Here is a 271,793-nt window from a genome sequence, read left to right as displayed (position 1 = left end):
CTTTTCTGTTTTTCATGTCTCCATAGTGCATTTCTAGGTCCCAAAGACCTTTTTCCATATAAAGAATACAAAGATAAGTTTGGAAAGTCAAACAAACGGAAAGGATTTAATGAAGGATTATGGGAGATAGAAAACAACCCAGGAGTGAAGTTTACTGGGTACCAGGTAATTTTTACATCTTGTTTTCCATAGTTTTAAATCTTTGTCACATGTTTGTAATCGTGCTTTATATCCTTTATGCTAACAGTTACTAGCCATCCATCTGAAGTCCGTTCTTTTTGGCTTTTATAGCATTTTGGTTAAATGCTATGAAATGCTCTTTTGCCTAACAGAGGTCAAGTTAAGTGGCCGCTGGAAAGTTGAGTTTGTGGGCCACTGATTGAGCGCTTGAAGCAGCTCCCTAGTGTGTTGCTGCTGCTGAGTCTGGCGTCGTGCCCCTGGCTCCACGTGCTCCGCAGCCTCGCGTCCTGAGTGTCTAGGATGACAGGGTGCTCCCTGGGCTCACCACTCCTTGGTAAGAGCAAACGGAACTCTTGCCAGTTAAAATAGAGAAATCCCCTCTCTTCCCAACCTGGGCTCCTTACTATTTTTTATCAAAATGTAATTAGCTGAATTTCTTTTTCGTTAGGCAATTCAACAACAGAGCTCTTCAGAAACGGAGGGAGAAGGTGGGAACACTGCAGATGCCAGCAGTGAGGAAGAAGGCGACAGAGAAGAAGATGGGAAAGGGAAAAGAAAGAATGAGAAAGGAGGCTCGAAACGGAAAAAGTCCTATGCTTCCAAGGTCACTGCCGCTCCGGGTGTTAGGGTTACATGCACATTCACTGAAAGCTCGTAGGTGGGGCCAGCCTAGCGCTCGAGCCTGTATCCCAGCCACTTGAGAGGAGGATACGGGAGGACTGCAGGTGGTGCCAGCCCACGCAGAAGGTTTTTGAGACAGGCTCTCCAGCCGTGAAAAGCTGGACACAGTGGGGCATACCTGTCACCCCAGCTATTGAGGAAAGGTAATCAGGAGGACCGCAGTCTCGCCAGCCTAGGCCTGGATGTTAGACCCTAGTCCAAACAACAATGACAATGAAAAGTGCCACCGTGACTGGCTCAAGTGGCAGAGCTCCCACCTGACAGGCACAAGGCCCCTGAGTCAAACCCCAGGCAGCAAGGAGAGCCCCCTCTTAAGTGACATGGTGGTCTCAGTTGCTAGTAAAGTCAGAGAGAAGCATTTTAATTCTATGTCTTGTCACTAAGCTAGACGGTATTTTCCCTGTGTACTTTAAAAACTTGTGTGGAAAATTCTATTTGCTAATTTATTGTTGCTGTTTGACAGTACTAGAGTTTGAACTCACGGTCTAAAACGTGCAGGAAAGCTGTGTTTTCCTGTCTACAATAAAACTTTGACAAGTATGCCTCTCTGCTGAGCAGCTCCCGCTGTGAGCTTTAGTTGTATTTTCATTTCCTATAGACTTCATTTCAGTTGTAAGATGGTCAAGAAAAGGGGCTGGCTTACCATTACAGCCTTGGGTTGAGTGACTGTTGATAATTTGAAGGATTCAAGTTGCTTTATATCACACTATGTTATTAAAGTTTTGTGCACACTTAACTCAGCAGCTTCAATAGGTATTCCACATGAATGTCTATGTATTGTTTTGTTTTGGGTTGGGGGTTTTTTTTTGGTAGTATTGGATTTGGACTCAGAACCTTAGGTTTAGTAGGTAAAAGCCTTTCTCCCCCTGAGCCACACCCAGCCTACCCTATACATCTTGAGAAGTCTATCTCATGTCTCTGGACCTTGATCTCTCCCACTGTAGAACAGCGGGAAGGACAAAATGATCCCTGAAGGTGTCATCTGGCCCAGTTCTCCTCCCTTTCCCACTAGTTCATCTGAGGCCAGCTGAGAGAGCTGACTTACCCAGCTGAGATGTGCCAACCACCACACCTGTGTGTCCTGTATTCAGCTGCGATGTCCAGGGTGTTAGGTCCAGGAGAGCCAGTACTGGGGCTTGAAATCAGGGCTTCTGGCTCTCATTCTACCCAGGCTGGTGCTCTACCACTTGAGCCATACCCCCATTTCCTGATTTTTGCTGGTTGATTTGGAGATAAGCACTTCTTGGATTTATCTGCCTGGATTGGCTTCAAACCTCCATCCTCAGATCTCAGCCCTCTGAGCAGCTAGGATTAAAGGCGTGAGGTACTGGCACCCAGCTTGTATTTCTGGTTTTGACTATAATTTTAACTCATCTAAATATTTAGAAATCCTCTAAACAGTCCCGGAAATCTCCAGGAGATGAAGACGACAAAGACTGCAAAGAAGAGGAAAACAAAAGTAGCTCTGAGGGTGGCGATGCCGGTAATGACACCAGAAACACAACTTCAGACCTGCAGAAAACCAGCGAAGGGGTAAGTACACACTTTTAATCTTCTTTATCACTCGTCAACTCAGTGTTGGGGCTGGGAGTGTGGCCTAGTGGTAGAGGGCTTGCCTAGCATACACAAAGACCCGGGTTCGATTCCTCAGTACCACATAATAGAAAAAGCCGGAAATGGTGCTGTGGCTCAAGTGGTAGGGTTGTAGCCTTGAGAAAGTCCAAGGACAGTGCTGAGGCCTTGAGTTCAAGCCCCAGGTCTGTCTTAGCAGAGCCAACGCTGTTTGTGAGGCGTGTCCTCAGCCTGGCACACCTGTGTGAAGTGGGACGAACACAAAATCAGCCAAGGGGTGATGGCACCAGCCTGGCCCTGAGGAGCTCCTGAACAGGCGTTTTCCTCGTTAAATTGTGAATTATTGAAATGACATGATGCACATTTCTAGCACCACAAGATTAATGATACCTTCAAAATACTGGATCCTCATTGTCACTTCCTTCCCAGAAGCAGCATGCAGTTTCATGTACCCATGGTGACTCTAAATGTTTAAACGTTCAAGCATGTCGTCCTGAGTCCTGTTAAGCACTGTGAACGTGTTTAATGGAGTCTGCGGTTTTATTCTTCTCGGCAGTGCTGGTGTTTAAGTTCATGGCCTGTGCTTGGTGGAGGAGTGCTCTTCCACTTTGCCATTTGGTTTGTGTGGCTGTTTATAGCAGCACCTTTCATTCATTGTTCATCGCTGTGTGCGTTTATATTCCACGGGTGTCCTACTGTGGGAACACAGCACAGCTTCTGTGGGGGGGGCTGTTCCTGACCTCTGCAGTTAAGAGCTACCCTGCTATATGCATTCTTGTGCTTCCTAGTAGATGTGTGGATAGCTGCCTCCGGTTATGTAACTAGAAATGAGAGTCTGGAGGCATTGGTGTATGTTTTCTTCACTCTGGAAAACAATACCAGCTTGTTTCCCTAAGAAGTTGGGAAAACGATTATTCTCCTTATCTTCACATGATCACACATTTCTCATTTGCCAACATACTGGATAGAACAGTTGTTTTCATGTTAATTTGAGCTCACTAGTGGTGAGTCATGAACCTTTTTATGTTTATTTGCCATCCATGTGCATTTCTAAGTTTTTGCTCATTTTCCTGTTCTGGATCCACCAACACAGATTGTCATGCTTTGCAAATAGATGCAATTCTACAAGTTAGTGGCTTGTCTGTTCGATTTCTTTCTAAAACACACTGTCTTCATTTCCTTGTAATCGGTGATATCCAACTTTTCTTTTGTGGTGGCAGGTTCTCCTTTGAAGGTCCAGTCATTAGACGCAGTATGTAGTGTGGCACAGTTGAGTTACGTACAGTACAGTGTAGTACAGTACAGCTACAGAACAGCACACAAAGAACAGTCCAGTCCTGGCTAAGACTATCCTCACCAGTGCCTAGATGAGTGCCTGTGGACTGGGCCATTGACTGGGTGAGATAAAGAACCAGAACAGACTGGTTTTAGACAACTGTTTGGGGCCTAAGTTCTCATTTTCACCCATCCCGTAAGAATACGACTAGCCAGGGCTAATGCATTTAGATGAAAAGAAACTTCATTTGTTTCCTTTGAAACGAAGGGCCTCGTGCTTGTCAGGCAGGTGCACTGTCGGTTGCCTCGGCTCCAGCCCTCTTTTTTTTTTCTTCTTTACTCTTGTGGATAGGGTCTGGTCAAGCAGGTGCACTGTTGGTTGCCATGGCTCCAGCCCTCTTTTTTCTTCTTTACTCTTGTGGATAGGGTCTGGCAGTTTCACTCATGCTGGCCAGGCCCACAGTCCACCTACCTGTGCCTCTGTGCAGATTTCTGCACAACTTGAGGAGCAGACACTCATCACCTTGCCCACCCTTTCCTCCTCTGTATTCTTTGAAGAAGCACAAAGTCAGAGACTCTTCATACTTATTTAGTTCTTGTCCTCCCTGAAGTCATGAGCCACATGTGATTGCGTTGTAAATATTTTGAAGACTATTTTATGTGAACTCTGAAGTGATTTTTAAGTTCTGTGCAGCAAAGCCTTCTTTCTGATGCCCCAGTCTCCACCAAGATGGGCTGTTACATTCCATTTTCCCTCTGCCTTTTTGTATCCCAGCAGTAAACTATTCTTCTGGAGTTCAGAGTATAGCCTGCAGTCCTTCTAGAGCTGACAGTTTCTTTGTGCCATGTTTTACTGTGTTTCCAGTAACTTTTTTTTTTTTTTTTGGCCAGTCGTGAGCTTTGAACTCTGTGCCTGGGCTTTGTCCTTGAACTCCTTATGCTCAAGGCTAGTGCTCTACCAAGCCACAGAACCAATTCTGGCTTTATTAATTGGAGAGAAGAGTCTCACAGACTTTCATGCCTGGGTAGCTTCAAACCATGATTTTCAGTGCTCAGCCTCCTGAGTAGTTAGGATTCCAGGTGTGAGCCACCGGTGCCCCGCTCTCCATTTTGACAGGTAAAAAGCAAAGCCTCGGAAGCTATTTTTGCTAAGCATGGTTATTGCCACCATTCAGATCAGAGTGTGAGAATATCCAGTTGTATACTGCGTGCTGTGGGTAGTTTTATAATATCCTAAATCACCTAAGGGCTTGTTTTCTTTCTTCTTTTACAGACCTAACTATTATAATGAATGCTGCGTATTAAGAGAAACCACAAGAAGGTTCAGTGTTTGGTTGTCTAATATTCTTGGATTTGATATGAGCCTACACATAGTCCTGTTGTCGTTGGCAGCCCCAGTTTGTACGTACAACATCCATATTCCTCCGTTATATTGGAAAAGACATTTTAACCTTTTTTAAGGTATTGGATTTCATTTCTTGTTACTTGGTTGCATGAAGTTGCCCTTAACCACAAGAAGTACTGAGGTTTTTTTGCACAGACGTCTACCCGTCTAGGATCCTTTAATCTAGGCACTTAGGTGCATCAAGTCCTGCCTTGGGCCCACTGTCGCCAGATACTCAGTTAAATAGGAGCGTTTTTCCATGACTACTCAGCAGAGGTATAAAGACAGGATTTCCTCTATGACAGAACTCAGGAGCTAATTCCTACATATATAATATTGGTAAATTGGAGATTAAATTGTCCTTCAGTTTTGAGGCTATGTGTAAAAGTGCGACCATATTGTACAACGTCTCTTCTATATTAGAAATAACCAGTCAACAGCTTACACTTCTCAAAATACACAGTGTGTACACAAACTGAGTTTCTATATGTGAAGGTAGTGAGTCTTCTGTGTTACTCTAAAGGCAGGGATTCATTTTTGCCCAATGCCAGTACACGCTGAGCTAATCGCTCAAGATGGGAATCGTGGCCTGTTTGTGCAGAGCTCAGCAGCAGCCCCATGGCAACGACAGGGCATTGACTTTGCAGAGAGGCTTTGAAAACGAACTGTTTCCTTTTGGAACTAGAATTAGAATAGTTAATAGCCATCCACAAACCATTACTATGTGTACATGATTGTTGCTATTGTGATCATAGAGATCTTAACTTATTTTTATGCCAGCTTACATTGTGAGAACACATCTAGTCAGTCTGGGTTTTATCAATCCTGTAATGCTCGTCCTTCGACCATTTTTCGAGTATTCGAGGTTTGTAGTTGAAAAGTTTACTGTAAAAAAAATAATGAAAAACAAAAAAAAAATGTATTGTTTTTACAGAATAAATATATTGGACTGTGTACCGGGAGTAAGATTTGAGGTTGTAAACCATCGAGTCAGTGTAATTTGGCTTTATGTGTGATGTGAGGTATCAGTGTAACTCATTTATTAAAGCAAAAGTTGCTAACAGCAAGTGGACAGTGGAATCAAGTGCAGGTGAGGGTTTTCTTTTTTCTCCTTTTGTATTGTTAAGCTCTCTGGGCTCTCAGTTAACACCGGGGAGACTGGGAAGAGATGACGGCATGACTAAGTTCGCTCCTGGGCATCCCAAAGAAAACGTGAGCACTAAAAGCTAGGCCATTGGCGAGATGGCAGCTGAGACGTCCACACCCGTCCACCTTCCACTCCAGGCACTCCAAGGAGGCAGCCATGTTTCTGCCTGTCTCCCCTTCAACAAATCCTGGTTTCCTCTATCATGCTCACTTCCAGATACAGAAAGTTGACAGAGATAGTAGAGAAGACAATCTGGTCTTTAAAAGGTACTTTTAATTTTGAAGATTTTATTTTAAAATTAATTCAATTTGGCTGGGGTATGGCTCAAGTGATAGAGCACCTGCTTAGTAAATGTGAGGCCCTGAGTTCAAATCCCAGTACCTCCAAAATAAATAAGTAAAATTAATGATTCTTAGTTCATCAAAAGACTTCTTCATTGCTCACACTAAAGCATGGATATAGATGACATTTTTTATTGGAACACATACACACACACACACACACACACACACATATATATATACTATTTATAACAGATTTTGTTAAATAGTCAAAACTTATGAAATATATATATTTCAAATTAACACAATCGGTTTTCATAAAGGCAAAAAATAATTTTATTAAAAATATGTGCAGAAATACAATAGAAATATTTCCAGTCACCAATAAAACAAGTATTTACTAATGATAGGCTATCTCATTTTGACTATTTAGATTCACACAAATATTTTTAATAGTAATTTTTTAAAGCAGTTAATAACGTACTTTCCTTGAGAAAACATTTTAAAATACTCAAATGGCCTTTTATATTGAGGTGGAGAGTGAAGCATTTTATATGCAGAAACTATTTCTCCAATCTGCAACTGCTGTTTTGACTTATTTTATAGACATCAACCATATTTGCTTCACCTTTATGCTTGCCATTGGAGGCATTAAATTGTAATTTTTCACACAAAAATTTAATGTGTAAATGGAATATTGAAATATATGGTCAGATTTATTCACAAATAATTTTAAGGTAACTCTTTAATACAGCTATTCCCCAATTCAGTTTTCCATGAAAAAAATTAGTCCACACAGTACTGTATTTTGATCACACGTACAGTGCAGCGTCAAAAGCTTGTGCTTGAGTATTCATGTACGGAAAGGAAGTGAATGAGGAAAAAGCCAGTGAGTGGCCCTCCGGGAAGAGTGCCAGGCCTCTCTATTCCGCTTTCTCATCTGCCTTGGTTTTTATGAAGAACTCTGGTCTGTAGACACAGCGGTAGGCCAGGAGCTGAGGAAGAATTCCATATGCTATATTTAATGTTAAAAAGAGGATTTTTGCGTCCTCAGGGACTCTGTAGACATAAGCCGTTCTCGCATGAAGGGAAGCACCAATGTGAGAAAACTGGGCCTGTCACATTTAAAAAAGAAAAAGCAAGAAAGGGTAAGCATGACACTTGTGTTCACCCAGACATACGGCGAGTTCTAGATGCTCATCATTCAGACCTTGTTTCTGGGCCCTCAGACTCACGTGCTCACAGGCAAAATACCTTCACACAACCTCATTCAGTGTAGGGTCATTCTTGATATAATGTCAAATGAAATACACTTTCTTTCATGTGGTTTTATTATGTCATCCAGTACCCCCAAACCAAACAAACCTGAATAAACCCTCCATTTTTTTTCTGATTTGCACCTGGAAATCTTATGTAGAGACTCAGCTATGTCTCACAACTTGTGACTCAATAAAAATGAAAAAAAAAAAAAGCCAGGTGCCAGTGGTTCACACCTGTAATGCTAGCTCCTCAGGAGGCCGAGATCGGCTGAGATCCTAGCCAGCCCGAGGCGGGAAGGCCCTCCAGTGAACCACCAGAAAGCTAGAAGTGGAGGTGTAGCTTTAGCAGTAGAGTGCTAACCTTGAGCAAAAAAAAAAGCTCTGAGATAGTGCCCAAGGCCCAGACCTGGCACAAAAAAAAAGAGGGGGGGGGAAGAGGACATTATAAAATGTACTTGGCACTGCTGTCTATTTAAAGAAAAACACCGCTGAACTGAAAAATGGTTGCTCACACCTGTAATCTTAGCTACTCAGGAGGCTGAGATCCAAGTATCAGGAATTGAAGCCAGCCAGGGCAGAAAATGTCCCAAGACTCTTATCCAATTAACCAGCAAAAAGAAAAGGTGAAGGTATGGTTCAAGTGGTAGAACACTAGTCTTGAGCAAAAAGCTAAGCAAGAGTATGAGGCCCTGAGTTCAAGCCCTAGTACTAGCACAAAAAACAAAAGCACTGAGAACCTCAGCTTCTTTTTTTTTTTTTATCATTTTTACATTCACTTCTTGGAGTAAGAGCTCGAACCTTTCATCATGTAGTTTGTTTATCTGTAATTTGTTTTCTGTGCTAGCAGTTAGGAGAATGATTGTTCTTTTTAAACTATAAATACGTACAGGCAAGCTTTTAAGATCAAACTGTAATGTATGTAGAAGTCTGACTTGGAGCATAGTTGAGTTTGCAGAAGGGAAAGGCGAGAAGGGCTTTCTGAGCCTGGAGCCATGGAGCACACACCCCAGATGTGCCGGTGGGTGGCTGCATAAGCACAGAGGAGAGTGACAGTAAGCAGGCAGCCAGCCCAGGCCACCAGAGGAGTGGAGTCTGTCAGCGTTCCTCAGGAGGTTCCACTGTGGAATGCAGCCAGCCTGCATTTCCACGTCCTGCCGAAATTCCAAGACAGGGAATCTAAATCACTGTCCAGGACCAACGTGAGAAGATGAGATACTGCAGTCTAGAGAAAACAGGTAACCAGAAGGAAGAAATCTGCTCTACGGGGGAAGTCAGGGATCCTGAAGAGTGGTCAGCAGAGAGCTGTGTGACACGCACCTGAGGAGGAAAGGCTGAGCGCACATGCGTTTGTATCCATGGCAGAAACGTTAATGGGCTGTGGTTTTATACATCTCCTATACAGTCTGCATACTTCTGTATGTGCTTGCTATTTATTCTCTGGAGAAAGTAAATTACTGTGTTTGCCAAGCACCAACAAGTGGATCCTGCACCGTGCAAGGCTCTGGGAGTGCTCTGCCCTCAGACACCTCCGGGGGGAAGGTGCCCAAGCCACCCAGAAAATGCATTTGGAACTCTGGGCCACCAGGACTGTGAACAATGAGCACTTGGGGGCTGCCCTGAGGCGCTGCTGCCGCTGCTGCTGCTGGACACGCCAAGAACTTTGCGCAGGAGCTTTGCTCCTGTCCGTTTCTCTCTGGGGCCCATTTTGAATGCCTTTTTCTGAATATATACCTAAACCTTTTCCTCTGGACTCGAAGCCAGTTTTAAACCATATTTTCTCAGAAATGTGGGTTTGGAGACTTTATAGACACTTGTACGCATTGCAGAATTTGTCAGATTTGGAAAAGGCACCCGCTAAGCTTTCGGTGTAAGGACTAAGCAGATGTGCCTCCTTGTGTAGGAAAGCCAGCGATTCTGCTGCCTGTCTCGTGCACTAATGCACTGACCGGCGCAGTTATACCTCATTCTCACCAACAGCAGACTCACAGCAACACTGAAAAATGATTCATGTCCCTAGATTAGATTGTAAGCCTACTGGGCAGGTCCTGTGTCAAATGTTTTGTGTGGCACCTATCACATTGTTAACGCTCAATAAACGTTCAACGGTAATAGTCTTGTGACGGTCAAGATACAAAACCCATCTGTAAAGCACTTTCCATACCTCCACTAGGCCATTCTCAGAACGGGGGCACTGTGGGTGCCTCATTAAGAGGCACTCACATGTGAGAGAATCCAGTTTTCCCCCCAGGTGCATGGTACTAAACATCAGTTGGGCCTGGAGAGGGCTGTTTCCCCGCCACCACTCCGTAAGCACCTAGCTAATCAGGGCAGCACCCGCCCGGGGTTGGGGTGGGGAGTCACCACCCACCAGGCCTCCCTACCTCCCTATACTGGCTCTGCTGGGTCAGGTGGGGGAGGGAACTGCGTTGCTCAAGTTCTGAATCTAATCTCTTTACTTGGGTGGTTTTCGTTTATTTCATCCTAAATTGTCTTCTACCTTACATAACTAACTTACCGAGATTCACTTTTCTCACACTTTTCTTTTTTTTTTTAAGGTGCCTCGGCTGGAATAGAAAATGGGGCACTGAAGGCCAAAAGGGTTACAGTTTAATCGCTCCCCTAGTCTCTAGAGCAGCAACCCAGAAAGGATGGCTAGAAATGGCTGTTCTGACTGCTGAACGGACTGAGCTCTGTGTGTTCGTGTGACTGTCACAGGGAAGAAGGGAGGGGACATTGGGACAGTGGCTGGGTTGTTGAGCTGACCCTGGATTCCTTGCTAACCCAGAGCCATGCTGTCTTTTCTTAGGGCTTTCTGGGAGTCCCAGCCTAGTGACTCAGCACTGACTCTGGAAGCAGGTGCCAGGCCTGCCAGCAAGACAGCCCCAGGCCAGCTCTGTCACCTGAGAACGTGGGTAGTGAAAGAACCTCCCTCCCAACAAGGTAGGGGTCCTAACGAGGGTCAGAGAGGCAGCTCCCCTGTGGGGGTCTCCAGTGATGCCCACTCAGAACCTGGCACTGTTATTTTGTTGCAAACTGGGGCTCTCTGTTTCTAGGTCCCCTTATAGGTGCTTCCCTCAGAGGGGAAGAAGCAGGAGAAGATGCAAGGCCTGCAGTCTAGCTTGGATACTAAATGCGTTAGGTAATGGGTCAGTCACATAAGGGACAAAGGTGTAAATAAGATTATGTTAGCACCCCTAATTCTCCACGTTCTCCCCTGTCTTGACTTCCAAACACCCCTTTCCATCAAGGGGAACATGAGGAAACTCCCAGGAGCACCTTGTACAGCCAGATTACCCACAAGGACGTCCCCAGGCTCCCTGGTGAGCTCCTGCACAGCAGGGAATGGGGAGGGGGACACCCCTGGGACTCTGAGACCCATTCTGCCTTGATGACTGGACAGTAGGCAGCCCACAGCAAATCCACCCCACAGCTTTTGCCCAGTTTCCTTGGTTTGGGGGTGATTATAACCCACTGCACGCAGTGTAAATTGTCTTCAGGTTCACTAATCTCTAAACGTCTGTCTCCTCCGAGCTTTCTGAAAAATAAGATCATCCAAAAATTGTATAATGGTGGCATGCCAGTTACTGCTGGTAGCCCTGCTCTAACCACACGCGGGACAGTGATGGCTCTCGTACATTGAACGGCTAGTCAGTCCTGGGTACCTGGGCCAGGCCTCCGGCATGGATCAGCGTGATGTCCGGCATCCAGGAACACCCGGGGACCACAAGTCCGTAAGAGGCCATCACAAAGTATGGGACAGAATAGAACATATACGCCAGCATCTAGAATGAACAGGGAGTGTATATCATCAGATTAACAATGTGGTCTGAATAGAAAGAAAAAAAAAATACTAGCATTTGCCAATGCTAATTCCTATTCCTTGCACAAGGCCACATTTTTCCAATATAAAAGGGGAAAAAAAAGTAACTTTAGAGGGGCCGGGAGTTTGGCCTAGTGGTTAAAGTGCTTGCCTAGCATGCATGAAGACCCGTGTTCGATTCCTCGGTACCACATACATAGAAAAAAGCCAGAAGTGGTGCTGAGGCTCAAGTGGTAGAGCTCTAGCCTTGAGAAAGTCCAAGGACAGTGCTCAAGCCCTGAGCTCAAGCCCAGGACTGGCAAAAAAAAAAAAAAAAGTAACTTTAGAGAAATCTTAGGCATCGTTAAGTATACAACCTGAATTTTAGGATAAGCTGCAGGATCTTTCAGGTAGGGCTCTTGAAATTGTGTGTACAATCGGCAGAGCTCAGCTGGGCAGTCCAATGCAACCTGCAAACCAAAGCAAATTCATTGTGAAAATACAGTTGCTTCTGAGCCTTGGGTTTTCAGATAAGGCTAAATGTGTGAGGTTTAGTCACAGCTGTCTGGCTATTTAACAAAAACTATGCATTGTAGGGGCTCATCAGAGAAAAAGCAAAGAATGGAAACATTCTGCAGATTTATCTAAGGAGATTAAGCAGAGGTTAGTAATGGAGCAGGAGTAAAAACTAATACTGTATTGTTGATAACTTTCAAAGACTCATAAAGGATCTAGGTTTAGTAGCTGAAGAAGGTTGTGTGAAAACCCAGCAGTCCCTCGGAGACTGGGCTGAGGACGAGAAGCAGGAAGCAGGCCCGAGGTTCCAGGCTAAATCAGATTTTAATCATTTCCTGAGAATTCTGGTATAAGAAACTTAGCCAGGCACTGGTGGCTCACAACTGTAATTTTAGCTATTAGGAGGCTGGAGGCTGAGATCTGAGGATTGCTATTAAAACTAGGCAAGAAAGTCTGTGCATCTACCCCCCCCCCCGTCAGCCTTGAACTCAGGGCTTCATGCATGCTAGGCAAGCACTCTACGACTAGGCCAAACTCCAGTCCTGTGCAACTCTTATCTCCAATTAACTACCCATTTGGGGGAAGCAGAGCTGTAGCTCAAATGGTAGAGCACTCGTTTTGAGCAAAAAAGCTCAGGGACAACACCTAAGTCCTGAGTTCAAGCCCCAGGACAGGCACATACACAGACACAGAAGATTTTCCATTGGAAGCATTAACATGTAATAACGTTACGTTCTGATCGTACCAAGCCTCTGAACAGGCAGAATCCAGCGGCCAGCAAGAGGCAGATGACGAACATGAAATCAAATGGTCGTCTCAGCAGGTCCTTGGCTTGTGCTTCTTGAACAGCCTAAAACACAATTTATGAATCAAGAGCCAAGTCCAGAGTTCAAAGAATCCGAAATCTACTGAATCATTTATTTATATTTATTGGGCTGAAATTTGAACTCAGGTGCTGTACCCCTGGAGCCATGCCCCCAAACCTTTTTTGCACTAGCTGTTTTTGTGATAGGATCTCACTTTTCCTCCCAGCCCATGATTCTACTTATTTATTTATTTATTTATTTATTTACTGATTTGGGGCCAGTTGGAACTAGAACCTGTTTCTCTCAGCACCGGGTGGCAAAGCTCCTTTTGGCCCATCACCTGTTTTAGCATTAGAAAATAACAATAATGGTCTTTGTGGGTTTCATGACCTGAGCTCTCTGCTGGCACTCACATGAAGCCTTTGAAAACAGGCAGGCCGAGGCGAAGGCTAGGGTTACTGATTGCTTCTTCTTTTAGACAACAACCTAAGCAGAATCTGATGAGAGCCAAGTCTTTGACAAGACCACTACTACAGGAGCTCCTGGGAAGTGAGGCCTGGCTAAGAGAAGGGGGCATTCCAACAGAAACAGCCACCTGCACAGTGCAGAAGCACAGTCCCTGGGCCAGGTGCCTTCGGTGCTCTGCTCCTCAGAGGCACAGTTCTTTCTATTCGTGGCGCATGGACATAGGTGAGCTCTGTGAGTTGGAGAGCACGTTACATTTAAACTTAATAAAATCCAGGCACCAGTGGCTCATGCCTGTCATCCTAGCTACTCAAAAGGCTGAGATCTCAGAAGACTGAGATCTGAGTTTCACCCCTCAAAGCCAGCTATGTTCAACTAACCACCAAAAAACCAGAAGTGGTGTTGTGGCTCTAAGTGGTAGAGTGCTAGCCTTGAGCAAAATCCATCAGGGACAGCACCTTGGCTGTGAGTTCAAGCCCCTCAATTGTCCAAAAATTTAAAAAAGTTCACCTTTGAGGGATAATTGTAATTTTCTGATGGCTGACTATAGATTCTGAAACCAGCCCAGATGGAAAGACACGCATATGGTATGCTTAAGAAAAAGGCAGGACAAATTTGTGCTCCAAACTTCCCTGTTTGAGAGAAAGAAATAAAGTCAAAAGTTTATTCAAGCATGTCAAAGTACAAGTAAAGGACATGACCCCATCTCAAATCATCTAAAACTTTCCTAATTAAAAAGCTATAATTTTCATGAGATAAAAAGGCCAATTTAAAACTATTAGATTCTGTGTGTGTGTGCGCGCGCGCGTGCGCGCGCGTGTGTGTGTGTGTGTATAAAGACAGCATAATGAAACCCTCCAAGGTATTGTTTAAAAAAAAAAAGAAAGAGGGTTAAGGAAATATAATAGAGGAAAAATGTGCTCAAAGTATGCTATATGTATCTATGGAAATACTACTAGGAATGTGGCTTAATGGTAGAGTGCTTGCCTAGCTTGCATGAAGCCTTAAGTTCGATTCCTCAGTACCACATACACAGAAAAAGCCAGAAGTGGCACTATGGCTCAAATGATAAGAGTGCTAGCCTTGAGCAAAAGCTTAAGCCCAGGCCTTGAGTTCAAGCCTCAGGATTAACAAGCAAAGAAAGAAAGGAAAAGCAAAAACTTATCTGATGTTTATTAAGTCATCTCTTTATCTACAATATAGAAAAGCACATGTTATATCCTAATTTCCTACACTCATAAATAACATCTTACATAGCCTTTAAGAGCCTTAATTTCTGTATACAATTATGAAGTTCTCATAGGGTGTCAGGAGTTATTTAAAATACAGAGTTGGAAGAAATACTTATACAAATGCTATAGCTCTCTAGCTCCTTCTAGAAAGTATGAATAGTCAATTAATTGATGATGTAGTCACTCAGTATATTTTTTTTCTGCCAGTCTTGGGGCTTGAGCCCAGGGCCTAAGCACTGTTCTTGGACTTTCTGAAGGCTAGAGCTCCACCACTTGAGCCACAGCACCACTTCTGATTTTTTCTATGTATGTGGAACTGAGAAATTGAACCTCGGTTTTCATGCATGCTAGGCACTTTACCACTAGGCCAAACTCCTAAAAGCTGAGAGTACAGAGTGAAGAATAGGAAGAAATTTGCAAAATCATTTTTATAAGGTTTGAATTTGGTTCTTCAAAATAATTTCTCTATTTAAAAAATGCTGCAGAAAAGGAAAATGAATTTTAAGGTAAAGTTTTTTACCTACGATGTTTCCAGGCACAAAAACGACAATGCTCATTACAATGGATCCAACCCAGTATAGACCAATGGTTCTATAACTTTCCCTGCAACAGAAAACCTTGGCTTAGTGCACTTGTCTTAAAATAATACCCTTAGCTGGGCTTGGTGGCTCACGCCTGTAATCCTAGATACTCAGGAGCCTGAGATCTGAGGATCTTGGTTCAAAGCCAGCCCAGGCACTAAAGACCATGAGACTCTTATCTCCAGTTAACCACTAGAAAATGGGAAGTGGGGCTTGGCTTAAGGGGTAGGGCAGTATTGAGCTGAAGAGGTCAGGGACAGCGCCCAGGCTCAGAGTTCAAGCCCCATGAACGACCCAAAAAAAAAAAATCTTAGCAAAAGGTGATTCTCACTAGTGCATTACGTGCATCATAAAAACCTTTTTAATTAAGAGCAATAAACACAAGGGATGCTGGTGGCATTTCTGTGTATGACAGCCTGTGTACAGACTCCTTTGCATCCTTTTGAACAGAAAATTCTGCCTGCCACAACGGCCTGCTGGCTGTTAACTACAAGATGACCATGGCTGGATTCCTGTCTCCCCTTATGGGCCCAGAGGGAAAGGAAGGGTCAAAGAAGAAAGGACACTGGATCCGTACCTTAAGTTGTGGTAAGTCTGGGTGGTAGAATGTCAACTCCAAGTATGGGTAATGGGATGTAAAATGGACTCTCCTTAGTGGCATGGAGTTTTGTCCAGAGCCAGGAAGGTAGAGGTAATTCATAACCCAACTCGTGCTCTAAAGCAGCCGCTTGACTTAGCCCCTCACATCCAGTGAGGTGCCTTCAGCTGCTGGCTTGGTACGAAGTAAAAAGCTAAGAGGCCTTCTGCGGCAACCGGTAGAGAATGCTGCATTTACTGCCCGGCCCCCGTCCTCATGCCAGATGCAGACGACCCCATGAGAGCCAGGAGGAGGGACAAGAATGAGCTGAAGTGCCCTTGAGGCCGAGAGCCAGAACAGGATGGCACATCAAGCATTTCCGTCTTCAATGTGATTGTTCGAGTAGAAGCTGGGAAACGTAGCTGGGTTTGAGCCACCTTGGGAATCCCTGCCCTGGACATGCTTTCTGAGACACCAGCTGGGGGAATCACATAAATTCTACACTGCTTGTATCCCAGCTGAGGTTCAAGCCAGGAGGCTTGATGTGCACTCCATGGGCCAGCCAGCATCTCACAGCAGGGGGCGCTCCTGCCTCAAAACCCACCGTGGCGGAGACTGCCTGCAGACACATGCCTGAATCCTAGTCCTGTGAAGGACAGCCTGTGCCCTGCGTCTCTGCGTCTGAACTGGGGTATAAGCTCCACACCACACCGGGACTGGAACTTTCCATTAGAATATGGGCTTGAATTCCCGAAAATGGGACTGTTCTTAGAGCATAACCAGAAAGCTAAGGGGTCACTTTGCCTCAGCTGTCAGCTAAGTAGGGGCCAAACCAAGGCGATGTGTTCTAAAAGGCAGCATGCAGCGAAAAGCCATGCCTAAATCAGACTGCAGGGCGTCTGCTGCTGCCAGAGCTGTCTGCCTGCCTCTCTCTGTGCCCATGGTTTCCTTACGTGCCCATGCACCAGCCGACAGGGAGAAGGCACACACCCACAGACTTACTCCCAGGCTATGGCCGCCACCATCACCAGGTACATCAGGTAGTGGGCAGAGCCGTCCCAGTAGCAGATCATATGCCCGTAGGCTGTGTTCAGATAGGGCTCACCCTGAGGAGAGCGTGAGAAGAAGACGGCTTTCAGTAAGACAGAACTACGATCACAACCCAGCTGACAGGCTGGGTAGCGGAGACGGAGCCAGCGCCCTCCGCGGCGGCTCAGACGTGTACGATACACGGGCAGGTGGCTGTGGGGTCAGCCCGATTGGGTGACCGACTCACAGGCCAAACCTGTCCCTAGAGGGGCTTGTCCACAGCCAGAGGAGTGCCCAGAGGAAACCCTGCTTCCTGGAGCCACTGGCTGGCCTCTCTTCCAGTGGCAGCCTCACACCAGCCATGCTGCCTTCCAGGCAGCTCTGTGGGTGGAACACATCGACTGCATTGTAGGTGCGGAGGGGAGGCCCCACGGGGCTTCTGCACGGGCCTGAGGTCAGCTGCACAGTGCTGTCCCCTCCTCCCCTCAGAAAGCCCGGGACACCTCCGACAAGATCAGCAAGGCCAGCATCCTCCCACACCCGCCATGCTGCCCGTCCCCCTGTGACCCCGACGTCCACATGCAAGCCTGCAGCCAGCGACACGCAGTTCCCCGTCCTGCCTCGGCCCGCTGCACCTTCTCTTCAGGACGTGAGGCAGTGAGCTCCCGGCAGCAGCGCAGGGCCCTTGCCCCAGTCTTCTTCACCCACTGTCCGCAGAGCTGAGCCCCCCCGTCCCTCTGCTTCTGTAAACGTGGCAACACTGCAGAGGCCCAACTCGTCTGGGCCTTGCCCTCCTGCGCCACATCCTGTCGTCAGCCCCTGCTAGCTCTCAAGCTCTCGGCCGCTCGCCCCGCTTCCCAGCACTGCTGCCATCCGGCCTCCTGGCACCTTGCTGGCTCTGCAGAAGTCCCTCCTTCCTGATGTCCAGCCAAGGTCATCGGCCTTTCCCTGCTAGTGCATCTCTCCAGGGCTGACCACTTCCTCCCTGGAAGGAGGGGTTCCCTCTACCACCCAGGACACCTCCAGAGTCGCTCAAAGCCCGTGAGGCGCAGAGGACTAGCCTCCCGCTGCTCCCGCTGCCCCCGTTCAGCCCCTGTGCCTGGAAAGGTGGGACAGCGCCCTCCTCTGGAGAGGGGTCAGCCACAATCAAGTAGCCTTAGCACCCTGGGTCTTCACGCCTCCCAAGCTGAAGGTTGATTTGGGCTGTCTGAGATTTTAATGGACAAATATTTGTTGTATCCACACAGAGACAGTGTGGACCAAGAGAGTCAAGAGGAGGGAGCGGCCGTGTGCCATGTGAAGACACAGCGCCTGAGGACCAAGCCCCCTGGTGCTAGGGGCTGTGAGCCTCCAGCCTACCTCTCTCAGGTAGTGTGTCAGGAAGCCATCGACAATCCCGTCCTGTTCCAGGCCCGTGATGAGGCTCACCACACTGGTGAATCCGAAGACCGCGTACACTGCAACCAAGGATGCCGTGGTTAAATGCAGTGCCACTGGAGACAGACGGCAAGCCAGGCCAACGTCAGTGGCGCCATGCTTGCCCAGGGGATGACACTGCGACACACAGACTGGCAACCCCACAGGGGCCTCGGCCAGAGCTGCACTGTCTCCACAGCCCCCTGCCTGGCACCAGCACCGACAGCCTGTGACCCTCGAGGAGATGACAGAGACACCACTCTCCAGGTGAGGGGGTGCTGGCTGGGGCCCACTCCTCAAGAGCCCAGGGCATGGCAGAGGGTGCGGGATCCTGGCCGTCCACTTGAGCCCACCGGGAGGCTGAGGAGGGCAGTGTGGGCACCCAGGAGTGGGAAGGAAGGGAGGTCAGTGGGAGGGCTGGTGGGAGGCAAGAAGGATATGGTCTCCAGGGTCAGACGGCAAGAAGAAGAAAGAAGAGAGAGATGAGACAGCGAGAGTGAGAGAGAGAGAGAGAGAGAGAGAGAGAGAGAGAGAGAGAGAGAGAGAGAGAGAGAGAGAGAGAGAGAGAGAGAAAGGAGGCGGCGCAGGTACTTGGGGAAGACCACGCTGTTGAACGCTGAATGCCCAGGTGTGTAGACCAAGGCTCTGGGCCATGCATCCATGCCAGCGAAGCAGACTGGGAGTGCAGACAAAAGCCGGAAGCCCAGGAAGGAGGCAGAGGCAGGGGTGGGGGTGCCGACGGAGGCCAGGGCTGGTGTCACTACAGGGACGTGAGCTGGCTCCCTCCGGAGAGACCTACCGTGGAAGAGGGGGTCCCGGGGGGATTTTCTCCTGACGAGTACTTGGGCCACCAGGGCCACCAGGAGCAAGATGAGGGCGGCGACCGCAACGACTGTCCAGGAACTGCAACAACCAAAAGAGGAGGGGCTCGCAGTGGTGCCCGGAACTTCCTGACCACCAAGCACATTTGCTCGCAGCGCGGCATGGTTCACACACAACCCTGCCTACAGCTCCATGGCCGGCCCCCGCAGCTAGGCCAGCCAGCACAGCTGGGCTGCGGTCCTGCGGCTTCCAGGCCCACAGAGCCCAGAGTCTGACTCTTCACTCTCACTTGGCCCATCTAGGACCCAGTGTCTCGGAAGCACAGACTCGGTCTGGAGCTGCCTCTGCCTCCACCCCGCCCTGCCGCTGGCAGCTGACAGCCATGCCCACTGAGCAGCCGCCTAAGTACAGGAAGTACCCAGCAGCAGGGCCCCATGCAGCTTCTGGGGGACTAGACGTGCTGTTAAAGTCCAGATGAACGGGAGGCCCTGTCGGAGGGACATAGCCTCAGCGGGCTCCCCTCCCTCCATGACATCACCTCCAGTTCCACAGAGACACGTCCAGTACCCCTGACCCTGGGGCCGCAGGAAACCCTCTGCCGTAAAATGCCCTGGGAGAACACTGGGGGAGGGGGGGCTGACTGGATGGGTAATGACAAAGTGACCGGTGACATGAACACATGCACATACTAGGCTGTGCAGAGGGATGAGCTAGTTCTGTCAAAGAAGATGGTCAGACAGCGTGCAGGGGACAAACTCAGGGTGGGTGGCTCCTTGCAAAGGCCCTAGCCAGCGGGGAGAGCCCAGGGGTGTCAGGGCATGGGGACTGTGCCTCCAGCAGGCGATGGAGATGGGATGGTGGAAGAATGTTTTCATGGTGAGCAGGCAGGTGCTGGTCAGCACGTGCTGGTCAGCAGGCAAGCCAGAGCCCCAGCTCCCAGCTGGCTCACCTGGGGTGCCATGGGGGTGCTGTGGGTGGAGACTCAGGAGGAGGGGGGCTGTGGGTGGAGACTCAGGAGGAGGGGGCTGTGGGTGGAGACTCAGGAGGAGGGGGGCTGTGGGTGGAGACTCAGGAGGAGGGGGCTGTGGGTGGAGACTCAGGAGGGGGGCTGTGGGTGGAGACTCAGGAGGAGGGGGGCTGTGGGTGGAGACTCAGGAGGAGGGGGCTGTGGGTGGAGACTCAGGAGGAGGGGGCTGTGGGTGGAGACTCAGGAGGAGGGGGCTGTGGGTGGAGACTCAGGAGGGGGGGGCTGTGGGTGGAGACTCAGGAGGAGGGGGGCTGTGGGTGGAGACTCAGGAGGGGGGGGGCTGTGGGTGGTGGAGATGCCAACTCCGGGGGCAGTGTGCGCCCAGTGGGGTCACCACTTCCTCCTGGGTGGCTGCCTGCCCACGGATCCTCCCCTTGGCGCCCTCCCTCCTGGCCCACCAGCCCCCGACCAGGGCGCCACCGTGCCTGGCCCACTCCGGAGGCCGCCGGCGGGTGCCCCGCGGGCCATCACTTGTGTGCAGGCTGACGAGCGTGGAACCCCCCCCCCCCCACCCGTCCAGACCCCTCCCACCCCTCCCAGTCCAGACCTCCCCATCCAGACCCCTCCCCGTCCAGACCCCTCCCCGTCCAGACCCCTCCCACCCCTCCCCGTCCAGACCTCCCCGTCCAGACCCCTCCCCGTCTAGACCCCTCCCACCCCTCCCAGTCCAGACCTCCCCATCCAGACCCCTCCCCGTCCAGACCCCTCCCCGTCCAGACCCCTCCCACCCCTCCCCGTCCAGACCTCCCCGTCCAGACCCCTCCCCGTCTAGACCCCTCCCACCCCTCCCAGTCCAGACCTCCCCATCCAGACCCCTCCCCGTCCAGACCCCTCCCCGTCCAGACCCCTCCCACCCCTCCCCGTCCAGACCTCCCCGTCCAGACCTCCCCGTCCAGACCCCTCCCCGTCCAGACCCCTCCCACCCCTCCCAGTCCAGACCTCCCCATCCAGACCCCTCCCCGTCCAGACCCCTCCCCGTCCAGACCCCTCCCACCCCTCCCCGTCCAGACCTCCCCGTCCAGACCTCCCCGTCCAGACCCCTCCCCGTCCAGACCCCTCCCACCCCTCCCCGTCCAGACCTCCCCGTCCAGACCCCTCCCCGTCTAGACCCCTCCCACCCCTCCCAGTCCAGACCTCCCCGTCCAGACCCCTCCCACCCCTCCCAGTCCAGACCTCCCCGTCCAGACCCCTCCCACCCCTCCCAGTCCAGACCTCCCCGTCCAGACCCCTCCCACCCCTCCCAGTCCAGACCTCCCCGTCCAGACCCCTCCCCGCCCAGACCCCTCCCACCCCTCCCAGTCCAGACCTCCCCGTCCAGACCCCTCCCCGTCCAGACCCCTCCCACCCCTCCCAGTCCAGACCTCCCCGTCCAGACCCCTCCCCGTCTAGACCTCCCCACCCAGACCCCTCCCCGCCCAGACCCCTCCCCGTCCCGGCCTCCCCGTCCGGGCCATTCAGTCCTCGGCCGCTGCAGGAGGGGAGCCCTTCAGCCCCGGGATCCCTCTGACAGACGGGAAACAGAGGCCAAGTGGCGGGCGAGGCTGGGCCGGGCCGGGGTCGCCGGGGTGGCCGTGGACGGCCGGGGCTGAGCCCCCTCCCGGGACCCCGGCCTCCCGCCGCCGCCCGGCCCGCGCACTCACTCGAGCTGGGCCGCCAGGTGGTTGAAGACGGAGGTGACCGGGATGGCGGCCAGCGACAGCGCGAACACGCCGGTGGCGGCGGAGGCGCTCATCGCCGCGGCGCCCGCGCCTCTCCGCGGCCCTGCCCCGGGTGCCCGGCCCGCCGCCCCGCCCCGCCCCGCCCCGCCCGCCCCACCGGCCCGGCCTCCGCGGGCGGCGCGCGCCCGGCGCTCGGCGGGGAGGCGGGCGGGCGGGGCGGGGCGGGCGGAGGGTGGAGCCGAGACCCGCGGGCCCGAGACGGGGGAGGGGGCCAGGGGGAGGGGATCAGGGGAGGGCGCACACTTGCCCTGAGTCAAGGAGCAGGTGAACACATGTGAAGAGGGAAGCCTGGAGTGAGCTGGCAGCCCCTGACCCTCCCCACGGAGCTGTGGTGCCCGTCCTGGAACCCAGCGCAGCCCCATTCCACATCTCCATTCACAGGGGAGAATGTGTGAGGAGGCCTGCAGGCCCCCCAATGGCAGAACCCAGTTTGAAATACTGGAGTCCTTCACCTAAAGCCCACATGGCCTGCTGTGGGGATCTGACACCCTAAAACGTCATTTACTTTTTTTTTTTTTTTTTTGCCAGTCCTGAGGCTTGAACTCAGGGCCTGAGCGCCATCCTTGGGATTTCTCAAGGCTAGAGCTCCACCACTTCAGCCACAGCACCACTTGCGTCATTTTTTTCTCTGTATGTACTGAGGAATCGAACCCAGGTCTTTGTGCATGCTAGGCAAGCACTCTACCACTAGGCCAGACTCCCGGCCCTGACACCTACTTTTTGATAGCCTGCGCTCCTAGGTCCTCAAACCTGCAGACAACTCTGTCAGCCAACAACAGGCCGATGTGTACATCTTCAGACACCGTGACACCTTGTCCACCACCACACCAGCAGCAGGAAACCCAGGGTTGCCAAATGTGCCAGGAAACCAACTGTCAACGACTTCCGTTCTCACCCGTCCTGGATCGCTCAGCTGCAGAAGTGGAGAACTTCCAAAGGTGATTAACAAGACCTGGAGTGGCTTACTTACAAAATAAGGACCCGTGGAGGGGCGTGGACTGCGGAGACAGATTTCATCACTGACCAGTCCCTTGCCGATCAACCTGTGGAGAGTTGAGGACTTTTTTGTTGTTGTTGTCGGTCATGGGGCCTGAGCACTGTTCCTGAGCTCTTCAGCCCAAGGCTACTACTGCCTTATCCCTTAAGCCACGGCCCCACTTCCTGTTTTCTAGTGGTTAATTGGGAGATAAGAGTCGCAGGGACTCAGACCTCAGCCTCCTGAGTAGCTAGGATGACAGGCGTGAGCCACGGGGCGCAGCAGGGCAGATGGCTTTTGAAGTAATCTCTTTGTGATCTTGAACAGCAAACTTACAGGGTCAGAATTCTGTGTGTAGGAGCATCAATGTGTTCACGCCTCACCCGCTGGTCTGCCATCTCCTTATCTCTAGTGTGAGCAAAGATGGCCTTAAATACAGGAAGTAGAAAGAAGTTGGTAAGATAAACGATGAGTACCGAAGTGCTGAAGAGCCAATGATCACATCACAGCATCCACTCAGTAGGTAGTTGTTGATATGGCGCACAACGTGCCACCTCCTATACTAGACCTTGCAGTTATTTGGGGGAGAAAAAAAGATGCTTTGTGCTGGGTGCAGTGGTTCATGCCTATAATACTAGCTGCTGAGGAAGCGGAGGAAGTTTGTGGTCTGGAGTTAGGCAGGACAGGAAGTTTGTAAAATGCCATCACAGCCAGCAGCTGTCCTGGTGGCAAGAATTTATCATCCCAGATTGTGGTAGAAAGTGTCCAGGGAGATTGTAGTCAGGAAGGCTCAGGCAACAAGCAAAACCTTATCTCAAAAATAACCAGAGTAGGGGTCGGGACTGTGGCCTAATGGTAGAGTGCTTGCCTAGCATGCATGAAGACCAGTGTTCGATTCCTTGGTACCACATACATAGAAAAAAGCTGGAAGTGGTGCTGAGGCTCAAGTGGTGGAGCTCTAGACTTGAGAAAGCCCAAGAACAGCACTGGGGCCCTGAATTCAAGCCCCAGGACTGGCAAAAAATTAAAATTAAAAACTATAAATTAAAAAAAAAAAAACAGAGCAAGCCAAGCACTAGTGACTCATATCTGTATATCCTAGCTACTCAGAAGGCTGAGATGGGAGGATCACAGTTCAAAGCCAGCCCAAGTAGAAAAGTCTGTGAGACTTGTATCTCCAATTAAGCATTAGAAAGTTGGAAGTGGTGTTGTGGGTAAAGGTGGTAGAGTGCAAGGCTAGCCTTAAGCTTAGAGCTCAGGGACATTGCCTAGGCCCTGAGTTCAAGCCCCAGAACTACAAAAAATAAAAGTCACAAGAAAGAAAATGGAAGACAGCAAGAAGATGTTGAACTCGAGGGCAAAAGTAGAAAAATCTGCCTTGAAAGCAAGGGGACTTTCCGAGGCCAGCAGGAAAGGGACAGATGGGCAGATCAAGTTTCTGTTAGCTGGGAAATGAGCAGAGATGGACAAAGTGAAATGAAATGTGTTCACATACTCAGCCCAGTCTACTATATTTGTCCCCTGTAACCAGAGAGGCAGCGTGTTCCGGAGAGGTGCACGCCGAGCATTTCACTTCTGTTTGTGAAGCGTGTTCCGGAGAGGTGCACGCCGAGCATTTCACTTCTGTTTGTGAAGCGTGTTCCGGAGAGGTGCACGCCGAGCATTTCATTTCTGTTTGTGAAGGCTTCTTTTGTGGAAGGTCATGTTTACATCACTGCAGTGGAATCATAGGACACTTTTTGTCACCTGCTTATTCTTTGCTTAGGAAACACATCAACGAGTGTACCTGGCACATGGCCTCTACAAAAGGGCTCATGTTCGGGCAGGTGGACATATAATTGGATAATGAATGGAAGGGGGGGTGGACTGAGAAATTACAATACCTAAAAGGATAGCAGAGAGATAACACTGAAGTTTCCTTCTAAAATTCCTTTTATAATTATGTAGAAGTTCCTGAAGTCAGCTCCTTCCAACAGCAAGTTTAGAGTCAAGGGTGGGGGGGGAAGCAATATTCTGAACTGAAAAGATGAAGGTCCTTTAGTGTTTAGTGTTGGCTCTGCCAGGTCCCACCCGTTGGACGACACAGGAAAATGTATTTTAATTTGTTTGCAGTTCGTTTGTTCTGTCAGTGCAAGGCAGGCAGGCAAGCAGGCAGGGGACCAATCCTGTTAAGTGAGGCTATCTCATAGGCAAAGAGACCCAGTCTCAGAGTCCACCTTCCTCCTCCAGCTAATCTCTGCTCCTAGTCAGGGCCCTGCGTGACCTGCACCTCCTGTGGCCTCGTGCTGGCTGGCGGTGGCTGTCACACAGCTGTCTCTCTCCCTGTGTTCTGGTGTCCATAGCTGACCTCTGTGGCCCAGTTTTCTTTCACTCGGTCAGAGTCTGAGGGATCCCTCACCGACCCCACCAGTTCCACTGAGTCGTGGCCACGACGTCCACCTGGCCTGCACCAGTGTCACCTCACTCCCACGCAGGAGGCCTGCGGCAACCCTGCCCACCAACGCTCAGTTGCACCGCCCTGGGATCTGAGAGGCTCCAGCATGAGTGGCACAGCTTCTTTCTGCCTCATGCCCACTCTTCCTCCTGGCTGTGGGGAAGATGGGCCCTTCCCGCTTCACCTCTCCCTTCCTCCCCGGAGCTCCACCCCTGCCCCAAGTCCAGCCTGGAGCAGAGGGTATTCTTTCCCATTCTTATCGGTCTCCGCAGCCTTCCTGCTTTAGCTTCTTGACCTCAGCTTCTATTTATGCCTACAGTCACCCTTCCAAAAGGATGGCAGCCCAGCAGCTGTGGTAAATACAAAGACGGTAAGGTTTGTTGAGTGACTGCCCTCTATACTTCTTCAGTGTCTCCCCTCTTTTGACATTCACTGGCTCCCTAAAATAGGTCACTCTTTTCTCCTGCCTTTTCTAGAGTTTCATTAAACTTTTTTTTTATTGGTTTTTGGCCAGTAGGTCCTTTTATTCCAAGTCCTCACATTTGTTCTAATTATAAACTAGCACACATGGTGACATATAGAACCTTCTCCAGGCTGCATTCCAGAAAGCACTGACGAGCAAAGAAAGAAAAGCTCCACAGAAAGCTGCATTTAGTCTAGGTACAGCAAATTGTCTTTGCTGCTCCATTTTAAAATCAGCAGGCAGCAAATTAAGTTCTATTTTGAGCTGAGCAGGCCCCTCCAGGCTTCCCCTTCCTGCTGGATGAATATTCTTTGGGGAGATTAACAGGCTCTGGTCCTTTCTGGTATCACTTCCGTGTCTTGTCATGCAAAGACCAATTAGATCAGGGTGCTATCCTCATTCCTGTAACCCTAGCTACTAAGGAGGCTGAGATCTGAGGATCATAGTTTAAAGCCAGGTTAGAAAAGTCTTCAGGCATGACATGGGGCTGCGCTCCAGTCATCCCAGCTGTTTTGGAATCATAAATAGCATCAAGGAACATTTGGGACCAAATGAGAGATCCTTTTTGAAGAACAGCGAAGTGTTTGACTCGTGACTCAGGTAGCAGAGCACCTCCCTACTAAGCACAAACCCCCGAGTTCAAATCCTAGGACCACTACCAATTTTTTTTTTCGGTGTGTTATGGGGCATCAACTAAGCCTGGGCGATGTCTCTGAGCTCTTCAGCTCAAGGCTACCACCTACTCTTGAGCCAAGCACACTTCCCCTTTTCTAGAGGTTACTTGGAGGTAAGTCTCAGGTCCTTTTGTGCTGGGAACTGGCTTTGAACCTTGATCCTCAGATCTCAGCCTCCAGCGTAGCTAGGATGACAGGCGTGAGCCACTGCATCTGGCTACTTTTTTTTTTTTTTTTTTTTTTGTCTAACCTCTTTTGTTTCTAAGAAAAGTAAGGTAACATGAGCCTGGCAGGTGGCTCATGCCTGTAATTCTAGCTACTCAGGAGCCTGAGGATTGGTTTGAGCCCTGCCCAGGTTGGAAAGTCTGGAACTGAGGCTGTGGCTCAAGTGGGAGAGCACTAGCCTGCAACAAAAGAAAAAAAAAGAAGGAACTCAGGGACAGTGCCCTGGCCCAGAGTTCAAGCCCCAGGACCAGGTTCCTCCACCCCCAAACACGTTTACTTATTCAATTTTGATACCTTCATGTCTATGTATATAGCAAGCTTTTTATTTCCTCAGGATAAATTATCGCAAGAATAACTGCTTGAACTAAAAATACTGGATTAGAAACAGGGGCACACACTTCTGAATTGCTCTTCACCAGGATGGGCTTCTGTGGGCCCTGGGTCTTGGTGCACCCAATGGGTGGCAGAGGCGCCTTATACCCAACTGTGACTTTGCCTTAGGTCATGAAAGTATGTTTTTAAACTGTGCTTTCATTTGCCTTTTCTTTTTGGCCCTGGGGAAGGAATCCAGGACGTTGCTGTCTCCCGCCACTGAGCTCCCCGGCCTCGGGAATCCCTCACTACTCTTGGCGGTGGGTCCCTGTACTTGTATTAGGTGTCACCTTTAGCCATGCCAGCTGATATCTCTATTTTATGGATTGGGTCTTTGATGCTGCTAGAAAGGCACTTCCTGCCTAAAAAGTATTTTCCGCTGGAAGCTGGAGGGGCTTCCCGGAAGAGGGGGCAGAGTGGGGGGGGGGCAGGGTCAGGGGGGAGGGTCAGAGGGGGGGGAGGGCCGGGGGAGGGGGAGGGGGCCAGGGGGTAGAGGGAGGACAGGGCCAGAGGGGAGGGGGAGGGCAGGGTTAGGGGGAGGGCCAGGGGGTAGAGGGAGGGCAGGGCCAGAGGGGAGGGGGAGGGCCGGGGGAGGGGGAGGGCAGGGTTATGGGGAGGGCCAGGGGGTAGAGGGAGGGCAGGGCCAGAGGGGAGGGGGAGGGCCGGGGGGAGGGGGAGAGCAGGGTTAGGGGGAGGGTCAGGGGGTAGAGGGAGGGCAGGGCCAGAGGGGATGGGGAGGGCAGGGTCGGGGGGAGGGCCAGGGAGTAGAGGGAGGGCGGGGGGGGGGGATGGGGAGGGCAGGGTCGGGGGGGAGGGGGCCGAGGCCGGGGAGGGTAAAGGGAGGACAGGGGGGAGGGGGGAGGGGGAGGGCAGGCTCAGGGGGAGGGCCAGGGGGTAGAGGGAGGGCAGGGCCAGAGGGTGGGGGGAGGGCCGGGAGAGGGGGAGGGTCAGGGGGTAGAGGGAGGGCAGGGCCACAGGGGAGGGGGGAGGGGGAGGGCAGAGTCAGGGCCAGGGGGTAGAGGGAGGGCAGGGCCAGAGGGGAGGGGGGAGGGCCGGGGGGAGGGGGAGGGCAGGCTCAGGGGGAGGGCCAGGGGGTAGAGGGAGGGCAGGGCCACAGGGGAGGGGGAGGGGTGAGGGAGGGGGTGGGCAGGGTCAGCGGGGAGGGGGCCGAGGCCGGGGAGAGCCGTGCCGGGCCCCCGCCCACCCGCTCCGGCCTGGCACGGCAGCCGCGGGGAGGCCGGGCTCGCCTGACGGCCGGGGGCGCGCAGGCGCGGCGGGGGCGCGCGCGCACAGCCGGGGGCGCGCACGGCGGCCGGAAACGCCCTCTCCGGAAGGCGGGTGCGGGCGGGGGCGGCGGCGCCGGCCTCCGCGGACGGCCGGGGCGATGGCGGCGCGGCGGCGGGCGCTCGCTCGCTGAGCCCGGGAGCCGCACGGCGGACCATGGCTTCGCCCGGGCCGGCGGCCGCGGCGGAGCAGGCGCCGGGGGCCGAGGCGGAGGCGGGCCCGCCGCCGCCGCCGACAGGGGCGCTGCTGCCGCTGGCGCGGGAGCCGCTCTACAACTGGCAGGCGACCAAGGCGTCGCTGCGGGAGCGCTTCGCCTTCCTCTTCAACTCGGAGCTGCTGAGCGACGTGCGCTTCGTGCTGGGCAAGGCCCGCGCCGCCGCCGGGGCCGCGCCGCGCGCGCCCGCGCAGCGCATCCCCGCGCACCGCTTCGTGCTGGCGGCCGGCAGCGCCGTCTTTGACGCCATGTTCAACGGCGGTATGGCCACCACGTCGGCGGAGATCGAGCTGCCGGACGTGGAGCCGGCGGCGTTCCTGGCGCTGCTGCGGTGAGCGCGGGGCCGGCGGGAGGGGGCGGGGCCGGCGGGAGGAGGGGGCGGGGCCGGCGGGAGGAGGGGGCGGGGCCATCGGCGGGGGCGGGGCCGGTGGCCGCGCGCGGCCCCGCCCACCCGCCAGCCGCTAACCGGACGCCGGCTCCTCCCGCGCCTCCCGCCGTGGTTCCGCCTCCGCCCGGCCGGCGCGGCCCCCACGCAGCGGGCGCACGGGCTGGACGTCGGGTGTCCTCGCGCCCCCACCATTTCTTGTTTTAACGTAACGCATTATCCGTCCGGGGCGGAGGAGCGGGGCCGCCCGCCGCCGGGGCCCCGCCGCCCGGGTCCGCCGGCTCCCAGGACTGTGGATCCCGACGTGCGGCGCCGGGGCCCCACGGGTAATAAGGTGAAGCGGTCGGTTGTTGGTTCAGTGACTGTACTGTATAGTGACCGTACTGTATAGTAAGGTGAAGCGGTCGATGGTTGGTTCAGTGACTGTACAGTATAGTGTAGTAGTGTAGAATAACTCCTGGGACAGTTGAGTGTGTCTAGAACATGGAGTAGAAAGAGCACGGCGCAGGAGAGCGCAGGAACACACAGGACAGGAGAGCGCAGGGACACACAACACAGGAGAGCCAGGAACACACAACACAGGAGAGCCAGGAACACACAACACAGGAGAGCCAGGAACACACAGGACAGGAGAGCCAGGAACACACAGGACAGGAGAGCGCAGGGACACACAACACAGGAGAGCCAGGAACACACAACACAGGAGAGCCAGGAACACACAACACAGGAGAGCCAGGAACACACAGGACAGGAGAGCCAGGAACACACAGGACAGGAGAGCCAGGAACACACAACACAGGAGAGCCAGGAACACACAACACAGGAGAGCCAGGAACACACAACACAGGAGAGCCAGGAACACACAACACAGGAGAGCCAGGAACACACAACACAGGAGAGCCAGGAACACACAACACAGGAGAGCCAGGAACACACAGGACAGGAGAGCGCAGGGACACACAACACAGGAGAGCCAGGAACACACAACACAGGAGAGCCAGGAACACACAACACAGGAGAGCCAGGAACACACAACACAGGAGAGCCAGGAACACACAACACAGGAGAGCCAGGAACACACAACACAGGAGAGCGCAGGAACACACAACACAGGAGAGCCAGGAACACACAGGACAGGAGAGCCAGGAACACACAACACAGGAGAGCGCAGGGACACACAACACAGGAGAGCCAGGAACACACAGGACAGGAGAGCCAGGAACACACAACACAGGAGAGCGCAGGGACACACAACACAGGAGAGCCAGGAACACACAGGACAGGAGAGCGCAGGGACACACAACACAGGAGAGCGCAGGAACACACAACACAGGAGAGCCAGGAACACACAGGACAGGAGAGCGCAGGAACACACAACACAGGAGAGCGCAGGGACACACAACACAGGAGAGCCAGGAACACACAACACAGGAGAGCCAGGAACACACAGGACAGGAGAGCCAGGAACACACAACACAGGAGAGCGCAGGGACACACAACACAGGAGAGCCAGGAACACACAACACAGGAGAGCGCAGGAACACACAACACAGGAGAGCGCAGGGACACACAACACAGGAGAGCCAGGAACACACAACACAGGAGAGCCAGGAACACACAACACAGGAGAGCCAGGAACACACAACACAGGAGAGCCAGGAACACACAGGACAGGAGAGCCAGGAACACACAACACAGGAGAGCGCAAGGACACACAACACAGGAGAGCCAGGAACACACAACACAGGAGAGCCAGGAACACACAACACAGGAGAGCCAGGAACACACAACACAGGAGAGCCAGGAACACACAACACAGGAGAGCCAGGAACACACAACACAGGAGAGCCAGGAACACACAACACAGGAGAGCCAGGGACACACAGGACAGGAGAGCGCAGGGACACACAACACAGGAGAGCCAGGAACACACAACACAGGAGAGCGCAGGAACACACAACACAGGAGAGCGCAGGGACACACAACACAGGAGAGCCAGGAACACACAACACAGGAGAGCCAGGAACACACAACACAGGAGAGCCAGGAACACACAACACAGGAGAGCCAGGAACACACAGGACAGGAGAGCCAGGAACACACAACACAGGAGAGCGCAAGGACACACAACACAGGAGAGCCAGGAACACACAACACAGGAGAGCCAGGAACACACAACACAGGAGAGCCAGGAACACACAACACAGGAGAGCCAGGAACACACAACACAGGAGAGCCAGGAACACACAACACAGGAGAGCCAGGAACACACAACACAGGAGAGCCAGGGACACACAGGACAGGAGAGCGCAGGAACACACAACACAGGAGAGCCAGGAACACACAACACAGGAGAGCCAGGAACACACAACACAGGAGAGCGCAGGAACACACAACACAGGAGAGCCAGGAACACACAGGACAGGAGAGCCAGGAACACACAACACAGGAGAGCGCAGGGACACACAACACAGGAGAGCCAGGAACACACAACACAGGAGAGCCAGGAACACACAGGACAGGAGAGCCAGGAACACACAACACAGGAGAGCGCAGGGACACACAACACAGGAGAGCCAGGAACACACAGGACAGGAGAGCGCAGGGACACACAACACAGGAGAGCGCAGGAACACACAACACAGGAGAGCCAGGAACACACAGGACAGGAGAGCGCAGGAACACACAACACAGGAGAGCGCAGGGACACACAACACAGGAGAGCCAGGAACACACAACACAGGAGAGCCAGGAACACACAGGACAGGAGAGCCAGGAACACACAACACAGGAGAGCGCAGGGACACACAACACAGGAGAGCCAGGAACACACAACACAGGAGAGCGCAGGAACACACAACACAGGAGAGCGCAGGGACACACAACACAGGAGAGCCAGGAACACACAACACAGGAGAGCCAGGAACACACAACACAGGAGAGCCAGGAACACACAACACAGGAGAGCCAGGAACACACAGGACAGGAGAGCCAGGAACACACAACACAGGAGAGCGCAAGGACACACAACACAGGAGAGCCAGGAACACACAACACAGGAGAGCCAGGAACACACAACACAGGAGAGCCAGGAACACACAACACAGGAGAGCCAGGAACACACAACACAGGAGAGCCAGGAACACACAACACAGGAGAGCCAGGAACACACAACACAGGAGAGCCAGGGACACACAGGACAGGAGAGCGCAGGGACACACAACACAGGAGAGCCAGGAACACACAACACAGGAGAGCGCAGGAACACACAACACAGGAGAGCGCAGGGACACACAACACAGGAGAGCCAGGAACACACAACACAGGAGAGCCAGGAACACACAACACAGGAGAGCCAGGAACACACAACACAGGAGAGCCAGGAACACACAGGACAGGAGAGCCAGGAACACACAACACAGGAGAGCGCAAGGACACACAACACAGGAGAGCCAGGAACACACAACACAGGAGAGCCAGGAACACACAACACAGGAGAGCCAGGAACACACAACACAGGAGAGCCAGGAACACACAACACAGGAGAGCCAGGAACACACAACACAGGAGAGCCAGGAACACACAACACAGGAGAGCCAGGGACACACAGGACAGGAGAGCGCAGGGACACACAACACAGGAGAGCGCAGGGACACACAACACAGGAGAGCCAGGAACACACAACACAGGAGAGCCAGGAACTCACAGGACAGGAGAGCGCAGGGACACACAACACAGGAGAGCCAGGAACACACAGGACAGGAGAGCCAGGAACACACAACACAGGAGAGCCAGGAACACACAACACAGGAGAGCCAGGAACACACAACACAGGAGAGCCAGGAACGCACAACACAGGAGAGCCAGGAACACACAGGACAGGAGAGCCAGGGACACACAACACAGGAGAGCCAGGGACACACAACACAGGAGAGCCAGGAACACACAGGACAGGAGAGCCAGGAACACACAACACAGGAGAGCCAGGAACACACAACACAGGAGAGCCAGGGACACACAGGACAGGAGAGCCAGGAACACACAACACAGGAGAGCCAGGAACACACAACACAGGAGAGCCAGGAACACACAGGACAGGAGAGCCAGGAACACACAACACAGGAGAGCCAGGAACACACAACACAGGAGAGCCAGGAACACACAACACAGGAGAGCGCAGGGACACACAACACAGGAGAGCCAGGAACACACAACACAGGAGAGCCAGGAACACACAACACAGGAGAGCCAGGAACACACAACACAGGAGAGCCAGGAACACACAACACAGGAGAGCCAGGAACACACAACACAGGAGAGCCAGGAACACACAACACAGGAGAGCGCAGGAACACACAACACAGGAGAGCCAGGGACACACAACACAGGAGAGCGCAGGAACACACAGCACAGGAGAGCCAGGGACACACAACACAGGAGAGCCAGGAACACACAACACAGGAGAGCCAGGAACACACAACACAGGAGAGCCAGGAACACACAACACAGGAGAGCCAGGAACACACAACACAGGAGAGTGCAGGAACACACAACACAGGAGAGCCAGGAACACACAACACAGGAGAGCCAGGAACACACAACACAGGAGAGCCAGGAACACACAACACAGGAGAGCCAGGAACACACAACACAGGAGAGCCAGGAACACACAACACAGGAGAGCGCAGGAACACACAACACAGGAGAGCCAGGGACACACAACACAGGAGAGCGCAGGAACACACAACACAGGAGAGCCAGGGACACACAACACAGGAGAGCGCAGGGACACACAACACAGGAGAGCCAGGAACACACAACACAGGAGAGCCAGGAACACACAACACAGGAGAGCCAGGAACACACAACACAGGAGAGCCAGGAACACACAACACAGGAGAGCCAGGAACACACAACACAGGAGAGCCAGGAACACACAACACAGGAGAGCCAGGAACACACAACACAGGAGAGCGCAGGAACACACAACACAGGAGAGCCAGGAACACACAACACAGGAGAGCCAGGAACACACAACACAGGAGAGTGCAGGAACACACAACACAGGAGAGCCAGGAACACACAACACAGGAGAGCCAGGAACACACAACACAGGAGAGCCAGGAACACACAACACAGGAGAGCGCAGGAACACACAACACAGGAGAGCCAGGGACACACAACACAGGAGAGCCAGGAACACACAACACAGGAGAGCCAGGGACACACAACACAGGAGAGCGCAGGGACACACAACACAGGAGAGCCAGGAACACACAACACAGGAGAGCCAGGAACACACAACACAGGAGAGCCAGGAACACACAACACAGGAGAGCCAGGAACACACAACACAGGAGAGCCAGGAACACACAACACAGGAGAGCCAGGAACACACAACACAGGAGAGCCAGGAACACACAACACAGGAGAGCCAGGAACACACAACACAGGAGAGCCAGGAACACACAACACAGGAGAGCGCAGGAACACACAACACAGGAGAGCCAGGGACACACAACACAGGAGAGCGCAGGGACACACAACACAGGAGAGCCAGGAACACACAACACAGGAGAGCCAGGAACACACAACACAGGAGAGCCAGGAACACACAACACAGGAGAGCCAGGAACACACAACACAGGAGAGCCAGGAACACACAACACAGGAGAGCCAGGAACACACAACACAGGAGAGCCAGGAACACACAACACAGGAGAGCCAGGAACACACAACACAGGAGAGCCAGGAACACACAACACAGGAGAGCCAGGAACACACAACACAGGAGAGCCAGGAACACACAACACAGGAGAGCCAGGAACACACAACACAGGAGAGTGCAGGAACACACAACACAGGAGAGCCAGGGACACACAACACAGGAGAGCGCAGGGACACACAACACAGGAGAGCCAGGAACACACAACACAGGAGAGCCAGGAACACACAACACAGGAGAGCCAGGAACACACAACACAGGAGAGCCAGGAACACACAACACAGGAGAGCCAGGAACACACAACACAGGAGAGCCAGGAACACACAACACAGGAGAGCCAGGAACACACAACACAGGAGAGCCAGGAACACACAACACAGGAGAGCGCAGGAACACACAACACAGGAGAGCCAGGGACACACAACACAGGAGAGCGCAGGAACACACAACACAGGAGAGCCAGGGACACACAACACAGGAGAGCGCAGGAACACACAACACAGGAGAGCCAGGAACACACAACACAGGAGAGCCAGGAACACACAACACAGGAGAGCCAGGAACACACAACACAGGAGAGTGCAGGAACACACAACACAGGAGAGCCAGGAACACACAACACAGGAGAGCCAGGAACACACAACACAGGAGAGCCAGGAACACACAGGACAGGAAAGTGGAGGAACACACAACACAGGAGAGCCAGGGACACACAACACAGGAGAGCCAGGAACACACAACACAGGAGAGCCAGGAACACACAACACAGGAGAGTGCAGGAACACACAACACAGGAGAGCCAGGAACACACAACACAGGAGAGCCAGGAACACACAACACAGGAGAGCCAGGAACACACAACACAGGAGAGCGCAGGAACACACAACACAGGAGAGCCAGGGACACACAACACAGGAGAGCCAGGAACACACAACACAGGAGAGCCAGGGACACACAACACAGGAGAGCGCAGGGACACACAACACAGGAGAGCCAGGAACACACAACACAGGAGAGCCAGGAACACACAACACAGGAGAGCCAGGAACACACAACACAGGAGAGCCAGGAACACACAACACAGGAGAGCCAGGAACACACAACACAGGAGAGCCAGGAACACACAACACAGGAGAGCCAGGAACACACAACACAGGAGAGCCAGGAACACACAACACAGGAGAGCCAGGAACACACAACACAGGAGAGCGCAGGAACACACAACACAGGAGAGCCAGGGACACACAACACAGGAGAGCGCAGGGACACACAACACAGGAGAGCCAGGAACACACAACACAGGAGAGCCAGGAACACACAACACAGGAGAGCCAGGAACACACAACACAGGAGAGCCAGGAACACACAACACAGGAGAGCCAGGAACACACAACACAGGAGAGCCAGGAACACACAACACAGGAGAGCCAGGAACACACAACACAGGAGAGCCAGGAACACACAACACAGGAGAGCCAGGAACACACAACACAGGAGAGCCAGGAACACACAACACAGGAGAGCCAGGAACACACAACACAGGAGAGCCAGGAACACACAACACAGGAGAGTGCAGGAACACACAACACAGGAGAGCCAGGAACACACAACACAGGAGAGCCAGGAACACACAACACAGGAGAGCCAGGAACACACAGGACAGGAAAGTGGAGGAACACAGTAGCATGTAATAAGACATAGGACTGTAGAGTATGATAACATCGGACAGTAGAGCACAATAACACGGGATGATACAATGTAATAACATAGGATGGTAGAGTGTGATCACATATAGGATGGTAGAGCATCATCATGTGTAGGACAGCAGACGATAACATACAGGATGGTGGAATATGATAATGTAGAGGACGGTAGAGTGTAATAAAGTATGGTACAGTGTAGTATTATAACATAGGACTGTAGAGTCCATGGCACAGCACCATGGTGTATCATTGGGGAGCTCAGGAGGGAGCCCTACTTGGTGTTGTGGCCCCATAGCCCGTCTAGATGGTGCCTGGACACTCGTTTACACCGAGGGTCCCAGGCCAGCCAGGTAAGCTGAGGCGGGCGGGCTGGCCTGGGCTGGGCATGGCGTTGTCAGGGTTGCAGAGGCTTGAGCCGTGCGGAAGGACCAGCACGGGCAGCCCTGGGGAAAGGACCTAGTCCCGGGGAGACCCAGAACACGGACACAGTGAGAGGTCAGTGTCAGGTCACTGTCAGGTCCCACGTGTGAGTGGGCCAGAGACAGAATTGTGGGCTGTCCCCTGCAGATTTCTCAGGAATTGCCCACTCTCCTCCATCCTTCGTTGCTGCTTTTCTTTAACGGGGTTGCTCTTCTGAAACCAAATTCTTCCCCACGCCACCATGCTTCACTATTGTCACTCTACCATCCTTGTGTTGTCACGGGATGCAGGACTTGTTTTTGGCTGTGGGCTGCAGTGTGACCCTCAGTGGGTAGAGGGGTCGTAAGGGACTTGACCTCTTGGAATCCCCCGTACCCCCAGAGGGCTTTTTCTTATGTCAGGGTTTAGATGTGAAAGCTGCTTTTGTGGCTGGCCCTGCCTGGCGGGCTCCACGAGGAGTTCCTGTGGTCTCCAGGCTTCTTAGACGCAGCACTCCTCCCTGCAGGCTGGGGCGGGCACATCCAGTCACTCACTGCGTGTTTTCGTAGAACAAGTCAGCACCTCATGGCCTAAGCAGCCCACCTAGCGTGGGTGGACCAGGACCACCCGCTGGCTTCCCATGGCCTTGTACCAGGCAGCGGCCAGGGCCGGAGTGGTCAGGAGTCTCTCCACACACGCCCTTCCTACTCAGCCTCAAGAACAGGAAAGCAGGTGTTTCCAGGCATCCTTAAGATGCAGGCCTCACCCTCAGATTGGGCGGAAGAGCCACCAGGCCCAGATTCGTGCTGGAGCAAATCTGTGGAAGCGTCCGTGCTGGGCCATGATGCGTTGCTGGACTTCCTAAAGAGATTAGTTCTAGATGACTGCCTAATGGATGCTCTGTTAGCATTATGACTTTTTTTTTTTTTGCCAGCTTGAACTCAGGGCTGAGCACTGTCCTTGGGCTTTCTCAAGGCTAATGCTCTCCCACTTGAGCCACAACACCATTTCTGGCTTTTTCTGTATATGTGGTACTGAGGAATCAAACCCAGGTCTTTGTGCGTGCTAGGTGAGCACTCTACCACTAGGCCCCGCTCCTGGGCCCCGTGTTCTTTTTAAATCATTTTCTGGTGCTTTTGTTCTATTGTGCTCTTGTTTGGGCTTGAATGTAGGGCTGGGTACTTTTCCTGGGCATTTTTTGTGCAAAGTTTCAAGGCGGGTGCTCTACCTAGGGCCACAGCTCTACTATTGACTTTTTGGAAATTTAATGGAGTCTCATGAGCTTGCCTGCCTAGGAAAGAAAAATTGGCATGGGGTTGGTGTCTCTTGACATTTACTTGAGCTTTCTCTGTCCAATGGGACACCTCGGTCTCAGAAAAGAGTGAGAAGAACGAGATGACCTGCACCGCAGCCACATCTGCGGCCGATTTCAGGCTGCTTCTCAGTATGCTTGTTACCTTCCACTGCTCCTCCAAGGCGTGGCTGTGGGAATGCGGACAGGTGGCTTGTCCGACGTAATGCTGGCTAACGTTGCTATAACTTCCCAATTGCCTCCTAGGTTTCTGTATTCAGATGAAGTTCAAATTGGCCCAGAGACAGTGATGACTACGCTTTACACGGCGAAGAAGTATGCAGTGCCTGCCCTGGAAGCTCACTGTGTGGAATTCCTCTCCAAGCACCTCAGGGCAGACAACGCGTTCATGCTGCTCACGCAGGTCGGTGTGCGAGCTCTGTCCAGAGCGCTGCTCAGGAAGCTATGTTAGACGTGAGGTGTTGAGGAGAAGTGCACATTAACACAAGGCAGATGCGTGGACGCCGTGAAGTGGAGCTGGGATGGCCCAGGTTCTTTCATGGTTTCCTACACATCGCAGTCTTAGTTTTTTCTGGTTCTAAAATAAAAGCGGTACCTGAATGCCGTAAAGTTCAGCTTGGCCAACACAGGGAGAAAACAAATACAGTTCTCTTGAGTTTTAGTATAGAAAATGGTTGCTAAAGAGTTGTAGTTCAGTTGTCACTTTACAAATGGAAAGATGAAAGCCTAGGTTAATAAACTCAATTCTCAGGGCCTAGCTCATGTTTCTAGTTCAATGTTCATGCAAAAAAAGTTAAAAAAATCTTCTGTAACTGAATACTTGTAGTTCTAGGAAAAAGAAGATCCCTTGGACATAATTGCATCATTACATGCCAGACACTAAGCTAATAGTATAGCAAAGTGCGCTGTCCAGACACCCCTCTCAGCATTGTCTGTGAAAGTCCTTAGGAAGTTTTGTGAAGTGTAGAGAGGTATTCAAAGTAAAAGGCTTAGTGTCACATGAAGAAGTTGAAGCACAGACTGAGTTCGGTGGCCTGTAATTCCAGGCACTTGGGAGGTGGAGGTGAGGAGGGGAGGTCACGGTTTGAAGCCAGCCCTACATAAAAAGACATTCACAGACTGCACCTGTCATCGCCGGCCACCTGGGGATACAGGGGTGGTGGCTCCAGCTCAGGCCGGCCCAGGCATGAAGTGAAGCACCAGCCATGAAAATAACCCTTTTGTAGAGGGACTAGTGGCATGGGTCAAGTTGTAGAGTGCCAGCCTTGCAATCTTGAGGCCCTTGGTTCAATCCCCTGTACTGATAGGAAGAAGGAAGAAGCAGAAAGAGTGGAGCCAATGCACTGGTGCATGCCTCTGAAGCAGCTGCTGAGGGGGGAGGCTGGCTGGGGATTGCAGACAGGGCAGCAGACCTCTGTGACCCTTCACTTGTCAGTTGGATGGTGTCTGTCTTATCTACAGTTTGTGAAGCATCAGACACTAATGTGTAAGAGATAGCACACACGTAGAAATAAAAATAACAGCTGGGCACTGGTGGCTCATGTCTAATCCTCGCTATTCAGGAGGCTGAGATCTGAGGATTATGGTTCGAAGCCAGCCCAGGCAGAAAAGTGTCTGTGAGACACATCTTCAATTAACCACTCAAAACAAACAAACCAGAAAAACTCCAGGAGTGGCGTTATGGCTCAAGTGGTCGCATGCTAGCCTTGAGTACAAAGAGGTTCAGGGATAGTGCCCAGGCCCTGAGTTGAAGCCCCACAACTGACAGAAAAAAAAAAAGAAAAACACACATTAAAATGGTCCGGGAGCATAGCCTAGTGGTAGAGTGCTCACCTAGCATGCCCTGGGTTGGATTCCTTGGTACCACATACACAAAAAAGCTGGAAAGGGCCCTGTGGCTCAAGTGGCCGAGCAGTGTCCTTGAGCTAAAGTGTCCAAGGACAGTGCCCTGAGTTCAAGCCCCAGGACTGGCAAAAAAGAAAAGAAGCCAGGATTGTTAATAGTAGTGTGAATCTAATATCTCAGTGAGAAATTTGTATTTTTCTCTTTTTCATTTGTAGTTGTAGAATGAGTGATAGACCTAGTTATAAGTAGGTGTTTGTAGATTACAAACCAGTTTGCAGTGTCAACTCTGAGGCAACTACCAAAGTAAGATAACTATGTCTTTATGTGTTTAGGCTCGATTATTTGATGAACCTCAGCTTGCTAGTCTCTGTCTAGACACGATAGACAAAAGCACGATGGATGCACTAAGTGCAGAGGGCTTTACTGATATTGATAGAGGTAAGTTCCTGTGGCTGAGCCTTTCCACTGTAAGTGCAGCCTGCTCTCTCTGCCAGCCTTGTCGGAGACAAGGCGTGTGCACGAGCCAGGCGTTTCCAAGGGGCAGTGCTCCAGTGGGTGTGGTGTGTGCTCATACCCTGAGGAAATGGTGAGAGAAGGTAAAGCGGGACTCTTGCCTTATTACGGGAACATCTCATTGGAGAAGCAAAGGAGAGCATAGATGAAACTTAGGATTTGTGACATTGGCATTCCCCAGCATCAAAAAGAGAAGATCGGAACGCCAGCGAATGAGGTGTGAGCAGAATGTGACTTGCCTTTTGTAGGCTGGAGACAGCTCCACAGCATGTAATTACTGCAGCTGGTGTGGTGTTAGGAAAATCCTTGGGTTGTTTTTTCTTTGTTGTTTTTGGTGCCGGTTCTGGGAATTGAACTCCCGGCCTGTGCGCGGTCCCTGAGCTGCTTCTGCTCGAGTTCCACCTCCTGGGTAGTCAGAGGAGACACGAGTTTCACAGTCCTTCCCGCCGGGCTGCCTTTGAACCGTGATTATTTTTTTTCTTTTTTTTGGCCACTCAGGGACTAGGCACGATACTTGGACTTTCTCAAGGCTAGCGCTCCACCACGTGAGCCACAGCATCACTTCTGGATTTTGCTATGTATGTGGTACCAGGGAATCAAACCCAGGGCTTCATGTGTGCTAGGCAGGCCCTCTACCAGGAGGCCACGCTCGTGGCCCCTGAGCCACGATCCTTCGATGTCAGCCTCCTGAGCGCCTATGACGAAGAGCTGTGAGCCACCAGTGCCCAGCTCCTGTCTGGAACATCTCAGTGGAGGATGGTCCGACATCATCACCTCCAAGAGTGCACAGGGCTTGGGCCGGAGGTGTAGTCATTGGTAGAATGCTTGCCTGGCACGCCTGAAGCCCTCGCTTCGGTTCCTGACAGCAGTGGGGAAAAAAGAATGGGTCCGTATTTAAATGGTGAAGAGGACGGGGCAAGAGTAATGACGTGAAGGAAGCAGTGTGGAAGCGTGGAGGGCAGCCTGGCAGTTGTGGGCCAGGCCAGGCAGTGGGCAGTAGGAGGAAGAGAAGGCCAGGCCAGGCAGTGGGCAGTAGGAGGAAGAGAAGGCCAGGCCAGGCCCGGCAATGGGCAGTAGGAGGAAGAGAAGGCCAGGCCAGGCCAGGCAATGGCCTGTAGGAGGAAGAGAAGGCTAGGCCAGGCAATGGCCTGTAGGAGGAAGAGAAGGCCAGGCCAGGCAATGGGCTGTAGGAGGAAGAGAAGGCCAGGCCAGGCCAGGCAATGGGCTGTAGGAGGAAGAGAAGGCCAGGCCAGGCAATGGGCTGTAGAAGGAAGAGAAGGCCAGGCCAGGCAATGGGCTGTAGAAGGAAGAGAAGGCCAGGCCAGGCAATGGGCTGTAGAAGGAAGAGAAGGCCAGGCCAGGCAATGGGCTGTAGGAGGAAGAGAAGGCCAGGCCAGGCCAGGCAGTGGGCAGTAGGAGGAAGAGAAGGCCAGGCCAGGCAATGGGCTGTAGGAGGAAGAGAAGGCCAGGCCAGGCAATGGGCAGTAGGAGGAAGAGAAGGCCAGGCCAGGCAATGGGCAGTAGGAGGAAGAGAAGGCCAGGCCCGGCCCGTGTGCTCATTTGTTTTTTTCTGTTCTGCCTTTTTACCTGTTAATTGGAGATAAGAGTCTCAACAGTTTGTTTACCTAGGCAGGCCTGGAGCCTCAATCCTCAGATCTCGGCCTCCTGAATAGCTAGGATTATAGCCAGGAGCCAACTAAGCCTGTGGCTTTAAATCTTTGCAAGTCTTGTCTTCTGGGCCCTAAATTTCCATGACCAAGTGTCTGTTAAGAATTTTTTTTTTTTAACACAGGGTTTGAACTCAGTCCTCATTCTTGCTATAGACATGGTACTTGTAAGGCATGCTTCTGAACACTGGTCCATCTAGGCTTTTTCTCATAACTGGGATAACAGACGTGCTGCTGTGCCCAGCTCTGGGCTTATTTCTAATCAAGGCAGTCTTGAACCACTAACCTTCCATTCTTGGCCTTCCCAGTTGCTAGGCTTACAGGCATGAACCACTGTCATCCAGTTTCCCTAAGGTTTTTATTTGGATCGTGTGCTTCCTGCGTCCACCTCCTAAGTGTCTGGAATTACTGGCCCCTCCCCACTGGAAGGTAAACCCCATCAGGACCTGTGTGTCAGCCAGCACTCTGCACCATGCCCAGCCCATCATGAGGCGTTCAGAGTGAAGAGTTATAATCTGTGTACTTGGACACTTAGATTAACTGGGAGCCTTTGTCTGTGTATGGCTCATTTATTATTTATATTAATGTGTAATATGTGGCATAGATATATTAAATATACAAAAAGATACTATATCTAAGTGTTCAAGTATAGCAAGTGGTAAGTTTAAAAGAACAAAGTAGAGCTTAGTGTTTTTAGTATTTTATAATGTAGCTTCTGCGTACTCTGCTTTTCAGTGCATTGAAAACTTAAATGCATATTTCTAGGATTGATGCTTTAAGAGCAAAACATTCCTGATTTATTTTTATATTTACCTGCAGACACGCTGTGTGCAGTTCTAGAAAGAGACACCCTCAGTATTCGAGAGAGCCGGCTTTTTGGAGCTGTCGTTCGCTGGGCGGAAGCAGAATGTCAGCGACAGCAGTTGCCTGTGACTTTTGCCAACAAACAGAAAGTCCTAGGAAAAGCCCTCTCCCTAATCCGCTTTCCTTTGATGACCATTGAGGAGTTTGCAGCAGGTGAGCACCCTTGCGTCTGTGCCGTCTGTGTGGTCAGCCAGGCTGAGACTGAGCTTGAGCTTGAGCCTGTCACTTACTGTCCTCCTTGTAGATCACCAGATGGCACAATTTTGTTAGCCAGGCGCGGTGGTTCCCGCCCGTCATCCTAGCTGCTCGGGAGGCTGAGATCTGAGGATTGATTTTCAAAGCCAGCCTGGGCACCAAAGAACGTAACTCTTATCTCCAATTCACCTCGAGAGAACCAGAAGTGGCTCAAGGAGTAGGGCGGTAGCCTTAAGCTGAAGAACTCAGGGACAGTGCTCAGGCCCAGAGTTCAAGCCCCATAACCAACAAAAAGAAAAAACAATTTTTTTTTAGTATTTTTATGACTCGTTTGTGACAGGTTAGACTGTAAATTCCCCTCTTGAAATTACCAAAATTGATCTCGTCAAAAGTCAGTAATGTTAAAGTCCTTGTGACTTTGTGAGGCTTAGGATCACGTTGTGCCTATGCCCATGTGCGTGTGTGTGTTCACGTGTCTTTTCTCCTCAGCCCCCCCCCCCCACACACACACACCCCTTCTGGCGTGGGTCTGGACCTGGGAGCGTGCAGGGCCTGTGGCTCGGGCTTGTGGTGGTTCTTCTGATTGGCTCTGTTTTTCAGGCCCTGCCCAGTCGGGGATTTTGTCAGACCGGGAGGTAGTGAGGCTCTTCCTCCACTTCACCGTGAACCCCAAGCCTCGTGTGGGCTACATCGACCGGCCCCGCTGCTGCCTGCGTGGGAAGGAATGCTGTGTCAACAGGTTTCAACAGGTGGAGAGCCGCTGGGGCTACAGTGGGACCAGCGACCGCATCAGGTGACTTGCCACACCCTGCCAGCTCCCCGCTTGGAACTAGACCTAATGAGTGTTGTGCCATGGATTTTTCCCCGCTTCAGTACTGGAGTTTGAACTTGCTAGGCAGGCACTCTGCCACTTGAGTCACAAGCCTCTCCCTTTTTCTGCTCAGTCTAGCCTCAGACCAAATCCTCCGGCCTCTGGGCAGCTGTTCCTCTGTTGAGAGCTTGTGTGGCAGGCATACACCACCAGCCTGGTTTGTGTGTTGAGAGGGGATCTCACTTGGCCTACCAAGCCTTGGGGTCACCACTGTTTAGAACATTTAGACTTCAGATATTGTCTTTACAGGCGTAAGACTAGTGTTTAATGTAACTTGACTAAGCCTAGTATGGGTTTTGTTTGTTTGAGTAGATGGTGCATCTAAGAGCTCAGTATACTTTTGGGGGGCTGGTATTGGTATTGAGAGCTCAGGAGCTCACCTGGCTGACTTGATAACTTGTGGCTGCCTCTCTGCTCTGTGAGCCACACCTTGAGTTCACAGTTTATGGGTTCACTGGAGATGGAATCTTGTAGATTCGGGCGGGCTTCTAGCTGCAGTCCTCAGATCTGAGCCCCCTGAGCAGCTAGGATTACAAGCAGGAGACACTGCCACCCAGATTCAGTTTACACGTTTGTAATCTCTGAATGGATTGAATTCCCCCCCCCCAAAAAATGTATACATATAATCCTGTAGAGGAATTTATCTTTGCTCTGTTGTCTTTCTTTAGACTAAAGGTGAAAACAGAATTGGTACCAATTTTCATGTATCAAGCCTTTTGGATTTTTAATTATTTAATAACATATTAGTTTAAAATTAAAAATGAACTTTGTCAAATAGAACATTAGTTTTGTTTGGGTTAAAGTGCATTTGTAGATTTTACATTTGTAATGGAACTATTAAATGAAAAAGCTTACAGGAGTAGGCCAAAGCTGCATGTGTAGGTAAAGCTATCTAACTGCTTTTAGTAAATAAAGAACTTAGCATTCAGTGTAAGTAGCCAGACAATGGATATCAAAAGAACTCTTTAGGAGGAGAGAAGGAAATAAGCGAATGGAGAAATTAGAAAACAAAAAATTGAGGGCTGGAGAAATAATTCAGCTTGTAGAGCCCTTGTCTAGCGCTCATGATGCCTTGAGTTTAACACCTAGTATTACCAAACACGCGAAATAATAGCACTGACAAGGATGAGCACGGAATCGGGGAGTGGAGTCTGAGGATCGTGATTTCAAACCAGTCTGGGCAGAGAAGTCCATGAGACGCAATATGTCATGGAAGCAGAGGTGTGAAATCCAGCAGTAGAGTGTTAGCCTTCAGTGGGAAAGCTGAGGACCAAGCCCTGAGTTCAAGTCCCAGGATGAGCACTGAAAAGTAAGTTGGTGAAAGATCAATAAAATAAGCTCTGGCGAAGACAATTTTAAAAAGGCACACTTAGAAATCAAAAGGAGAATATAATCTTATGCTGAGCTGTTTGCTTTAACTCTGGGCTTACCTTCTGCTAGTAAATTGAACATCTTGAATGGGTCATTTTATAGACAAACGTAAATGGTCGTAATTGACTGGAGAAGGAGCCTGAGTAGGCTAATTACCATGGGAGGAATCGAAAGTTATCGAGGAGCTGTTTAGTCACAAGGTTGTGACAGGTAAGTTCTGTTGGACATTGAAGGACCAGATGGCTTTTGTAAGCTTTCATTGGAGAAAGTACTGGTTGACTGGTGAGGGAAGGAAGGCATCAGACGGCAAGATCACCCTCACTTGACACGCAGTGCTGGAGTGTCAAGTCTAGCAGCACTGTCACAGGTGAGAGAGCAGAAAGATGGTTCACTGTTGGGAAGTACATTCATGTAACTCACTCCAGTAGTTGACCAAAAGAAAATACTTTGATTTTAGCAGTTATTAAAAGGACTTTTATCTGGGTGCTTTGTAGCTCATGCCTGTAACACTAGCTGTTCAGGAGGCTGAGATCTGATGATCATGGTTCAAATTCTAAGCCAACCTAGGCAAGAAAATCTGAGATATTTAACCTCCAGTTAATCACCACAAAACTGGACGTGAAGCTGTGGCTCAAGTGGTAGAATACTAATTTTGAGAAAAAAAAAAAAAACCAACCTCAGGGTCAGTGCTCAGGACCTGAGTCCAAGCCCCAGGACTATTTAAAAAACAAAGCCAGAGATAGGAAGGGGCGCTGTGACTCCAGGGGCAAGGCAGTAGCCTTAAGCCCCACGACCAGAGGTGTGGTGGAATGCCAGCTGTGATTTAAAAAGCAGAGCAACACCACTAGGCCCGAGCCTGGTGCTCGTGGCCAACCCATTACCCTAGCTTCTCAGGAGGCTGAGATCTGAGGGTCACAGTTCCATGCCAGTCTGGGCAGGAAGGTTCATGAGACGACGAAACGCCAGAAGTGGAGCTGTGGCTCCAGTGGCAGAGCTCTAGCCTTGTGAAAAAATTGCATAGGGACAGCGTCCAAGCCGTGCAGTCAAGTCCCAAAACTGGCTCAATAACTGTGGGAAAAGTCTGTTATAACATTGGGCGAGTATAACATTTGAATATTATCTATTACTATTATGGTGTGCTGCTATCACAGGAATATAATCTATCAAATAGACTTGCTGCAATTGCGACAGGTCCCGTTCGTAATAATAGCATGACCTAGAACAGTAGACGTGAACTGGGAAACGCACAGTCGTTTATGAAGAACCACAGAACACGGTTGCCTGCGGCCAGCGTGATCCGCCCCCAGCCGGGCATCTGTGGTGCTGATAAGTTGTCCTCGTTTAGGGTCCTGGACTTGAGTTTGGTGTTCTGGCACTGGGTATTGAACCCAGGGCTTTGAGCATATTAAGCGAGCACTCGCTACCCCTTGAGCCGTGTCCCCTAGTGTAGTTTTTATTTTGTTTTTAAGGTCATTCCGGTGTGTCCGTGCCTCCTGCGGAGCTGGAATGACAAGTGTGAACCACTTGTCTTCTCGGGCTCCGGCGCACTTAGATTAGTAGGCCACTAAAGTGACCTTAGGTTAAATTCCTCTCCCAGAACTCCAGGTAAATTCACATTTCTCTAGAAAGGAAGTTTTTGTTTGTTTTGTTTTTGTTTTTGTTTTTATAAGCAGACAAGGTGATGTTGCCAAGAGTACCAGATTTGTGATATCTTTCCTTTTTATACGTAAACTTGGACCTTCAGATAACCTGAAGAATTATAAACCTCCAGAATATGAGTCTTTACGGCATTTTTTAATAGCTGGCTTCTCTCTCAGGTTCACAGTTAACAGAAGAATCTCTGTGGTCGGGTTTGGCTTGTACGGGTCTATCCATGGCCCCACGGATTATCAAGTGAACATCCAGGTACACGGGGGGCCCTGCTCCATGTCCAGCTCCAGGGAGGCCAGGGAGCCACTCCACCACCCTGCACCTGAGACATGGCAGTTTCATGGCTGCTCTGAAAGTTTTAGCTTCAGAAAATTGTGGGGTACTTGGGGCTACTCTTGGTCAGCACACTCCTCAGTGGCACGTCTTCAGGGCTCTTCCATTTGTTCACCTGATTGCTTCCTCCCTACTGGGAAGTGTCTGAGCAGATCCCACCTGAGGTTGGCATTGCTAGTGAGTCCTCATGCCACTGGGACCCTTGTTAAAGCTGATCGCTCAGGCATTTTTCAGAGACTTGCATCTCACTACCTTTTCCAGGAGAGTAGTGAATGAGCCCTGTGTCTGTGTGTGTACACGCTCCTCCTTCGGGGTGGGGGGGTCAAGCTCAGGACGGGGGTGTGCTTAGGCAGGCGCTCTGCCACACTGACTCCTTGCTCTAAGGAGTGCCATGGCCTGGGTATCACCTCTTGCAGCTTTGCTTTTCTTACCTGCCGACATCCCGCGGGCACAGGGAAGGGGTGGCACAGTCTGCTGCTACATTGTCGATGATGTCTCAGAATAACCTGTTGAGACAAAGCAGAGTGAAAATGAAGGGATGTGCTATCGATTGCACTGTCACAGACATGGTCTTTCCCGCAGCCATGGCTTTGAGATACAGGGCTGCGGAGCGAGTTTTCTAGGGACAAGACCTAGCTAGCAAGGAGTAAAATTTGTTCCTTTCCCTCAGACTTGTAAAATCCACATACGAAGCTGAAGGTTGGGGGTGGCCGCTCCCCTTTTCTGAGCCTGGTTATTGGACACTGTTCCCATTCTTACGGTGATGAGTGGTAGCCATTTTTGATGCCTTTCTTAAAGCTGTCCTTGGTGGTGAGGTATGTAAAGAAAGTAGGGCACTGAGGACTAGTCTGCTGAGACCGCTAGAGGCTTCATATTCTTTTCTACAAAGCTTTGCCTAACCTGTTTGTAACTTGCCTTTTAAAAATCACAGATCATTGAATACGAAAAGAAACAGACCCTGGGACAGAATGATACTGGATTCAGTTGTGACGGGACTGCCAACACATTCAGGGTTATGTTCAAAGAGCCCATAGAGGTGCTGCCGAACGTGTGCTACACCGCCTGTGCGACACTCAAAGTAAGATGCTGCTGCTCAGAGCGGGAGCTGGTGTGCGCTGCCCGCTAAGTCAGCCTCGCTGCTCGCCACCTCTGAAGTGTGACGGAGAGCGGAGGGCTTGGTGGGGCTGAGCTCTGGTGTGATGATGCAGATCCCCGTGGCTGGGTGTTCACGGTTCTCTAATGTCAGACCTCTGTGTTCCTGTAAATAAGGTTGTTAGCTAGACCTTCATCTTTTTGTAAATGAGTACATAAGAGTAGTATAGTCTCAGGCCTGAGGTCTCAGGAGTCTGAGATCTGAGGATTGCAGTTTAAAGCCAGCTCAGGTAGGAAAGTCCATGAGATGCTGTCTCCAGTTAACCACCAGAAAACCAGAAGTAGTGCTTTTGCTCAAAGTATTAGAGCACTAGACTTGAGCAAAAGAGCTCAGGCTGTGAAATTTAAGCCCTGTAACAGAAACAACAACACAGGAGTTTTGTGCAGGAGCTGTGGTGACTGTAGTAGACGAGGGTCCCGAGTGAAATTGCTAATGATCCTCTCGTTCTCGTGTAGGGTCCAGACTCACACTACGGCACAAAAGGATTGAAAAAAGTCGTGCATGAGACTCCTGCTGCCAACAAGACTGTTTTCTTCTTCTTCAGTTCCCCTGGCAATAATAATGGTACCTCCATAGAAGATGGGCAGATACCAGAAATCATATTTTATACATAGTGTAGACTATCATACATTCGGCTAAGTGGTACCATTCAGCCTCATCTCAAAAGCATACATAACCCACCACAAAAAATAGTTTCCTGAGTGTCATGAATATTTATAATTGTAGGATAAGAAACATTTTAGTTTCTTAGAGGAAGTAGAAAAATGCTGATTTAAATCTCTGCATGATTTGAAGAGATTTTTCATTTTCCTATAGCCCTAGAGAGAAAGAACTAGGGTTAATTGTATAAAGAAAAGCACAGATAGTTCAGCCTCATCTTGAAGAATTTCATAGATCAGCTGACTCATGGTCTTTCAATGGTTTTGGAACTGAAAGATAATCTTGATTATATAGCAGAGTTTAAAGAGATTTTGTTTTAACTATTTTAAAGGTTAGCAAGATGGGTCAGTATTCCTGCAGAATTCCTATTAACTCAACTAATTTTGGAACGTTAAGAAAATGGACTTTATTTTTTGGGTTTTGACTCACCTGGTTGTTAGCATTTGAAACAACCCTAAACCTAGGCGTAATAAATGCCCAGTGCGTTGGCAATGCCCAGTGCACTTAGGGAAGAGGATGTTTTATAATAGTGTAGTAATGTATTGCCTAGTACAGTTTTATAGATGTAAGTGGAGTTTGTATAAATTCACAATAATGTGATATAAAAGAATCTAAGCGTGTAGACTGAGACTGGGTTTTTTCTCACGGACGAGCAGGGCACATGTCTGCGGTGGTGGACGTGCCCGTGATCCCAGCGTGGATCAGCGGGGGAGGCGGAGGCGGAGGCGGAGGCCAGTGTGAGGGGCAGTGCAGCTCGGCTCGGCAGGCTGGGGCCCTCCCCTGGAGCCAGCCGCAGCGGGGCGCACGTGGGAAGGCGCGGCCCGGGTTCCTGGCTTTGTGGTCAAAAGCGCCCTTTTCAGTCCTTGAGGGCGGCGGGCGGCCACCGGTCCCGGGCGGGGAGGGGTGGGGAGGGGCGGGGGCTCCCGGGGCTCCCCGGCCAGAGCGGTCCCCGTCCCCGTCCCGGGTCCCGTGGCCCCGCGTTGAGGACACCGCGCCCGGCGGTGACCCTGCTCAGTTCCTTGGCTCTGGAGCGGCTTTGCACCCTCGGCCCTCCCGGGCACACCGGGTGGACCTAGCCGTCGGCGTCCGTCGGACTGCCCAGCTGCCCGGCAACCCGCAGAGCCCGCTTAGTGCGCAGGCGCAGAGGTTCTCTTTCCCTCCCTGTGGCCGGTCGCCGCTCGCGCAGGCGCAGAGGTTCTCTTCCTTCCTCGTGGCCGGTCGCCGCTCGCGCAGGCGCAGAGGTTCTTTCTCTCCTGGTGGCCGGTCGTGCTGGGCGCCGCTCGCGCAGGCCCAGAGGTTATCGTTCCCTTCCCGTGGCCGGTTGCGCCGGCCGCCGCTCGCGCAGACGCAGAGGTTATCTTTTTCCTTTCCGTGGCCGCTCGCGCAGGCGCAGAGGTTCTTTCTCTCCTGGTGGCCGGTCGCGCCGGGCGCCGCTCGCGCAGACGCAGAGGCCCTTCCGGCGGCGTGCAGCCCGCGGCCGTCCCGGCCGGGGATGCGGCTGCTCCGAGCGGCGGCGGGCACGCGGGGCTCCGTGCGGCGTCCCGACGCCGAGATGCCTAAGAAGGCTGGCGCGGCGAGCAAGGCCAGTGGGCAGCGCGGCGGCGGGAGCGTGGGAGAGGGGCCGGGAGGGCCGCAGCGGCCCGCGGGGCCCGGCTCGGGAAGGCGGTCGCGCGTGGGCCGGGCCGAGGCGCCCCGTGGGCCCGGGAGGGCCAGAGGAGTGGGAAGACCGTCAAGTGTGCGACGGGGCTGTCGTTTCAGGGTGGAAGTCCGAGCCCCGCGCCGCCGGGCCCGCCGCCGGGCCCCGTGGCCGCCCACCCCAAGGGCGGCGTGACCATCGCCGTCCACGCCAGACCCGGCTCCAGGCAGAACGCGGTGGCGGGTACAGGGGGCGGGGCTCTGGGGAGGGGGGCGGGGCCACGTCCACGCCAGACCCGGCTCCAGGCAGAACGCGGTGGCGGGTACGGGGGGCGGGGTTCCGGGGAGGGGGCGGGGCCACGTCCACGCCAGACCCGCGCTCCCTTCCTCCAGATCTGACAAGCGAGGCCGTGAGCGTCGCCATCGCAGCCCCGCCGACCGAGGGGGAGGCCAACGCCGAGCTCTGCCGGTACCTCTCCAGGGTCCTGGACCTCAGGAAGAGCGAGGTCGTTCTGGAGAAGGTAGGAGTCTTTGTAAACACGGGTCCCATCGAATCACAGGTCCTCCCGATTCCTCCACGTCCCTTTCTCTGTCCTCACCAGACGTTTTCCTGCGTGTCCCCCAGTCTAAATTCATTCCTGAACCTGCTTGTCAGGCTCACCTCGCTCACCTCCTCCTTCCAGACCTCATCTCACAAACAAAAAACACAAGCAGGCCTGATCCTGTTGCTCCTCTCTGTGATCTCTGGTCCATGTGCTGGCTATGCATCCGGGCCCTGGGCACCCCACCCTGGCACACAGACATAGATCACAGGAATGGGAGCTGCCCACAGCTGTTTGTAACGCTGTTTTCTGGGGGATACATCTCACAGCTCAGTCGAGGTGACATTTAAGTCCTTCACTGACAAACTCCTCCTAAAATCCAAGCTGACTGATCAGCTGCTTTTCTTGTTTTATTGGTCATGAGGCTTGAACTCAGGTCCTGGACACTGTCTCTCTAAGCACTCTTACCGCTTTGAACCACAGCCCACTTCTGGTTTTCTGGTGGTGGTTAGTTGGACATATTCACAGACTTTCCTGCCCAGGGTGGTTTTCAACTTCACTTCTCAGACCTCAAAGGTCAAAGTTTGTAAGAGGTAGTCTTTGGTCACAGCGGAAGTGGCCTGGAAGCCTGAGGCTCTGAGTTCAAGCCCCAGAACCTCAAAAGGGAAAGGGAAGCCTATCTGTGATGTCACTGTCCTCACCAGCCTGGAACATTTCGTGTGTTTTGACCTTTTGACTCAGGGTGGTAAATCTCGTGAAAAGGTGGTGAAGATTTTGGCCTCCACAACTCCAGAAGAGATCTTAGAAAAATTAAAAAAGGAAGCTGAAAAAAAATAAAAGCAAGACTGAGAAGTACACCTTGGAAGGATTTTTTTCATTGTTTATGAAGAGGCCGCTAAACAGGGAAATATATGTAAGTGTTCAAACGATCATGAGGGGAATAGCATGCGCACCTCCCCCCAGCACCCTTAGCACCACACACGGAAAACACTGTAAAGTGCCCGGCTCCAGGCAGCCTGAGCACTGTCCCTCCTGCTTCATCCCGTCACAGAAGGCTGGTGCCGAGGCTGGTCAGGCCCAGGCCTTCATAGACTCACTGCAAACCCTGGGGAATGTTGTTCCTTTACCTTACAAAGAGGAATCACGCGTTTTCTGTTATTTTTCAATTTTTATTTGTTCCAAAGGCAGAACTTTGGTAGCTCAAATAAGGAAAACAGAGCAAACTCAAAGCTATGAAGCCAAGAAACTAATGGATCTGAGTTACAAGCCATGCAATGTAACCCACAAAGTTTGGGATGGGAGTCTTAACTCCAGCAACCATAACCTTTTTCTAGATAGAATTACCAGTTGAGTCCCTGAAATGGGATGGAAAACAACAGTCAACACAGACTTGTTGACAGAGCAAATGGCCTCTCCAAGCTTGGTGTTCTCTCAGTAGTAGCCGTAAGGAGGTGGCTGGGAATAGGGAGGTTCCTGTCTGTGTGGTGGCGGGTAACTGTTGCTCCAGGGGCGCCCATGCCACTGGTGAGCTCTGTTGTCGCTTGGCCATCCCCGTCTACCATCCCGACCTCTAAACTGCATCCTGCAAGATAAATGAAAAAAAAAAAAAATGCACACATGGAACATCTAGCGCAGTCCATTTGATCTGGACTTTTTTCTGTACAAAATAGCATTTTGGGCACGGTGGCTCATATCTGTAATCCTAACTATTCAGGAGGCTGAGATCTGAGGATCTCAGTTCAAAGCCAGCCCAAGCACTAAAGACAGTGAGACTCTTGCTTCCATTTAACCACTAGAAAACAGAAAGTGGCACTGAGGCTCAAGGGGTAGGACCCTAAGAGCTCAGGGACAACGCCCAGGCCCAGAGTTCAAGCCCCATGACCAACATTTAAAAAAAAAAAAAAGAATGGGGCTGGGAGTTTGGCCTAGTGGTAGAGTGCTTGCCTAGCATGCACGAGGACCCAGGTTCAATTCCTTGGTACCATATACTTAGAAAAAGCCAGAAGTGGTGCTGAGGCTCAAGTGGTAGAGCTCTAGCCTTGAGAAAGTCCAAGGACAGTGCTCAGGCCCTGAGCTCAAGCCCAGGACTGGAAAAAAAAAAAAATGTTATGGCACCAGTTAGTCAAAACTTTCCAGAGATTTCAAACATTCTGTAAGTATGGTACTAGATATGCTTCCCTGGAAAGGGGGAAATACTGAATTCACACCACCCAACAGTTCTGAGGCAAATGTTCAACATTAATATGGTAAGTTACTCCTTTATTTTGAGTTATTAAATGTACTTTCTACTTTTGCATCAATCAGGAGTAGTGGGGGTGAGGGGAGTTCCATTTTTGTGTCCTTTTATGTATTTAATGCGTTTTGATTCGTCAAGGCACACAGACTCTAGTTTTAAAACGATGTATCTGGGTTGGCGGTGTAGCTCGGGTGGTAGAGCACCGGCCAATCACGGAAAACAGGTCTCAAGCAGCAGAACCCAGAACACACAGGTGCTACCTGGACGGCTGGGCCCTGGGAGCCACGCGCCTGGGAACCCAGCTTCTCGGACCGGAACGTGGCGGGCGGTGCGGAGCCAGCCAGCCCGCCCTGAGCAGACTCAACCCGAGTGCCAGCCCGCCCTGCGGGCCGGAGCCCAGGCCCCGGGACCGGCCCGCCACGCCGGCCCCCAGGCCCTCACGAGGGGGGCCACGCTCACCGATGGCCTCCGGGCCTCTGGCCGCCGCCGGCTCTGCAGTTCCACTCCTCCACGATCGGGGGCGGCTCGGGGGGCTGCCGCAGGTGCTCCTGGTACTCCTTGTCGTCCTTCGTGAACCTGCGCGCGAACATCTCCTCAAAGCTGGCCGCCGCGGCGCGGGGGGCGCCCGCCATCGTGGGTGGCGTGCGGCCTCCGGGCGTCTCTGCTGGGGAGGCCGTTCAGACGAGCATCACCGCCTCGGGGGCGCAGAGCCACGACGGGCCTGCGATCCCGGCTGCCAAACGGCTGGGCGCGCGCGGGGCTCTTCCTGCGGGGCCCGGGACGCGACGCGCGCCCACACGACTCACCCGGCGGCCCCGAGCGCCACGCCCCCCGACTTCCGCTTCCCGGGCGGCCCGCGCGGTCTCGCGGGATCTGGTTTCCCCGCCCCCTGGAGGAGCCGCGGCCCGCCCCGCTCGGCGCGCTGTGGAGTGGAGACGGGAGGTGCGCGCCGTGGAGTGGAGACGGGAGGGGCGCACCCGCGGAGGGCGCGGCTGGCCGGCGGCCGGGACTCGATCCGAGACGAACGCCCGTCGTGCGAGGCACGCAGAGCCCGCTGGGCTCACGAGAAAACCCCGGGACGAGGGCCGGGAGCCGGGTCCGACGCCGCCGATCCGCACGCACGGAAAAGGCCGGGGGCCGTGCGGGGCCGCGCGGAGGGGCGCCGGCCTGGAGCCCGCCCGAGCCCGCACCGCCACGGAGAAACCCGGAGGGGCTTCGGGTCCAGCATGGGGCGTCCCGAGACCGTCGGCGAAGACGTGGCCGCTGCTGGGGGGGGGGGTGGTGAGGGGGGGTGGCGGTGGGGGTGGGGGGGAGGGGGGGTGGCGGTGGGGGTGGGGGGGAGGGGGGGTGGCGGTGGGGGGGGTTGCAGGAGAAAAAGCACAGTCGCCACACCAGCACTTAACATGGAGACACTAGAATGTACGGAGCTCGCCGCCGTCACCGCGCAGATGTAAGAATGATCCAGGGTTTTCCTGGGTGAATGTTTCTTTCTAAAAGGCAAATACCCTTAATTATTGTTGACACTCTCGTTACTTACTCTTCACATAAAGAAGGCGCCCCGACACCCCCCTGATCCCCCACCCTCCAGCCCAGTGAGATGAGAGTGCGCTATCAGCTTTCATTACTGCTACAGGGGAATTAATCAAAACCGCAAACCGGAAATAGCTTTGATTAGGGTTCTTGGGCTGTATTGGTTAGCTTTTAAAATTTTATAAAAACTGAGAAGGTTAAAGCAGGTCCCTGTGGTTCACATTAATAATCTTGATTACTCAGGAGGCTAAGATCTCAGGACAACAGTGCAAAGCCAGCTCAGGAAGACCTGAAAGACCCTTAAATAAGGTTAAATAACCAGCAAAAAGCTAGAACCAGAAGGGTGGTTATGGTACTAGAGTGCCAGCCATGAGTGAAGCACCTGACTAGTGTTTGAGTTCCTGTGTTGGTGCCCCAGTACCAGAAAACAAAAACAGCTAAGTAGGTTAATAAATACCCAGTTTCAGGCCAGGAATTTGGCCTAGTGGGTAGAGTGCTTGCCTGGCATGCATGAAGACTTGGGTTCAATTCCTTGGTATCATATACATAGAAAAAGGTAGAAATGATGCTATGGTAGAATGCTAGCCTTGAGAAAGCCCAAGGACAGCACTCAGGCCCCGAGTTCAAGCCCTGGGCCTGGCAGAATTAAATAAATACCCAGTTTCTTAACATGTAGTAATTATAATTTACATACATTCAGTTATATATTTACACTCTTACTAATCCTTTAATTTTGGTGATAGATTCAGCACACACACAATGTCCTTTCTAATGTCATGAAATACTTCAAATCCTTTGAGGTCTATTAGTAAATATTGAGAAAGATATGAAGTACTTTGTGTTCCTCCCTCCTGAAAGGCTAAGCACATTGGTGAAATTACTAAACAAAAACTTAGCTGGGAGCCAGTGGCTCACGCCCGTCATCTTATCTCCTCAAGAGGCTCAGATCTGGGAATCACAGTCCCAAGCCAGCCCAGGCAAGAAGTCCATAAGACTCTTATCTCCAGTTAGCCACCAGAAAACCGGAAGTGGTGCTGTGGCTCAAAGTGGTTCAGCACTATCCTTGAGCCTTGAGCCAAAGAGCTCTGAGTTCAAGCCCCACCGCCAGCAAAAAATAAAATGACAGGCTTCTTGTTTTTTCAGATCTGGGAAAGTCTAATCATTCATCCCTTCCTTGATTACATCTTCAGCAAAACAAGAATAGTTATCCTTGCTGCCTCTCAGGCCCATAAATTTATTATGAAAATGATTATAAAATATCTAGACTCTAGTGAAAAAAGATGGTATATGAATGCTACTAATTTAATTAGTTATTGTAAGTTGTACACATTTTTCTTTCCATACAAACAATGCAAGAGATGATAATAAAAACCTTAGTGTCCAGACAGTTTCAGTAGTTGCTCTCCCAGCCAATCCCTTGAGGAGATGGCAGTCATAACGCGGAGAGGGTCTGTGACAAAAAGGGCCGGCTCCTCCTGGGCCACACAGAGGAGAGAGAGTTCTGATGCATGACTTTAGCAGAGTCAGAGTTTCATGGCAAGATCTATCTTTTTTTAATTTTTTTTTTCATTTGTAGGAATCCTTTAGAAAAAGAAACAAAAAACTATTTGAGTTTTTTGTTTTTGTTTTTTTTGCCAGGCTTGGGCTCAGAGCCTGAGCACTGTCCTTGGACTTTCTCAAGGCTAGAGCTCTACCACTTGAGCCTCAGCACCACTTCTGGTTTTTTCTATATATGTGGTACCAAGGAATCGAACCCGGGTCTTCGTGAATGCTAGGAAAGCATTTTAACCACTAGGCCAAACTCCTGGCCCCTAGTTGAGTTTTAAATAGCTTCATATTAAAAGTTTCATTTAAAGACCAATGATAGAGTAGAGCTAGTAGACCCAGGCTAGGATCTTCAGTGCTGCAATTACCACACCTTTTTTTCTTTTTTTAGGAAATAGTTCCAAAATAAAATATCTTTACTTTGGTTAGGTCTGCTTCACTGACAGTTTCTCAGTTTCTACCTGTCTCTGTCTCTGTCTCTGTCTGTCTGTCTGTCTGTCTGTCTGTCTCTCTCTCTCTCTCTCTCTCTCTCTCACACACACACACACACACACACACACACACACACACAAACACACACACACACACAATGTTCAGAATACTTGAGAAAGGAGAGGAGCACTGGTGTTTGGGCACAGTACCGGGCCAGGATTGCTGGAAGGAGTTCAGGAGCTCCTTCCTTCCTTCCTTCCTTCCTTCCTTCCTTCCTTCCTTCCTTCCTTCCTTCCTTCTTTCCTCCCTCCCTCCCTGCCTGCCTGCCTGCCTCCCTCCCTCCCTCCCTCCCTCCCTCCCTCCCTTCCTTCCTTCCTTCCTTCCTTCCTTCCTTCCTTCCTTCCTATGTCATTTTTTAGCACCTGCGCCTGCACCGTGACCCAGTCCCCATGTGCAAGTGCAGAGTCCAGAAAGCCAGGGGTGTGCATCCATAACTGATCTTGGCGAGCCAAGCTTGTGCTCTTCTTAGTAGGTCAGATGCCAGTTAATTGATTTAATGTAAGAAATATACTTCTCATCAGTGGTCCAGGGCACACCCTTGCTTTGATCTCCCTATCTAGGTGTCACAGAGAGCATAGGCTGTGGCTTTCTCCCTCTCTGTCCCCACACAGGCATGGAACATAGTCAGTGTTTAATCAATGTATGCCAAGCAGAACTGCCCAGAGAGCCACATCCCATAAAGCAGGAGCTAGGGAGATTTTTACACGTGTTAGCCAGTTAAAGGCTGTGAACATGAGCTCCATGCAGGAGTGTAAGGCAAGATGAAGAGGCAGCCATTCATTTGGACTTCTCTCCTGAGACAGCTGACTTCATTAGAAAGGAAGTCACCTCAGGCTTTACCAAGCAAGATGCCGTTCTAGTTCACTGTGTGTTCTCTTCACATTTGGAACAAATGTTCTGAAGGCTGGGCCACAGGTGACAATAGCACACACAGCCATCTACTCTCCACTGCCTGGCCTGAAATAGATTCTCCTGTGGGAAGAACAACAGTGCTGTCATTTACTAAATTGTATGGGAAACAAGGATCGGAACTGGAGATAAAAAAAGAAGTATGAGTCAGCAGAGTCCAATTTAGCCTTGGGGTGGTGTGAGGCACGCTATTAGGTCCATTTCTAGTGAAAATTACATTGTTTGAAAGAAAGTGTCTGTCAGAACCCTGGTGGTAAGGTCACTGGTGATAAGGGACTTTCTCTTCTCAGTCCCCCAAACACAGCCCTCCCCTTGAATCCTCTGAAACCATCAGATTTCAATACCCCCAAACTCTCCCCAACCCCTCCTCCTCCCCCTCCCCCTTCCTCTCATTCCCAGATGTACCTGTAAGTGTGTTTTTCATTTGTTTTCAGTGTTCAAGATTGAATTCAAGGCCTCATAAAAACTAGGTAGGCTGTTTCAAAAATGGTTCTTGCTAGGCACACCTGTAATTCTAGTTACTGAGGAGGCCAAGGTCTGAGGATTATGGTTCAAAGCCAGCCTAGATAGGAAAGATCATGGAACTCTTTTTTTTCTGTAGTTAACCACCAAAAAGTTGGAAGTAAAGTTATGGCTCAAGTGGTAAGAGCACCAGCGTGTGTGTGTGTGTGTGTGTCTGTCTGTCTGTCTGTCTGTCTGTCTGTCTGTCTATTCGTCATGGGGCTTGAGCTGGCCAGGGCGCTGTCCCTGAGCTCTTCAGCTCAAGACTACCGCCCTACCCTTGAGCCAAGCCCCACTTCCCGTTTTCTAGAGGTTAATTGGAGGTAAGAGTCTCAGGTCCTTTTATGCCCGGGCTGGCTTTGAACCTTGATTCTCAAATCTCAACCTCCTGAGTAGCTAGGATTACAGGCTTGAGCAACCTAGAGCACCAGCTTTAAGAGAAAAAAACTGAGGGATAGGCCCTGAGTTCAAACCCCAGTATTGGCATTAAAAAATTATCTTATTAAAAACAAAGCCTTCCTGGCTCCTAGGAACTTACGAGCCTCTCGTCAAATGGCATTAATTCCTCAGCCTGCTTTGCCTCTTCTGACCTAGTATCCTGCAGGGTGGTGGTGATGGATGTAGGTGCAGGGGCCGCTGGAGTAAGCTGTGGGGAATGAGCCTCCAGGCTCCATTCTGCTGGTTGAATCAGAAGGGCTCCGAATTCTGGTGATTATAGTTGGTATGCAGTGTCTTCCTCTGTAAACACAGACCACCGAGTTGGTAGCTATGAGCCTCCCAACTTATTTCCATAAAGTGATCCAGCTGGATCTAGAGGTAAAACCATGAGGTCACTGGCTATCTGTAGTCATTCCTTAATTACTACCTAGCCTGTGAATGCATGGCTCTTTTGTTCTAAATTAGGGGGTACAACTCATTGTCATCCCTGCCCTGCAAGGAGCCAGCCTGCGGTCAGAACGGTGGCTGGTGGTAGAGGTGGAGGTAGGAGGCATCTGGATATGGACTGGCTTTCTGTGGAGGACACTGGAGGAAGGCCAGATGTGCACATCAGAAGGCCCACAGGCAGCTTAGGGCCCACAAAACCTGGAAGGGCTTGTAAAAGCGGCATTGTTGGGCCGGGAGTTTGGCCCAGTGGTAGAGTACTTGCCTACCATGCATGAAAACCTGGGTTCGAGTCCTTGGTACTGCATACATACAAGAAACCAGAAGTGGTACTATGACTCAAGTAGTAGAGCTCTAGCCTTGAGAAAGACCAAGGACAGTGCTTAGGCCCTGAGTTCAAGCCCTAGAACTGGCAAAAAAAAAAAAAATCAGCATGGTCATCTGAGTCGCTGGGAGCAGGAGCAGGTAGTAAGGCTTTTCTAGCCATGTCACTCAGCCCCTCCTAGCTGGTGAGCACCCCAGTTTCTTCTTCCCTCCATTTGCCTCTCATGCAGATGACTCCTGGTGCTTGTTAGACAGTTTCTAACAAGTTTAGTAAATGCCCAAATGACTCACATGATGAGACAAGTTGGGGAGACACTGTTGAGTTGTTCAGGATCGTACTCCACCCCTTCCTCCCGGTGCTTTTGGGTCCTGTCAGTTCTGTCACCTGGCTTGGGGTGACAATGCAGAAGACAGGACAAGGGTTTCTCCTGTTCTTTTTTCAGGGGTTTTAGAATCCTGGTGCTCTGTCAGGCTCAGGACCTTACCTGTTGTTGGTCTGAGCCAGAATACATTTGACTGTTTTCTCTTTCTAGCAATCAGTGTTCTCATTCTTATTTTTGTTAGTGTAAACCAATACAAACGGATTTCATTGTGATGTTTCCACAAGTGTAGATAGTATCTTTAACCATATTCCTGTATTCATCATCTCCATTATTCTTTCCCAACCAATCCTCCTCCTCTTCCTTCTCTTCCTTTTCTCCTCCTCCTCCTGTTCCTTCTAATTCTTTTTCCTTTTATAATTTTAATGGGATTCTTTTCTCTTGGGCAATATTGGGGCTTAGATTCAGGGCCTTGCACTTGCTAGACAAGGTGTTTTACTAGAGGCATGCCTCTGGCTCTTCATTATGCTATTTTCCTATATACATTCCCTTCTTGTATAAGAAGCTATTTTAGGGAGGGAAAAGTGCCATTTTGGTGCTGCCTTTTATATTACGCCTCTTATCTATTCTAAAAAGCTAAGGGTTGGTTAAACCAGCCCTTTGGGTGGGTTCTTGTTTTGTTGCCTAGGCTGGCCTCAAACTCCCAAGCTCCGTAATTCTTTTGCATAAGCTTCTTGAGTAGCTGAGATTACGGGTGCTTACCACCATGTCCAACTCTCCTCAACACTATTTGTGGGTCACTGCTGTGGTTGGGGAAATAATTAGAAATAGCCATCTCCTTTGTGTACCCATTTCTGGACTGAAGTCCAGATCATGCTTCACTGCCCTTTGTAGGAGGAGATAGGAAAGAACAGAGGCAGGCCTTGGGAGCAAAGCCCAGGATTCAGGAAGAGGCTTCCCTAACACATGCAAGGCCTTCTTGGTCAGATAGAGCTGAGAGCCCTCTGGGCAGCTGCTATGGTTTCCAGAAAGCTGCTGTCTACCTAAGGGCCCCAGGTTTGCAAGGAACTGGTAGATCAGCCAAGCCATGTTGGAGGCAAAGATTCGAGGAAGTAGAACTGCTGAGGCACCCCAGATGGGGCTGGGAAGAGAGTAGGAGTGAGGCGGAGTGCCTGGTAAACTACCCATGCCAGTCAGCCATGCCAGCTGAGCCATCTGCGAAGGAGCTGTCACATAGTAGGCGTTCAGTAAATATTTGCTGCATTGAAGGCCTACTTGTGTCTGTTTTGTATTTACTGTTGGTTTGTTTTTGTGTGCTTTTTGTTTACTAGCACAGAATACAGTTTTTCAGATGTTGGTGTCTGATTTAGCTGAATCATGCTGAAAGAGGATTGATCCACATCTAGAACAGAAGGACTCTCAGCAGAGTAATGGCTGCTCTTACTCTTGCTAATTCCGTCCATGTCTTCCTCATATCCACCTGTGTTCATCCCACATGCTGGGCATCTTCTAAAGGAAGCTACCTTCTCCAGCTCTCCTTCTACCGTCCCTCCCCTCCTCCTCCTCCTTCCTCTCCCTCCCCCTCCTGTGCTGGAGATGGAACCAGGACATGGTATCTGCTGGGCAAGGACACTGCTGCTGAGCACTGAGCTACCTTCCCAGCCAGAGCATAGCTCCTCCTGTATGTTACTCACAGTTCTGTAACCCAGCTTATCTAGAATTTTACTCATCTTGTCACTTCTTTCCTCAAGGCTAGGGCTCTGCCACTTGAGCCTCAGCACCACTTCCAGCTTTTTCTTTGTATGTGGTACTGAGGAATTAAACCTTGGTCTTCATGCATGCTAGACAAGCACTCTACCACTAGGCCAAACTCCCGGCCCTTCTTCTTGTCACTTCTGATTGCCTGTTGCTTCCTTCCCTCCTGAATCCCACCAATGCAGTAAGAGATGCCCAGCTTCTTTAGTCAGAAATCTCAGCATCCCAGGACTCTGCAGGCTTCTTAATTGATCTTTGGGCTTATCGAGTGTGCCTCAGACCCAGCTCTGATTGTAGCTTTGCCTGCTTGACCCTGACCCAAATCAGCTGTACAGATAAATGGACTAGTGCCTATCAGTTCTTCTACTGCCAGAGGCAACTATTCCCCGGTGTTCCAGTGTGTCTGAGAGGTAGCCAACTGGAATCAACTATTTCTTCTTTGTGATTGCAGGCATCCTGCTCTTCCTTGGCTTCACAAGTTCTTCACATTTCTTACTTTTTCAGACACGTCTAGACAATGTGTGAGAGGGTGTATGTCTTTGTTCCCACCAACCCCAAGCTCCTAGGACTCTGGGGCTCCCATCTGCTCCTTTAGATACTGGGAGGCTTGCAGCAGAAGCTCTTCCTTGGCTGCACACTGGGATTCCACATTTAAGGGGTTGTTGGTGCCTGGGTACCATCCACCAGTTATGCTCTTTGGGGACAGGGTCCCTAGGAGATTTTAATGTGTGGCAGGCCAGGGTTGAGGACAACTGCGTTCAAGCATGTGTTTTCATTCTGTGTGCCTTGGGTCCTGGGAATTCCGTCTGATCTTCTTTCAGTCTCTCCTCCAGGAATTGCGGGCCTGTGTGTCCTCCACTGTGTTTCTGTTTATCTGTCTCTGCTATCCTGCCCTGGGGGAAAGACACTGATCTTTGTACTCCTGATGTTACTGGGCAATTGTTCTGGCCAGAGGCCTGAGAGGGTGAGAAAGGAAGGAGCTCCTCCAGGTCTCCCTGGGATGGACAGAGAACTGACTGAGGACAGACACCATTAGAGGAACCTGGTGCTGCTGCTTGTCTGCAGAGCGGATACTTTGGGCCACCACCTGCGTCTAGAGGCGAGCTCCTGAGTCCCATTCTCAGCGCACCCCACCCCACAGGCCCTGCTAGACCTGAGTGGGGGAACGTATGCGGATGAGCCTAGAGGGAGAGAAGCCCAGGGGGCAGAGCCCGGGGGAACTCTCAGGCCCTGTGCTAGGCGGGGTGCGGTGAGGAACAGGGGGGAAGGGCTCTCTAGGCGTGGGAGACGGGCTGACAGCGCGCTCGCGGAGGGGGGCGCGAGCCCCAGGACAGGCCCGGGAGCTCGGCTGGCCTCCGGGGGTCTGAGAAAGCAGCGCGGGGATGGAGGCCAGAGGGCTGGAGTGGCGGGGTAGGGAAGGGCGACCTTTCCAGGGAGGCCGGGAGCCGGGGCGGGGGCGCTGTGGTCTCGGGACGACGTCCCCGCACGTGCCGGCCGGCCGAGCCCCGTCCGGCTCCCGGCGGGCGGGCGGGCGCGGAGCCGACGCGGGCGGGGCCGCCGTGACGGCCGCGGTTACGTAAGGAGCGGGCGGGACGCGGCGCCGGTGCGCGGCGGGCGCGGAGGCCCTGCCCCGCCCCAGCCCCGCCCGCCCGCGCCCGGCGGCGGCGGCCCTGCCGCGCGGCCCTGCGCCTGGAGCGGCGCCGGGGCTGAGCCGGCGCGGGCGGGCGCGCGGCTGCGAGCCGGCGGAGAGCAGTGCCGGGCCCCGCCGGAGCGGCCCCGGAGCAGCCCGGACATGGGGTGAGTGCCCGGAGCCGCGGCCGGCCTGGCGCGGGGCTCCGGCCTTGCAGGCGCGAAGGCTGTGCCCTGTTCTCCGAGCAGATGGGACCCAAGTTTTCCTGGAAGGGGGCGGACGGCCGCGCCGCGGTGCCGGCGGAGCGTGGGCTTCGCATCCGCTCGAGGGTGGCGAGGCGCAGGCCGGGAGGCTCCGGAGCCGGTGCTGGAGAGAGGGAGGGCGGGGAGAGCGACGGGCCGACGGGCCGACTCCGCGGAGGGGACCGACGCTCCCCGGCGTAAAAAGTGGCTAAGAGCGGGAGCGGGGTCCCCGGCGCCTCTGAGCTGTGGGTGCTGTGCGTGACGCCGGACCCTGCCCCTGCCCCTGCGCGCGGCCGGGCGAGGACGCGGGGGGAGGGGGGTACGCGGGGGAGGGTACCCTGGGGGTACGTGGGGGGGAGAGGGTACCCTGGGGGTACGCCGGGGTGGTATCCTGGGGGTACGCGGGGGAGGAGAGGGTACCCTGGGGGTACGCCGGGGAGGTACGCGGGGTGGTACCCTGGGGGGTACACTGGGGTGGTACCCTGGAGGGGTACGCCGGGGAGGTACGCGGGGGGGGGTTACTCCGGGGGAGGGGGTACCCTGGGGGGTACGCGGGGGGAGGGTACCCTGGGGGTACGCCGGGGAGGTACGCGGGGTGGTACCCTGGGGGGTGCACTGTGGTGGTACCCTGGAGGGGTACGCCGGGGAGGTACGCGGGGGGGGGTATCCTGGGGGGTACTCCGGGGGGAGGGTACGCGGGGGGGGGTACTCCGGGGGGAGGGTACTCCGGGGGAGGGGGTACGGGAGTTCCTGAACCCGACCGTGGCGTCCTCAGGCGGGAGCGCAGATGTCCCCACGTGTCCCGAGACCTGCGCGCCGGGTGGAGAGCGCGGTTGTCCTGTAGGTGCGGCGGGGTGCTGGGGCGCGGTTGTCCTGTAGGTGCGGCGGGGTGCTGGGGCGCGGTTGTCCTGTAGGTGCGGCGGGGTGCTGGGGCGCGGTTGTCCTGTAGGTGCGGCGGGGTGCTGGGGCGCGGTTGTACTGCGCCTGCTGCGGGCGGGTCTCCTGTGGGCAGCGGTCGAGGCAGGGGAGAGGCGCTGCCAGAGGGGAGGCACCGGGCGGGGGAGCCAGCCGAGCTGGACCGGGGCTGCGCTCACCCCCTCCCCAGAGGCTCCACCCTGGGGGCGGCACCGGACCGCGGGGCAGGGCGGCCTTTGCGAGTCTCATACTTTAAAAAAAGGGCCGATCTCAAGTGGAAGCTAGAGGAACCCGAAGCCGGTCACTGTAAACCCACCCCGCACACTTGAAAAAGGCAAGCCCTGAAACGATGGCCGAGACCCAGCAGTTCTGTGACAATGAAAATGGTTACTCATAAAGCATAAAGAAAGTGGCACAAAGTAATTTTTGTTTGTGGAATTTTAAGGAAGAGGAGCTTGAGGATTGTGTGTCAACAGAACGCGTCTCTCGTGTCACTTTACTGTCACTCAGGAAGTGTCTCTTGCTTCTTAAGGGTAAGGATTGTCTACCACTGCCATTGTTAATATCTCCATTTCTGTGCGGTTATGGTTATACATTGAAGGCTACATAAATAGTTTAGACAGAGGAGGGGAGGGTTAGCCAAAAATAGAACCAGTGTCACCCTTTGTGAGAGTGGTGTAGGACCCAGGGGCCAGTGGCCACCATGCCGTGATCCCAAGGCTCCGGTCAGGGCCCGCTGTGAGGACCCCGGCCCCTGGGGCTACCTTCCCTCAGGCCCGCCTTTCCCGCCCCCTCCCATGCTCCCCTGGGAAGTATGTACATCTCCCATGGGTTTCTGTGTCACTGCCCCAGGCAGGGCAGCCAGTGCACACCGCCCTGCTTTATCAGAGCTCCTGTCCTTCTCTCACCCTTGTCTCCTTTTCCTTGACAGAACCACAGAGGGCAGAGGGGCCCATGTGCCTGTACCTGCCAGTCTTCCTGGGGGAGGGGGCGGTCCCTCCCGCTGTCCATGCAGAGGCCTACTCCTGTCCCCCAGCCTCCCTCCTCCTCCCCTTCTCAGAGGACCCGGTCCCTTCCTAACCTCCTCTCTCTCAGAATGGGAACATGTTTTAGTTGGCAGTGTCCAGTGGAACTCCCTGAAGTGCTGGCAGTGCTTGGTCCCTGAGTGGGCCACCACAGCAGCCCCCGGCCAGATGAGGCAGTGGGCCACTTGGATTGTGGCTTGTGAGGCTAAGGATCTGAAGTTTAGGTTTACATGTCAAAGCTGTGCGTGGCCAGTGGCTGCCACATTGAACAGCAGAGTGACGGCCTCTCCAGTCTTCAGAAGGAGCTCTCCCTCCACCTTATATACCTGCTTCTCCTGAACACATCCCAAAGATGTCAGACCCACGTCTCCACCCATGCTCCGCAGTCTGGCTTCTGCCTATACCTCTGCACCCAGCCTGCCAGATCTCTACCCTTGCACTACACAAAGGGCCGTTCCCCCTCCATGACCGCAGGACCACAGTCCTCTGGCTTTCCTCTCTCCTTCCCAGGGGTACCTTTTTACTCTGCTATTGGCTTCTACTTTGAGGTTGCTTAGGAACTGGTCCTCTTTCTCTTTCTTAGTCATTTCTTTCTTCCTAGATAATGTCAGTCCATCCCAAACCTACTCGTGTCATTTATTCTTGATGGGATTTATTTTTTTTCGGTAACACATTCAAGTTTTGTATTAAAATTATACAGAATCAAAACTCTAAACATTCCTTGTTTATAAGATCCCCTGATAGCATATTTTAAATGATTTGACTACTTAATACCTATTTAAAGAGCTGAATTCAGTGTATCATTTGTCTTATCTTTATTGACTACAATTTACCAAGTTGTAAGAATAGTTACAGCCATGCCAGTACTTGACGGGTTTTGATGTCTGATAATACCTGCACGCTGGCCAGCATCCAAATAAAAACATCAGTATAGCTTTCATTCACCACGGAATATATTTTATTCAAAAGAACAAACTTGAGTTAACTTTTTTGAGGGCTCAGAGAACAAAATGCCCAGTAATTATTCCCTGGAAGCTGAAGTCATATATGCATTCTTATTGAACATTTGTCCCGTAGAGCAATACTCCGTTTATTGTTGTTGTTTTGTTCTATAGGGTTTTTGTTTGTGTGTGTGTGTGTTTGTACCAGTTCTGGGGCTGGAACTCAATACAAAGACATTGTCCCTGAGCTTTTGTACTCAAAGCTAGCACTGTATGACTCGAGCCGCATCTCTACTTCTGGATTTTGGGTGGTTCATTGGAGATGAGTCTCACAGGCTTTCCTTCCCAGGCTGGCTTCAAATTGTGATCCTCAGTTCTCAGTCTCCTGAATAGCTAGGGTTACAGTCGTGAGCCATCATTGCCTGGCTTGTTCAGGTATTAAGCGATTACCAGTCCCACCCTCTACTGCTTGTGCTGTTTTTGCATCTCCCTTTTCCTTTTCTCACTTTCCCTCTTCCTTTCCTCTGGCTCATCCATCCTGGTCCTATCCAGGCTTGTATAGGAGAGTCTTTCTATCTCTCTTCATCTCCGTCTCGTTTTCACCCTTCACCACAGGTCACGTGCTCTCTTGGCAGTTTTAGGGTGCGGCCACAGCTCCCCTCTCCAATATCTTTCATTAGATCATCACTACCTGCTTTCAGAGTGCTTTGGGTCTGCTGGATTTGGGGGGACATTCTTTTGTGTTCTCTCAGTACATGTCTTTCTTTCCCATGTATCCCTCAGGCTTTCTGCCATGCTTACCTGGGAAACACAGCATACAGACCCTTGCAGCTTTCAACACTTCTGTATGCTGACGACATGCAGTTCTAGTGTTTAACCCAGACCTTCCTCAGGGCTTCCAACTCGTGTCTGCTGCACCTGTTGCTCTTGCAACTCCTTCCAGTTTTCACCTCGCCTTCCCCAGGCGAGGTGGCTCTGTATTCATTTGCTGACTTCAAGTGTCACCCTTCATTCCTTCCTGTGTCCAGGCTTCCAGGTGTCCTGTGGACTTTATTTGAAGGGTGTCTTTGCCGTGGGTGTACCTCTTTCCACAGTGGTAGTCCTGGCCATCCCTGCATCCTTCCTGGACAGACTAACCTGCTTGCCAGCTTCCACTGTGACTGCTCCTAGTCTTCTGGCATGTAGGGACCGGAGGGACCAGAGGGACCGGCTTGTAGAGCTGAGATCAGATCCTGTCGGTCTCCTTGGGCACCCGTCAGCAGACTAGGCACTTGCTGCTGCCCTGTCTCTCCAGATTCCCAGACACCACCACTGCTCCTTATTGCAGACTACTAATTTATTGGCCTCCTTTCCTTGTCTTGTTCTGCCTGGGGCCCTTGAACTCCAGAATCTTCATATCTAGCCTCTGAAAACTCCCCTTCACTTCTGTAAGATTCGGCTTCAGGGCCATTGGCTGAGCCTGTCCAGCCAACCCACACAGAGTACTTTCCCCGCCCCACCTGCAGTTGCTTGCCACCAAACACCTGTAGTCATCTAGGCTTTGTTTGCTTGTTTATAACCTCCTTTCTTCCAATAGTTTCCATCCAAGATAGGGACGTAGCTTTCCACCACGGTGTCCCCGCCCCTAGCTCCCAATAGGCCCATAATGTTTTTGATTGAGTTAGTGCTTGAATGTGGTGGGCAGACTTTCTTGGCTTTTAGCCTGGAACTTAGGATGATTTTTGGGTTACTTTTTATATAGCTTGCTTAATTAGGAGTAGTAAGGGCCAAGAGAGAAAGGGATTGCACTTACAGTTTTTCTTTAGTGCTAAAGCAAGCTATTTAGCTTTTATTGTGATGTGGGTTAATTTTCAGGCTGTCTGCTGTCACTGGAGTATTCTGATTGTAAATTACCATTTTATCCTCCTATAAAAGGCCAACAGAAAAGCCAGCTTGTCTGCTGCTATGATATTTAGCTGATTTGTCAGTATTTATAAACAAGGTCTACTGTATTGTTTAGCTTCCCGTTACACTTATTTTGTTCAGCCAAGATGACCTTGCAGTGTAGGAATGCCACAACGTTAGCTATCTAACACCTCAGGCTTCCTTTCAGTAACCTATACCCATCAACTTTCTTCTGATGCTTTCATTTTCCATTCATACAAAACTATGCAATTTCTAAAAATTACAGGGATTTTCTTTGGAATGTTAACTACAACTAACAAAGTCATTCTGATAGATAGAGGTGAACTTGCTTTCTCATGGCCATGTAGTGAATCTTTTGCACTTCTCGAAAGTCCTGGAAGGCTGTTGGGGATGCAGAGATGAGCAGACCCACTGATAGATCTTGATTCTGTAGTCTTTATATATCAGGAAAATAAGCCACATGCACAAGTACCAAGTTTATGTTCAGAGGCAGTGAATTTAAACAAAGTGTTCCAGTCCACAGGAGGCAGGAGGCAATGGAGCCATTCCCATGTAATGAGGGTTAGGGAAGACACCCCAATACACCAGATGGGGGTGCCACGCGTGGTTGGCATTTAGGGTCACCCTGCTGCATGTACAAGAGTTTAAACATACAGTACACAAAATTTGGAAAGGAGAGGCACTACATACGTGTATGGAGTGAGTAAGTGAATGCATGTGAATATGCTTTGATTTTTGTGTGTGGGGGGTCATGGGCTTGTACTCTGGGCCTAGGTGCCGTCCCTGACCTCTTGAGCTCAAAGCTACTGCCCTACCCCTGAGCCACAGCCTCATTTCCCATTTTCTAGTGATTAATTGGAGATAAGAGTCTCATGGTCTTTAGTGTCTAGGCTGGCTTTGAACCATGATCCTCAGAGCTCAGCCTCCTGAGTAGCTAGGATGACAGGCGTGAGCTTTCACATCCAGCTTACGCTTTAATTAAAAAAAATTTATCTGTCAATGCAGTTTACAGATAACCTCAAAAGATAAGGAAGCAAACAAACAAACAAAAAGGTGGAAGTAGAATAACTTTTAAAGGATGGCTCTTTGGAAGCCACCACTGAGGCGGCATTGAAGATCTAAGGAGGAAGCATGACCCACATAGTAGGCCTGTAAGGGAGGAATGCTGCTTGTCTGTGACTAGCAGGTTCAAAGGCTCTGAGGTAGGGTGAGCTCTTGTGTGAAGGGATGGGAGGGAGGGAGAGGCTGGGTGGAGATGAGTGGGAAAGCAGCCAGCGCAGCTGGCCAGTGTCTTTGGAAAATGTCTCCATCCTCGCTGCGGGCAGCATGGAGCTCCCGGAGAGTGGAGGCGGTGCCTTCACAGAGCAGATCACCCGCGTCCTGCTGGTGGACTCAGGGATGTGTCCAGGCCTCTCTTCTCCAGCGCTTTACGGAGCTCGTTCATGACTTTGATTCTAGCTCATGTTATGGCCCTACTCCGGTATTGCCTTTACCCTTTCTCGTTAATCACTTATTTTTAACAATGAAAAATAGCTTTGTTTTTGCCTAATTATAAAAGCATTACGCATTCGCACAACAAAACCAGCACAAAGGAGGAAGAGAAAATTGCTGTCATCCACATCGTAGACACAACCCCAGCCAGCATTTGACGTCTAGCTTTACAGATTTTACCCACATGTCTACATGTGTGTCTACATAGAGCACGTAGGGGCCGGGGGTTTGACCTAGTAGTAGAGTGCTTGCCTAGCATGCTTGAAGACAGGGATTCAGTTCCTCAGTACCACACATATTCACTCATATTCTCCCGAAGTGGGGCTACGGCTCAAGTGGTAGAGCTCTAGTCTTGAGAAAGACCAAGGACAGTGCTCAAGCCCTGAGTTCAAGCCCCAGAACTGGAAAAAAAAACTGATGCCCTAACATAGAGCAAATACATTTTTAAGAGAATCATCTTAGCAATCTGTTTTTATAACTTAGCATATCTTGAGTGGCCATCTTTCCATGTCAATAGCTATAAAATACATTGTCATTTAAGTCCACACCTGCCTCTAATTTATGCTGCTAAATATGGTGCATTTTTGTGTGCCTGTGTACATCTGTTTTAGAACAAGGTATTTAAAAAGAGGTATTTGTGGCAATTCTTTAAGGCGATTGTTTGTTTTAAGTGAATGACTGAAAGAAGGAAAGGCTGGGAAAGACTGAGATTACAATTGGTGTTGGGGCGTTGGCAGCGCCTGTGTAATTTTGGGTGAGTCACCACTGCTCAGGGGAGTGCATGTAGTGAGAGCATCAGGAATACGGCGTTGTTGCCAAGGGCGCCTGGTGGACCGAGACCCAGCTGCTCAAATCATTTCTCCTTGTCTGGAGATGCCAGAGCAGGGTGATTCTACCGTAAGACTGGGGTGATGATGTTCTTGGCAAGCAGAAAGCACCCAGGTTCCTAGAAGGCCCCCTGTGCTTCAAGGGCTCTTCAGGGTATATCACATCTTTTCTTCAGAGAGGGAGAGGATCAACAGGCCCAGGAGGGCCTTGCAGTATGTCCCTTGCTGTTAGGGGACAAGCCCTGGCTGAAATACGGTGGTCACTTCACGCGGCACAGGTACCCAGCACCTTTGGAAAAGGACTATCCTCTGATACATCAATTCCTTTGCTGTTTGGCAAGGAAAGCTTCCTTTGCCTTGTCAGACATGGAGCAGACAGAAGTCACAGCATATTTACAGTAGAGAAAAGGATTTCTCAGAGCCTTGAATGGTTCTGGTATACCAGGTCTGACCTTATAGACCTTGCACTTCTTTTCCAGCATGAAAATAAATAGAGCAGAGACGTATCATGAGGAGTTGGAGCAAAGAGCTTTTGATTTGTGTTGATCTGAAACCCTGCGTTTCTAGGTATTGTGCTTATAGGCTGTCGCCCACGTTTTATTTATAGGTGAGCTCTGGCACCAGTTTCCCAGTGGGTTGCGTTCTGTGTGGGAAGAGGCAGGATGAAAGCCTCTGAATGCTCGGCAAAGTCTCCAGCAGCTCGGGCGCCGCTGAGGTGCTGTTGTCATCTGCGATCATTCTGGTACAAATTACTTAAATTTCACTTCAAATTATCTTTTTAGAAAATACGCTTAAAATATGCATGTGGGGAACACATTAAGACGTTTGTCAAAGACTGGAGAGATTAAAAAAAACATTTTTTATTCATAAGCTTGGTTTATAGTCCTCGAAGTAATTCGAGACCATAGGCCTTCTTCCTCTGTGTAGATAAACTTAGGATGAGGCATTGCCCACACGCTCGTCACATAGCCTGAAAGTGGCATCTTTGAGGGGCTGGGAATTTGACCTAGTGGTAGAGTGCTTGTCTAGCAGGCACAAAGACCCGTGTTCGATTCCTCGGTACCACATATGTAGAAAAAATACCGGAAGTGGTGCTGAGGCTCAAGTGGTACTCAGACCCTGAGTACAAACCCAGGACTGGCAAAAACAACAACAACAACAACAAAACCCCACAACTCTTTGAGGTACCACCTTTCCTTGACAGAGGAGAGCCGCAAGATGAGTGGATTTCCATGTATGCCTATGGCTGAACCAGACCCTGATGTTGGCCCTGGCTCATTCCCGTGATCCATGAGGAAACCTCTGGGTTATGAGAGGGCACTGCCCGCAGGGACCTAATTAGTGAGGGATACTGTAGCCTCTGCTGCCTGGGTATGAGAGCTCTCTGGGGATCACTAACTGGAAAAGCTTTTAATTGGTGTTGTCGAGGTAAACAGAGAAAGGGTGCCTCTTTGAGCAATGAGATCTGTGAGTTTATTAACCTCCGGGAGGCTTGGATTTCCTTGCTCCATGGAGCAGATAATCTCTCAGAGGGAGAGGACATTGCTGGAGCGCTGGCATGACGCCCGTGTGCAGAGGTAGCGGTGGGGGGGTGGCCTGTCTCTGCCGACCTTCCTCCCCCATTGTGTGACAACCCATGTCCCACGGAGGGTCGGCTGACCCCTTCCCCACATCACTGGCCCTGCGCCCACTCATGGAGTCCAGCAGTAGACCAAAATCGAGAGGGTCAGAGAAACCAGATCATAGCAAGCTCTGGTTTCTCCTCTTCCTCCTCTCCTCTTTCCTCTCGTTCCCTGCCTTCCTTTTGTCTCCCTCCCCTCCTCTTTCTTTCCCTTTCTCCCTCCATCTTTTCTTTGCTTCCTTCGTTAGTGGTACTGGTGTTTGAACTCAGGGCCTTGCACGTGCTCCTACTACCTGAGCACACACCCAGCCAAACCCTGTTTCTCTTAAAGTCTAATCCCCTAAATCTGAGAAGGCATTGGAGATGGAACTCTGAGTCTTAATTCGAATGAGAATGTGTAGATGGTATACCATCGACAGTGGCCAAAGAACCCACTGTGGTGGAGAGGACGGGTAGGTGTTTGCTTGTGACCATGCTGGAGCACATCCCCAGGGCGGCCTTTGCATCGCACACAGAATGGGTATTTGACAGAAGCTGCTCACAAGGCACCACCTCGGTAGTGATGATTCATGACTTGATCCTCCTTAGTTGGACATTTCAAGCATGCTGTAACTTAACCTGACCTGCCTGTCCTCTGTGTATGCCTGTGTACGTGGTCCTTACCTCCCTTATATTGTTTATAAAACAATATAAAACATTTGATGATAATTGGAAAGTTCTGTCAACAAATTTTAATGATCTGAGACTTCCCTTTACCCACCTAACCATTATAATCCAACAATAGAATAAAGATGAAAAGACACAGATGAAATGAATTCCTGGCTCCAGTGTATTTTTCCAGCATATTATTTCCATATGTCATCCGTTTGATGAGTAAAGCAGACATTATTACTTTTTCTGTGGTACTGGAGTTCTGGTGAGTGATGAGACTCCACCTGTCCCTACGTCCTGCACACCTCTCTCCCCTGATAACCGATACTTACATTTAAGCCGTCACCTCACCCAAAGGTAGAAGCAAAATGCACAAGGTAGAGGGAGGAGCAGGTGCACAGGCGTAGAGTGGTAAAGCGCTGTTCTGAACACTTGGAGACGGCATGGCAGGATCTCAGGGAGGGAGGGAGGGAGGGAGGGAGGGATGGACGGACGCAGCTCACGGTGGGCTTGCAGAAAAGTAGGAAAAGACCGCGTGAGGCGGGACCTGGGAAGCTGTGGCAGGGAGCGAGGCGTGAGAAGGCAGGAGAATGGACACAGGCTGTTCAGGTCTCAGAGGCCTGGAGGAGAGGGAGCAGCCTCCACTCGGGTTTTGTTAGAACTTGCAGGAGGGTGACACACGGCCCGTGGGGTGAGGAAGAGGTGGGAATATGGAGGAGCCCTGCGGTGAGTGGGAAAGCAGGGAGCATGAATGTCGGTGAGGAGAAGCAGCTAACGATGACTCTAGGGCTCCACTGAAGGTCCAGATGGGAGAGGACCTGGCAGCCCAGGGCCCTGCGGGAAGCAGCAGGCAGAGGAGACGGTTCACGATGAGCCCAGGCCGTCCACCCCTCAGGTGGCCACGGAGAGGGAGCCAGCGAAGAAGGTGGAAGGACAGGCCAGTGGGCGGTGGCGGTGGAGAGGCGTCTCCAGGAGGGCTCAGGAGCGGTGGAGCTGGTGGTGTGGAGGGTGCTGGAGCCTCTGCGCTGAGCCCGCTGTGTATGGAGGCTCAGCCAGGAGGCAGGTGAGCGGGGAGGGCGGCGTCGTGTCGGGGGACGAGGTCGACTAGGATGATGACATGAGGCAGTCGGGAATGAGAGGAGGCATTTGGTGTGGAGAACCGTGGTGCATAGGTGGGTGCATGGGTGCTTGGATGTGGCAGGAGGCTGCCAGAGAGCAGAGGACAGAGGAGCCACACCCACCCTCCTGGGTGTTCGGAGCCCCTGCGAGGGCTGCTCCTGGAGGGGGCAGGAGGCGCCTCCTTTGGAAAGGAGGCCACCTTGAGGGTGTGGCGGCAGGAGTCACCTGTGGGGTGGAGGGCAGGGGGTGGGAGGTTAGAGCACGTGATGACATGGGCTTGCTGCTTTCCCGAGAAGCAGACTGTGGGCTCCTACGGAATGACAGGTGGAGGTCAGAGAACGAGAGGCGCAGGTGGGGCTCTCCCAGCCAGCTTTGCGGTGGAGCCTGGTGCTGGTCTGGACGTGGAGAAGGCAGACGGCGGGGCCTGTGAGGCGGGGAGGCAGGGGTCGATGCGGGGATGAGCGTGGCTCTCCAGGAAGAATGTAGAGCTGGTGGGAAAACACGTACCTGAGGGAGCCGAGGGGCGGCCATGTGGGTGGCAGAGGGAGAGGGCAGTGCACGTTTCCAGGTAAAGAGGGGTCCACCACGTGACTGTGAGTGACAGTCACTCACAGAGGAGGCAGAGGGGCCTGGTCCAGGCAGATGGCTGCAGCGGCAGGAAGGAGTGTCTGTGTGCTGGTGGGGTGTTCCACGAGGACTCCTCGGCCTCCGTCCAGGCAGGAAGGAGTACTGTGGCCAGGGATGCTGATGCCTGCTGGTTTCCAGGATTCTCCGAGTCCGGGAGGCTTTGGGGGAAAAGCGGGGAGACCCGGCTCAGAACAGGGGAGTGTGAAGCAGGGAGCCCTGGATGATTTCCCTAGAGAGAGCAGCCCCCATGAACACTTTTTTTTCAGTTGGGGGTCCATAAACATCTTGAGGTAGGAGTGAGGCAGATCCGTCACGGTGTGAGGAAGACTTGAGGATTCATAGCCCTACCACTTAAGCTGAGCAGAAACCCCCACCATTCCTCACTCCCTGCAGCGTCCCCAGCCTCGGACGGCGCCTCTGGTGAATCAAAGGCATGTGCGCACGCACGTGTGTGTGTATGCGTTCACGTGTGAACGTATTGTTGGTGCCAGTCCTTGAATTCAGGGCTGAGCACTGTCTCTAAACTTGTGTGCTCAAGGCTAGTGCTCTGCCATTTAAGCGATGGCTCCACTTCTGGCTTCTCGGCGGTTCAGTGGAGATTAGTGTCTCATGGCTTTCTTTCCCTGGCTGACTTTGAACCACAGTCCTCATTTCAATCTCAGTTTCCTAAGTTGCTAGATTTACAAGGCCCGAGCTGCCAACACCCAATGTCCTTTATCTTTAAAAAAACAAAGCAAACACAAAAAAACCACAGGACTTTCTGGTGGTGGAGATCTCTCTGCAGGTGGCCTGGTGCTGATTCAGTGTTTGAAGACTAGCTGAAGCGTGGCCCAGGGTACGGATGCCAGTGGTCTCCAGAAGAAGCCGCACAGGGACACCTCCAGGAGAGGCGGCCAGAGGGGTTGTGTGAGTGGGTGTTCTGTGACGATGGCTCGAAGTTGTAGAGCTTTAGCCTTGAGCAGAAAAGTTCAAGGACACTGCCCAGGCCCCGAGTTCAAGCCCCACAATCAGGAAAAACAAACGAAAACAACACCAACGGGAGGAGGGATTCTGTGGGGTCCGGGAGCACCCTCTGCAGATAGAGTTGTACTTTTCTGGTAGGATGGGTTCTTGACTCGGTAGAGAGAAGGACTTCTTGTTTCAAGGACCTAGCCATATTCAACTTAGAGAAAAGGAGATCTTGAACCAGCAAGCGAGGACTGAGGAAGAGAGCCTTGTAGATCACCAGCTGTCCTTCAGGGGCAGCTGTACTGACCCAGCTGGTAGACTCTGGGTCACTGACATAGAGGCTGTTACAGGTGCCTGTGCCCAGCGTTGGTGGCAGAGGAGGTGGGCTGTGGGTTTTGTCAAAGCTTTGTGTTACAGCTTCTGGCTCTGAGTAAACAGCGGAGGGCGTTGCCAGGCTCCCCCACCCCCAGGGAGGCCGACTCAAGGGCTGAGCCTCTCTGAGGGACACAGCCCTGAGGATATCTGGTGGCCCCGGACCACCTGTCTGCCTTTCCTTTCTAGAAGCAGTATGTGCAGTGTTGTCTGGGGAAGAGTGAGCCCTTGGCTCATCTCGGAACCTCAGCTTCTTCCTCTGTAGTGTGGGCATAACAGCGTTCCTCATGGCATGACTTAGGGTGTGCACACTCCCCCTCCTGTACCTTTCAGGGCGCCAAGCTGGCCTTCATGTGCCCCAGCTGTCATCAAGTTCTGCTCCCTGATAGGACGTTAGGTGAGGCAAGTGTCAGACTGAGCTCACCAGGCCAGGCTTTATGCCTTAAAGTGGGCCCCGTGTCTTCCCTGGGTGGCTAGGGAATCCCCTCTCATCAGGCCCTGGAGAACCTGACCCACTGAGTCTAAGGGTGACTCCCAAGAAATCCAGCTGCTAACAGTGAGTTCAGCTTTGTCAGACCTCCCCCACCCGGCTTCATCTTTTTCCTTCGTATTTATTTGTTTTCGGTGGGCTAGAAAACAAAACACAATGATGCCCTACTGAGGCTGAATATTCTGGAGAACTAGAATTAGGGTTGGATCGAAAGCTAATATCACTCCCTTCAAGTGAGGCACTATAAAAAGCTACTCCTTGGCTTCGCCCATGAATTTTAAATGTTCTGAAAGCTTCACTCCCCCCCCCCAGGAAACAATGCCTCATGCTTTAAATAATGAAGTGCAGTACCCGGTGCATGGCTGGTCCCATCCAGATCGGTTGCATGGCAGGCCCTGGGGACCTCTCTCCCAAGAGTAGAGCCAGCTAGGGCTCCATGCAGGTTGTCCTCGTAGCAAAAATCAATGCAGCTTTTTAAGACTTTGGTTAAATCGACACAAGCATGGACATCACAGAGGACGAAGGTGGTACGTCATCGTTCACGATCTGTCGGCTGTGAAATCTTAATTGGCCTGATTCTCCTCTCACTGCCAGAGGATTGTCCGTGGGAGAGGTCTGCGCCTCCAGCTCCCTTCTGTGATGGCTCAGTATCTTTGTCTTTAAAGTTGCAGAATGATGGGGTCTGCCAGATAGTCACTGTGAGAACTCGCTTGGTTTCCATGGAGGAGTTCTGCCGGGATAAGGGAGTGACTAGTTATTGACTACCTGTCTGTGTTATCTAAACTTCACAAGTCGTGGGTCAGGAGGGGTGGAAGTTCAAGGAGGTGAAAGTTACACAGCCAGGGCACACAGTGCAGTGTGCGGGGGGGGGGGGTGTTGTCCAGCTCTAAGGTTCATGTTTTTTTTAAGACGTTTATAGTAGTTTTACAGAAAACATCCTTTTGTTCAGAAGTGCAGCTTGAAATTTAAAGGGGAAAGCGGAGATGTGCCTCAGAGAAGTGCTGCCCACTCACCTTGAAAAGCGGAGGTTTGAAGTAGGGATTCGCTCTCCTTTTGTGACCACGTCACGTGCAGATTTCTTGTTCCTCGAACACGTTGAGCCATTCCATTACTTTCTTTCTCACCTCTCCGTCTCTCAATTTTCCTAACTCTTTTTCCTCAGATTTCAACAGAGATTCTCCGAATCTCTTTGGTCTTGTTAGGTTGTGTTATGCAGACACATTTATTAAATTTTGGATACGTGGACCTGGGGGTCTGGATCTGTGTCTGATGGTGGCTGGACATTAATCTCAGTACAGAGCATACTGTTAGCCTCCAAAGCACACATTGCTCACCTCTTTTCCAGCTGTGAATCAGAATTTCACATCCAGGCCCATGTATGATCTTCAGGTGGCTGTAGGCATTTTTTGTCTCTGAGGTAACACTGGAGCTTTTTTTGGTCACATCTTGCTGTGCCAGAGCCTTGAGCAGGAAGTTGCTTTTAGTGTTGCAGCTTTCAGGATTGGCTCCCCAGTCCAGCATCTCCCTACGTTGTGGAGGTTCAAGCCAGCCTGCTAGTTAGGCTAAAGTGCAATATTCAGTTCTCTGCATGTCTTAGCAAAATTGATGGTTTGGTTTATCTGTATGCCCTTTCTCCTGGAGCGAATTCTCCTCCCTGCTAAATGCTAAAGTGACCTGGAATCCTGATGCAGCTGCATAAGGAAAGCTCAGGCTGCAATTTGTGATCTGAAACCTGGGTTGCATCTCCTTACAGGTTTATTGCTGCAAGTTCGTGGTTGAGGACTTCTAGGGAATCTGTTTTCAGGTAGCCCTTGGAACTCACCTTGGTAATTGGTAAAATTAGTTTTCTCCCACACCACTGGGATCAAATATTTATGTGGGTGATGTAAAAACCACTCTGTGTGCTCAAATCTCTGATGCTCTAAGGGCCTCTGATGTTTTCTGCTTGGGCTTATTAGAATCAATAGCCCTATTTAGGTCACCCGTGTTAAAGCACCAGCCAGTGGGAGCAGAAGCTGCAGGGCAGCAGATGAGGACCCGGGGAGGGAACCAGACCGGGTACCCTTGCACACGGTAGGTGGAGCCCAGCACTTCTTATAAATAAACTAGCTTTGCCCCTTCATCCATTCACTCCGTTAATTGATATTTATTGTAAGCCTCCAGGGGTGACTAAGACAGGCCTGGCCCTGTCTTTGTAGACTTACAGATAGCAGGAAAAAATGGGTATTGAGTAGAAATTACTTAGTTATAAATTCATTCCTTTCCTCAGTTTTACTGAAAGGTGTTTTCCAGGTACTGGAACCAGATAAATGAGAATTCTTGCTTTCGTGAAACCTAAAGTCTAATGACACACACAAATAAAGGAAAGCATAATGAATGGATACTTGTATGGCCTGCATGTTAGAAGGCGGTGAAGCATGACTGGGTCTGGGCTGCGTCAGGAGCTGTGGTGTGGAGGTGCTGGTCTGAGTCGCCTGTCACTGCAAAATTCACACGTGCTGGCATTAGGAGATGGAGCGTCTGAGACGCGATTAGGCCATGACCACAGAAGCAGGGATGGGATCAATGCCCTCCATAGGAGACTCAGAGGAGTTGGAGGCCTGGCTCGGGTGGTAGAGCACCATCCAGTCAGCAAGAGCATCAGAGACTGAGTTCGAGTTCTGGTCATGGACAAGAAAAGTTTCTAAAAGTTATCTTGAAGGCACCGTCTGTGAACCAGAACGCAGACCCTCATCAAGCACATCAGATTGCTGCCACTGCCTCCATTTTGGACGTCCAGGTGTCTAGAACCGTGAGGAATCAGTTTCTATTGTTTATAAGCTATGCAGCCTCTTTATTTTGTGAAAGCAGCCGGAATGGACTAGATAACGTGTGTCCCTGTCAGGGGGTGATCTCCCTGAGGTGAACCTCAGGGAGGGGACATGACAGGGTAGGGTAGAGTTAGACGGGCTGAGGCAGGGTGGAGAGACGTCCAAGACCAAGACGCCGCTGTATGTGTGCTCCAGTCATGAAGAATCAAACAGGACCTAAGTCACCAAGAAACACGGAGCTGTGAAAGGTGACCGCTTAGTAGTTGATGCAGCAGTGAGCAGGGCAGGCGGCAGTCCGAAGGAGTTGGGATTTCTGGATAATTCTGTGCATCCTGGGCTGTCAGTCTTGGCAGAGATGCAGAAGAATGAACCTGTCACGCAGAGACAACCAGGCACTTCAGGAGGGCTTCGGCGAGGGGCGGGGTCCAAGAGGAGCCTGAATAGGCCTGGCGTGGCACATACCTGACGACAGGCACAGAGAACAAATGTAAAGGGAGCCTGAAGCACCGTGCTGGCTAGGTGACAGAGGTGGCGTCACTTAGTACCTCTCTGTGGACTCTTAAGTCATTTGATCCTTTTCTCTTTTTTAGTTTCCTATGCAAGATGAAGACTCAGGTGCTGATTTCTCACAGTTTGGGGAGATTAGGTGAGCCCATGTGTATGTGAACCCTAGGTTCCCCAGAAGCTGCCTTTCCCGAGGTTCCGCTGAGGCCCTGGGGAGTGGACCTCGGGGAGGCAGCTCTCTTAGAGGAGCCGGAACTCGTGCCTTGAAGCTCTGAAATGGAAATGTGCTTGAAACACCGCAGATCTGGGGCTGGAGACCTGACATTCAGAGAAGTCATCACGAAGGGGAGGAGGGAGAGGTGACACATGCCATCTGGCCTATCGGAGGAGCCAGGCAGCATGTCCTTGGTGCATGGGAACAGGCAAGGGCTGCTCCGGGGCCAGACGTGAGCCAGCGCACGTGAGCCTCCTGTTCTGCCAAAAGTGGAACCTCAGATCTTCCTTCCGAGGAGACCAGGGCCCCTAGAAGACCCTGTACCATGAATTCCCACACAGCAGCCAGAGCCCTCTGCAGAGCGGCAGAAACACGCTGTTCTTCCCCTTCTACTGACTCAAGATCCACTAATGTTCTGTGTGTTTTCCTTCTGAATCCAAAGTACAAAAGGAACTTACTGGGCGTTTGCCTCGTCTCCTTCTGTCCTCCCTCTCTGGCACCCTTCTCGCATGCTTCCTTATTGACACAAGCTCTCTGGGTGCCTGGCTCTCTCTGATCTGGCTCTAAAACAGCTTGTAAGACGTGGGCACAGCCCTCAAGTTCATGTTCAGCTTCCTTCAGGCCAGGTAGGGTGTGCCATGAAAGGTCACTTGTGCAAGGCTCCCTTGTGCTCCGGTGCTGGGGGCCGAAGGGATCAACCTGCAAAGCCACCGCCTAGCAGCGCTGCTGCAGAGGGGGAGGGCGTTCAGCCCCGCCCCCCCTCCCACCCCATGCTGTCCAGCAAGGCTCTGCTCCAGTGAGCCTGGGATGAGGGTTCACTCAGAGCTTCTGGGCAGTGCCAGGTATGGCCTTCCTGGTACACTGCAGGTTCCAGAATGAAGGCCTGTGCCCTGCCAGAAGGGGATGGGCACAGAACTCCTGTGGCTCTTTGCACAAGTTCTCCAGGGGAGCCCAGGCTCCTGGGAGAGATCCAGTCTGGGAGGAAGCAAGTCTGGAGGCTCAGATGGAGAAAGTGACTGGTCTAAGGACTAAGGGGTGGTCTGCTGGAGGAGAGTGACAGGAGCAGAAGCAGTGCAGGGAAGGGCACCGCTCGTGGAAAGGCTTGGGCAAGACATAAGCAGGAACTTCCCTTCTGTGAAGCCTGTAGCCTGGGTACAGAGATTGAGGCGGAGGAGACTAAAGGCAGCTAGAGGCAAAGCCTGGGTGAGGGCCCGGACTTCACAGTCATTTATTATAGCTGGGCACCTGTGGTTAGCATGAATGGGGGCATGGCTGGCATGGCGTAACACAAGGGAATCAAGCACACAATGAAAAGGCTCCCTTGGCCGTGCCTTGGATGTTGTAGGTTGAAAGGGCTTTCTATTCAGCGTGGCCTCTTGGGCTTCCTCCCGGCCACAACACCCCTAATGCTGTGCGGCTCTGTAGAGCGGAGGGCACACTATTTTTATACTCCTTCAAATGCCCGCGTTTATTTTTAAACCTTTACAAAGCAGGGATGTTTCCTGCAGCTTCTGCTTTTCAGTAAAAGGGTTCTCTGAGGCTGAAGGACCCTGTGAAGGTGAACTTGACTCAGAGTGGCACAGTGGCACAATGCCTGTATCTGGCATTAGATGGAAGAGCCGGTTCTTTTTTTCCCTTTAAGTCCCTGGAAAGAGGAAGCTCAGCACCAGTTTCTTAACCTGCACTGGCAAATTTGTTTCAGGCAGCGTTGGTGCTCATACGAGGAAGGGCTCTGTGTGTCACAGGAGGAAGCAGTGTGACAAGCTGATGGGATGGGACTCCGTCTGAGCCTGTAACACCCATCCCACCTCCACCCCCTGTGGACCTAGAAGACCTGTTATCTTCTAAGCATTTGCAACTCATAACTTTGCAAAAATTAATGAGATTATCTTACAGTTCAAGACAGAAGAGTCAGAGCTTGGGTGTATTTATACCTTCTCTCTCAGAATCTATTAAAATAATAATAAAGAGATTATGAAAAATACAATCCCAGGTCAGCCAGATGAGTCGGAGGGAATTACCAGTAGTCAAGCAATTGGCAAATTTCTGGATGCAAGTGAAAGAAAGTCAGTGTCAGAAATAGAACGTAGAAGAGGCTGGGGTATGGGGGAGAAGGCCAGCTCACGCTTCAGGACGTCTAAGGCTTGTGCAGCCAGTCAGTGAGAGCAGAAATGAGCACTGTGCTGAGACCTGGCCCTTAACGGCAGCCCTGGCGAAATGGGGAGTCGACGTGGCTGAGAGTGTGGGAGTGGCATTCCACAATGACGTCTTCCTGAAGCTGGCACAGGCAGCCATGGTGAAAGGAAGCTCAGCTAAGAGGACAGTGCAGGCTCTCCAGCACTGGCAAGGCAGGAAGTGACTCGTCACACAGTGCCCCGTGCCCCGTCTCCCATCGAGCAGTGGCTGTGAGAAGACAGGCCTGCAAGGTGTTCCTGGAGGCTCATTTGAAGGGATTGCTTCACATGGCTGTGGTAGGCTGGGGACTGTCCTTGAGCCGCCAGTTGTAATGGTACTTACTGTAGGTGATGAAAGAGTCTGCAGTTGGCATTAGGATTCGGAACTGGGGAGATTCATCTGAATTGCCCAGGGGCCCGTGCAGTTGTAGTTGTCTTGAAGAGTGAAGCAGGGGGAGCGTTTACCACGCGTAGACATAGGATACAGAGACAGGAGAATCTCAGCAGAGGGAAATCTGAAGATACTTTATCACAGATGTAGAGGGTGTAAGAAATGCAGGAGCCAAGGGCCCAGCTCTAGAAGCTGGAAAAGGCAAGGAAGTAATTCTCTGAAGTTTAAACTCGGGTTTGAACTCAGGGTCTAGGCACTGTGCTTTAGCTTCATTCCCAAGGTTAAAACTCTACCACTTGAGACACAGCTCCACTTCCACTTCCAGCTTTTTGTTGGTTACTTGGACGCCAGGCTTGATGATTCAAACCTACAATCCTAGCCAGTTACTCATACTGGGCTGAGATCTGAGGATCGTGGTTCAAAAGAAGCCTGGGCACTAAAGTCCGAGAGCCTCTTTTATCTCCATTTAACCACCAGAAAACCAGAAGTGGCCCCGTGGCTGAAGGGTAGGGTGGTAGCCTTGAGCTGAAGAGCTCAGGGACAGCGCCCAGGCCCAGAGTTCAAGCCCCTACAACCTACCAAAAAAAAAAAAAAAAAGAATCTCTTGTTTTGGACATTCTCAGGTCTCAGCCCCCTGGGTAGTTCGGATGCCAGGTGTGAGCCACTGGCTCCTGGCAGGTTTCTGTTGTGATAATTTGGTAGAGCAACCCCAAGAAATGAGTACACCCAACCCAAACCAAAAGATGAGGGGAAATAAAGCAACTTGAAAGAAAGTTGATTTCTCAAACATCCTATAGATGTATACCAGAAAAACGGTGAAGGCCAGAGGAGGGGAAGCAAGAATTAGTGGCTTCTAGGAATTTAGTGAAAAGAGTTCCTGACAGATAGTGGAAAATGGGCTTTAGAACCCATTAATAGAAAAATGCCTTCAGGATAGATCCTGGACTGGATTCCAGGTAGTGGACTAGTGACCATTTACATAGCTCAGGCTGTGGGCAGATGCACTGTTTCCTTTCTTCTTAGAAAAATAAGTAAATAGATAAATAGTCCAGGAGTTTGGCCTAGTGGTAGAGTGCTTGCCTAGCATGCACAAAGACCCGGGTTCAATTCCTCAGTACCACATACGTAGAAAAAAAGCTGGGAGTGGTGCTGAGGCTCAAGCGGTAGAGCTCTAGCCTTGAGAAAGTCCAAGGACAGTGCTCAGGCCCTGAGCTCAAGCCCAGGACTGGCAAAAAAATAAATAAATAAATGCTGTCTCAAGCACATTATGTTCCAAACATAAAGCACAATAAGATAATTAGGAGAGTGCTAAAAAGAAGTTTCCCTTTGACCTTGATGCCAGGAGCTTTCTCCTTTGAATAGCACTTAGGTCTTCAATTAGAATTATGGGTAAAGAACTGGAATCCTAGCAAATTTCTTATGTCTGCAGGGAAAACAATGTTAGCACAATCAATGTTCTCTTTTTAAAATGGCTACATAGTATTTCATTGTATTTATTTATTGACTTGATTCTTCCTGCGGCTGGATATTCCAGTTAATTTCTGGTTGACCTTTGTAAATAAGTCTGGAATCTGAGGTCACTTTGATCCCTGGAGCCTCTCTGTTGGAAGTGTGAGAGAACTGAATTACTGTACTCATAGCACATGGAGATGTTTCATGGGAGTGGCCGCCAGCCCAGGCCGTCCTTCCCAGGACCGTTCTCTTCCCGACCTTCCAGCCTTCCAGGCTTCCCAGAAAGCATTTGCTTCCGTCCATCTCCTCTGGAGCCTGCTTTCTCTGCTGTCTCTTCTGTGTGCTGAGTGCATGGTGTAGGGAAGACCTCCCGGAAACCTCCCCTGTCGCTACATTTCTCGCAGTGGCCTGGACAGAGTTGATGTGGCAGGTGTCATTTTTCATTCTGGTATGGCTGAATACTGTTTCACATTGTGGATAAGTAAGCATTGTTTCTCCATGCTTTCACGCTCAGTAGATACTCCATTGCTTCCACCTTTGGGCTACATAAATAATGTTGCTATGAGTGTTTATATGCAACATTTAGATAGACAAATGCTTTCTCGGTTCTTGGGTATATACCTAGGAATAGAATTTCTGGTCCTGTAAAGACTCTGTGTCTAAGCCATTCGTGGAGCAGACAGGCTGATTCCCAAGGCCACTTCACCATCTTGGCTTCTCATCGGCAAGGGAAGTAGTGATGGCTTCACAATTCTGTGAGTAGAAGCCACTGACTTGAAAGCTTTACAAGAGAGAGTTTTATGGTATCTGAGTTCTATCTCACTTGAAAACTCCTGAATCATTCATTGTTTATATAAAATTTAAATGGAGACGGAAATCCTTTATTTTTATCTCCCAGATTGACAGTTCTATACTTGCCACCTGTTTTTGTAAATAAAGTTTTATTGGAACCTGCATATAAAATGGCTCATTAGCCCAGAGACCAGCAGGTAGTACCCGTGAAAGCGTGGTGATACCTTTGGGAATCTGTGCACACCTGTGGTTCGTGTTCCGCATCTCTTGTAATTGACTTGGCAAGTTACCAGCCTCTTCACACCATGCATGTCACATCTTAGAAGAGCATGATTCCTGGGAAAGATAAAAAATAACTTGCTCCCACAGCCAAGTGCAGAGTGGTAGCCACCCATTGCTCAGGTTGTATTCTAGAGCTGGTGCTAGGGCCTCCGAGGGCACCCCAGGAAACTCGGGGTGAAACCCTACCACACAACACGCCCCACATAAGCACTGTCATTAGTTTGCTGATAAAGGGAACACATCATGTTCCACGCGGGGACATTTTTAATTCTTTCTTTTGTGTGTGTGCGGGGGCAGTGCTTGTTCTGGGGCTTGAAATCAGGGCCCGGGCTATGTCCCCTTGCTTCCTTTACTCTACCACTAAAGCCACAACACCACGTCCAGCCTTTTCTGAGTAGTTTATTGAGAGTTCATTGAGTCCCGCAGACTTTTCTGGCCTGGTGGGTTGACTTTGAGCCTCGACCCTCAGATCTCAGCCTCCTGAGTACAGCATTGCAGGCGGGAGCCACCGGCGTAGCCATTCCTGTAGATAGCTGGGAAAGAGGGCTGGACTCTGCTGAGGCATGTTCAGGAGCTCACTGCCAACAACACGAAGGTGCTTTGCCCATGTCAGTCAGCCTTAAATCCTGAAGTGGCTGTGCTTCTGTCTCCCACGCAGGCAGTGAAGTGCCAGTCCCGGGGATGGAGACAGCGTCCTGGAGAGCAGGGCTTCTTTCAGGTTCCTCTTGATTGAATTTATTTGTAGTAGGCTTGATGTTTCTGGGGCACAGCCTCATGTCAGCATGGCACTGAGGGCTAAACGTAAGTTCGGTTTAGCATATGTGAAAAATCTCGGTGCACAGGTGTGTTAGAGCAAAGGGGGAACACACTGTTTCCTCAGCATTGTTTTGTGCTCTCCTGAATTAGGCTGGGAAGGAGGCTTTAAGCCCAGGGAAGGGTATGTGTTCTGCCGTGAAAAATGTGAAAGTACAGATGATTCCGACATTGCTAGAAGAAAGCAGCACAAAGCCAGGCATGGCGACGCATATCTGATCCCAGCAAGTCCTGAAGCAGAGGCAGAGCATCAAGAGTTCGAGGCCAGCCTGCGTATAGGAAGGGACACCCTACCTCAAACAAAACAAACCTTGAGACGGCTCAGTGGTAGAGCACTTACCGAGGAGTGTGAGGCTCAGATTCAACCCCAGCACTGTCAAAGGAGCCAGAAAGAAAGCAGAAGCCTGTTGGACAAGGGCCGGTGGTCTAAAGCCCCTGGACCAGCGAGGCCTGCTAGGGGCTGAGCCAGAAAGCAGCCCATCTGAGCTAGGGGAAGGCATGTGCAGAACATGGATCTGTCAGAAGGGGCTCAGGGCTAATGAGGGCACCTTATGAAGTTTTGAAGTCAGGTTTAAATGGCTGTAAAAATAATACCTGAATAGTTTTGTTGTTGTTGTTGGGTTCTTTTGGGGGGGTGCCCATGGGGCTTGAACTGAGCCTGGGCATTGTCCCTGAGCTCTTCAGCTCAAGGTTACCGCCCTACCCTTGAGCCAAGCCCCACTTCCCGTTTTCTAGAGATTAATTGGAGATAAGAGTCTCAGGTCCTTTTGTGCCCAGGCTGGCTTTGAACCTTGATCCTCAGATCTCAGGCTCCTGACTAGCCAGGATGACAGGCGTGAGCCACCTGGCCTGGCTTATCTGAATAGTTTGATGCAATTGAACTCAAAAAGAAGTAGGCAAAATAAAGAGACCTGAGTTCTATAGATTGGTATCAGAAAAACTCTTGGCACTGAACACTGAAAGTGAAGGATTATGACAAGTTTCAATATTATTTCCCCCCCCCTTTCCTGCACAAAGTGGTTGTGCCAGTTCTTTGCAGAATCATTTCACACAGAGCCAGAAATCATTCAAAGCAGGAATGGTCTCTCTGTAGAAAGGTTTCACATTCCAAATACGCATATGTTGCACAAAATGTCTAATTATTCTTGGGGACAATTACTGTCAGGTTCCAAAATGTGTTCAATGAGCAGCAATTGGTGTTTATTCAGCTCTTAAAAGACCATACCAGGAAGCAGTAGGTTATCTTGTTGGCCTAAAGAAGCATTTTGCCATGCAGAAACATCTGCTTTCTATTTAAAGCAGTGAAGAGGGAACGGGGTGGGTTTGAAATATACTCCTGAGCACTGAACACCAGAGGAAGGGGAATAAGATGGGATATGAAGGTGGTTTCTGTTCTCTGACACACAGGCTCTGCCATTTCTCTCTGTGGGGAAAGAAATGTGGCTCCCTGGGTGGAAAGGTTGGATTTTGTTGACTCTTCTATTTATACTGATTTGCACACTGATAGGAACTGACTCCTCTGTCCTAGTTCCAGAGCCTTTACTTCCTGAGATTACAAAAAAGAAAGAAAGAAAGAGCCTCTTCTCGAGCCAGGGTCTGTTTCCCTGAATGTTGCAAACATCTCTGATTTTTGTTCTTGAAGACACCGAGGTTTAAATGGGCACAGTGGCTGTCAGGTGGCTATGACTCAGATCAAGATTCATGGTCACTCCCAGTTCAGAGTCAGCGTAGGCAAAAGACTACATGAGATTTTCATCTCCAGGAAGCCAACAAAAAAGCTGGAAGTGTGTCTGTGGCTCAAGTGGTAGAGCACCAGCCCTGAGTGAAAGGCTAAGGGACAGCGCCAGGCTCTTGAATTCATGGCCAAGTACTGATGCAAAGACAAGTTGTGGGGGGGCTGAAGGCACGGCTCGAATGGTAGAGTTCCTGCCTAGAAAGTGTAGTTGAGTTCAAACTCCAGTACTAAAAACAAAGCAAAAAAGACACTGAGATTGTCTGAAATCATCTTGTAATCTTTAGTTACCTGCGTGGGTAACGGCCACTCTGTGCCCCAACCAGAGAATTAAATAAGGATATATATAATCTCTGTATGCAGTGAACTTTGTGTAGAAGACAGTGTGATAGTTATTTATTGTTGTGTAATAAATTTCCATAAACTTAGCTGCCCAAAACAAAATCTTTTTTTGGGGGGAGGGGGTGGAATATGGGGTCATGGTGTTGAACTCTGGGCCTAGGCGCTGTCCCTGAGCTCTTCAGCTCAAGCTACTGCCCTACCCCTTGTGCCACAGCCCCACTTCTCGTATTCTAGTGGTTAATTGGAGATATAGAGTCTCAGGTTCCTTCATGCCCAGGCTGCCTTTGATCCTTGATTCTCAGATCTCAGCCTTCTGAGTAGCTAGGATTATGGGTGTGAGCCACCACACCTGGCTAACAAAAATCTGTTTTTGAGGGCCAGGAATCTGGTGTGACTTACCTGAGCACGCTCTGCTACTCTAGGGTCTTGTTATCCCAGGCTGAAGTTTCATCCGAAGGTTGTGTTGCAAGAAGATGTGCTTCCAGGCTCACATGGTGATTGGCAGAAGTTTGTTCTTCCAGGAAGAACAAAGGGTCTTAGTTCTTCTCTGGTTGTTGGCTGGAGTCCTCTCACATTTTGATGACATGGCAGATTGCTTTATCAAACATGGCAGGAATTGATGGATAGAGTCTTCCAGGAAGACAAAAGTCACCATCCTGTGTAACCCAATCATGCTAACCTCTCACCTTTGCCATATTTGGATAGCTAGAGACAGATCACAGTTCCCACCCAGACTCAAGGAGCAGGCACATCGGAAGACATCAGCCACGAGCAGCTCTTCATCGAGAAGGGAGTATGGCATAATGGTTAAGAGCCAACTTGCCATCTACTAACTGTGACCGGTCACCTGGCCTGTCTGAGCCCCCACCTGTGCGGCTTCTTCCCTGAAGTGCTCTTGCCAGTCTAAATGAGAGATTGAGTGGGGAACTTTGCACTCAGTAAATGTCAGCTCCTGGCTGTTTTTATCTCTGCTTTTTTTTTTTTTTTTTTTTTGCCCTTCCTTGAAATAACATTTAACTTTTGAATTTCTGAAGAAAAACATGAGACTCCCCAGTGGCCTTGGGTTTGGTTATTCGTGTGGAAATCCCAGGCTTGTGGCTTCTCCTCTCTGCCCAGGGGCCTCGGGAGGGGCCCATAGCTTTCTGCCAGTGTGATCACCCTCAGAACAGGACAGGTTAGCATTTACTGCAGGGTCCCTCCGGTCTCCCGCAGAAGGCAGCCTGTCTTTGGTGACTAAGGGTCCAGCTCGAACCCATCAGGCCTCACCACATCTTTGCAGTTCTGATTGTGATCCCCAGGGCAATCCAAGATGAATTCAGTCCGTGCCTGAGCTGGGAAGGCAGTTTGGAGATGTAGCCCCTGGTCTGCCTGGTCACCTTGACCTTCAGAAAGTTCTGCCATCTGTGTCTCCTCCTGCCTCACTTCCTCATTCCCCAGGCCTGAGGGACGCAGAGAACCTGCAGAGGTCCCCTGCCTGGCCACCTACACTCCCTCTCCACACTCCTTTCTGACCGAAGCATCTGCTTCCCTTCACGTCCTCTGCACACTTGTACACCCAGAGGTCCTGCACCTGGTCCACTGTGCCCCAGACCTGTGGGAGACGGTCGAGGGGACCTGTTGTAGCACTTGGCAGACCGGAGGAAAGACGCTGTCTCCGGGCTCCAGGGGCGACTTCCTCCTTTTTTTCTAAATCATCTGGCAGTGTCAACGTGACCTTCCTTCCTCTCACCTTCCGCTCACCTTCCTCGAGGATAACAAACACGTGTAACTGCCAGCTACTTCCCTGAAGATGCTCTCGGGATGCTGTGTTAGGCCTGCGATCTTGTATTTTCAGTGAGTTTCCCCTAATTCTCGGCATAGAAGCTTAGATCCAGTACCCCGCTTGGTGTGGGGCACAAGAAGGAAGATGTGAAGCCTGTGTCCCTCACAGGCGAGGGCCTATAACTCATGGGCCAGGGTCAGTGCTGGGAGAGAGTAAGGCAAAGACTTCTATATAATTTTATTCCTTTGAAGCTCTCCGTCGTGACTGAAGGTTAAATTGCTTCTGTCTTATGGGAGGACACAGATGATGGGGAGAACACAGGGCTGGTTCAGTAGTGGCCCAGCTGCGCCAGGCAGACATCAGGCGTCCCCCTCAGTCATGCGCACATGTTCCCACAGCCTGGCCTCCCGACAACAGATGTGAGAATATTCCTTTTATTTCTGTCACTGACACCCAGTTGCTAGAAGGGTGTTGGTGGAGGATGGAGAGAGTGGCTGAGCTCAGTCATTGTGAAGGGAAATGCTCTAGTAATCTACATTCCCAGGGGGAATTGCTCTGTTCCTAGGACTTGCATGGAAGGTTCTGGGATCAAGGAGTGCTAGTTTCCGCCTGCTCTGCATGCTGGCCTCTGGAGTGGCTCTCACGAAGCATCAGCTATTGCACGGCCTTTGAGAAATAGCTGCAAAGCTTTTCATGATTCTCTAAAACCATGCCAGTGGTCATGGCATGCATTTCTTGCATGCAGCTCAAATGCACATTGCCTTTTTCAGAAGAGTTTCCCTTTGAGAGCTTTCTTTCCAATAACAAATACACAGGCAGGATGTGCTCAAAGACATCCCTCCATCCAGAGAGCAGAGCACTGAACGCTCACCTTCCCTGGGAGTTCTGCTCTTTGATGTCATCTCTTTTGACATCAGAGGAATCTTAAAAATTAACTTGACTAGACCAAAATTAAAGCTTTTATTTGATATTGTATCTTCTACAGTATTAAATCTTGAAGCTTTTTGTGCACTTATTTTTAAATGGTGGTTACTTTTTGTCTTATTTTGCATACTTTCAATGGGTTTTGAGACAATTTGCCTATAGAACCTTCAAAAAGGAATGTATTTTGTAATGCATTGTATATACTTTAAAATAGTGCCATGCTGGGGCCGGGAGTTTGGCCTAGTGGTAGAGTGCTTGCCTAGCATGCATGAAGACCCGGGTTCGATTCCTCAGTACCCCACATACATAGCAAAAAGCCGGAAGTGGTGCTGAGGCTCAAGTGGTAGAGCTCTAGCCTTGAGAAAGTCCAGGGACAGTGCTCAGGCCCTGAGCTCAAGCCCAGAACTGGCAAAAAAAAAAAAATACTGCCATGCAGTAAATTTTGCTATAGTTCTCATTCATCTTTCTTATTTCTTAATTTATCATCAGGATCTAAATCACTAAACTGAAAGAAACGGAGATAGCATGTTAATGTGACTATGAGCATATAGCAGGCATTGTGCATGAAGAATTTGTGGGGCAGGGAACGTGGCGTAGTGATAGCTGCTTGCCCAGCATGCACGAAGCTCTGGGTTCGATTCCCCAGAACCACATACACAGAAATAGACGGAAGTGGCACTGCAGCTCAGGTGGCAGAGTGCTATCCTTGAGCAAAAATGCCCAAAGACAGTGCCAGACCTGAGTTCAAGCCCAAGACTCTGTAAAGAGATAGTTGTGATGAATTCTACATAAAATCGAAAAGGTTTTACATGGAAGGAGCACATTAAAGGTATGGCCAAGTTGATCCTAAATGTAAACTACAAATAAACTGAACAGATACCAACAAAAGGGCTTGAAGGTATGGCTCAATTAGTAGAGAGCCTGCCAGACCCTGAGTTCAAACCCCAGTACTTCAAAAAATGCTGTAGCCCAGGTACCTGTGGTTCACACCTATAATCCTGGCTATTTGGGGTACCTTTGCAAACCCTTGATATTAGCAAAGGTTTGCAAGACAAGGTGTGTTGATTCACTCTTGTCATCCCAACTGCAGCCTGGGTGTTGATAAAGGATCACAGCAAAGGTGTCCTGGGAAAAAAGTGAGACCGTATCTAGAAGTCGCACTGCACCTGATCAGAGCCCAGTGTAGCCGGGCGGGGGGAGCGGCGGCAAAGGAAAGAAATACGAAGAAAATTGAGTACTTATGCGTTATGCTTCTCCAAATGAATTGGCTCAAAGTCCTACAGATGGCAAGTGATGTCAGAAAAGGAGTGCAACACTAGACACGGAGGTGCAAATTCAAGATGGCGCAGCTTACGCCACTCCCCTGCAGCATTGAGCAGGACGGCTTGCAGAAACCACTCGTCTTGTTTTCATTGTCTTCATGCTTATGTGTCCTTCCCAGTAAGCCATTCAAGATCTTTTGGGGGCCGTAGGTGGCCTGGAAATTACGACACAGGACACAGGAAGGCATGTTCCATCAGCTCACACGCCTGTCTCGTTGCAGAGAACAGCCCATCTTCACCACCCGAGCACACGTCTTCCAGATTGACCCCAGCACCAAGAAGAACTGGGTACCCGCCAGCAAGCAGGCTGTCACCGTTTCTTACTTCTACGATGTCACGAGAAACAGCTACCGCATCATCAGTGTGGACGGAGCCAAGGTACGGCCCCTGCCGCTGAGAGCGCCACTCTCACCCCTTCTTGTCAGAGCGGTGCGTGCATTTGGAGGGGGCAGGGGAGAACGTGCACCCCAAATCGTGATGTCCTCACACGGACATTATAATTGGGATGCCCAGCTGGGGACGTTCCCCATTGAGTGAGTACACTCTCTTCATAACTAACGTTTTCCTTTCGCTGTAGTGACATCTGTGCTTTTAATTTCACTACCACGGTTAGATATTTAAATGGCCTCTATTTTTTTTTAACTAGACAATGAGCCGTTTTCATGTGCCAGATTTCCCTAGATGTTTGTCATAAACCTATTGTTTTTCTACTTCCCTAGTATAGATCCTGGAAGTAATACTCTAGCCATGATAGTTACGTTTTTTGGCCCTGAGTGCATGCTGTCAAATTGCTTGCCAAAAGATTTTCTTGCCAATTTATTGCAACCTTGCCGGCATTGACTATGATCTCATCTGATTCTAATATGACATGAGTCACATTTGATTAAATCACTTTGGAGTGTTTCTTCAAATACTTTCTTCCCCTGGTTCTTTGTTTTTTTGCTGGGGTTTTATCTTCATATTTTTTTACCACATTATATGGGAATGATGCTACCAGAAGTACCGATTAGTCTTAAAAAATTAAATAAAAGGGGCCAGGAGCATGGCTTATCGGTAAAGTGCTTGCCTAGTATACATGAAGCCCTGGGCTCGATTCCTCAGTACCACACATACAGAAAAAGCCAGAAGTGGTGCTGTGTGGCTCAAGTAGTAGAGCTCTAGCCTTGAAGAAAGCCCTCAAACAGTGCTCAGGCCCTGAGTCCATGCCCCAGGACTGGCAAAATTAAAGAAAACGAAATAAAAGTAAAAACAGAACCTTTGGCATTATAGTCTCTGTCTTTAATCTATATCCATTGACCTGGATCCTTTATCATGATCTCATCTGAAATTCAGTGTGTCTGAAGACAAAATTTCCTATTTGCCTCTAAACCACCTTTCTTTTTATTTCCCTGTTATTTTGGCATAGAACAAAACAGAGAGACAGCCTTTGTCGCGTCTCCTTTATGTGTCTTCCATAACTCTTGCTCTGGCACAGCCTTGCTTGGCCCTCTGGCTGACGTCCTGTCTCTTCTCTTCTCTTCAGTCCTCCCTGACATTACCTGTGGTGTGGGAAGTGGGAGTGGACGGTGGCCTGGTGTGGGCTTCTCTGAAAAGAACAGTGAGGGAGGAAGGCTCCTGAGGAGACTCCCCAGGGGCGGCGTGAGCACACCCTGTGCCTGCTGGCCGGACGAGGCTCCATCTCAGGGCACGTGCTCCCTGCAGCTCGAGTTCTCTGGGTGCTTTTGCGCTTTTAGAGCCATGGTGGTGGCTGCAGAGAACGTCAGCGTGGTCCCGTGTTCTCAGAGTCTTCCTTTAGTTTTCCTCAGGAAGGCACCCCAGAAGTCCTCGTGCTGTAGCTAAGGTCTGTGGAGGCCCTGGCCTGGCTCGGGTCGTGCTGCCAGCGAGGAGTGGAGGGGTCGGCGCTGGTGTTGAGTTCCTCACGCCCAGGTGGGCATCGCTGACACCGGCCACACAGATGATGTGTGACCGGGTTCAAAGTAGGAGTGTTTACCAGACAGGCATCGACACAGTAGCAGGTGGCCGCCGGGGAGCAGGGGTTAGTAAGGACTGTGGAAGTGCCTGACCCAGACTTGTCGGTGTCCCATTTTTGTTGAATGACTATGTGGAGGAACCCTTCATTTTAAACTTGCGGGGACAGGATCTGGGTCTTACGTTTGCCAGGCAGGCGCTCTACTCTTGAGCCATGCCTATAACCCTTTCTTGTGCTAGTTAGTGTGTGTGTGTGTGTCTGTGTGTGTGTGTGTGTGTGTGTGTGTGTGTGTACGCGCACGCGCACGTGTGGGAGTGTACGTGTGTACCCATGTGTTCCCAGCAGTCCTGGGTCTTGAACTCAGGGTCCTGGGCATTGTCCCAGGGCTTTTTTGCTCAAGGCTAGTACTCTACCCCTTAAGCCACAGCTCCACTTCCAGCTCTTTTGGTAGTTAGAGATAAAAATATGGACTTTCCAACCCTGGCTGGCTTCAAACCTGAATTCTCAGATCTCAGCCTCCTATGTAGCTAGGATTACAGCATGAGCACCTGGCTTGGGTTGGTTAATTCTAAGATAGCACCTTACTTTCAAGTCCAAGTGTGTGTCTGGACTGAGATCCACCTATTTTCAGGCTTCTCATCATAGCCGAATGACAGGTACAGGCCCTCCATCTTCCTCTGATGTGAAATTCTTGCAGACTGTTCTGCCTGGACTGACATGGAGCTGGAGCCCTCTCCATCTCAGCTTTTCACATCGCTACAGTGTGTGCCACTGTGCCTAGCTTTTGATGGCCTAGACTGGCCTCAGCTGCAGCACTCCTCATCGCGCCCTCCCACGGGGCTAGGATGACAAGCCCGTGTCATCCCATGGGTTGAAAAGGTCTTTTTTGTCTGGACTGCCATCCCCAGCTCCCCGGGAGGTAGGACTCACGGAGCCACCCACGCAGAGCCTGCCTTCCTTTCTTCCTTCCTTCCTCCTTTTTGTTTTAACTTCTGGGAGACCTGGGGGTGCTGCTGTTGTAATTGCCCCTCCTCTCCACTCTGCTTCTGAGCTAGAATTGCCTGGACTCTCCAGGATGTTCTGACGCTGTTCTCCTCTGATCTGTAACCTCTGCCAGCTCATCGGCCATCTTTAGATGGGTCTGTACTTTTGTCAGTTGAGTCATCCAGGGATAGAGTAGGCTTCACTGTAGATGAAACAGTGTTTTCTAGAGCAAGTGCTCTGGTCCTGTTCGCTAGACGGTTAGTAATTTGTCAGCGTGTCAGTCACTGCACCACCGGGGCTGTGTAGTTCCTGATGGCTGTGACAGTACGGGGAGTGTGACAGTGTGGGGAGTCCATGGCAACCGAGGTGGCTGTGAGAAATCGGTTGGGGAAAGGAGGATGGGTGGGCAGCCTGGCTGCAGAGTAAAGCGAATGCAGGCCAGTGTCAGGGGTTTGTGGAGCAGGGACCTATTAAACAGTGGGAGTTGGAGCCGGGCACCAGTGACTCACACCAATAATCCTCATTACCCAAGAGGTTGAGTGGCTAGAGGATTGTGCTTTAAAGCCAGCCCAGGCAGAAAACTCAGAAGACTTTCTCCAAAATAACCAGCAAAAAGCCAGGCTTGAGGTGTGGCTCAAGGGGGAAAAAACGCAAGTGTAAGGCACTGAGTTCTAACTGGTCCCTCTAATAAGAAAAAAAAAGTATGCATTGGAAACCTAGGCTAGGGATCATCACTGAAATTCAGCACCTCTGAATCTCTCTCTCTCTCTCTCTCTCTCTCTCTCTCTCTCTCTCTCTCTCTCTCTCTCTCTCACACACACACACACACACACGGCACTGAAATTCAGCACCTCTGAATCTCTCTCTTTCACACACACACATATATATACACACACACATATACACACACACATATATATATACACATATACACACATATACACACATACACACACATATACACACGCACATATACACATACATATACACACGTACACACATACACACACATACACACATATACACACATACACATACACACATATACACATACACATATACACACATATACACACAACCTACATACACACATATACATACATACACACATATACACACATACACACACAACACACACATATATACACACATACACGCACACACACACACACACACACACACACACATACACATACACACGGTCCCTGATGTCCCATGGTACCAGAGGACTGCAGAACAAGTGAATCATTTGATTACTATCTCTGAAACTCTGGGGTTGGAAAACTGGAGCACAGAGGACTAGAATGTGGTCCCAGCTCTCTCCATCCCTGCTTGACTGAGCTGCAAAAAGCAAACCAGCAGCCCAGATCAGGTGTCCCTGCAGATGGTGGGCATGGAGAAAGCAAGGCCCTCAGAGCAGGGGCAGCTGTTGCCACTGCCAGCGCTGCTGGCCTGCCCTCTCCTTACCTGATTGTCCCCGCCTCCCTGCTGTCGGAGTCCTCAGGTCACAGGCTCTCCTTCCTGTGGATGCAATAGGCCAGTCTTCAGAGCTGTCTGCTACATTCCTGGACTAGTGTCGCTGCCTGAGAGCGCTGCGGTAGCCCGGCCGCCGGGCTGAGTGTGTGGACTCGCCTAGCCCACCTTTCACATCAGAACGCCCTCCTCGAGTGAACGCGCTTGATTCCACTCCTATTCTGAAGTGAGATCAATTTAGCCTGTTGGATCCTGTCTTGCGCCTCACTTCTGTTACATGGGCCTGGCCCTGTCTCTGTTGGAGAAGCCACGTCTAATGTGTGACCTTGAGCTTCCGCTAGGTTCTGGTGGATCTGTGCTGGCTGGCAGAGGAAACTTTGCTCCTTCCAGGTGGAGCACAAGTGCTTCTGGAACAAGCTGCTGGTGTGGAAGGACTTGGGGGCTGTTTGAGCAAAGGTCACACAGACTCAGCTGCTGTGGAGATCGTGGGCAGCCCAGAGAACACGGGCTCTCCGGAACCCTGGGAGCTTTCGCAGCTGTTGTACCACACGGGCACTGGAAGCTTCCCTTCCCTGCCAAGCGTTGGCATGCCCGGCGGGGAGAGGGGTACGCCGAGGCCTCCCCTAGACTCCTGCCAGGCGTCTTCAGGCAGACCTGTTCTTCCCTCTTCCGACAGTGAGCCATGGTCCCATTGAGCCAGTGACAGGCTGAGGACACCGCTGGTGGGAGCACTGCCGGCTGTCCTCCAGCCCCCGGGACTGTGCAGTTCCCTGTGCTGGGGCTTCTGGGAGACTGAACTCTTTGGAGACATGGCTCATCACTGGCGTTTCAGCTCCATAGCAGAGAACACCAAGGAGGTAGAGGACAGTGAGATGGTGGTGGGACCCGGCCTGGCCACCTCCCCTGGACTGTGGCAGAGGTACTGAGTGCACAGTACCGTGGACCGTGGAGGGAGCACCCGTGTCTCCTCTGTTCACGGACACTGGGCAGATGAAGGCCACAGCAGAGCAGCCCCCAGTGCCAGCCTCTCAGAACACTGCAGAGAGCCACGCAGCTCCACGCCAGCAGCCGGATGATTCATGGCAAATTTTGGGGCAGAACAGCCAAGTTCATTATAAAGTCCATCTCCCCAGCATTTGTTACTCAAGCCACTCAGCACTTGAGTTCGTGTGGTGTTGGCAGTCCTCACGAGGAACGGCCGGTGCCTGCGGACAGGCGGTGCCTGGAACAGGTGCCTCCCGGGCGCTCTGACGACCCTGCTGCCCTTGGTCCTCAGTTATTTGTGGATCACAGGACACCTGCCAGGAAAGAGACCTAGCGGTCACCTCTGCCGCCTCGTGGTGGCAGTCCCGCGGACAGAAGCAGCCGAGGCCCAATCAGTTTGGTATTTTCTGGGAACACAAGTCTCCTCTCCCAGCCACGGTTGTGCTTTCCTCTTTGGAATAAAATAAATCTCCTTCTCTTATGAATTACCCGTCTGGAAAGTGCCGCCACACAGCAGATTTTCTTTTCATTTTTTTGTGTGTGTGCCAGTCCTGGGGCTTTCGCTGAGGGCCTGGGCACTGTTCTTGGGTTTTTTCAAGGTTAGAGACCCACCACTTGAGCCACAGCACCACTTCTGGCTTTTTCTCTCCATGTGGTACTGAGGAATGAGCCCAGGGCTTCAGGAATGCTAGGCGAGCTCTCTACCACCAGGCCACACTCCCGGCCCCCACGCCGCAGGTTTTCGGTGAGTGTTGTATTCTTCTCTCTTGTTGAAAAGGAGTTCATGTGCACCGACTGCATCCACCTGGGAAGTGGGTAAAGCCATTAGATGAAGCAGCATGGGAAATACCTTAGAAATACCAGCAGATGCCTTTGTCACCCTTCCAACGTGACGAGCGTGGGGATGGCCAGCGTGGACAATCTTGAATGCCATGCTCCATGCTCTGGTTAGCTTCTTTGCACTGCTGGAGAGAGAGGGGGAAGCAAGGCGAGGCATGGAACCTAGGGGTTTAGGTATAAGTCAAAGCCACAGCAAGGTTTAAAAAGAAGGGCATTTCTGGGGGAGGCTGGGTATTGGCCCTGATCATTGAGAGGTTGCCCGGTTGACTGCTAGGGCCCTGTGATTCAGCTCCCGGCCTGAACCTGCCCCAGCTCTTCCTTGGTTCCACCCTATCAGCTTTGGCTGGGGCTGAGCCGGAATCCCACCAGCCTCCAGCTTGTCAAAGCATTCTCCGAAGCTTGTGCTCTCGACATGGGCATTCCACCCACCACCATTTCTTGAATAGGTCTAGTGCCACGCACATCTCCTCACCACCCCTGTCTCTTTGGCTGACGTAGAGCAGGTGCCCGGGAAATGGGAGGTGAAGGAGTGATTGCAGCACTTGTTGGGTGTCATCCAGGTCATCGGCAGGCTCTCGTTCCCCTGGTCTTCTTGTTGGGTTGGCCAGTGGCAGCAGATCAGAGTGGATCCTTGTCCCCTGCCTCCCCACCCTGTGAGTTCACATGGGCCGACTGAGACCCTCAACGGAAGTCGCCTGCCCGCCCAGCTGACCCTCCTCCAGCGCCAGAGTCCTGCCTGTCCCTTCTTATTCCCAAGCCACCGGTGCTGCCAGAGGCCACAGCTCCTAAGCCGACCCTCACAGCTTCTTTGTACCCTGCTCTCACCAGTGTAATTAGTCTCTATTAATTAGCCCTCTGCAAATTATCCTGAGTAGAGTGCACCTTCTCATTCCTGTTGGGAAACAGCAGGCCTCAATTGCTGTGGAGATGTTGAGTGGTCTGAGCTAGACACTGGAGCTGCAGAGGAGTTAACAAAATCCCTGGTGCCGCCGTTCCACCCGGTTTGCTGTGCTTAGGAAAGACACTTACCCACCAATACCGTGTGAGACATTTAGACTAACAGTCATTGAAAGCATCTGAAATGGCCCCCTATGTGATTGGGTAGCAGACTCTGCAAGGGTATGCTAGAAAGACCACCGCACGTACAGGGAGGCACGCGCTGTGAAGCCCTGGCTTTGCTGGCAGAAGGTTTCGAGGAGCGGTGCGGCAATCCAGTATTTGCATTTCCACTCTGTGCTGTTTTCCTGCAGGTGGTCATAAACAGCACAATCACGCCGAACATGACTTTCACCAAAACATCACAGAAGTTCGGGCAGTGGGCCGACAGCAGAGCCAACACAGTGTTTGGTTTGGGGTTTTCCTCTGAGCAGCAGCTGACAAAGGTAGGTGGTCCTTTCCAAGGCACCGCTGGAGGGCCAGTTGTGAGGTGCCGCTCTCCTCAGGTCCCTCAGGGGGAGTCCTTGGTCAGCAGGATCCCTGGTCAGCTGTCCATCACACCCCTCTGGCCATACAGGTTCCCTGGAAAGGGGGTAGTTGGTCAAGGGAGGGAAACTAACTCCTAACAGGTGCTGCTGCAACAAGAGGAAGCAGCCAGGCCAGTTCTTCCTGTCCTGCTGCGCCTGTCCTGCTGCTGTGTGCCCCACAGGGCCAGGAACGCTGGGAGTGCTGGCTGGCAGGTGTGTCAGCTGGACGTTGAGTGCCCATGTCCCTGTGAGGGACAGCTGTTGGAGGGTTGTTACTGGAGCCTCCTTCTGAGGTCACGCCGGCGTTCTTGACTTTATCCTACGACCTGGGAAGAAGGAAGGGGGTCAGATCTGCAAACTAGGTAGATATTTGACCCTGGAGACAAGTCAGATTGGATTGCTGTACCTCAGGGCAGACCTCGTGAAGGGTGAGCTTGGTACGTGACGCGGGAGGCAGACTGGTGTGGTGGCTGGATGATGCTCTTTCCTGCAGTAGAGGCGGAGCAGGGGCTGCAAGGGCAGAGTCTACGGCGAGGGGGCACGTGTGATGTGACGAGAGGAGTGACACACAGACACAGAGCCCGTGGCTCAGTTCTTCGTGTCTCTGAGACCTGAGAGACATTGAGCTGTGCCTGCCTCCACGGCTGCCACTTCTGATTTTTCCCAGATGGCCTTTCCTTAAGGAGGAGCGTCCATCTTCCCGAGTCACTTGTTTCCAGCAGCCCCAGAGGCTCTGCTCTTTGACTGTGACCTGCAAGGAAGCTCCTAGATGTCCAGAATCCCTCGAGTCAGCTTCCCCCCTTTTCTGACGGGAGTGATTGGCCACACACTGACATGCGGATAAATTCCTGTGAACGGGAGCTGACAGTCCCTGCAAGTGGCAATTAGTGAGTAACAGAAGGAGCTAGGGCCTAAAGGGTTCCCGAGGAACGGGCTGAGAGACAGCTGTGTCTGAGGATTCCTGACTTCCCAGAGCCACCACCCCAGACCTGCACAGGGAGTCTGCAATCCAGTGCCTAGGCCAGCGAAAGAACCTCCCGTGTGGGTATTTTCATCCAGAAACACTTTATCTGCACTTCCTTCCCTAACCCCTGCAAAGAAAATGGAAGCCCTGGTCCTCATAGCTCTTACGATAACGACCACTTCACACGCCAAAACGCAGTGCAGGAAAACTTCTTCCTCTTCAGACCCTCTTCTGAAAGTACTAGGAGCTTTGCATTCCCAGAAGTAAACCAGGACTCGTTTTCTTGCCCCTGGAGAAGAGCGAATACCTCAGCCCAGCGAAGCATGTTGCAAAGGAATGTCTGTTATGATCCAAGGAAGGGTTTATGAAAGGGGACCGACGGGGAGGTGGGCCAGGTATGGAGTTAGATTTCCCCTCGCATCTGACCTCAAGTGTCCCCGTTCGTCCCAGTCACCACAGACTAGGGAGGCGCATCTCGACCTGGAGGGTTGCATGAGGGAGAGTCCTTCGGTGCCTCTCGTGACCTACCTTGCTGCTCGTATAGTTGGGGGCTAGGAAGGGAAGCACCTCTGTTTTCCTCCCATGATCCCTGGACTGCTTCCAGGTTTCCATTACTGTTGGTAATGCTAGGATCGCAACCATTATTCCAAGGCCCTTTTATTTCATATTTGCAATTATTTTCACAGAATGGCTTCCAGAAGCAGTATCAGTGAGTCAGTACATCGGAATGTTTTTCTTACCCATGATACATAATTCCAAATTGCCTCTCAGTGGGGCTGTACCAAAACAACACTACCAAGAAGGTATTGCCAATCCTGGGGTTGATAATTGTATTTAGCATTTGCTAATTTAGCAAGCAAAGAATGGAGCCTCATTATTTTGATTTGCATTTCCAGCAAGACTGAATAATCTTTTCTGTAAGTTGTTTAGTTGTTACATTTTTGTTCATGAATTTTGCTATTTATCTCTTAGGATTTTCATATTTTCCTTTTCATCTTGTACAAACCCTTTCATAAAAAAAATAATAGCCCTTTTTTTGTGCACCTAACCTAGCTACAGTTATTTTCCCTAAGTTATTTTTTCCTTTCTGAATTATTTTTTTTCCTTTTATACTCAAAACCTTTAAAACTGTTTTATAGTTCTGCCTGTCACTTTTGTGATTTCATTTTCCCCAGCTTTAGAGAAGTACCCTCCCACCCTCCAAGCAGACATTCAATAGAGGATCAGTTCTTTGGGGCCCTGCATTTCTTAGGATTTGACTTTTTCCCTCCCCCATGCTTCCTTTTTAGCTCATCGGTAGTTTGTCAACCTGCTAGTTTGTGATAAGCGTTTAAATTCCTCCCACCTAATTTACCAAAAGTTATATCAGTCATATGTTGAAAAGTCTTCCTTGATAATGAGCTAATTTTTGTCTTATCTGTTCATTCTGTTTGATCTTGTGTCTGTTAATAACACAGCTTTTTAAATGAGTATTTGTTAAAAAAAAAAATGTACTTGACAGGGCTTTTCCTGTTTTGCTACTTTTAAGATTATTTCCTGAAATGTTCTTTTTGATTCAATCATGTCTGCTTGTCAACAAAGTCCTCTAGGTAGACTGCGAGTTCCTTTGAGGATAGGAACCCCTTTCCCTTCTCACGTGGGGTGGGGATGGGGGAGGGGTGGGGGTGGGGACGTCAACCCATGGCTCCTCCGCTCACTGAGTAAACGTGGGGTGGGAGGAGGGCGGGTGTCCCGAGACCCAGGTCAGGAGAGCTGCCAGCAGCCCATTCAGGACGTGCAGTGTTTATGGACAGGGCCTTCGCCATCCCTGCTGAGCCTGGGGGTTTAAGCCACAGGGAACAAGACTTTCCTCTTGGCCGCTTTGGAGTAGTTGCTCGGAAGCTCCCGGCTACAGCTGCAACCGGGAAGGAACACGAAGGCTGACCCTTTCTGCTTCCTCCAGGCACAGTGTCCATTGTGCGTCAAGGTTTCCCGAAGCAGATCTCTGTTGTCCTCTTGTGCAGACACTCCACGCCTGTGCTCACCCAGAGCAAGTCCTCTGCCGAGCCCTCGGCGTCGTCTGGAGCCGGGCAGCCGTTGTGTCTCAGCATCTCTGTGCACCTCTCCTGTGCAGTGCAGTACCAGATAATGCATCTGCTCATTAAAGTCAGCTGCATGATTGCCCAGGATTTTAGAATTTTACTGGTTACAGAAATATTCAAACATTTTAAATCACCTAGATTTAAGTTATTAATCCTACCACGTTGCTTCATTCTCTCTTGTTGAACTGCTTAAAAGCAAATTATCTGATGATTAAGGGTGCAAGCAGAGATGGTTGTGTATCCTTAAGCTTTTTAAACCTGGAATGGTTCCCGCCCCTAAACTTTTTTTTGTTTCCTTTTTCATGATAGTAACTCAAAAGTGCTACTGGATCTCTTCAGTAGTTTGGGGCTTTTTCCATGGATTCCTTCTGCGGTGTGGCAGTCTTTCCTTCCTAGCTACTGTTAGCCTGCAGGTTTTACTAATTGGTTTGTTTTTAGTGCATCATCATCCAGCTCCCACCAGACACTAAACTGGTTTGTGTCTGCCCTTGGCCAGACCCCTGACCAACTTGTGTCTATTGTTTCTGCCCAGTTTGCAGAAAAATTCCAGGAGGTAAAAGAAGCTGCCAAACTCGCTAGAGACAAGTCCCAGGAGAAAACCGAGACCTCAAGTAATCACTCCCAAGTAAGTCGTTTGTCCCTGAGACAGTCTGTGTGTGAGCTATCAGTGATCAAGGCTCTTCGTTCCTCACCACGCTGTAAGGGAACAGGGGGTTTTGAAAGCTTTTTCAACGATTAGTTTGCTCCCAAGGAAGAGGATTTGACATGCCTTTGTGAAACTCCTGAACTTCTCCACATGTGGTACTGTATTTTTTTTTTTTTTTTTTTTGCCAGTCCTGGGCTTGAGCTCCGGGCCTGAGCACTGTCCTTGGACTTTCTCAAGGCTAGAGCTCTACCACTTGAGCCTCAGCACCACTTCCAGCTTTTTTCTATGTATGTGGTACCGAGGAATCGAACCCGGGTCTTCATGCATGTTAGGCAAGCACTTTAACCACTAGGCCAAACTCCCGGGCCGTGGTACTGTATTTTTGACAGAAAACAGTTAATGACATTAGCGGTTAATGACTTTCCTATTGTGCTGGTATCAGATCATAATCCTTGGATCTCAGCTTCCTGAGTAGGTAAAGATGACAGCTCCCAGGGGTCAGGTCTTTTTTTTAACCTGAACAATCAGAACTGTATATGAACCCGTACATGCTCATAGACCAGCTTTAACACTTAGAAATCGATGGCCAATTGTTTTACCTGTGCCTTCCACTTTGACCCCTTTCTTCAGGTTCAAATACTATCTTATTCCCACCATAAATATTTCAGTGTGTAACTCTAAAAGATAAGGACCCTTATAGAGTCCTTAGACTCTAGAAAGTATTGACATTTCATTTTTAGTATCTGCTGCAAATAATATTCCCTAGGCTTTTATTTGCATTTTACTTTTGTTTTGGGCACCTTTTCGCAACGCAGAATGCAAAGTCAAATTTATACACCAATTCCTTTGTGTCTCTTCCCTTGCCTTTTTGCTTATTGGAAGCTAAACGGGATCTCCCAAAGATCTCATCGGCCAGATGAGGTTTCAGCTCCTTATGTTTAGCTTACTGGAGAGCACATGTTAGAGCGTCAGGCATGGCTGAGTAGCCGCAAAGACAGCACATAAACATGACATAAACATGAACCATTCTGAACAAATTTAAGAAGCCAGGCAGAGGGGCCGGGAGTTTGGCCTGGTGGTAGAGTGCTTGCCTGGCATGCACGAAGACCCGGGTTCCATTCCTTGGTACCATATACATAGAAAAATCCAGAAGTGGTGCTGAAACTCAAGTGGTAAAGCTCTAGCCTTGAGAAAAATCCAAGGACAGTGCTCAGGCCCTGAGCTTAAGTCCAGGACTGGAAAAAAAAAAAAGCCAGGCAGAACTCTTTATGGACCTCCCATGGTCACGGGCAGCTTTAACAGTTGGTCAGCCAGGCAAAAAAATCTGTGAGCCTCTTATTCCACTAAAACTTCCAAAACAGGCTGGAAGTGGAGCTGTGGCTCACATAGGTAGAATGCTATCCTTGAGCATAAAGAAGTGCAGGGACAGTATCCCAGACCCTGAGTTCAAGCCCTGGGGCTGGCACATTTTCTTTTAATTAAAAGGTTTTGAGCAGCAGCCGTAGATGTTCCCTTATCAGTAAAACACCTACTTCATGAATTTGTGTAGACCCCCAGGACCTTTCCCCCGTGACTGAGTCTCTTATTGCCTTCTTGTTGGTCTTGGCAGCATCATAATTAAATGCATTGGTTTGTTCACACTCATAAATACAGTTTCTATTTTGCTGCCACTGTGAGTACAAGCAGTAACGTGTGCAGATAATTCACTTTGACCAGGAATCTGGGTGTGAAACCCCATCTTCTACTCAGGCATCCAGTGTCAACGGGACTGACGATGAGAAGGCCTCTCACGCGGGCACGGTGGAAACACACCTCAAGTCTGAGAACGACAAGCTGAAAATCGCTCTGACACAGAGGTGAGACTGGCTTACAAGCCAGGCCCCAGGTCTTCCGTGAGTTCTGCTTTTGAGCCTCTTGGACTGACACACGAGGGGTTTCAGAGAATGGGGAGAGACATCACAGGAGAACCAGCTGGCTTCCCAGCCCTCTCCGTCACACACTACTCACAGCACTGTGAGGCCTGGCAGTGCATGTGCAGGGGAGGTGTGGAGGTGTGTGAGTGTGACAAAGCACATGGGGTATCACTGTCAGAAAGAGCACATGAAAACCTATGAGGGCTGGGAGCGGGGCCTAGTGGTAGAGGGCTCACCTAGCACGCACAAAGACCTGGTTCAATTCCTCAGAACCACATACACAGAAAAGGCCGGAAGTGGTGCTGAGGGTCAAGTGGTAGAGCTCTAGCCTTGAGAAAGTCCAAGGACAGTGCTCAGGCCCTGAGCTCAAGCCCAGGACTGGCAAAAAAAAAAGAAAGAAGGAAGACAACCTGTGAAATTGAAGGATAATACAAAGTCACATAAGTCACTAACATTCGTATAAACAAATATATCACAGAAGATGTATATTTAGAGAAGATATATCTTTTATATTATGAACCGAAATCTTAAAATAGGAATAAACTTGACAAATGTATAAAATCTGTATGACATGAACTTTAAAATGAGTTTAAATATACATGATACATTGTTTTTTCTTTTAAGATATATGTGCTCACTGTATTTTAAATGTACGTTATAGGGAGCACATATTATATCGTGTAGGGCCTGGTCTCAGGACTTTACATTCCTAGTTGGATCTTTGCTCTATTACTTGGGCTCCAGCTCCACCCCCAGCTTTCTACGGATTAATTGGAGATAAGAGTCTCGTGGATGTTCACAGACTTTTCCTCCCAGGCTGGCTTTGAAGCACAATTCTCCCGAGTAGCTAGGATTGTAGAGAGCCATCCTATGTACAACCCCCACTGGATAGACAAGAAAACCGAATCCCAGCAGTGACTCCCTGCCCGAGGTCACATGGCTGACAGCAGATTTTTACTTTACTGCACACACGTGCCTTCCACGAACGGCTGCAGATTCTTTGCGGGGATATCTTGGCCAGTCCCATTCTACAGTGGAGGCAGCCAAGGCTGGCACCCACCACCCAGGGCCTGAGGTTCCGTTCCTGCGACCTGACCCAGGAACTCCCTCCACTGGCCTCTCGGCTCTCGGTCTTGGTCATTGAAAGACTGTGACCAGTCTTTCTCCCTGCTTGCCAGACAACTGGGGGCTGTTTTTAGATGTGTAAGTCACAGTGGGCCGCCCACCTCCCAAAATAAATGTTTCCAAATCCACATTTCATGAACACGTGAGTTACAGGAACAGGCTTGAAGCCACTTCCATAAGCCAGCTTCATTTCCCAGCTCAAATTCATTAGATAATACCGTCTTACTGTTTTTCCAGTCTGTGGCATTTGAAACTGAAAGCATGCATTTTCCAATCAATTCCTCGGTTCCCAAGGCCGTCCATCAGCAGAGATAATATGAATTATTCAGACATAGTTATACTTATTTAAAAAAAGAAACAAATCGAGGAGGCTTCAAAATATAGACTGTCCTCAGCCAGGCAGAAACTTTCTAATGGGTTTGTCACCTGCAGCTTTCTCTGCCCCATTGGTTCTGGTGGCTCCAGGGCCACGATGTGTGGGCTGTTAAGAGGAGGGAGGAGAGGATGGGAAGGGAACATGGCTGGGAAGAAGCAGCTTCCTGCTGCTGTCAGCTTTTTTTTTTTTTGGAGGGTCATGGGGGGCTTGAACTCAGCCTGGGCTTTGTCCCTGAGCTCTTCAGCTCATGGCTACCGCCCTACCCTTGAGCCAAGCCCCACTTCCAGTTTTCTGGTGGTTAATAGGAGATAAGAGTCTCAGGTGCTTTTGTACCCGGGCTGGCTTTGAACCTTGATCCTCAGATCTCAGCCTCCTGAGTAGCTAGGATGATAGACGTGAGCCACCACGCGCCCGGCTGCTTTCAGCTTCTTCCGGGAGACACAGGCAGAGGTGAAGGCACAGGTGTCCACACACCACGGGCCCCACTTAACCTGGGCAACAAGTCAGCCAGGGCTCAGAAGCCTGCAGCTGTCAGGGCCCACAGCCTCTGGGTTTGAGTCCATCCCATAAACCTCTGTGCCCAGACCTGCTCGTAGGGATTGATACCCAGTCAGTCTCCTGTGGCCCCAAGCCCCGGCCTCAAAGATCTAATTTCCCAGAGGGTCGGAAAAGGCCCCGGTTACAGCAGGGCCATTATCGGCCCAAAGCCAGGCAGTTTTGTGTCTTGTTTATTCACACGTGGGTCCCGGTTCTCTAGGGAGGCTTTTGTGGCTCTCCTGATACTCGCAAGGCCCCAGCATTTCGGAGCCCATCTTGGGGCTCACTTGAGGGAGGCACACGCGTGAACACGGTGGCTGGCCTCCTTTACTAGCCTGCCGTGCTGAGGGTGCCAGGCTCCCTGGTCAGCTCTCTGGTGATGCACATGCAGACCTCCCCTCCCCTGCCCTGCCGCTGACTGTCCCCGCACAGCGCTGCCAATGTGAAGAAGTGGGAGGTCGAGCTGCAGACCCTGCGAGAGAGCAACGCCCGGCTGACCACAGCCCTGCAGGAGTCGGAGGCCAGCGTGGAGCAGTGGAAGAGGCAGTTCTCCATCTGCAGAGACGAGAACGACCGGCTCCGAAGCAAGGTGGGCCGTGCCTGGGAGCAGTGGCCAGCCGGCCCGGGGCGCTGGGTGAGGGGGGCGGCCACCGGGGTCCTCTCGTCCCCGTGGGCAGGAGGAAGGCCTGCTGCCTCTCCTCTCGGTGTCCACCATCTCCCTTCCTCCTCGGGAGCAGTTGGCTGCCTGTCCCCACCCAGGTTTTGTCGCTCTTTTGTTAGAGAGCCGGGTGACCTGGGGTGGGCCAGGCCAGCCCTGGGTGCTTTGGGCTGCCTCCAAGTGTGCGGCCAGGGGTCCAGAGAAGGGAGAAGATAGATCCAGGAAGAGCCCTTGTTCAAAAGCCGACTGCTGTTCAAATCTCTTGCCCCTCCCTCCCTCTCTCTCTTCTTTTTCTCTCCCTCCCTTCCTCCCTTCTTCCTTCCTCTCTTCTCTCCTTCTCTTCCTTCCTCCTTTTCACTGGGCTGTGACCTCATGTGGTTTTTCCATCTGTGTTGAGTGCCGACCGCTGGGGCGCCAGGCCATTTGCTGACATTGCATGTTTCTGTCCGAGGCCTGGCAGGTCTACCCACCACAAGGGTCGATTGCCCTTTCTTTCTCTAAGCCGAGAGCTGAGCTCTGGCTCCTGGTTTGAAGCGAGGCATCCAGGCCAACAGCCCCATGGAGAGCTGCGTTCATAGCCACGAAAGAGATCGTGTAGTTTAAAAGAAGGCAGCCGGACGCCTATGGCTCCCACCTGTCATCCTAGCTGTGCAGGAGGCTGAGATCTGAGGATCAAGGTTCAAAGCCAGCCCAGGCAGGAGAGCCTGTGAGACCCTTATCTCTAAAAAACGACTCAGAAAAGCCAGAAGTGGTTCTGTGGCTCAAGTGGTAGAATACTAGTTTGGAGCAAAAGAATATCAGGGATCTCGTGTAGGACCCAGGACTGGCAGAGAGGGAGGGAGGGAGGGAGGACTGGAGGATTAAGAGGTAGCAGTGTTCTCTTGTTTAATGACAAAGGTAGTCCAGCTTCCCTGCCTTAATACGTGATGTTTTATTGAAGATTGATGAGCTAGAAGAACAGTGCAGCGAGCTCAACAGAGAGAAGGAGAAGAATACCCAGCTAAAGAGCAGAATCGAGGAGCTGGAGTCAGAACTCAGAGAGAAAGAGACGGTGAGTAACAGTGCACAGGGATCCCCTGGGCCTTTGGGGTGACCTCCACCCCAGGACATGGCAGGTGGCCTGTGGCGTGACCCTGGCCCCACAGCTGCCTGGGCAGCAGGACAGAATTGCAGCATGCTGCAGGGATGCATGGGTGCCTCTCCACTCAGGCCCAGGAGTGAGTCTGGCTTCACAGGACGCCTGGGTAACGCTTAGAGATTCTTTGGTCATCAGAATTGGGGTTCTGTTGTAAAGTAGTGCACCTAGAGCAGCCGCAGTGCTGCAGCCCCTCTGTGTTCTAGACGGGAGAACAATCCACATGTCATCATATTCAGGGGGTAGAGCACTTAAATCCACACACAGCAGAAACTGCAGGCCAGTTGCCAAGCCTCTGCAGGCCTCAATCTTCCCTTGCAAACAGTGCCCTTGCCTGCAGTGCCCGCAGACCTCATGTGGTTGGTCACAGGGCCCTTGGGACCACCTGATGCTTCTGTGTGGTGCCATCCGCATTCCTGTCCGGGCAGACAGGACATCTCCCAGCAGCGCCCCTTCTACGTATGTGGAGTGACACTCCTCAAGAACACATCGTTTCCTTCATTTGTTTTTTTATGGTACTCAGGATTGACCTCCGAGCTTCATGCTTTCTAGACAGGCCCTGTCACTTCAGTCACGCTGGCAACCCCTTTTGCCGTGGGCAGGGTCTTGTTTCATGCCCTGGCCAGCTTGTGCTTCCTCCTGTTCCAAGAACAAGTATGCACCTCTGTTCTCAGACATCGGTTAACAAGTTGTCCCACAAACTTTTCTTCTGTGACCAGCCTCAAACTCTAACCCCCTGCTCTCTGCCCTCTAAGTAGCCAGGGTTCCAGGCTTACTAAATCACATCTGATTTCCTCGTGTGTTCCTTTTCAAATCTCTGTCTCCCATAGGAGTTGAAAGATCTCCGGAAACAAAGTGAAATTATACCTCAGCTCATGTCAGAGTGTGAATATGTGTCTGAGAAGTTAGAGGTAAGGGGTGGGGGTGTCTGCCTTCGATCATGAGACAGCCATCTGTGTCTTGCTGGTTTCTGCTCTCCCTTACACTTTCTCACCTAATTATAAAAGGCCAGCAGTAACTGCATCCCACCCCTGCCCCTGGGCTAACTCGACAGTGCTGCTCTTCCTTTGGTTCTGCTGGTACAAAGAAGCCCCATGCATGGCTTTGGCTCTTCCATCCTCCTTCACCTCCCAGATCTCCTCACTCAGGCCCCTGTACAAACACAAAGAGTGTGTTCCTGAGTCATGTGTCTCCAGGACTGTACTGGTAAATGATTCCTGGGCACGTGTTCAAGAAAATCCCAATTTATACACACAAAATACTGCTGCATGTGACATAGAGGCTAAGGCTTTCTAAAGACTCAGCTGTCCTTTGATAGCTCCAGCCCTATGTACCATGAGCCTTGATTGGCTGTGCCCTGTGTACTGTGAGCCTTGATTGGCTGTAGGGGGAGCTTGTGCCCCGTGTACCGTGAGCTTTGATTGGCCTTGGGGGGGGGGGGAAGCTTGTACCCTGTGTACCATGAGCCTTGATTGGCTCTGGGATCTGGCTCTGCAGAATGTCTCTGGTGAGGGCATCTGATTGGCTCTAGGATCCGGCTCTGCAGAATGTCTCTGGTGAGGGCATCAGAGAGGGCCAGACTGCCTGTCCCTGAGTGGGACTGCTGACCACTCTGGGGCTGGGGCTAAAAATCCTGAGCCAGGATTTCAGGGCTTCTCTGCTGGACCCTTTGTGGTAACCCCTGGCCAGGACTCTGCATTCTGTGTTCCAAGGTGGGACTTGGGTTTTCTGGACTGGGATTGTCACCCACTGCCTCCCTTCTGACGCAGCGCTCACGGGCTGGGATCCAGTCGAGACCCACATGTGCGATGGTGACTGATTGGTCTGTCTCTAGCGGCGTCAGTGGTTGGCTCTGCTCCACTTCTTTTCCTTCTAAACTTCAAATGGTTGTTCAAGGGAGTTACAACTTAATATGCCATCCATGTGTCCAGGGCTTCTGTTTTCTTTTTTGCCAGTCCTGGGGTTTGACCTTAGGCCTGGGCACTGTCCTTGGACACTTTTGGCTCAAGCTCTGTCACTTGAGCCACAGTGCCACTTCCTGCTTTTTCTGTGTGTGTGGTACTGAGGGATGGAACCCGGGTCTTTGTGCCTGCTAGGCTAGCCCTCCACCGCTAGGCGGCACTCCGGGTGTCCAGTGCCTTCCTCTCTCTCTTGCGTTCTCGCTCTCTCGCTCTCTCTCGCTCTCTTGCCAGTCCTAGGCCTTGAACTCAGGGCCTGAGCACAGTCCTTGGACTTTCTCAAGGCTAGAGCTCTACCACTTGAGCCACAGCACCATTTCTGGCTTTTTTCTATGTATGTGGTTCCGAGGAATTGAACCCGGGTCTTCGTGCATGCTAGGCAAGCACTCTATCACTAGGCCACACTCCCAGCCCCTGTCCAGTGCCTCTTGACCAGAGTCGCCCCTTCCATCTTCCTCTCCTCCCACCTGTCCCTTCCCCACGCTCATCTCGTATTTCCTGTGTTCTGAAGGCAGCAGAGAGGGACAATCAAAACCTGGAAGACAAGGTGCGGTCTCTAAAGACTGACGTCGAGGAGAGCAAATACAGACAGCGTCACCTGAAGGGGGAGCTGAAGAGCTTCCTGGAGGTGCTGGATGGAAAGATCGACGACCTCCACGACTTCCGCAGGGAACTCTCCAAGCTGGGCACCGACAACTAGGCCCCTGCTCCCCGGATCAGACGTGAGTCCCAAGCGAGGGTGGCACAACACTGGCCCAGGACATCCTCCGGTTTGCATTGTCTCTGTAAATTCAGGTGCAGTTTGTTGTGTTTCCAAACCAGTTGTGCCGTCCACCCACTCCTCTCCAGCATAGAAATCTCTTGCTTCTCTGGCCTTGTGAGGTTGTGGACAACTGGAAGACGCTGACTCAGGAATCTAGAACTAGTCTACCTTACAGCCAGGGCAGGGATGTTTGTATCTTCCTTAAGGGCTGTTGCAACCCGATGAACTGGAGGAAAAAATATTTTCTAATCCAAATATTAATATCCTGTGTACAGCAGGCATTGTGTTCCTTTTATTAATAGCCTCGCTCAATCAAGGAGGGGATGGAAACTGCCACTTCTGACAGGAAACACGGGGGGCTTTCAGGTGACCTCTTAGCAGAGACCCTGGGAGAGGGGAAGTCAGCAGCTGTGCCCAGTTCTCCTGTTGTGTGGTTGCAACAACGCTCCTCTTCCCGGTTTGTTTGGGAACAGCAGGCAGCGGGGCGCCTAGCACAGTGCCCGGCAGACGGTGCTCACTTCAACCGAGACATAGAAGCATTTCAGTCACTCATCCTCAGCAGGTCCGGGGCGCTCTGGAGTGAGTCACCGTCTCCTTTGTGCTGGGACGTTTCCAGGAGTGGAGGTGACGAGCGGTGGTCACACGCAGAGCTGGCTCCGACGGCTCTGGGGTAGGGCGGGTGGTAATGGGGACATAGGGGCTGGTCTGAGGCTGCCCAGGAATCCTCTGAAGGGCCTTTGGCCTGTGTCCACCTTCAGGCAGGGCCCTTGCCTGAGGGGCCCAGGACACTGGCTGTCCATGGCATAGAGGCTGGTTAGGACTTAGGAGCAAGGCTGGCGTGCGTGGATAGACCTGAACACTCAAGTCAGAAGCCCCCAGGCCCCAGAGTCACTCAACAGGTGGGCCTTGGCCTCCTCAGGTCCTGCGGTGGCAAGGGTAGAGCCTGTCTGCTGCCTCCAGGGCAAGGGGAAGCTTTGCCCTGCCATCTGCACTGAGAACCCCTGGGAAGGGCAGGGACTGTGGCGCCTGAGCCTGGCTCTCCTGCTCTTGTTGAGATGTAGATGTCTCTTTGAACAAGGAGGCCTTTTTTTTAAGGCTAGAGCTCTACCACTTGAGCCTCAGCATCACTTCCGGCTTTTTTCTATATATGTGGTACCGAGGAATGGAACCCGGGTCTTTGTGCATGCTAGGCAAGCACTTTAACCACTAGGCCAAACTCCTGGCCCCCTTTTTTAAATTATTCTTTTTTGCCAGTCCTGGGTCTTGAACTCAGGGCCTGAGCACTGTCCTCGGGCTTTCTCAAGGCTAGAGCTCTACCACTGCAGCCACAGCACCACTTCCAGCCTTTTCTGTGTATGTGGTACTGAGGAATGGAGCCTGGGTCTTCGTGCATGCTAGGTGAGCCCTCTACTGCTAGGCCAGGAGGCCTTCTTTTATAGGCAAGGAAACACTGGTGGGGGCCCTGCAGCTGGAGGAAATGCCAAGTGTGGTCAGCCCTGTGGCCATCCGGCTGCAGTGTGGCTGCCCTGGCCTTTCCCACAGCTCTCCGCGGGTGGCTGCCGTTCCCTACTGGCTGGGCCTGGAGACCATGGCCCCAGCACAGAGGAAAGGGAAGTTTTCCCAAGCCCGGCGCAGTAGAGCCCGGACCGCGGGCGACTGCTGCCTCGTGGACAGGTTGACCGTCCGTTCTGGTACTCGGGGCATCCTGGCGAAAGGAGGAGAGCTGCCGAGGACACTTGTGCATTCCGCAGCAGTGACGTGAGACGACGCTGCCAGTGACGTGTGGAAAGGGCTGAAGTGTCACCCGTGGGCCCTCGACCCTGCACAGCACACGGCTGCAGGAGCACAGTACCCACGGGCACCGAGCTTTCCTTTGTGTCTTTTCTCTAGTGTTTCTTCTTGTGCGTCTTTTAAGCAAAGTAAGGCTCGGGAGCAAGGTAGACGACAGTCAGTGGTAGGCTGGGCTCCCACGGCCTCTGACACTGGGCGTGGCAGGGGACTGAGCTGGGTTTTCCTGGAGTGGGACATCCAGCCCCGCTGTGCTGCCTGGATGTGCAGAGCCCGTTTCAGCGGGGCTTTCTGGTTCTGATCTCAGAGGCTGGCTAGCGAGGGCCCAGCGACACCAAGGCAATCTCTGCACTCTTCCTTTTTTTTTTTTTTGGTCAGTCCAGGAGCTTGAACTCAGGGCCTGGGTGCCGTCTGAGCTCTTTTGCTCAAGACTAGCACTCTACCACTTTGAGCCACAGTGCCACTTCTGGGTTTTGTGTGGTTTGTTGGGGATAAGAGCCTCACGTGGACTTTTCTACCTGGGCAGAGCCTGGACCCTCAGATCTCAGTCTCTTGAGTACAGGCGTGAGCCACCATCACTCTCAAGCCATATAACCATTCGTTTTTGTTTAGACCCAGCTGGATCCCCTAAGCAGGGACTGGAGAGGAGGCGCCTTCCAGTGTCTAGGGCATGGAAAGCCACTAGTCAAGAGGCAGGCCCAGAGCTGGAAGAGGACTCAGTACACACAGACCTTGGTCCAGTGTGGTTCAAGAGTGTCACTGCCCCTGGGCCACTGCATTAAATCACAACCTGCTGAGCGGACCAGGCAAAGATAGTCGTCTTACTTTTGCAGGAAGCAGAGCCAAGAGGAAGTGGTGTGGCCAGCAGATCAGGCTCCACGCAGGGCTCCCGGGCCCCTGGCCCCAGGACTCCCGCCTGAGCCAGACCACTGTCCTCTCCTCCTAGAAACACATTGCAGTTACACTGCTTCCTGTGTGTGCACAGCCTGCCCATCCTGAAAGGGAAGCCAGGGCCGATTTGGGTGTGAGTCAACCCGGGGTGTGGCAGGGACCTTAAAGCAGAACCTGCTTTGCCCAGGTGCAGCCATGATACAACAGGGCAGACGCTGGAAAGAGGCCAGCCTTCCAGAGGGGCCAGCATTGCTCTGCTGGTGAGTCTACAAGGGTCTCCTCTAACATCCATCTTTCTAAGTTACCAACCTTCTGTTCTCTGGGACACTCATCGAATTTTGTGTCTTAGTGTGTGTCTGTGGAGGGGGTATGGGGTCCCTGAGCTCTTTCACTCAAGGCTAGCACTCTACCACGTTGAGCCACAGCTCCACTTTTGGAGTTCTGGGGATTAATTGGAAATAGGCGTTCCATAGACTTTTCCTGCCTGGGCCAGGTCTCAGCTTCCTGAGTAGCTAAAATTACAGACTTGAGCCAGCAGCACCCGGCTCAACCATTGAATTTTAAATTACTTGCAATATAAGCTGGAGTCTTGCAGCTCAGTGTCTCTATACATATACATATATGTGTGTGTGTATATTTATATATATACATATTTCTAAGTGACAATCAACAAGGAAAGAGTGGATAGTGGGAGTGGTAGAGAATTCTAGACACAATGTGTAGTATCTACATGTATTTTCTATACACCTATCTCCCCTGAAACACAGGCCTGCTCAGAGGTGGCTGGATGAAATGTTTGTGTGAACTCAGGATTCGTGTGTGTGCGTGTGTGTGCACGCATGTATGTGAGGGGAGATAGCAAGAGGAAGAAACAGGAAGAGTTTTCAGTTAAAAAAAAGTGTCCCCTCAGCGTCTCTCTGTAGCCGATTCTGGCGGTGGTGGAATGTCCTGGAGTCCGTCCGTTCACGAGCGGAGGACTCTGTGGTGCTCAGTCCCTCTGCCGGCGCGGAGCTCTCAGCCGCCAGCCTTCCGGGCTCGCAGGACCTGTGCACCAGACGGGAGCCAGGCAGGGGAGCCCAGACTCATGTAGGACTGAGTTGCCTTCCCCGCGCTCCCGTGCACTTCACACAGGAAGCCCCAGCTTCGTGGAGAGTGGAATCTCCTGGTGGGACAGCAAGAAGCCGTTTACGATGTGAAAGTTCAGGGCTGAGTGCAGGGTCCCCCAGTTCCTCCGTTTATTTAGATGCTTTCTTGTGGCACTTAGGAGAGACATTCTTTTCAAAGAAAAAAAATCATCTGCTATTAGGCCATCTGATGATAACCGCTTTTTTCTGTGCATCTGCATTTGCCTTATGTTGTCTGTGAAGTGCAGTCATACTATGTGCACTGTTCTCTAGCATGCTTTTATCCCTCCGTTGTCACCAGACCTCTGTCTCAGCCCGGGACTCCCGCTTTCCACGTGGAGGTAGGTTATGCCTTGGATACGGAGACTGCCCCAGTCTTCAGGTTGTCGGGACAGAATAAAATTCTTCTGACATCTTTGTCAACTTTCAGGATATCTACTTAGCTTTCTGAAATTACTCTTGCTGGCTCCAGCGCCCTTCTTACAGGCAGCCACGTTCTCCCTTCCCAGCCTCTTGGTTGTTGTTCAGGGACCTCAGGTCCCACTTGAGCCTGAAGGCTCCACTGCTCTGCCTTGGCCCGGCCGGCACGTGGCAGTGTCTTTGTGGCAGAGCTTGTGTTAGCCTCTACCCTTCCCCACAGCCCACACCAACGCCAGGGAGGACAAGCCTGGCTTCTACGCTGTTACTGCAGCAGTGTCTGCTGTCACCGTTCTAATAATAATAAAAAAAACCGAGCAGGTGCTGGGGCCCACACCTGTGATCCTAGCCGCTCAGGCGGCTGCCATCTGAGGACCACGGTTTGCCAGCCCCGGCAGGAAGGCCAGGAGAATCTTATCTCTAACCACCAAAGAAGCTGTGGTAAAGTGGTAGAGTGCTAGCCTTGAGCCAAAAACGCCTCGGGACAGTGCCCAGGCCATGAGTTCCAACTCTAGGATGGCTTCCACAAAGCCACGCTCACACCATGTCCACTTTTAAGATTTCTAGTACACAGTCTCCTGTTGCCTTTCAGAAAGAACGCTCAGATGTTACCCCCGGTATCCACGCGCCAGGGAGATGGGATCTAAATGATAAAACGTTAAAATATGAGTCTCATTAGGAAAAATAGTACCCAACTAGGGTTTTTTTTTCTGGTTTTCACCTATGTACATTCATATCCTCTGGCTAGTTTTCTATAAGATGTCCACTGGTCTCATTTATTTCTTTAAAAATTGCATATATATCCTTTCTTTTTTAGTATCTAGGCATGTAAAACATTTCTTAGTCAAATTCATCATTCCCTTTTATAGTTACTGCCTTTCCTGTCATTTTAATAAAGGTCTTTCTAATTCTAATTTCATGGCTGTGCAAATATTCATCAGCATTTTCCCCTTGTCTATTTATTGTTCTGATTTGCAATTTATTTTCTCATCTCAAGTTCCACTTTTCCTGTACACCCAGTCCTTGTGTCCCTGTGTGCCTCTGTGGCCCATTTCGGTGTTCCAGCCAGGGTCACTTAGAGTGAATGTCCTTACTCCTGATACTTCAAAAAAAAAATTCCCAGTGTTTTTTGCATATCCGTAACTCCAGAAGAAATCGGGATCCTTTTGTAATGTTTTAAGACAATTGGAAATTGAATTATATAAAATGTGTATATTTGATAGAGTTAACATCTTTATAATCATTTCTCTTTCAGCAAATTCATAATGTTTAATTTTATGTCCCTCGGCCTTTTTCTAATAAGGGTAATTTTTTAGTTGCTACGTTTTGTATATTAGTGTGTTAGGTGCATCTCTTCTTTTTTTTATTTTTAATGAAAGTTAAGTCTGCTGATTTTTCTAATTTAAGATGATACATTTAAAAAGCTTTTGTTAAGTTAAACACGAAAAAAACAAGGCAGGGAGCTTGGTGGCTCACTTGTAATCCCAGGTACTTAGGAAACAGAGGTAAGCAAAGCTTGAGACGCTGTCTTGAACAAGAAGCTAACACAAAAAGGCCTGGGGTGTGCCCAGGTGGTGATAGAGCACCCCCGAACAGCGTTCAAACTCAGTAATGCCAAAAAAGGGGGGGGACAACAAAAAGGGGTGGGGGCATGGCTCGGTAGAGTGCGAGCCAGTGTCAAGTGCTGAGTTTGAATCCTAGTCTTAGACCTTAAAAAAAAATAGAAAATGAAAGTTCCTCCGTAATTAACATGCCTCTGCCCCCAAATATTCAACCATTTGTGCATATTCATATTCCTCAATGCTTCCTTTTGCTGGCCTGATACTGATCCTCTGCTTGCATTCTTCACTTGGCAATAGACCTTGGACATCTCCCTGTGTCAGTGTCACTCTACCTCATTCCTAAGGGGGTGGGGGGCTCGGGAGTGCTTGGTTACATTTATTTAACCTGACAATTGGTTATTTTGTAACTAGCCAGTTACTGAATTCTTTTCATTCTAGTAGTCTTACTACTTTTAGGTAAGTAGGTAAATTTTATCTCCGTGTCTTAATCATCTTATTTTACTTCCTTGTCTCGTACCAATACTGACCAGTACTTTTACATAATGTTAATACATATATAATTGTGCAGGTATTGTACTTGCTTCCTTATATGTTTTCCCCTTAGAACATCTCTAGCAGTTTTCAAAAGGAATAAATATGACTCTTGTGATAAGATACTATTATGATTAAGTGAGGCCCTTCTAATTTGCTAAACGTTTTCTCAGTATTGGATGCTGGGATTTTAGTAACTGACTTTTTTTACATCTGTCAAGCAGATCAAATGTTTTTTTCTCCTTATGACTTAAGAGGAATTATTTTACTAAATTTGCTAGTGTTATCCCTCTCTGTGTTTCTACAAGATGTAACTTGACACTTCAGTGTTAACAGTGGTTGTCTGTAGTTGGTTCACCTATGATAGGCTTTCATTTTGTTTCTTATCTGCATTTTATGCTTTGCCTACAAAATCGTGTACCATTTGTGTAATAAATTAAGAGCTTTATGATGAGAAAACATTTTTTGGATTTGGCCTGCTTGTTTTATTTTGAAACTCATATCTTAATAAGAAGATATTGCTGGGTTTTTTCCCTTAGGTGTCTTTATGTTAACTTCCTTTTTTAAAAAAGAGAGAGAGAACCTAGGAAGCTGTCTGTATCTTTTCTATATCCTAGAATACTTTAGTAATTTTTAGAATTTCTTGCTCTTTGAAGTTTTTATAAAATGTGTAAACTGTCCAAATCTAGTGCCTTTTTTTAAGGAAATAATCCTTTGATAATTTTCCTGTTTTTTCCATGCTCACTGGTGTCTTCAGACTTTATTCCTGCTCACTAGCTTTTGGGCAATTAAATTTTCCTAAATTATTTTATTAATTTATTAAATTTGTTAGCATGAAATTATATTCTTTCTTGTTCAGTTCCACCTCTGCTCTTTTTTATTCTGATTAGTCTTTCCAGAAACTGGTCTTTGTATTAGTCTTTTCAAAGAACCAACCCATAAGACTTATTAAATTTATTGTTTTACCACGATGTTTGTGTTCTTAATTTTATTCTTTCACCTTTTCAAGCTAAATGCCATTTCAGCCTTTTCTTGCTTAATAAAAGACACTGGCGTTGTAAGGCTATCAAATTTTCCTCTGAGTATATCTTTGTCTCTAATTTTTATATGGAAACAAATGTGTATAATTTTGGAATTTAGTTTACTAGTTATTTAAATTATATTTTTAGGTATCTAGTGTGATATTTGATGTTGCTTTTAATATTTATTACAGTCTTCCTGATTCATTGTCTGCTGTCAAGGAGGATAAGGCCTGTACAATTTTTGGAGTTTACTCATATTCTTTTAGGACCTATCAAGTTTTTTATGTTACTATCCCCTGGAAACTAGAGAAAGTATATTCCCTACAAGGAATAAAATTCAGTCTAATTCTACCTTATTTAAAGTGTCTAACAGTACAGCCTTTAACGTCTGTTTTCTTGATCCCACTGCTACTGTTGGTTTCTCTTGTGTATCTGACAGCCTTTGTTTTTTGTTTGATGTGGTTTGGCAAATGATCCTTCTGTACGTAAGGGAAAGTGGTTTTCCTTTAAACACCGACAGACCTCTGTGGGTTTCGTCTGGTTTTTGTTGTATTGGGGCTGTATATGTAGAAATACATGGTTCAGAAAATTGTTTGTGTCTGTTTTTAAGCTGACCAAAAGCTTCCGGAAGCCTTTTGTGCCTTGACAAGGTGTTTTCCCCACGTAAGCTGGCACCCTCCAAGGCCTCCATGGCCTGGACCTGCTTCTCTCTCCACTGCCTGAGAGGCCCCAAGTTCCTTACCTTTCCCAGCAGTTTTTCTCAGCTGGAGAGGCACTCCTCTCCTATAAGGACTCCCTCTTCCCCACCTCTCTCTTCTTCCTCCTCTCCCTCCCTCCCTCCCCCTCTTTTTCTTCCTCGCCTCCCTCTCTTCCCCGCAGTACTGGTATTTGAACCCAGGGCCCTGCACTTGGTTGCTGGCATGGTGGCTCTGGAGCATCACCTCCCGCCCTGCAGGCTGGCCCTCGGTGAGAATCGGTACCAGGTGCCTGGCTACTGGGGAAGCAGCTCATCTTAAATGCTCCCCCTACCGCTCCCCCTACCGGAAGCGCTTTCTGCAGAGCCTCTCAGGAGCTGTTCACAAGGCGGGTGTGCCAGGCGTGGGCCACACGCGGGAGGTGAGAAGCCCAGCCTTCCTTCATTCGCTACCAGGCTCCTACAATGTGACCACAGCTATGGCGTTCACTTGTCTCCAGAGGTGAGTACTTGACATCTGCCGAGGCCTCCTCCTCTGTCCCTGCCCTCTCCACTCTGTGACACCATCCCTCCCTGCCGCCTCCCCCAGCCCTGCAAGCACAGACTTTTCTATCTCTCTGCCACCTTCCACTGAAGGGCTCAGTGTCCCCTGGGGGCGCTATCACAGGCAGCCAAGAAGCTGAGCCGGAGGCGTCTGGCTGCTGGGCTCTGGAAGCAGCAGCAGCAATAGCTGCCTAGGCCGGAATGGCAGCCTAACTCTGGTGACGGCAGCGAGGTCTCCCAGCGCCAGCCTCTAGAAGGCCTGGGCTGGAGCGCCAGGCGGGATGTGGAGGCAGACACCAGGCTTGAGGCCAGATGTGAAGAGCCGTGTCACCCTCCAAGGAGAAATGAGGGGAGATAAGGTGCCCAGGAAGCGGAGTTCTGAGGTGCTAAAGACAATGTGTCCATTCTCTTTGAAGGCAGACCCGAGAGCCAATTCAGGAACACTGGAAACCGACCCCACCTCCTGACACCTTACCATAGCACACCTGCTGCGGGCCACGCTGTGCAGGGCTGCGCCCCGAGCCCTCTACCGCCTGGTGAGTCTCTACAGCCTGCGAAGGCTGTGGAAACCATCCCCACTCCTGCAAAAATCAGGGAAAACGCGAACTGCAAAGTAGGCATAAAAATGTTCCAAGTTGAGGGCTGTCTTGGTGCTAAGCTTTGAGTCCAGGCTGCAGCTGCCTAGGAACTTAGCCTTCCCCCCTTCTTCCCCCTCCCCCCCTCCTCCCCCTCACCCCCAAGCCATGCCATCCCAGGCCCCATGGGTTGGTTCAGGCCAGAGTTCTCTACAGAAGTAGAAGCAGGACAATTCTGGGTCCATTCTGGGAAGTTCCTTTAGAAACAAGGTGGGGTTCAGTCTGGTCTGGGAGGAAATCAGGACTGATGTGGTAAGAGCGAGATGACACCAGGATGAGACGCTGGACGGCTGAAGAGATCCCCGCTCAGCCGGCCTCCCCGAGCAGGCAGGGCCCGTGCTTTAGCTCACAGGGAGGGGATCGGCACTGTGTTTGCACGCAGCTCAGATATTGCTTCCACCTCCCCTGGCACGGGGCATTTTGGACGGTTCTTTTATTGTGTGTGGACACAGTGCTTGATACATAAAGTACATTTGTTAGATATTTAGAGTAATTCCTGCATATAGGCAATTTATTTGGATTATTGCTAAGGCATAGTGTTCACATTCAACCTGAGAAACACCCCAGGAGCACAGGACAAGGTCATCGTCCAAAACAGTGGGGTACAGCAGAGTCACAGAAGCACTCAGGGCCACAGTGACTCTATGTGACCCTGTGACCCCGAGGAGACCAGGTGCTGCCCTTTTGGGTCAGGGATGCTCACACTGGGTCCCATGAGCTGGTCTGGTGAGGTGGCTGCATCTGTGCTTTCTGCTCAACGTCCCACCTAAAGCCCGCTGGACTGGGGAGCTGTGTGGCCCGCCTGCCTGAGGCAGGCCTGCAGACGGGCCTAGCGGTCCCACTCTCCAGGGCTCTGCTCGTCACTGTCCTCCGAGTCGGCCGACACCTGGTTGATTCTCCGCAGAGCAGCCTCGATGCTCCTCTCCAGGTCGCTGGCTGGCTTTCTCCTGGGGCCCAGGTGGGGGCCCGAGTCAGAGTGGACTTTCTTCAGTCTGACCCCCTGCCTTATGGCAGCCAGCATCTGCTCGTTGACTAAGGAGCGGGGAGGGGGCCCGTCTGGTGTAGCAGGCCCCTCTGCTTTCCTGAGAAGGGCTTTTCCCTGCCGTAGGGAGGCCAGCACTTGATACATAGACCCTGAAATGGGGAGACAGAACCCACACTGCTGCATGCAGGCCGCCGGGACACTGCTGTAAATGCAGTTACTTACACAGTGATCCTCCCTCCCTCCAGTGACAAGTGCATTCATCGCCCGCTGGTAACCTGGGATCTCGGGTAGCTGGACCACTTGGGGCACGGCCACCCCATGGGTGGGAAGGACTGTTTTTCAGAACACTCAGGGAACCACCCTCACCCACTGCACAGACTACATCCCCATCTCGCGTGGGCCCAATTCCCTCCCTACAGGCTTCTCGTCTCCAGTCCTGGCTGTGTGTCATGGGTGACTCACTCTTCGGAATGAAGCAAATAGTTTCCACACACAAAAAGGCTCACAGTAAAACTCGACTCAGCAGCTCAATGAACTACTCTGCACAGAGAGTGCGTGAATCCACCTACATTCCCCTCGAGTAGTTACACACTCTGTTCCTGAGGGTGTGAAGTGCTGTCAAAACAGAAATTAACTCAGAGCTTCAGGGCCAGGGCAAGAAGCAGCTGTTTTTCACTCAGGCACCTTGAGATCCTGAGGAGTGAAAGCTTTTGTTATCTGTTGTATCCAGAGGAGCCCCTGGCTCCTGATTGTGCACTCCCAGGTAACTTTCAACATTCAGGCATTTTTACTGTGGACTCCAAGTTCACCTTAGAACTCATTTTTGGTTCCCTTCAGGTCACGGTCAAGGACATTTTCTAGTTCTAATGCACACATCTTTTCAGGGCGAGATTGCAATCTAGGCATTAAACCTGGGCTTGGCCAGGAACAGATTCACATGCCTATAATCCCTGCCTCCCAGGCTGAGGCAGGAGGACTGCAAGATCCAGGCTGGTGTAGGCTAAATATCGAGGCTCTGTCTGGGGAAACAAAGGAACAAACAGTGCCAGGCGAGGTGGCTCACCCCTGTCATCCTAGCTACGCAGGAAGCTGAGATCTGAGGATCGCAGTTCAAACCAGTCCAGTCAAGAAAGTCTCCAGTTAACCACCAGGAAACTGGAAGTGGAGCTGTAGCTGAAAACTGGTAGAGGCAAGCCTTGAGCTGAAAAGTTTTGGGGCTGACAAACTCCTGGACTGGCCATACACCCCTCCCCTCTCCCCCCAGTGCCCTGTCAGCATCCAAACTCTGGTCCAGGTACAGGCATGCCAGCCCCTGCAACGTTCACAGGATACAGAGCCCATGGAAATGTGCCTTCTGGTCTCCACCTACCAGAACCGGCAGTGTCAGTGATCCCTGACCTCAGAGTGAACAGAAGAGCCTGGAAGCACGGACGCCATCCACAGCACCTGCCCAGTAATCCTGTGTATTCTATGTGGAGCTGCTGGGACATTAGATTCATCCACAGCACCTTGCTAGGGTTTATCTAACACATGCACACCAAACTAGTCTCCAGGCTGTGGCAGGCAGCTAATCTCAACAGGTGGTGTCTAAAGCCACCAATGTGAATCCAGCATAAGCCTATGGGCCTCATTAGACAGATACGAGACTGTAGTACATATTGCACTTACAAGAAGTAGTCTGCTTCTTTTCTAACAGTCTGAAAAAAGCACTCTATACTCAAGTCGATTCTGGACAGCTTTTGAAATCACAAGCCGTAAGATCAGGAAATGTGAAAACACATTTCTTTTTTCGCCAGTCCTGGGGCTTGCACTTAGGGCCTGAGCGCTGTCCTTGGGCTTTCTCAAGGCTAGTTCTACCACTTGAGCCACAGCACCAGTTCTGGCTTTTTCTATGTATGTGGTGCCGAGGAATTGAACCTCGGTCTTTGTGCGTCCTAGGCAAGCGCTCTACCACTAGGCCACACTCCTGGTCCCCAGATTTATTTTTTTTTTTTTAAGGCTCAGTTTATATTTATCCATCTCAGTGAAATTCAGCTGTGCCAACTCTAATAAACGTAGTGCTTCAAGGCAGCAGTCACTGGCATGTCTTAAGTCTAGAGTTCTGGGAAAGGAACTCTGGACTGAAGATGGTGGCCTGCAGCCATTACCTGGGCTCGAGGAGTGCTCCACGCGATCCCGGGGTCTTTCTGCCTGCAGTCCACACAGCAGGGAGCATGGCTGGTCATCGGTTACCGAGGCTGTGGGGCCTGAGTGCTGATGAGTGGAGGTGGGAGAGGACCGAGGCAGGGGGGGTGGGGGTGGAGGAGGGGGTGGCGGAGGTGGCGGCGGAGGTGGCTGTGCTGATGGTGACAGTTCCTCCCTAGGCTTGGAGCAGGCCCGGTGCTGTGGAGTCTCCCCATCCCTGCCTTTGGGGCCGGGAGGGCCTCCTCCAGCCCCGGGCTGGGGAGAAGCCGCTGGGGCTGGTTGAGAGGCCAGCTCAGGCAGCAGGTCTGGGGCCTCGTCCCCTGGGCAGGTCTTCAGCACAGGCTTGGCTGCACATTTCTGAAAACGGAAAAACTCCAGGTGAGAAATCTGCCACAGACCCACGCCACGGAGGTGCTGCGAACAGCGACGCCTGTACCCAGTTGACTGCCAGCGCCCTGCCTTCTGTACTTACTCCACCTCACCACTAGCTCTACTCTTATGGATTAAAAAGGCAGGTGCTCGGGCCAGAGTGTGGCCCGGGTTCCATTCCTCAGTCCCACACATGGAGCCACTGCTGGGGCTCAAGTGGTGAAGCTCTCGACTTGAGAAAGCCCAAGGACAGTGCTCAGGCCCTGAGCCCAAGCCCAGGACTGGCCAAAAGACAAAAAGGCACTCGGGCTTGGAGGTGGGGCTCAGTTGGTGGAGCGCTAGCCAATGAACGGAGGTGTTGGGTACCAAGTTCGAGTCCCGGTCTCGGACCAAAAATTAAGCACCTGTCGTTTCCGGCACATGCTGGGGGCGTGCACAGGGGGGCGTGCGCAGGGAGACCCGCAGCAGGGGCCCGGCAGGACGCTGACAAGGCCCACCAGTCTAAGCAGTTGTGTCTTTCCCTGCTATACAGCAGATCACCACGGCGAGGCTCAAAGTCAGGCCACTGCCCTCCTGAAAACAACTAAAACCAAAGAGCGGCAGGAGGCGTGGTTCAAGAGGTAGAGCACCTGCCCTGCACCTCGAGATCCCGAGGGCAAGCACAGTACCATCAAAAATAGACAAGCCATTGTAGCCTTGTCGGCACTGTGGTTTTATTACCATCTTCATAATGAAATGAAGCTGTGAAAATAAAGCATTAGCTGAAAACACAACCGTTTAGCATGTCAAGTCAGGGATTTTAAAGGGCGGGAGGAAGATGAAAGCAAGGCAGATTTATTCAAAATACTGGAGTCATGGAAAGAAATGATTCCACACCTGTAGTGTTGAATACAAACGGGGTAAAAAGAATAGACGTTCTGGCCCCACACACAAAAGGCCATGAGGGTCCATGGAGGGACTGGGCATTTTCTTTCTCTGAGTCTGTATGGCTCACCCTCAGATGTCAGGGTGACAAAGGAAATCCCGCCCCCCAGTGAAGGCAGATGGGCCAGTGCATGGAGCCAGGGTGTATGCCAGGGCCTCAGGGAAGGAGCAGGAGCGCCTGAGGGAGAGGCCAGCAGCAGTGGAGGCAGGTGAGCTGCTTTCCAGTTCTGCTGGTTTGAACTGCAGCGGGCACAGCTTGTAGTTGGCACTGGTTGAGGAGGGCTGTGCAGGAGCCCAAGCCTGTGTGCCCACGCCTGACTCCCACACTGGAGAGCAGGACGGGGAAGCCACACAGTGAGACTGCCTCAACACAGTAAACACAGGCGGGTGCTGGTGGCTCAGGCCCATAACCCTAGCTGTGCAGAGGCCTCTGAGACCTGATGAATCGCAGCCCAGGCAGAAAGTCCCTGGGAGACTTACCTACAACCAACCACTCCACAGCAGTGGGGCTAGGAGTGGCAGTGACCTATGGCTCCAAGTGTTAGCTCGGGGACAGCGGCCAGGCCCTGAGTTCAAGCCCCACAACAACAAAAACCAGCCCAGCGGCTCTTTTAAATTGTGGTTTGTCTGTCTGTCTGTCTGTCTATCTATCTATCTATCTATCTATCTATCTCTCTCAGGGCCTGAACACTGTCAGGCTTTTTCCTCAAGGTTAGAGCTCTACCACTTGAGCCTCAGCACCACTTCCAGCTTTTTTTCTGTGTATGTGGTACTGAGGAATTGAACCCGGGTCTTGGTGCATGCTAGGCAAGCACTCCACCACTAGGCAAACTCTCAGCCCTGTGGTTTATCATATTGGTGCTCTAATTTTTGTCCTTTACTGACACACCTGATTTGTCTGTTCCTACTTTACACTTTCTCCTAGGATGAGTTTTAGGTGAAAGGAGTACTTCTAGAACTTACCCCTTTATATGCTCTTAATCGTTGGAGCGTTTTTTGACGTTCCTGGTTTATCCATTCCTTTTTCTTTTGCTCCTCTTCTTTTACTTTATCTCTTTTCTATATTTAAGGGAACAAGTGTGTCAGTTGCTGTGCAGTGACAATGGCTCTACCCTGACATGCACCCGGCCTGTAGCAGCATGCGAATGTGAGACTTCTCCTTCAGTTCCTCACCATCTGAATGCTGTGATGCTGGTGACAATATCTTATGCTTTCTTTAGCTTGTTGTAATCTGAGCCGATGAGCTTTTTTGCACTGATCCTGGTGGAATAATGTAAATCATTATATATTAGTATATATGTATAATTTAAATTTTCTTTAGGTTGGCACTCTACCGCTTGAGCCATACCTTTACTTTTAGGTTTTTGCTGGTTAACTAGAGATAAGAGTTTTGCAGGCTTTTCTGCCAGGGCTGGCTTCAAACCACAATGGTCAGACCTCAGCCTCCTGGGTGGCTGGGGCATTGATCACCACCACTACTTAACAGTCTAGTTCAGGTGCAGCTACGGGCCTGCTCCTGAGGCAGGCGGGCCCTCTCCCTGCCTGCTCCTGAGGCAGGCGGGCCCTCTCCCTGTCTGCTCCTGAGGCAGGCGGGCCCTCTCCCTGCCTGCTCCTGAGGCAGGCGGGCCCTCTACCTGTCTGCTCCTGAGGTAGGCCCTCTTGGCACCGATGCGGCCCCGCTCAGCTTCCAGCTGCTGCCGCTGCTGCCCAAGCCCTCCCAGCTCCGAGTCCTCCTCTTGCAGCCGCTCTGCTTCCGCAGCCACGTGAAGTTCCTCTGGACTTTCACATGAGTCGTAATAGACAACTTCTTCCTGTTTTTCTAAAAATGTATTATTGATTTTCTTAAACATGCTTGTTATCAAAACAGCACCAAAATGTCTTAAAGATGAGGGAAATTCCACCTGTGGAAACCCACTCAACATGTAGGTGCCCAGAGCCACACACCCCCACCGCCACACATCAAGGCAGCTCAGAGCACACACCTTCCATGCGATGGAAATACAATTTTAATGGCAACATGGTATTCTCTTTGTTAGAACGCTCCAGTGTTTCATTCTTACCAATTTCTTTGTGATAAGTACTTCTCTAGGGAAATCATCTGTACTTCCCTAGCAAATGAATATTCCAGATTCTTGATACCTTACCACCAAGCTGCAATTCAGAAAATAAATTTCTACCAATGATATAATGTAAAGATGCCTCACTGGTATTTAATCTTGATTGCATAGCTTTTTTTTTTTCCCTTGCCAGTCCTGGGGCTTGAACTCAAGGGTTGGGCACTGTCCTTGGGCTTTCTCAAGGCTAGTGCTCTTCCACTTGAGCCACAGCACCATTTCCGGCTTTTTCTGTGTATGTGGTACCAGGAAATCGAACCTAGGGCTTTGTGCATGCTAGGCCGGCACTCTACCACTAGGCCACACTTCCAGCCCTGCATAACCTTTTTATAAAGCACACTTATAATAAACTCATTTACTACATAAATGCATAATAAAAAGTGAGAACTCCTTCCTTTCCAAACTCCAAGAAGAAAACATCAACAATTTGGCATGCATCCTTCCACATTGTAACTCTCCAATAGAATTTCTTCCCAAATATAGAAAATGCTTATAATTTGAAAGGACTGAAAAATTTGAATACCAAGTTAAACTGAATATTCAAGATATACATGAGGAAAATTACTAAACTTGGGGAATTTTAGAAAAAGAAAAGATTTAAATACATGGAGAGACATACCACGGTCTTGGGCAGGAAAAATCAAAAGTGCAAAGGTGACAACTCTTTCCCCAAGTATTCTCTAATTTTAAGCACCATCCCAAGAAAAATTCCAGTTGAGTTTTTGGTTTGTTTTATACTTGCCAGAGTGATTGGTAATTTCATCTGGAAGGACAGAGAAGTGAGAGGAGATATAAAGTGATGGTGGCGTCTGCCCTCCCTGAGAGTAAAATGTGCTCCAAGGTTCAGAAACGGCAAGGGGCTGGTGTGCAGACTCACAAACGGGTGGGGGAGAACCTCAGCCAGAAACAGACCAGCGCAGTCTAAGAATTCCAGCTAGGAGGCCTGCAGGCAGAAAAGCTCACTTCCTACGACCATCTGACACACTAAAACCCTTAATATGGAAGATGAACAGAGAGCATGGGTAGGCATGACAGCAATTCTATCAATTGCCAAACAGGCAGGAGTAAACAAAGCATGTGCATTGCTTGGTACCAGGAGGGTGACATTTAGGAATTAGAAAGCAATACACATATAAGAAAAATGCATCCTAAATAGCCTTATTGGTGTTTTTTGTTTGTTTTTTTTGTTCTGGTGGGTCATGCGACTTGAACTCTGGGCCGAGGTGCTGTCCCTGAGCTCTTCAGCTCAAGGCTACCACCCCATCCCTTGAGCCACAACACCACTTCCAGTTTTCTGGTGGTTAACTGAAGATAAGAGTCTCATGGTCTTAGTGCCTGGGCTGGCTTTGAACCTTGATCCTCAGATCTCAGCCTCCTGAGTAGCTAGGATCACAGGCGTGAGCCACCGCTGCCCGGCTTATTGGTGATGTTTTAATGTGCATTAAAATGTAAAGGATGCATTGTCCTTAGTCCAATAATTCCACTGGAGAAATTTATCTCAAGGAAACTATCCTATATACAAAATGTGTAGAGGAATCCTCTGTGCTAGAAATCACAGTATCTATAAACTTGAATACTATGTAGCCATTAAAATTTTTTATTTTTAATTCCTGAAACGGAAGATGGTTATTACAATATGAGTAAAAATGGTTATCAAACAAAACAGATAGCTTGGGTTTTTAAAAACTGTCACTTAAAAAGAAAACGGAGGCTGAGAGTTTGGCCTAGTGGTAGAGTGCTTGCCTAGCATGTACGAAGTCCTGGGTTCCATTCCTCTGTACCACACACATAGAAAAGCCAGAAGTGGTGCTGTGGCTCAAGTGGTAGAGCTCTAGCCTTGAGAAAGCCCAGTGGTTAGGTCCCAAGTTCAAGCCCCAGGACTGGCAACATTAAAAATTAAAATTAAAAAAAAAAAACCTGACAGTCACATATATACATTTAACATATTAAAAAGGCTATAAAGTTAAAAGCAAATTGTTAATTCTAAGAATCTCTGAATGACCAGCTTGGAGGTTTTTTTCCCTTTGTTTTGCTGTAAGTTGAACAGTGAATACATTTGAATAATAAAAATATTGAAGGGCTGAGCCCAGCAGCTCAGGGCTGTGACCCTAGGTACTTGGGAGAGAGAGAATGAAGGCCAGAGTTCAAGGCCAGCCCAGGAAAAAAAGAAACTCCATCTCAGCAGTGGACTGAGTGCAGCAGGGAGCGGTGTCCAGACACCTGGTCTACCCCCAGGCTGGGGTGGGTATAGAGCAAGAACCCACCTTGAAAATGACCAATGCCAACGTGGCTCACGCCTGTCATCCCAGCTATTCAGGAGGCTGACATCTAGGGATCAAGGTTCAAGGCCAGCCCGAGTGCAAAAGGACCTGAGACTCTTAATCTCCAAGAGCTGAAGAGCTCAGGGACAGTGCCCAAGCCCAGAGTTCAAGCCCCATGACTGCCCCCCCCCCAAAAAAAAAGACCAATGCAAAAAAGAGCTGGAGGCATGGCTCAAGCATAGAGGCCTGCCTAGGGAGCCCAGCCTGAGTTCAATCCACAGTACTGCCAAAACACTGAAGGGGCTGCCAGCCACCGCTGGCTCTGGCCTGCCCTGCTAGCTACTCAGGAGGCTGGGGTCCGAGGACTGCAGCTCCATGCCAGCCCTGCCAGGAAAGTCCCTGAGCCTCCAAGTAATTGCTAGAAAACTGGACGTGGCACTGTGGCTGTGTGGTCACACACTAGCCTTGAGCAGAGGAGCTCTGGGACACAGCCCAGGCCTGAGCTCAAGCCCCATAACAGGGGCAAGAAAGAAACACTGAACAGAAACATTTCAATAAGTGTTACAGATTATTTTTAAGTAGTCAAAACACGTTTATAGTATTCTCTAAAGTACATAATTTAAATAATTACTTTTTACAAACAAGTTTTACCTTTTGTACGTCTTTTAATCGAGTCCAGTTTCGTAACAAGAAGTATTTCTTCATTTTTTAAAATCTCAAATTTGGTTTCATATAGTTCCAACTGAATTTCATAATACTGCATTTCTAACTCATCTACAGCGTCTATATTTTTTTCTTTTTCCGGAAGGTCTTCTATCTTATTTTTTTCCAGGGAAGAAGAAAAGTTGAAGTGATCAGTATACTAAACATAAACTTTAAAAGCACAGTAGCTCCTTCCTATTCCTTCATACTAAATAGTAGGGGGGAAAAATGTTCAGGCTGGGAGTTTGGCCTAATGGTAGAGTCTAGCATGGACAAAGACCTGGATTTGATTCCTCGGTACCACATACATAGAAAAAACTGGAAGTGATGCTATGGCTCAAGAGGTAGGGTTCTAGCCTTGAGGGAAAAAAAACCAAGGACTGTGCTCAGGCCCTGAGCTCAAGCCCCAGGACTGGCAAATAAAAAAGAAAAAGAAAAACACTTGTTCATTTTACCTCCTGAGAAAAATGTTCACTTCAAATACCTCACTCTTGAAATGTGAAAGCATGAAGGCCTCAGAAAAATGGCAATGGGGGGCTGATGTGACCCAGACGGCGCCAGAGCTGTGAGGACAGTGTAGGGTGTCAGGGAGGTCAGGGGGTGTGCCTGCACCTGCTCTAACTCGTGTTCTCTTCCTCAGCTGCGCACAGAGGGAGGCCATGGAGTCTACGAAAGAAGGCGCTGCCTGCCAGCCGGGAAGACAAGCTGTAGGCACGGACTCTGAAGGCCCGAGGCCCTCGGGAGTGGTGGGAAACAACGTGTGCGGCTGCAGCCCAGGCTGACGGCGTGTGTCTACCTCGCTCTGCTGGAAGCCCCAAGAGGACAGGACACGCTTCCGTGGCCGTGGCCAGGTGACACAGTTTTTATTCTTCTGAAGATTCTAGAGGTCAGAGTGCTCAGAGGCAGAACACTTATGTAGCGTGTCTTGGGCCCTGTGTCCAGGCCTGAGCTACACACAGACACGCGCACACACACACACGCTGTGAATGTATGTTGTGCACGTCAGCGCTGACATCAGAATTTTAAATAAAAGGGAAGTGTACTTCATTCTAGGAACATATCTTGGTCAAAGGGAAACTTAACTTTCCACAGTGCCCAGCTTTATCTACTGTGAGAGGTGTTAAACTAGGTGAAGAAGGCAACTCCTTGACCTAGAATCAACCTAAATTAAAAGGGCGTTTTTGAAACAAAGTGACCTTTATCTTACCTTTGTCTTTATCTCAGCTTTTTTGCGATTTAAACACAGCTCTCTGGCTCTCATCAGCTGCAGCGTCTCCTGAGCTAGCCGGATCTTGAGTTCTTCTAACTGGGGACTGGCTGTGGCCCAGGCAGCCTGGCCAAATCTCCCCCCATCTTGTTCCATTTGTCTTTTCATTCCTGTTGTAAAAAAACAAAATTAAAACTCATTGAAAGGGGCAGAATTTATTCTGAGTTAGTCCTTCATCACCTCCCATTATTACCCCCCAAGCATTCTTTAAAAGACAATTTCTGTGGGGGGGAGGGAAATGGGGACCAAGACATGTGAAAGGGTATCAATGTATGTGAATTAATGCACCTTCTATCTGGCAAATATCATGTAACCCTTTTACTAATTACAATAAAAAAAAAGAAAAAGACAATTTCTGTCTTAACCACATATGGGTGTATATAAGGACAGAGTTCAGTCTAAGCAACACAGATTTTTGTTGTTGTTGTTAATGGTAGTCATGGGGGTTGAACTCTGGATCTGGGTATTGTCCTGGAGCTCTTCTGCTCAAGGCCACAGCCCTACTTCCAGTTTTCTGGTGGTTAATTGAAGATAAGAGTCTAACAGACTTGGTCCAGTAGTTTGACCTAGTGGTAGAGTGCTCGCCTACCATGCACGAAGACCCGGGTTTGATTCCTCAGTACCACATACATAGAAAAAAGCAGGAAGTGGTGCTGTGGCTCAAGTGGTAGAGTGCTAGCCTTGAGAAGAGTCCAAGAACTGTGCTCAGGCCCTGAGTTCAAGCCCAGGACTGTCATTAAAAAAAAAGAAAAAGTCTAACGGACTTTAGCCTGGGCTGGCTTTGAACCTTGATCCTCAGATCTCAGCCTCCTGAGTAGCTGGGATTACAGGCGTGAGCCACAAGCACTCAACTAGTCACACAGTTTTTGTCATGACTCCATCATATCTCTGTAGATGCCTGGACAGACATGAAGTTGTCTCCTGTCACTGACAATGACTGGGGACTAGACAGGTTCTCTGTCCTACTGCTGGTCCAGCCTACTCCACATCCCCCACTCTTCCCTGCACTCTCTGGCCCAGCCCACCAGCCTTCTTCAGGCTCCTCATTATTTGCCAAGCTCCTTAAGCCACAAGCACCTTTGCACACATGATTCCTTTCACCAGGAAACACTCCTCCCCCGCACTTTCTTGTTCTCGCCACGTCCACAAGCCCTCCAGAGATCAGAGCGAGGGCTACTCGTGGATGTCTTGGGGGACCACTCCATCATCCTAATTTCCCTATTCTAGCCCCCAGCACCCTCCTTCCTGTCACTCACTGTCGTGCCTCCTCCAGGCATTACACAGGGCTCCTCTTCCTGCAGGGAACTGTACCGTGTCGTGTCTGTGTGGACTTACTCTCACCTCCAATTCCCAGGGCCTGGTATGTTAGCCAGATGACTTGAATATAGTGAAAACTATGTCAGTCACAGCATTCCTTTACCTGCTAATGCATTCACTGTTTCCTTAAAGTAATCCACAGTGATGTCTTGAATGGAGGCAGTGGCTTCCTCTGCCTGCCGGGTCCATTCTTTGGCTTCCTTCTGCAGAACAGCTACCCTTTTGGGACCCAGGTCATCCTCATCCAGGGACTTCTACAGAAAAAAGAGGTAATGGAAACGTGAGCCCTGGGAAACTGAGAGCGGTGGTCTCTCACCTGCTTGAACTGTGTGGGTTCCGCTCATTCAGCACTCCCTTCCCGGGATGGGCCCTAGTCAGGGAATGCACAGCTGCACGGCTCTTCCCGGAGTGGGTGCTGCTCTGCTCTGACCCCAGGTTTGTGTAGTTTTGTTTTGCTTTTGGGTTAAGGCAGGGAGTATCACGTGCAGTCGCTATGTGGCCTGGGCTGGCCTAGAACTGGGGTCCCGCTGCCTCCACCCCCAGTGATGAAAATGGAGACTATCTACACCACTACCTCCTGGGAAATGTGCAGAATTCTTATGGTCTTGAGAAGACCATCATAGATGTTTTCATTTCTATCAGAAAAATTGTTTTGTTTTTTTCTTTTTGGTGCTGGTGTATTTCACCAGTGCTCTACTGAGTTACAACCCAAACCTCAATTTTTTTTTTTCTTTTTTCTTTTTCGCCTGAACGTAGGGCCTGGGCACTGTCCTTGAGCTTCTTTTGCTGGGGGCTAGCGCTCTACCATTTGAGGCACACTTCCACGTCTGGCGTTTTCTCCTTATGGCGCCGAGGAAACACACTCAGGGCTTCATGTGTACTAGGCAAGCACTCTATCACTAAGCCACATCCCCAGCCCCACAAGCCTCAATTTTTAACCCCAATTCCAAGTAAAATTCAGTGTATTTACAGTATCACCTAAACATGAAAATGAACGTAAGTAGAATGAAAATAAAATGGAACCTTTACACATAAAGAGATACCACATGGGAGTATACAGTAGGTAACAGCTGTATATAACAGGTCGTAGCTGTGTAGTAGGTAACAAGATTTAAGAATTAAGTACACATACCAAAATACTGCGCTTACGTGAAGTTGCATCCTCTCGCATATCCCTAAAGGGCTGCAGTAAGAACTGGAAAAAGGTGGTTGTCACGGTAACCAGTTCCTGATACGCTTCCTCTTCCTCCTTATAAACCTGCATTAATTCAACCAAGGTGGTGGCTCTCCCGTGTCCCTGGAGAAGCTGGTGGCAAAATGTAGTAAGTAAGCTTAAGACTGGAAGATCACACCAAAACCCCCAAGCAGAAGCGCCCCAGCATTTATCCTCTTCAAATGTTAAGGCCTTGCAGCCCAGAGGCCGCGATCCGAGGGCTCAGAGGCTGCCCGGGCCGAGGCCACGGCCGTGCCAGCCAGTGGGCCCGCGGGAAGGCTGCTCGGGCTGGGCTGCGCCGCGGCCCCGCCGGTGGGGCCCCGCCGAGCGGAAGCCCGCGGCGCCGGGCGCCGCCCCCCCCCGTCCCCCCCCCGTCCCCCTCCGCGCCCCCCGCCCCCGAGCCCGCACCTGCCGCAGCCGCGCCCCGGCCTCGGCCCGCCGCGCGCGCAGCGCCCGCTCCCGGAACTCGCGCGCACTCTCGCAGTCGGCCTCGCCGGCCGCGGCCGCGGGGAAGAGCGCGTCCCGCACCGTGGCGCCGCCGCAGCCGCCCGCCGCCTCGCCCAGGTAGCGCTCCAGCTGCGCGCACAGCTCCCGCAGCGCCGCCTCGCCGGGGCCCGCGCGCGCCGCCCACATCCGCGCCCACAGCCCGCGCCCCGGCGCGCCGCCCGCCGCGTCCAGCTCGGGCGGCAGCCGCGGGAAGCAGCGCTCCAGGGGCGGCCACAGCGCCGCCAGCTGCCGGTGCGCGCCGCGGAGCCCCGCGGCCGAGAGCAGGCCGGCCCAGCTGGGCGGGGGCGCGGCGGCCCGGGGCTGGGGCTCGGGCTCGGCTCCCGGCCCCGGCCCCGGCCCCGGCCCCGGCCCCGGCCCCGGCCCCGGCCCCCGCCCGCCGCCCTCGCCCTGCCGCCGCCGCCGGCGCTGCGCCGTGCGGTCGTGACAGGTCACCGCAAACTGGCCCTCCGCGTCGTTCCAGGCCACCAGGAAGCGCAGCCGGTGCGGCTCGGGCGCGGTGAAGAGGCCCTCGCGGAGCGGCACCCAGCCCTCCAGGCTGTCGGGCTGCTCGTCCTCCATGGCGCCGCCGGCCGGGCCGCGTCCGCCACCCGTCAATCAACCCGCGACGGCCAGACGCCCCCGCCCCTGATTGGCTGTCCTCGGACTCAGAGCCCGCCTTCCGCGGACGGGATTGGTTGTCTCACCGAAGGGCGGGTCCGCGCCCGTCCATAAGAGCCCCGCCCTGCCCGCCTGGCACGGGCTGAGGGGGAACGAGGGTGGAAAGGACGAGCTGACGGCCTGTGGACGCGCTCCGGCCGGGGCGCCGGGCCGCGCCGCCCTCCGCCCGCGCCCCTGGGCCCTGCCTTCTGGTTGCCCTTCGGCCTCGGGTTGAAGGGCTGAGGGTTAAGATCGGCCCCGAGAGGAAAGTCTGGGAGCCCTGTCTCCAAAACAACCAGCAGAGCGCAGGGCCGGCGGTAGGGCTCCGGCGGCCGGGCCCCGCCTGGCGAGCCCGGGCTCTGAGTTCAAATCCCCTCCAGAGGGGGCAGGTGGCAGGCGCTCCCCGCTGTCCCCAGGGCCCCAGCACGGCCCGGGCCCTCTCGGGGTGACACAGGACAGGGCAGGGCCGCCAGGCCGCGCCATATTTGGCCTGTGGCTATTTGCAGCGGGAGGCGGCGGCTCCTGTTACCGTCCAGCCCGGGCCCCTGGGCAGGCGAGGTCCCCGGAGGTCCCCGGCGGGGCGTGCAGAGGACATCGGGAAGCGAAGCCCCCACTGTGGATCCCGCCTGCCTGCAGAAACCCAGGTCCTGAGTCCAGAGACGCATTGTCAACCTCCGAAGGGGCAGGCGAGTTTTGGGGAAATGGTGTTAATGCTTATGAGAAATCGTACGATTAGAAACGGTCGTCTGAATGGGTGCCACTGTACTGAAGGGGTATCTTTCCCTTACAGAGGACGAGATCTCTCGGTAAATACGGACATCATTGCTGGCAGGGTCCGTGTTTTGTGCGCCTCTTTGTAGCAAGAATTAGAGTTTATGGAGTAGGGTTTTGGAACGCAGTATGGAAGAATCTCTGACCACAGCTGTGATTCTTGCAGTGTGTCCTCAGGATTTTGCAGTGCAGGGTCTCTTTGCTGGGACAGCCTCAGGAATTATGTTGATGTGGTCTGGCAGTTCTGCTGTGTTGATCCCTGCGTCCTGTTTGACCCCATCAGTACGTGCTGGCAGCCACAGTTCCCTGTGTTGACTCCAGTGCTGAGAAGCAGCAGAGGAGCCGCTTGTCGCTGGTTAGCACTCAGGTTCCTCCAGCAGAAAGTCTTCAGTTCTGGGCTCGGCCCAGGAAGCCTTCTGGAACCATGTTGCATGGTTGTACAGCTATCGTCTTGAAAGCAGATTTTCTTTGGCTGTAGCTCAGGAATTCCCAGGGAATGCATGGATAAGCTTTTAGAATTACCTGCAAGCTAGATGCAAAATCATGTCCCTGCCCTTATGGTCTTATCTCCAGGGAGTGAATTCACAGGTCTCAATAATTCATAGAAATATGATCCTTAGAAGGTTTAGAAAAGAAAAAAGAAACTTCTCAAAGGGGACTTTTCTGGTTAAAGCACAGCCACAAGCTGAGAGTGGTGTTAAACATTTATAATCCCAGCTGCTTGGGCGGTGAAGGAAGTAGAATGAATGGAGGTTGAAGCCAGCCAGGACAAAGTTAGCCAGGGTCTGTCTCAAGGTTTTCTAAGACAAAAGAGACTTACTAGGAACATAAGATGTAAGTATGTCTGCTTGGTTTTCCACTAGCACCTACTAGCACAGAGGCCAGGAAATCCCCCCACCACCACCACACACACACACAAACCATGCATTCATTACAGACTGGCACTTATTTCTCCACTCCTCTGAACCTTGGTTTATGCTTCACAAGATGGCAATTAGCCACGAGGTTCCTTTCTCCCTAGATTCTGATTCCCTTAGGAGCCTAAAAGCACGGCTGAGGGAAACTTCTGTTAGCCTCTGTGTTGACTGAGGGCACACGGGGCGGCTTGCACTGGTGTTCAGAGGGCCGGCACTCGGACCATGTCTGCCAGGCCTCTGCCTCACAGTTCATCTTAGCGTTTTTCGTCCCAGGATGCCTCCCACCCAAGAAGCTAGGCTCCAGCCATATGCTACCTTGCCAAAATAAACCTTTTTAGAAACATTTTTAGAGACTGTCTCACTGTGTAGCCCCAGCTGGCCTTGAACTTAGGATCCTCCTGCCTCAGCCTCCCAGGTGCTGGAGCTTTGCCTCTAGCATGACATCTAGCTAAGTACACCATTCTTGCAAGTGGTTCAGAGAGAAGATGCACTGAGCTGTCCTTGAGTGATGTGGATCTCACATCCATCTTCCATAATGGCCTGAGCGCCTGAGAGCTGAAGCCTTCACTCTTTCCAAACCCTAGGACTGGCACACCGGCGCTGAACTCTCGGGGAAGCAGCTGTTGTTGTGCTCACCAACATCCCCAGACTTCCACGTTACGATGGATGAGGAAGCTGAGGGGAACCCTGGGCTGGACAGGCCTGCTGCCTCCAGAGACTTCGGCTTTTACCACATGGACCTGTACGACTCTGAAGACCGACTGCACATCCTTCCAGAAGAAAACACAAGAATTGGGAGAGAAGCAGGCCAAGTTGAAATGGGCAGTGAGCTGAGTCGGGCAGGGGAAGCGAAGGCTGGAAGAGACCTCCAAAGGCCCGGGGATGAGCTTGTCCAGTTATATGACCTTGAAGACGACCATGAACTAGGGGGTGAGTTAGCCGATGACAGTGGAATGGGGGAGGATCAGGGTTACGCAGGCTGGGGCCCTGCCGGCCAGTGCCAGGACCTGCGGGAAGCCTACCTCTACACGCATGGCCGCGCCAGCGAGGAGTACGAGTGCTACGTCATCCCAGAGGAGGAGGACGAGGAGGAAGCTGCTGACATCTTCTGTGTCACCTGCAAGACTCCACTGAGAGCTTCAGAAAAGGACTCGCATGAGCACAAGGGCCACCAGGTGACCCCACTAGACAAAGCGCTGGAAAGTGCCAGGGTAAGAGGGCTGTGTGTGTGTGTGTGTGTGACATAGGGACAAAACAGGACAAAAGCGGCACTAACACCTCCTCTCGGGACAGGATGAAGTCCACAGGAACATGGTCAGACTGGAAAAGCAGATCATCGACATGGAAAACTTTGCAAGTCACCTGGAAGAGGTGTTCATCACGGTGGAGGTAAGAGTGGTCTGGCGGCTTTCGGGCATGGGCCATGTCTTATGGGACCCAGTGGCCAGCATTCCACACTGGCTCTGTGCTCTCAGCGGGGACCCGGGGTTGACGCCCTCCGCCGTCTTCCTGCATGTCCATCCGCAGGGCAGTGCCCCTGGCCGCAATCCTGCTCCTCACCTCCTCTTCTTCTCCCCCAGGGGGGGCAGATCTGTTTGCGGCTGAGGTGCATGTGAAGTGGCAGTCAGATCGGGAGCTTTGGCAGCTCAGGAGGATGTGTAGGGAGGCATTGGGGTGGGGGTTCTGGTAGCATAGTAATACCCCCCCCCAGCCACCAGTTGTCATGGCAACAGAGTACCGCGCCTCCATCCCGGCAGAGCAGCCGCTGCCACCACGCCCAGGCGCCCAGGCTTCACTGAGAACAACTTTCTTGCAGGAGAACTTCGGGAGACAGGAACAAAACTTTGAGTTCCATTACAACGAGATCTTGGAAACACTGGCTCAAAAATACGAGGAAAAAATACAGGCTCTTGGGGAGAAAAAGAAAGAGAAGCTGGAGGCCCTGTACAGACAGCTGGTCAGCTGTGGAGAAAGCCTGGAGACCTGCAAAGAGCTGATGGAGACCATAGAGGAGGTGTGCCACGAGGACAAGGCTGACTTCCTGAAGGTCAGTACGAGGCCGGGAGACGTGGCTAGGCATGCCGGAGGTGCCCGGTCCACTTTGTGTTCTGTTGGCTTGGGCATTACTGGGGTTTGAACTCAGGGCCTCCTTCACTAACCAGCATGAAGCCACCTCTCCCTTGGAGTTGGCTTTAGTGGTCTGCGTCCCTGTGACTCCACTGGCTGTTCATGAGGCTGGGCTGTGTGCTGGCACAGCTTAGCTATGGGTGGACAGCAGGCAGCTCAGGTGCGGCTGAGGCCACCCCTGTAGCCATCTTTGTTTCTCTGTCCCTACCCTGGAGCTGAGCAGAAGGGACGCCCTGGGAGCTTTCAGTGGGGAGGGCAAAGGCTAAGGGTGCCTCTAGTGTCCCAGTTACAGGGAAATGACCTCAGGCATGCACCCCCAAAACCTCTAGTTTTCTTCAAATCAAACTAAACCTAAGCCAAACCCCGAGAACCTGGGCTGTAGGAATTTAAGCTTCAGCTAGAGCAAGGGGTTGCCTTTGTCACAGGGTCACACCCAGCTATGCGGTAGGGCCTTCAGCCAGTTGAGTATAGCCCCACCCCACTGCCCCCCAAAGCCCCAGGCGCACCTCCTCCGTCCTGACGAACGCTGGGGAGTGCGTGTCAGGTACCTGGGAGCCATCGATGCCATGCTGCCGCTGAGTCCTCAGTCCCAGGGCCACTGTCCCTAAGGCAGCCTGGCACGCCACAGGAGACACACACAGAGGTCTCCTTCCACGGTTGCCTACCCTGATGAGAGCGGCATCCCATGAGCAGCAGTGAAACACGGCAGTCTTCCAGCCAGAGGTCCAAGGACACGCTCGCTGGCTGGCTTTGGAGGGCGTGGACAGCCCCTGCTTTTCTGTTCTAACACCCCGGTTTTTAAGCATGTTCACATTATCATCCATGTGAAAAAGGTCCCTTCCAAAACCAATGGACCGTTTTTCTCCTATCTCCCCTACAGGACGCAGTGGCCATGGCCGACAGGTAACTCTGCTGTCCCTTCTGCACGAGTCCCCAAGGCCCCTCTGGAACGGACTCTGAGAGTGTCAGGGTGGAAGGGAGCATGCACAGGGAGGCCAGGCTGAGCAGAAAGGTTCTCAGGACCCCTCAGCAGAGAGCTGGCCGTAGTGAGACCCCTGACATCACAGCTGTTGTGGGACACCTCAAGTAGGTGGACTGCCGTCCAGGCCTGAGCCTGGACAGGAAAGGCAAGCAAAGCCAAACGGGGCAGAGCCCTGCCAGTGACCCAGCACCACACCTACACCCCAGATGCTCCACCGTGGTGTGAGGGTGCCCTTGTGTGCCAACAGACTCGGAAAGTTCCTGAAAATAAAGACAGATGTGGAGATCTCTGCACAGCCCGACTTCGAAGACCAGACCTTGGATTTCACAGAGGTGGAGCAGCTGATGGGATCCATGAACACGGTTCCAGGCGAGGAGTCTCATCTGTGTCCTTCCGGGGTGGGGGTGGGGAGCAGCGGGGGTGGGGGGAGGCAGGAGGAGAGAGGGATCTACCCTACCACTTTTTTTCCCCCGTATATTTTTTATTGTAACTGATAGAAGGGCTACATTATATTCACCAGATAGAAGGTGCATTGCTTCGCATACATTGATACCCTTCTCATGTTTTGGTCCCCACCCTAACATCTCTTGAAGTGAAAGCCCCACTTCAGGGCCAGAAGTTTGGCCTAGTGGTAGAGTGCTTGCCTAGCATGCATGAAGACCGGGGTTCAATTCCTCGGCACCACATCCATAGAAAAAAGCCAGAAGTGGTGCTGAGGCTCAAGTGGTAGAGCGCTAGCCTAGCTTCTCACTGTAACGTGGGGATGGTGCTGGATGTCCAGTTTTCCTGGGCTTGGCAGTGTCTTCAGCCCGATTGCCCTGTGGAAGGCCCCCTGTGCCACCGTGCCCCTGCCTGTCCTCCTCACATGCCTGTGCTCTTTTCTCTTCTCTCACCCCAGCCCCCTCTGCTCCGGTGATAAACCGGCAGGCCCCCAACTCAGCCACGGGCTCCTCCGTGCGGGTGTGCTGGAGCCTGCACTCGGAGGACACGGTGGAGCGCTACCAGCTGTGCTACCGGCCAGTGTGGGGCGGCTCTCCCGGGGAGGAACTCACCGGGAAGGGAGGTCGGCGAGGTGCAGGTGGGTGAGCATGGCAGGGAGAGCAAGCGGGGGCCAGTGTGGTAAGGGCCACATCCATGCAGTCTGGGGGTGGGCGACACGGCTGTCCTCGGCACAGTCTTGGCCTGTGTGGTAAGGACCCTCGCAGGGCAGATTCTTCCAGCACATCTGTCCTGGACCCTGGGGCCCACGCCCAGATGAGGAGCCACCTCTTGCTCCAGTGTGGCCCATCAGCCTCAGCACAGGGACAAACTCACCTCCAGTGGTGAAGGAGCCTGGCCACTGGCTCCAGGCCCTGGCGGATGAGGGAAGGGTGACGCCCCAAGGCAGGGCCACAGTGCAGGGCAGGCAGGGGACCTGCCTTCTGCTGAAATGGGATCTGCACAGGAACTGGAAACACTTGGATTATTCTTGGGGTTAGATTCTTCTCTTCTTCATTTCTTCCCCAGCATTTACAGTGACTGTCAAGGACACATACTGCTCAGTGAGAAACCTTGAGCCAAATACCCAGTATGAATTCTGGGTGATAGCTGAGAACAGAGCTGGGCGCAGCCCCAGCAGTGAGCACGTCACCTACACGACAGGTAACTGGGTAACCGGCCTCGCCTCTGCAGCGGGCGTGAGGGCACACAGGACTCACTGGCATCCAGACACCCCGGAAAGGATAGAAAGAGCTAGGGACAGCTTCCTTTCTGCTAGTTTTAATTTCAAAGTTTTAAAATTTTGGCCATCCCGGGGCTTGAGCTCAAGGCCTGGGCACTGTCCCAGAGGCTCTTTGTACTCAAGGCCAGCTTTCTACCACTTAAGCCACAGCACCACTTCCAAAATTTTTTCTGAGTCTCCTGGACTTGGACCTGGCCTAAGTGAGAGGGCTGCCTCTGCAGTCTGTACTGCAGGAGCTCCTAAGAGAGGTGGCCTGGTGCCTTTGATCATGCTGGCTTCCCTGGAGCTGGGGTGGCCTCAGGGTGGCGAGTGGGCCACGCTTGCCAGGCGCAATGTGCAAAGCCCCGATCCCCAGCGTCACACGACGGGAGGGAACCTCCATGGAAAGTTGTCTGCCATGTGGGGAAGAGGCGCCTGTGTGTTTGTCCATGACGGAGCAGAGCGGCTGTGATACACAGCCCTCTGCTCTCTCCTGTAGCCCCCTCACCCCCGGTGATAAAGTGCAAGGAGATCAGGAGCTGCGAGGAGGCCGCGCTCATCAGCTGGGAGTCAGGGAACCTGAACCCCGTGGACTCCTACACCGTGGAGCTGATTCGGGCAGAAACACCAGAGGCCTCGGGCATGATCGAGTGAGTCTCAGGGCTGCCTCTGGGCTGGGTAGAAACCCAGGGAGGAGAGCGAGAGGGGCCTGAGGAAGGGTGGAAGATTGTGGCCCAATGGACTGCTGTAGAAGATTGTGTCACCCCCCCCCCCCCGGTCATCCCGGTTGCCACAGTCACTGCCATTTGCCATGGCCCTCGAGAGAGACCCTCACACCCAGGGCTTGGAGGTCGGAAGAACTGGCCAGGCGCCCAGCAGCAGTCATGGCATGGGACAGCCTTGTCTCCTGGTGAAGCAGGAGAGCTCAGTCAACCATTAGGACTCTGATGTGTAGTGCTGTGTGGAACCTCCCTGTCTGCTGGTGGGCTCTGTGTGGCCCCACCCAGCCACGGCAAAGCTCACCATGTTTCCACTGCGAGAGCTGCTCAGGAGTAGGTGGGTGTCTGATGGCTCTGCCCGCGGAACGGCTCAGCTGAGGCTTAGAGCACCTGACACATGGGACCAACCGGAGTGACGGCGTCCCCGAGGGGCATGCGCCCTCGCCACTGCGGAAGGAACCACAACTCCCCATGGGCAGGGTACGCTGCTGACAGCCTTTCCTCCCGCAGGTCAGCTGTGGGCATCCCAACCTGCCAGTCCCTGATGCAGCTGCTGCCCGGGCAGAGCTACACCGTCTACGTGCGGGCCCTGAATGTGGGAGGCCTCAGCGCCAGGAGCCAGCCTGCCACGGTCCACTCGACAGGTCTGTGCCTGGCCACCCCCTCTCCCCTCCACTGTGGCAGACCCAGAGCTGGGGGCAGAGCAGAGAGCGATGTGCTGTGGCCCGTGGCCCGTGGCCCATGGCTGTCCCCATCGACCCTCTCACGGGTGAATCCTGCCCTTGGGGAATCTTTAGGAAATCCCCAGGAAGAGCCATGCCTAGGGGTCCCCCACTAGAGGCCAACGTGTGCCCCATCCTTCCCCACCCTGTCTGCAGGGGCTGCTCACAGCCCCCTCCTCCAAGAAGCCTGAGCTAGCAGATCCCTCCAGGGACACCCTCACATCCCAAGTCCCCCGCCACCCCAGGCTGTGTGCGGAGCACTGGGGTACCGAGGCCAGGGGCTCCCCCACACCTCCCCCTGGACACCCAGCTCAGACTGGCCAGGGTTCTTTCACTGAGGGACATTGTAGCATTTTGTCCCCGCTCCAAAGCCAGGAAGAAGCCCGAGACCAGCCCACATTTATATTCCCTCCACATTCACAGCAAGGCAAGTAGCATGGACACCCGGGGTGGCAGAAGAGAGAGGACAGCAACCAGGCAGGGCCCAGGCTCTCTTCCTCTGCTTGTCAGCTCATGACCTATGCAGATGGCATGGTTTCAAACCTCAGCTTCTGCTGATTCAGGGACAGAGCCAAGAACAGATGCAGAGCCAGTGTGGGCTCTTCACGCCGTGCTAGAACGCACAGTGTAAAGGGAAAACGCAGTGAACGCCAACCAGCAAAAGCCTGGGACTCCCCGGGTCTAGGGAGTGAGAAGGGCCGCCTGTACTGGCCCCTGGGCACCAGCGCCAGCACATGGGGATGCTTGACCTAGAAGTCAAGGCAATGAGGCATCACTAACAGAAACTTAAGGAGAGCCTGACTAAGAAACAAGAGAAGCGGGCTCCACTCTTCTATTTTGAATCACTTTTGAAAAATTAAACGCAAGGCTTCCTGCTTGCTAGGCAAATGCATGGTGATCTGAGCCCTGCCCTCATCTTCCTGCATGCTAGGCAAGCACTCTACCACTAAGCCAGCTTCCCAGGCCCCCAGCTAATGTCCTAACCACTCCTGCCTCTTAAAATGGAAACAGAAATACCTCGTTTTAAGGCCAGTTGTAAGAACTGAAAGAAGCAAAACTTGTCATCTGCTGAGCTCTGTGCTGTCTGTTGCATCCGACAAGGCTGGAAACAAGGCCGCTGCGCCCTGGACATGCTCCACGGCGAGGGCCACAAGCCTAGGCAGGGAAGCAGTGACCGCCTGCTCTCCCCATGCTCCCTCCCCACAGGAAGCTTCTTCCACCTGAACAAGGACACCTGCCATCCTGCACTGACCATTTCTGAGGACGGGTTGACAGTTGTTCGAAGTGGAAAGAAAACTCCAGCAAGGGAGCCAGCAGCCAGCCAGACCCGGTTCAGCAGGTACATAATGCGCGGGCTCAGGAGAGAATGTTCTGAAGACTTCCCTAAGGACATGGTTAGAGAGAAAAGCAGATGACAGAACCCCCGGGTGGGGAAGCCAAGGCTGTGCAGGCAGAGTCTCAGGGTGGGCAGGTCCTCCCACGGCCCTGGTGATACAAGGAGCTCCTCGAGGCTGCAGCAGCAGAGCGCCTGCCATGGAGGAGGAAGGCGAGGCAGGTGAGGCTCTCTTGGGAGATTCAAGGAGGATCAGGTTTACATTTCAGAAAGGTCACAGTGAAGTGTGGCAGGAAGCAAGAAGGCCATGGACGAAGCCCCGGGCCACAGAGCTCCAGACCCAGCCTGTGCTTGCACTTTGTGAATCCAGGTGTGTTGCTGTCATGGGAAATCTAATCCCAGTCCGAGGCCGCCATTACTGGGAGGTGGAGGTGGAAGAAGGCTTGGACTTCACTGTCGGAGTAGCCTTTGAAGACATCCCTAAACAGGAAGACCTCGGGGCAAGCCCCCACGCCTGGTGCCTGAGGCACACATTTGCCTCATCCAGGTAAAGGGGACTCTCAGACCCAGGGTGGAAGTTGGAAAGATCCGAGTACCAGGTTGCACTTCTGCCATGACTCAGACCCCAGTCATGTTGCAGAAAATGTCCTCAGGCACTACAAGTGGTTGCCAGAGAAAGAGGACGTTCACGCTAAAAATGTCTAGAGCTCATCAGGTGCAGCTCCCCTGTCCACTCTCAGCACGTCATCTCATTTGCTGCTGGTACTCAAGTCCTGCTATCATAAGCAAGGTTGCCGTGCAGACAGCTCTGCCACCCAAGAGGACACAGGCGGTCCTGCTCAACACACATTCCTAACCCCAAGCCACAGCTTCGCCTCTTGCACTCAGCTTCAGTGTTAGTGGATGTGCTTGACCTGAAACCTGGAAGTTTAACAAAAATGGCTGCTTGGACATGGGCTTAGCTGTGTGGCCAGGAAAGCTCCATGAGCTCAGGCTGACCAATGGGACCTTCAGACTTGGAACAAGCCCCACATAAACCCAAATGCAGCAGACACCTCCTGCCCCCAGCACCCTCTGCCTGTGGGGCTCTGACCCTGGCTCAGTGAGCGTCATCCTGTTCGCCAGGGTTCTCTGCCATCACCCTCCACCCAGCTCATGCAAGCCTGTGCCATGGCCAGTCATGCGGGAGACCAGCTTCCCATGATGGACAGAACCAACACGGAGGCCCAAGCCTCAGTGCCTGACCAAAAGTGCAAGAATCACTTTGTGCAGGGCGGCACACAGGCCCCTGGCGCTGGTCTGAGGCAAGGTTGAAGGCTGGGGTCTCCTTCAGAGAGTTAGTGGGTCTGGCTGGGAAGGGCCTGGGATTAGAGGTCAGAAAAATGACAGCAGGCAGAAGCCAAGCCTGGATCTGCAGCAGATTCTTCATGCAGGAGGGGAAGAGGGAGCGGTGACCGCACTGGGTGAAGAGGGAAAGGAGAGGACCCCAGCTTTCCAGGGCTGCTCCATAGGAAGTGAAGTCTCGTGAGCTGGGATGGAAACAGGCCAGCTGGCTCCCTGGCACATACAGATCGTACTCCATGTGCAGGCACACAGACTCCTCCAAGACTGTAGACCAAGGGTCAGGCCAGCCCACGGGTCAGGCTGGCTTTGGTTCCAGCCGTTCCACAAAGCACACAGGATATGGAGCACGGCACACAGGCTAGGGGCCACAGTTCACTCTGAATCATAACTGGATGGCAGAGCGCATTACACCTAAAGGCTCGTCCCTTCCACGTGGCCAGCAGGAGCCCTTGCAGCCGTCCTCACCCCACACGCATGCACATGGGACTTGCTGTTTCCATCTTCTCATGTGTTCTGTCTGTACTCACTTTGGTGCAAGTAAGTTCACAAGTTCTTTCCTAAGTTTCCAAGGTGGAGTGGCAGCCCAAGAATAGACCTGAAAACATGTTTCTTAGGACAAGTGTAAGAAAAGAGGAATGTGAAGATGACATGCTAAGCTAGTAGTCATTTAACATATACAAACCACAGGAACAAATGGAATTGACAAGAAATACTCTGTGAATAATAGCTTAGTACTGGAACGTCTGTAGCTTCACTCTATCAACACTTAATTTTCAGGCACAAATATGAATTTCTGCACAATGGGAAAACGCCAGAAATAAGAATAACAGTCCCGCCCAAGCAGATCGGCATCCTGTTAGACTATGAGAACTCGAAGTTGTCCTTCTTCAACGTGGATAATTCTCAGCACCTGTACACCTTCAGCTGTCGGCTTCACCAGTTTGTACACCCCTGTTTTTCTTTGGAAAAGGTGGGGTGTCTAAAGATACGTAATGGCATCTCCACACCCAAGCACGCCACTCTCTACTAGGCCTTGCTGGCATCAGCTTCTCTGCTCCTGCCTGTCAGCCTCTGTTGGCTTGGACAGGAGCACTGGGAGCCGAGCGCAGTCCGTGGCTGGTTAGTACTGGCATGCGGTCTCACGTCACCTGACCCACATCCCAGTCCCACGTGCCCTGGCCTGCTTGTGTGGGGTGGACATTACCAGTCCAGGCTGAAAGAGGTATAAGCACAGAAATGGCTCAGAATTTAAACAACTAACACAGACGCGCACTTATTCAGAGGCATTCTTACTATACACTGAGGTGAGAGTAAATTCAGGCTCTACTAGGCTTCATGGAGACTTCACGTGGTCATTGTTGGTGGATGAATGGAAAGTGGATTAAAACAACACTGTAAGACTTCAGTAGTATTTTTATTTACAAAGAGAAGAGCTGAGTAGAATTGAGAATTACCTCTGACCTGAAAATCCACTTGGGAACCAAAAGACCACCTTTCAGCACTGCAGTAGTTACTCGGCCTCGGCCCAGGTCTGTATCAGCATCTCTCATGCCTGCTGCAAGAAGAAAAGTAAGCTGAGAACAAATATTTCCAGAAAGGTATTCCAGTCCCTCAAATACCATGAATGGTCTGACGAAACTGAATTTCAGCAAGGAAAAGGCTTACCTGGTGGCCGTGCTCACTGACAAGTCTGTTACAAAGCAAATGGAGGAAGTTTTTAAAAATTTGACCGCTGTAGCCATAATCCCTGACACTGGGTGATTAAAACAAACAAAATAAAGGCCTATTTTTCTCTTAGCTTTCCTCATACCAATTTAACACTCTTGGTTCACTCATTACACAAGCTTTGGCACTTCACATTAACAAAGGGAAAGAAAGGCGGGGTGTGTGACGAAACAAATGTCCTAGAGTCCAGATTCCAGTGCCCCTAGCCCCTAAACAAAAGGGAGGAGTGTGTAAAACAACCACACAACCTTTGTCGATATTAGCATGCGTGTGTGTGTGTGTGTGTGTGCACTTGTGTGCTCGCATGCACATGCATGGTTACCAGAGCTTGAACTAAAGGACTAGAGCTATCTGCTTTTCTGCTCACAGATGGCACTTTACCACTTAAGCCACACCTGTAGCACAGCTTTTCTGCTGGGTAACTAGAAATAGAGACAGACTCTTCTGCCTGGGCTGACTTCAAACCTTGATCCTCAGATAACGGGCCACCGATACCAGGCCGTCTCCACCTTTCTCATCTAGAATTTCTCATCCCCTTTCATATCTCCTCCTATACTCTCTACAAGGGCAGCGGACAGTGTACAAAGGCTGTTGGTAGATATGTAGGTCTTGAATTTCTTTTGCAAACAAGACCTGTTCTATCTACCTTTTCCTTTAGGAGGCTAAAGGCAGAGCCAACTTGACTTCAAGGACTCTATTTCCTTAGTCTCCAGGAGAGCACAGCCACATCCAACACTGGCTTTACCCTGTCAAGATATTAAAGGGAAGCTAGCAGAACTGGAACTTCAAGAGATGAGAATTCTTCATACGTGTTCCCTTTACTGCCACCTATGGTCAACTAACCCAGATGTAAGATGGGAGTTTCCAGCTGGAAAGACCAGCACTGTGAGGAAAGATAGCAGGGGAGGGTGACTGGGGCCCACCCACCTTTTCTTTCAACAATCAGCTGTCCCTGCCTCTTCACTTGAAAACCTGGTGGAATTTAATGATCATGTACATGAACAGCTTATAGTTAACTTAAACATGCAATTACTCAGACAAAACTTCCTTGTTGTTTGAACTCTAAGCTTTACTGACCCTAATCTTGCTGTCTCCCCATTTTCATTAGTAGGCCTAAATGTGGTTCTTTTTTCTTGAATTTAAGGGCTGCATTCTACTAAACTGACATTTCCCACTTATCAATGTTCTAAAGCAAGAACACGATTTCTGGAAAGAGATTGACTGGATATGTAATTAGTTTTTCATAAATCTGCCACCCAGAAAGACTTCTACTTTCCTACTTCCTTCCCTATGTCAGAGAAGAGGAAAGAGAAAACAAGATGCCCCATCCAGAATTCAGGATAGCACTCTGAGGAATTGTGATCACTGCTTTTTTGTACTACCTACCGTTTATAAAGCGCTCCTGATTCCTTAGCACATAAGGCAGACATGTTTGTCCACCTAATGCCTGTGGGACTCAAAAATCACCTCTAGAGCCAGGCATCAGTGGCTCAAGCCTGTCGTTCTAGCTACTTGGGAGTCTGAATCTGAGAATGGTGATTGGAAGACATCCAGAAAAGCCTGAAAGACTCCTTTCTCCAACTAGTCATTAAAGAAGCCAAAGCGGGAGACATGGCTCAAGTGATGGCGAGCACTAACCATTAAGGTTAAAAAAAAAAAAAAAAGCTGAATGAGATGAGGATGTCAAGCCCAGAATTCAAGCCCAGGTCCTAGCACCCAAACCCAAAATCAAACAGAAATCCCACCGCTTGACTGGTCCTCCTCCTCCCCAGCCCAGTTCTGCGCCATGTATTCACCTCCTTTACAGCAGTTAAATGGATGTTCTGCCACCACTGACCCGCGTGGGCTCCACCTGCTGTAGGCAGATCAAAGGCAGGAACCGAGCTCCCACTACCTCCCAGAGACCAGAACCTGGGGGATGACTGCCTTCTGCTTCCCGGGAACTTGACCTGAAAAGAGAAACGAGACATGGATGTCTTCCGATTCCCAGCAAGAGCCGCCTCCTCAGAAGGCGGGGCAGCTGGGGAGTGAAGGGTGCGGAAGGGTTGTCTGCGAGGCGGGAAAGCTCACACGGAGTAGGTCGTGCAATTCCGACGGCTGCTCCGATCCCGTGTGCGTGTTTAGGGTTCGGCTCGTGCTCCCCGGAAGGCAGCGTGTGGACGCCGCCGTGGGTGTTCCGCCGGTCCCTGGGCGCTTCGGCTCCGGACTTCGGGTGGTAAACGGGGGAGGAGACTCGGGCCTTCGGTGCCTGGGCGGGCAGGCGTGCGCCCGCGCCCGCGCCCCGCGGTCTTCATTTCCATCTTCCCAGCGGTCATTTAGGGCGATGTCCGGGGGAGCTGTGCCTGCCCCTCTCCCTCCTCCCACCTGCCCGTGGCTGTCCTCGCCTCTGGAGTCGGGGGCAGGTCCGGGCCCGCGATCCCCCCGCCTGCATCCCGCCGCCGCCGTCTCCCTCCCGGGACCGGAGCCCCGCGGCCCCGCAGGCCCACGCCCGCACCGCGCCCTCGAGGACGGCGCTCCCTGAGGAGCGCCATGGAGACCGCCGCCCGCTCCGGCTCCTTCCGGCGGGCCCGGGCCGCTTCCGGCGCCCCGCGCGCTCGGCAGGAAGTCCCGCCCCCGCGCGGCGGAACCGGAAGGCGGCGCCTCGGCAGCCCGCGGCGGCCGCTCCGCTCCCCGCGGCGGCCTGTGGGAGCCCCGGCGCGGCCCGAGCCTCCCGGCGTGCGAGGAACGCGCAGCCCGAGCCGTGAGGCCCCGCGTGGAGAGGCGCCGGGCCGAGACGTGGACGGAGGCCCCGGCTGGCGGGCCGCAGGCTTCCCAGCCGTGGCCCCTCGGGGCCATCCCGTCCGCAGGGCGATGGGACCGGACACGGGACGTGCTCCCGCCCCGGCCGCCGAGCTGGCTCACCCGGGGAGCCGGCGTGCATCCCTGGGAGGGAAGCCGCCCAGCACCTCGTCAGGCCCTCCCGCTGGGGTGGGGAGCCCCACAGCTCGCCAAAACGCCCTCCCCTGAAGGACCCTGGATCGTGCCAAGTCCCCTTCACCCGGGACAGCCGCGGGGGGGAGGACAGCCGCCGGGGGGGAGGACAGCCGCCGGGGGACAGCCGCAAGGGGTGGACAGCGCAGGGGGGACAGCCGCGGGGGGGGGGACAGCGCAGGGGGGACAGCGCGGGGGGTGGACAGCGCAGGGGGAACAGCCGCGGGGGGGGTGGACAGCGCAGGGGGGACAGCCGCGGGGGGGGACAGCCGCGGGGGGGGGACAGCGCAGGGGGGACAGCCGCGGGGGGGGACAGCCGCGGGGGGGGGACAGCGCAGGGGGGACAGCCGCGGGGGGTGGACAGCGCAGGGGAGACAGCCGCGGGAGGGGGGGACAGCCGCGGGGGAGGTGGACAGCGCAGGGGGGACAGCCGCGGGGGGGGTGGACAGCGCAGGGGGGACAGCCGCGGGGGGGGACAGCCGCGGGAGGGGGGGACAGCCGCAGGGGGACAGCCGCGGGGGGAGGACATCCGCAGGGGGACAGCCGCAGGGGACAGCCTCGGGGGGAGGGGACAGCCGCGGGGGGAGGACAGCCGCGGGGGAGGGACAGCCGCGGGGGAGGACATCCGCAGGGGGACAGCCGCAGGGGACAGCCTCGGGGGGGGGGACAGCCGCGGGGGGAGGACAGCCGCAGGGGGACAGCCGCGGGGGGGGACAGCCACGGGAGGGGGGGGGATAGCTGCCTCCGCACCGTCCTTGCGTAGACGGGGCGTTGTAACGCCCACCTCAGTAGGCCGGTATCCTCAGTGACATGCCTGCTGCCTTGCCGGTCACGTAACTCCAAGTGGCTGGCACACAGCACACACCGTTGAGCAGAGCCTGACCATGTTTGTGAGCTTTTGCTCCCAGCCACGATGGTGTAATAGGAACTGGATTTATAAAAAGAATAAGAGAGACACGGAAGCTTTCCAAGATAATGGGTTCAAACAATGCACAGTGACCTCTGAGAGATGGAAATGGGAACAGAACCTTAGGATTGCTCCAGTTTTGTGGGGTTTTTGGTTTTGTTTTTTTCCAGTCCTGGGCTTGAGCTCAGGGCCTGAGCACTATCCTTGGACTTTCTCAAGGCTAGCGCTCTACCACTTGAGCCTCAGCACCATTTCTGGCTTTTTTTCTATGTATGTGGTACCGAGGAATTGCACCCAGGTTTTCATGCATGCTAGGCAAGCACTCTACCACTAGGCCAAACTCCCGGCCCTCAGGAGACTTTAAAAGTCTGAACTCTGGATTTATCTTGCCAAATATCCATTATATGATTTTTCAAAAAATAATTGGAGGTGTGAAAAAAAAACATAATTTCAACAATAGAAAAAAATGAAAGTAGATCAGACCACTCAAATGAAAAAAAACAAAATTCAAGGCAGGTACTATGAATATTTACAAAAGATTTCAATGCAAAAGATAACCATAATGAATAACTGAGACATTTTTAAAAGAGGGTTTTTTTGTTGTTGTTGTTTTTTGCCAGTCCTGAGGCTTGAGCTCAGGGCCTGAGCACCGTCCTTGGGATTTCCTCAAGGCTGGAGCTCTTACTTCTTAAGATGTGAATTTTAGATATTGGTAGAAGAAAATGTGAGATGAGCCATAGAAAAAGGATATTAGTACAGAACTCTGTCTGACAAAATGAAGATGAAGGTCCCTTGCCAGACTGAGGACTGAGGTTCCATACGCCAAGGCCCTGAGCCATCTGCCCAAAGTGCCCAAGTTCCCACCTTGGCCTCCTGGTCCCCAGTAGCTGGAATTGTCAGTACGCATCAATGCATTCTGATAAGATAAAGGTCTTTTCAGCTGCTTTGCACTAGACCACACACAATGCGTTCTTTAAAATGCAGACCATATCAGAGACACCTTGACCTTCAAAAATTAAGATTAGACATGATTAAATAGCCAATTGAAGCAAAGGACCTTTTCCTCTTGGAAGCACCCAGTGTTACCTTGCCTGTGGAGGTACAGTAGTGTCAGGATGGGGTGATGGACCTGCATCTTCCCCTAGCATTATCGCTAAGTGGACTGTGAAAGTGTGTTACATTGTAATCTCTAGAGAGCACTACATATAAAACAAAGCAGTATGGCTAAATATAAGTATTAAAGTGGAATCTTTTTGTGCTGATCCTGGGGCTTGAACTTGGGGCCTGGGTGCTGTCTCTGAGCTTTTTTTTTTTTTTTTTTTTTTCCTCAACACTGGCAATCTGCCACTTGAGTCTCAGCTCCTACATCTGACCTTTTGGAAGTTCACAGACTTTCCTGCCCATGCAGGCTTTAAACCTCAATTCTCAGATCTCAGCTTCCTGAATAACTAGGGATACAGATATAAGCCACTGTAGCCTGGCCAAAATGGGACTTTTGTAAGGCATTCAAATAGTTGATGGACTGGCTGCCCTCGTGATTCCACTCGGGAGCTGAGATGATGGGGACCAACATCCTAGCTGCAGAGCTGTCTAAACAGGAAGATCAGGCCCCCAGCTGGGGCGCAAATTTAAGACACTATTCCAAAAATAACCAACAGGGCTGAGGTGTGGTGAATGGGTAGAGCTCTTGCCTAGCAAACCCCAGTACTGGTAAACAAAACAATAACCTCATAAGCCAGGTTCAGGACAAAGGTCGCTCAATGTCTAGATAGGTTATCCATAGATGTCATGTGTGTTGCAACTATGTGTATGTGTACAGATGTGGGGCTAGCTGAGGAGCAAAGTGGGGGGAAAGAGCATTAGAGGGCGAAACTCCTCAGGGAATGAAGACAGAACGTTTCCAAACCCACAGAGCAAACTTTGAGGGCATTCAAGGAAGAAGTGGACCCTCTCAGAAGTCACAGCTGGAAGTCCTAACGCAAGCACCCCAACAGTCCCCAGCCCTGAAGACCCTCTTGATGTGCCTGGCACGAGGGCAGCTGTGTGGGGAGGCCCACCACTGCAGACAGTGCAGGAGCACCCCTGCGGCTTACAGGGCTGGAGTCCAAGCTGTTCTCAGAGCACAGTAGGTGGATTATGTGAGGTCACCCTTCACCCAGGCACCCAGCTGACACAACTGGGCTGAAAGGGTGCCAGTCACCTGCCTGGATTAAACCTCCGCACCTCTGGCTTCTCTCCCTCCCCCCAGGGCCGCAGGAAGAATGGGTGCTGCCATTGGACTGGCTGGGGCAGTGGTGCAGAGCTAGGCCCTCAGGACTTCCTGCTTGATCCCTTTATCTGCCAGGGGCATGGTCACCCTGTCCTCTCTACTCTGATCGCAGAGCGAGGTGTGGAGGGTGCCTCTACAAGGTACGTGCTGGGCTGGGGCTCACGTCTCCTTGTCTCTTCGTCTCTTCAGGACAAGCGAGGGCCTCTCCTCCAGCAGCAAGCACTGACTTGGAGGACAGTCATCCCCAAGTCTTGTCCAGGACTAGACTGAGGGCGAGGGGCTGGGCCCGCCACAGTGGCCCCCTGAGGCACAGAGACAGAACCCCTCTGGGCTGAGGTCTAGCGGCTCTAGGGTAGAGCAATGCCTTCCCAGCCAAGGAGCCTGGACTGGGTAGGCAGGGCTGGGCCTGGGCGGCCTGTACCCCACTCCTTTTCCTTACATGCAGCCGTACTTGGCTCAAAGCCCCGTGCCAGGGTGCTGTTCCCCCAGGTCAGGAAAGATAGAGCGTTTGGTACTAGACACGGTTAGTTTTGCTCCTGGTGAGGCCTGGGGAAAGAGCGCCTGCTGTGTGGGCAGCAGGCAGGGACACCTAGGCCCAGCCAGGCCATCTTGCCTCAGATCCTGCTCTGCCTCTCTCCGTCCACAGTCTCCCTGTCTGCAGTAGGAGACCAACACTATGTTCTTCCTGGCCTTCCTCCCCGCAATCCTTGCTTTAGTCAGTGTGGGTAGAGCCCATGTGTCCACCTAGGACCTTCTCAGAAGGGCATCACCCAGAGCCTACTCAAGGTCCAGGAGCCCCAGCCAGGGCTTGTGAGGGAGGGGCCGGGATGGCACCTTGCCAGTCAGGGGATTCCTGTGAGCCCTGGGGTAAGGGTCACTGAGCTGAGGCCCTATTGTCCTCTGGGCTGCCCTTCTGTTGGCACCGCTCAGACCAGCCCCACCCTCTTCCTGTCCCCAAAGAGGACACTGAGGCTGAGAGAGGGGCAGCTTCTGTGCTATCCATTTAGAAGTGACTGGGCCAGGATTGTGTTTGTGACCAGCATTTTCAAGTAGACTTGGGCATGTAAATGTACATCCATGCACCAGACAGACAGACAGACAGGCAGGCAGGCAGGCAGCCCACAGGTGCAGTGCACAGCCAGGCCAGGAGGCATGGAGGCACAGTGGCTGGTGGAGAGCTGTTTTGCTCTGTCTTTCCTCCTTAGATGAGCTTCACATGCCAGGTATCTGGAACCCAAGTCCCCAGCTCAGCTTGTCCCCTCAGGCCAGGTGCCAACTGTCACTGCACTGCTTCCCTCCTCCTCAGCCCTCACCTCTGCTTGCCAGGGAAGGAGGGGGGAGGGGAGGGCCGAGGGGGGCAGTCAGGGCCCCCCCTGCCCTCTGGGTGGTGGGCTCTTCACCGTGGCCCTCTGGGGTGGGGGTGGGAGCCTGGTGACACGGGGTCCACATGTTCTGGGCTCCTGAGGTGGACAGCTTTACTGTCCCGAGGCTTGGGGGGGGGGGGCAGCGTAGCCTGCGCTGGGGATGGGAGTCCTTCCCGCCGGACGGGAGGCCTCCGCTGCCCCTGTCCGCGGCAGGAAGCCTGGCGGGGCCGGAGCGGGGTCCAGTCTCCCCGCTGTGCCCGCCCGGCTCGCGGGGCCCCCGGGGCGCAGGGCCCGGCCCGCCCCTCACTCAGCCTTTCCGGCTTCTCCAGCTCTTCAGCTCCACAAACCAGGTACCAGCGGACGCCGGGCCCAGCGGCGGGCGGCGCGGGAGGGAAGGGTCCTGGGGTCGGGCCCTCGGGCCCACGCCCTGAGGCCTGTGCGCCCCTCTCGCCCAGTCTATCAGGGGGGCCGCCACCACCGCGAACTTCTTCCTCTCCGAGGCCCTCCTGGGCCAGCACTTCGAGGCTGTGGAGCTGCGGGGAGCCGAGCCCGAGCCCGGAGACCTCTTCCTGTTCAAGCTGGTGTCCCCTGTGGGGCGCCGCTACGGGGCCCACGTGGGCGTCTACTGTGGCGACGGGGAGATCATCCACTTTGAGGGTGAGTGCGCGGGGCGAGGGGGGCCGGGAGGAGGGCGTGGAGGGGGTGGGGAGGAGAGCGCCCCCGCGCCCCCCCCCCCCGGCACGGCCAGGGACCCCGCGGGCGGCCCCGGCTCTCACCGGCCCCGCCCCCCGCAGGCCTGGCTCCCGAGCGCACGGGGCTGGGGGCCTCCCTGAGCTCCTGGGAGGGCGTGGTGAGCAAGCAGGGCCGGCGGCCGCTGCAGCGCTCCCGCGAGCTCTGGCGCGTGCTGCGGAGGCGCGGCGGCGTGGACCGCGCGGGGCTGGACCGCCGCGTGCGCGCCGCCATGGACGCCGACCCGCCGCCCTACCACCCCGCGCGCAACAACTGCGTGCACTTCGCGCTGCGCCTGCTGGACGTGGACGGGAGCCCGGGCGAAGCGAGCCCGAGCCGGAGCCGGAGCCGGAGCCCGAGCCCGGGCCCGGGCCCGGGCCCGAGCCCGAACCCAGCGGTGCGGCCCCGCCCCCGTCACCCGCCCCGCCCCCGTCACCCGCCCCAGCGGGGCTCCATCCCCGGGCTAACCCGGTCTCCCCGCCTCTAGGTGTCGGTGGACCTGGACCTCAGCGGGGCGTAGGCCAGGCCTGGCCCTCCTCGGCGGGCGGGTCCCCCGGCGACCATTAAAGGACGGTCCCACACCCATTCCTGCCTTCTGGTCTAGCTCGTTCCCCTCCGCCCACCGCTCGCGCGCGCCAAGGGCACAAGGGGCGGGAAAGGCCGCGGCCGGGCTCAGGGGCTGCCCGTCCCCGGTGTCCAGTGTCCGTCCCGGTGCCTGGTGCCCGTTCCCAGTGCCTGGTGCCCATCCCCGGTGTCCGTCCTCAGTGCCCGGTGCTGTCTCCGGTGCCCGTCCTAAGTGCCCGGTGCCGTTTCCGGTGTCCGTCCTAAGTGCCCGTCCCCGGTGTCCGTCCTCAGTCCCCGGTGTCCGTCCTCAGTGCCCGGTGTCCGTCCTCAGTGCCCGTCCTCAGTGCCCGGTGTCCGTCCCCGGTGCCCGACCCCCGTGTCCGTCCTCAGTGCTCGGTGCCCGTCCCCGGTGCCCTGTGTCCGTTCCCGGTGTCCGTCCCCGGTGTCGGTCTTCAGTACATGCAGGCGCGCAGCGTGGATCTCCGCCCCTCCCTCCCTGGCGGGCAGGCCCGGTCGAGAGTAGGTGGGGACCCTCGACGGCCACGCCCGTCCGCCCCCGCCCCCAGCCTGGATCCCCGCCCCTCCTGCCGGGATCCCCGGCCCTCCAGCCACGCCCTCGGCCTGGATCCCCGCCCCTCCGGCCCTCCAGCCACGCCCCCGGCCTGGATCCCCGCCCCTCCTGCCGGGATCCCCGGCCCTCCGGCCACGCCCCCGGCCTGGATCCCCGCCCCTCCTGCCGGGATCCCCGGCCCTCCGGCCCCGCCCCCGGCCTGGATCCCCGCCCCTCCGGCCCTCCAGCCACGCCCCCGGCCTGGATCCCCGCCCCTCCTGCCGGGATCCCCGGCCCTCCAGCCACGCCCCCGGCCTGGATCCCCGCCCCTCCTGCCGGGATCCCCGGCCCTCCAGCCACGCCCCCGGCCTGGATCCCCGCCCCTCCTGCCGGGATCCCCGGCCCTCCAGCCACGTCCCCGGCCTGGATCCCCGCCCCTCCGGCCCTCCAGCCACGCCCCCGGCCTAGATCCCCGCCCCTCCGGCCCCGCCCCGACCGGGATCCCCGCCCCTCCGGTCCCGGCCGCGCTCCGCCCTGCCGCGCCGGCGTGCGCGCCTGCGCCGACCCAGCCGGGGAGAACCGCGGTGCGCGGCCCTGATTGATAAATCCCGTCCGCGCCTCGCGACCTCGGCCGCAGCACCCATGTCGGCCGCGCCCGCCTACGGCGAGGACAAGGGCGGCTCGGCCGGCCCCGGAGAGCCCGAGTATGGCCACGACCCGGCGAGCGGCGGCATCTTCTCCTCCGACTACAAGCGGTGAGGGGCGGCGCGGGGCCGCCACCATGGACAGCGCCCGGGCCGGCGGCGCCGCAGGGCCGGGGTGTGGGGGGAGCCGGGGCGGGGGGAGGGGGAGGACCCGGGGCGGGGGAGGGGAAGGGGGAGAGGACCCGGGGTGAGGGAAGGGAACGGGGGGCGGGGGGAGGGGGAGGACCCGGGGAGGGGAGCGGAAGGGGGGAGAGGACCCGGGGTGAGGGAGAGGGACTGGGGGGAGGGGAGGACCCGAGGCGGGGGGAAGGGGGAGGGGGAGGACCCGGGGTGAGGGAGGGGGACTGGGGGGAGGGGAGGACCCGAGGCGGGGGGGAAGGGGGAGGGGAGGACCCGGGGCGGGGGAGGGGAAGGGGGAGGGGCGGACCCGGGGCGGGGGAGGGGGACGTGGGGAGAGGACCCGGGGCGGGGGAGGGGAGGCCGGGGTTGGAGTGGGGGGAGGGCAGGTCGCAGGCCCCGCCGCCGCCAGGTGCTCCTCGGCTCCCCAGATTCCCTGCTCCCCCGGCATCGGCTGCAGAAAAAAACAACAGCCCTAAGCTGGGCGGGGCGGGGCGGAGCGGAGCCCGGGGAGGAGGCGGTCTTCCCTGGGGTCTTCCGCCTGGCCCCGCCCTCCTTCCTGCCCGGCCGTGGAGCTGGAGGGGCCGAGAGGGAGGGCGTCCAGGGGGGAGGCCGAGAGGGAGGGCGTCCAGGGGGGAAGACGGGGAGGGAGGGCGTCCAGGGGGGAAGACGGGGAGGGAGGGCGTCCAGGGGGGAAGACGGGGAGGGAGGGCGTCCAGGGGGGAAGATGGGGAAGGAAGAGTGTCAAGGGGGGGGAAGGCTGAGAGGGAGGGCGTCCGGGGGGGGGGGGGGAAGGCCGAGAGGGAGGGTGTGGGGGGGAGGCAGAGAGGGAGGGTGTGGGGGGGAGGCTGAGAGGGAGGATGTGGGGGGGAGGCAGAGAGGGAGGATGTGGGGGGGGAAGGCGGAGAGGGAGGGTGTGGGGGGGGAAGGCCTAGAGGGAGGGTGTGGGGGGGGAAGGCTGAGAGGGAGGGTGTGGGGGGGAAGGCTGAGAGGGAGGGTGTGGGCGGGAGGCTGAGAGGGAGGATGTGGGGGGGAGGCAGAGAGGGAGGGTGTGGGGGGGAAGGCTGAGAGGGAGGATGTGGGGGGGAGGCAGAGAGGGAGGATGTGGGGGGGGAAGGCGGAGAGGGAGGGTGGGGGGGGAAGGCCTAGAGGGAGGGTGTGGGGGGGGAAGGCAGAGAGGGAGGGTGTGGGGGGCGGGGAAGGCCCTGGGCCCCCCAGTGGTGCGGTGTGCCTGAAGCTCAGGCCCTCCAGGCCTGGGGTGGGGGGAGTGGTCCCCGGCTCCAGGCAGGCCTGAGATGGATCCAGGCTAGCCAGGGCAGACCCTCGGCAAACAGAGGAGACTCTGTCCCCAAAATACCAAAGCACAAAGGACTGGACAGTCCTCAAGCCATAAAACACCTGCCCAGCAAGTCCAGCGCTGCCTCGACACACCAGTACTGAATAAATAACATATTTAAAACTGGAACCCAGCTCCCGAGTTCAAACCCCAGTACCACCACCACCAAAAAAACTTAAGTTTATTGCCAGACACCAACATCTCAAGCCTGTAGTCCTAGCTACTCAGAAAGCTGAGATGTGAGGATCATGGCTCAAAGCCAACCCAGGCAGAAAAGTCTGAGACTTTTTGTTGTTCATGGGGCTTGAACTCTGGGCTGTCCAGGAGCTCTTCGCCTCAAGGCTAGGCTTCTATGAAACTCTTATCTCCAGTTAACCACCGGAAAACCAGGAGTGGTGCTGTGATTCCAAGTGGTAGAGCGATAGCCTTGAATAAAATGACCCAGGGACAGCACCCATTCCCCCCAGTTCAAGCCATAGGATGGACAAAGGTTAAAAACAAACAAAAAAAACTATGTGGAAGAGATTTGGAAGTGAGCTAGAAGTGCCCTGGCAGGCAAAGGGGTGTAGAAGCTTGCTGGCAGAGTACCTAGAAGGCAGAGCTCTGAGGTCACTGCAGTCTTCTGGTGCCTTGATGATTGGATCTGAGAGACGGCAGGTCTCTCTGGCTCCTGCCGAGTAGACACCTGGGGCCAGTACTGCTGAAACAAGACCTTTCTAAAGCAGGTTTGCGCTTACCTTGTTTTGGTTTTTTTCGGTTCTGAGAGGGAGCCCAGAACAAGTTTAATTGTGGATGGGCCGGAGGCAGAGGAGAGAAGGATGGGAGAGGCAGAAGGAAAGGAAGAAGGCTTGGGTCCTTGAGCCGTGGGGATGGGGCTCATAGAATCTCCTGGTGGGGAGAGGGAGATCCCAGGACTTCGTTGTGAAAGGTCCCAGAGGATCAGGAGTCGGGCCAGGGGGGTGGGAGCAGCTCTGGGGAAGCCAGAACCCAGTTGTGGGTCTGAGTTCCCTTGGTCCCCTCCACTGTCTAGAGACTGGCTTAGCCTCAGCTCCCTGCTCTCTGCCCCTTCTGAGGCCTCCTGTCTAAGCAAGGAGGAGGAAACCGGAGCCTCCCTTCTGGCCAGTGTCCGGTTACTGAGTTTCGGAGGCAGGTGTCTGGAGGCAGAGATAGCAGACCCAGTCCCAGCCTGGAGCAGGACCTGATGCAGCGGCTCCTTCAGGTCCCGGGGAACATGGTGAGGCCAGGGGCCCCGGGGGCTCCCGGGGCCGACCAGGGGGCCGCCAGCCCCGTGCTGGCTCCCGAGGCTGGGCCACCACCCTGCTACCAGGCCTTGCAACCCGAAGAGCTTCGGTGGCTTCAGGCCCCAGAGGAAGACACAGGCCCAGAAGCATCCCAGGAAGGACCATGCCTGGAGGCAGGCCAGGGCCAGGGCCAGGGCCAGCCGCTGAGGTACAGGGGGACGGAAGTTCCACCTCGAGCTCTTTGTCCTCCAGGCCCTGCTGGAAGGGGCTCAGTGTGAGGCCTGAGCAGCCTCTCCTAGCTGCGGGTGTGGGGAAACCAGGGAAGGGCATGTGTGCAGGAGAGGTGAGCGTGACACGGGGCACGCCAGCCACCGTCAGGCCAATCCTCCAGAGCACAGCCTGCACGGGGTCTGCTGTGGCGTTGATGCCTTGGCCTTATCACGGAGGCTGGTGGGCCTCCCTGAAGACCCAGGGTTCCCTCCTCTCAGGGCCAGGAATGTGGGCACCAGGCTGGTGGGCAGGTGCCCTTGGGTGTGCACTTGAGAGGACCTGTGACATTTGAGAGTGAGGTGTGAAGAAGTCCAGAGAACACCCAAAGACAGCTCCTGAGCCCTGCAGGCCAAGGAGGGGGTCCCAGCTTGAGGCTCGAGGAGCTCCACGGCCAGTGAGTGTCCCACCCTGTGTCTGTGCAGGGTGTTGTGAGCAGGGCTGCAGTGGACTGAGTGTCCGTGGGGTGGGGGGGTGGGCCCTCTGTCTTTAGCTCTTGGCCTGGCCATGGCTGAGGACCAGGTCAGGTGTCTTTGGGTTGAGGGCAGGACCTCTGACAGGTGATCAGAATGACTCGGGTGAGCGTGGGTGCTCGCGGCCCTCGCTGGTCAGCCAGCGAGGCCTCTGTGTTGGGTGGGGTGGGGTCACCTTTCCACTCGGCCTTTCCTGTTGAAGTCTTGTTGGAGAATATGGTGCGCACCTGTAAACTGCTGCAGAGAATGAGACTGGAGCATTGCAGTTTGGGGCTGGCCTAGGCAAAAAGCTCCTGAGGCCCCGTCTCAAAAACCAAGCTAGGGGAAGTGGCGCTATGGCTCAACATGGTAGAGCACTAGCCTTGATCTGAAGAGCTCAGGGACAGCACCCAGGCCCAGAGTTCAAGCCCCACGACTGACAAAAAGTCCCCAACAAGCTAGGCATGGTGAGTCCCCTCTAATTCCAGGTGTGTGAGGGGAAGGGACCGGAGGGTCAGCAGCTAAGGTTGGCTCAGCCGGGAGCACAAGATCATAACTGAGGCAAGGCTGATGCAAGGAGCGCTGAGGGAGTGCCTGCCTGGCATGGGCCTGGCCCTGAGTTCACACTAAAAATAAACAAGACCCCACCTCGTCAGGGCAGACGTGCGTGTGGAGCACTGTCTTTCCACCTGCTCTGTACTCCTGCACTTTCAGAGCTGGGATCGAGGCACGCTAAGTCACCTGCCTTGGCATTGGCCCCTGTTCACTTCTCACCTTCAGAGTGGTCACTGTGCCCTTCGGGATGACCGGTGCTCGATTTCCTGTTGGTTCTAGACGATCCTCAGGTGTGAGTCACCTCCTGCACACCTGCCCTGCTCCTTCTCAAGGCAGGGCTTAGATCGGAAGCCTGGGTGAGCAGCGTTATCATCGTGGGTGCGTGCCTGGACCTGCGACCCACCCACCTCAGGCTTTCCATTGCAGCTAGGATGATGGGCCTCGCCACCACGCCGGGCCTCCCTCTGTGGGGTGGACTCGAGAGACTTCCGCGCGCAGCTGCGTCGAGGACCACCATCCTTCTGGCCTTGCACTTGGCTGGGACGGGATGGGATGCACTCACCTGCACCCTGCTTCTGGCTCGGCAGGGGTTTCTTGAACTTTCTACCGCGATCCTCCCTTAGTAGCTAAGATACCGGGTGTGAGCTACCAGCACTTGCCCTGTGTCCCTTCTGTGATCCGTCCCCCCCTTCCCACCGCGAGGACGCACGCACGCGCACACAGTGAAGCTGACTCTGGTACATCCCCGCCAGGCACGACGACCTGAAGGAGATGCTGGACACCAACAAGGACTCGCTCAAGCTGGAGGCCATGAAGAGGATTGTGGCGGTGAGGGGCAGGGCTTCCCCTGGGGAGGGGTCTCGGCGGCGGTGCCTTTTCCCTCACTTGCCTCGCTCCCTCCTCCCCTCCCCTCCCCTGCCTGGCTCACACCCAGATGATTGCCCGTGGGAAGAACGCCTCAGACCTGTTTCCCGCTGTGGTGAAGAACGTGGCCTGTAAGAACATAGAGGTGAGAGCTGCAAGGGAGAGCCCGTCCCACAGTGCCAGGTCCCTCAGACCAGGTGGGCTGGCGTGGGGGGAGAGGCGGGCAGAGCTGCAGGCCTGGGCTCCTCTGAAGAGCCTGTGGATGTTTGGATGAGGACGAAGGGCCTGGCACCCCCTGGAGGCTGTGCTTGCCCACCGAGGAAGCCAGCCCTGCACCCTGGCTGGCAGTGTGGGAACCCCCCCCCCACCCCATGGTGAGCACAGCACCTCCAGAAAGCCACTGTGCCTCCTCAGGTGAAGAAACTCGTCTATGTGTACCTGGTACGCTATGCCGAGGAGCAGCAAGACCTGGCTCTGCTGTCCATCTCCACCTTCCAGCGTGGCCTCAAGGTCAGCAGCCGCTGTCCACCTCGGGTCCACCTCGGGTCTGCAGCCTGAGTCTTGGAGCCTTGGGGGAGGCTCTTCCTGCCTCCAGGAGTTATGAGTGTCAGAAGAGGGCTGGCTAGGTGCCTGGGGAGTGGAGGCTAGGCTCAAGAAGGCATGGGCATAGAGGGAGTGCCCAGGGCCTTTGCCTGGTCACCTGGGGTCCTGGTCTAACAACATGGGCTCTTCAGCTCAGCACATCTGGAAGGCTTGAACTCAGCAGGTGTCCATGAGCTCTTTTGCTCAAGGCTAGCACTTTACCACTGGAGCCACAGCCCCACTTCCAGTTTTCTGGTGGTTAATTGTAGATAAAAGAGTCTCAAGGACCGTCCTGCCCAGGCTGGATGGAGCCATGACTCCCAGATCTCAGCCTTATGAGTAGCCAGGATTATAGGTGTGAGCCCCCAGCACCTGGCTGGCCAGGGTCTGCCCAGGCTGGGGGGGAGCTCTGCAGTCACGAGGACCTGGGGCATCCCATGAGATAGGGCACAGGTAAGAGACAGCACTCTCTGGATAGCCCACTGCCCATCGGCTCTGTGGAATGTGGCCCACATCAGGCAGGCATCGACAGATCACACCTGTAAGCCTAGTTACTCAGGAAGCTGAGATCTGAAGAATCAGGGTTCAAGGCGAGCCCAAGCAGAATTCACTACAACATAGTTTCAAAACAGCCAGTAAAAAGTTTAGCTCGAGTGGTAGAGCTCCAGCCTTGCAGGTGTGAAGCTTTGAGTTCAAACTGGAGTGCCACCTCACTCCCCAATTCCCCAAAAAATCCATAGTAGTGGCAGATACAGCCTAAGTGCTCTATCAAAATGGGAAGCAGATTTTCGTGACTCTATGCTCATTTCCAAATAGAGTGTTAAAGTAAATCAGGGCTGGCTGACTGATGATATAATGTGATTTGAATCCTGCTATTCAAGTTAGTGCTTCTACACCACCCATTTAGATATCATTTCCAGAAATTTGTTAGGAATTACTAATTTCACCTGCAGTTTTGTGGATTTTTTCCCCCCATTTTTAGAAAGCAAGCAGCATCTATCTGAAGTGTTACAGCACTTGCTGCTGATGTCATTCTCTGAGATAAAATAGTGATGTGTAGCCTTGCTGTCACAGCAGAGGGGAGATGGCCCTGGCTTCATGGCTAGAATCCAGGGCGCCCAGCTCTGGTTGAGTGTATAGAGGATACAGTGGACACAGGCGTGGGCCTCACTGCTCGGTCCTGGGGCTTGAACTCTGGGCCTGGGCGCTGTCCCTGAGCTCTTCAGCTCAAGGCTATTGCCCTACGCCAGGAACCACAGCGCCACTTCTGGTTTTCTGGTGGTTCACTGGAGATAAGAGTCTCACGGTCTTCAGTGCCTGGGCTGGCTTTGAACCACGATCCTCAGATCTCAGCCTCCTGAGTAGCTAGATGCCATGCTGAGCCGCCGTGCCCGGCTCTGCTGCCCCTTTACCGAGGGACTTCCAAGCATCTCCCGGGCTGCCCCTTGCCGCGCCCTGGGGTGTTGTGAGGTCTGAGCCAGCCCGAGGCCGCGGGCAGGGGCGCAGCCGGGGAGGGAGGCTCTGCCACGCAGGGCACCCAGCACCCTCTCGCGGCTTGTCCCACCTCCGCCTTTAGGACCCCAACCAGCTGATCCGGGCCAGCGCCCTGCGCGTCCTGTCCAGCATCCGGGTGCCCATCATAGTGCCCATCATGATGCTGGCCATCAAGGAGGCCGCCTCGGACATGTCGCCCTACGTGCGCAAAACGGCCGCCCATGCCATCCCCAAGCTCTACAGGTGCCTCCCCAGGCGGGGTGCGCGGCTGGGCGGCGGGGGAGCCCGGCGGCGGGCGGGGGACAAATCCCTGCCACCGTTTCTCCCTCAGTTTGGACTCTGACCAGAAGGACCAACTGATAGAAGTCATCGAGAAGCTGCTGGCGGACAAGACCACGGTGCGTCCTCCCCGGGGGCGGGCGGGGCCCCCGGCCTGGCCCCCCCCCACCCGTCACCCCTTCCCGTGCCTTCCCTTGCCTCGGTGCGCAGCTGGTGGCGGGCAGCGTGGTGATGGCGTTCGAGGAGGTGTGTCCCGAGCGCATCGACCTGATCCACAAGAACTACCGCAAACTGTGCAACCTGCTGATCGACGTGGAGGAGTGGGGCCAGGTGGTCATCATCTGCATGCTCACGCGCTACGCGCGCACGCAGTTCCTGAGCCCCACGCAGAACGTGAGCGGGGACGGCGCGGGCGGCGGGGGTGGGGGGGCGGCGCCGCCCGCACCACTGTGCCCACGGCCCGCCCGCCCCCGCCCAGGAATCCCTGCTGGAGGAGACTGCGGAGAAAGCCTTCTACGGCTCGGAGGAGGACGAGGCCAAGGGCGCAGGGTCGGCGGAGGCGGCCGCCGCCACGCTGCCCGCCCGGAAACCCTATGTCATGGACCCAGACCACCGGCTGCTGCTGCGCAACACGAAGCCGCTGCTTCAGAGCCGCAGCGCCGCGGTGGTCATGGCGGTGGCGCAGCTCTACTTCCACCTGGCGCCCAAGGCCGAGGTGGGCGTCATCGCTAAGGCGCTCGTGCGCCTGCTGCGCAGCCACAGGTGCGACGCCCCGCCCACCCCGAGGAGGCCCCGCCCACCCCGAGGAGGCCCCGCCCAGCCGCCCTCCATCTCCACACCCGCCCGAGGTTCCCGGCCCCGCCCACCCGTGGGGGCCACGCCCACTGCAAGTGGCTCCTCCCTCCAGGCCCCGCCCGCCAAAGAAGCCCCGCCCCATCCCGGATCGCCTGCCTCTGTCCGGGGGCGGCTCCGCCCTCCTGCTCCCGACCTCCCACCAATCGCCCTCCCCCCTGTCCCGACCCCCCCTCCCCCCCGCCCCTGCCCCGCCAGCGGGCCTGGAGTCCGGACTCTAGTCCTCTCTGCAGTGAGGTGCAGTATGTGGTGCTCCAGAACGTGGCCACCATGTCCATCAAACGCCGGGTGAGCCCTGCCTGCCACGGCCCGCCCTGCAGGTGGGGTGGGAGCGGGGCCTAGGAGGCCTAGATGGCAGATGGCCCAGGCTGAACGGGTGGCGGCCTGACACACTGAGGGAGGAGGCTGGAGGGAGAGGGAGGGCGGTGTGGAGGCTGGAGCCCCCCGGCCGCGCTCTCTCGCAGGGGATGTTCGAACCCTATCTGAAGAGCTTCTACATCCGCTCCACTGACCCCACGCAGATCAAGATCCTGAAGGTGAGCGTGGACCCATGCCCAGGCCCTCTCTGACTGCCTCCCCCCCTCTGACCACTGCCCTCCCCCTCCCTGCAGCTGGAAGTGCTCACCAACCTGGCCACTGAGACCAACATCCCTACGGTCCTGCGGGAATTCCAGGTCCACCTCAGGGCTCTGGGGAGTGGGGGCTTTGGGCTCTGGGGGGTGGCTCTGGGGAGTGAGGACTCAGGGCTCCGGGGGCGGCTCTGGGGAGTGGGGGCTCTGGGCTCTGGGGGGGTGGCTCTGGGGAGTGGGGGCTCGGGGCTCCGGGGGCGGCTCTGGGGAGCTCGGGCCACTTCTAGAGTCCTGAAGACACAGGCACTGAGACCTGGGTGGACTGCACTCCTTCCTGCCATGGGCCGTCGGGATGGGGTGTCCTCCAGAAAGCCCCTCACGGATTGGCAGGCCTGAGGGCCTCTTGCGGCTTGTGGCCTGCGGGGTGACACAGGGGACGTCCCGCAGACCTACATCCGCAGCATGGACAAGGACTTCGTGGCAGCCACCATCCAGGCCATCGGACGCTGTGCCACCACCATTGGCCGAGTCCGGGATACCTGCCTCAATGGCCTAGTGCAGCTCCTCTCCAACCGCGACGGTCAGTGCTGGCTGCTGGCCTGGGGCCTGCGTGTGCAGCGTGGGCTCGAGAACGGGGTGGTGGGGGAGCCCGAGGGTCCCAGCGCTGGGGGCTCTGGCCCCCACCCTTGCTGTCGCTGCAGAGCTGGTGGTGGCGGAGTCCGTAGTGGTCATTAAGAAGCTGCTGCAGATGCAGCCGGCGCAGCACGAAGAGATCATCAAACACTTGGCGAAGCTCACGGACAGCATCCAGGTGAGGCGGTGCTCCTGCGTCCCCTTCACCCAGCCCCTGCCACCGCACACTGTCCTCCAGCCCACGTCCGCCTGCCAGGCTTGGGAAGAAGGCCTTTGGGTGGAAGGAGGGGAGACTCAACGGAGCCACCCTAACCACCTCCGGGCCCTCCTTTTCGGACTGTCCTTTCCGGTCCTCACTCTTGTTCCTCCTGAGGCTCTGGGCTGAGGACAGCTGGCTGACAAATGCTGGATTTTTTGAGGCACTGTGGTTTGAATCATGTACAGTTGGATTCGTGGCATCAGGGGCACAGTGAATCCAGAGCATGGAGCCTGGGCCCGAAGGCTCTGCTCACAGTCATGAGGCCCTGGGGAAAGCCCTCCCCGCCCCATCCAGGGCTCCCGTTCCAGAGAGCGCTGAGCCCCCAGCCCAGCCCGGCCTCCCTGGTGGCCCATCCTGCCCACATTCCCGCCCCCCCCCCCCGCAGGTGCCCATGGCCCGAGCCAGCATCCTGTGGCTTATCGGGGAGTACTGTGAGCACGTCCCCAAGATTGCACCTGACGTGCTGAGGAAGATGGCCAAGTCGTTCACCGGGGAGGAAGACATCGTCAAGCTGCAGGTCATCAACCTGGCGGCCAAGCTCTACCTGACCAACTCGAAGCAGGTGAAGTCCGGTCCTCACGGGGTTGTGTGTGTGTGTGCACACATGCTCATGTCTGTGTATGTCAGTTCTAGGGCTCACACTCAGGTCCTGGGATCTCTCCCTTCGTTTTTTTACTCAAAGCTTGTTCTCTACCACTTGAACCATAGCTTCATTCCCGACTTTCTAGCGGTTTCTTGGAGATGAGCATCTCAGCCTGCTCAGGCTGGCTTCCGGTTTCCATCCTGGGTCTCATTCTCCTGAGTGGCTTGGATTCCAGGCGTGAGCCTGGCTCTAGCAGCGTTTTTCTTGGGCAGGCCTGACTCTTCTCGCAAAAGGGGAGTGGGGATAGGTGACTGCTCTGCCCAGGGAACTAGTGCAACTCCAGCAGGCAGGCAAGCTCCTCGGGACTCAGGGACCTGCACGCAAGGCTGGTGGTCACGGTTCAAGAAACCATTTATGTCTGCCAGGAAAAGTGTCCCTGTCTGTCACCTGGGGACACGTGGAGGCCAGTGGAAGGCCTTCCAGTGACAGGGACAGATCAGTGTGCATCCTGGGAGACCTGGGCTATGCTCCAGTTGAAAGCTTGGCAATCAATGGTCAGTCTGTGCTGTGAATAAGCATCAAAGCTGTCCTTGGGCTTTAGAGGGGCTGATGACCAGTGACTTTTGATCCCAGGACGTGGCTCATTCAGAAGTTGGGATATCTGGGTGCCTGGCATCCCTGGCGATGACCCCGGGTGATTCTGAGAATAAGGCATAATGCATAGCACTCTCCAAGTCAGGAGCGTGCCTGTCTGCTCAGCTCAGCAACGGGGACCCACAAACCTGTACCCCTGGGTGAAAGCTGATCTGTTGCCTGTTTTTATAAACTGGTTGGAACACGCCATGCTCAGTGAGCTCCGTATTACCTGTGGCTGCTTCTGTGCCCCAGCAACAGAATTCACTGCTTGAAGAAGCCGGTGTGGTCTAGAAAGCCCACAGCTGTGGTCCTTTATAGAAGACGTTTGCAGACTCAGCAATATGCCAGGGGTGACAGGGATTGGTCCTGGAGGGTGAAGTGCCCTGCCCAGCTTGAAGGTGGCCTCTTGTCCAGCTGTGATACACTTGGCTTCTCATGGCTGCTTAACTCAGCCCCGGGGACTCTGGTTGATAAGGCCACTGGAAGCCAGAACACTTGTCTGTTCTGTTTTTTGCTTCCTTTGCTTATTTACTGTACTTTTCCTGACTGCTTTTTGTCTGGTATTAGTTTAGGTGTGTTCTGGGGGTACAACCGTGTGCATGTGACAGAGTGAGTAGCCTCCGTGAGCTGATAGCCACACAGGAGAAGGAATACAGAGTAAACGTTCTAAATGCGGCAGTGTAGCGAGAGCTGACTGGAGAGCTGTGGGTTCGTGAAGCCAGCTAGCCGTCAGGAGGGTCCCGGCCCCATCGGGGCTGTTCAGGAAGCTGATGTCATTCCTCAGGGGAAGGCGGGACACTGAAACTGAATAGCTGTGGAATCCGGGATCCCCCTTTGTTTCCTCTGGGTTGGGCGTGAAGGCGCCTTGTGTGGGAGCGGAGGTGGGGGGGTGTCTTCTGTGCACAAGGTTATGCTGCAAAACAGTTGTGCAGGCTCCGCTTCCCCTGTGCTGGTGCTGTGGGTGACTGTACAGGCAGGCCACGACGAGGTCCTGATTCTTGGGGAGAGGCCGCAGGGCGCTGTGTGTGCTGTGGCCATGGCCTGGGGGCTCAGTGGCAGTGAAGGTTGTCACCCAGGAAAGCTACCCCAGTGTGTCTGGCAGGTGGGCTGCTTTTGGCTCCAGTATAAGCACAGGTGCTCCTGGAGATCCGGGCTGGCCAGAGCAGGTCCAGAGCCTCCCGTGTCCTCCCCCGGGCAGCCGCCGAGCGCCTTTCCCTCTTTCCCCAGACGAAGCTGCTCACCCAGTACGTGCTGAGTCTAGCCAAGTACGACCAGAACTACGACATCCGGGACCGGGCTCGCTTCACCCGGCAGCTCATTGTCCCTTCAGAGCAGGGTGGGGCCCTCAGTCGCCATGCCAAGAAGCTCTTCCTGGCACCCAAGCCTGCCCCGGTCCTGGAGTCGTCCTTCAAAGGTGGGAGGCTGGCGTCCGTGGGGGAGGCGGAAAGCAGCCCAGGCCCCAGAGCACTCCTCAGGCTGCTTCTCTTCCCTGGACCTCGGCAAAGGGGGATTCGGCCTGAGTCTCCCAGAAGGAAGGGCAGCACCCCTGACTTGTCACGTGTTCCCAGACCGAGACCACTTCCAGCTCGGCTCCCTGTCCCACCTGCTCAATGCCAAGGCCACGGGCTACCAGGAACTCCCAGACTGGCCGGAGGAAGCCCCAGACCCATCTGTGCGCAACGTGGAGGTCAGCAGGGGTGTGTGGTGTGCATGTGTGCGCCTGCTGCATGCGTGTGTGAGCACACACCCCTGTTGGGGGGACAGACTGCAGAAGGCCTGGCCGTGCTGGCCCAGCCCCTTTGCTGCCCTCCCCCGTGCAGGAAGAAGACCTCTCCCTTATTGAGACCCACGTGGGCCTGCTGGGCGCATACACCGAGGTTCCCTCTGTGTGCTGTGTGCTCTCCTCTCCCCTGTGTGCCCCCCCCCCCGCCTCCCCTTCCCTCCCACACCAGCTTCTCCTTGGTTGGCAGGGCCCCTCCTCCTCCTCCCCACCTTCCACTGGCCAGGACCGAGTAGGGCCCCAGGAAGATAGGAAGGGACTGCACTGTCCTTTCTCCTCTGTGTGTAAGGAAGCACTCTCACCTGCCTGTCCAGGTGCCTGAATGGACCAAGTGCTCGAGCCGGGAGAGGAGGAAGGAGAAGGAGAAGCCTTTTTACTCTGACTCCGAGGGGGAGTCTGGCCCCACCGAGTCTGCAGATAGCGGTAGGACAGCAGAGCTGAGGCCCCTGGGCTCCATGTGTGATGGGCCTGCGTGGTCAGTGCCTGATGAGTGTGTGTGTGTGAGTGAGACTGAGACCTGCGTGGTCAGTGCCTGAGCTGTGTGTGTGCAAGTATATGCGTGTGTGTGCGCACACCTCCATGAAGTGTCTATACCTGTCTGTGTTCACATCAGTTCCACTTGGTGATTTGGGGTGCCAAGCAGGTCAGGGGTTGGAGCTTCCGTGCTGAGCCTGGAGCTGGGACCCCGAGTCTTTGCTCAGGACCACAGGGGCCACCTACCCACCCCACTCCCTCACAGAACCCGAGTCTGAGAGCGAGTCAGACAGTGAGAGTGGCTCCGGGGCGTCCAGCAGCGAGTCGGACGATGAAGACGAGGACGAGGAGGGGGACAAAGGGAGAGGCAGTGAGAGGTCAGGGGACCTGCCGGGTGAATGGGCCAGGCTCAGGGGGAGTGGGCCTCCCGATGGACCAGGCCCTGCTCTCTCTCCCTCCCCCAGTGAACAGAGTGAGGATGAGGGAGAGAAGAAGAGGAAGAAGAGGAAGACAGTGACAGAGGAGGACCATGGGGGAGAAGGCTCTTCCTCTGACGAGGACAGTGACTCCAGCAGCAGCTCCTCGGAGTCCGAGGTGACGTCGGAGTCTGAGGAGGAGCAGGGGGAAGCCACCTCGTGGAGAAGGAAAACAGTGAGCATCTGCAGGGCCTGCAGTGGCAGACGCCACTCGGGCACCTTCTCACCCGCTGGCCAGAACCCGCCCAGAGGCAGACCTGGGTAACTTTCTACCTCTTCTCCTTATACCCCGTTTTCTCTTTCAGCCCCCCAGCAGCAAAAGTGCCCCTGCAGCCAAGGAGATCTCCTTGCTTGATCTGGAGGACTGTGAGTCTGGGGGTGGATTCTTGAGGGACGAGGCCGGGGCTGTGGGAGCTCTAAGCCACACGCCATAGGCCGGGCCAGGCCCAGCCCGGGAACATCCAGCACCCGCACCTCGCTGTCCATGGTGCTGAGTCCTGGGCTCCCTCGGCCCACACCACCCCCACTGCCTCTCCAGTCACCCCGCCCAGCGTCCAGCCTGTGTCTCCTGCCACGGTGGTGTCTGCCAGTCTGGTTGCCGACCTTGAGGGCCTGATGCTTACAGACTCCTCTCTGGTGCCCTCGGTGAGTAGGCTGGGAGAGGGACCCAGCCCGGACCCCCAGTCCTTCCTGCTGTCCGTGGCACGTGTTCCCTCCCCACAGCTGCTGAGTCCAGTGTCCAGTGCGGGAAAGCAGGAGCTGTTGCACCGGGTCGCGGGCGAGGGGCTGGCCGTGGACTACGCCTTCAGCCGGCAGCCTTTCCCGGGGGACCCCCACATGGTGTCAGTACACCTCTACTTCTCCAACAGCTCTGACAGCCCCATCCGGGGGCTGCATGTGAGCACCCCCAAATCACCTGCTGGCATCAACATCCAGGAGTTCCCAGAAATCGGTAGGGCAGGGCATTGGACGGGGTGGGGGCGGAGATGCCTAGACAGCCCCCTCGGGTGGGGGTGGACACAGATGGCAGAGCACCCGCTGTGCCTGTTGGAGCAGGAGGCACCAGGAGTGGTGGATTTGGGCCTCGGAGTGAGGATAGCTGAGGGAAAGGCGTTTGGATTTCAGGAGGAAACTGGGGTCCAGAGAGCCAGGACTCTGTGGAGAGCTGGTGCGTGCTCAGGGGGCAGGGGTGGGAGGGGGGGTGACTGTGCCTCTCGTGTGCCCTTTCCTGCTGCCCGTCAGAGTTGCTGGCGCCCGGAGAATCCACCACTGCTGTCATGGGCATTAATTTCTGTGACTCAACCCAGGCTGCCAACTTCCAGCTGTGGTAGGTGGCCAGTACGTGGAGTGGGTGGGTGGGCGGGCTGCAGAGGCGGGTCCCACAGACCGGAGCTGAGGGGCGTGGATTCGCCCTTTACTGCCTCCACGTCCTGCCTCTAGGTGAGAGGGAGGCAGGCCTTATTTCCTGTCTCCTTCCACCCTTCCTAGCACTCAGACCCGACAGTTCTACGTCTCTATCCAGCCTCCTGTTGGGGAGCTGATGGCCCCCGTGTTTCTGAGTGAGAACGAGTTCAAGAAGGAGCAGGGTGCGTGCTCTCTGGGGTGGAGAGGAGGCGGGCACACCCTGGGGGGAGCAGGGGTCTGGCCTGTGGCTGTGGGCCGAAGGACCTTGATCTGAGGAAGTGGAGTCCTCTTTGGGAGGAGTTTGGCCAGAAGGACGAGGGCCTTGGGGCACCACTATGATGGAGGATCTCCCCGAAAGAATTTTCTAGAAGTAGACTTGAACAGGGCCAGGCTGAAGGTAGAGGCAAGTGATGAGGACGGAGGAGGTGGGCGGTCCTGATGGGAGGGGCGCTGGCCTCTGCCCACAGGAAAGCTGATGGGCATGAATGAGATCACAGAGAAGCTCGTGCTGCCGGACAGCTGTCGGGGTGACCACGTCGTGGTGCAGAAGGTGACAGCCACCGCCAACGTGGGCCGTGTGCCCTGCGGGACCTCTGAGGAGTACAGGTACCCGTGGAGAGGAGGCGGCCCATGTCTGAGCCCCTTCCTGACTCAGAGGTCTTCAGCCGTTCCCCCCTCCCCCCCGCGCAGGTTTGCAGGGAGGACGCTGACCAGCGGGAGCCTGGTCCTGCTCACGCTGGACGCCCGACCGGCCGGGGCTGCCCAGCTGACCGTCAACAGTGAGAAGATGGTGATTGGCACCATGCTGGTGAAGGACGTGATTCAGGCTCTGACCCAGTGACCCCCAACACCCCACCCCTGTCTAGGGCCTCGCTTCTCCCCCTTCTCCCCCTCAACCTCCCAGGGTCCTCCTTCCTTCCTTCCTTCCCAGGCCCAGCCCAACACTTAGTGACCTGCGCAGATGGACAGCTGCTTTCCTCCCTCTCCCAGCTTTCTGTCGCTCTCAATAAAATGGCTTCTCCTTAGAGGCCTTCTTGCCCTTCCTCCCAAGGCCGTGAGCCACAGAGCTGCTGTGGGTAGCAGAGCCCCGTGGTGGCCTTCAAGCTTGGTGTTGTCCTTGGAATGTTCCCACATAACATTTTGGTTGAGGGGGTTCCAGGACCACTTGTGTGGCAGTCGGAGATGCAGGGACTCGGCTCCTGACCTGCCCTGACCTTAACTGCTTCTCTCCCTGTCGGTTTAAATGAAGTCCTGATATATTCCAAAGCATAAGGAAACCCACTGAGGTGTGGCCCACGCTACCCTAGGAAGGGAAAGGTAGTCATCTCTATTCTAGGCCAGACAGACAAAACCAAGTTCCTGGGACATCGCGCCAACTGATGGCTTGGTGCAGTGGTACAGGCCTGTCACCCCAGCCCAGAACGGCTTGGGCATAAAGCAAGACCCTACCTGGGCAATAGAGAACACATAAAAGGGACCAGCAGGGTGGCTGGAGTGGTAGAGCACCTGCCTAGAGAGCAGGAGGCTCTGAATGCAAACCCGACCTGCACACTGGCTACCGAACTTGAGGCTTCAGCGATTATCAGTCTAGTAGGTACTCCACCACCCTCTCACCCCACCTTGCCACTGGTTCCCCCTTCCCCCCTGAAGTAAACCACACTGTGTTTTCATTTGATCAGTGCTAAGCATCTTTTGGTACTTTTAGGAATGTACCACACATCTTAAGATTATTTATAAATGTCACCTCATCCTCTTCTACTTGTTGGCTTTTTCCCCCCTCAGTGTTGAATCATAATGCTATTAGTTTTATTTCACTTTTATGCACATGTATGTATGTATGCATACTACACCACTGCAGGATTATTTCACAATTCATTAGTTTACTCTATCAGTAAGGATTTAAGATTATTTTATCTTTTTGCTGATTTTCCTCTGGAACTATATTTTTTCACTGCTTTTAAACATTCTTAGAAAGTAAGATAATACTATTTCATGTATTGCAAATATTCTCTTCCAGTTTATGGCTTTTCAGATTTTTAATCTTTTTCGTAGTTTTTTTTTTTTTTTTTCCAGTCCTGGGGCTTGAACTCTGGGCCTGGGTGCTGTCCCTGAGCCTGTTTGTTCTCAAGGCTGGCCTTCTACCGCTTGAGCCACAGCACCACTTTTGGCTTCTTGTGATTCATTTACTGGAGTGAAGTCTTCAAGTCAAGATCCTCAGATCTGAGCCTCCTAAGTGGTTAGGATTACAGATGTGAGCCACCACTGCCTGGCTCATAAAACTTTATACCCTGTTCCATTTCTCATTCATAAAATTCATTCAGAGGCTCAAATAAAAAAAAATGTTCTCTTAAGGTCTTGTAAAAGTTACGAGTAGGGTAGGGAGTTGGCCCAGTGGTAGAGAGCTCGCCTAGCATGCGCCAAGACCCGGGTTCGGTTCCCTGGTGCCACATACAGAGAAACCCGGAGGTGGTGCTGAGGCTCAGGGTAGAGCTCCGGCCTTGAGGAAGTCCAAGCCCAGGACGGGGGGGAAAAAGAAAAGCTGCAAGGGAAGCTGCAATCCCTCGAAGGTTCCATTCCTACGTGCTCCCATCCCACGGGCAGGGCCTGCAGGCTGCCCGGGGAGCTCCTCCCGCCCCCACGTCTTCCGCTCTCCTTCCAGCTGGGGCCCTCGGCATCTGCACCCCTGCCTGTGGGTGGAGGAGGTCTGCCCGTCCCTCCTTCCTCCTTCCACGCAGGAAGAGCGCCCGCCCGCGCCTGGGTGGAGGAAGACGGGCGGTGAGGGGGGACACCCGGGATCCGGGACGGAAAGTCACGTCGAGGACGCTGCGCTCTAAAGTGCACGCTCGGGCCGCGGGGCGCGCGGGCAGCCGGGCCATGGCGGCCGGGGGAGGCGCGCGACGCGGGCGGGCGGGCGACCGGACGGCGACGGGCCCCGCGCTCCCCCGGCCCCGCGCTCCCCCGCCCGGCCCCCGCCCCGCGCTCCCCCGCCCGGCCCCCGCCCCGCGCTCCCCCGGCCCCGCCCCCGCCCCGCGCTCCCCGGGCCCGCGTTCCCCCGGCGGCCTCCCCGGGGCGCCGCAGCCCCGCGCGCCCCCGCAGTCTTTGGAACTTTCTGGAATCCCCTCCGCGTCCCCGGGGTCACCGGAGCGACCCCAGGAGGAAGGGGACGCCGGGCTGAGCGCACGCCGCGCCCCGCTTCCCGAGGGCACCGAGGCCCCGGGCGGCGCCGCGCGCCCCCGCCCCCCGCCGGCCCCGGCTCCGGCTCCGGGTGGGCGGCGGGGCCCCGGGAGCGGGCGCGCAGGGGGCGGGGGCGCGGGCGGGGCCGGCACAGGTGCCCCGCATCCGGCCCGCGGGCGAGCGGCTCGGCCGAGCCTTAAAAGCCGCCGAGGGCGCGGCGCCGCGCGGCTCCTGCCCCGCTGGTGCCCACGTGCGCACGGCCCCCGCCCGGCCCCCGGCCCGCCGAGCCCCGCCGGCCCCATGGCGTTCGCGTTGGTAAGAGCGGGCGCCGAGCGGGCCCGGGGCGGGCGTGGCCCGGCCGAGCCCCAACGGTCCGCGGGCGCGGGCCCCGGGCGCGGCGGGGGCCGGGCGGGAGGGCAGCCGCCCGGTGGCTCACCGCCCTCGGGGGCGTGGGGCCCCTCCCGCTCGCGGGGCCGGCGGGCGGCGGCGGGCCGCCCCTTCGCGGGAAGCGACGGCGCGCGCGCGGCCCCTTTAAGGCGCCGGGCCGGGCTCCGCGTGCCGGGCGCGCCAGGCTGCGGTCACGTGGCTTCACACGTTCCGGCCGGGGCGGGCGGGGCGGGGCGGGCGGGCGGCGCACGCGCGGCGGGGCGGCGGGCACGTGCGGTGGCCTCGAGCCCGGGAGCCCGCGCGGCCGCGGCTCTGAGGTGGGTCCGGGGCGGCCGGGGCGCCGGGCGGGGTCCGGGAGGCCCGGGAGGGCGGCCGGGCTCCACCCCGCGGGGCTCCTCCGCGGGCCGCGCGCGACGCCCCGGGGTGGGGCCCTGCGCCCCGAGCGAGCCGGGGAGGCGCGAGCCGGCGGGCCGGGCTGGGGCCCCTCCGGGCGGCCGCCCCGTGGAGCCCGTCGAGGCAGGCGGGACGGAACCCCAGGGGGAGCGCGGCTCGGGTAGGGGCGGCGCGGGTCCCCGAAGGCCGCCCGGCCCGCCCGCTCGCCCCCCTCCGCCTTCCCTCCCCGCCTCACCTTCTCCCCCCCCCCCCCCGCCTCCCCCCCTCCCCCCCCGCCTCCCCCCCTCCTCCCCCGCCTCCCCCCCCCGCCTTCCTTCCCTCCCCCCGCCTCACCTTCCCCCTCCCCCCGCCTCATCCCCCTCCCCCTCCCCCCGCCTCACCTCCCCCTCCCCCTCCCCCCGTCTCGGGCCCCCTCCGCCCGGCGGTCTCGGTGAGGGCCTCGCTCCCTCGCCCGCCCGCGCACTACCTCCGGCCAGGTTCCAGGGTCTCTAAATGGCCCCGGAGGGGAGCAGCCAGGGAGCCAGGTCGCCGGCCAGCTAGGCGGACCGGGCGGGCGCAGCCCCCATTTCCTCGTGCTGATAATGTGTAAGCTGCTGGCGCCGCCAGCCCAGAGGCGCCAGACCCACGTGGAAGGAGCCGGGGTGGTGCCGTGGCTCCAGCCTTGAGACCGCCCAGGACAGGGCTGCGGCCGAGCAGGGGCTCGCGCCTTTAATCCTAGCTACGTGGGCAGTGGTTCAAAGTCAGCCTGGGTCGCGAGTCCGTGAGTCTCTCGTCCCCAGTGAGCCACCAAGAAGCTAGAAGTAGAGCGGTGTTCAAGTGGTAGAATGCCAACCTTGAGCCCCAAAGGGCAAGGATGGCTCATGGCCAGGCCCTGAGTCAAGCAAAACATTAGAAATTAAATACATGGGCTGGGAGATGGGGCTTAGTAGTAGAATGCATGCCTAGCATGCATGGGGCCCCGGATTTGATTCCTCAGTATCCCACGTAGAGAAAAGCTGAAAGTGGCACTGTGGCTCAAGCGGTAGAGCACCATCCTGGAGCCAAAGAAGCTCAGGGACAGAGCCCATCCCCTGAGTTCAAGCCCCAGGACTGCCAACCCCCCCCCCACACACACACAGTCTTGAGTAAGGAGACATCATGTTGGATTTCACGTGAAAGCTTGCCTGTTAGGTGGGAGTGGGGCTCTGCATCTCCACCTGCCAGCTTCACATGGGTTCTGCTGTGAGAACAGCACCATGGCTGTGGCAGCTGGTTTAGCAAAGGTGCTCTGTGAGTGGATCCCTTCTGTGGGGTTAGATCCAGAGGCCCTGGTGGGCAAGGTTGCTGTAGAAGCTAGTGTGGGTGGCAGCTGGAATGTGCTGTGTCCTTCATTCTGGGATGGGTGGCCACGGTTAGCAGATGGAGGGGAAGCAGCTCCTCCTACGCTGGGCCGGGCCCTCCAGATGACCCAGCCCTCCAAACAAAAAGCCCAAATTCCAACCTCCTGAGACAAGGCACGCTTGAAATGATGTAGAATGGAGCTCAAAAGTGAATCTCACTTCTCCCCCTCACTCCCCATTGCTGGGGCATGAACTCTGGGCCTTGAGATGTCCTAGCCAGCATTCTACCACTTGAGCCACACCTCCAGTCTGAACTCTTTTTGCTGATTAATTGGAGGTAAGAGTCTAGCACACACTAGGAATTTGGCATAGCTAAATGTCACTTTTTCTGTTTTTGCTAAAACTCTCCCATAATAATACCTCTTAGATTTTCAGAAAGAAGGGACACATTAATAAGGCTTTGCTTTTTGTTTTTGGTGCACATAGGTAAACACATGCTATACCCTCAAGCTTCCCCTCTAGCCCCTAGTCACAGCATTCTAATTTGTTTAGCAGCTAGTACATGATAAAAATCTTCAGGATAAGCTCCAGAGGCATACAAGGGACTTGCCCCTGGAATGAAGGTCTGAGTTTAAGTATGGGTCAAACTTAGAATCTCAATGTCATTCTTATACACAGCAACACTAACAAGTGTAAGGGACAAATGGACTTTTCTGTGAGAATGCAGACTCAAGTATGCACAGTACTTCTCTTACCTGTGGCCTGTAAAGCCAGAAGAGGGGCACTCTAAGATGTTACCCAGCTCTGGCCTCTTCTCTAGCAACCAGTACCACCTGGGGATGCCTCAGCTGTGAGTTGAGAGTGTGTGTGTTTCGGAGTGGGTCAGGGCGGGGTCCTTTGCCGATGGTGTCTGTCTTAGGCCAAGTGCCCTGTGCACAAGCTTTCTCAGGCCTTTAGCTAATTGACCGGTCCCAAAACCTGCTGTTTAAAGGCCAAATTAGTGGATTTGGACTTCTGGCTTCCAGTTTTGGCAGGAATGTACATAACGACATCACCTGTTAACTTTGTCAACTATGTTAGAGTCAGGGAAAGAATCATAGGACAGAGAGCAACTTATTTTCTCTGTGTTGGGGGAGCTGTGCCAATTCCATGTTGTCTGAAAGCTGCTTTTTCTAGATGGTATTGAAACTGCACTGGGAGAATTTTCTGGAAGTCCCTGGGACAAAGGAATGGGAAAGAGACTGGACCCAGAGGTTATGATGGAGGAGGTTTTTTTTTTTTAAAAAAAAAAAGTGGCTCCTATCTTGGTTTGATTTAAAACTCAGAAGCACTGATTGTATCCTGTCAGTGTTTGCTAAGGTCTTAGGATGCTGCTAACTCTGCTGCCTCTGCCTTCCACAGTACTGCCTGGAAACAATGCCTTTCTTGTTGCAGCCTGTTTCATTTAAGCCACTTATGAGAGATTCCTGTCTTTGGCAAGCACAGATTCAAGGGCTAAAAGATTTTATGTTGAGGATGGGACCCCAAGTAAAGTTCCTTTGTCTCTGCCCTCATTTTCCCTCCTTCCCTCCCTCCCTCCTTCCCTCCCTCCCGCCACTTTTCCTTCCGTATACTATTACTAGGACTTGAACTCAGACTCATGTTATTGCTTGGCTTTTTCTGCTCAAAGCTGATGCTCTATTACTTGGGTCATACTTCCACTTCCAGCTTTTTGCTGGTTAATTGAAGAGTTTCTCTGATTTATATGTTCAGGCAGGCTTTAAACCACGATCCTCAGGTTTCTGCCTTCTGAGTAGCTAGAAGTACAGGCATGAGCCACCAGGGCCAGGCTCAAGTAGATTATTCCTAATGGCAATGTTACCCTGCTGGAAAGGTTCCTAATGTACATTTACATGTTTTGGTTTGGTTTCTTTTTGGTCAGTTGTGGGGCTTGAACTCTGGGCCTGGGCCCTGTCCTGAGCTCTTCAGCTCAAGGCTACCGCCCTACCCCTGAGCCTGGGCACTATCTGTGAGCTCTTGAGTCTCAGTGCCACTTCTGGTTTTCTAGTGGTTAATTGGATAAGAGTCTCATGTTCTTTAATGGCCCAGCTGGCTTTGAACTATGACCCTTTGATCTCAGCCTCCTGAGTAGCTAGGATGAGGGGTGTGAACCACAGAGCTCGGCTTATGCTTGCATTTTTGCAGGAAAATTATCTGAGGTCTACACGAAAAGTTAGTATAGTTCCCGTTGCTAGGTGTCTCTAGTGTTGTTTTTGTCCTGAGGTGTAAGAAGACTGGTTGGGAACTCCATACCACTTTAGCAACCTAGGTTTTAGGTGAGCCTGCAGCGGGTGCTCTGGTTGGAGGATCTCGGCTAGATCAGGTGGCTCTTGAGACACTCTTACTACCCCTTTATGGCTGGAGCAGTCATTTTAGATTTCAGTTGGTGGAGAATCCCCAGAAGGGCAGGTCTAAAGATTGGTTTCTGTGTTAAAAATGGGTCAGCGGCTATTCTCATGCATTCCTGGACTAGTGTCCCTCCCATGGGCTTAGCACCATGCCTGCAGCCTCCTTTGAGAAAGCCAGACCCGGCTTTCCTCTGTTGGGAGAAGGGCAGGTGTGTGCTAAGGGGCTGCTGCATCCAGGGACAACAATTTACTGCTGTGTGACCCCTGCGCCCTCCCACCATCTGCTTACCGTGTGAACTGGCTCTTTCTCCTGAGACTTTGTTTTTTAATCTTGGGATTATTTTGGATCTGAGAAGGTGTTAAGAGACCTGTCTCCTAGGTGTCACTTGGAGGTGATACCAAGCCCTACTTACAATTTCTGACTCCTCCTTCTGGACACTGGAACAAAGGAGAATTAAACCCAGACTGAAAAGTGATTGTCTTAAGTGTATGCAGTGAATGGTGATAGAGCCAGAGCTGGGACTCACATTTCCTCGTTTCTAAATGAGTATTCCTTGTAGAGTTCACGTGTCCATGCCACCTGACTTAGGTTTCCACTTGATCCCAAGACTCCAGCTTGGCATGTGTCTTCTTTCCTGCCTGATGATCTTGTCTTGGCATGGTGGGCCTTTCTCAGCAGTCTGTCCTGTCACACAGGGCCATGCTTCTCACGGCTGGGCAGCGTTTCGAGAGATCAAGTTTAGATTGAGCACTTCATACTCAGGGTGTTCTCGAGACCTGTCGTTCCAATTGGGCTGCCGCGTTTGTGTTTCTGCTGTGTGTGCGGATCTGGTAGGATTGTATATTCTGTGTGTGCACACGCACATGTTGGCCATGGGGCTTGAACTCCAAGCCTGGTGTTTATCTGAGCTTTTGTGCTTAAAGCTAGTGCTCTACCACATGTACTGCCGCTCCACTTCAGCTTTGTGGGCACGAATTGGAGATAAAATCGAGTCTCACAGACTTTACTGCTGAGACTGAACTTGAATCAGGATCTTTCTGAGTAGAGGGGATTTCAGGCATAAGCCCCCTGGTACCTATATATTCCAGTTATCCTCATAGCCGGATTTTCAAGGAGCTTGAGGTTGAGATGGACTTCAGACATTCCTCACTGGAGAAACCTATCCCCAAAGCAAACCCTGAGAGGAGCGACACAGACACAGACGAACAACTGCCCCCATGCACGGCCAGGGACCTGCCTCCTCCTCCTCCTCCACAGACGCAGACAGACCATTCCCCCTGTGCACTGCCTTGCCTGGGCTGCCTGATCCTGTCTCCCACACTGCTGCCGCTGCCGTGGCGGCACCATGGAAGTTCTGAGTGTTCTGTCCATGTAATAAACTCCCCAGTTGGTGTGTGAATGTGTAAGGAAGACCCTGAAGTCCTTGTTACTCTGATGTTGGGCTCGGGTGGGGTGGGGACGTAGCCTAACCATCCTTTCTCTGTGTGTAGGAAGAAGAAGCGGGAAGTATCAGTGACTGCTGGGACAACCAGGAGGCTCCTGCACTCTCCACGTGCAGCAACGCCAGTATCTTCCGAAAAATAAATGCCATACTGGACAACTCGCTGGATTTCAGTCGCGTGTGCACCACACCAGTAAACCGAAGAATTCATGATCATTTGCCAGGTGATTTAGATTTGAAAATCTGGATGCAGGAGACGTGGGTACAGATTGCTTTCCGCTCTTTGGGTCTCTGCAGGTTTAGATGGACAGGACCGGACCCTTATGGACAGCCCTCGGATTTGATTGGGATTGCGTTGACTCAAACGTTTGTGGGTAGCTGATACACTAACAGGTCTTTCAGCTGGTGAAACTATCTTATCTTTTTACTTGTCAGGTCATCTTTAACTCTTCTCCCTGCTTTGTTGATATCTTGTACATTCTTTGCTGTTTGTTTCTAGGTTTTTAAATTTGCCAATACTGGAACATGAACTCAGGCCTTGAGCTTGCTCTGCTTTTTTGAGCTACGCCTTCACTTCCAACTTTTTGCTAGCTAACTGAAATAAGAGTTTCTTGATTTTGTCTATCTGGGCTGGCTCTGAACTTCTGTCCTTAGATCTCAGCCTCCTGAGTAGCTAGGATTATATAGATAGCTGTGACCAGTGCCCAACAATTGTCTCTAGGTTTTGATGTTGTTGTTGTTTTTTTTTCTGTTTTGTTTTGGGCTTTTTTTTTTTTGGTCATGTAGCTTGAACTCAGGGCCTGGGCCCTCTTCCTGAGCTAGCATTCTACATCTCAAGGCTAGTATTCTACAACTTTGAGCCCCAGTGCCACTTCTGGTATTCTGGGGTTAATTGAAAATAAGAACCTCAGGGACTTCCCTGCCTGGCCTGGCTTTGAACTACCATCCTCAGATCTCAGTCTCCTGGGTATCTAGGGTTACAGGCATCAGCCACAATTGCCCAGCTTTGGGGGATGTTTTGAAATACCAGTGTTGGGCTGGAGGTGTAGCTCAAGTAGTAGAGTGCCTGCCAAGTAAGCATGAGGTTCTCAGTTTACAACCCCAGTACCACTCCCCAGAAAGTATTTAATACCACAATAGGTGATATTAGGCGGCCATTTTCTGTTTGCTGTTTCCTGACAGTCCTCTGGTGTGGGCTTCTGAACTGGGCGTATAGGTTTTAATCATTTGAATCTCTATTAGATGTAAATGAACTTTGTTTTCAATATTCTGAAGTTTGAAGATGTGAATAGTCTCATGGGTTTTGTTAATCTGTGTGGGTTTTGGAGAGTATATGCAGAGATTGGATTTTAAGTAGGTAATTTCTTGTGGGAACCAGAAAGTCTGTTCTTGCTCATCTTGTTTGAAGCAATACATATGTGTACATTGGTGTGGATGTGCCTGGAATGTGCATTTTGTGGCAGTGGGTTGTCAGGCTGGTGCAGTACCGCCGAGTCACGCTTACAGCCCTGTTTTTCACAGGTTGGTTTAAGATAGTCTCAATTCTTGCTCGGATGGGGCCTGAGCCGCAGCCAGTCCTCACTGGAGCTATAAGCACCTGCCGTCATGGCCATCCATCTTTTCTTACATGAAGTTGGAGTCTCATGGACCTTTTGTGCACAGGTTGGCTTCAAACTATGATCCTTTTAGATCTCAGCCTCTTAATTAGCTAGGATTTCGGGATCCTCCAGCACTCAGTCCTTTATGTGGTATGTGGGGGCGTGTATGTGTGCGTGCGTGCGCACGCCTGCGGGTCCTGATGCATGATCTCAAGGCTAGCCTTCACCGCATAAGCCACAGCGGCATGCCAGGCCGTTTGGATTATTCACGAGAGAGGAGTCTCACGGACTTCCCTGCCGGGGCTGACTTCCAGCAGCGACACCTGATCTCAGACTGCTTAGCAGCTAGGGGATCGTGGGTGTGAGCCACTGAATGCATTTTCTTTCAGTGTAGTTTTTAATCTTTTTTGTTGTTGTTGTTGCCAGTTGTGGGGCCTGAACTCAGGGCCTAAACACTGTCCTTGGACTTGAGCCACAGCACCACTTCCAGCTTTTTTCTGTGTATGTGGTACCAAGGAATCAAACCCAGGCCTTTGGGCATGCTAAGCAAGCACTCTACCACTAAGCCAAACTCCTGGCCCTGTAGTTTTTAATCTATAGGAAAGTTACAGAGATAAGCCAAGTGTCCTAATGCACATCAATAATCCAAGCATTTGGGAGGCTGATAGAGAAGGATTGTAAAATTTAGGAGACCTTTCGTTACATTAGAGATACCCTGTGTCAGAAAACAAAACAAAGTGACAAACTTAGTGTAGAGAGATGCACTGAGTTATCAGACCTACTGCTTACATCTTCCCTTAATACAGTGGCTTCTTCATGCCTAAGAAACCCACATTCAGTTCTACAGTCTATGCATCTGTTACCTGAGTTTCCTACCTTCTTCTCTCCTTCTTTTCCCACCCCCCCTCCTTTCCTTTCCTTTCGTGTTCTTTTGTATCCATTCAACCTTATTTTCTCTGTTGGTTGAATCTTAGATATGGAGCCTGTGACCCAGGAGGGCTTGCTGTATCTCAGCTTTATCCTCACTTCCCTCTCCTCCCACATTCCCAGGTTGACCATGGTGGTTTAGAGAAAGGGGAAGGTGTGGCCTGCCCTTTTCTTGTTTTACTTAAGTGGGAGTAGAAAGCAGCTGGACTTGGACAGCCATCTCCAGGTTACCTGGGCGCAGGGAGCATACATGAGCGTTTTTGAATGGACACTGGGGATCTGTTGCTGGCATAAGGACTCTTGTGCTGTAGGGAACTGTCTGCTCCTGGGCTGGGAGGCCGGCTGTCACCCACCTCCTGGGTTTATAATCTGTTGGGCTCTTTGAGATGGAGCAAGGTACTGTGTGACTCTTCCCATTTGTGATCTTAGGTGACACTGTAAATGTATGGTTAGTCCCAAAATACAGAGCATAGCAGGAACTGTGGAAGAGGCCCAGGTGGTTGCGTCTCATGGTAGGTGTGCCCTCTAGCTGAGGACCTGAGAGCACATCTTGGCTATGCTTACTTTGTCCTGCACTGGCCAGTTGGGGTTTGTTTTCCGGAATGTCATAGAAGTTGTGGGAGGATCTGGGTGGCGCTGGTAACTCATTCCTGTTGACATCTAAAATGTACGTAGCTGTGCACTACATTTCGATGGGCATTGTGACAACATAGCTATCCCAGAGGGTGATGGGAGGGCCAGGGTTCAAGGCCAGCCCTGGGGAAACGTTCAGTAGACTCCATCTCAACAGGAAAAGTTAGCCTGGAGGTGAGAGTTATGGCTAGGAAGCATGGAGAAGATTGTAAGTGTAGCTTGGTCTGGGCTGGGAAGAGGCAAGGTCAAAACTAACCAGAGAAACATGGGCTGGAGGCATGACTTACCTAGCAAGTGTAAAGCCCTGAGTTCAAACCCTACTATCACTAAAAATAAAAGTTGGCTCTAGGAGTTTCCTGTTTAGACTGGTCTCTTGAGTGATATTTAAAGGCCAAGTTTTAAGTTAATTTATTATTTTTTTTGTGCCAGTCCTTAGGGGTTGAACTCTGGAGCATTTTTTTGCTGAAGGCTAGCGTTCAACCAGTTGAGCCACAGCTCCTCTTCTGGCCTTTTTGGTGTTTAATTGAAGATGAAAGTCTCATGAACTTTTCCAGCCCTGGCTGGCTTCAAACCTCTGTTCTCAGCCTCCTGAATTAGCTGGGGCTACAGGTGTGCACCAGCAGTGGGAGCCTGGCAAGTTTTCTACCATTTCATGAGAGTTTTGACCCTGAGGACTGGGCCTGGTGCATGGTGTAGATACTGCATAATCCCTAGTGAGCTCTGCCTCGAAACCTGGGCCCCCTAAGCTGGCAGAGGCTCCTCAGCAGCACCCAGTGTTTAGATGCAGTTTCCGTGTGTGTGTCTGTGTGGCTGCTTGTATTTTAGTCATGGCTTATTCAGAATTTAGTAGTTTTTGCTGGAATGTTAAATTATTTTTTTTCCTGTTTTTGAACTAGAATAATTATAAATTGTTGAACATAGCACACATGCACAAAATTGTACACAGCAGCTGTGTATTGAATGCATTAGGCAACTGCACCACGAAATAGAACATAGCCAGTGTCCCATGTTCCACCAAGGGTTGCATGCATGCCTCTGAGCCAGACCGGGAACATGATCTTCCTATATTCTTCTCTGTGTACATTTGACTAAAATACTTAAAAACTAAGCTCTGTTCCATGCTGAATATATGCTATCATGAGCAGCTTACTTGTGAAACGCACCCGTGTTTGCATACCACTGCAATTCACAATGTTATGAAATAGTTTAGTTTCTCAGTTATTATATTTGACATTTAGGTTGTTGCTACTTTTCTGGCTTTTAAACAGTGGTGCTATGAACATTCTAATGTATGAATTCTGGAGCACAAACCATACAAGGAACATACCATAGAGGAGAATATTTAGGTATAGAATCTTCAAAATTAGCACCAAACTTCCCCCAAGAGCCAGAGGCAATTCCCATTCCCATCAGAAGGGCACACACACCATTGCCAGCGGCTCCCACGCTCAGCAGCAGCAGCGGCCACTGGGCGTGAAGCGGCACTCTGTGAGCTCCTGATGAGCAGTGAGGCCGTGGGGACATTTTCAGATCTTGAGGGCCATTTCCACTCTACCTCTGCAGCGCCATGGTCCTGCAGATTTAGAGCGAGTCTTCATTCTGGAGCGGACATCTTATAGTCTTAGTCTTCATTCACTGATCTTCATTGGACACATCAGCAACACTGCCTTTGCAAGGACGTAAAGATTTCCTCATGTTCTCCTTGTAAGACTAATTTTTTGTTGGCTAGTATGTATAGAAAGAAGCTTTTCACGTATTGCCAATATATTCAGCAACTTGGCTTACTTATGTATACATCCTGATAATGGAAATATGTATGTAGAACCTGGGTTTGTTTTCATACACGACCATGTTACCTATGTTACCGTGTTCCTCCAGAGCCTCCCACTGGCTGGGCCGCAGTCTACACACTTGAGCCACCCCTCAGCCCTTTTCGTGTTGGTAGGGAGGTCGTGGGGCTTGAACTCTGGGCCTGGGTGCTGTCCCTGAGCTCTGCAGCTCAAGGCTACCATCCTACCCCTCTAGCCTCAGCACCACTTCCGGTTTCCTAGTGGTTAATTGGCGATAAGAGCCTCATGTTCTTTAGTGCCCGGGTGGCTTTGAACTGTGGTCCTCAGGTCTCACCCTCCTGAGTAGCGAGGGCGACAGGCGTGAGCCCCGGTGCCCAGCATGTGTTGGTTATTCTTGATAATGGTTTTGCTTTATGCCCAGGTCAGCCTGCACTCAGATCCCATTTGTACCTTACCACATCACTAGAGTGATGGAGTCTTGTGAACTTTTTGTCTTGAAACAAAATCTACAGATTTCTGCTTCCTAAGTAGCTAGAAATACAAGTTTGAGGCAGTCCGCCCTGCACTGTCCTTTTTTCCTTCTAGCCCCCCACAGATTGACTCAGGTCACTAGGCAGTGCTCTGAAGACGAAGGAGCCTGCACTCCTGTCCTGTGTGCATGCAGTCAGGGTGCATACTTGGGGAGTGGCATGGTTAGCATCTGGGTGCAGGGGAGAGATGCTTGCGGTGTGGCTACTGGGCTGCAGGGAGAGTGGCGAGGCATGGCCTTGGTGGGGACGCAGTTCTCTCCTCTCAGCGCCTACCCCCTTGGTAGTAGTCTCCACAAAGTGAGTCAGCACCACCGAATATCACTTTCTTTCCCAGCTCCTTTAAAAATGGGACCATTTTAAAAAGCGGTTAGTCTTTTGCCACTCTTTAGAAGCTAACTTTTTTTTTTTTTTTTATTTGCCAGTCCTGGGCTTGAGCTCAGGGCCTGAGCACTGTCCTTGGACTTTCTCAAGGCTGGAGCTCTACCACTTGAGCCTCAGCACCACTTCTGGCTTTTTTCTATGTATGTGGTACCAAGGAATCGAACCCGGGTCTTCGTGCATACTAGGCAAGCACTCTACCACTAGGCCAAACTCCCGGCCCTTTAGCTCTAACTTATTGGAGTACAAACATATCCAGGCACTGAAAAGTCAAACTGCTTTAAAGACACTTGTGATTGCTTCCTCTGCTCAAGAAGTTAAAAGAAGACACACAACCCTTTGATTTATTCCTACCTACTTTTGAAGACTTAAGTCCCTCTGAAATGCTTTGAAATGGGCTTACAGCTCCTTTCTGTGGCACAGCGGGGTGAGCAGCTGCTTCACCTTGAAGCTGAGTATCCCCTTCCCAGCTGCTGGCTGCCAGACACACATTGGAGGGACGATGGGTGCAAACACCATGCATTGTGGGAGCAGCGTGCAGCCACAGAAATTGCCCCTGGTGCTCTGAGTGAGGAATGGAATGGTTATGTGGTCCCACTCCGTGGTGGGAATGCCCAACAAGCTTTTCCCTTAAGGCAAGGTGTCTTAACTCATGGTCGGTTGGCTTGCTACTGAGCAAAGGGCATTCCTGTTACAGACCAAGAACTGGAGAGAGGAAGCACAGATCTGTTCAGGTTGCATTGTGGATGCCAATCTGAGTGTTCTCAACTTGGCTATTATTAAAACAAACATAAAAGACATTCCTGGACTGACATAAACCACTGTACCTTGTCATCTGGGACCAAAAGGGCTGGCAGAATCCACAAACTTTTCAGTCTCTAAAGAACATGACGTCTGTCAATATGTTGTTTGAAAAACCTTGAACAGGGGCAGGGAGTTTGGCAACGTGCTTGCCTAGCATGCACAAAGACCCAGGTTCGATTCCTTGATACCACATACATAGAAACACTGTCATAGCCTTGTATGTACCGCACACATCAAAAATTTCTCTATTCTTGAGAAAGCCGGAGAACAGTGCCAAGGTACTGAGTTCAAGTCCCAGGACTGGAAAAAAAAAGAGAAAACCTTTGAACAAAGGAGTTCAAAAACAAGAACAACCCAGGACCAAAGCACCCAAGATTCAGTGTCTTACCCCATGTGTCCAGCAACACAAATGTGCCATATTGCTCTGAAGAAACAACGTACCAAGAAAAACAAGGAGGAGGCCACAGATTGTGCTAAGCTTTTGGCTAAGATAATGAAGGAAGCAGGAACAGATTGCCAAGCAACAAAGGCTGTCCTCTCTGAGAACTTCTACTTCCAAGTCTGAGTCCAGTCAAAAATAGCACTCTTTAGATTAACCTTTAAAAAATGGGCTTACACTAGGCAGAAGCCCTCTACTGAGAGCTCAAAACTTTTCAGAATGAAATAGGAATAGCAATCTCCTTGGAGTCACACCTTGTAACTCTGTACCCCTAAGTGTCATGGTATCTGTATCCAGGAAAATTCAGATAAAGGCTGTGTTCTTTGATTCCTGATCAATTTTGATTCTGTTGATGAAGATCAACTGGGGTCTCTGTGTACTGTGTGTGTGTGTGTCGGTGTGTCAGTTAATGGGGCTTGAGCTCTGAGTCTTGGTGCTGTCCCTGAGCTCTTCAACTTAAGGCTAGTGCTCTACCACTGGAATCACAGTGCCATTTACTGGAGTGTCATGGCTTTGCCGCTCAGAGCCATCCGGGCCATATCTTGATTGTCTGGACTGCTTCTATTTTGGTGTGTATGTTTTGGTTTTCAAATGTAGGTCCTTTCTCTTCCTCTCCCTCCCATCCTCCCTCCTTCCTCTTTCCCTCCCTCCCTCCCTCCCTCCTTCTCTTCCTACCTCCCTATCTCTCTCTCTACCTTCCTTCCTTCCTTTTTTTTTTTTTTCCTGGTGCAGGTCCTGTAGCTTGAACTCAGGGTCTAATGCATTTTTTAAATAATTTTTTTAAATTATTTATTTTTCTCAAAGCTAGCTCTCTGCCACTTAATCCACAGCTCTAATTCCAGCTTTTATGGAGTTTAATTGGAGATAAGAGTCTTGCAGACTTTCTTTCCCAGGCTGGATTCAAACTGGAGACCTCAGATCTCAGCCTCCTGAGTATTTAGAAGTATAAGCATGAGCCACTGGTACTGGGCACTGCATATTTTGACTGAAGAATGAGTGCATTCTGTGGAAAGAGGAGGAAATGAATATGGGATGCTGTGGTTCCTGTGAAACAAGGTCTTGAGCCGAGGTGGGTGCCATAAGGCAGCCATAATTGTCATTGCATTGTATTAGTTCTAATTTCATTTTGTTGTTGAACTTCTGTGTTAACTTTGAAATCTCCTTTTAATATAGACTTTTCTTTACAAAAATTAAAAACAGCCAGGCACGGTGGCTCACGCCTGTAATCCTAGCTACTCAGGAGGCTTGAGATCTGAGAATCATGGTTCAAAGCCAGCCCAGGCGCAAAGGAATCTGAGACTCTTATCTCCAGTTAACCTCTAGAAGATGGGAAAGGGAGGCCTGGGTCAAGGGTAGGGTGGTAGCCCTGAGCTGAAGAGGTCAGGGACAATGCTCAGGGGTAAGGTGGTAGCTTTGAGCTCAAGAGCTCAGGGACAGTGCCTAGGCCGAGATCAAGCCCCATGACCCACACACACAGAATGGAAAGCATTGTAAATGTGTCTGGAGGATGTTAAATCTTAGTCCCTTAACTCTGGATCTAGAACTTCACTGGTACATGTTTCTTTGCTTATGTACGGAAGCAGGTCTTGCCTTACAGCTTGCCTCTGCCTCTGCCTCTCTCCTCCATTCCTGGGAGCAGTAGGGCTCCCCTGCTTTGTAATCCTTAATCCTTGCCGAAAGGCCTGCATCACAGAGCGCACTTATGTGAAAACGACCACACTAGTGGGTGCCAACGTCATCAGATGCGATGATTGAAGGCCTCCGCCAGGAAGGAGCTGGCTCCTGGCCGGCGGTCCTCCTGTGTGTGATGGCAGGGTGGGCATAGGGGCACTGAGCTGCAACCCTCTGTGCAGTGGGGCTCATGACAAGTCCACAGTCTGTTCTGAGAGGACCAGAGCAGCAGTGCAGAGCTGCAGGGGTTTGACACCTCATCGCACATGGCCCAGTCAAAGCTCCGGGGAGGTGGGAAGGTACGTTAGTCCTGGGGCTTTGCTCCTTCTGCAGGTTGAGCAGCGAAGCCTCCGGCCCTGCGACTTGAGCCAGGGATGGTGCTGGAGACCCTGTAATTCAGTGGAGGCCATGTTCAGATGCACTCCCAGCCCTTCTGCCTCTGGTGGAGGTGTATTTCCAGACAGCACTGGGGGACTCCTGTCAGCCTTCCCTTTTTTTGTCCTACATGGGTCTGTAGGGATGGGAACTCTTTTGTCCCTGTAGAAAAGCCACCTCGTATCTTTCAAGTAAACACAAATCCATACACTTCTAGCACTTCCAGCTCTAGGTGGGCACCCGAAGACTTGGAACTGTCACACTTCAGTGCTCAGAACAGTGTGCACAGTAGCTGAAGGATAAACCAGGTGTCTATCCGCCTGAATGAGGGAACAAAAAGTTGCATATTGACATGGTGGAATATTAGTCTTGAAAGGTAATTTCGATACGTGCTACAATGTGGATAAACCTTGAACACATTACACTAAGTTAAATAAGCTGGACACAAAGGAAAAGTATTGCGCAATCCCACTTGATATGTCTTCCCTAAAGTAGTCCTATTCCCTAGAGACAGAATAAAATAACAGTCCACAGGAGGCTGGGAGCAGAGCATCGATGGTAGGGCTTTCAGCTTGGGACAAGGTTCTGGAAGTGAACAGTGATAATGATGGGGTGCAGTGCTCACGACTGTCATCTCAGCTACTCAGGAGGCTTGAAATCTGAGGATCGAGGTTCAAAGCTAGCCTGGCACTGAAGACTGTTGAGACTCTTATCTCCACTGTGGCTCAAGGGGTAGGGCGTTAGCCTTGAGCTGAAGAGCTCAGGGACAACGTCTAGGCCCTGGGGTGGTACCTTTGAGGTGAAGAGCTTAGGGACAGCACCCAGGCCCCAGAGTTCAAGCACCATGACTGACAAAAAAAAAAAAGATTGTGGGGGCTGGGAACGTGGCCTACTGGTAGTGTGCTCACCTAGCATGCATAAAGCCCTAGGTTCAATTCCCCAGAACCACACGCACAGAAAAAGCCAGACGTGGTACTGCAGTAGCTCAAGTGGCAGAGTGCTAGCCTTGAGCAAAAAGTGTCCAAGGACAGTGCTCAGGCCCTGAGTTCAAGCCCCAGGACTGGCAAAAAATAAAATATGATCATGTTATAGTGCCTGGACTATACACTTACAATCAAAGTGGCGGGTTTACATGTAGATTTTGCTTGAATAGAAATTTACTATGATATATGTCTTGTACACTTAACTCTATATCTATAATAGAAAATGAAACTCTAGCCTCTCTTGGCATGTGGGAGGCCTTGCCACATTTAAAGTGTAGGTTGGTCCAGTAACAGTGGGAACTTGCTGTGAGCTGAGCTGTGTACTCTGGGCAGGTGTTCTCCCACTTCAGCCAAGACTTCCTGCCGTTTTTGCCTTTAGTTGGTCAGACATCAACTTTGCCCTGTCTGCCAGGAATTCCTGAGATCTCCTCTTGCTCAGCTTCTGCATTTCTTTTCTCATGGACTGTGTCTTGAGCACTTTTGCAGTTTTATGCTACTGCAATGTAATATTTAATGCTTAAGCAATGACCACATGGATGCTTAGCAGCAACAAGAAGGTACATAAATAGAAATGTGAAGTTATTTCCTGGGACTTACAAGGCTGTAAGTGTTGCAGACTGTTACGATGATTGATCTAGGCAATCTAAATGTTACACATTTTGGTAAAACTGGCACTTAGTGATTATCAGAAGTATATCTTAGATACATGAGGCCTTTTAAGAATAACTCATGTAATTCTGGATGACATGCCTATTGCTAGAATGACTCAGCTTTCAACACCAATTATATTTCTACTCCTTTTTTTTTTTTTTTTTGGTGGGTCATGGGGCTTGAACTGTGTGGGCCCGGGTGCTGTCCCTGAGCTCTTCAGCTCAAGGCTACTGCCCCACCCTTGAGCCAAGCCCCACTTCCCATAGAGGTTCATTGGAGAGAAGAGTCTCAGGTCCTTTTGTGCCCAGGCTGGTTTTGAACCTTGATCCTCAAATCTCTTCTCCTGAGTAGGATTACAGGCGTGAGCTACCGCTCAGCTCTACTTTTTGTTTTTATAGGTCGAGTAGAGTAACTTTGTCCACATAAAATAATTAGATGGGACATGTCAGTTCTTTGACTTGTCTGAGATCTGTGCAAAGCAAAAGTCATCTATAGTTGTTTTTACTTTCTACTTGCCAACAGTTCCATTCACGCCTCCTTCATATTTGTTGAGAACAAGGAACTGGGGACCATCTAATTTGCAAAATGATCTGTTACCTAGTCATGCATGGAATTATGCAGTATCTTGGATGTATACTAAAATACTTGATGAAGATTTCAGCTGGGCATCTGTGGTTCATGCCTGTAATCGTAGCTACTCAGAAGGCAGAGATCATGCTTCACAACCAGCCTGGGCATGAAAGTCCATGAGACTCTTATCTCCAATTAACCGCCAGAAAACCAGAAGTGGCAGAGTGCTAGCCTTGAGCTGCAGTGCTTAGGGACATCGCCCAGGCTCAGAGTTCAAGCCACATAGCCAAAACAAAAATTTCAGGTGACTATCATGTTTATTTCTCTTACAGATGCCTCGTTTAAATCTGTATACCTAAAGGATTGGGAAATATTTAAGTGTTGTGAGTTTAAAAATATACCTTTGCCGATAAAACATTTTAAATGGCCTTTATTTTATCATGTACATTAAATATACTTTGTCAAAATCTCAGGCCTATACAGTCTATAGACAGTGTCTTCCACTAATAGCATGACTTGAGAGCTCTTAGTGTTAAACTAGTGCATAGAAACTGAATTTTTTGAAGAGCAAGTTTGATTTCCTCAACATTTTTATTATGAATATTTCAAGCATTATAGAAAAGCTGAAAGATTAAAGTAAAAAATCCCTAGGTGCTGGTGGCTCGCACCTGTCATCCTAGTTGCGCAGGAGGCTGAGATCTCAGCAGCCCAGTTGAAAGCCAGCTGCTTGGGAAAGTCCATGAGACTCTTATCTCCAGCTAGCTACCAAGAAGCCAGAAATGGCACTGTGGCTTGAAGAGGCAGAGCAGCAGCCTTGAACAAAGAGCTCCGAGACAGTGCCCAGGCCTTGAGTTCAGGCCCCCACCAGTGACCAAAAATTGAGTGAAAATTCATGATCCCTACCACCTAGATTTGACAGAGCTTTTTTGTCAAGTGCTTTATCAGGTAGCCGTTTATTTATCCCTTACCCATGTATCAGTACATCTTATTTTTATGATTTAAAAGTTGCGTGTACATGTGCAAGTTCCCTTCTAAGTATTTTAGCATACATAAGCACAGCTAACTAGTGTTGCCCATTTGCGCCTGGATTTCTCTGTGGTGAGATTTACGTGGAATGAAGCGTATTGTTAGAGAGGAGAAATGTGCAGTCAACTCCCGTGCTGTGTGGAGCTGGACGTGGTGCTGCGGCCACCGAGTCCAGGGTCCAGGAGGGGGTTGGGCGTGAGAATGGGTAGGTATGTAGATGGGTAGGTGGGAGGATGGAGGCTTATGTCAGCTTCCCCCCCCCCTTTTGGTCATGGGGCTAGAACTCTGGGCCTGGACTTTCCTGCCCAGGCTGGCTTTGAGCCATGATCCTCAGAACTCAGCCTCCTGAGTAGCTCAGATGATAGGTGTGAGCCACTGCGCCTGGCAGCTGTATCGTCTTCCAGTAGCGAGAGCAGCCAGGGATTGATTAGCTTATCTGTACGTGAGAGTGCTCTGACTTTAGAGGAGGAAGGAGAGTGGCCGTCTCAAGACACAAGGTGTCCTAAGGTTTGTGTAGAGAATATGTGAGTATGTATATGAATAAGAGTTATATAATCATAAGACATCAAAACTAGTCATCTCTCCTATTTAATGGGGAATAGGCACCTTCCTATGCATGCTGTTAAGGGAAGCATAATGTGTGGGGGTTAACAGTGAATCACATCCTTGGCATGGAGCAGCAGGAGGGAGTGGCCCGCAGAGGGTAGTCCAGTGTGGATGAGGGCCTGCCCAGGCTGTGCGGCAGTGAGCACGGCGCAGATCAGACCAGCGCAGACCCAAGCAGCAGAGCTGCTGCAGCCAGACAGGACTCTTGTGAATGGATGACACAGCAGGAAAGCTCTGAGGGGAGGAGTCCTTTGTGCGACTGGCTGTCCCCTCGTGCTCTGTGCAGGATCCACTCAGGTATGCTGCAGGAACCCCTGGCTTACCGCATCATCCCCTCTCTGCTCCCCACAGGGAAGAGCATCCTTGCTGCACGCAAGCCCGTGGCCTTCCTGCCCTACCTACACACCCTAACCCTATGAAGAGGGGGCCTGGGCCCGGGGGGGGAGGACCGGGGCGGGTACCGGTGAGGAAATAACAGGCTGTGGAAGTTGACTTCTTCGACTTCGCTTAGGAGCCGTGCATGGTCACAGAAAAGATTCTTGGTCCTCAGTAACTGCTTGGAAAGGCCTGCTAACGGAAGGTTCCAGGGATCCCAGTGGCACTCTCCCCCGAGGGCTCCGGAAAGGGCAAGGCAGGAGAGCCAGGGTGGGCAGAGCTGGGCTCAGGAGGCTCTTCTCCTCGGGGTCTGTCAGGCATCCGCCCAGTCCTCACCGGTCAGTGAGGAAGTGGCAGGAGGGGAGGAACCAGGCCCTGGTGTTTGCTCGTCGTCCTCTTGGTGTGTGGGAGCCTGGACAGAGGGCCGCCCTGGAGCGGTGGTATTTGTGGATCCTGTCCTGGATGGGCCAGTGCTCCCTCTGCAGACCCTGGCTGCCTTTCTCGGTGATGGCCCGGGGTCTTGAGTGCAGGGGTTTCTGAAGAGGGCCTGTTCTCATTCGTTCCTCGTGGGGACCCTGCTCAGAGCCGGCAGGCTGATGATGCCTTGCAAAGCTGGCTGTGCCAGCAGCTGGAAAGCACCCAGGACTAGAGTGTTGGGGGTGGGGTGGGGGGAGGGCACAGGGAGGGGAGGGCAGGGCGGGGCAGAGCCTCACCACCTCAGCAGAGAGGACTTGAGGGCCACTTGGCCACCATTGCTGAAGACTAGAGGACACTGCCTCGCAGCCCTGACTTGGCGGCTCCGGCTCGCATCCGGACTCCTCCCGGGAGGCGAGTCTCCTCCCCCTTTCAGCGACGGAGGACGCCACTCCTCGCTCGCTGGCTCCCCGATCTAGCTCGATCTAGCTCGGTGGTGGTGGTGGTGGCGGCGGCCGTGGCTGATGTCACTGGCAGCAGCAGCAGCAGCATCAGCAGCCTGGTCACATGCTGCCCGCCTGTAATGCAGACGGGGTAGGGGTGTGTGTGGGGAGGGGGCTGGACGGCAAGGCTTCTGCTCCTAACACTCCCAAAGTGGCGGCGGCGGCGGCAGCGGCATCCAGCCAGCTCCTGAGCCCAGGGAAACTGCTGTTGGTGTTTACTGTGGGCAATACCGGGGCAGGAGGACGGCAAGTAACTCTGGGGTTTCTGCTACCCTCGGTCCAACGCAGACTTCCAGGACTCGGAAGAAGCAGTTTCCAGCAAGATGCTCTTCCCTACCTCCACGCAAGAGCCTGCCCATGGCCTCCCAGACGCAAATGACTTGTGCCTCGGCCTGCAGTCCCTCAGCCTGACGGGCTGGGACCGGCCCTGGAGCACCCAGGACTCGGACTCCTCAGCCCAGAGCAGCACACACCCCGGTGAGTGCCATGGTGGGGGAGGGGCCCATGGGGTGCTGAGCAACAGTTGTGCTATTCCCCTTTGGAACATACACACACACACACAAACATGGAGCTGTTTTACAGGAGATGGAAATGCTGGCTGTGAGTGTGGTAAGACAGATGGCTGCTTGTAAAGGAAGGCATGGCTTGTCTACTTGCTCTGGTAAATTCCCTGGAGTTTTCTGTCTATACCTGGGCCAGCCCTGAGCTGGGTCCCCAGGTTACAGCTCTGTGCAGGGAGGATCCAGGGAGCCCTTGGCGCCGAGGCCCATCTTGGAGATGATGAAGCAAAACACTTCCAGGTGGGGGAGGGGATTTATGGGCTGACTACTGGGTGACCAGATTCTATTTCTCAGTGGCCTTTAAAACTAGGGAGCTGTGTGGGAAAGGTAGCAGTCTCAGGGGTGCCCTAGGAAGAGTGTTCACCCCTGGTGAGACTAGATCATTGATGCTGGGACTCAGAGATTTCCTCAGCTGGGTGAAGAAACGGGTCCTGGAAAGGGTTAGGCACTGTGAACAGGGTGGGGTGACTCCTGGCATCAGAGGCTTTTAAAGCTTCCTCTGTGTCATGGACACCCAGACATGAAGCCTCCTTCGTCTCTTGGTATGGTTGAAGGGACTAGGTGAGTCTTGAGATGCTTCCGCTTAGGTCTTTTCATGACCTGTTTATCCTCCTCTGTGTTTCTAAAAGAAGGATTAGCCAGACTAAAATGTTGAGAGTATTCAGAAGAAATGAGAACTTGAATGCTATGGTTATCCTGTATAGTGAACTGTGCCTATTTTGTGTGAATTACCCCACAATAAAGTATTGGCAGCAGTTTATAAGGAGGAAGAGACCTTGGGGGTGGCGCAGGTTTTGGTGCTCACAGTGGGGTGGCTCCCTGGTCCAGGGACCAGCTCTCGTGGCGGTGAGGTACTGCCCTGGTGATGCTCTGCCTATTTGGCACAGCCCTTTCTCATTTATTTATTTTAAAAATTCTTTGCAGAGCTGGGACTCTTGTGTCTGTTAGTGTCTGCTAGGCAGTTTAAGGGTTAGGGGAACTTGATTTTGTGAGTCAGGAATCAACTTTGCTTTAACCCAGGTTGAGGGGAGTTCTCTTGAGTACTGGCCACAGCTGACTTGGGCTTTTCTGGGGAAGCTGCTGACTGTCTTGTTTTCCTAGGCCAGAAAGGGTACCATACCTGTTTGGTGTCCTCTGCCTGGATCTTGGTTTGGAGAGCCCAGAGCTGTACATGTGAGACCAGCCCTACCCCATCTTCACTCGCTAAGGATCCTGTAGGACATGGATGTGTGTTTGACCAAACGCTTGTGCTGGCACACAGGAGGGGTGTGGTCCTTCTTAGTTAAAGGGTCCCTCTAAAATCTAGCTGTGGGGTTCATAGAAATTCAGGAGTGTCCAGTATCCGCTTGACAGAGCTTGGACTCTGAGTTCCTGGGAATTAGGTGATAAAAATGACTTGTGTGTGAAGAGGAGTACGTATCTGCAGCCCAGTCTAGCAGCTGAGGTGCAGCTTGCCAGGAGCTTGTGGCCAGGCATAGCAAGATCCAAGCTCCAATAAAATAACAAAAAAGTCTAGATCTAGTCATAATTTCCCAGCTTCTCTACCACTTGAAAAGCCTTGTAGCTATTATCTCTGAGGAGGGGTAATTGTTCTTCACTTTCTACTTCAAATACTTCCGTGACAAATTTTGCATGACTTTGTAGTTTGGGGAAGAGTACGTGCCGTCTGAGCCTCAAAGTTCATAAGGACCCGAGAAATGCCCCAGTGCAGGGACGTGCCGAGGGCAGGGCTGATGTGAGTCTTCTTCCTCCGCTGGTGGCAGCTGAGCGCATGGGCTTTCTTGGAAACCCACCTCCTCAAGCAGCAGGCCACGTCCCACCAGCCAGCTGCAGCGCCAGACCCACACCCTCGCAGGCAGCGCAGGGACACTCAGTGCCTGCTTTCCACTGCCTCCTCTTCTGAACTTGTGTGGTGAGCCCAGGGTGCAGGCTTACTCCCTGGACTCTTGGGTGGTAGTGCCTCTGACACTCTTCTACCATTCTAACGAAACATCTGACCAGGTACAGAGGGCAGAGTCATGCAGAAAGATGGAAAACAGGACTTAGGATCCAAAATCCATTCCCAGGCATTAACCTCTGGCTAGGGAGCGGGCTCTGTGCGGGGCCCTCGGTTTGCACCAGGGAGTGGTCTCCCTGATGATGATCAAGGGAGCACAGGTGGAGCGGCCAGCAGTGACTTCTGTGAGGGGCTTCCCTTCACCCCTCAGGCTTCTTTTGGGCTGGAACTGCTAGAGCCAGTGAGCTCCTCTGGACAGACATGCTCAGCCCCACAAGAACGCTGGGAGGCGCTCCTGGAGAGGAGCCTGGATGACGAGAACAGGGGTGGGTGGCTTTTGTGGAGCTTCTGCCCCTGTTGGGAAGGGAGCCTCCCAAGCATGGCAGGGGTCAAGATCCCATATTCTTAGAGACCCTATTTGCCCCTGTCTAGGACTACTTTTGTCCTTTTTGTTGTTGTTGTTGATCATGGGACTTGAACTTTTTTGCTTAAGGCTAGCACTCTACTACTTTGAGCCAGTAGCACCACTTAAGTTTTCTGGTTGTTGATTGGAGATAAAAGTCTTTCAGCCTTTCCCTGCCCAGGCTGGCTTTGAAGCATGATCCTCCGATCTCAGCCTCTTGAGTAGCTAGGATGGAAGCGTGCACCAGCAGCTCCTGGCTACCTCTGTGCTCCTTGCAGTGTCCTAAGTCCTGTAATGGACCAGCCAAGCTGTGGAAGCTGCTCTGAGCTTCCTGCAATGGGATGAGCAGCTGACAGGCACCATTTATGCTGAGCACATCCCATGATTTTAATGCTTGCATTGATGAGGGAATGGGCTCACAGAGTGTGCAGAGTGCCAAAGGTGACATGACCTCTGGCCAACCCAGGCCTCTTGATTTGAAAACCGTCATGTTTCCTGGCGTGCTGAGCCAGAGATCTGGCTGGTGCAGAGCTGGATAACAGGACAGGCACAGCCAGACCTGGCGCCCCTCACGAAGCCTCCACCGCCAGGATGCCTCGACCCCTGCGCTGTGCCGTGCGTGTCATGGCCTGAATCTCAGGGTGCAGCATTCCACAGCAGGACAGCAGGCCATGCTGAGACTCTAGGCGAGGGGCCCAGAGACAGCCCTTCATGAGCGGCTTGCACAGAGGAAGCCTGGTACAAGCCAGATGTTCAGCTGAGGTGCCTGGGACACCCCACTCCCTTCAGGCGCCTTGTGGGGGCTAACCTCTTCATCTTCTTTGGTTCTGCCTTGCTAAATGGAATGTTCTCCATGAGAACATTTTTACCTTTGCCCTTCCAGCCTCTCCCAAACCCTTTTGGAAGCAACATTCAAAATAATTGGGCCTCTCCTGTGTGGAACAGTGGCTTCCCAGGCCGGCCAGTTACCTAACACATTTGCACGGGCTCCGAATTCTCCACTGCTGCGGTTCTAGCATGCAGCAAAGTGCCTAGCTGTGCACCAAATAACCGAGTGGTGTCTGCTGTGCCTCCTGTTGATCCTGTGGATTTTTGGTGGTTTTTTTTGTCTGTCGTGGGACTTGAACTCTGGGCTTGGGCGCTGTCCCTAAACTCTTGAGCTCAAAGCTTTGACGTTATTTATTATTTTTGTTTGGTGGAATGTTAGTCCTTTGGGGGGTTTTGTCACTGTTAATTGGTTTGATTTTGTGATGATAGATAGAAAACCTAACGTGTTACAAATTTGAATACTTAGCTGTTTCCCAACCTCATCCTGGGTGTATACCCAGGCTCTGCCAGTTTTCTGTCTTCTATAAGAATTGATCAGGGCCGGGAGTTTGGCCTAGTGGTAGAGTGCTTGCCTAGCATGCACGAAGACCCAGGTTTGATTCCTTGGTACCACATACATAGAAAAAAGCTTGAAGTGGTGCTGAGGCTCAAGTGGTAGAGCTCTAGCCTTGAGAAAGTCCAAGGACAGTGCTCAGGCCCTGAGCTCAAGCCCAGGACTGACAAAAAAAAATAGCAAAGAACTGATCAGCTGTACTGCTATATTCTTCAAAAAGTAATATTTCTAGCCTGCCACAGGTGGCTCACGCCTGTCATCCTAGCTACTCAGGAGGCTAAGATTTGAGGATCGTGGTTCAAAGCCATCACTGGAGTTGGGCTGTGGTGTTCAGTTGGGGGGTTGGCACAGCCAAATTGGGGCCTCTGTGTTCAGTGCTGCCGTCCCCTCTTTCTGCCTTCTGATAGGTTCTTAGAAAGCAGTCTAGAACCAAGGGAGGAGGAGGAGAAGAAGGGTTCTAGGCTATCTGTCTGAGCCCAGAAATAACGGAGGCTTCTCCCTCTCCCCATGACCATCCCACTAGAGTCAAGTGTTAGTGGAGGAGCGCTGGCCCACCCCTGCTCCAACAGGCCTGGAGCTCTGCTGTGCAGTGCAGGGCAGGCCCATAGTCAGGCCTGTGCTGAGGCCCACGAGACCGTCAGACCTGGTCCCTTTGTACTTTTGGGGAGGCTTCTGAAAATTCCAACAGTGACTCAGCTGTAAAACCCACAGGAGCTGGCATAGAAGGGTGGAGGTAGACAGAGTTAACAATCGGTCTAAAAATATTACTGCTGATTTGCTCTCTGGTCGTCTCTGAGGTGGTATTAATGAGTTGGAACCCTCTGCCAGGCGAGGCTGTAGAGGGACAATTAGGTCACTGGAGGGTATCAGACTGTGGATCACAGCTTTCAGAAATGTGGCTCATTATCGAAGCTAAAAGTAGATCTCACACTAACTTTGGCCAGATCCTATTACTGGCGATTCATTTTATCCCATCTACTTTGTGTATATTTTCTCTCATATATACACACATACATAAAACGTCTTCTGGACCATTTAGAATAAAGATCATCTCCGTTTTGTCTATACCCAGAACTGTTACAGATTCATTCAGTGCTCTCAACTGACCTTTCATTTCCTATTCCACTGTTTCTAGGTAGTGCACAAATGTCTTAAATAGCATTTTCCCCACTCCCTCTTAGCACATATCTGCTCCAAGCAGTAGCCACTTAGCAAACCCCTGATTTCTGCTTGATATCAGTTTGCAAAGTCCTTAGCAGTCTTGAATGTCTCTCACAGCACTCACCCACTGCTTTTCCTGAAAGTACCGTACTCCATGCCTCTTTCCCTGTGTGGTCTTTGTCTTAACTCTTACTGCCCCTCCCTCTTCTGCCCCACCAGTGTGGTCAAGGTCAGTCTTTGGGAGGCCAGGTTTAGCGATGTGGTTTCTTGTGCTCCCTGGTACTCACACACTACCCACATACGTTGGAGTGTTTCTTGTTGTGCTGTGAGAATAAGATGACTGCCAGTCTTCACCTGGAGGTGGATAATCCCAGTTGAGGAAGGTTTTGAGAGTATTATGGCATTAATTAAAAATTTGAAGTACAGAACCTCAAGTTTTCTAAATGAGTGCTTTTTTATTAAAGAATTTATTAACATTGATTTTTTTCATCCTATTTCAAATGACATATTTAACAAGTATTCAAGAGAGTTGTACCTTCTTTTTTTAAAGCTGGTCCTGGCACTTGCACTCAGGGTTTAGGCCCTGTTTTTGAGCTCTTTTGCTCGAGGTTAGCACTCTACCACTTGAGCCACACTTACGGCATTTGTTGGGTAATTAGAGATAAGAATCTCGTAGATTTTTCTTCCCAGGCTGGCTTTGAACTGTGCTCCTCAGATCTCAGTCTTCTGAGAAGATAGCATTACTGCCCCAGCACCCAGCTCCAAGACATTTTATTATTTTTGTCAGTTGTGGGGGGTGGTTTGAACTCAGGGCTTGAGTACTGTCCCTAAGCTTTTTGCTTGGGGCTATTGCTCTTCCACTTTGAATAATAGCTTGATTTCTGGTTTTTGAGTGGTAATTGGAGATTGGAGTTTCGCAGAGACTTTTCTTCCTAGGTTGGCTTTGAACTGTGATCCTCCTATCTCAGCCTCCTGAGTAGTTAGGATGACAGGCACGAGCCACTGGAGCCCTGTTCAAAATGTATTTTTTTAAAGAGGTCTTGCAAAGTTGAAACCATGGCTAAGTCAAGACCTGCATGCTCTCAGTGCCATGACACCAGCTTCTTTTTTTTTTTTTTTTTGTTTTTTTGGTGCCAGTCCTGGGCTTGAGCTCAGGGCCTGAGCACTGTTCTTGGGCTTTCTCAAGGCTAGAGCTCTACCACTTGAGCCTCAGCACCACTTCCGGCTTTTTTCTATGCATGTGGTACCAAGCAATCAAACCCGGGTCTTTGTGCATGCTAGGCAAGCTAGGCAAGCTCTCTACCACTAGGCCCCACTCCCGGCCCGACCCCAGCTTCTTGTAGATGGGGCTGCGTTCATTTCTAGTTGGGATATGAGCACAGGGGAGAAGTGCAAAGACAAGGAGACAGCAGTGGGAACCTGACAGCTTGGTGAGGAGTGGCTGGTGAGTGTGCAGCGCTGAGGGTCAAGATAGGAGTCTGAGGCACCAGGGAGCTGTCAGTGGATACAGGGTAATTCTCCATCACTGTGTTCCATTTGTGACAGTGAAGCCACACCCACGCCCCAGGATTTGTGGAAGATTACTTACCTACAGGGCCTTTAGCACATGCCAGATGAATTCAGGAATGGAAGTCTATTAGTGAATTGAGGGAATGTGAGCAGCCATGATGGGTGAGTGGGCTTCTGAGGAGCTGGACGTGTGTGTTTGTGTGCAGTGTGGGCTGTCCTGACACATTCTGTGTCGGTGGCAGTGGTGAACACTGCGCCTGTCCTCACGGATGAAGGGTATGCTTTGCCCAGGCCCTCATTTCCCAAGACCACGTGTGGAAATTGGTGCTCTCTCTTGTGGTGTTTGGAATTTCATGTTCTACTGGGCCCTTTCCACCTGTCCCCTGATGACTGAGCCCTACCAACAGTGTTACGGAACTGCTGGTATTCTGCCCAGGATACCCCAGGGAAGGTGGGGCTTCCCAGCATCTCCTGCAGGTGTCAGACACAGGGTTCCAGCCCAGGTTTGTCTTAAAGTCGGCAAGTAGATTTAACTCTGTTGCCTTCCTGCTGTCCTGCTGTCCTGCATGTTCTACAGCCAGAGGTGCATAGAGGAGATTTATAAATGGAAGAGGTTTGCGTAAGGGCGTCTCAGCTTGCAGGTGTGCTGTGCTGTACGAGCCTCTGAGGCGTTCAGTGCCGTTCTGTACGTTAGCTTATGTAGGGCATCAGAAAGGTGCTGATGAACACACTGCACAGCAGGGTGGCTGGGGCACCTCGGGATGCTCGCTCATGCCAGGCCCCAGGCAGGGATTGCACCCTGCGTTCTGCCAGCTTCTCAGTGCTCCTGCCTGGGGTGGCTGTCGGAGGGAAGAGAAGGATTCTTGTCTGGAAAAGAAAGCAGTCATAAAATGTCTTCTTTCTTCTTTTTGTCCTCTAGTGTTGAGCATGCTTCATAATCCACTGGGAAATGTCCTAGGAAAAAACCCCTTGAGCTTCCTTCCTCTGGATCCTCTTGGGTCTGACTTGGACAAGTTTCCAGCACCTGCCATTAGAGGATCCCGCTTGGATACCCGACCTATCCTGGACTCCCGGTCTAGCAGCCCTTCTGACTCAGACACGAGTGGCTTCAGCTCTGGGTCAGACCATCTCTCAGACCTGATTGTATGTACCAAATGCAGGGAGCAGGGCGTGAGGGCAGGGTTGCTGTGTGCTGCCAGGGGATGGCCAGCTGGGTTTCTGGAGGGGCACCCATGTGCTGGAACGCAGGCTGGGGGGTGGGAGTGGACACTCTGCACAGCCTCTCCTCCCAGCAGGATGCCCACGAGCAGTGGGCTTTAGGACCTGGGCTGAGGGCTCTTTCTAAAGCTCTACCACTTGAGCCACAGCACCACCACTAAGCAGAACTCTCGGTCCCCTGGTGTTTTCTCTAGTTGTTGTTTTTGTTGTTGTTGTTAAGTCAGTTGTGAGGCTTGAACTCTGGGCTTGGGAACTGTCCCTGAGCTCTTCAGCTCAAGGCTACTGCCTTACCCCTTGAGCCATAGAACCACTTGTGGTTTTCTGGTGGTTCATTGGGGATGAGAATCTCATGGACTTTGGTGCTGGGCTGGCTTTGAACCGCGATCCTCAGATCTCAGCCTCCTGAGTAGCTGGGATTATAGGTGTGAGCCACTGTGCCCAGCTTAAAATCCTTCACAAGATATACTCATTACCTGACTTTTGAAACACTAACCTCTGTATACAGCATCTTTATAATAACAAAAAAATTTTTAAATCTTTAAGATAGTATCTAGAAAGATATATATACCATTTAACATCTGAAGATAGCTGGGTGCAGTGGCTTACGCCTGTAATCCTAGCTACTCAAGAGGCTTGAAATATGTGATTAAAAGCCAGCCTGGGCAGGAAAGTCTGCAAGACTCTAATCTCCAACTAATAACCACCAAAACAAAAACAAACTAGAAGTGGAGCTGTGGCTCAAGTAGTGTTGCACCAGCCTTGAACATAAAAACTCAGACCCCAAGACTGGTACACACAGAAAAGATGTTAAGTAATAATTTATTAAATAACATTAGTTAATTAGGCCTAAAGTTTTAATCCAGTCTGACAGTAGCTCCTGTATTTTTTCCCCTGATTCGTGCCAACTCAGTCTGAGATTACCACAGATTAGTGAAGGATTGCTTCAGAGTTTATTATGCCTTCCATGTTGAGTCCCCAGACTGCGCTTGCCACTCGCCAGGCTTTGTGGCAGTGGTACATGGTTAGAGTAGGCAGAGCAGAGATGGGCTAGCCTAGCTGACTAGCATGGCAGGGCAGACCCCTGATTGGGGCCAGCCAGCCTCTCCCTGAACCGCCTGCGCCATGCTCTTCCCTTACCAGACCTGTGTTGACGAGTTTCTTATCCTCGTCTCTTCCATCCCGGTGACTGGCAGCATGGACATGTCGTGGGTTTTCACGGAAACGTGGCTTTTAGAGCTCTCCCTGCCAGCCTGGAACATGCTGGCATTGGTACTCCCACTGTAGCCCACTGGTTTTAAGCTCTTGAGGTCAGGTTCTTAAAAGGGCATCCAAAAGTAAGACGCTCCACTTCCCCCACCCCCACGGCCACATTAGGTGCCGCCAGTCCTGTCACGTCACTTCAGATGGAGCTCACCTTGGGAACTAATGACCAGCTATTTGGTTTTGTTTTGGTTTTTGGTGGTAGTGGTCAGGCTTAGATCCTGAGCCTGGGCACCATCCCTGAGCTCCTCAGCTCAAGGCTACCACCCCAACCCTTGGACCTGCGCATTGTCCCTGAGCGCTTTAGCTTATGGTTACTGCTCTACCCCTTGAACCACAGGGTCACTTGTGATTTTCTAGTAAGTTGGAGATAAGAGTCTCATGGACTTTAGTGCCCAGGCTGGTTTTGAACCTCGATCCTCAGATCTCGGCCTCCTGAGTAACTGTGCGTGGCCACCACGCCTGCCCATGACCAGCTATTTGGTTGATGCAATTTTCACAGATGGCTTACCCAGGGTTAATGGGGAAGAGGACCGGATGACACCAAAGAGTGGAAAAAACATTTGAATTAATAGAAAATATTCTGTAAGCCAGTTGTTAGGATGTATTGATCATGTGTCGCTTTGCCTGCTGAGTGAGGACGGTAAGCCTTGACTCGTTTCCTCAGTCTTCCTAGGGCTGGGGTCCCAGGCGTGGTCACCACAAACACACCCCATACAAGTCTGATAGAACACAGAGTCTCATGGAAAGAACGCTGGTACCCTTCTCCTAGGAATCTGACAGAAGAACATAGAATACCTCCATGCTGGGTCTCAGCTCCTTAGGTCTGGGAATGTGAAGAACATCTGGTGTGTGCAGTGCCTGTCGTGATGGTGTATATTTGTGTGGTGTACGCTTGTACGCTGAGGTTTTCCACCTGCCACAAAATAACAGACGAAACCAGAGAAAATGAGATGTAGCCGGCTTGGTAGAAGCAAATCCATTCAGATGCCTATGGAAACTGCACAGCAGTGCTGGCGTCTCACGCCTGCCATCCTCAGCAGGATGGTGGTAGAAAGGTCCGTGAAACTCTTCTCTCCAGTTAACCACCAGAAAATCAGAAGTGGTACTGTGGCTTAAAGTGGTAGAGCACTGGTCTTGAGTGAAAAGAGCAAGAGACAACGCCCAGGGCCTGAGTTCAAGCTCCATGACTAACGGAAGCAAACAAAAAGACAAAAAAATAATAAAACCAACCCTAGTTGACAATATGGATAGAACGTTGAATGGGGAAAGGTGAACTTGATTAAATTACAGTGTAGTGGACAACACTCTTCACAAATGAGGAGAGAGTCTAAAGAAAGTACGTTAGATGACAGGCGCATGTGAGGTGTTTTACCCAATTTCTGTTGTGAGCTCATGGCGTTTTAGCTAGACTGTCCTTCAAAATCCTTTGTCCTGCTTCTTCTTCCTCCTCAGTCAAGCCTTCGTATTTCCCCTCCTCTGCCCTTCTTACCCTTGACCGGGGGAAGCCCCAGAGACGCTTTGAAGATGGGACTCGGGTCCCGGCTGGACCAGGAGCAGGCGGCCCTTGCCACCGTCGCCCCCTCTCCAACCAGTGCTTCAAAGAGGTGGCCGGGGGCATCTGTGTGGCCATCCTGGGACCTCCTGGAGGCGCCCAAAGACCCCTTCAGCATCGAGAGGGAGGCCAGGCTGCACCGGCAGGCTGCAGGTGAGTGGGCCCAAGAGGCCCCTCCCGTCACACACACCAGTGGACACCCAAGCTGTACGAAGCCCCTGCTCTGGGCAGCATGAAGCAGACAGCCTCTCTCACCACGTGCTTCCAGGGAGGCAGGCCACGTTGTCCTGTGTCTGCGTCTGTTCTGGGGCTTGCTGGCTGGTGCCCTGCGGGTGGGCGGTCCTCTTGTCAGCCTCAGGAGTGGATGTGGGCAGCTTCCTTGTTGCCAGTGGTGGCTTGGTGTTTATTTATTTATTATTGTCAGGATAATGTATGTGTAAAGGGGTTACAGTGACATTCTCTAGGTAGGTGGTAGGTGCATTACTTCTCACACTGAAACCCCATATTTATAAGGTCACTTTTAGCTGTACGGTCATCAGTGCCAGCAGATGGCTTTGGACAGCCAGCAGGAAGTATGTCTACCTGTACATCATGTACGGAGTGTGTTTTAGCCTTCAACAGAGCCACTGTCCCCATCCCGAGTCTAAGGTCCAGGGACACTGAGCACCCTAATTTTCTAGGAGTCCTGAAGCATCTGCCATTTCAATGATTGTAAACACGTGTTGACTCTTGCATATGGAACCTTAGGCCGGTGCTTGAAAGGAAGCCAGCTGTGCTTGCGGATGCTCCGGGCAGGAGCTGACGGCCGTCCTGAGGGCCTTGCCGGCTCTCTGCCCCACTGGCCTCCACAGGCTTCAGTCGGCCTGTGCTCGGTGCCGCAGCTCAGCTCAGTGATGGTGGGGCGGCCATCTTGTGCCTCTGCTGCCTTGTTCTCTGTGAGATGACATGACCCTGGTTTGGGGTAAGGCCTTTCTATTGACTTCCATTTTTACCATAACTCACTTTTTAGCTATAGCAGCACTCCTTGTCAGGAGTGGCCTTGCGTGTCCTTGTCCCGTTGGAAGAAATGTTGGCTGTAGTGCCAAGCGGAGGAGGGTGGAATGGCCACGTCCATCAGCCTCTGACCTAGAAAGGGCCACCCTGCTCACCAAGGACAGGGCTCCAGAAGCAGGGGCAGCAGGGCAGCACCTCCTGTGGTCCCGGCATTCAGAGAGGGTGTGTTCAGAGGAGCATGCGCTTGAGGCCAGACTGAGCCACATACTAAGAGCCTTGCTCAAAACCAGCAATAATATTTAAAAAAAGCAGCAGAGGAAGACCATCCAGACCTGTACAGCAGGGAGGGCTTCTGCGTGTGCGTGTGCGTGTGTCTTTATCTGTGTCTCAGAGTCTGGCTGTGGACTCCAGGCTGGATTTGAACTCAATACTTCTGCCTTCTGCCTCTACCAACTACAGGCTGAGATTATAGGTGTATGCCACTAAGCCCAGTTAGAGGGACTTCTTAACATAGTATTTATGTCTGACATAAATTGAAAGTAAAGATTTGGGGACAAATGTACTCTTAAATCATATAGGCAGAAGACAAGGCCTTGTTTACAGCACCTTGTATTCAAGAGAGCTCTGGTTGTTGGGGGGTGGTTCTCACTTGGAGAACTGTTGGGAACACCCCCTCTTGTTGGGTTGCTAGTGGTAGTTTTTATTGATAGTGTGACCACAGAGTTTAGAACCAAGATGAGGAAATGAAATAATGACCTTCTTTGAACACTGGGGAGAAAGCCTGCTTTGACAAGGAAGCCTACAGGGGGTACTGTATATATGTTGTTCTGTTTATTTTCTGGCAATTATAAATTAGCACTATAAGCAATAACAAGATAACGTTGCTTTGTGGCTCATTGATCAGTCAAATAGAGTATCTTTTCTCTCTCTCTGTCTGGTGTTCTTTCCATTTTAGAGAGGCAGAGCTGGTGGGTCAGTATTACCAGGCTTAGCTAACTGGACTGGTGAGAGAGGATGTGTCTCACTTTTTAGAGTGGCCACGGCTCCCTCCTAGAGTGCCAGGGAAGGGTGGCGCCTTCTGAGTTCTCTGACCCCTCACCTCTGCTTTTTGTCCTTGGCCAAAGCTGTGAATGAAGCCACATGTACCTGGAGTGGCCAGCTCCCACCTCGAAGCTGTAAGAACCCCATCTACTCATGCAAGGTGTTCCTGGGGGGCGTCCCCTGGGACATTACGGAAGGTGAGTGGCAGAGGGGCGTGTCATCCAGGTGCAGGGGCCATGGGGACGGGGACGACTCAGCTCCCACTGTCCTTTTCTACCTCTTTGCAGCTGGATTGGTTAACACCTTCCGTGTCTTTGGCTCTTTGAGTGTGGAGTGGCCTGGTAAGGATGGCAAGCACCCCCGGTGCCCTCCCAAAGGTAATATGCCTAAAGGTAATAAAGACATGGTAGGATTTTTTTTTTCCCCTTCCTCCTATGGAACTGTCCCACGTGGTGCTGGGATGTCCCAGTGCATGCCGGTCTCTTGGTGGCACTCGGGGGCCTGTCCTCCCTCTTCAGCCTCACACACCTCCCAGCCTCTGTTTCCCTCGAGCCTGTGTTCTGTTTGCACTCACAGTGGGGTGAGAGCTGCCTCTACCCTTTCCACCCAGAATGACGTGTCTGAGAAGCTCCTCTCGCTGGCTCTGCTGCCCAGTTAGGTTGTAGCCTGACCGCCTTCTGAGATCTCTTTGGAGTAGGCAGGAATGAGGACCCAGCGCCCGATCCCATCCCTGTGCCGTTTTGACTGGGCTCTTAACGTGATGCTGTGTCCCCTGGTGGCCCTCACGGCTGCCGTCTCTCCTGGCTCTGCAGCCTGAGCACGTCTGTGTTCTGGGATGGACAGTGTGCTTGTGCTGCGAGCCTGTGTCCGCTGACAAGGCCCTTCTCCTTCTGGGTAGGAGGTGCTGGGCAGCTCCTTCCCTTGTCCTGGACATAGGGCATAGCAAGGGCTCTGCTCAGTGACGCGGGAGCCCTGCTGCCTGCAGGGCTCACGCACTGCCTCCTCTCCCTGGGAACAGGATATGTGTACCTGGTGTTCGAGCTCGAGAAGTCTGTGCGGGCCTTGCTTCAGGCTTGCTCTCATGACCCTCTCAGCCCCGATGGCCTCAGTGAGTATTATTTCAAGATGTCCAGCCGGCGGATGCGCTGCAAGGAGGTGAGTCCATGTGTGCGCTCGGCCCAGGGTGGGGTGGGCTCCTGGAGCGGGGGGGGGGGGGGGGGGGGGGCGGGGAGGAGTAGGTGGCACATGCGGCACAGAGCCAGCTTTCCATGTTCTATGATAAATAGGCCAATACCTTCTGAGTTACACAAAGCAATCTGGAGCTGGTGACCTCCTCCGGAGGCTGAGAGCCGAGGGTTGCCAAAGCTGGCTCCGGCAGAAAAGGCCCCGTGATGGTGGAGGGCTAGCCTCGTGCACAAGAGGCTCAGGCCCAGAGTTTAAGCCCTGCAACTGGGGGAAAGAAAATCTTTGGGCCTTTGTGTCATGGGAGCTGCCCTCCTGCCTGTGGAGATGCAGTGACCCCCAGCTCCCCAGCCCATCCTGCCTTTCCAGGGAATGGAAGGGAACACAGCCACTGTCGGTGTGGTGCAGCTGATGTGCATCCGGCCTCAGGCAGGGCCTTCTTCCTCTCCCAGGTGCCTGCTGGGCGCCCCTCCAGCCAATGCCCACCATAGCATCTTCCTTCCCACCAGTGGTGTCATTTTCTCCCGGTGATGCTAGAGCATGTCCCTGGCGTCATGGAGTTGTTTACAGTGGAGAACCTCATCACAGTTCTGGGTGGAGTTTAAGAATCTTAGCTTAATGGCCAGGAGTTTGGCTTACTGGTAGAGTGCTTGCCCAGCATGCATGAAGACCTGGGTTCGATTCCTCTGTACCACATACATAGCAAAAGCCAGAAGCAGTGCTGTGGCTCAAGTGGAAGAGCTCTAGCCTTGAGAAAACCCAAGGACAGTGCTCAGGCCCCGAGTTCAGTCCCCAGGGCAAGGGGAAAAAAAAATCTTTCAGTCAGGCTCTCAGAATGGCTCTAGTGGGTGGAGTTAGAGAATTGCTTCTATTCAGCAGCACATTGCTTCTGTGACACAGGGCTAGACTTCTAATTTCTCTGAAAGTTCACTTCCTCAACTGTGAAACAGGGAACTAAAATTATTTTTTTAATTAGAAAGATCGAGGGAGGCTGGGAGTTTGGCCTGGTGGTAGAGTGCTTGTCTAGCATGCGCGAAGACCCAGGTTTGATTTCTCAGTACCACATACATAGAAAAAAGCTGGAAGTGGTGCTGTGGCTCAAGTGGCTGAGTGCTAGCCTTGAGGAAAAAGCCCAAGGACAGTGCTCAGGCCCTGAGTTCAAAGCCCCAGGACTGGCCAAAAGGAAAAACAACAAAATAAAAATCAAGGGTTTGTCAGGGTTTACTAGGGAGATAGGACTGTGTGAGGCCCGAGGTTTTCAGGGCAGTAAAGCTACTCTGGTTTTGTGAGGGGAGGTAGATGTCATTATACCTTAGTCTGAACCCACAGGAAACACGACAGAGATCAAGTTAAGGCTGAGTGGACTTGAGGTGCGATGTCTCAAGACGTGTGTATGAGCCTGGCGCATGTTGGTGTCTGGGCACCTGAAACTGCCCGTGCCTTCTGCTCAGTTTTCCTATAAACCTGAAACTACTTTAGAGAATCACACGTCTAGTTGTAAAATTTTACAACAAGATGGTCAAAATAGATTAAAATAATCCATTAACGAGTCTGTTTCGTTTTTGTTTTTGGTTTGGTTTTTTTTTTGGCCAGTCTCAGGGCTTGAACTCAGGGCCTGGACACTGCCCTTGGACACTTTTTACCCAAGGGCTGGTTAGTGCTCTGCCACCTGAGCCACAGCACCACGGCCTTTTCTGTGTATGTGGTCCTAGGAATGGATCCCAAGTTCGTGCATACTAGGCGAGCACTCTGCCACATTCCTGGCCACAGATCTGGGTTTTTTTTAGTTGTGTCCATCCCAGTGACTGAGCACAGTGCCCCGCTGCTCCCCTCCTTCCCTTGGGCGTACACATGCTTTTCCTTTACTTCTGCTTCTACCCACAAGATGGCAGCCCCATTAAGCACCCCCCCATGGGGCCCTGCTGACACGTGCTGCCTTCCGTGTCCTCCCCGTTGCCACCCAGAGAGGTGGCCTCTTTCTCAGATGCTTGGCTGCAGGCTGTTCTACTTCTGTAACTCTTTTTCCTTCGTGTCCTCCTCTGGACTCCCACCATTGTAGCCAGTGTTCCCCTCCTTCCTGTCTTGCTTTCCACTCTGGATTGCATACAGAGCTTGTGGCTAGGCTCTTCATTTAGTCCCCATCAACCCAGGCCTCCGGGTTCTGTGGGACCTCCTTTGAAATGTCTCCTATAGTCTCCGGCTCCTCTGTGCACAGTGGGGGTCTTGTGGTAACACGGGCTTCTCTGGGTAGCTTTTGCTAGAAACTTTCTCTCTAGTCCAGACAGTCTGGCTTCTGTAATCTCCTTTGTTCTGTGCCCACAATGCTAGCGGGCATGGGCCAGTTTCTAAGTCAAGGCTCCAGTAGTGGTTACAACGTTGTAAAAATTGTCATTGATTACTTGACCGAAGACCTTGTTGGCTCTCAGCTCAGCTCACAGTGGACGCTTCCACCTACTCTGTTTTTTTCTGGTCTTAGAAGATTTAGAGGCCGAGCCAGGCACGGTGGCTCATGGCTCGTGCCTGTCATCCTAGCTACTCAGGAGGCTGAGCTATGAGAACCACAGTTCAAAGCCAGCCCAGGCACTAAAAACACTGAAAAGTCCTTGAGACTCTTCTCTCCAGTTAATCGCCAGAAAGCCAGGAGTGGCACTGTGGTTCAAGGGTAAGGCAATGGGAGCCTTGAGCTGAAGAGCGTAGGGAGAACGCCCAGGCCCAGGGTTCAAGTCCCACAACTGACAAAAAAAAATTTAGAGGTCAAATACACTGTCAGCTCCTGCCCAGCAATATTTAGTCTGCAAGGCCTTCTGCGTGGCCCGGCGCTCCTCCCCTGGGACCCGGCCTCTGTGTGGCCTGGCGCTCCTCTGCTCAGTATGCCTTCTGTTCTTGGGGCAATGCCTCCCGTGCCAGTGGCCATCTCCTGAGCGTCAGACCTGCCTGCCCTGGGTCCTCACTGCGGTGTGTCTCCCTCCCTGCCTGACGACGGGCTTCTCCCTGAGGACTCCCGTCCCGGGACCCTGAGCACAGGTTGTGCAGGGTGGCAGGCCCCTGGGCCAACAGGATGGGGAGTGCTGCTCTTCCACTTGCGTTCACGTGAACTCGGGGTGCGTCTGTGCTGGTGCTCTGTGGATGCTGTACCTGCCCTGTGCAGCCCGGCGGGCAGGCCGGGAGGGCAGGCCCAGTGGCACCTCTGGCACCTGTGCCTGCCATCCAGGGCCTCGTCTCTGGCTCCCTGCCAGGGCTGATTTGCCTTTCTGGGGGGTCTCAGGTGCAGGTCATCCCCTGGGTCCTGGCTGACAGTAACTTTGTCCGGAGCCCCTCCCAGAGGTTGGACCCCGGCAGGACGGTGTTCGTAGGCGCCCTCCATGGGATGCTCAACGCCGAGGCCCTGGCTGCCATCTTGAATGACCTGTTTGGTGGAGTGGTGTATGCTGGGATTGACACAGATAAGCACAAGTACCCCATTGGTGAGTGTGGCCACGTGGCAGTGTTTGGTGTGGGCCTCACCCCGGGCCTGTGGACGCTCACGTGCCAGCAGCCCCTTGACACACACACACACACACACACACACCCTCAACACTAAGACCTGTGGACGCACACGTGCCAGCAGCCCCTTGACACGCACGCACGCACACGCACCCTCGACACTAAGACCAAGGACTGGGGCCTAGGGAGCACACAGCCCCGATTCAAGTAAAGAATCAGGTTCTTGAAATGCTCTGGGTTGTCTAGAGCCAGAGGCCATGCTGGCGGGAGTAGGACTTTTGGCGTGACTCGGGAAGCAGGGTGGTCATGGCCTCCCTCCATTTGGAGCCTCTGGATCTGACCTGGTGAGCTTCTCTGAGGAAGGCTGCTTCATAGACATGGAGGTAGAGTTGGGAAGTGTCACAGGCAGCTTGACCTCTGTGGTGAGTACCAGGTCAGCCTCCCTCCCATTTGTCTGCCGCCCACACCACAGCTGGCCAGGAGAGAGCACAGGGTCAGTGCTCCCGAGAACCAGGACTCCAGGGGCTGCAGGCTGGGGGCAGCACGGGGCAGGAGAGGTGTTCCTTGTGCATCATGGCATGGACTGGAACCCTCTTCTGATGACCTCTGTGGCTGCCTATCTGGAGGCGCCTCTCCTCTCTTCCTCCCCACCTTCCTCTTCCCCCCCCCCCCACAGCAGCTCCTACCTGCATGCGTGTAGCGGCCACTATTAAACTGTGACTGTTCAGCCCTTGAAATGAGGCTTTGCCACATTAAAATAATTCACTTTGGATATATAGGTTCTGTAAGACTTTTTAAAATTCCAGCCTTAGAAGTTACATAAAGCTTTCCTTGCTGCTTCTGTTGGGCGGCACTGGGTGGGAGCAGAGCCTGTGGGAGATGGGAAGAGGCATGGGAGATGAGCTCTGCTTTGCCCCTAGGGTCTGGACGGGTGACCTTCAGTAACCAGCGCAGCTACCTGAAAGCTGTCAGTGCCGCTTTTGTGGAGATCAAGACCACCAAGTTCACCAAGAAGGTAAGTGGGCTGGTGTCGGACCTCACCCTGGGGTACCTGAGGGATTGAGCCAGCTGCTACCCCGAGCAGGTCTGAGACTGGGGACACAGCCAGCTCTGGAGCATGGCCTTGAGGTTAGGGGTGGGGAGGAGACCGAGGGTGCCAGCCTCACATGGCCTCAGTCTGCTGAGTAACCCAGCTTCCCTGGTTGCTGAACACCTGCCTGGTAGGCACAGCTGGAGAAGAGGCAGCATGGTGGAGGGCCTGAATCTAGGAGAAGACAGCCTGGCCCAGCCTGGCCCCAGCTGTCTCCTGGGGCCCTGTCTGACTCTTCCACACACACCTCTCCCGCACCTCGCATTCTCACACGCGGTGTCAGGATGTGACGCGCATCTGGCCCTTTCACCTCCTCTGCCGTCCTGCAGGTCCAGATTGACCCCTATCTAGAAGACTCTCTGTGTCACATCTGCAGTTCTCAGCCTGGCCCTTTCTTCTGTCGCGATCAGGTGAGTCCCCTGAGCACTGGATAGGTTTGTGAGGCTGTGTGATATTGGTAGTGTTCGGTAATGGAGTTCTGTGGTGGAGCAGAGGAGGCAGCAGATGGGGTCCCCCCGACTGGTGGCTAGGGCAGCGTTCCTGCCATGCTTTGTGGAATGGCGTGGACTTCCTGTACTGCTGTCTGTGGCGGGCGGTGTGGGTGTGTGGTAGACTCCTGATGGCCAGGGGAGTCTCCAGAGGTCTTTTCTCCCTCCTGAGGGGGACCTATACCCGGGGTCTGCTCTGATACTTGTGTCATCAACGGAAGCCACAGGCCACGCTCCATGCAGTGTTTTGGTGATGGGGCAGTGCCTGTCAGACGTGAGTGCAGTGCACGTCACTGGGCCTGGTTCAGGGTGGATCCCAAGTCAGTGGGTTTGGACGGGTCCCGAGATCTCTGTGTTTATGGTGACAGTGCGACACCAGCAGTCCAGGCACACTTGGTTTGGTTTTTCACAGTGGTACTGTTGCTCTGGGCAAAGGCTCTGTGATGTGAGCAGGTTTGGGTGGGTCCCAGCTGGCACGCCTGCCTGGGACCCGCAGCCTTCCCACCACTTCAGGGGGGCAGCCTGAGCCAGTGCAGGAAGCTGAGAGAGGGTGAACCCACCACGCCTCGCGTCATGGCACCCCTGAAACAGACTGGACTAGAGGCCTCCACTGCAGGTTAAGAGGGCTGGCACAGAGCAAGAAGCGGTGCAGCAGCCCCCATGTCTCTGCTGTCTCCCCTCCCCTACCACCCCAGGTCTGCTTCAAGTACTTCTGTCGGAGCTGCTGGCACTGGCGGCACAGCATGGAGGGTCTGCGCCACCACAGCCCGCTGATGCGGAACCAGAAGAATCGGGATTCCAGCTAAGGAGCTGGCCTCACCTTGTGACCCGGTGCCAGGCCTGGCAGGTCCCTTGCCACTGGCCACCAGGGAGCTGGCTTCTCGAGGACAAGGGGAAACTGTAGTCACCTTTGCACTTGCTGAGTCTTTGTTTCTGCACTAATCGATGCACAATGAGTTTTGTCGGGCTTTGTTTTCAGGGTGAGTGCCACGGCAAGCATCCTCTGGCTCACCCCAATGACTCCATCCTTCTCCTAAATTTCAGTTCCTCATTTTGCATATGAAAAGCAAAAAAAAAAAAAAGAAGAAAGGAACTAGGTGTCCAGAAGGAGTTGACACGGCTGCCTCCACCCAGGTTCTTAGGGCGCACCTGACACTCCTTGAGTGTGAATGGCCACGTGTGCAGGCCTCATTGGTTTCGTTCTTGCGGTTGCCATACAGTGCCTTTCCATTGATTTACCCCACCTGAACGGCATAAACTGAGTGTTCAGCTGGTGTTTTTTACTGTAAACAGCAAGGAGACTTTGCTCTTCATTTAAACCAAATCATATTTCATATTTTACGCTCGAGGGTTTTTACCGGTTCCTTTTTACACTCCTTGAAACCGTTTTTAAGTCGTTTGGAACAAGGTATTTTTTTCTTTCCTGGCAGCTTTTAACATTAGCAAATCTGTGTCAGGGACTGCTGGCCACTGCTCTCGGGAGTTGCAAATTCAAAGCATTTGCAACCAAGAAAAAAAATTTTGTTTTATTTGAAACTGGACCGGAAGAACAGTGTTAGAGCGGCTGCTGTAGATAGTTTTAAGAGGTTTACTGCGCCTTCTTCAGTTGCACTTTCGTGAGGGGAGGGGTGACAAGTTTTTAATCACTGAGTCGCGGGACTTTTTTCTTTTGTAACTGAGCTTAAAAAAAAAAAGGGCTGCCTTTCTGGTGGGGGCAGACGAAGGCTCCGGAGCCCCCCCAGCCCTCCCTCCCCTTTCCTTTGAGGACCGACCGCGCCGTCGCCAGGTGACTGGAGAACGACGACCCCCTTCTCTAGTTGTAAAGGACGACTCGCCCTGCCCTTCCCAGGGAAGCTGTGTGCCAAAGATCCGGTGTCCCGTCCCGTCAGCCCCGCCCCCTCCGTGCCGGCCCCGCCCCTCCCTCCCCCCCCCCCGGGGTCTGTCAAGCCGTGGGAAGTCTACCTCACTGTAGTAGCACGGGCGGGCGGGCGGGCGGGGCTGCGCCTGCAGGGGTGGAGTAGGCGCTGGTGTACTTTCGTTGGCACATAATAAACACGTTGCAGCAGACGCTGGTCTCTGTGGCTGCGGGGTGGAGGGAGCGGGGTCGGGGCGTCGAGCGTGCGCGTGCCCGGGCTGCGCGGCCCCGCCGGGCTGGTCCGGTCTGCTCCGCGGCTCCGGCCTGCCTCCCTGCCGGCCTGCCTCCCTGGCGACCTCCGCACCGCACCCCGAGGCCAAGAAGCTTCCCGGTCCCGCCCACTGCGGAAGTCCCGCCCACGGGGGCGGGGCGAGCGCTGGCCGTCCGCCGCTCCGCCAGGGGGCGCTGTCGGGTGGAGCCGCCGCGGGACGGGCGGAAGCGGCTTTCTGGGCTGAGCTTTATAGGTCTCCCTGGTCCTTCCTGTTTCCTCTTCCGCCAAGACCGCCGACATGGTAGGTGTCCCTCCTGGAGTCCCTGCCGCCCGCATCCCCCTCCATCCTCGGCTCTCCGCCGCCCCCGGCCCCCGGGGCCCCGGTGGGCTGGGAGCCAAGCCCCCGCTGCCCCGGTGGGCTGGGAGCCAGGCCCCCGCTGCCTGTCGGCGGCGTCTCCCGGCGGGGCGGCCGGTAACTCTGTGCCCCTCGCCCGCAGGGCCGCGTTCGCACTAAGACCGTGAAGAAGGCGGCGCGGGTCATCATCGAGAAGTACTACACGCGGCTGGGCAACGACTTCCACACCAACAAGCGCGTGTGCGAGGAGATCGCCATCATCCCCAGCAAGAAGCTCCGCAACAAGATCGCCGGGTGAGCGGGGCCGGGGGCCGGTAAACGGGGCCGGGGCGATGCCTGGGCCGGGTGAGCGGGGCCGGGGGCCGGTGAACGGGACCGGGGCGATGCCTGGGCCGGGTGAGCGGGGCCGGGGGCCGGTGAACGGGACCGGGGCGATGCCTGGCTTCGGCGTGGGGGGCCGGGTGAGCGGGGCCGGGGGCCCGCCTGGGCCGAGTGAGCGGGGCGCAGGGCCGTTCTCTTCGGGCCCCTGCCGGGCGGGTTCAAGGGTCCAGCACGAGAAGGAGCTGACGTGTTTGCTCCTGGGCCCGCGTGCCTGCAGGTATGTCACCCACCTGATGAAGAGGATTCAGAGGGGCCCGGTGCGGGGCATCTCCATCAAGCTGCAGGAGGAGGAGAGAGAAAGGAGGGATAACTACGTCCCGGAGGTAAATTGGGATGGGCCCTGGAGAGAGAGGAGACTCCTGTCCTTCCCGTGGGAGGGGCCTGGAGCAGGTGGGAGTCTGCTCACCTGGGCCCTGCCTTCCAGGTGTCAGCCTTGGATCAGGAGATCATCGAGGTGGACCCTGACACCAAGGAAATGCTGAAGCTCCTGGTGAGTGCTCCTGTGCTGCTCTAAGTCCCCTGTAGGCTGGGCATAAAGATGACAGCATGCCTGTCGTGTCCCTGCTATCAGCTTAGAAAGACCACAGCTAAAGGGCGCTGTTATTTCTTCAGAAATCAACTTTCTGAGCTCAGCCTGGTGACGTCCCTGGGCCTCTTCCCCTCTCCCCCACCTGTGGTTTGAAATCAAGCCCTCCTGCGTGAGCCACTTTGGCTTTTTCCTTTTTGCTTACATGATACCAAGTAACCACATTGGGGCTTCATACAGGTTATGCCAGCACTGTTGTCCCCAATCCACATTCCCAGCCTGGTGCTCTACCACTCGAGCCAGAGTTCCGGTGACTTTTTGTTGGCTAATTGGAGATACGAATCTTGCAGACTTTGTCACCCACACTGCCGTCTCAGATTTCAGCCTCCTGAATGGTGTGCCTCGCCACCACCCAGTGCATTGGCAGTGGAGCCAGGACTGGTGCTGGAGAGCTGTGTGTGTGCTTGGGCTTCCACGGGGGATGTCTGCTCTGCGGACCCCCCCATTCCAAAAGCCTGACAGTAACATGACTGACTTGAAGTCATCTTTAGACTGTCCCTCGTGCACTGTGAATGTGGCTGGTAATGGGAGGTGGGGGACCCTAGGTGCATGGTTTTACTGTGGCTATCCGGTAGTGAGCCCATCATTCCGGTGGGGGCAACGGGTGGCATCGGACAGGATGCCATGTGCAGGGGTGCCCACAGCAGTGTCATCCCCAGCAACTGTGAGCAGGGGTAGAGATCCGGGCTGGGTAAAGAGGGGAGGCAAGGCGCTGGTGGCTCACCTGCCTTCCTAGCTCCTCGGGGGCTGAGGTGTGAGGCTCGTGGTTTGAAGCCAAGTCCCATGAAACAAAATGGGAAGTAGGGCTGTGGCTCAGTGGTAGAATTCTAGCTTTGAGCTGTAGAGCTCAGGCCCGCCACCAACCAAAGAAAGAGGTATGCCGTGTGCCAGCCCCGGGAAGTCCTGTGCCGGGGGCCGTGGCTGGCACTGCGGCCAGCCTCTCACCCTGCCTGTGTTATGTTCCAGGACTTCGGCAGCCTCTCCAACCTGCAGGTCACTCAGCCCACCGTGGGGATGAACTTCAAGACGCCACGCGGAGCTGTGTAATTACCGTGCTGAAATACTTTCAATAAATCGGGACGCCAAGCTGGGCCTGTGTCATGTGTGCTGGCAGCTGAGGGTAGAGCCAGGGTGAGCTGTCTCCCCAGGACACCTAACTCGCCACCCTCCAGGGGATGGTCACCGTGACTGCTGTGCTGGGGTAGGGCCAGGTGGCTGGCGTGTTGGATGGGCTGAGCCTGCAGGTCTCTTACGGCAGGGAGCGGAGACACTGGGACTTGAACCCAGGTCAGGCATCCTGGTAATCTGTTCTATAAAATCAGAACACCAAAGGCTAGAAAAATGACAGGAAGTCATTAAAAGTTTGACTTTATCTGGAAAAATAGAAGTTTAAGATGAAACGAACACTGGCAGTCATTTGGAAGTCAGAGGTCCCCCGGATGGAAACGGTGGACAGGTTTGCTCTCCACACAGGCAAGCAGGCTTTGGGAGTTGGAGTGGAAGAGCAGGAACTCCTCAGTGCAGGTTCTTCTCTATTCGTTGCCAGGGCGCTGTCCGTAGCTGGTGCTGTTGTGAGCCCTAGAACAAGGCTGGCCCAAAACGCCGGCCTCTGCCACATGCATTTCCTAATTCCCTGGTGATTTGGTTATGGCAGCTGGTGGGGGCTTTAAATTCACAGAAGAAAACATTGAACTAGTAAAATAAATATAAGTGGTGCTAAGTGAACTGGGGGCTGTGCTGCTCGACTGAGGAGAGAAGTGCCTCTGTGCCCGCTGGCATGCCCTTGCCTTGTCCAGTGGGCACTGCTGCCCTCGGGCCCAGCAGTCTCTGGAGATTGGGCTGGTGGCCACAGGCTGTGGTTGGTGTGCCCATTCCTGCCTTCAGAGGAGCCAGTCCTGAAGGAGGGGCTGGGGTACTCAAGGGTTCTCGGGTGGCGGGCGTAAGCTTCGCAGCTTCATGTCGTCCAGGCCTTTCCAGTACTTGAAGTTGTTGTCCAGGTGTTGCATGAGCTCTGGCAGGCCTATGAAGGCTGGGGAGGCAGGTCTGGACTCAGGCCTTGCCGCCCCTCCTCCTCCTCCCCTGTGCTCACCACCCCTCCATGCTCCTCCCTCCCTCCCTGCCTGCCTGCCTGGGCTCTCACCATCCCAGGCGTCGAACATCTCTGTGATGAAGTAGTCCATGAAGGAGAGCTGTGCCTTGGGGATGCTGCAGGTGCTGCGGTCGAAGGCCGGCATCACCACCGGCAGGTTCCGCTGCTTCTCCTCGTCCGTCTGCAGGGCGGGGCCGGAGGGTGAACTCAGTCCACCGCCCCCCCCCAGGACCCCCCCACCTCCACCCAGCACAGGTACCTGTGCGGGGCTACATGCCGAGCCGACACGAGGCCTACACACACACTGCTGCCGACATCCTAACTCATTCTAGAACATTCCTCTCAGAACAGCCAAACAGGAAAGCCACAGAGTGAAAATCTCCTGAGCAAGTCTCAAGGACCGTGTGTGATGGCTCAGTGCTGAAGTCATGAGGACGTGGGGTAGGAAGGGAAGGTGCGGGTGCGTGCACACCTGGGAGAAGTACTCCTCTGAGATGCGGGCAGCCCACTCGATGCACAGCTCCAGGGCCCGGCAGGGGTTGGACACGTCTGCGCACTTGATCATCATGCGCTTGATGAGCGTGCGGTTCTCAGGCGTCCTGAGCAAGGCGCTGCTGGCTTCTGTCTCCAGCTCCTAAAACGTGGGGGACTCGGTGACCAGGGCAGGCCTTCCCCGACTGCCCTTCCCCCCTCTGCAGCCAGCGGGCTGCCCTCACCTCATTCTCCAAGGGCTTGGTGACACTGGTGACGAATCTGTTGACATGTTCAAAGTGCTTTGTCATCTCCGTGGCCAGGACCATGTCCACAATGCCCTGGCGCAGTACCCGGTACTGGCTCCTGTGCAGACAACACACGGGGCTGCAGCGGGCCCGGGCCGCCCACAGGCCCATTCTACAAACAACCACATCTAAGGAAGCAAGGCAGAAAAGCGCCGGGAGTGCTCTGGCAGCTTGGCCACACGGGGCCTCCGTTGGGACAGCCTCCAGAGGAGCTTAACGAATGAAGCCAGGCATAGTGGCTCACACCTCAGCCTCACAAGTAGCTAGGATGGGAGATCAGCACTCAGGGATAGCACCTGCTCCCTGTGGCCTGTCCTCACCTCTCCATGTTCTTGAAGATGTTGTACTTGTCGTTCCCCACGGTCAGCTGGAAGGCCAGGGCAGCGTGGTGGCTCTCCAGCACGGCGATGTCATTGTACAGGATGGCCAGCTTGCTCCCCGAGTTGCACAAGAAGGCGTTGGTTCTCCCGGGGTGGTCCACGTCATGGATGGTGGCTGCGATGAGTGCAGCCACCTCGTCTACTGGTTCCAGAACTTCCTGGAGACAAAGCACTCTCTAGCCAGGGCCTTCCAGGCCATGGGGACCACAGGTCCCTCTCCCTCACCAAACGCATTCCTCATTCTGCTTAGCTCAACACAAGGAACCGGCCCCGAGAGAACACTGCAATTCCTTTACCCGACTGGCACCATACCTTGATCCTCTCCCTGGAGAGGAAATAGGCCGTGGCCTGAAGCACGTCGGCAGCATGAGTGGAGTTGTGGTAGGGGTTGTCGGAGTGGTAATTGGCCTCGATGACTTCTAGCCATGCCCTCAGGGTCGTCTCGGAGCAGTTGAGGTATTCACAGATTCTGAAGCGAGCGTAGGTTTTGAGAGCAAGATAAATCAATGGCCTAGACAAAAGCATCATTCACAATGGTAAGACAAGGGGCAGAGATGCCAGGACCCTGTGGCTAAGGGTCCTGGGGAAAAGCCAGTGCCCTCTGGGAGGTCTCACTAAGTAATTTCCCTTTCCAACTGAGCCATGTGCTCTGAGTCCTTGACCTGGCCTGGAATCTGGAGGCTGAGAACCAGGGCCAGGGAGCGCAGCTCAGGGCACATGAATGCGGCTGGTGGGGCTCTGGTGCTCTGTACTGTCACCTGGGAAGTGACTGCCACCCTGATGAGGCCAGGCCTCGGGCCCATGTCCTTCCCAGCTACCACAGGGCCACACCAGCTCACCGATTGTACGTGACAGCCTCTAGTTCGAAGATATCGAAGTCCCAGAGCGCCTCATCCTCCACAGCCTGTGCGATCCGTGAGGGCACCTCCTGCAGGGAGGTGGGGGCAACGGGGCTGCTAGGCCCCTGCTGGACGGCTGTGGCGGGGAAGGAGGGTAACAATACCAGGAGCTTCCTAGGGAGGTAGCCGGCCATCTTGAGGGATGGCTGCTTCGTTTCTGGTGCTTTATGACACCAGAAGGACTTCTCAGTAAAGAGTAAGTCCAGTTGATCATTTCAGAAGTAAAAAAACAAGGAACTTACTTTTTGTTCCCAGAACATACTCGCTCTTGGGTAGTTTTCGTAAGCCATCCTGATGAAACCAAGGGAAGAAGAGAAATACAAGTTACATCTCTTCTCTGCCCAGAAACCCCCAGCCTGGCCACTGCGGTCACCCCAGAATACAGACGCTTGCTGGGGAGCTCCTTGGCCTGATGCTGGGCTGGCCATCCAGAGCCCAGGCTCGGATAGAGATGCCAGGGACGCCAGGATGCTGGGAGCCAGTGTTCCTACCTTGCCAAGAACCACCACCAGGGCCGCCCTGGTGTACAACCATTCACTATGGATTTTTCTCTGCCTCAGATTTTTTTTCTTTTTTGTCTAAGGTTTGAACTCTGAGCTCTATGCTTGCTTGGTGGGTGATCTGCCACTCAAGCTACACCTCTAGCCTTTTTTTTTTTTTTTTGCCAGTCTCCTGGCCCCTCTAGCCCTTTTTTCTTCAGTTTTTTTTTCCCTCCCCCAGTCCTGGGCTTGAGCTCAGGGCCTGAGCACTGTCTTTGGACTTTCTCAAGGCTAGCACTCTACCACTTGAGCCACAGCACCACTTCCGGCTTTTAAAGACAGTCTTGAGTGTTGTCCAAGCTGGTCTGGACTGCAGTCCTCCTGTGCTCCCGGCTTGTCAGGGATGACAGGTTCTTGGTACCATGATGTCCAGCTCTGCATTGACTGAGAAAGGGTCTCAAGCAAACATTTTATCTGGGCTGGCTTTAAATCCATCCAGAGCTCTGCTTCCAGATTAGCTAGTATTACTGGGGTGAACTCCCCTGCTTCTTTAAAAAAAAAAAAAAATGGGATTTTTTTTTTTTTTTTTTTTGCGGGGGTCAGGGAGGGATTGTGGGGCTTGAACTCTGGGCCTGGGCGCTGTCCCTGAGCTCTTCAGCTTGAGCCACTTTCCGGCTTTCTGGTGGTAAACAGGAGACAAGAGTCTTGTGCCTGGGTTGGCTTTGAACTGTGATCCTCAGATCTCAGCCTCCTGAGTCGCTAGGGTCAATCCCGCCATTAGGGTTGTTTGAGGCACCCTCCTGCACCTGCATCTAGCCTTGTAAGTATGTAAATACAACTAAAAATCTTAAATGACAGGCAAAACTGTGTCACTGGACAACTGGTTCTGCCGGCCTGGAACCTGTCCAGTGGCCTAGGACATGGGCCCTTCTCTGCTCTTGGCAGTCTCCCTGGCAGACGGAAGGGGCTTGGCATGGCACAGACGGCACAGCGCTGTTTCCCTGGCCGAGCAGCTTACAGACAGCAAGCCCCCGACCAGGGCTGTGGCGTGAGGGTCGTCATCCCTGGCTCGGAACTGCGGTGAGTACAGCTCGGTGGTTCTCAGGATCTCCAGCACGCGGTCCAGGGCCTCGGTCACAGGCATGGGGGTGCTCTCCTGGGCTGCGCTGATGATGTTGATGACCTGTGGCGGGCCAGGGAGGCCCTTGGGGTCAGGGGGCTAAGGCTCACCACAGGGCTCGAGGCCCAGGGAGACCAGCTGTCACCTTGGTGATGGGTGCTTCAATGTTCATCGAGTGGATCCGAGCCAGGGAGGAGTGTCGCCTCTGGGTGGACGCTGTGGCAGAAGGGCTAGAGGTCAGGAGCTCAGGCGGGCGTGCGCCTGTTCTGACGACAGAGGGCGCTGTGGGCTTCCCTGACGCTCAGCGGAGGGAAGAAGGGAGGGGGGCAGGCAGGGATCTCACCTTCGTTTGTTCGAGAGCTGACACATCTGATGTCCACAGAGCTTTTCCTCCTGTTCGTCTGGCTGTCTGTGGAAACGATCACAAATCTCTCAGAGACATTAGCAGCACTGAGCAGGCAGGCTAGAGAGCCAAACTCCTCTTCCCTAGAATGAGTTCTGACAGACATTTTGCTGTAGGAGCGCACACACCAGCCTAGGGGCGCAAAGGGGTACTTTGGTGGGGAGCAAGGGCAGTGAAGTGAGCCCTTCTGGAAGGGAGTGCAGGACTGGGGCGCTGCCTCAGAGGCCCCGAGAGCCTGGCCAGTGACCAGTATAACACAGAAGAGGGAGGCTCTCCCATTGTCTTCCCTTCCCCACCACCTCTCCCTGAACCCTCTCCCACCCCACTGCCCTTCCCTCCAATGCCCCTCCATGCCCTGTCGCCCATTCCTCTTCTGTCTTGCTGAAGCCATGGTGTGTCTGAATCAACAGGTGACACAGATGTGATGGCACCCTTCCAGTGCTTGGCCCAGCCCAGCCTGCCCCCTAAGGCACAAGTCCTGTCCTCACACGGGGAGGTGGCTGGGTCTTTCCTCTGGGCTGGGAGCCTGTCCTGGATATCAGTCAGGATGCCCACTGGCACAGGAGCTTCAGCTTGAAGCCCGCCCTGGGGTGGCCAGGCCTTAGGAAGACAGAGTCTCACCACTGTCCTTGACAGCTCAACACAAACTGAGCTCGCTGACCAAACCCTGAAAACAGAGAGGGATCCCCATACCTGTCTGGCTGTCAGATGCCACACGTTCATGCGTCTTCTCGGTCTAAACGTGGATTTCATAGGCTGTTAGTGCTAGCTGCCTGGGAGTCATGCTAGCCACCCTCTTCCTCTACCCTGCCTACCTCGCTGTTGCCATTGCATACCCGGATGATAGACACGTAATGTCTAATTTTCCTGTAAGAAGAAACAGTACATTATTGGCTTCCTGACTGACTGGATAGATGTGTTCCTAATCTTTCGTTCTGACCAAGCCCACCAGCTGAGCATCCCTTCCCTGGGGTCCCTGGAGAGAAGTGACTTCAGAACAACTAATGCTTCCCCAGTCCTCACGACAGGCAATTAAAGAACTACACGTGCTCTCAGAAGGCCTGTTCCCAAGCAGGCCTTCCATCTTCCTGCCTTGCCATGCGCAGGCAGCTCTCCCGATCTCTGAGCTCCACGGCAAGTCTGCAGCTGAGCTGGGAGCTGCCCCTGCCCCAGCACCACATAAAGAGCCACACAGATCCAGTGCCCAGGCACTGCCAACTGGCAGCAAAGACTGGTGACGGAGCCACATGCAGTGCAGTCAGCCCTGGGCACGGCCACGCATGGCAGCAGGGCTAGGGGCAGATCCTGGACCTGTGTGTGTGTCCTGTTGTCCGGTCTGCACTGCCCAGGGCTAGCCAGCTTTAAAAACTGATATACCGACTTAAATATAAACACTCCATCTCTCCTGCATCCTGGCAGCTTTAAGAAGACTGTGACAACCTGGTGGCTCTGGGTGGAGGAGGGGCGCCCAAGGACGCAGAGTCCCAGAAGGCATTCTGAAAGACAGTAGCCTCCCCACCAGCAACCCCTTAAGCAGGGGTCCAAAGCAGAGCCTCACTCACTCGCCTTCCCCAACCCCCCAAGGGAGACCCACAGCAGGGAGCTCACCACGGCCCCACACCCACTCACCCTCCCTGCCCCACGACAGGGATGATCTTCACGTTTTGTTGTACGTTGTCTCCATTTTTCTTTTTGCTGTAGTAAACTCCTTGCCACTCCTATAGATGGAACACAAGCAGGCATGTCACGCTTTGTGCCCAGCACATTCTCTACTTCCCTTCCCATTCCTTAGCCACTTGGAAAGCAATGAGGACCCAAAGTGACAACCATCCCAAATCCCACTTCAGCACTCTCCTCCCCAGTCCACTGCCTCCTCCTGTCTCCAGAGGCTGCAGCGGGGAGGCCTGGCCTCCGCCTCTGCCTGAGGCAGAGGCCTCAGGGGTGGAGCAGGGAAGGGCCCGCTGTGGTGCTGTGCCTGGGGAACACGGGGTGACCTGAGGGAGAACCGGCAACTCGGCCTGTGGTCACCAGCACGAGGGAGTGCAGCCGAGTGAGGAGGCCTTGAGGGACACAACTGTGCTGGGAGGGGGGCCAAGGGCCCCCCAGGCTCTCAACTCCCACGCCAGGCCCTGAGCTGTGGAAATCTCCCACAGGCGCCTGTGACTCAACTCTTAGGGTGACCTAGCACTGATCATGTGACAGCTCCGGTGGCCGGGCGCAGTCTCTGGTCCGGACCTCTCACGGAGCACTTCTCAGATCTATGCGTGGGCTGCTGTGGCCAACACCAAAGCTAAGACTCTGCAGATGGCCCCGGAATTCCAGCGAGGGACCGGGCACCCCCACAGAAGGGAACTGGCATCCTGATGGAACACACCGACAGACGATGCACAATAGCCAAGAACAGCACAGGCCTTACAGCCCAGAGAGTGCTATAAGAGAGAGGCCTGCACCCCAGACACACGGGCTGACAGGGACCCCAGGCAGGACGAGCACACAGGGCACTGACTGCAGAAGCAGACAGGCAAAGGCTACTTTTTAATTCACTCTGGAAGGTAACATAGGAATTTGATATTTGTACATCTGGGTGAATGAATATGCCAGAAACCACAGGATTGTGTACCTGAAATGAAGGAGTTGCGTGGCAAGAGCATTATATCTCATTAGAGCTGCTGTGTTAAAAATGGAGGGAAGGGAGAGAGGAAGTAGAGGGGAAGAGAAGAAAAAGACAGGAAGAGGGAGAGTGAAATGGGAAACAGCACGAGCAAGGAGTCAGCAATGTGGAAAATCTCTTCAGGATTTCTCCCCCGTCCCCCAAAGGAGACGATTTAGCCAGTAATTGGCTCTGGGTTTTCTACTTACCCACAGAAGCAAGAAATAATTGCTTAGTGGCTGGGATTGTGGCCTAGTGGTAGAGGGCTCGTCTTGCATGTATGAAGCCCTGGGTTCAATTCCTCAGTACCACACACACAGGCAAAACTGGAAGTGGTGCCGTGGCTCAAGTGGCAGAGTGCTAGCAAATGTGTATCCTCCTGTTCACTGACCTGAAGAATCATGTCAGCCTGAGATTGGAGAGCTGCTGGAGCGGCATGCGGGTGGACAATGTACACAGCCCCCAGCCCAGCCGCCCCTGGTGAGCTGCCCTGCATGGCAGTAAGGTAGGAAGGTCTATGCCTCCCTCGTGTCCAGCTGTGGCCACTGACGCTGTCCCTTTTGGCTCCATTGTCTAGGGAGTGAAGTCATCACCACTTGGCCGGCCCATCCCCGGGGCATACGCACATGGGTCTTGTTTACTGGAGGACAGAGGCCACCAGTGACTGCGGAGCGCCCACTCACCCACGCATGGGGCAGGGGGCTGGTCTGGGGAGGATCCTGGGACAAGGAGACCCAACTCAGTCCAGTTAGGGCAGTTCCACTCAAAGCGAGGGGGTGGAAGCCATCAGTGTTGGTGAGGACCGGATGGAGATGCAGGGCAGGACAAAGAGTGGACCACTGAGCTCACATAAGGCCGCTGCCCACAGACAGCATGGACACAGCCAGTGGGTCCCTCCGTGGCGAGTCCCAAGGCCCATGCGCTGCCCCAGACAGGGCAGCGCCCCTTTGCTTCCCCAGGCACTCTGAGACGTACTACACAAAAGCCCAGAACTAGAAATAAAGTGGTACAGGACCAGTAACCGGACGTCCTGCTGAAATCCACCCAGCAGACAGACAAGAGCAGCCACCAGTCCCACACGCGTTCCAGAGAATCACATCGAGCCTTGGCTCAGTTTGTGGAAATTGAAAAGCCTGGCAGAAGGGACTCGAGTCCCACTGCTCCCGGGAGGCCTGAGAGCCAGAGGCCAGGGGTCTAGGCACCAGTACTGCTGCTGCTGTGCCGAGGGCTCCTAGCAGCTCTCCTGAACATCACCTCCCGCGCTGGGTCAGCTGTGCTGGCTGGCTGGCAGATCATACCCAGACCTGTGCCGGCCCTGGCATCAGAAGATCACCTTCGCCACCCAGCACTAGGACAAGCAGGTCACTCTGCTGTCAAGTGCAGACATCACCGTCTCCTCCTCCCTGGCACTGGAGGAGGGGGCCGAGTCCTGCGCGCACCTTGCCTATCCGGATGCAGGAGTTGATGGTGTCCAGCAGGTCAGCCTTCTTCTCGTTGATGGGCACCTCCCCCAGCTCCTTCCCGATCAGCTCACCCGACTGGTAGCCCATGGTTCTCTCGAATGCAGGGTTCACATACTGGAAGAGGAGAGAGAACACAGAGGGGAAGGCATGAGGAAAAGAGAGGAACCCAGGTCTCTCCCCAGGAAGCCAGGGGCTTCTGTCAGTGTCCCCGGCTGGGCTTTCTGGCTGGGCTAATAGTGGGTGGCACAGTCTCTCAGTGTTCGCGTTGTTAGTAGAAACTTGTAGACATTTGACAAAAACCACTATCTCTAAAAACCAAGGCTGGGAGTTTGGCCTAGTGGTAGAGTGCTTGCCTAGCATGCACGAAGACCTGGGTTCGATTCCTCAGTACCACATACATAGAAAAAAAGCCAGAAGTGGTAGAGCTCTAGCCTTGAGAGAGCCCAAGGACAGTGCTCAGGCCCTGAGCCCAAGCCCAGGACTGGCAATAAATAAATAAATAAATAAATAATCAGAGAGAAAAGCGTGAGAATGGTGGGGAAGACCTGCAGAGGCCACAATTTTCCCTGTATACAGGGCACCTGTCAGCACAGGCGTCTCCCTCTGCTACACACAGACAGACGCACAGAAAGTCAGATACCCACAACCATGTTATTCACATGTTTTCTATTACTGGTACCAAACAACAAACCTGTATGATGTGGCTTTCACTTGTAATTTCAACTGCTTCTTGACTTTTCTCTAATGCAGTGAACACTGAATTGCAGGCCCTTTATGCGTAGAAACAGAAAAGCTGATTACTGGACATACGCCATCTACTGTGAGCTTGGGGGCATGAGGGTCTTAGTTAACTGTGCCTTTGTGTGGCTGGTAAAGGAGATGGGAATACCGAACACATAGAGAAGGTGTTCTCCTGCAGCCCTGGTGCACAGACTCTCCCCACACACATGCACTCTCATGTCTCCTTCAGTAGAAGCAGCCAGGGGCCAGGGTGGTTAACATGGCTCTTCGGGAGCCAGAGAGCGAGCGAGCGAGCGAGCCAGCCAGCCAGCCAGCCAGCCAGCCTGCCTGCCTGCCTGCCTGCCTGCCTGCCTGCCTGCCTGCCTGCGGACTGCATGGGAATGGTCAAGGGTGCAGCATGGAGCCTGGCAGGGAGAAGGGGGAAGGCCATTTGTAGCTATTAGCTTAAATCCTGTCTACAATTTGAGGATACTCTGGAAGCTCTGTCCTCAGCTTGCTCCAAGAAGGCTCATTCAGAACACGAGAAAGCATTTGCCATATCCTTAGTGCTTGAAAATGTTTTTTAATTATGCAACCAATAGATGCTTACTGGCAAAACTTAAAAAAAAAAATACAGATAAAGTCAGCTGCCAGTGGCTCACACCTATCATCCTAGCTACTCAGGAGGCTGAGATCTGAGGATCAAGGTTCAAAGCCAGCCTGGGCACAAAAGGACCTGAGACTCTTATCTCTAACCTCTAGAAAACAGGAAGTGGGGCTTGGCTCAAGGGTAGGGCGGTAGCCATGAGCTGAAGTCAGAGTGGTGTTGTGGCTCAAATGGCAGAGCGCTGGCCTTGAGCAAAAGAAGCCCAGGATTGGTGTCTAGGCCCTGAATTCAAGCCCGGGACTGGCAAAAAAAAAAGGGGGGTGGGGAGGAGAGCAGTAGAGAGCTAATGTAGAGCAGAGAAGATCAGGGACAGCGCCCAGGGCCTGAGTTCGAGACCCATGACCCATGATCCCTCCCCCACACAAAGACTGCTTTGGTTTTTTTTTTTTTTTGCCAGTCCTGGGCTTGAGCTCAGGGCCTGAGCACTGTCCTTGGACTTTTCTCAAGGCTAGAGCTCTACCACTTGAGCCTCAGCACCACTTCCGGCTTTTTTCTATGTATGTGGTACCAAGGAATCGAACCCGGGTCTTCATGCATGCTAGGCAAGCACTTTAACCACTAGGCCAAACTCCCGGCCCCACAAAGACTGCTGTTTTTAAATTGGGTCTCATTTTTTGCAGCCTGATTAAATAAAATAAGCTGCAACATCACCTCCTATTTGAAATTGGCTCTCCTCTCTCCTGAGAGCTGCGCATGGCTCTGGAATGGGGCGCAGACCGGTGGCCGTCGACCGACCACAGCCTTCCTCGACAGTCTGGAATAGACTATGGTGCTGAGCCTGCAGAGTCTGCCTCAGCACAGCTCCACTCCCGCGCCACCTCACGGTGCCTGCGTCTATGATATACTTCCTTTCCTTGCACTTCAAACCTCACACAGCTCCCTCCTAAGCCCCATGCTCCACACAGCACACGCAAGCACGGTGGGCACTCAGCTTTCCCACCCTTGGCACTTCAAGGAAGGAGTGTGTATTTATTTTCCTTCTGTCCAGCTGATCTAGTTTCACTATGTTTTCTGTTTCACTCAGAAAGAAACCAGACTTTTACTCTGTTTATCAAAAGCAAACTAAAACCTACATGTGGTTGTTCACCCCTGCAGTCCCAGCTACTTGGGAGATAGAGGCAGAGCGGGAAATTAGCAAAAACCTTGCTTAAACAAACATGGGGCCAGAAAGACAGGCGGGTCCAAGGGTTGTGTCAGCAAGCACTCCGCTGTGCCTTCAACACCCAATACTGCACGAAAAGGGGGCAAATTACAGAATTCTTGTAGAGAGCAAAAATGTCACCTGCCAGGGGCAGTTCCTGGGTGAGAGGGCGCGTTTAGGTTATGACTCAAATAGTCCCCAGCAAGCCAGCTTTGTGTCCTCCACTTCCCCACTCGCTCTTGCCTTGGGGATCCAATAGAGGGGAGTCCTTCCCCCATGAACGTGACCCCATGTGATACCAGGCAGACTGAAGGAGAGCAGCCCCAAGTTACCTGAGCTTCAGCTGGGAGCGCACCTCCCCGAACTCCAGCTGGAGCAGCTCATTGTAGCAGGCCGTGATGCTGGGGTTCTCTGTGAACCTCTAAAAACAGAAAAGGGAATTTTGTTGGAAAAGCAAAGGAGCACCTTTGAGTAAGTATGCATGCAACACAAAGGATTCTAACACTCAATGTGGCAAGTGAAAATTTAAAAATACTTTGTAATCATTATTGCCGAGCAGGAGGGGAGGTAAAAGTACTGGCATAAAACACATGGCCCGACCCTGAGGTCCTCTCAGTTCATGAGCATGGATTTCCAGGGATTTATTATGACTTCAGCAAGGTATCTGAGAGACTAAGGAAGTGAGAAGTTACGGGTTAGATGCACTAATTAAGAGTCAAGTCCCACCGCAGGCCACCAGGCCACCAGGCCGCACGGCCCTGGCCGAGGAGCGGCTCCTCACCTACCCTCGTGAAGCCGGCAGAGATGAAGGACATCACAGACAGGTCTCTGTCCACCCTTCAAGAGAACGCAGCTGAGAGGTGAACGTGCCACGTGCCCGCCACCACCCCGTCACGTAAACTTCTACACAATCTCTCCCTCGCACTCTCCCATCTTCGAGCTTATGGTAGAAACCCTATTTACCCCATGTATTTCTAATCCTGACATTTGGAGTTAGACATCCACAGCAGGCACAGGGCACCCGAGGGGCTGGCGCTCTGCGTGGGTAGGCCACAGTCGGGATGCCTGGCTGGGAGAACACCCTTCCCCTGATGCTAACTGGAGGACAGGAAAGAATGCAAAGGAGAAGCCAGGCTTTTGCAAAGTTCCTTCAAGGGGCTTCTCCTTCCAAAGGGCCTGGCCCTCCCTCAGCCATCTGTCAAGCAGAGCAGGCATGACAATGGCACCCGAATGTCAACAAAAAATAAGTTTACCTGCGAACTACACCAACAATGACCGTGTTTTCTGAGAACTTTGATGCCTTGATAGACCTTTAAGAAACACACAAGTAAATATAAAAATAATCTTTTGGCGGCCTGGAGTTTGGCCTACTGGTAGAGTGCTTGCCTAGCATGCACAAAGACCAGGGTTCAATTCCTTGGTACCACATACTTAGAAAAGGCCAGAAGTGGTGCTGAGGCTCAAGTGGTAGAGCTCTAGCCTTGAGAAAGATCCAAGGACAGTGCTCTGGCCCTGAGTTCAAGCCCAGGACTGGTAAAAAAAAAAAAAAAAAAAAAAAAAAAAAAGTCTTTTGGAGGGCCAGTCCTGAGGCTTGAACTCTGTTCCTGAGCTTCTTTTGCATAAGGCAAATCTCATGGAGTTTTCCCTGGGCTGCTCGAACTGTGATCCTCAGATCTGAGCCTCCTGAGTAGCTAGGAGATGTGAGCCACTGGCACCCAGCTTAAAAATAATTATTAAAGAATAAAGTGGGGGCCGGGAGTTTGGCCTAGTGGTAGAGTAGCATGCACGAAGACCCAGGTTCGATTCCTCAGCATCACATACATAGAAAAAAGCCAGAAATGGTGCTGAGGCAAGTGGTAGAGTTCTGAACTGGAGAAAATCCAAGGACAGTGCTCAGGCCCTGAGCTCAAGCCCACGACTGGCAAAAAAAAAAAAAAGAATAAAGTAGAGGAAGAAAGGGAAAGGATAACATTATCCAAAACACTCTCCTTGGGCTTTCTCAAGGCTAGTGCACTACTACTTGAGCCACAGCACCACTTCTGGCTTTTTGTATGTATGTGGTACTAAGAAATTGAACCTGGGTCTTCGTGAATGCTAGGCAAGCACCCTACCACTAGGCCAAACTTCCATCCCCAAATCTGTGATTCTTATCTCCAATAAATTATCCGAAAAAGCTGGAAGGGGCGCCCTGTGGTTCAAATAGTAGAGCACTAGCCTTAAGCACAAAGAAGTCCAAGGACAGTGCCCCAGGACTGGCCCCCCCAAAAGTGAATATACTATTTACCTGACTCATGTAACTATAACTCCTCTGTATTTCACTTTTATAATTATAATTTTTTAAATAAAGTGAGGAAAACAAAGTGAGAATACAGTCATACATTTCAATGCATAGCCTGCAAAATTAAGAAAATTGGGGTTGGGAAGGAAGGGGAAAATGTGATCAAGAGGCTTTGTATCCACACACTGCTTCAATAAAAATGCATATTAAAAATAAATATACAGGGCTGGGACTTTGGCCCAGAAATGACAAAGCTTTAGCACGCAGGGAGAAAAGGGAGCTTCACGTGTTTGCGGGCTCACCTGCACAGGGCCTCCGCGTTCATCTGCCGGGGAATTCTGTGGTCGATGATGACGATGTCATGCAGCTTGTCCAGGAAGCAGTCCAGGGCAGCCCTCGGCTCCTTGGCGATCATACACTTGAACCCCGCCTTTTCACAAGCCTTTCGGAACCCGTTACACTGGCTGTCTTCTTTGGTAAACACTAAAAGTACCTAGATCCACAAGTGGCAACACTTTTAAGCAAGATATTGTCAAACAGTGACGTCTTAATAAGCCACAGAAAATAGCCAAGTGTTTTTAAGATGGGACAGAGATGTCACATGAAATCTGCTCCTGTGCCTAACCTGTCCATCTTACCACCCAGCCCCATCAGTGGCGTTCTCCACCTGCTGACTTCAGAAAGCACTTCTCATCAAAACTCACAAATATTTACAAAGTTAACTGAGTATGTCTCCGGTGGTTAATACTAATATTCAGAAAAAGTATTGGAACACATCAACCTTTAAATAAAATAAAATTTTTGATTCAACGTCACTTCAAATATAAAAGGGAAGATTAAAAAAAAAAACTAGGGCCGGGAGTTTGGCCTAGTGGTTAAAGTGCTTGCCTAGCATGCATGAAGACCCGGGTTCGATTCCTCGGTACCACATACATAGAAAAAAGCCAGAAGTGGTGCTGAGGCTCAAGTGGTAGAGCTCTAGCCTTGAGAAAGTCCAAGGACAGTGCTCAGGCCCTGAGCTCAAGCCCAGGACTGGCAAAAAAACAAAAACAAAAACAAAAACAAAACTAAACTAAAAAAGCTGTCTGTAATCCCCACACTCAGGAGGATGGGGTTTGAGGATCTTAGTTTAAAGTAAACCTAGGCAAATAAATCAGTTATTGGTTATCCTCAATTAACCAGCAAGAAGCAGAAAGTGAAGGTGTGGCTCCAGTGGGAAAATCACAGCTGTAAACAGAAAAAACTGAGAATGTGAGGACCTGAGTTCAAGTGGTAAGAGTGTACCCTCACACACATACTAAGTAGTCACAAAATTCCAGGTCAGCAGACCTAGCCACTCAGGAGGTTGAGATCTGAGGTAACAAACAAGGCAAATGTTCCACTACTGAGACAGGGTCTTATGTAACACAGTCTGGTTTTAAACTCCAGATCTTATGGCATCTGCTGTAAGGGACCAAGGGGCTGGGATTACAGGCATTTACTATAGTGCTCAGCTAAAATGCTGCCTAAATTCAAAGCCTGCCAGTTGAGTGTGGCAGAACAGTCCAGGTCCAAGGGGAAGCACCTGTAGCATGGGTAGGACAATAGCGGCCTGGCTCTGGCCCTGACCAGGTGAGGCCTGGGTCTGTTCTCTTGGCCCCAGGCAGCTGACAGAAACCCTGACCCATCTCTGCCCACCCTTCAGAGCCACCCTCCGCACCCAGTGGCGGGCTGGTGGGGATGAGGCAGCCTGAGAAATGGTGCCCACCCACTACCACATTCTCAGAAACCACTTCCCATGGCTTGCACACTAGGTTTGCCCAACTACTCAGATGCCACAGGTGCAAGGAACCAGTCGGCCTACCCACACTTGCAGAATGCGACCGTGAGCATAGTCAGGAGGCAGCCATTTTCTAATAGACACAAAAGACTGCTTTTATTTCTTCCTTTGTGTGTGTGTGGGGGGGGGATGTCAGTCATGGGGCTTGAACTCTGGTCCTGGGCACTGTCCTTGAGCCATTCAGCTCCAGGCTAGTGCTCTACCACTTTGAGCCACTGCACCACTTCCGGTTTTCTGGTGACTCATTGGAAATGAGTCTCACGGACTTTAATGCCCAGGCTGGCTGTGCACTGCAATTCTCAGATCTTGGACTCCTGAGCAGCCAGAATTATAGGCCCAAGCTACGAGTACCCAGCTTGCTTAGCACTACTTCTCAGTTGAGAAAGTTTCAAAACTACAGTGAAGCCGAGAGTGGTGAAAATGCCTACTCTTCCTTTAACTTCAACAACTGTTAATGTTTTGCTGCCTTTGCTGTGCTCTAAGCACACGCGCACACACACATCTTTATTACCACCAACTTACTGTAGGTTGCAGGCAGTCTTTATTATTAAACATCTAGGAGGCCATTCTCTGTCTACAGCACTGTGAGAAAGTTTGACACTGCCCCAGCTCAGTTACCTAGTCCCTACAGAGGAAAATGAACAGGCAGTCACCCATACCTGAAGTTGATCTTGATGAATTCTCATGGGGCCAAACTGTACATCAGCTATTGTTCCCTGTAAGAAAGAGATTTGCTTAAAAACAAAAGGAGAAGGTGTGATTCTTATGTGTTTCTCTACTTAGCAGGCAGCGGAGTAGCTATTCTAGGGGGAAGAAACAGGCAGAGAAATACAGGCATGTTTCTGGCCTCCTGTAAGCCAGTCCTGGGTCTTGGACTCTGAACCTGGGCAATGTTCCTAAGCCCCTTTTGCCCAAGGTTAGCCCTCTACACTTGAGCCCCGGCACCACTTGGGCTTTTGCTATGATTAACTGGAGAGAAGAGTCTGATGGACTTTCCTGCCTGGCTCTAAACCGCGATCCTCAGATCTCAGCCTCCTGAGTAGCTGGCATTACAGGTGTGAGTTACTGGTGCCCAGCAAGGATAAACATTTCTGATCTGAGCCTTTTACTACCTGGGTGAGTTTAAGTGACACCCCAGCCTTCTCAGCCCAGTTCCTCTTTGTTATAGAGATCAAGTTAAATTACATTATGAAGAGCCTCCTAGAAGAGACCAAACACTGGTTTCTGTGTGTCTACATCCATCTTCATTCAGACGTTACCTGAGCAAACATGTCAAACAGCCAAAGGAGCCTTACACATGATATTAGTTCACCCAATTGCCAAATCAGAGGGAAGAGCAAACTACTGACAGATTACTTGAGAAGCAATAAAAGTAAAATACTGTGCAATAAAGAATGCTTTTGTTGGGGCCGGGAGTTTGGCCTAGTGGTTAAAGTGCTTGCCTAGCATGCATGAAGACCTGGGTTCGATTCCTCGGTACCACATACATAGAAAAAAGCCGGAAGTGGTGCTGAGGCTCAAGTGGTAGAGCTCTAGCCTTGAGAAAGTCCAAGGCCAGTGTTCAGGCCCTGAGCTCAAGCCCAGGACTGGCAAAAAAATAAATAAATAAAAATTCAACACTTAAAAAAAAAAAAGAATGCTTTTGTTAAATTATAGGGAAAATTCACCATCTAAAATCTCTTAATCGAGTTGGATATAGCGGCACACACCCATAATTCCAGCACTTAGGAGGTTGAGGCAAGAAGACCTTGAATTGGAGGTCAGCCTAGGCAATGCAGCAAGACCCTACCTCAAGAAAACAATCTATTTTTTAATGATGAAACAAGAATTAAATAAATATACTAGGCTATAAAATCATTTAAGTTTGTGAAAACTACTTGTAAAAAGAAAACAAGCTTGCCCAGCATGCAGAAGGCTCTGAATTCAATATTTATACCTCCAACCCTACCCCAAAGCTAAGGAAACCATAGTGGAAACCAGAGTCGAGTGTTGATCACGGCTAGGGACAGATCAAGTGTGCATAGCTCAGAGCACTGAGGACACGGTGCGCACCAAGGCTCTGAGATCACTTCATGACAGGCTGTAACTCCAGGACCTCTACTTAGGAGAAACTCCAGCACTGGATTCATTCTGAAAAATCAAAGACACTGTACCTCCACTTTTTAAGATTTAAGACTGAGTACTGCACACTGTGTAATGTCAGCATTTTTAGATGCTGGTGCTTCCCTGTGCCCATTTCACCACTGAGCGCTTGACTTAACTTAGATGGCATTCAGAATCGGCCGGGAATCCCTGGTTCTTAGGACCTGTCAGGGCAGGGTGTCAGCATAACCAGATAAGTACACCACGCTGGTGAGCAGCAGGGCCTTCAAAAGGTCAACAGCCCCGCCCTCCGGTTCCTGTGTCCGTTCACCCTCCCTGTGTCTGAAAATCAGAATGAAATCGCTAAACATTTCAAGTCATGGATTTTTCCATGCCAGTACTGGAGCTTGAACTCAGCTGAGCCTGCTATCCCTTTCTTCTTTCCCCAGGCTGGTGCTCTATCCCTTAAGCTGAACTCCACTTGCAGCTTTTTGGTGGTTAACAGAGTTAAGAGTCTTAAGGACTTCCCTCACCTGGATCTTATACCTCAGCCTCCAGGGTGGCTAGGATTATAGGCAGGAGCCACGAGTGGGCTAATCTGAGATCATTTCTTTGCTATTGTGTAGCTGGAGTTCCTTGTATTTTGGACATCATCCTTATCCAATGTGTGATTTGCTAGTATTTTCTCCTAGTCTTCAAGATGTCTCTTCAACTGTTTTTTTTTCTTTACTTTGTCAGTTATGGGGCTTGAACCCTGGGCCTGGGCACTGTCCCTGAGCTCTTCAGCTCAAGGCTACCGCCCTACTCCTACCCTTGGAGGCACAGCCCCACTTCTCTTTTCTAGTAGTTAATTGGAGATAAGAGTCTCACGTTCTTGCCAGGCATGGCGGCTCATGATGGCTCAAGCCTATAATCCTAACTACTCAGGAGGCTGAGATCTGAGGATCAGATCAAAGCCAACCCAGGCACAAAAGGACCTATTACTCTTATCTCCAATTAACCTTCTTGAAAACAGGGAAGTGAGGCTTGGCTCAGGGTAAGATGGTAGCCTTGAGCTGAAGAGCTCAGGGACAACGCCAGGCCCAGGGGTAAGGCAGTAGACTTGAGCTGAAGAGCCCAGGCTGAGTTCAAGCCCCACGACCCACAAAAAAGAAACAAAACAACAACAATAAAGTCTCATGTTCTTTAGAGCTTGGGCTGGCTTTGATCCTCAGATCTCAGCCTCCAGAGTAGGTAGGATTACAGGCGTGAGCCACTGCGCCAGCTCTGATTTTCTTTTAATGTGATGCAATCCTATTTACTTTTATGTTCACTATGTCAAACATTTCTAAACCACATGCAAAAAAAGCAAAAGGCTGATAAGTTAAAATTTAAAATTAAGAATTTTTATTCATAGATCAGTAAACAGTAAGTTCCAGACTTTGGAGATGTTATCTGCAAATCATCATCAAAGAACTCATACTCACAATATATAAAGAATGTCTAGGGGCCGGGAGTTTGGCCTAGTGGTTAAAGTGCTTGCCTAGCATGCATGAAGACCCGGGTTCGATTCCTCAGTACCACATACATAGAAAAAAGCCGGAAGTGGTGCTGAGGCTCAAGTGGTAGAGCTCTAGCCTTGAGAAAGTCCAAGGACAGTGCTCAGGCCCTGAGCTCAAGTCCAGGACTGGAAAAAAAAAAAAATGTCTAAATATCAGTAAGAAAACACTCAACAACCCCACTGGAGAGAACCTTGAGTCAGGAGTTGCTAGTATACTAAGAACTGATGCTAATCTACTAAGGAAAAGGAACTTATTGATATATATATAGAGAGGGAGAGATAGTGGGTCATGGGGCCTGAACGAGTTTAGTGTGGGGATGTCCCTGAGCTCTGCAGCTCAAGGCTACCACCCTACCTTTGAGCCAGGCCCCACTTCCTATTTTCTGGAGGTTAATTGAAGAGTAATAGGTCCTTTTGTGCCGGGGCTGGCTTTGAATCTTGATCCTCAGATCTCAGCCTCCTGACCGCTAGGATTACAGACGTGGGCCACCATGATGTGCCTTATTGATAATTTTTAAGTTTGTCAATTTTATAAGAATTCATATAAGCAGACAATTTTAATGGATGACTTAGTTTTTATAAAACAAATTATCACTGGCTAAAATATCTCCTATTTTAAGTACACTCAAGAAAAAGGAACTTGTGTCTACTATTTGTGTGTCCATGAGGGGAAATGAGTTACTTATGCAACTACAACACAGTGGAAAGCTTTGTTTCCATAGAGATTATGACACAACTGACTTAAGCCTTAAATTAGAATATTGAGATTTGAATTGAGAAATGATCTTTTGTCTAAATGAATGGTGTATTCAATGGGAATAAAAGCTCAGCACATCTGCTGATATCATTTCCTCTTTACTTCAGTAAGGATTAACAGTGAGAAGACATCTATGTGGTGGTAGAGAGGAATTCATGCCCCCAAATCTCCCAAGTGCCAGCAATTCAGGGAATGGAGAATTTCTATAGGTGGTACAAAATTACTGATAAACAGCGAGCACAAGACTGGGATATCTGCTTATTTTGCCCTCTTGCTCTTAGGCATTCTTCCAGTCTGAAGAGCGAGATGAGTGGATTGTCTTCCTTTGTCACATTCCCTGACCTCCACAGATACTGTGTGGCTGGCTGGTGAGGGTAATGCGTGATGAGCACTCCAAAGCACACAAGCCTCAGAATGTCATGCTTCACCCCACACTGCTCCAGCTGAAAGCGTGGGCAGTCTGACAATGTGTCCCAGGATCAAGTCCTTGGAGAGTCAGGAATGAAAGCCTGCAACTTAAAACAACAGCACAGTGCCTGCTAGCTTCCTCTCCCAACTCCTCCTCCACCACTCTGACCTCTGCCTGTCTGGTGAGCACTGCCCTGAGCTGGTTGCTCGGCAGCACAGTGGAGCTCTAACTACTAAGTATCTGCCTTCAATCCACATTCATAAAGCAAGTGATTGCACGTGCAGTGCTCCTAACAACTCAACGCGATCAGTGCCTTCAGCCTCGGCCCTGCAACCCTGAACCCTGCTACAGGAAGGAACAGGAGAAACATCAGAGCTCACTGGCACCGACAGAACTTCCTGAGTTCTGGGGCTCAGCAAATTGGAGACTCACATCAAACTAAAAGTTGTGTGTGTGTGTGTGTGAGAGATCTTGAACTCTGGGCCTGGGTACTGTCCCTGAGTTCTTCAGCTCAAGGCTACTGCCCTGCCCCTGAGCCACAGCCCCACCTTCCATTTTCTAGTGATTAATTGGAGATAAGAGCTTCATAGTCTTTAGTGCCAGCTGGCTTTGAACCTTGATCCTCAGATCTCAGCCTCCTGAGTAGCTAGGATTATGGGCGTGAGCCTCTGCTCCCAGCTACTCAATAATTGAGCTCAGGGCCTGGGCACTGAGGCTCTACCACTTGAGCCATAGCACACTTCTGGCTTTTTTTTTTTCTATGTATGTGGTACTGAGGAATCGAACCCGGGTCTTTGTGCATGTCAGGCACTCTGCCACTAGGCCAAACTCCCAGCCCTACTCAATAATATTTTAAGTGCAGTGCTTGATAACTGTTTAATGGACCAAGTAATTACTGCATAAACGAGGTCCCTAATATCTCCTTCTGCCTTGATAAAAAAGCGTTTCTAAGGAGAAGACAGACAGACATCCTAGTCAGAGTACAATCAGGATTGGCTAGACTTCCTGCTGGCCTTCCATGGCAAATCATTCCATTCTTTTTCTAATTTCACTATGAAATCTTCACAACTTAGTGGATTTTCTATTTCATCTCAGATGTCTCCAAGGAAATGATTCAATCTTCAATTTTATTTCAGTGGGGTATTTCCTCAACGTAACCAAATATTCAAAGTTCCATTTGATTAGATTTTTATAGTCATTCCAGGCATATCAATGGCTACTTCAACCATATTTTCTGCTAATACTGTGGAAAATGCCTGGAATCTTTTTTTTTTTTTTTGCCAGTCCTGAGCTTGAGCTCAAGGCCTGACCACTGTCCTTGGGCTTTCCTCAAGGCTAGTGCTCTGCCACTTGAGCCACAGCACCACTTCTGGCTTTTCTATGTATGTGGTACTGAGGAATTGAACCTGGGTCTTCGTGCATGTGAGGCAAGCACTCTATCCCTAGGCCAAACTCCTGGCCCAGGTCTGGTTTTTAGTACATGGCTGGTTCTGGAAAGCAATCACATACAATCCAGGAAAGAAGCCCTTGGGCTCAAGGAAGGCAACATTTTCATATGAAAATGTTATATGACCGCTTGATTTTGCAGAACAGTGTTAAAATAACTTTACACATCAAGTTAAAACGTGATTTGAATTGCATCGTGCTGATTTAATCATGGAAGAGACATTCCCACTAAAGAATTACTGGAGAGGAGACTACGTCATGAAGTTGTAATTACTCTCAGACCACCTCTGCAGGTGGCTGCTTTCTCTCAGTTTATTTTTCTATCAATGGACGGCTAACGCAGTCAGGAAGTGAGCTCCAGGGCTTACTTAGCAGGAGGACATGGCAGGCGTTTCCATAAGGCTGTGTCGATTTATTTAGGTTAGAAGCAGTCTGACAAAGCCAGCTGGCTGACAGAAACAAACCAGAAGCCCTCCTAGCACCCTCTACCCACGTCAACGCATTTCAAGGGCAAGGGAGCTGGGCAGGGGGCAAGCAGGGCATGAGGCAAGTCTGAGAAGGTCTGGTCTGGCGGATACCGTCCTCCCTGGGAGGGCCCAGCTCCAGTTAGCCAAGTGCTCACTAGGGCTGGGCTGAGGAAGCAAACCCAAAACACATTCCCAGCCATCTTCTCTCCTCAAATCTGCTCACCAGGCAACTAGTTCCTCTCCTGGGGGTGGGGGGCAGGGGGAAGAAGGAAGGAGAGAAAGAGAGGGAGGGAAAAGAAAGGGAATAAGGGAGGGACACCAGAGTACAGCTGCTGAGAACCAAAGCCAGGCCTTGCACAGAATGGACAAACATTCCCGAGATACCAACCCAGCCCGGCTTCCTGACACAGGCTGGCCTTAAGCTCGATTCTCTCCTCTGCCTTGGATGCTAGAATCAAGAGGTGCACCATGCCTGGTTTCTACTCACTTTTTGTAATACAACACATTCCTAGAGTTTTGTTGTATCTGTTTCCTAGGTCTGCTATATGAATTACTTCAAACTGCATGGCTCAAAACAAGACGAAGTTACCCTCACGATGCAGAAGACCTGAAATACAAAGTCAGGTTATGGGCAGGGGCAGATCCTTATAGGAGTTCTGGGAGAAGTACTGAGCCCGTCTCCTGTGTCTCTCTCCTGGCATCTGGCAGCTGCCAGAAGCCCTTGGTTTTCCTAGATTGTAGCTCCCTCCCCAGGCTCTGCCTCCTATCCCAGACATCTGATCGGGGGCCACCCTAACCCAATATGACCTCATCTTCACTGACATCTGCCAAGGCCCTTTTCCATATACAGTCACAGCTGAGATTCTGCTGGAAATGAACTGCAGGGGGGACACTACTGCACCCAGAGCAAGCCTCCCGTCACACACAGCCTGCTGCAGCAGCGCAGTGATGACTTCCTTTACATCAGGTTCTAGCAGGTAAAAGGAATCTACAGAATATCCATGAGGGAGGGCGGGCGGGCAATGACAAGACAGGTCCTATAATGCTCCCTTCCTCCTCTGAGGAAAATTCCTAAAATATGCATTTAGGTTGCTATATGTTACACTTTCACAGAGTTCACTTGAGTGTGGAAATATCACAATGAGATCATCCCTGTACAGCTGGTGTATGCTGATGTTTTAAAAGGGTCCCCTTAGGGGCCGGGAGTTTGGCCTAGTGGTTAAAGTGCTTGCCTAGCATGCATGAAGACCCGGGTTCGATTCCTTGGTACCACATACATAGAAAAAAGCCAGAAGTGGTCTGAGGCTCAAGTGGAAGAGCTCTAGCCTTGAGAAAGTCCAAGGACAGTGCTCAGGCCCTGAGCTCAAGCCCAAAACTGGCAAAAAATAAATAAATAAATAAAAAATAAAAATAAAAAAATAAAAGGGTCCCCTTAAAACCTGACCAGACTGGCCCCACCACAGGCCCAGCTGCCTGCCCCATGGGGAGAAGGGAGGGGCTGTTCCTTTTCCATGCTTTTCCTTTGCTGGCTAGCAGGAAGGACAGGAAAGAGCCAGGAAAGTTCTAGACCAGTTACAAGTAGATGTGTCGTTCGTGGAGCCTGACAGATGGTAAGGTCTGCTCCTGGATTCTCCACTCTTTCCTCTCACTAAAACTCCACACAGATAGTTGCAACACTCCTTCATTCTCTACCAAAATGTAAGCCCTGTCCTCTACAGGTGGGGTCCCCTTACCTGGCAGACTGGCGTCCTGGGGGGGGACTCCAGTCAGTCTCCAGGCCCAGTACGTGTCCACAGATGCATATATTGTGTGTGTGTGTGCACATAAACCCACCCCAGCTTTGCCAAGAGCACTGGCCTACTGTGAGGGGGAGAACTAACACAGGAAACACAGGTCTGAGCTGAAGCTTTCAGGAAAGTAGCTTCAACCCACTTCCACAAACCCAGTTCCTAAGCAGGCACCCACTAAGCCCACGTTTTGGTGGTGGTGAATTTAACTTCCAATAATCATGATGGCATTGACCAGTAGACATCATGTAAGCCAGAATTCCTTCCCATGTGCGCACGCGCGCACACACACACACACACACACACACACACACACACACACGCACAGGCACAGGCACACAGGACCAGACCAAACAGGAAAATGGCCTGTTTATACACACAACAAGAGCTTTCAAAACCACAATTTTCCCTGGTCCCAGTCAGAGTTGAGAAAAGACCTTCATCAAGATCTCCAGCATAATCATTCAAATAAATGTTTTCCCATTTCTTCTTTAGCTTCATTCATTTCTTAGTTTTAGCTTTTTATTTCTTCAGAAGCAAAGTTCAAGGGGAGGAAGACAGGCTCCTCTGCTGTGAGCAGTGAGCAGAAGGTGAGTGCCCCCATCCCCGCCCACCGCACGTGCTGTGCTGGGTGCCTGAGGGTCTCTAGGCCTCTCCCATGATGGGGTGAGTAGCTAGCTCTGCCAGGGAGACACAGGAGAGGACTTGGGGTCTGGCTTTTCATAGCCGACTGACAGGTGCCACCCCACGACCCGCCTCAACCTCTCCTGTGGCCATGGCAGATGCTGCCCTGGCCTCTGCCATCCTCAGTATCCTGTGGAGATTGCTTTTGAACACATGTGATTTTCAGTTTCTGTTTTTGTCTAAGGATTTTTCTTGATAGCTAGAAACATTTCTTGAGTACTAGCTACTCAATTCTCTATTTAAAAAAAAAAAGTGGGTTTTTTTTTTCATGCTTTCTGTCATCATTTTTCTTATATCATGTTTGACTATGCCCTAGACAGATCTGTCCGGCTGAGTTTGGTGTCCTATGTTTAAGGCCAGGTTCCCCTAGGACCAGGTAATCTGGGAGGAGAGGCAGGGCCGAGCTTCGGTGGACAGGACTGTCTGGCATTACAAGAAGGTACACTTGGACTGCTCACTCTTCAGCCAAGGGCTCCAGGCAGCAGCGGGTGAGCACAGTGTGTGGCTTTCCTGCCCAGTGGCTGTGTGCAGTGTGTCTTTTTCCTGTCTGCGGTAGCCTGGTGTAGTCCACTTCCTACAGGTGCGGCTTGTTCAAGCCCTCTTTCAATCAATCCAGCCTCACTGGAATTGTGAACTCAAGCTGGATCGGACTCCAAATTTAAATGGAGGATTCAGGTTTTCTTGTTTTTATTTTTCTTTTGCTAGTCCTGGGGCTTGAACTCAGGGTCTGAGCACTGTCCTTGAGCTTCTTTTGCTCAAGGCTAACACTCTACCATTTGAGGCACAAAAAGTTTAAGCCAGAATATAAATCAACCTCAAAAAGAGCAAGACATCTTGGATGAAGAAATCGGGGTGCTCCTTTGTGTGAGAGCATAGTCTGGCAACCTGACTGAACTGCGTATCACTCTAGCTTCTACCTCCAAAATCCATCTCAAGTGTGCCCCCCTCCAATATCACTGCCACACCCAGAGCGGAGTGAACGAGGCCCAATCCTCTGGCTGGCCTGCCCTACACTTCTGTGCCCTCTGTTTTGAAATGCCGACCAAACCATGGTTATATAAGTGTGTTGTAAATCTAAAGCTGAGTTATTCTCTGACATTTCTGACTACACAAACATTTTTAGTCTTTTCTGAAACTTATTTTTATTTTATTTTACTTTATTTTTTGCCAGTCCCTGGGCTTGAGTTCAGGGCCTAAGCACTGTCCTTGAACTTTCTCAAGGCTAGAGCTCTACCACTTGAGCCTCAGCAGCACTTGTGTTTTTTTCTATGTATGTGGTACTGAGGAATTGAACCTGGGTCTTTGTGCATGCTAGGCAAGCACTCTACCACTAGGCCACACTCCAGCCCAGCTTCCATCACTTCTTAAAACCCTTTGCCTCAGCCAGGTGTGATGACTCACACCTGTAATCCTAGCTACTCAGGAGGCTGAGATCTGAGGATCAAGGTTCAAAGCCAGCCCAGGCACAAAAGACCTTGAGACTCTTATCTCCAGTTAATCACTATAAAACTGGAAGTGGTACTGTGGCTCTGGGTAGGGCAGTAGCTTTGAGTTGAAGAGCTCAGGGACAGTGCCCAGGCCCAGAGTTCAAGCCCCATGACCAAAAACAAAACAAAACCCTTTGACTCTGCAATTTATCCACTAGCCTTTCAGGACCAAAGCTGCTAAGGCCCTGCCCTGTAAGTTTACATGCAAATACCACTTACCTACCTTCAAATACCATTTCTCTGTTTTCCCTTTCCTCATTAGCAAGTGTGGGACATTTCCTGTTAGCCTGCAGACACAGTGATCAAACACGGTTAGAGGGAGGAAAACTGAGTTAAAGCTTCAGAGAACCTTCTCAGCTCTGAAGAGGACCATCCTTCAGGAAATGTTCATTAGGGTGGGAAGATCCTCCAGAATTCTTTCTCTCCTTCAGTTTCCAAAACAAATGTGGGGGCGGGGGGGGGGGGGAAGGCAGCATTAAAGGAAGGAAGCAATGCAGTGATGTTACACTTCTTTCTTCATTCTCAAAGTAACTAAGTATGACATAACTATTTTAAGTCATCAAAAACATACGTTATTTTTTTAAGTCCTTAAGAGACTTTTAGATTCTAATAGGTGCCATTCTTCTTAACAATCTTCTATCTGGGGGAACTACTGATTGTTCATAATCTTTTAGGCATTGAATAGAACAAGGTACACGTGAATAAGACCTTGGTAACTACTCCTCTTTCACAGAAAAGAGACTGGGGCTAGGTGACTTGCCAGAAGTCTAAAAGTAGGGAATGGCAGGGCTGCGATTTAGTCTACAGGGCTGTCTGGTTCTAGACTGGCCTCCTGACCACATTATACGAGAAGGAAGAGCCACCGATACATGAACTCTAAACGTAAATGTCTTGTCTCAAACTCTTCCTACTAGGTTAGCTGGAACATTGCTTTGGGCTAAATTCTGTTAGAACAGTAAATGGGAATGTGCCATTTGGCTACATCTGGTTCAAAGAGAAAACAAATTCAGTGAAAAAACCCAGAGAGGATATTTATGATACTTCAAGGGAGGGGAGGCGTAGGACAGCCAAGACGTCAATACTAAGGAAAGAAAAAGGAAATGGGAACTCTGGGGCTGACTTCCAGGACATATTTCTCAGGCCTAAAATAGGTTTGCGCTTAGGGCTATCATGAGGACCAGAGCAGATGAAGTTCTCATGTAGAAACTTCCTGGGTAGAAGGCGCACACTTTAGGGCTAGTAAAGTTACTTTTATCTTTTTGTTGTTGTTGCAAAACCAGAACTCAGACTGGATACCTGATGGTTTGTTCACTGGCTGGCACTCTACCACCTGAACCAGCCCTCCACCCCTAAATCACTGTCATCTTTAAAATGTTCCAGACTTCACGGAGCTTCAAACGCATGGCTCCTGCCAAGCCCAGCTGGGAAGGGGAAGAGAAAAACCTCAATGCATACTTCGTCTGCCTTCACCCAGACACACAGGGGCCTCTGCAGACTGAGGCAGGCCAATGCACACATGCATGCACGCGCGCACACACACACACACACAGAATCCGAGCTGTGGCGCTAAGAATGCGTCAACAGGTGAAGTGGACCCAGTGTGTGGGGAAAGCTCACCAAGGAAGTTTTGGAGGAGCAAAAGGAGGTCTGAGAATGAGTCCCTAAGAATGGAAAGGATCTAAAGACACTCAAACATAAAAAATCTAGCTCAAGTATAATATATACTGAAGGGTTCACAGAAACTTGTACTGAAGGTAAACATACTTGCATCAAATAATAGTCTTAAGAGTACTTAAGCTTGTTGAATTATCACAAATTAACTCATCCGTAAAACTACCACCCAGGAGCTGCAAGTTTGGCCTAATAGTAGAGTGCTTGCCTAGCATGCACAAAGACCCCGGTTCAATTCCTCGGTATCAAATAGAAAAAAAGCCAGAAATGGTATAACTCTGGCCTTGAGAAAGTCCAAGGACAGTGTTCAGGCCCCCGAGCTCAAGCCCAGGACTCGCAAAAAAAAAAAAAAAAAAAACCCACCAGGTCAGCTGGGAGTATGGTCTAGTGGTAGAGTGCTTGCCTAGCATGCATGAAGCCCTGGGTTCGATTTCTCACTACCACATCCACAGAAAAAGCCAAAAGTGGTGCTGTGGCTCAAGTGGTAGAGTGCTAGGCTTGAGAAAAAGCAGCTCAGGGACAGTGCCCAGGCCCTAAGTTCAAATCCCGAACTGGCAAAAAAAAAAAGAATATATAGGTATATGTAATTCAAAGGTAGAATACTTGGCTATTCCAGAAATGAAGTTTGAAGATGTTACTCAAAGAATAAATTATGTGGAATTGAAATTCCAAAAAAAGTTTTTCACAAAGGATAAAGAAAACGAGGCAGATCGTTTTAGCAAGCTGGCTTTAAAGCAGCAGAAAAAGCTCAGGGCAAGAAAATCCTCACGCCATCACCTGGACTCCACTGATCCAAATCCACCAGGGCCAACTCAAGTACCAGGCTTGGCTTGGAGGTCTCTTCAGGGGCTGGCTGTGGGCAGAAACCATGTCCTGGTTGGCACAGGCATTCACAGTGGCCCTGAGCAGAGACCACTCCCGCCTGTAATTGCCTGTAGTTCTGACTCGGCCTCCCGAGTTCTGGTGTGCACCTCCACCCTTACAAGGCTCCCCTCTGATGAAATCCAGAACTATGTGTCCACATTTCTCATAAGCAGTGGAGAGTCAGGGGTGGAGGTGGTGAGGGGAGGTCACGCTGCCGACAGCTGCTCCTGGTCCAAGGAACAGAGAAAGGACAAATATAGCAGGCCAAGGTATATTCCCAAACCACACAGAATGAAGGCCAGCTTGGCAAGCTTCTGTCCTGTGAGCTCTCTGAGCTCCAGCTCAATGTTCAGGGAAGCCTGCAACATCCTTCCTGCCTGTGTGGATTCAAGTCTGCAGTTAAGAACGGCAATGTTCCACTTGTCAAAACAGTACTCAAAGGTGATACTCCTACATTCTTGCTGCACAGACAACAGAAGGAAGAGGTCCAGGAACTTATTCAGCTCAAATATGTCCAAATTAGAGGCAAAAAGCTGTGCAAGCTAGGCACTGGTGGCTCTCACCTGTAATCCTAGTTACTCAGGAGGCTGAGATCTAAGGATCATGGTTCAAAGCCAGCCAGGACAGGAAAGTCTCCCAGACTCTTATCTCCAATTAACCATTAGAAAAAAAAAAGAAAGAAAGAAAAGAAAGCACTGAGGCCCAAAGTGGCAGAGTGTAGCCTCAAGCTGAAGAGCTCAGGCACAGCGCCATGACTGTGGGATGACAGTAAGCATGCATACAGATACTCTAACAGAAATTCAAGGAGAACACACAAAATGACTTTACAATAAAATGGGCCAGAAAGATTCTACACATCTTACGTGAGAGGCCTCCCAATAAATGATAGCCACTACAGTAAGAACAGAAAGTGGTGACAGGGAGAAAACTGCTTCCATTTAGACAAACAAAAGATGAGGTTACTCAATTTATAAATTAAGATCAAGTAACTATTCTGTAGCTAGAAACTATTAAATGATGATAACTAAAATGCTATTTCAGCCAGTTTTATGGAGGGAGGGAGATGCAGGAACAGTAAGAAAGGAGACTGGGAAGACAGGAGCAGGTGAAGAGAACAAGATGCAGGAAGGGGTGGGGGAGCAGGAGAATCCCAGGCTGGGGATCCCAGACTGGGGACCCTGGCTGTGGTCTACAGCCAAGGTACGCCAAGACGGACCCCAAACCAAATCCAGACTCTGCAGCCCCACCTTGTTAAAACTTTTAGATGAACTCTGGACTGTCTCTTTCCCAGCCTGGATCTCGCACTCCTCTAAGTCAACAAATGTGCATGGGAAGGCTTACTGTGTTCCAGGAACCAGTCCTGTATGGGGACCCAGCAAGACACACCGATGACACACATGACTGCCACCTAACAGGCTGACTGGTGGCGGAAAGAGGGAGGGGGCGGTCAGTGCACCCAGAGAACACAGGGTCCTCTAACAAGCCATCTACAAAACACCACAGGAAAATGTTTCAAGGGCAACTCCAGTCCTAGCTAAGGAAAAGGGAAACAGTAAATCCAAAGGCTGACAAGAAAACACTGAAATGTTATGGTGAAAGCTCACCCTGATTAAAAACAAAACTGTAAGTGTTCAAACTAAACACAGCACTCATTATCGGCAACTACTCAGTATAGTTAGTAATATTTAAATATGTCCATGACTCGACTCAACCTCACGTACCACAAGACTCTAAGTACCTGTGGAATGAGTAAAGAGCAAATCACACGTGTAGAGTTAGATCTACTTCTTGCACTTTGGACACTGGCATCTCCCACAAGGCATCAGGTTTGGCATGGGATTTGCCCAAGATAAATCAAACAAGTTTGGGAAATACTGCAGCACACACTAAAAATCTTTTGGAGACTCAGGGCAGGTATTTTAAGAAATTAAGTTGTCTGGAATGACCTGCCTACTAAACATGGACTGAACTTAGGGAGAGCCAGTTTTTCCCAAACTGACTGGACCCTTTCCTAACAGTCTGTCTGCTCCACAGAATACATGTGTGATACATTATAAGGCAGAACTTAAAAGAGTTTAATCTGAAAATCCACCTCTGGACCATTCTGAGTTTATCATTTGATCTCTCCTCTGGAAATACTAAGTATTATCTTAATGCCTGTCTGGAAAGTTTCATGGAATCAAACTGGAGAAGTTAACAATAAAAAATAAACCCAACATTTATTCAGCACTGACTATGCATGTCATTGGACTGAATCCAAAGCATAGACAGTAGGGTGAATGTATTTCTGGACCCCAACACAACTGAGGAACTAACTGGCGCTGTGGGTGCCATAGGGGTGCAGTGCTGCACCCCAGAATATTCACAAGATGTTTGTTGTGAGTCTTGGGATATCTGGCGACCATAAAAGGCCTGTGAAACCCTAGGTTTCTTACTAAAAGGCCGACTACCTTGAAGTTAACTGGCAATATTAAACCTGAGTCCAAACACGTAAAGCTAAGCTGGGCAACCGCGGCTCACAGCTATGACCCAAGCTACACCGGAGGCTGAGGTCTGAGTACCCGGGTTAAAGCCAACCCAGGCAGGAACATCCCTGAGACCCGCCTTCAGTCAGCCACCAAGCAAGCAACAAACCTAAGGGGAACTGTGGCTCCCCGACGGCCAGCGCCAGGCCCAAGCGAAGGGGAAGCCGCTGCCGTTCCGCCGCCGTCAGCCTCGCCGGCTTCCTCAAGGAAACGCCTGTCACGGGCTGGGAGTCCCCTCCGCGGCGGCCCCGAGGCGGGCTCCCCGCGTGCCGCCCCCGCCCGACAGCCAGACACAGCGGGGCCCGGGCCCGCCCTTGTCCTCCGGCCGAGACCCGGCACCGGGCGGCGGCGACGACGGGGGCCCGGACCCCAGGGGAGCGCGGTCCACGCCAGGGCTCCGCGCCATCCGCCCGCGGCCGCAGCCGAGGCCGGCGACTCCCCGCCTCAGCCCGCCCCGCTCCCGCCGGGGAAACGGAGGCAGGCGGAGGCCGCGGGGCTGGAGCGGCGTCCAGGCGCTGCCCGAGTCCTCCGGGGCCGGGAGCGCTGGCGTCGGTGGGCGCCGTCCGAGGCTGGAGAGGAGCCGCCCGCCCGGCGCCCGCTCCGCTCCGCGCCTCACCTCGGCGCCGCCGCCCGCTCCGCGCCTCACCTCGGCGCCGCCGCCCGCTCCGCGCCTCACCTCGGCGCCGCCGCCCACCCGCCCGCCGCCCGCCCGCCGCCCCGCTCCGCTCCGCGCCTCACCTCGGCGCCGCCGCCCGCTCCGCGCCTCACCTCGGCGCCGCCGCCCGCTCCGCGCCTCACCTCGGCGCCGCCGCCCGCCCGCCGCCCGCTCCGCGCCTCACCTCGGCGCCGCCGCCCACCCGCCCGCCGCCCGCCCGCCGCCCCGCTCCGCTCCGCGCCTCACCTCGGCGCCGCCGCCCGCCCGCCGCCCGCTCCGCGCCTCACCTCGGCGCCGCCGCCCGCCCGCCGCCCCGCCCGCTCCGCGTCTCACCTTGGCGCCGCCGCGCGGCTCGGACTCCGCGAGGCCGGCGCTGCCGGGCAGGACCAGGGCGGCCGTCTTGTGTCCGTGGGCGGCGGGCGAGGACGGCGGCGCGGCGGGGCCCGGCGCGTCCTCCCCGCCCGGCTCCTGGGAGTCGGCAGCGTGGATGCTCGGGGCGCAGCCCATGCCGGGGCGGCCGGCGGGCGGCGGGCGCGGTCCGCTCAGCAAACGGCCCGCCCGGCGCCTCGGGACGGCCGCGGGCACCGAGTCCTCGCCGCCGGGGCGGGCGGCGGGCGCGGGCCTCGCGGCAGGAAGCGGCCGCGGCTTTTATGGCGGCGGCGCGGGCGCGGCGGGCGTGGGGCCAGGGCGCCGGGGCGGGCGGCGCGCGGCGGACGCCCCTCCGAGCATGTCCGGCCCCGCGCCGCCCTCGCGCCGCCGCCCGGCGCCGGCTGCCGCCGAGGTGAGGAGACCCGCGCTCCCGGGGCCCTGCGGGGAGGCCGCCCGCGGCCGGGCACTGCGTGGCGGACGCCTCCGGGGCGCCCCGGCTCCCGCCCGGCCCCGGCCGCGCCGTCGAGAAGCGCTGAGGCGGCTGCGCTCGCGGCTGTGGCGGGCGCCGCGGCTCGCGTTCCGACTCCGCGATCCGCGCCGGGCGTTGTAGGCGACCGGATTTCACCCCTCCCCGCGACGACCCCGCCCGGCGGCGCGACTGCGCGTGCGCGCGGCCCGGGGGCGGGACGGGGCGTGGCGGCGGGGCGGGGCATGGGAGGGGTGGGGCGGGGCGGAGGGGCGGGGACGGCGGGGCTGGGCGTGGCGGTGGGGCATGGGAGGGGCGGGGCGGGGCGTTGGAGGGGCGGGGAGTGATGGGCGGGGCGTGACGGAGGGGGTTGGGACGGCGGGGCGGGGCCTGGGAGGGGCGGGGAGTGACGGAGGGGTTAGGACGGCGGGGCGTGGCTGGGGGCGGGGACTGATTGGCGGGGCGGGGCGTGACGGCGGGGTGGGGCGGAGGGGTTGGGACGGCGGGGCGGGGCGGGGCGGGGCTCCTCGGCCAGGGTGGCGGGTGGTCGCCGTCCTCCCCTCCGAGACCCCAGCCCTCAGCCTGGTCGCCGCGCTCCCGCGCTCCGCCCGCCTAGCGGCCGGTCCCCTCGCTTCCCAGATTTCCTGCTCTGCGAGTCCGGCGCCCAAGCTTAGCATCTGAGGCCGGGGGAAGTGGACGGAAAAGCGGGGCCCGTCGTGGGCTCCGGGGAGCCCCAGCCAGGACGCTGCGGAGCGGCCGGCCGTCAGGCATTCTTCCCACCCCTGCCGCAGTGACCGCAAGGAGGAAGGGGGCTCCCGGGAGTACCAGGCCTAGCGGAGGACCCGACCCCCCAGCAGATCCTGATCCAGCGGGGCTGGGAAGCGGAGGAGCCTCACCTCCCCCCTCAGCCATCCTGTAGGGTCCTGAGCTGCTAAATCGCGCAGCTCCCACACCGGAGCTTCACACAGCCAGATCGCGGGCTGTCCTCCCAGGGTCAACAAAGACTGGGCCACCAGGGCCTCCTCCTGGCCTCCAGCGTTGAACTTGAACCTGGCCCAGGAGAGCCCCACCCGACATCCGAGTCCCTGGCCTGCCCTTTCCTCCGCCTGGGGATTAAATGGGCAGAGAAAGCCTGCGCCTCCTGGCCCGGGACTGCTAAAAACGAGGAGAAGAAATGAACTTATCCAAACTTGCCCCCAGCCCTGTTTTGCTTTCATTGCTCTCAAATCTCAGACCACACTCCTAGTACTGCTTCTGGGAGAGCTGGTATTACAGATGTGACCATCAATCCGGCCCTTTCTTGCCAAGCTTACACCCAGGCACAGAGCCCTCCCAGCCCCCTGCACAGACTGTCTTTGGGAGACAGACTCATGGTCTTGGTCCACCATGGCAGCTTCCAGTGCCAGGCTGACTTCCTGTTCTCTTCCCTCCTCCCCTTCTCCTGCTATTCAGCCAGGAGCCCTGCTGGGCCTGGAGTCACATCATGCAGACACAACCCCATTCAAATCTCCCCAGCGCTCCATGAGGTTGGCATCACTGGGACGCAGGTTAATTGGCCTCTTCTGGGTCCCACAGCTAAGGGCAGAAGCTGCCAACCATGTCATGTGACAGCAGAGCCCCAACAGTCCATGTGGTGCAAGCGATCCCCTGAATATGGACGCTGGACATGACAAGATGGGGACAATGAAACCCCCCCACAGGATAACTGCGAAGTACCCCATCGCAAAATAAACGGGAGGCAAACTGCAGTTCTGCTGGCCATGTAGAGACACTACAATGGGGGTTTTTATGTCAGCCACAATGATCATGAATCATTCTTTTTTAATGCTCGTAACCTAAAGTAACCCCCTCTTTCTCCCTGACCTCGAGCCCCATCCATGGGCTTCACTCTGCTGCCTGAGTCACCTGTCCTAAATCCTGGGACTCTCACGGGTGGGAATGACAGATACCATGGCCCCCAAGTCAAGCAACAGGCTGGGCCTTGTCCCTTCTTGTGAGTACTCTTCTCTGAGTACCTCTTACCTGGAAGCCTGAACCCCCAGAGCCCAGCCTCTGGGGCTGGGGATCTGGGCGGGAAGATCACAGGGGTGTGTGCACACATGCACACGCGCACACACACACACACACATACTCACACACTCAACTAGGCTGCAGGAAGGGGAGGAAGGAGGAAGGAGCTGGGCCCCCAGAAGGCTCTGCTGCAGTGACTCAGTTCCAGTGCTCTCTCCCCTGGTTTTGGCATGCATATTTGTTCAGAGAACAAGAAAGGCCGCTGGCAGCAGCCTTAACTTGGCTGGCTAGGTCAGGCTTCCAGTCTTGTCCAACCACTGAATCACCCTAGGAGCCAAGTCCCATGACTCCAACCCGAAAGCCTGGTAACAGGCACCAGAATTCTCCCAGAAAAGCCGTGGCTGGGGTGGGCTGGGATGGGGGGTCAGGCCTGCCCAGGCCAGGGCTTGCCAGGTCTGAGTCGACAGTTCAATCCCCAGTATCAAAAAGAGTTCTTATTCTAAAATAAAATAGGAAACCACACCACATCGCTCCGTGTCAAATGCAGATAAATCCACAGTAAAACCAAGAGTACAGCCCCAGCCCTAACTTTATTTAGCCCAGGTTTTTGGACCTGAGTGGACTGCGGGCCTCTGAGTACCTCAAGGCGGGGGTGAGGCTCCCCAAACCCTGCTTGGGAGGACTCCGAGGGAATCTCTGGGCACAGAGAAAGGGTGTCCAGGAATCAGCATGGGGGGGCAGGGAGGAACCGAGAGAGGACTCTTGGGGTGTCACAGCACAGAGGAGTGGAGATGACCAGAGAGCTGCTAGAGGTGGGGAAAGAAAGGAGACAGAGGAGGGAGGGCAGGGGGGAGGGGTGGGAGGGTGAGGGCAGGTGTGAGCAGTGCTCCTGGCCCGAGGTGAGGACAGATGACTCCTGGGCCACCTCCCCGCTAGGCACAGGCCGTGTGGTTGTAGAAGCGGCAGCAGTTGCTCAGAGCCTGCGGGCCCAGCTCCAGGCTGCTATGGAGAAGGACGAGTTGGCAGTGGAGGCTCCAGGTCCAAGAGGTAGAGACGGGGTAGCCACGCCATGACCCTGGACCCTGAGTTGGGTCTTCACACCTTCATGTCTGCCCCCCTGGCCAGGGCCACAGCTGCTGCTGGGGCTATGATCCCATCTTGCACCCCGGTGCCTGGGCCTTCTGTACCCTAGTACCAAGCGCCCGCCCCGGCCCCCAGCCCGGCCCCTACCTGTGGAAGGCCTCTCGGCAGCACTGATACACATCAAAACTACTGCTGCTGAGGGTGCCATTGAGGAGGGTGGCACAGTCCACCTCCGGCCCCCTGGGCACGTACAGGACCCCTGTGCAGAGAAAGCAGCCAGTGAGCAGAGCCCCAGCCCCCAGAGCCCGGCCTGCCTGCACCTGCCACTCACCTGCCACGCAGGCATTCACGAGGGACACGCAGGCCCCTGTGAGCAGCGCCCGCAGCACAATCTGGGAGAAGTCGCTCCTCCGCTGCGGGGCGAGGGAGCCTGCGAGGAAAGTGGGCGCTCAGGGTCCGGGAGCGGGGCCTCGCTGCGCACAGGAGGCTCCTCCACCAGCCACGAGCGACCCTTCACCGCCCGCAGCCCTGGGCACCTCCCCATCCACCTGCGCACACCAGGCTCCGCCCCTCTGCCCCCCTCCACCCCTCCAGACCAGAATCTGTCCGGTCATGGGTCACTCTGAGCTTGAGCTGAGGGCAGGGAGAGCTGAGCCGCCCCCCTCCCCACACCGGAGGCCAGGGTGGGGAGGACGCCCAGGCCAACAGGCCCTGCGTTAGACAAACGAGGTAACAGGCTCCAGGTGTGGGGCCCCCCACACACTCAGGCCTCCCAGCATGATCCCGATGGAGCTGAAGTTGGCGAATCCACAGAGGGCGAAGGTGATGAGGATTTCTGCTCTGACCTAAAGACACAGCCGACGGGGAGGGCAGCCGCGATGAGGGGCAAGGGCAGCCACATAGTCAGGCCCCGCTCTGTCCACATCGGGCCACCCTCCCCCAGCCTGGACCCCCACCCCAAGTGAGCTCAGTCCTTCAATGCTTCCATCTTAACACCCCACATTTGGTTTCCTGGCTTCAAGCCTCAGCAGCCCGGCCCCAGGACCCCAGGGCCCCTCGCACAGGGGAGGCGGGTCAGCCAGTGCCGGGGGCTCTCAGGGAAGGCAGTGCCACCCCTTCCCCGGGGCCGGATGGGGCACTCACAGAGATCCACTGCTTCGTGCCACCGACCCACTCCTCGACCCCCGCCAGGCGGCGCTGCTTGTACTCCGAGAGCTTCTGGTAGGCCACAAACTCATTCAAAAACAGCTTGATGCCCAGCAACTCGGCCACCAAGGGGCAGTCCTCCCAGGCCACGCCCATCAAGAAGGCCACGGGCCGCAGGACGTAGGAGCAGAGGAGCTGCAACACAGCCACGGGAGGGTGGGACAGGGCCAAGCTGGGCTCTGCCGGGGTCCCCCAGCCCGCCTCACCCCCCATCCCCACCACCGAGCCCACCTGGAAGCTGAGCCCCTGAATGTCCACCATGCCACCCAGCCAGGACAGGGCAGCGTTGACGAAGGCCAGGACAGCCAGGAAGGCGATGAGGTTGGCCGCGATATTGGCCACAACCTTGACCGAGATGGCGGCCCCGCTGCTGGCCGCCTCCACCAGGTTCTGAGCGCCTCTGTGCCGAGGGGGGACAGAAAGACTCTGAGCAGGGGCCTGGGAACCAGAGGGGCCTCAGATCCCCTGAAGACATAGAGAAAGGAGTGAGTGCAGACCAGGGTAAGACCAAGGTTCTAGAATGCACTAGGCAGGGCCAGAGCCACCAACACACAAGGCTCTGACCACCCGGGAAAGCTGGCTGGCGGGGAGTGAGCTGTGTTCTGAGTCACGGAGAACTCCAGGTTTTGAGGAATTCAGGTGGGGTGGAGTGTGGGGGGGAGAGTAAAGAGCGTGCACATGTATTATTTATGTTGACGACATGATGAAATAAGAATATTTTGGATATATTAAGAGGATCACAGCTCAGGCAGGAAAGTCTGGGAGGCATTTTTTTTTTTCCAGTCCTGGGGCTTGAACTCAGGTCTAGAGTGCTGTCCCTGAGCCTGTTTGTGTTTAAGGCTCGTGCTTTACCGATTAAGCCACAGCCACTGCCATCTTTTTTTGAGTCCCGTGAGACTCATATCTCCAGTTCACCACCAGAAAGCTGGAAATGGCTCAGAGGGATAGGGTGCTGGCCTTGAGCAAAAGAGCTCAGGGACAGGGCCCAGGCCCTGGGTTCAAGCCCCATGACCACCAATAACAGAATGTAAAATGAGAGAGGCTCCTGGTCTACTCTGGAGTCTAGGGTGGGGGCTGTGCACCCCCCCCTGCCCCTGCCTTGTCTGTATGCAGGGGCCCACAGAGGGTGACCAGGTGGCTGTGAAGGAGGCGGGGAGGAGGGACAGGAAGCTGGGTGCCCCCGGGCAGCAGAGCCAGGAGCCAGGCCTCACCCCGGCTGTGGCAGCCTCGTTTCCTTGGTCAGGGGCTGGAAATGAAGATGGCAGGAGTGTGATGTCTGCACAGGGGAGACGCAGCCATGGAGGGGCCTGGGCTGGACAGGGAGGGGAGCCCGTAGCCTGTCCACCTGCACCCTATGCCCCCACCCCGCCGCCCTTCTCTGCACCCTCACCTGGAGCTCAGCTCCACACCTTCCCCGCTCCTGAACTTGGACTCCTCCACCTCCGGGTAGACCAGCTTGGAGAGAGCCAGGGCGCCCGGGGCCGCCATCACGGAGGCGGCAATGAGAGATGCAGCGTCGATCTGCCAGAGGGAGAGAGAACATCCATGGTGGGGACTGGAAAGAGCCAGAGAGAAAGAACGGGGTGGGGGCAGCGCGAGGAGATGGACGGCAGGGCTGGGCCTGGCCAGGGCAGCGGGCACACGGGCATGTCACAGTTGACCCCACGTCTTCATAAGGAGGGCCACAGGCCGTCTGCACAGGGGCGCGTACCTGCCCGGTACGTCTGCGAGCGAGGTGGTAGTGCTGAACCCACTTCACAGATAAGTCCCTCAGGACTAAGTAGGACTTGCTCAAAGCAGAAGGAAGGAAAACCCATCATGGCTCTGGGCTCCAAATTCAAGATTCCCCCTTCCTTCTAAAGCCGCCTCTCTCCGATCCCTGATTCCCAGTAGCTGATAGCTCTGGAGCCCGAGTTGGGGACCCTCAGAGAGGGACCAGATCAGCCTTAGCGCCCCAGTCCTAGGCAAGAACGAGAACCTGCACACAGACCCCTCTGGGATGCCTGGCTAGGGTGGGAAACGCACACTTCCACAGCCCGGGCCCTCCACCCCGCCCTCCGCCACCCCAGGCAGCAGCTTGTTTAAAAGTAAAAAGAAATGAGTGAAATTAGATTTTAATTTTAATTTTTGGCCATCCTGGTATTGGGACTTGGGGCTGAATTCAAACTGGTGACGTAGGTGCTTTACCACTTGAGCCATGCCTCTGGTGCTCTGGTTATTTTTGAGAAAGTGTCTCACTGTTTTTCCTATATCCATCCTACCATAGCTGGATGACAGGTTCACAATACCACGGCCAGCTCTTTCGGTCGAGATGGAGGCCTCACTAACTTTCTTTTGCCTAGGCTGGCTTCAAATCCTAATCTGACCAAGTACCTCCGATTATGGAGTGAGCTACCGTGCCCAGCTTCGTTTATCAATATCAACCTATTAATAAAATGCCATTTTTTCTGCGCTGTCACTCAGCAGGGCCCCACAAGGGGCAGCGTGAGGCGTTCCTCTGTTGACCCGTGGTACTCACTGGCCTCTAGCTACCCCAGTACCAGCAATGGGACGCGGGGAAAGGATCTGGGAGCTGAGAGGCCAAGAGCATTCAGAGGTCAAGAGCCCTGGGGAGGAGGGGAAGCTGAAGGAGAGAGCAGGGGAGAGGGTGTAGAAATACTCCGGTCAGAGCAGTGGCAGCCCACAGCCAGGCGGGGGCAGAAGCGAGCTGAGTATTTCCCACGCCCCCTCCCAGCTCCCCAGAAGCTGATGGGGAAGAGAGATTAAAATAATAATAATTAATAATAATTAAAGCTTCCACAACACCCAAATATGTGTGTAATAGTAAATACATAAATAAAAATTAAAAAGGGAAGGAAGGGGAAAGCTCGGCGGGGGGGTGGGGCAGAGGGAGGGTTCTTCCTACCCCAAAGGAGATATAGGCACCCAGCAGGCTGCCGGCGATGGTGGCGTAGCCTCCCACCATTACAGCGTGTATCTCTGAGAGCGTCATGTCTGCCAAGTAGGGCCGGATCAACAGAGGAGCCTCCGTCTGTGGATGGGAAAGATGGCAGACAGGCCAGGCTGTGGGTTCCCGCCATGTTCTGCCCTGGAAGGGGCCACGTGGCCCAGACCTGGAGCCAGCGCTGTGGTCCCAGAGCCTCTCTATCCACTGCCCCCCCACCCCGGGGCCAGGCTCCCGCCCTCCTCCCCACTCCAGAGTGAGGGGTGAGTGTGATTGCACCGAGGGTGTCCGAGGCTTCCCTGTGGAACCCTAGGGGATACTGGGACAACTTATCTGAGCTTACATCTATAGTAATTGGCTAAAATCAGAGAAACAAACGCTGTGAAATCGGAGCAGGAGTGCCACAGCATGAAAAGAGCCAAGCGCAAGGGCAGTGGCTCAGGCCTAGATGCCAGGGCCATGGAGACCAGGAGAGTCTCTGTATGAGACCAGCTTGGGCAAAAAGTGCTGGAGAAACCATCTCAACCAATAAACAGCTGGGCATCCCAGAACCCTCGAAGCCACAATTACACTGGAAAATACAGTTTCAGAAAGGGGGAGGGAGGACATGGAAACACCCAACAGGAAGAAGAGAGCTTGTCCTTGGCCCACACCCAGCCTCAGTTTACCCTGGGAGGGTCTGTGAGTCTCTCAGCTGATCGGCTGGAGTGGCAGGGAGTGGGGCCCTCTGGGGCGGGGCCTAGTGGGCAGGCCCCCCTCCCCTGGAGCAGCATCAGCATCAGGGGTCCCTGGGAGGGGTTGATGGCTCTTCTCTGGGCCGTTCTGAGCTCTGGTGGGGAGAGGGGGCTCCTTCATGTACCCACCTGGCTCACAAAGATGTTTCCTGCCACACTCAGGGTCTCTGTGGCTGTGGTACCCATGGTGAGCTGCATCAGCCACGCAATCTAGAGAGGGAGAGAGAGAGAGAGAGAGAGAGAGAGAGAGAGAGAGAGAGAGAGAGAGAGAGAGAGTGTGTGTGTGTCAGGGGTGCAAGGACCTCCCAACTCCCAGCCCAGCAGGGACCAGATACTATTGAATGTCTTGTCTAAAGCTCATGTTTTGCCAGTCCTCGGCTTGGGCTCAGGGCCTGAGCACTGTCCTTGGACTTTCTCAAGGCTAGAGCTCTACCACTTGAGCCTCAGCACCACTTCCGGCTTTTTGCTATGTATGTGGGGTACTGAGGAATCGAACCCAGGTCTTCATGCATGCTAGGCAAGCACTCTACCACTAGGCCAAACTCCCGGCCCCCATGTTGAGCTTTAATAGCCAGGGGCCAGGCTTACTGGCTCAAGCTTGGAATCACAGCTACTTGGATGGCAGAGATCTGGGAGATCACAGTGCCAGGCCGCAGGAGACTAAGTTAGTAAGAGTGGGGCTTGGAGGGGGGCGTGGACTTCAGGGGCAAAGGACTCTGGGGGAGTATGGATCCTGGAGGCAAGGAATTGTGGGAAGGTGTGGTCCTCAAGGTCAAGGATCCCAGGACGTTGTGGGCCTTGGAAGCAGAGGATTCTGGGAGGACGTGGGCCTGGGAGTCGGGGGTGCCTGCAGCCATGGCGTGGAAACACTCACCTTGAGGATAACCCACTGCATGAGGCCCATGTAGTAGAGAACCGACATGACGCAGCTGAAGAAGACGATGATGGGCAGGACCTGACAGAGAGGGGCCGGGAGTGTGCTCTAGTGGGAGAGCGCTTGCCTAGCATGCACGCAGACCGGGTTCCATTCCTCGGTGCCACACGCATAGAAAAAGCCAGAAGTGAGCCTCAAGTGGTAGAGCTCTAGCCTTGAGAAAGCGCAAAGACAGCGCTCAGGCCCAGAGTTCAAGGCCCGGGACTGGCAAAAAGAAAAAAAAAGAGCTGACAGAGAGCTGAAGACCCGACAGGCCGGGCAGGGGCAGGTGACAGGGTGTGGGCAAGGACCGGGCTGCTCTTAGATGGCCCCACATGCCGCCCCGGGGAATCTGTGCCCTCTCCTTATGGCCCACTGGCCTGCTGCCCACCCCTCCGCCCAGCCCGAGCACCAGACTCCCTATCCCTGTGTCTTTGTCTCCGTGCAGCCTACAATGGCCCAGTCAGGGCCATCGGGAGGTTAAAGGAGCTGGGCAGGCCCTCCCTGTCCCTCCTCTGGGCTCAAACCAAGAGCTCACCAACCTGAAAAGCAAAGACATCCTTGACCAGTGCCTCCCCAAACACAAAGCTGGAGCCTGCCTCAGTGTAGCTCAGGAAGACCTGACAGAAGGGAGCAGGCCCCGTTAGGGAGGGAGGGAGGGAAACTGCCAGACATGCAGGCTGCAGTGAAGGAGGGGGGCTGGCTTTTTGCTGCCCAAATGGAGATGAGTCTTTTCCAGAGCCTTTTCTAGCTAGGCTGGCTTTCAGCCATGATCATAGATCTCAGCCTCCCGAGCAGCAAGAATGACAGGTGCCTGGCTGCTGACTGAATGCCTCCCATTCCCTGCCCCCAACGGCCCCCGACAGCCCCCGACGGCCAGTACACACCTGGATCTGCTCCCCCAGCCACTGGAAGGCCACAAACCCGGGTTCCGTTCTGATGACGAAGAGTCCAAGCAAAAACTGCAGCCCAAGGCCCCAGCACACGGCCCGCCAGGACACCTGCACCCACGAAGGGGCCTGGTGAGCTCAGCCCTCGGGGATCCTCAGAGAACAAGTGGGGCTAGGGACAGGGCAGCTGAGCTCGTAGGTGTCCACACTCAGAGAGCAGTAGCGGGGCAGTGCCACAGCCCCACCAAGGAACCACAGAAAACCCACCCGGACTTGGGCGTGCCATGCCATTTCACCCCGAGCTGTGGCCTCCGGCGGTGTCATAGCCTGGCTGGGCTTCATGCTGTCCCTCATGGACAGGACTGCAGGACACCCAATAACGGTGGACCTGGGTCCCTAAGGTGCTGTGCCTTAAGGCATCTCTGGCACAAGTGGGTTCTGCCATGGGTGGTGGTCCTGAGCCCATAGACTTGGTGTGGCTCGAGGATAAATGACCGCCGCACTGCCTCTGACACCCGGGCCCTCCAGCCTGTGCCCTGCCCTCTGGGGAAAGACGGGTGACTGTTCATGCAGGGAGGGGGGGAGGTCCAGGCTCCCCCCAGACCTCTCCAGGCTTGCAGTCCCTGCCCTGCATGGCCCCAGCCCAGACACACCAGAGGAAGCTACGCATCCAGCTAAGCACTCACAGCGCAGTGGTGCTTGGAGCAGGCAAAGAGGAAGATGATGAGCACGCAGACCCCTGCAAAGGAGACCAACTGCTCGGGCCGCTGGGACGTGTCCAGAGACAGCCACAGGACCAGGCCCAGGGCCGCAGCCAGGGCCAGACCCCTGCAGAGAGAGGCAGGAAGCCACCACATGCACACACATTCCCATGTACACATGCACGTGCACACGTATATCCATATACCCACACAGACATTTCCACATGCAGATGTACATGTGCGCGTCCATATGTGTACGGGCCCCAGAGAAAGGGTGGCAGAGACCCTCCTTGTGCTCACAAGGTGCCCCGGGGATCGTGGAGCGGGGACTGCCCTATTCCCTCTTTATCCAGGTCCTGGGTAGGTGCAGTTTCTGCACAAGTATGTGCTGGCCATACCAGGCGCCTGCTGGTGTGGACAGTTCAGTCCTTGCAGTTAACATTGCACCAAGCAGACTACTGGGCTGGAATAAGTGGTTTTTTTTTTCCCGTGAGAAGGACATGAATCCGGGAGTTGTCTGAGCCGGGTGGGGTAGTTTGCTCATCATGAATTCCAGGCATGGTGGTAACACCTCTAATCTCAGATGCTCAGGAGGCACAGGAAGACTGTGGGCTGAGTTGGCCCAGACATAAAACTCAAGAAAACGATGAAAGCAAAAAAGGCCTGAAGGTATAGCACAAGTGGTAGAGCACCCAGCTAGCAGGCAGAGCTCCCCGAGCTCAACCTTACTACCAAATGCAGATTCTCTCCCGGTGTGGCATCCAGTGTGGAAGGCAAAGGGTCCCTCCTGCCCTGGGGGCTGCAGCCACCGAAGCCACCCAGCAACCCTTGCCTGGGGCAGCAGAGCACACAGGGCGGGTGTGGGGACACTGGGGTCCCCGGGGGCTGGGGCTGGTCCCCACCTCAGCCCGTGAGCTGTGAGCCCACTTACCTCTTAAGCCAGCGGTTCAGACGGGAGCCTCCGGGGAGCCTCAGGCCCCGGCCCAGCCTCGGCCCCAGAAGCCTCTTCAGCAGGCTGTAGGCCAGGAAGACCAGGGTGACGCAGGTGAGGACGAGTAGCGCCAGGGCCCTGTGCACATCCAGAAGGCAGGCCACCAGCAGGAAGGCTGCGTACGCTGGGGCGACACAGGACACGACCCTGAGGCCGTGTGCCTCCCACTCGGTCCCCGGCGGCCCCCTGGGCCCTGGATCGTCAGAGCAGAGGCGAGGCAGGAACCATCCTGACCCCGTCTCGCTTTCCTCCTCTGCCCTCAGGGAGGCGGCTTGGCAGGCAGTGCTTGCCCAGCCTGTATGAGACCCTGGCTTCATTTCCCAGCACCAGAAAAATACGCCTGGTCTCGGGGCATCACTGGTGGCAGGAGCGCACAGAGAGGGGTGAAGTCACCTTTGGGTCACTGGCAGTGGTGAGCACAGAGGCTGGCGAGGAGGAGACGGCCCAGTTCTCGTGGGACATCTGCTGCGGTGGGAGCCACGCCAGGTCCCGTGTGCAGGGCCAGGCTGGAGAGGCGTGGGGCGGCAGGAAGGGCCCACATGCAACCACCCCACTCGGCTCCTCCAGCCTCCTGCAGGGCCTCACAGCCTGCACGCAAGCCCCAAGCCCCCTGCTCACAGCCTTCTCTGTCTATGGACACCCAAGCCCCCTGCCCTGCCCTGTCAGAACTTTACCCTCCAGCCACGCCAGGCTTCCGGAGCCTGCCAAAGGTCACCTCCTGCTGGATCAGCCTTGGTCCTTGCTCAGGTGTGGGCTCACTCCTCAAGGCCAAGCCCCCCTCCTCTACCTGCCTGACCCCTGCTTTACGCACCAGCCCCGAAGGCCCCCTCCTCCTGGAAGTCCTCCCTGCCTGCCTGGGCTCCCATCCCTGTGTGCAGGCCCTCAGTGCCCAGCCAACGCCGGGTGACGGCGAGGGTCAGTGGATGGCTCTGGTCTGTGAGGTCGAGCTGTGACAGCGTCTGGCGTGGGACGGGCTCTCACCGGTACAGAGCAGGCCTGTGCCGATCCATCGAAACAGCTGGGCGTGCTCCTGGAAGAAGCTTCTGGCTCTCCAAACTGGCTGCAGGCTCCTCCTGGGGAAAGGCCTGCAGGGTCCGCGGGGGGCTTCTGGGCTCCCATTGGTTGGGGACCCCCAGCTCCCCAGGTGGGCACCAGCTGGCAAATTCCCTGAACAATGGTGCCAGACTGAAAGGCGCCCCAGCTCCCCAAACGCAGGCCTTGTGTGTCAGTGGGGGCAGGAAGGCTGGCCTCCACTTCCCCCAGGCCAGCCCTGTCCCTGTGGGGGTCACCTACCACCAGGAGGCGGGCTCAGGCCCCACGTTCCAGCCATCCCTTCCCTGCACGCCGCCCTGCGAGGGCCTCCAGTCGCCATCAGGGAGCCGGCCTTCCTCCTAAAGCCAGGGGCGTCAGGGCAGCCGGGCCGGGCAGGGCGCTTGGCCTGGGCAGCTGCTCGTGGCGCAGGGACACTGGGGGGAGGCAGGGATGGCTACTTCCTTGAGCTCTAGGAAGTCTACGTGGCACCGGCGTGGGGGCCTGGGTGGCCCCCCGGGGAGCGGGTGGCTTGGGGGATGCTTGGGCCTCTGCTGAGGCAGAGATGGGGAGACGGCGGTGGGCAGGGCTGGGCCAGCTCGCACCCTCCATTGTGGAGGAGCCTGAGGGCACCCAGGGGGTGAAGGGGTCCCTGTCAGGGTTAGGGGGGCCGGGTCGGGGGTCCTTGACCTAGGGGAGTAAGCGCAAGGCTGCGAGCTCCCCGAGGCCTCCTTGGAGCCCTCTCTGCCCAGCCGGGCGGGCCTGCGGCTGGTGGACCCCGATGGCCCCGGCCGAGAGAAGGGTCCAGGCCCGCGGGATCATGGCCCGGTGTTCCCCTCCTCGGGGGCTTTGGCCAGCCCCACAGACTAGGAGAGGGGGCCACACTTAGTAGGCCCTTGGCACTAATGGGGGTTCTTCCAGGTGGGGCGGTGGGAGCTGACACACAGACAGGGCGGGGACGGACCATCCTTTCCAAGAACTCAGCCCCCATGTTGTCCAGGCCGCTGGCCACAGGGGCCAGGGCAAGGGCCTGCCTTGGGGTGGGTGCGCTGTCTGCCATGGGCCAGGCCGTCCAGCTGGAAGACAGAGGGGGGCCAAAGCTAAAGGGGATGGCGGGGCCCGAGGAGGGGTGGGGTCAGAGAAGAGGCGGGCAGGGGGGCAGGTGTCTAGAAGCTGGTGCCAGTGCCCTGCCAGGGGCCGTGATGCCACCCCAGCCTGCCTCTCCCTGCGCCTGGCCCTGGCTTGACTCCCCAGCACATGGGGGGGAGCCCCTTCCTGCCCTGGGGATCAGGCCAGACAGCGCTTGTCATCCCAGACCCTCTCCTGCGGGACGGATGGAGGCACACGGTGGGGACATGTCAGTCCAGCCCCTGGTCCAGCCGTATGTGGACCCAGCCCCACCCCAAAGCCAGCACAGTTCCCTGAAGCTGACATTGCTCGAGGACTGTGATTGGTACATGGGTAATGGGGGATTCCTGGTTAAGCCACGTATGGTGGGACCAGACTGCAGTCCCAGCACTCACAAGGCTGAGGCAGGAGGCTCTCAAGTTCAAGGCCAGCCTGTGCTATACATACATATATATACATATATATATATATACATATGGCAGTGTAATATATGTATATGTGTGTATATATATATATGTAACAATACTTGGTCTCAAAAACAAATCATCCAGCAAAGGAACAAATACAATGGAGGGGTGAGGAAGGTTTCCTTCTCTTCCTTCTCTTCTCCTTCCCCTGCCTGAGGAAACATCCTCACTTAATCCACGCCCCCCCCCCCAACACGATTTGGAGCCTGTGGGCTGCCCCAGCACAGGGGCAGTGGTCCTACTCACACGTCTGGTGACAGACAGGTGACAGGTGGCTGGGGACACCGTGTGCAGGCGTCTGCGGGGCCAGGCCGGGGCCAGCCTGCTTATGCCAGGCCTCGCCTTGTCACTTCAGCAGAAATCCCTGGGCAGAGTCCAGAGATTGGGAAGGCTGGGCCTCTGAGGCCAGGGCCACAGAGGAGCGGGACCCTCGATTTCCCCAGGGACAAGGGGTTGAGGGAGGGAAGTACAGCAGCTTCCCCTCCTCCTTCCCAAACCATCCTCTCCCAGGCCTGGCCCCCGGCCACCCTTCCAGGAAGCCTGGCGCTGCTCTCTCGGCCGCCCCCCTGCCAGCCCTGCATTTTATCTTAACTTTGCATCTTGTTTCCGCCTCTTGCTGCCAGGGCGGCCATTCTCCCCGAACAGGAACTCAAGGAAGACAACAGGACTGATACAAACAGGAAACGCATGTCTGCTCTCAACACTGACACAGTCACAAAAACCAGGCAAGAGTCACACCATTCCCCTCCCTTGTGTCTTTTGTTTCATTTCACCAACTGCCTGAGCAAAACCGTGTACAGAGCCAGTTCCTCAGTTTTCGGTGTAAACATTAAGCTTTCCTGACAAGATTAACAGCATCCCTTTAATAATTAATGGTACTCTTGCATCTCGTGGGTGTGGTAAAGCACACCTATAATCCCTGAACTCCGAAGGCTGAGGCAGGAGGATCATGACTTCAAATGAGGGGAGGGGAGGGGGGAGGGGGAGGAGGAGGAGGGAGAGGAGGAGGAGGAGGGGGAAGAGGGGGAGGAGGGGGAGGAGGGGTCGCCCATAATCTTAGCTTTTTGGTTTATTTGTTTTTCTTTAGTGCTAAGGTTTGAACTCAGGGCCCCATGCTTCCTAAACAAGCACTTTACCCTTAAGCCATTTCCTCCAGCCCACTTTTAGTTTCTTGGGAGGCAGAAATCAGGAAGACTGCAGCCCCAGCAAAGAAGTTTGTGAGACTTCATTTCAACAAAAAAGCTAGGACTAGCGGCATGCACCTGCCCTGCAGGCTGTTCAGAGACGCACAAGTAGCTGAGTCGCAGCCCACGCAGGCCTGGGCAAAAAGTGAGAGCCTATGGGCTGGAATAACCAAAGCAAAGAAGCCTGGGCGTGCCGTGCATTCCCGCGGTGTGGCTTCAGGGCTCCTGGGGCCTCAGGGGCCGTAGGACTGGCGGCTCCCTCCACCACGTGCCAAGGGTCCTGGGGAGTGTGCGTGGTGGGGCTGGCACCGCCCCAGGGCACCTTGGCACAGTGCTCCTTCTCGAGCCTCAGTGGCCCCTGAGACACCGCCTCTCCTCACTCTGCAGTCAGGGACAGATATGTTTTCTGGTCAACAGGGACCATTCCAAGCCGTGGGGGGGTCTTTCCCTCCTGAGTCTCCGGAGGAGCATTCTCATTCACAGAAGACTGAAACCCCTCCAGCCCCGGCAGGATTGTCCAGAGACCCTGAGGCCAGACTCAGCCTGAAACACAGCTCCAGCTTCCCTTGTGTGTGGAGGGCGGAAAGGTGACAAAGCCCCGCAGGGAGAGCTCTGCTGGCCTGTCTCAGCCCGGGTAGCCCAGGGTGTGGATTCCATCAGAGCTGTCCAAAGGTTGAATTCTCTGGAATCGTGGTTGATGTTGGACTCTAGGTCACTGAAAAGGCACAAGCAGAGTGACCCACCCAGTAGACTGTGACCCCGCCTAAAATCCAGGCTCCGTGGCTGGACAGGTCCTTCCTGTGTGCAGGTGAGGCCTCCCATCCGTCCTGGGGTGTGGGCAGCCCTGAGCCTGTGCTGCCCTGGGGAAGCCTGCCCTCCTTTTCCAGTTATTTCCCCTGCCTGGCTCCTCCTGTCCCTCCCCTGGACCCTAGAAGGTTCCTGAAACCTCACCACCGCCAAAATTAGTTCCCACCCCCGGCAGGCCTTCTGTCCTGTCCTACTTCAGAGCACTTCATGCACAATGCAGTCCATTTTCCAGCTCACACTTCCTGCTCCCCCTCTGCCCTCCCCTCCCCTTCCCCTCCCCTCCCCCTCCCCTCCCGCAGTGTGATCCTCCTGTCCTCGGTCTCTGAATAGCTGGAATTACAGACATGAACCACTGTGCCCAGCTGCGAGAGTCTCTTGAGCCTGGGTGCTTGGCACCAAACTGGATAACCTAGTGAGAACCCCCTCTCTTCCAGAAAATGGGTGGACCAGCCAAGTGCCAGTGGCTCACTAGATCCTAGCTACTTGGGAGACTGAGAAACAAAGCATGGAGTTTGAGGCCAACCCAGGCAGACAGCTTGTGATGGCCCTTCTCAACATGAGCAGTCATCCTAGGGTGACTGACGTTCCAGCTCTATGGGAAGCACAGCTCCAGGGGAGCCCAGACCAAAAGGGTTGCCAGGCCCCATCTGACCAGAAGCAGCCATGTCTATGCCTGGGATCTCAGCTACAAGAGGAAGCAAAGACAAAACAAACAACAACAACAACAAAAACCGGTTCGCAGGCTCCGTGCCTTCCAGGCAGAAGGGACACAGACCCCATCCCAAAGACAACAGGTGTAAGGATGGAGCTGGAGATACAACTCAGTAGTTGAGTACCTACCTAGCAAGCCTTATGCCCTAAGTTCAAACCCAGTACTGAAAATGATAATAGAAACAGTAATAAAAAGAGAAACAAGAAAGGTGAGAATTCAGAAACTACAGGTGACACAAATGCTTTATTGGGTCCCTAGCATGCATCCAGCCCCCGACCCCCACCCCCCCATCCTCAGGCTCCTTGTCTTCCCACAGGCCCAGAACATGGATGCCCTCCTGGCTATGCCCAGAATGCGAGTTGGAAGAGTTACGGTGAAAACCAACTCCCTGCAGTGGGCAGTCGGGGGTTGAGGGGGGCAGGAGGAGCAGACTGGGCAGACGTCACGTTCACACACACGGAAATGCGACCTTAGCTGTGGTTTATCAATGGCTGGGTCCCAGAAAGTAAAGCAGCCAGATAGCCCTGAGAGATTGCCTAGGAATTCCTGTAATCAGAGATTTTGGGGTGGCCAACAAGTCTGCCTCAAGCTGCCAAGGTATCCAGACCTGAGCTGGACAGGACACCAATATCCCAACAACTCTTTCCAGAAAAACCTGGTCTGAACCGTCAGGTGCTCACGAGTCCTCCATCCAGCCTTCCTGGAAGGAGTCAGGACTGTTTACCTGGGATCTATAGACGACTCAAGGTGGTCAGACAGAGGCATCAGAGGCCAGCAACTTCAAGATACCTACGCAAACTCACCCCTGCGCCCTGCAAAAAGACTTTGGGGCTGCTGGCATTGGCGTATTTCCTTCACAATACAGATCAAACTTCTCACCACCATGGCGCTGAGCAAGTAAGTGTGGGCTCCCCGGCTGGGAAAGCCTGTGATGGGGGCTGCTCCCCAGTCACACGACCTGCCAGGCCCCCTGACGCTGGAGGTGTTTGCAGGTGTCTCACTGGGGAGCAGAGGGGGGCAGGGGGTGCTTGTGGATGTCCTGATGAGAAAAATCAGAAGGGGACCCCAGGGCTTCACCATGCTCTGGCGGATAAGGAACCCCTGGCCCACCACTGCGTTTGCTCCAGACCAAGGTCTGGAGGCACAGCCACATATGTGGAGCTCTCCCTCCTATTACCTCCTGCCCCCTCTCGCCGTCCTGCCTCCACCTGCCCTGGCCTGGCCTAAAAGGCCCTTAGTAGTCTTCTCTTACCCAGCAATGCCTCTTTTCACTCAACATGTCTCTCTCTACCCATCCTGCCTCTCCTTTCCCATCCTGCCTCTCTTTACCTACCATGCCTCTCCTTATCCATCCTGCCTCTCTTTACCCACCATCCTCTCCTGCCATCAAGACCCACAGGGATCTCCTGATACTCTCGTCTCTTGCTGCATCGGGTGCTCACTCATCTCATAGGCTCCCTGCAGGCCATGGCGGCTTGCTGGATGGTGAGATGTGCTGAGAGCTCAGCCAGGGCGCCAGAAACACCACCGACACCGAGAGGCTGTCTCGGACAGCAGGAGGAAGCCTGGGTTGTCCTGGGCTGGACAGGCAGGCTGTCTGAGTCCAGGGCCAGGCTGGCCTACAGGTTTGAAAGCCACCCCACAACCTCTTAACCCCACCAGGCAGAATTGGTCAGTTTTCCCCACAGGTTGCAGAATGTCAAAGTGGGACTATGGCAAACCCAGAAAGGGGAAAATTGTGTGGGGTGGTCCTGGACTTTGGAGAAGAGTACCCTGTCACTGCGCTAAGTTCCCCAAGCAGAGACGAACTTGTTCTGGATGAAAGTCAGAGAGCTTGGGCCGGGAGTTTGGCCTAGTGGTTAAAGTGCTTGCCTAGCATGCATGAAGACCCGGGTTCGATTCCTCGG

The 271,793-nt window shown here is 53.2% G+C and overlaps 13 protein-coding genes, 1 long non-coding RNA gene and 1 other non-coding gene across 24 annotated transcripts; 8 read left to right on the top strand and 7 right to left on the bottom strand.

The window, feature by feature from the left end:
* Positions 1-6,916: 6,916 nt before the first annotated feature.
* Positions 6,917-21,822, bottom strand: Tm6sf1 (transmembrane 6 superfamily member 1). Of its 3 annotated transcripts, none has more exons than XM_090321629.1 (10): positions 21,690-21,820; positions 19,000-19,103; positions 18,144-18,241; positions 16,758-16,861; positions 15,118-15,200; positions 13,876-13,997; positions 12,840-12,944; positions 11,956-12,048; positions 11,442-11,561; positions 6,917-7,635 (listed from the first exon to the last, which is right to left on the bottom strand). In XM_090321629.1, exons 1-10 carry the CDS (start codon positions 21,779-21,781, stop codon positions 7,444-7,446), a joined length of 1,113 nt encoding a protein of 370 aa, XP_090177755.1. In that variant the 5' UTR covers positions 21,782-21,820; the 3' UTR covers positions 6,917-7,443. The 3 variants fall into 3 exon arrangements, with proteins under 3 accessions (XP_090177755.1, XP_090177757.1, XP_090177756.1); XM_090321630.1 differs by having other exon boundaries at positions 7,547-7,635; positions 11,415-11,561; positions 21,690-21,822; XM_090321631.1 differs by lacking the exons at positions 16,758-16,861; positions 19,000-19,103; positions 21,690-21,820 and having other exon boundaries at positions 6,921-7,635; positions 18,144-18,212.
* Positions 21,823-28,336: 6,514 nt separating this feature from the next.
* Btbd1 (BTB domain containing 1) lies at positions 28,337-49,677 on the top strand. The gene is made up of 8 exons (XM_090321574.1): positions 28,337-28,740; positions 38,180-38,336; positions 40,111-40,216; positions 42,778-42,975; positions 43,618-43,810; positions 47,077-47,164; positions 48,174-48,320; positions 48,851-49,677. Exons 1-8 carry the CDS (start codon positions 28,352-28,354, stop codon positions 49,007-49,009), a joined length of 1,437 nt encoding a protein of 478 aa, XP_090177700.1. The 5' UTR covers positions 28,337-28,351; the 3' UTR covers positions 49,010-49,677.
* An 819-nt stretch (positions 49,678-50,496) lies between these two features.
* On the top strand, positions 50,497-52,089 carry C30H15orf40 (chromosome 30 C15orf40 homolog). The gene is made up of 4 exons (XM_090321575.1): positions 50,497-50,637; positions 50,814-50,934; positions 51,084-51,211; positions 51,974-52,089. Exons 1-4 carry the CDS (start codon positions 50,548-50,550, stop codon positions 52,067-52,069), a joined length of 435 nt encoding a protein of 144 aa, XP_090177701.1. The 5' UTR covers positions 50,497-50,547; the 3' UTR covers positions 52,070-52,089.
* Positions 52,090-52,380: 291 nt separating this feature from the next.
* Ramac (RNA guanine-7 methyltransferase activating subunit) lies at positions 52,381-54,297 on the bottom strand. Its single transcript, XM_090321577.1, has 2 exons — positions 53,928-54,297; positions 52,381-52,814 (listed from the first exon to the last, which is right to left on the bottom strand). The coding sequence occupies exons 1-2, from the start codon at positions 54,098-54,100 to the stop codon at positions 52,664-52,666; spliced, it is 324 nt and encodes a 107-aa protein (XP_090177703.1). The 5' UTR covers positions 54,101-54,297; the 3' UTR covers positions 52,381-52,663.
* Positions 54,298-63,448: 9,151 nt separating this feature from the next.
* On the top strand, positions 63,449-112,322 carry Homer2 (homer scaffold protein 2). 2 transcript variants are annotated; one of them, XM_090321470.1, is made up of 9 exons: positions 63,449-63,523; positions 92,266-92,422; positions 99,545-99,676; positions 103,335-103,427; positions 105,165-105,304; positions 107,832-107,988; positions 108,998-109,108; positions 110,023-110,103; positions 111,662-112,322. In XM_090321470.1, exons 1-9 carry the CDS (start codon positions 63,519-63,521, stop codon positions 111,848-111,850), a joined length of 1,065 nt encoding a protein of 354 aa, XP_090177596.1. In that variant the 5' UTR covers positions 63,449-63,518; the 3' UTR covers positions 111,851-112,322. The 2 variants fall into 2 exon arrangements, with proteins under 2 accessions (XP_090177596.1, XP_090177595.1); XM_090321469.1 differs by lacking the exon at positions 63,449-63,523 and having other exon boundaries at positions 105,198-105,304.
* A 9,247-nt stretch (positions 112,323-121,569) lies between these two features.
* On the bottom strand, positions 121,570-135,534 carry Whamm (WASP homolog associated with actin, golgi membranes and microtubules). The gene is made up of 10 exons (XM_090321653.1): positions 134,865-135,534; positions 134,376-134,549; positions 133,347-133,497; positions 131,867-132,036; positions 130,609-130,774; positions 127,217-127,401; positions 126,756-126,842; positions 126,546-126,641; positions 124,253-124,646; positions 121,570-122,254 (listed from the first exon to the last, which is right to left on the bottom strand). Exons 1-10 carry the CDS (start codon positions 135,519-135,521, stop codon positions 121,950-121,952), a joined length of 2,385 nt encoding a protein of 794 aa, XP_090177779.1. The 5' UTR covers positions 135,522-135,534; the 3' UTR covers positions 121,570-121,949.
* A 2,341-nt stretch (positions 135,535-137,875) lies between these two features.
* On the top strand, positions 137,876-148,010 carry Fsd2 (fibronectin type III and SPRY domain containing 2). The gene is made up of 12 exons (XM_090321739.1): positions 137,876-138,498; positions 138,581-138,676; positions 139,104-139,334; positions 140,295-140,317; positions 140,644-140,765; positions 141,295-141,474; positions 141,903-142,037; positions 142,595-142,745; positions 143,325-143,458; positions 144,743-144,875; positions 145,240-145,416; positions 146,991-148,010. Exons 1-12 carry the CDS (start codon positions 137,950-137,952, stop codon positions 147,241-147,243), a joined length of 2,184 nt encoding a protein of 727 aa, XP_090177865.1. The 5' UTR covers positions 137,876-137,949; the 3' UTR covers positions 147,244-148,010.
* On the bottom strand, positions 147,609-149,881 carry LOC150044483 (uncharacterized). The gene is made up of 2 exons (XR_016533208.1): positions 149,735-149,881; positions 147,609-147,768 (listed from the first exon to the last, which is right to left on the bottom strand). It is a non-coding gene; the product is annotated as an uncharacterized LOC150044483 (long non-coding RNA).
* LOC150044484 (small Cajal body-specific RNA 15) lies at positions 148,525-148,651 on the bottom strand. The gene has a single exon (XR_016533333.1).
* Positions 149,882-152,427: 2,546 nt separating the features above from the next.
* Positions 152,428-156,791, top strand: LOC150044482 (uncharacterized). The gene is made up of 7 exons (XM_090321562.1): positions 152,428-153,940; positions 154,064-154,224; positions 155,290-155,307; positions 155,778-155,798; positions 155,904-156,105; positions 156,243-156,574; positions 156,665-156,791. Exons 3-7 carry the CDS (start codon positions 155,290-155,292, stop codon positions 156,695-156,697), a joined length of 606 nt encoding a protein of 201 aa, XP_090177688.1. The 5' UTR covers positions 152,428-153,940; positions 154,064-154,224; the 3' UTR covers positions 156,698-156,791.
* A 1,045-nt stretch (positions 156,792-157,836) lies between these two features.
* Ap3b2 (adaptor related protein complex 3 subunit beta 2) lies at positions 157,837-173,875 on the top strand. Of its 2 annotated transcripts, none has more exons than XM_090321743.1 (26): positions 157,837-158,046; positions 162,716-162,791; positions 162,898-162,972; positions 163,242-163,337; positions 164,986-165,146; positions 165,235-165,301; positions 165,393-165,575; positions 165,661-165,944; positions 166,268-166,322; positions 166,499-166,570; positions 166,646-166,708; positions 167,051-167,183; positions 167,305-167,414; positions 167,881-168,057; positions 169,942-170,128; positions 170,283-170,401; positions 170,809-170,917; positions 171,234-171,345; positions 171,433-171,619; positions 171,750-171,810; positions 171,983-172,089; positions 172,168-172,396; positions 172,687-172,771; positions 172,933-173,030; positions 173,316-173,454; positions 173,539-173,875. In XM_090321743.1, exons 1-26 carry the CDS (start codon positions 157,934-157,936, stop codon positions 173,687-173,689), a joined length of 3,249 nt encoding a protein of 1,082 aa, XP_090177869.1. In that variant the 5' UTR covers positions 157,837-157,933; the 3' UTR covers positions 173,690-173,875. The 2 variants fall into 2 exon arrangements, with proteins under 2 accessions (XP_090177869.1, XP_090177870.1); XM_090321744.1 differs by lacking the exon at positions 157,837-158,046 and adding an exon at positions 160,631-160,897.
* Positions 173,876-176,685: 2,810 nt separating this feature from the next.
* Cpeb1 (cytoplasmic polyadenylation element binding protein 1) lies at positions 176,686-217,435 on the top strand. 2 transcript variants are annotated; one of them, XM_090321742.1, is made up of 12 exons: positions 176,686-176,726; positions 182,000-182,174; positions 196,512-196,700; positions 204,153-204,376; positions 207,167-207,419; positions 209,384-209,497; positions 209,588-209,677; positions 210,319-210,455; positions 213,748-213,946; positions 214,886-214,980; positions 215,385-215,465; positions 216,239-217,435. In XM_090321742.1, exons 3-12 carry the CDS (start codon positions 196,547-196,549, stop codon positions 216,347-216,349), a joined length of 1,458 nt encoding a protein of 485 aa, XP_090177868.1. In that variant the 5' UTR covers positions 176,686-176,726; positions 182,000-182,174; positions 196,512-196,546; the 3' UTR covers positions 216,350-217,435. The 2 variants fall into 2 exon arrangements, with proteins under 2 accessions (XP_090177868.1, XP_090177867.1); XM_090321741.1 differs by lacking the exons at positions 176,686-176,726; positions 196,512-196,700 and having other exon boundaries at positions 182,137-182,174.
* Positions 217,436-217,864: 429 nt separating this feature from the next.
* Rps17 (ribosomal protein S17) lies at positions 217,865-220,082 on the top strand. Its single transcript, XM_090321409.1, has 5 exons — positions 217,865-217,970; positions 218,167-218,318; positions 218,623-218,728; positions 218,830-218,895; positions 219,958-220,082. Exons 1-5 carry the CDS (start codon positions 217,968-217,970, stop codon positions 220,036-220,038), a joined length of 408 nt encoding a protein of 135 aa, XP_090177535.1. The 5' UTR covers positions 217,865-217,967; the 3' UTR covers positions 220,039-220,082.
* A 261-nt stretch (positions 220,083-220,343) lies between these two features.
* Pde8a (phosphodiesterase 8A) lies at positions 220,344-252,838 on the bottom strand. Of its 5 annotated transcripts, none has more exons than XM_090321404.1 (22): positions 252,586-252,838; positions 236,538-236,594; positions 234,362-234,552; positions 233,035-233,091; positions 232,567-232,618; positions 232,114-232,202; positions 229,945-230,023; positions 229,230-229,367; positions 226,770-226,858; positions 225,956-226,007; positions 225,834-225,876; positions 225,081-225,146; positions 224,883-224,953; positions 224,636-224,800; positions 223,381-223,429; positions 223,079-223,214; positions 222,552-222,708; positions 222,180-222,397; positions 221,797-221,917; positions 221,553-221,714; positions 221,132-221,261; positions 220,344-221,020 (listed from the first exon to the last, which is right to left on the bottom strand). In XM_090321404.1, exons 1-22 carry the CDS (start codon positions 252,757-252,759, stop codon positions 220,908-220,910), a joined length of 2,409 nt encoding a protein of 802 aa, XP_090177530.1. In that variant the 5' UTR covers positions 252,760-252,838; the 3' UTR covers positions 220,344-220,907. The 5 variants fall into 5 exon arrangements, with proteins under 5 accessions (XP_090177530.1, XP_090177529.1, XP_090177532.1 ...); XM_090321403.1 differs by having other exon boundaries at positions 222,552-222,750; positions 252,586-252,837; XM_090321406.1 differs by lacking the exon at positions 252,586-252,838 and adding an exon at positions 246,761-246,824 and having other exon boundaries at positions 222,552-222,750.
* A 2,830-nt stretch (positions 252,839-255,668) lies between these two features.
* Positions 255,669-267,649, bottom strand: Slc28a1 (solute carrier family 28 member 1). The gene is made up of 18 exons (XM_090321726.1): positions 267,430-267,649; positions 266,553-266,664; positions 265,853-265,950; positions 265,541-265,632; positions 264,500-264,683; positions 263,554-263,695; positions 262,865-262,978; positions 262,520-262,597; positions 261,939-262,019; positions 261,194-261,274; positions 260,292-260,417; positions 258,777-258,907; positions 257,618-257,786; positions 257,324-257,521; positions 256,944-257,025; positions 256,512-256,610; positions 256,328-256,439; positions 255,669-256,099 (listed from the first exon to the last, which is right to left on the bottom strand). Exons 2-18 carry the CDS (start codon positions 266,646-266,648, stop codon positions 256,030-256,032), a joined length of 1,953 nt encoding a protein of 650 aa, XP_090177852.1. The 5' UTR covers positions 266,649-266,664; positions 267,430-267,649; the 3' UTR covers positions 255,669-256,029.
* Positions 267,650-271,793: the final 4,144 nt, after the last annotated feature.

The sequence above is a fragment of the Megascapheus bottae genome, chromosome 30 (genome assembly GCF_031878675.1).
Source record: "Megascapheus bottae isolate mThoBot1 chromosome 30, mThoBot2.hap1, whole genome shotgun sequence".
Taxonomy (NCBI): domain Eukaryota; kingdom Metazoa; phylum Chordata; class Mammalia; order Rodentia; family Geomyidae; genus Megascapheus; species Megascapheus bottae.
This window is presented reverse-complemented; position numbering and strand designations above follow the sequence as displayed.

What these genes read in the sequence shown, in the direction of transcription:
- Whamm (XM_090321653.1), bottom strand. Translation starts at nt 135,521, where the DNA reads ATGGAGGACGAGCAGCCCGACAGCCTGGAGGGCTGGGTGCCGCTCCGC. An exon ending in GATTAAAAGACGTACAAAAG is followed by an intron (nt 127,402 to 130,608) that starts GTAAAACTTGTT and finishes ATACATTTTTAG; the next exon opens with AAAAACAGGAAGAAGTTGTC. An exon ending in AGCATCACAGCATTCAGATG is followed by an intron (nt 126,642 to 126,755) that starts GTGAGGAACTGA and finishes CCTTAAATATAG; the next exon opens with AAAAGAGATAAAGTAAAAGA.
- Rps17 (XM_090321409.1), top strand. An exon ending in CTCCGCAACAAGATCGCCGG is followed by an intron (nt 218,319 to 218,622) that starts GTGAGCGGGGCC and finishes GCGTGCCTGCAG; the next exon opens with GTATGTCACCCACCTGATGA. An exon ending in AGGAAATGCTGAAGCTCCTG is followed by an intron (nt 218,896 to 219,957) that starts GTGAGTGCTCCT and finishes GTTATGTTCCAG; the next exon opens with GACTTCGGCAGCCTCTCCAA.
- Homer2 (XM_090321470.1), top strand. An exon ending in CCTCAAGTAATCACTCCCAA is followed by an intron (nt 103,428 to 105,164) that starts GTAAGTCGTTTG and finishes CACTTTGACCAG; the next exon opens with GAATCTGGGTGTGAAACCCC. An exon ending in ATGTGTCTGAGAAGTTAGAG is followed by an intron (nt 110,104 to 111,661) that starts GTAAGGGGTGGG and finishes TGTGTTCTGAAG; the next exon opens with GCAGCAGAGAGGGACAATCA.
- Ap3b2 (XM_090321744.1), top strand. Translation starts at nt 160,650, where the DNA reads ATGCAGCGGCTCCTTCAGGTCCCGGGGAACATGGTGAGGCCAGGGGCC. An exon ending in CCATGAAGAGGATTGTGGCG is followed by an intron (nt 162,792 to 162,897) that starts GTGAGGGGCAGG and finishes GCTCACACCCAG; the next exon opens with ATGATTGCCCGTGGGAAGAA. An exon ending in AGCTCACGGACAGCATCCAG is followed by an intron (nt 167,415 to 167,880) that starts GTGAGGCGGTGC and finishes CCCCCCCCGCAG; the next exon opens with GTGCCCATGGCCCGAGCCAG.
- Cpeb1 (XM_090321742.1), top strand. Translation starts at nt 196,547, where the DNA reads ATGCTCTTCCCTACCTCCACGCAAGAGCCTGCCCATGGCCTCCCAGAC. An exon ending in CCCCCGGTGCCCTCCCAAAG is followed by an intron (nt 209,678 to 210,318) that starts GTAATATGCCTA and finishes CCCTGGGAACAG; the next exon opens with GATATGTGTACCTGGTGTTC. An exon ending in GGCGGATGCGCTGCAAGGAG is followed by an intron (nt 210,456 to 213,747) that starts GTGAGTCCATGT and finishes GGGGGGTCTCAG; the next exon opens with GTGCAGGTCATCCCCTGGGT.
- Btbd1 (XM_090321574.1), top strand. Translation starts at nt 28,352, where the DNA reads ATGGCTTCGCCCGGGCCGGCGGCCGCGGCGGAGCAGGCGCCGGGGGCC. An exon ending in CTTTACTGATATTGATAGAG is followed by an intron (nt 40,217 to 42,777) that starts GTAAGTTCCTGT and finishes ATTTACCTGCAG; the next exon opens with ACACGCTGTGTGCAGTTCTA. An exon ending in ATTATCAAGTGAACATCCAG is followed by an intron (nt 47,165 to 48,173) that starts GTACACGGGGGG and finishes TAAAAATCACAG; the next exon opens with ATCATTGAATACGAAAAGAA.
- Tm6sf1 (XM_090321629.1), bottom strand. Translation starts at nt 21,781, where the DNA reads ATGAGCGCCTCCGCCGCCACCGGCGTGTTCGCGCTGTCGCTGGCCGCC. An exon ending in CACCTGGCGGCCCAGCTCGA is followed by an intron (nt 19,104 to 21,689) that starts GTGAGTGCGCGG and finishes TGGTTGTTGCAG; the next exon opens with TTCCTGGACAGTCGTTGCGG. An exon ending in TCTGCCTGTTCAGAGGCTTG is followed by an intron (nt 12,049 to 12,839) that starts GTACGATCAGAA and finishes TTTGGTTTGCAG; the next exon opens with GTTGCATTGGACTGCCCAGC.
- Slc28a1 (XM_090321726.1), bottom strand. Translation starts at nt 266,648, where the DNA reads ATGGCAGACAGCGCACCCACCCCAAGGCAGGCCCTTGCCCTGGCCCCT. An exon ending in CTGAACCGCTGGCTTAAGAG is followed by an intron (nt 263,696 to 264,499) that starts GTAAGTGGGCTC and finishes CTCTCTCTGCAG; the next exon opens with GGGTCTGGCCCTGGCTGCGG. An exon ending in GGTGTGGAGCTGAGCTCCAG is followed by an intron (nt 257,787 to 258,776) that starts GTGAGGGTGCAG and finishes CCCTCGGCACAG; the next exon opens with AGGCGCTCAGAACCTGGTGG.
- Pde8a (XM_090321403.1), bottom strand. Translation starts at nt 252,759, where the DNA reads ATGGGCTGCGCCCCGAGCATCCACGCTGCCGACTCCCAGGAGCCGGGC. An exon ending in CGCTCCCAGCTGAAGCTCAG is followed by an intron (nt 230,024 to 232,113) that starts GTAACTTGGGGC and finishes CTACGCATAAAG; the next exon opens with GGCCTGCAATTCAGTGTTCA. An exon ending in TGGTCGGGGGCTTGCTGTCT is followed by an intron (nt 223,430 to 224,635) that starts GTAAGCTGCTCG and finishes TGGTTTCATCAG; the next exon opens with GATGGCTTACGAAAACTACC.
- C30H15orf40 (XM_090321575.1), top strand. Translation starts at nt 50,548, where the DNA reads ATGCGGCTGCTCCGAGCGGCGGCGGGCACGCGGGGCTCCGTGCGGCGT. An exon ending in AGGCTGGCGCGGCGAGCAAG is followed by an intron (nt 50,638 to 50,813) that starts GCCAGTGGGCAG and finishes CTGTCGTTTCAG; the next exon opens with GGTGGAAGTCCGAGCCCCGC. An exon ending in GCGAGGTCGTTCTGGAGAAG is followed by an intron (nt 51,212 to 51,973) that starts GTAGGAGTCTTT and finishes CTTTTGACTCAG; the next exon opens with GGTGGTAAATCTCGTGAAAA.
- LOC150044482 (XM_090321562.1), top strand. An exon ending in TCTTCAGCTCCACAAACCAG is followed by an intron (nt 155,799 to 155,903) that starts GTACCAGCGGAC and finishes CCTCTCGCCCAG; the next exon opens with TCTATCAGGGGGGCCGCCAC. An exon ending in GGAGATCATCCACTTTGAGG is followed by an intron (nt 156,106 to 156,242) that starts GTGAGTGCGCGG and finishes CGCCCCCCGCAG; the next exon opens with GCCTGGCTCCCGAGCGCACG.
- Fsd2 (XM_090321739.1), top strand. Translation starts at nt 137,950, where the DNA reads ATGGATGAGGAAGCTGAGGGGAACCCTGGGCTGGACAGGCCTGCTGCC. An exon ending in AAGCGCTGGAAAGTGCCAGG is followed by an intron (nt 138,499 to 138,580) that starts GTAAGAGGGCTG and finishes CTCTCGGGACAG; the next exon opens with GATGAAGTCCACAGGAACAT. An exon ending in GAGGCCTCGGGCATGATCGA is followed by an intron (nt 142,746 to 143,324) that starts GTGAGTCTCAGG and finishes TTCCTCCCGCAG; the next exon opens with GTCAGCTGTGGGCATCCCAA.
- Ramac (XM_090321577.1), bottom strand. Translation starts at nt 54,100, where the DNA reads ATGGCGGGCGCCCCCCGCGCCGCGGCGGCCAGCTTTGAGGAGATGTTC. An exon ending in CAGAGGCCCGGAGGCCATCG is followed by an intron (nt 52,815 to 53,927) that starts GTGAGCGTGGCC and finishes TTTATCTTGCAG; the next exon opens with GATGCAGTTTAGAGGTCGGG.